Here is a 261,353-nt window from a genome sequence, read left to right on the forward strand (position 1 = left end):
CCAATGAGTGTGGATGCAGTGATGAAGGTCATTGATCCAACCACAGCCAATAGTGTGGACCTCAGAGATATTAAAATTGTTAAGAAGTTGGGGTAAGAAACAGTTTGTAACTGGGACAGATTTTATCTCTGTGAACTCGTTTTCCCAGAGTGCTGCAGTCATGGGTTGTGTTTGTTTCCAGAGGCACAATTGATGATTGTGAACTGGTGGAGGGACTTGTCCTGACTCAGAAGGTGGCAAATACGGGCGTAACCAGAGTGGAAAAAGCCAAAATCGGCCTCATTCAGTTCTGCTTGTCTGCTCCAAAGACAGATGTAAGTCAGACTATAGCAAAGCCTCATGCCCTAGGCTTTGGGACAAGCAAGTGGAATAACAAATGCTTTTTTAAGATGCTGCAGTGTCAACTCTGTGCCACAGCTAGAGTGAAGGACTGCTGAGTCCTAAAAAAAGTTACAGTTGGTATAAAAAAATTGTTTAAATTGTGAGAAACACTGAACTGTCTCTAATAGTATGTTGCTGTTGTGCTGCTTTGTTTAGAATTACAGCATCTTATATTAAAGAATGTGGCACATTTGGACACTTGCTTTTAAAGTCAGTTCACAGTACTCGCTTTTCTCTTTTCTATTTGAACTAGATGGACAACCAGATCGTTGTTTCTGATTATGCCCAAATGGACAGAGTGCTGCGTGAGGAGAGAGCCTACATCCTGAACCTGGTGAAGCAGATCAAGAAGGCTGGGTGCAATGTGCTGCTCATTCAGAAGTCCATCCTGAGGTAGGTGAATTCCCAGGCACTGCCTCGGAGGCACAGCTGGAAAACTGAAGCCAAACACGTAACAGAGTAACAGTGACTGCACCTTTAGAAAGCACCCACGTTGTCTTTTGTATTTTGGGTCTGATGACATCCTTGCTTTGTACTCTGAAGAATTTGAGTACTGGGGCCTGACTTCTTCCCTCTTGTTTGCAGGGATGCTCTCAGTGACCTGGCCCTCCATTTTCTGAACAAAGTTAAGATCATGGTGGTTAAAGACATTGAAAGGGAGGACATTGAGTTTATATGTAAGGTAAGGTGGGTCATATGAGCAGCAGTTTAAAATTTTAAATTTGCCCCCAAAATTGAATTTAAAATTTACCTCAAAACTAACTGCCCAGCCAGAGTCAGTTTATTGTGACACTTTCACAAGTTTCATGTTTTGAGTGTAATGCAAGAGCAGACGTTTCCCTAAAAAACATTCCTGCCCAGCTGAGCAGTCATAATTCTGTAGAAGAATTCAGGACAGATGTAAAGGCCACAGTCCCTTCTACATTTTACCATCATATACAGAAGAACAGTGTGCAATGTACTTGCTGACTCTGCAGTCAGCTCTGGATTAATTTTTTTTCCCATTATTTTTTCAGACAATTGGAACTAAGCCTGTGGCTCACATTGACCAGTTCACCCCTGACATGCTGGGCTCTGCTGAGCTGGCAGAGGAGGTCAACTTGGACGGTTCTGGGAAACTAATAAAGGTGAGTGAGGGACAAAGTGTTAATATCTACTTAACATCTGTCTGTTATTTTAATAACCGGTAGCTTTGATGCTTTCTGCTGTGGAATTTATTACATTTAAGCACCTATCTGTATGCTCTGAGTAGCCACTGACTTGAGCAGTGCAGTGCTTTTGCTTGGCTGTACATCAGTTCTGTTACAGAATTTGCAAGTGCCAATGGCAGTGTCTTTTTGTCCCAAACTTTTATTTGTTCCCCAGTGTCAGTATAGGGTTTTATGTTTTAGATTACAGGCTGCACAAACCCCGGCAAAACCGTGAGCATCGTGGTGCGTGGCTCCAACAAACTGGTCCTGGAGGAGGCCGAGCGCTCCATTCACGACGCCCTGTGTGTCATCAGGTGCTTAGTGAAGAAAAGGTAAGGCCTCATGGGGTTAGTTAACGGCACACAAGGCCTGGGTGTGTCAGCTCACGGTGCTGTGTGTGCCCCAGGGCGCTGATTGCTGGCGGCGGTGCCCCGGAGATCGAGCTGGCGCTGCGGCTGAACGAGTTCGCGCGCACGCTCAGGGGCATGGAGGCCTACTGCGTGCGCGCCTACGGCGACGCGCTCGAGGTCATTCCCTCCACCCTGGCCGAGAACGCCGGCCTCAACCCCATCGCCACCGTGACAGAGCTCAGAAACAGGCACGCCCAAGGAGAGAAGACAGCTGGCATTAACGTCAGGAAGGTAACCGGCGCTGGAATACACTGTGTTACTGCTTAACCATAGAGCTGGGCTAGGGAGAGGGCAAGGTGGTGTCTCACAGTGACAGCCTCCCTGACATTAGCAGAGGGAAATTAGGGCTTGTTCTCTCACCCTGAGCATTGAGAATAGCAGGTATTAAATGCTATATGCACAGGACAGGAGATATATGTCACGTGTCCGCAAAAGCATTACAGCTATGACAAAAGATCCATTTAGAATGATCCGTCAGTAGGATCTGCAGTGTCATAAGTTGGGAGTAGCACCACAGCTTCTTCTCAATTGGCAGTGTTGACCTTTTCCGTTGGCTAATTTTGACTGGATATGTCAAATGCTTAGGGAGAGAAGATGTGTGCTGTAATGCCCCTGTTGCAGGTGAAAGCCCTGTGATAGTCTAGGAGTTGACTGCCCTCAGGATTCTGCTAAAAGAAAATGTGCTAAATGTGACTGTAGGCTGTCTTGCACCAAGTGAAGGCTGCTTGTTCCCCTAGGGTGGCATTTCCAACATCCTGGAGGAGCTGGTTGTGCAGCCTCTGCTGGTGTCTTTGAGTGCACTGACCCTCGCGACAGAAACTGTGCGCAGCATTCTCAAGATCGATGATGTGGTGAGTGGTGCTGCCTTGGATTATCCTTCCTTCACAAGCACCAGGACACTGGCATTCACTGGCTGTGCTTCAAAATGCAGTTACTGTGTAGACTGTTCTCAGTTTGTGTGCTATTTAAGACCATTCAGCCTTTTAATAACTGCAGGTAAAATTAAATGCATTATAAATACTGCACCATAAAGCAAGGAATTAGAGTCACTAGCAGCCCAGGATCTTTAAACAAAGAAAGAAGGAAGGAATTGTGGTGTGTCCTGTGATTTCCTCTGGCTGACTGTGTGTCCTCCCTGCAGGTGAACACTCGAGGATAAGCTGAGCAGAGAGGTGGGGACCATGGCCTCAAGCTCCTGCCCTGTGGCTGGAATATGGATTCCTCACCAAAAGCGCCTGTGTGAATTGTCTTAAGCTCCACCAAGACTGATGTACTTTGATCAGGTTTAACTTAAAAAACAGCTTGTTTTCAAAAAGAAAATGCTGTTTTATCAATAAACACGCAGTAGCCTACCTGAGTCTTTGCTGTATAATTTTGTTAGAGTTTGTTACATTTTCTTATACTTGCTTTTCTCTGCTCCTCTTTATCTCTGAAAAGTTTAAGGCAACCAGTCATCTCTTGTGATACATTCTAAAAAGACCCGTGAAGTGCACTCTGGTAACACTTAGCTGGCTTAGAGCTGCTTGTCCCAAAGCTTTCCCTAAGGACGTGGTGTCACTGCCCTCAAGGATGCCTGGATAGAGGGGAGGAGGGTCTTTGCAGTGGGAGCACATCACATTCCTTTCTTTCCTGAGGTCTGCAGTGATTCCTGGTGCCATCACATGATCCAGAGTCCTGCAAAGGGTGTTCTTCACATGGTTTCGCCCCCCTGCTCCCAGAATAATTGGTTTTCCCAAAGCTGGCTGAGAAGTCAAAAGTACACTGTTCTATAATAATTCAAGTTAGTTTTCCAACTTCTAATTCTTAGCCTGTCATTTCGAATTAAGCCTTTCATCTCCATTATCACTTTATTGAAACAATCTGATTCCTCTTAATATTTAAAGGGGAGTGTTTCTTACATTTTTTCTCACTTTTCCATTCCTGCTTGGTTAGAGCTGGAGCTTTTGAGTAAATTTCCACCATTACCTGCTGTTGTGACTTGTCAAGTAGAAAAACCAGAATAACTCAACTAGTAATTAATAAATCAGACAATCGATTTAGGCATTAATACTCTGCATGAATTATTCATTGCCTGTTTAAAATTGCAAATGTTGCCTTACCCTGCAGGGTCCCATCCAACAATGATCTCTTGGTTTAGGTACTATGATTAAAGCTTTCATCCCCCATTACCAGAGTTACAATTCTTGACAGAAATTACAACAACTGTGATTTCATCACAAGAAGAATTTGTAATTTCACTACAGTAAATAGGTCTGTCCAGCATTAATGCCTCTTTGTAGAGGCAGAACGTTTCTTTTTATGCTGGTTTAGGATAGAATATTCCTAGGGCAGAATGTTCCCGCTTATGCTGGTTTAGGATAGAATATTCCTAGGGCAGAATGTTCCCGCTTATACTGGTTTAGGATAGAATATTCCTAGGGCAGAATGTTCCCGCTTATGCTGGTTTAGGATAGAATATTCCTAGGGCTGAATGTTCCTGCTTATGCTGGTTTAGGATAGAATATTCCTAGGGCTGAATGTTCCCGCTTATCCTGGTTTAGGATAGAATATTCCTAGACCAGAATGTTCCCGCTTATCCTGGTTTAGGATAGAATATTCCTAGGGCAGAATGTTCCTGCTTATGCTGGTTTAGGATAGAATATTCCTAGACCAGAATGTTCCTGCTTATGCTGGTTCAGAATAGAATATTCCTAGACCAGAATGTTTCTTTTTATGCTGGTTTAGGATAGAATATTCCTAGACCAGAATGTTCCCGCTTATCCTGGTTTAGCCTTACCCTTAAGCACAAACTTCAGGATGGAAAAAGCCTCTTTAATAACGAGGGTACAAAACTCGCGGGCTCTCCAGTGAGAATTAGGGGCTCTGACGACAGTCCCCGGTGAAGGTGGCTCCGATCGGGCGGCGCGGCGGAGCGGAGCCGCTCGGGCCGGCCGGTTATAACGCGCCGGGGCCGCCTCCGCGGGGGCGGAGCGGGAGCCGCCTCCTGCGCGCTGCCGGCCCGCTCCGTGCGCCGCTCCGTGCGCCGGGGATGGAGGACCCGCACCGCGCCTTCTGCCTGGCCGCCTCCTGCCTCCGCACGCCGCTCGACCCGCGCACTCGGGCCCCAGCCGCGCTCTACGAGCGGGGGCCGCCGCCCGCCGCCGCGCAGGTACCGCGGGCACGGCCCGGAGGGCAGCGGGGCATTCCCGAGGCTGCCCCGGGAGCACAGGGCTCTCCGCGCCCCCCGGCACCGCGCCGGCCTCCCTGGGGCACGGGGGACACGGACACCCGCGGGGACACCGGGCAGATGGCCCCGTGCGGGGACACCGGGCAGACGGCCCCGTGCGGGGACACGGACACCCGCGGGGACACCGGGCAGATGGCCCCGTGCGGGGACACCGGATAGATGGCCCCGTGCGGGGACACGGACATCCGCGGGGACACCGGGCAGATGGCCCCGTGCGGCGCCGATCCTTTAATGAGCTTGCGGCCCCGCGCCGTCTCCCGGCGGCTGTAGGGAAGGGCCGTGCCCGGCCCGGGACAGGCTGCGATGGATCCGGGAGACAAACCCGGCTCACACACCCTGGCGGCAGCAGCCCGGTCAGGGGGGTGCAGAGACGTGGCGCTGGGGGTTCTGCTGTAAATTCGCCTCTTCAATCCATAATTCCCACTGCATCAGGTCACTGCTGGGGGCAGAAAAAAGTTAAGAGATTTTTTGCAGTGAAAACTTGACATAGCATAAAACATAAAACAAGATAATTTTTTTTTTGTTGGAATGTGTCAAAGCTTATTAAAGCACCCCTGTGTGGAAAAGTAGTACTCTATTCTTTTTATTAAAAAACTGGCCTTGTTTGACTTTTTCAAACACGCTGCTTAGAACAAAATGAAGTTTTATGATGCTGACTAACCTGGCTTTAATTACCTCTCTGACTTGTGTCAGCTTTAAAAATACTTAAAGAACATTAGCTGCACACAGCTGCAAACTGCCAAACGGTACTGGAAATATAAGCTGTGCAGAATCCCCGTCATTTCACAGTAAGTTATGGAAATGGAATAAACATTTATGCACTACATCTCTAGTGACTTATTTTTAGGGTGGTTGTGGAACTAGGAGGTTCTGTTTGCTTGTAAATAAAGGCATTTTTAGAGCTGCATAATTGAGGGAAAATTGCGTTTTACAAAACAGTTAATTTTTTTTTTCTTTTGGTAAGTCCTTTAGATCATATTTCCTGTTATAAACATATTGATTACAGGGCAGACTTGGGAATTTTTACAGGCTTCAAATAGGACCCTTAGGATACAAATTAATATGTAAAATTATTATTCCATGTACTTCTACATTAACATTTGCATACAGGGATCTCTATTTGTGTTACTTTACCATTCATTAGACTTAACTAGGATAAAGCAATATTAAGAATCTTATTCCCCTTCCTTCTAGCAGAAAAAATTTACAAACATCTCTTCTAGGATGACTTTGACTTGGATTCAAATACCAACAGAGAGCAGACCACCCCTCCAAAGAGAGACTGTGACAAGTGGATAGACTTTTCCAAAATGTACAATTCAAACCAAGAGTATTATTTGAAGCTGGAAGAGTTGAAGAATGCCCACATGGAGACCATGGCAAAGCTGGAAAGCATGTACAGGAACAAGCTGTGTTTAAAAGGAGCACCACCCTTGGATAAGAGGAATGACACCTCTCCAAAGTGCTGTAGGTAAGTTTGGGGGCACTTTTTAGCTGAAGATTCCCAGATGTTTTGCAGGCAGCTGTAAAACAGCGGGGTGTGTTTCTGGGCGGGAAAGTGTTACCCTCCCCATCTCTCATAACCAGGGAGATAATCGAAGGAAAGTCAGTTTTGGTAATAGAAGCGCTCATTACCTTGCTAATGATCTGTGGGGTTTAGGGGTGGGTGTGCAGCAGGAATCGGGCAGCACATTTAGGAGAGCACAGGCACTTTGCCAAGTCAGGAAGCGGTGACTTGGTGATCAGCACTAAACCCAGGATGTGCTCTGAGTGCGCTGCTCTTTCCCCTTCCCTCCCCGCTCAGCCACCCGTTTTTGTTTCTAGTGATGAGTCCTTAGAGTGGAAGCCACCGGCTGTGCATGAATGTTGGGCTGGCTCAAACCAAGGTTTTTTTGCCTTTATTCTTAAGGCCGACTTGGGACAAGAGTTCATATCAGCCTCTTAACCTGCACAAATCCTTTTCTGACTCAGACTTAAGTGATCCCTTGGGCTCAAGCGTATCTGATGCGTCTGATGAAGAGTTAGTGTTGGAGGGGAATGGCAGTGAAACTGGATCATCCTCATTTGCTAAGCAGCAGATTGAAAAGATGTGGGATGGGTTCTCTCTGGAAGACTACATCTCCCGTGCCAAGCACAGCTTGCCCAGCTCACCGGCCCGCAGGAAGGTGCCCAAGAAACACAAAGTGTGGTCCCCCAGAATCACCGTGCCCAAGCCTTTCCAGATGACCATCAGAGAAGCTCAGAGGAAAGAGCAGAACGTCAAATCCAAGTCGCGGATTGAGCTGGAAAATCACTTGGTGAAGAAGCAGCTGGAGGAGGAAGCGGAGTGTCAGAAAAAGTTCCGAGCCAAGCCCGTGCCCGCCGCCGTCTTCCTGCCGCTCTACCACGACATCGTGCAGCGCGAGGAGGAGCGCAGGAGCTCTGTGAGGGAGAGGAGCAGACTCAAGCTCCTGGCAGCCCAAAAGCCGTTTAAATTCATCGAGAGAGAGAGGCAAAGGAGTGAAAGCAGGAAAATGCTGTTGAAAGACGTGCCCCCAGCTGAAAATAAAACAAAAGCGTTCAGAGCGAAACCGGTCCCAAAGTGTGTTTATAGTCCGGATTTCAATGACAGGCTAAAGAAGGAGGAGCTCTACAGGGAAATCAGGATCAGGATGAGAGCTGAGGAGCTGCTACGAAATTCATCTGTACCCAACAGCAGGCTGGCCTTAAAAGAGACCAGCAAAAAGAAGAAACACAAGAGCACTGAACCAAAGCGAACGGAACACAAACCCAAGATCAAATCAAGCGTTCCCAATTTTGAGCTCCTACATGAGAAATTCCAGAAACGCCTCCTGCAACAAAAAGAAGTGAAACACCTCACAGTCTGTGAGCCTTTCGACCTTTGCACCGCATACATTCCCTCAAAAAAGGGCAAGATCTTGAAGGACATTCAAGAGGATGAAGAAAAACTGAAGGAAACACGGTGGCCATTTGCCTCTCCGAGACGGAAACCTCAGGTGGGGCAGGCAGGGGCAAACTCACATCTCCTGGGAGGAGCAAAATCCAAATCTCCCAAGAGCACAGAATCCACGAGACGACGGCTAGAAGCCTTAAGGTGAGTGCTTAGAGATGTTCTACTTTACACATACTTGAAAAGTAGATTTTTTGTTTGTATTAGTATATATTTGGTAGCTTATTTGGGGTTATTCTTTGTATTTCTACATATGTAGTTAATTCTTCCGTGCAGTGAATATAGGATTTAATTTGTTAATATAAAGGCCTATAATATGAATCTTAAAATATTTAAATATAGGACTTAATTAATATTTATTATTGTTAAAGGAACACTAGTGCATTTTTGGCAGCATGTCCTTAAGAAGAAGACAAATGATTGCTGTTTCCCAGGATATCCTGAATCCCTTCAAATGGCACATACCTTGTGTCCTCTCATAGCAACCCTGTTTCCACCCTGGTTTTCTCTTTGTAATCATCTTTGCCAAAGCTTCCTTTTGAAGTCTTGCTCTAGATTTAAAATTAATTCAGCCTTAGTTTATTTTCCCCACCAGGAATTCCCTTGAGGAAAAGAGAAAACTGGAAGAACAACAAAAAAGGAACAGAACCAAGCAGATACAAAGAAAGAAAAAGTTCCAGAAAATTGTGATGTCTCGGGCTGAGGCCAATGACCCACATCAGAGCCTAGCTCAGGTGTCTAAATCCAGATTAAAAACATTCAGGTATTTCGTTGCATTCCCCTGAATCCTGAACACCTCATTCAACAATGAGAAGGAGAGGTTTGGGATTGCACTGTATGTTAAACATACAGTGTGTAAAAAAATGGCATGTGCTAGGTTTAGATACTTGCAGGTGGTAAATTAAATGTGGTGCAAGCAGCTGGTTGTGAAGTGGCCAAATTGAGCATTTCAACTGGGAAATTGTTTCGATGCTGTACTGAACTCAGAGTATAGAAATATATAGCATACAGAAATATATATATTCCGTATTGGGTTATTATCGATTCAGTAACAGGAGAGTCCTGTGTTTTCTCCATTGATGTATCAGCTGAAGAGGAGAAGGTTATAGAAATCAAAAGGAAAGGGAACAGTGTGGTTACAGAATATCATTGCAGAGCTGGTGTTGGTACAGCTTTGCTGCAGCAGTGAACTTTTCACAATTCACTTCTTTGTCCCGGCAGGTCCCCACGGAAGAGGGCAATTAAAGCAGGAGTATTTTAACTTTACAGTGTAACAGCAGTGACTGGGAAAGCTGCTGGTGCTCGGGAGGAATGGGATCCAATGTTCCCTGGAGTAGAAATGCAGTGCAAAGCCTGTTTGTGTATGACTGAGCACACAGGGAAGGACTCGTCTCAGAGTGCTGTAAGCTGCCACTCCAGATGGCTCCAGCTCTGACACAGCTCTAACCCCATGTCTGCTGCTTGGCCTCGTGTTTGGGGCTAATTTAACCCTTTCTGCTTTTCTAAGAGAAATTAATCCTGTCTGAAGGAGCCTTTAGTGAGCTTTGTGATCCAGCCTGGCACAGTGGGACTGCTGCAGTCCTGTCAGTTGAAGGTGCTGTTATGTGGGGATGGTGAGAAGCACTGACTGCTCTGCACCTGTGCCTTCATGCCTGGGCAGGATTCTGGGGCAGCAAGCACCAATCCTAATTTCCAGTGACCTGGTATACTGTTAATAATAGTGTTATAATCTGTGTGTCCTCGAGCCTGTGATCTGCTGACTCTGGGACAGAAGCAGAAAACAGCTGGAGTCAAAACAGGTGGAGAATTAAGAGACAGTAGGTGTTTGTAGATGTGATTTGAGTTCATTCAACAGCAGATTTCACATCACAGTGTTGAGCTTAATCAGATTTCAGGAGTTCTTGCCTGGGTGTCAAATATAAAGCAGGTCAGTTCCCTGGTGCTGATGCAGGAGGCTGCTGCATGTGTTTAACCTGCTAATGCTCATTCCAGCACAGCTGGGCAATAGGGTCTGTCAGTGACAGTGCTCTTTAAAAGCAAGGAGAAACGTGGACGTTCACTTCCCAACGCGGAGAGGAGTTCAGAGATGGTCAGGGAGAGGCTGGAGGAAGCAGAGGTGTAGAATGCCCCCCCTTGGTCTCCTCCTTGCCCTGGAGTGTGTGACCTGCAGTGCCACATCTGCCCAGTCACTGCCTGTCCCACACTGAGGAAGGTTACAGCCCATTCCACCGGGATGGTCCAGTGCTCCCTGGGATCCCAGAGATCATTTCAGTCATGAATCAACAGTTTCATTACCCTGCTCTGCTGGCTGGGCCCTGACAAACCACCTCAGGAAAAAAGGGTTCCATGATACAGAACCAGGGCCACCTCTCTCAGATGATCAGCTACTAAAGTAGCAAGATTGTCCTCATCAGACTTTAAAAGTACTGATTTTTATTTAATGCCCTTTATTTCCTGTGGTGTATTCTGTTTAATTTGGCTTAGAACAACTGGAAGATCTGTGTGAAATCAGCATGTAAAATACCCTAAATATCCAAACTTTTTACCCAAGAATCCAAATTCAGCCTCTGTTTAAGTCCAGTAGCCAGGACCTGCCTCTGCTATATGTGCCTATGTGACTTCTTCAGAGATTTAATTGTTCGGTACCTTTTATGTATCTTGAAGTATGACAACATTTAATTTGTTATGAGCAATTGAACTGCTGTAGAAAATTACTCCTCGTACCATAAATTAATAATGATTTTCCTTGTACTCTGCTCCCCTTAGGAACAACGAGAAGCAAAGAAGGCAGGAATATTGGCAAGAACTGCAAGAAATGGAAGAAAGAGTAAAACAAATGCCATTGCTTTTTGAAAGAGTCACTCAGGTTGCCTTATTTCTCAGCTACTAATTAATCTTGGCTGATACTCAGTCAGACATTTGTAGTCTGACGTTTTTAGAAGATACTTCTAAAACACTATTCAGGGCAGTAGTTCTCCATTTCCATCTCTGTTGCCCCATCTCCGTATAAATACCAGCAGTTTTTGAGATATGGGAACAGAGAGCTGTTGTGACTGTGTCTGGTGGGGTTACAGCATGGGAAACTGACCACAACCAAACACTGCTGGTACAGAAAAGTAAAATCATATAACATTGTCAAGGATTGTTTTGCCATTCTTACCTGCAGTGAATAATCATTGCCACTTGTCAGCTGCAATTAATGAAGCAGAGATTTAATATAAATGAAAGCATCAAAAGCCAGGCATTTAATGCATTAGATAACATTTAACCATTGTGGTTTTTCTACAGAAAAATGCCAGAATAGCTGCAGAAAAGTATTATTCAAACAGACTGAGAGCACTGGGGATCTGCCCAGAGTTTGTTTCAAAGAAAGGAAGAGCAGCCAAGTCACTGCAATTCTCCACTGCTGGAGATTTTACCTCCATTGCTGTCAGAGAAAGGTACAGATGACTGAAGGCTTCTTCTTTTTGCCCCTACCTAGCTAATAATTACAACGTTTTTCATGTTTGGATTTAAGGGGTTTTTAATGATTTTCAGTATTTCCCAGGGAACTATGTGACTATGCGGTGTGGTAGCATTAGTATGTACTTTTGATTGTCTTTTCTGAATTAAATAGTAATTTGTAAAACAGAGGAGAGCTGCTTAAGCAAACTGGTTATTTTATGTTATGCACTTCAAAGAAAAACGAAGAAAAACATTTCTTGTTGGTTTCTTCCATGAAAAATTCTGTCGGGTTTTTGTAAGTCACCACCTTTAAGTTTTAATTTTTTAAATGAACCTCATTAAAAATAGTCTTAGTATCTATTGGGTGTTATGGTTTAAAAGGAAGCAGATAAAAAAAAAAAAAAAAGAAATATAAAAAGCAATACTGTTGAGTTACTTTCAAGCATAAAATGAGACTCTTATGTCCCCCCTTCCCTTTTGCTTCCCCAGTTTAACTGCGAAAAAGGTGGTTTAACCACCTGGAAAAAGGTGGTTTAAATAAAGGTGGTTTAACACCTCCTGGAAAGCGTCTTCCCAGAAAATAAAACCCCACATGCAATTTGTCTTTTCAGAATCACCAGGGTTAAAGTGAAAAAAGGGGAATCCTTTGAGGAAGCAGCTGGTGACCATCCCCACTCTGAGCAGTCCTGGGAGGAGGAGGAGGAAGAGAAGGGAAGAGGTGTCAAGAGCTCCAGCCCAGAGGAGCAGAGCAGTGATCTGGAGGCCAGAGCCAGCCCTGATGTCCTTGGGGCTGAATCCAGTCAGCACAGTGAGGAGGAGGAGGAAGTAAAGTCGGGCCCATCACTTGGCCATTCCCAGGAGGAAGAGGAGGAGGAGGAGGAAGAGGAAGCCAAGGCAGACCTGTCACTTGGCCATTCCCAGGAGGAGGAGGAAGAGGAAGCCAAGGCAGACCTGTCACTTGGCCATTCCCAGGAGGAGGAGGAAGAGGAAGCCAAGGCAGACCTGTCACTTGACCATTCCCAGGAGGAGGAGGAGGAGGAAGAGGAAGCCAAGGCAGGCCCATGCCATGGCCATTCTGAAGAGGAAGAGGAGGAGGAGGAGTGCAGAGGCAGCCCTGGGTGTGGCAGGTCCCAGGAGCAGCAGGAGGCTCAGTCAGAGCCCGGAGCCTTGCAGTATGAGGATGAGGAGTATGAGAGCGATGGCTCTGAGGACAAGGCCAGTGATGAGGAAGGGGACTGACAGCAAGGGCTGGCACTCAGGAACCTCTGCCACCACAGAGAAACTTGGTGCTTTGCTACACATCCAAAATTCTGTGGGTTTTTGCCTCTTAGTTTATGGGCCCTGCTAATGCAGGAGTTGTGTTTGTTTTCCAGTAAGAAAGCTCAAGTCCCTGGTTTTCACCAAAACGAGGTGACTTTTGTATTACCCTTCTTTATTGCGTTCTCCTGTGACTTTGGTGGCCCTCTGCTGTTAAAATGAGCTGCAAGCTCATTGTTTAATACTGAATTACACAGTGTGCAGTGTAATACCAAGGGCTCACACCCAGCTCTTCCCATGGGCTGGCAGAGCCAGGGCACGCTTTGGAGCAGGAATTGCCATTTTTTCCCTGGAAAAGGGGAATCTTTTTACCTCAGGTAACTCTAGTTGTGTGAAACTGTGCAAGGAAGTGCTGTAATACCTCATACACTCTGGCTACTCAGGACTTCAGCTACTCCACAAAAAACTCTCCAAAAATGTTTGAGATTTGAGTTTTTTTCTTATATCAGTAGTACCTTCTCCTACTATTACCGACTTCCTAAAAGCTCTTGTATTTTTCCCCCTTATTCCTTCTGTGTTTAGAAGTTTTTTAAGCATTCTTACTTCTATTTATTTTTGAAGTGTGAACACTACTAATGTGAACTTGAAACTCCTTTTTTAAACTTGAATAAAATAGCTGTGAAATTATTAATCCTTGCTTCACTAGGAAGTTTGCTTGTGGTTGTCAGTGTTCTGTAATTCTGAAAAGTTGTACAATTACCAATTCAGTATGACTGCTACCTGCCTCTTTAGGAAATCAAATCCTTTTCTGAAACAAGGCAGAGGAGCTCTAAATTTTGGGGTTTTCTCAGACTATTTGAAGTGATTTCAAAGAAATAAAAAGCCAAATCTGTTTCTTAGATTTAACAGCACTCAACTAAGTGTTCAAAAAGAACAAATATATATAATTGTTGAACTACTAAGACAGGGATTAAAAATACCACTAAAATTTCTGTGAACATAGAGAAAGTAGCAAAACTAATGCTTTTTTAAGGTTTTAGAAGGAGTTGGGAACCTGTGTATAATTTAGATTGAGTTTGTCACTGAATTTTTAAACATTTTAAATATAAACTTTAATATTAACAGAATTAATGAACATGATAAATACGATATAGCGAGGAAGAGTTAGGGCAGCTTTTGGAGGTTATGCCTCAGCTTTTTTTAGCATTTCTGGAAAAGAAAAACTGAACTGTGTGGACTAAGGAGATCCAATTGATTATGGCTCCCCGAGATTTCCAGGAAGCATTTCTAGGACATGAATTGCTAGCAAAGGATCTTAAAGAAACCAACCTTGTTGTAGGAAGGGAAAGATCCTGATGAAAGGGAGATCAAACCTTGATGTATTAAAAGAACCACTTCTGGAAATCACTTGGAACAGCAGAGCTTTTCAGATGGGGAGGATAATGAGATTTAAGTCAAAAAAAAGCTGTTCAGAAATTGCACTACAAACATAAAGGGATAAACGTTCCAGTAAGGAATTAAAAAGCAAAGAAAAATCAGAGATGACAGAACAGAAATGGAGACAGACAGGTCAGGGTGAATTAAACCTCGTGAAGCAAAGTACAGCAGCAAAAAGTATTTTAAACAACGAAGAGCCATGGACACCTGTCAGGAGATGAAAAATAGCCTGGCCTAAAAAACAAGTCATGATTTAACCTTGTTGGGTTTTTTTTTTTGTTTGGTTTTTTTGGGGTTTTTTTGTGGTTTGGTTTGGGTTTTTGTGTGTTTTTGGTTTTTTTTTTGTTTTTTTGGTGGGGTTTTTTTGTGGGGTTTTTTTTTTGGTGTGTTTTTTTTTGTTTGTTTGTTTGTTTGTATTTTTGGGGTTTTTTTTGGTTTTGTGTGGGGTTTTTTTTGGTTTTTTGTTTTTTTTTTTTTTTTCCCAAGGAGGATGATTTAAATGTAGAGAATCCAGAATAACTAATAGGATGAGAGCACTGGGTAAAACCCCAAAGCTATATTTAATGAAAAAAAAAAACCAAAAACCAATAATTTGAACATGAAAATCAAACTCCAAGGGTGATGTAACAGAAGCATTTTAAGGCACAAAGCTCATTAGAGGAGAAATGCTGATGAATTGTGCTTTCTGGGAAGCCACCTCGCAGGAGGGAGAGGAATAGGAAAGTTTCTCACAGATTTTTGAATATTCCGTCTTTAAAATTTAAATCATGGCTGCAGCACAAAAGTAGCAACACGTTCAAAAATTTGCAAAGAAAATGAGAAAGGTGTATCTGAAAAATGTATTAAAAATAACACATGGGAAGAAGGGGAGAATTTTGCATGTGAACTGTAGTATAAAATAAATTTTGAAGTGCAAGAATAGTGTTTCTATATAATAATTATATTTATATTCTGAAACAAGAAGCCAGAAGTTTGGGATATTGTGCTTTTTGAAGCATTTTTTTTGTATTTACAGTATTGCTTCCTCTAGAAACCATCCCCTCCTGTACATAGTTATCACAACACCAAACAGGTTATGTTCTCTTTTCCTCTGAGGAAAAAATTATTACAAAACGACCTTTTACAGCTGCTCCAGACAAAGAGAATAACAAAAAAAATTCAAATTCTTGAAGAAAATGTTTAAAGCTATCTTGATTTTGGAATTAATTATGGTCTCATGCAGAATCCTCAAGGCTTCTCTAATGGCAGCAAGCAAAACATTTGCCTGAGCCTGGCAGATCAGAGGCACTCTAAAGATCAAGATAAATTATTAAAAATTATTTCTGACAGTGTGCCTGTCCCATTGTGCACAAATTGAAGTCAAACATGAGTTTTCTATACAAAATACATTTGTCCAGGAATACTGTCCACTCTATTACTACAAGATATGGCAGCTGCTGGCTTACAAACAGTAAAATAATGGTATCAGAGAAATTAGACAAAATGAGATAAAACTAAAAATAGTTTGGTGTGTGCCCTCCTCACCCTTCAGTGGAATTATAGTTTTACATCTCTTTCGGTAATTACTTGGCTTTTAGGGGGAAGAAAATGTCCTTGCATACTGCAGCAAAACTCAGATTTGTTTCTTTCTGCAATAGGAATTCCAGGTATCTGAGGAATGAACTGAGACTTACAAATAGCATCAGGAAAGTTCCTGTCCCTCCTGTCTCCTGCAGTCACAGCAGTCAGATGGAGCAGACAGCGCAGGGGGGCCAGGGACCAGGCACCCAGACATGCAGGGGGTGAAGGTCAGCAGTGACAGGGACAGCAGGACCTGCCCCATCAGCTGTGGCCAGCTATGATCCATGGCACTGCATCCCAGGATTAGCCAGAGGGACAACCCCCACACGCTTTTAGGTGGCTGCAGCACAGAGGAGGCAGGTGTTAACAGGCAGGAAAAACTCTTATTTTCTCATCATTAACACTGTGAGACCACGTTCAACCTCATGAGCACAAACGCCGTGAAAGCCAAGTTGCCAAGAGGACTGAAAACAAGAATATTTGCGCCTGCACAGCTCGAAACTTGCTACTTATAGCCAGGGCTTATTGCCACAAGCAGATTACACAATAGTTAGGCAGGTTACAATAAGAAGGTTAGTAAGATTAGGCAGGTTGCTGATTAACTGTACCAGCCACCTACCACTACAGCTAGGAAATTCTGGTCACCGGGATAATGAATTGTTACAAACCACATTATTCAGACGACTTCAGACACAGCTTTTCACGTTTCTAGGTGTACCTGGTTCTCAGGTTAACTTGCTGTACTTTTTTATGTGTGTTCCGTGCCATCCCGCATTTTCTAAGATGGGTAAAAGACACACAAATTATGCCTGTAATAAGTAGTAAAAGCAAACAATCGAAGATCAGCTTTGTGTTGTGTGTCAGTCTGGTTAAGCTCTGCTCTGGGAAGAGAGCTCTCCACCCTGTAACACCTTTATCCCCAAGGTACTGGAACTGCCCAGGGCTCCATCCGAGCTACTCAAGCAATGAGCTCTCAGATCTGACACTGGAGGGCCACACAAACACCTGAGTGTGAGGCAGCAGCACTTGAAAAGGACCCGTTTGGGGTTTGGAACTCTGAGTTTTTTAACCAAAAACACAACTGCAAACACTGCAGAGCAGAATTCCAGCCCTAAGTGCTGCGGCTCGTCTCACTGGCACACAGGGGCTGCTCATGGTGCCACTGCAAAATACCCACTCCTGACAAACACCTCTCAGTGCCTTCATCAAATCTGTGACACTGCCAAACTGTGGGACCTCCCAGGGCAGGGAGAGTTCCCCATATCCCTTGCTGGTTAACCAGAGTCACAGTTTATTCCTGGGGGCAACTTCCCTTCTCCTGCTACTCTGTTAATTCTGATTTAATTCATGCCTAGTGAGTGAGGCTGAGTTCACTGTGCTCGTGGAGCTGGCAGGGTACCTGTCTGCCTGCTCCAGCCTGTTCCTGACCCTGAGAACTGGCACACAGCCCCTCCTGTCCCCACAGCTCCCTCTCCTCTCTTTCCCACTGACAGGAAGCTCAGTTTTGCCCAGAAAAAGCCCTCAGTTTCCAACAGCCACACAACTCCTGGGTAATATTCAACTTTGTGTAAAGGGTAACTAGGAAAAAGCTGTTCAGTTCCATGCAACAGTCAATTCTCTCTCAGATACCTCGCAGGCAGCACCACACCCAACTCAGCTCTCTGCCCTCCCACCCTAACGCAGAGCCAGCAATTCCAAAATGGGGAAAATTCCAAAATCCTGTTTGACTGCTGAACTCTGCACTGGCTACCTGTGACTGCACTTGATTTAACACTAAATGAAAATAAAATTCACCCTGGAAGATGGTTCTGTGGAATAGAACTCTTCTTTTTGAGTCAGAGCTGCCACATCCCAAAAGAATTCCCATTCCCTGCTACTGCTGGTAGCCGAAGGGGCAGGGAAATCAAGTGAGGAACATCCAGTACACAAGGACCTTCCAGCAGTCTCCCTGCTTTCCACCCTGCTCTCACAAGCCTTGTGTCTTGACAAAGAAAACTCTACAAAATCTGTAAAAAGCTTTGAATTCCTCAGGCAAAAGAAATTCTGGAAGGGCCAAATATTAGGATAAAAGAGCCAAGTCTGTAGATGAGATGCCTGAAGGTTTCTCAGATCAGAGCACAAAATTATCCAAAGAAGCTGCACATCCCAATTTGCCTACTTAGGCAAATCATCTTGCAATAACCAGGTGGTTTCCATGGTGGGGTTAGATTTTTGGGATTTTTCTTTAAAGACCAGTTTTGTCAAAACCTCAGCAAAACGCATTACCTAAACAATGGCAGAGAGACACTGAAGATCTGCTTCCCTTTCACTTGTGAGTTGTGCTGCATCTTAACTCACTGCCACAAGCCCCTTTCATCCATCACCCTCTCAACACAAGCCTCCAGCTCTGCTGCTTCCTTCAGGCAGCGTCCTGCAAAATAATGGAAAAGATCGTCGCCTGATAAATTGTCATTTGTGAGTAGATGGCTGTGGATACAATCTCATTGCCATAAATGAGAACAAAAGGCTCATGGCAGAAGGACATACTCCATGAAGCACCTGTGAATTTTTTTATCCAGTGTCTGGTTTCAAAAAAACAGTTTGAAATTAATTAGAATTTGTTTCAGGTGGCAGGCAGCAGTCCCTCTTTTCTCTCCTGGTTACTTACTGTTGAACAGGCTCCAACGTTTGTAAAGTCCAGATCAAAAAGTCCTTTTGAGCATCCAGTAACTTCACAGAGCTTGCTGAAATACTAGAAATAATCTCGGGAAAACGCTCCAGTCCACAGCAGAAGTTCTTTCCAGCCATTTTGGTGAGGATCAGTGGAAGCAGAGGAGGAGGGAAGATCAGATGACTGCTAATAAAGATGGAGAAGCAAAGGAGAGGAGCTGTTCATTTGTCTCAGTGACAACACACAAGCACAGCCCAAGTGCGTGTTTCTTATTTTCTGTTTAGTGTACATAAATCACTTCTCAAATGCACCGAGGGATCTGACAATCTTTTCCCCCAGACTTCTGTTTTAGGCCTGGCATGCATTTTGACAGTTATTTTGGAACTATGACAGGCATTTAGGGGTTTTATTTGTTTGGGTTGTGGCTTTTTGGAGGGAGTGAGTGGGGGATTGTGTAAGGGTTTGGAGGTTTTTTTTAGAACTTCCTGCGGCATAATCTCTTTGGACTCTGTATCCTCGACAACTTGCTGCAGAACATCTACTTATATCCCAGTCACACAAAGAACAATCATAACAAGAAGTATTGTGCTCTCTATTATAAACACTGGCAAAACAAAATAGTAAGATTAAAATAGTTAAAAATAGAACTCTTTTCTTTTCAAAGGAAATAACACGATTTTCACCCCAGCCTCTCTTGCCATTGTTACAACAATGGTTCATTTTAGGCCGTATCTGACTGCACTTGGAATCAGGAAACCCTGGCACAAATGTGCTGCAGCAGCTTGTGCTTTGTTTGCACTGAACACCTGGGCCAGCACTGCAGGATTCAAGAGCCTTGCTAGAGGTCAACAGAGCTGTTCCAGGGGTGGTGTTCTCCTAGAGCACAATTCCAGCTGTATTCCTGTGCTCCAGAGCGCTGGAAAGCTCTGCGGGTCAGGATGGTGAGGGTGACTTGCTGGAGCATCTCAGCTCTCTGGATCAGCTTGTCCATTCTGCACTGGGGCAGATGTTCAGTGACCAGCTGCTCATCAGGCCTGGATCCCACTTGGGAAAAGAGGGATGGCTGGTAGAAAAGCACTTACCAGCACATTTCCAAGCACTTCTTCCCAGGGAAATCCCTACCACTGACTCTACAGGAATTACAGCTCAGTTCTCAGGATGAGACATGTTAGAGTTTGGGGCTTTTTAATCTATCCATTCCTCTTAGCCCCAGCCCAGAATTGTGACCTGCAAACTGACATTCCTGGAGAACATGGAAGCATTAGGATATCTTACCTACATCCCCAGAATCCATCTTCTCTGCCACCACCAATGTAGTGTTTCTCTTCACACCACAGCAAACACAAAGTTCACATTGAGGCTGCTTGCTTCTTTCCTAACTAATATGATCCTTTGATATTCCTGTTATTTTTTCCCAGTAAAAAGCTAAAAAGCCATTTCAGGCTGTTTTCAATAGGAACAGACAGCAAGGGAATGCCTCTACTCCTGCAACATTAATGGTGCAAAATCTGCTCCCTCTTCCTATTCCATCACTCCCAGCACAGGAAACAAACAACTCACCTTTCTTTGATATATATCAAAAGTCAAACCACCTCAGAGGAGGCACAGGAATTGGAGAGAAAACTGCCCCACTATGGCATCACACATCCACACTTCCTCTGACAAGCAGCTTCTCATTTTCCAGAACCAAGATTTCTCCTTTTTCCCCCCTTTCTTTGTCCTTTTGAGCTTGGATTTTTAACTCTTCCATTTCAGAAGAACATCTGGCTGCATTTAATGTTGGTCCTCTGGGTTTGCACCTCCTCTCCATTCAGAATCCCTTCCAGACAGGCTCTTGAGTCCTCCAATTTAATTAATACTCTGGGAAGGGGGAAAGACACCACCTGATAAATGTTCATTTTGGAAAACAGCTGAAATGTTTTCTGCTCAGCATCAGGAGTTTGAGCAATCGCTTGAAAACCTGAGGTGGGGTCCTTATCTTATCTATCCACTTTCCATCAAAGTGGTTGCTTTGATGGAAACATGGAACAGGATCTCACCCACCCCTTCCTCAGGACTCATTTTAAACAGTGAAAATAAATGTTATAGCTGGGCATGTTCCACAAGGAAGACACCAGAGTTCTCAGCAGCTGTAGAAATTTGCTCTATTAAAGCTGTACATTATCGTGTCAGTGACCAGAACTCTTCCTTAGCCAGTCCATGAGTGTTAATGACATCCCATCTGAGTTTCCCCATCCCTGGCTCTGCCCAAGAGCAGTGCTGATTCCATTCTGAAGCAGCAGGCTGTTGGCAGCCACAGCACTGGGCATGTCCCAAGGCTGAGTGCCTGCCCCTTCTGCAGCTGTGTGGGACACAGAACAGACCCACCCTGCTCCAGACCCTGCACTCTGTGGGACACAGAACAGACCCACCCTGCTCCAGATCTGCAGCAAAGGTCCGTGCTCAGGGCTCTCTGTGTGGAGACACAGAGGCCTCAGCTGAGGCCACTGGAGACCACAGCTCTTCACTCCTTGTCTCTCCACTAGGACTCCTTCCCAACTTCCCTCTTTCCCAGAGCTCTAGGGGAATATTCTGGCCGAGAATACTCTTAAGACAATGATGCTGGATCCTCTTGCTAGGATGATTTACAAGCATCTCCAAACCTCTGGAACCTTTTAAAATGAAAATTTTTAAATCATGGTTAAAAAACCCAAGACTGACTTCACACTCACTCCAACCAGTCCCTTATGGAATTCCAAAGGCTGGATTTCACCTGCACTGGAGCTCCTCCGAGCTCACTCACATTAGCAGTTCTGGCAAATGCTTTCCAGGCAAGGGGAGCCTGGAGCTCATTCCAGTGTGGGGATCCCCACAATGGCAAAGCTCATCAGCTTTTGAACAAATTAAATTTGTGGTCAGAGATAAAAATAACATCAGCGCGTATCCATGACTGCTTCCATTCTCTTAATGTATTTGGGTGTTGAAAGGAATTAGAATAGAGTGGTGTGCTGCTTAAGTGGCCAGAAATGAGGGAACTTTGGGGATGATTAGTTGTTTCCACAACTGATGCTTCAAAGCCCTGGTGAGCAGTAGCTGTGCATTGACAGCACTGTGAAAAAAAAACCACTTTTCTTCATCCCCTCCACCAAAGAAGTGAAGTTACAGGTCAGAGTCACCTCATCAGGACAGCAGCTGCATTAGCAGGGGAAGGAATCAATCCAATCAATAAAGGAATTGATACCTGTCTATTGTTAGAAAATGCCTTTTACAGAACAAGCTGTTCTCCTGGATCATTGAGAAATGGCAGAGTTTTATTGAGTTACTAAGCACACAGCTACGTGTATAATTAATATTGTCTCACTGCCAGACCTAGAGTGTTTAAGGATTTTAAAAGTTCCTTTCTTCCACTGTTTCCTTCTCAAGAGCGGGTGTAACAGCTGTGGGGGGAGAGACATGGAAAAGAGTCAGGACTTTCCTCTGTAATGAGCAGGGAGCTGGAATACCAAGTTTAAGGTGGTGGATACAGTGACTACTCAGAATCCATTCAGCACGAAAACGGGATTCAGGCTTCTATTTCTGACCCAGGTGGGATGGCAGGACAGTCACTTGGACTCTGCTTCTCCATCCCTAAAGCAGAAATAATGTCTGTCCACACTCCCAACACCCAGTGAGGGTGCTGGGCAGACAGGCCTCGCACACGCAGAGCACTCTGGAAAATGCCAGTTGGATTTGTTCTGGATCAAGCCCACCAAGAGAACGCATCCCAACCACTAGGGGGAAGCTGGTCCCAAGCACTAAAGGGCTGCTCCAAAGGAAATCCCTCAAAGCACGGACAGACAACCCCGAGGCTGTGGCACTGAGAGTTCCCCTCTCCAGGCTGCCACACCAAAGGAGGTGCGGGTAAAGCCCTGGCACAGGCACAGCACAGTGATAAAGAGGGAGAGAAGTGGGGATAAAAGTGCTTAAGCTCTATGCTGCTTGCTTATGATTGTCTTTTTGAGAAGTACAAAGCTGGCACCAACCGTGCAGGAAAACTTACGTGTTGTGATGGAGAAAATATTTTCTTAAGGATGTAAAAGCTCACAAGCCTTCCAAGAAGGAATATCTAACTTTCACTTCACCTGTTCCTTGAACAGATATTTCATTAAAATGGGATTCACAGCAGGAGACAAACTCAGTGGTATTATTCCAAGTAATCAGTTTTGTCAGCAGATCAAATAAATTATGAACTATGAGCCTTGTGTTACCACTGATGTCATCAAGAAACGAAAACGTTGGCAAACTGCCACATTTAATTCTTTGAGAGTAGCTATTAAAAGGCAAAAGATACCCAGCAGATATGATCCATACTATCGACACTATATTCTCTTAACCCTTAACCTCATCTCAAAAATAATTTAAAAGTGGAATTTTTGAAGTGGGTAACTAATTTGTTTGGGGTTTTTTCAGCTTACACTCTCTAATACTATCAAAAGTAAAACTTCTAAACACACAATTTTACAGATCCTCACTTCTGCAGTAGACCTGTTTTACTAAGAAGCATTCACAGAGTAACAGAAGGAACAATGATTTTTTTTTCTCTTTTATACATCAACAGATTCCAGGTATAAAAGCAGAAAAGAAAACATAAATCTTAATTTTTGAGGAGAAGATGAAGGAAACACTAGGATTTTTGTAACACATGAACATAGGCCCCAGAAGCAAAACAAAATAAAATTAATAAGCACCAACAGAATTAAGGTGAATTTTTATGGAGTCTTGTTCTCCATGAGTAATAAACAGCCTCAAATTTACTTTGGTGTTACAGAGCTTTTATAAATCTCATTTTGCACGAGTAAAACTCAGGAGCAGCAGTTTGAAATGAAGAATTTTACTCTTCAAATGCAGCACAAGCTGCATGTCAGCACATGCCCCTGCTTGATATTTCTAGGAGGAGCAAAAGGCAGATTTACCAACCACAATTCAATTACAATTAATGTAATGGCAAAAACTTTGGCTTTATTACCTTTCTTTCATTTGAGTTTCCAAGTAATCCCTTTTTCCCCTCTTGGGTCCTTCTGAATGTAAAGTGCACAGTTTGTCTTCACTTAAAACAGAAATAGCAGGAGATCAATAGAGGTTTTCATCAGAACAATAACAACAAAATCCAATATGTCTCACAGAGTCATAATTTATACTGTCCACAGAGGTGACTTTCTATTGGTGAAGTCAGTAAGACTTTCTCCAGGAATAAGTTTCAGTTAGGAATTGGGTGAACTCACCTGGAAAAGCCACCTATCCATCACAAACCTATGAGTTCTCACAACCTGCTGTAAAAACACTGCCAGGAACATGGAAAAAACCCAAAATATTATGCCTGAGAAGCACTACCTTGAAATAGGAAGGTCTCCTTAGTTTGATTTTTGATCTGTCTCACTTTACTGGCACACCTCTGTACTCAGAAGAGGTGACAGAAAGAAGGTCCCAGGGCAGCTGAGAAAATTGAGAGATGCGGGTTTTGATCCTGACAAAGACTGTTCCACATTATTTCAGGGAATACAGAGCAAGACACCTGCACTCTTGTCACATCCCTTCCAAGGGTCTGTCTCACATGAGAAACACCTCAATGCCAGCAGTAAGGGTCACAACAGAGATGTTAGGGTTGGTGCACTAGGAAAACCACCTGGAGCTGAGAATGCTGAGATGGAGAGCTATAAATGATCTTATTATTTCTACGGCACTTCCTAAAGAAGCTTTAGGCAGCCCAAGGAATGGAGCACCTCCATGAAGAAGAGAGTTTTGTCAGGATCTTCAGTGGATCACCATCCAAGAACCAAGTCCTGCTCCCTTCATTAAGAGATCCCAAAGGCTCTCGTATTTCCATGGGACTGGTGCTGACAGCACCCTGAGCAGGACTGGCTCCTGCTCACTTCTGTCCAGAGAAGATGCCAAATGAAACCTTTCTGGAACCTTAATCCAAATTCTCATTGCTGCACGGAAGAGGTTTGCATGTGATGAAATCTCCAGGATTAATCACATCCACAGAGCAGAAGCACCTCATGACCACTGAGCCCGAGGCTGTGCTGGGAATTACAGTGCAAAAATAGTTCCCAAGAGTTTATCATCTAAGTGGTTAAGGCAGAAAAAGTTACATTCTTATTAAAAATAAGCCTCATAGGCACAGTATCATATATTTAAATAATGACCTAGCCTTGATTCCAAACTGATTTTATCAGTCTTTTTACCTTCTACTTCAGAAAAACACTGTGGTGTGACTAATACCCTCCAGGGAAAAAGAAAAGGAATTAAGGACAGCGCCTTTCAATAGAAACAGTACCTCTTAATCAATGCTTTAATGTTTTATTAAAACCCCTGCTATTAGGGAAATGGCAAAGCCCAGACTCACACCTTACCTGCAGGTCTCCTTATTGCAATATGGCTTTCAGTAAACAAATAAGCATTTTGAAGTTTTCTTTTAAGGTAATTAAAAAATACATCCTTTGGGCCAGCAATATCCTCTGTCAAACACTGAGGTGTTAAAATTGTATCAGTGATTTTCTCTCCAGCTGTCTGGCTGCCAAGATCCAGGTGCAATTTAGGCCTACGTGAAATTAAGGAATCTGAATAAATAAAATTAAGGATACATGGGGTACAGTTCCACAATTAAGAACTAAATTAATGCACCTAATATTTATATTATAACATAAAGAATTCCTACAGCCAAAAGTAGAAAGCTTGGAATTTCCTTGAATAAAAATTCTTAACTTTCTCAAGCTTTTATCCTCAACAAAAACTGAACAAAAACGTAGTCAAGTGTCCCAGCCAAATGAGTATTGAATCTTAATCCAATATAACACTAATTTGTAAAAGCCCAGTTCTCAGCTAACCAGGCATGTGCTTTTGATTAGATTTATGTTATTACCTATATTTAGAAGAATCACTTTTCTCATCAGTCTGGACTTCAGGAAAGCACTTCAAACGAGGAGCTGTTTAAAATGGAGACAAGAATATCCCTGTAGGATGAGACACAGCAAGCCAGGGAAAAGAAAAATTGGAAAGCATTAGGCTAAGGGAAGGCTGAAATTGATTTCATTTAATAACCTTTGAAATGAAGACTGGAGAGAGGGAGGAAAGGCAAAGGAAAAAAGGAGTGCTAATGGCACAGGTCTGGGAAGACTCAGAGGTAGATGGTAGCAGTTGGTCTTCACACTGCTAGCTGCTAATTTTTTGGCATTTGATACAGTTGCCAGAGCAAAGTCATGACGAAATAAAATAAACCACGATTCCTTACCCCTTCTGTGATGAATTGATGAGGTTTTTTTTTTAACAGCATGTAGATGTCTCCCAGAACACCGAGCCTAACCTTCTACAAACTCCCACTTATTCTGTGGAAGCAGACATTTGAAAAGGCCATAAAAATGCCTTACAGGCCACCAGTTATGAGGAGGTAGATGTAGTTCTTGTATTTTTCATGGTGAAGCCTGAAGGCTGATGCTCCTGGACACTACAATGGAGTAACTTGAGTACAAATCCTGCCCCTAAAATGAAACAAAAGTCGGTGTTTCTGAAGTCCTATCCAGATTCAGTCATTGAGGCAGTGTTAAATGACATGATTAAAGAGCTCCTTTTGATAGCTGATATTCCTGATTGCAACAGCACTACAGACAAAGTAAGATTTCAGTGTTCGGAGCAATTACTGCTTTTCTGGAAGGATCCAGCGTTAAAACACAGACAAACCAAACTGGTGTTTTAAAGTGCCATGAGAGGAGAAGACGACATCCCTCCAGCCCATCTGGGAGGAGGAACATGGAGCAACAATGAGCCAAAACCACTCCTGGCAGAAAAGGAGAGAATTCCCCTGGCTTCAGGAAATTTATCCCAATGTTCCTGCATGTTGCAGATTAAAGTGACACACTTTGCAGTCTAGTAGAGGTGAAACAAGGCTAAAGCTGCAAAAACTGATGTAACATATTCATTTAGGGCAATTAATTATTTTCGTTACTAGTATGTTTGTAGATGCTAAGAATGAAGACTATGGCAGCGACTCACATGGGTCGATATGCTAAAAAAGATGTTTATTTCTGCAGAGATAAGAAAGAACATATGGGCCTCATTGCTAGCTAAGGGTGTCTTTTGAAACAATTTCCCTCAATCTGATTTGCCTCACAATTACCTTAAATCCTGCTATGATTGCTCTTGTGGAGCATTCACAGGATTTGGCTTCCCTTGAAGATGTATTTTCCTTTCCCCCGGTGACTGCCTTTATTACTGATGTTTAGATAATCCCCGCAGTTCCTAGAGAAAGGTTTTGGCAAGTTTCCCTGGAGGCTGCAGACGCCTATTACCTTATCGACAGAGCATCCTTTCTGCCCCGAGCCGCCAGCCCGGGCACTGCCTGTTTCCCTGTGCAGGGACCAGCAGGGAGAGCATTCAACATCCTTTCCCTGGCCAAAGAAAGGCCACAGCTGCCAGCCCCAGAAAAGCTGTCCTGGAGAGGGGCCTGGCTGGACACAGCTGCAGAGCGCTCAGAAATCCCCTGTCCCACAGCAAAATGTGGGAAATTTGGCCCATTTCATCCTCTCCTTATTGGAAGGAGATCAGACTTATTTGAAAGATCCTTTTAACCAATGCAGAATGGTAATCAGAAAAATACTGTCATTAACATTAACACCTCTGACACAAAGAGGTTGTATGAGAGAAGGGGGGTTCCTTTGTCAGAGAAATAACAGATTGAATACTCTATTAACTAATCACTCCTCTGAAGACAGGGCTGCCAGCATGTAAGCTGCATTCTGAGATCTGAGTGGCTCAACTGAGAAGAAAAGCTTAAAGAACCTACTTTAAGTTAATATCAGAAAATTTAGAGCTATTACTTGGCCAGAACTGCCTGTGTGAACAGCCACTATGGTTAAAGTATTTATTTTAGTGTAGTTTGTGGCATTGTTTTTATTATTTTTGTTTGGGGGGGTTTAATTGAGAAAATAATCAACTGTGGATTTTTTTGTTTGGTTGGTTTCCTTAAGGCAGAGAAAGGAGAACTGGATTACCGATTTTTGGATAGAGAAATCACAGAAATATAATCATAAAATGCTTTGGGTTGGAACGGACCTTAAAGATCATCTACTTCCAACCCCTCAAATTTTCCCGTGCGGGAGTGCAAAATCTCAGAAGCCGCAAAGGAAATACAAGAACGCCAAAACTTATTAAACAGAACTAAACCACTTTTTTCCCTTTTGTTTTCGGCATTGTCCGTCCTGTCGAGAAGAGGGGGCGTTCACACCCCGGAGCGAGAAGAGAGAGGGAGCGGTACAGAGCGGCTCTGATGAAGAGCTGTGCCTCGTGTCCCGAAGGCGGGGAGAGGCTCTTTAAAGGGCGCTGTGCTGTCCTCGGGAGAAGGGACACAAACGCTCCGGTGCGAAGCCCTCCCGCGGCAGGAGCCGGAGCGCCGCGCTGCTGCTCTCCTCTAACACTACCAGAGCTTCACCTGCTGCTCTCCTTGCCTGGCCTCGCTGTGTCCATCCCGCGTTATTCCCACAGGAGGAGAAGTGCCGGTTTCCCACCTGCACGAGTACGGCAGGTGAGCGCTGCTACACCTGCCCGGGAACAGGTGATCAGAGTGAGGGTAACACAATGACTCATTTACAGGCATTAAACAGGTGCGGGAACCTGAGTTCCCGCTGATGGCAGTGCCAGGGGCTGAGCAGGGCCACCAGAACCCCCTGGTCACTGAGGGGCTGTCCCCAGGCACCGAGCCAGCCCACGAGATCTGTGCCATTCGGCTATAAATGCCTGTTATAAAGTTGGCTTTTCACAAGATGTGTGCTATATGATTAATAACTCTGTGGTAAGGATATAAGTTTTTATTTCTGCTGTTAGTAAAGAAAATTAGGCAGAGTGGTAGTAGTGATACAGTAATTGCTCCAACTGTCTGTTTGGCCGGGATAACATCCAGTGAACACATAAAGAAGACTCTGCTATTGATACACCAACTATCAGCATCTCCCATCTGAAGAGAGCACGGACCAAGGCCCGAGCTGGAGGTGATGATGAAGACACAGCCCAGAAACACACAGCTCTAAAAAGGCAGACCCAAGGAGGGGCCATGCAAAACAGTCCCTGGAATGTGGAAACTAGTTTATGGAAAAACATGAATATTCAACAGACCGATACAACAGAAAGGGTATTTAAAGAAAGCCCGTGAAATAGCAATTTGTGGACTTGGCTAAATGCCAAGTCACCCGGCCGGCCATACTTTGCTTTTTTTTCCTTATCTCCCAATTGTCTTATCTTTTTATTAAAACCTATTTCTTAAAATCTACCAAAAAGTGAATCTCGTTTTTCACAATTCCTACTGCTGCTTCTCCCCGCATTCACATGAAAAACGAGAAGGGAAAAGCCACACAAAACACACCAAAACCAAACCACAAATCGAAGGAGAAAAAAAAAAAAAAGAGCTCAGGACATCAAGTAGATATTCCAATATTCCACACACACTCCACCTCACCAGTAAATTTCTTGGTTGAATTTTTAAAAATATGCAGACGCTTACAAGGAGATGGAAACACAATAATCACTGGTGCACGGAGATGGAAATGCAATAATCACTGGTGCACGGAGAGGTTTTTGACCAAGCGCAGAGGGGTTTTGCTTTCCACCTAAAATACAAACCTGTGGCACTCGGGGGGATTAGGAGGAGGAACAGATTTAACTCCTGGAGCACAAGTGGTTTCACCACGGTGTGACAGCGAGGCGATAAGGCTGAAACCTGATGTCAGTGGGACTTTCAGCCACCAGAATGGGAATGCTGCTACTAGTGCATACTTTAACCCTGAACACCAACAGTTACAAGTGGCAGCTCATTTCCATGGCTTATCTGTGAAAAAAGCCTCGCTGAGAAGAGTCTCTTGGTTTATTTATAGGCGGAACAGCTGCTTTGTGTATTCCACAATCTGAAGTCTGCTCCCAGTCCTGCATGTTCCCAGTCAGCTCGTGGGGAAGTAAAAGCTGGAGATCCTTTGCCAAGCTTTTTTCACTGGATGAGACACCTCCTGTGGAACACAGCTCTACTGGGGATTTCTTTACTCACAAATGATAATTTTTGATGGTGGTGGCAGACTAACCCAGACTACAACTTAGATTAACTTATATTAAAAACCAAAACAGTTTTCACAGCTGCTTTCCTCTCAATTTCCCTCCTGAAATACTCGTTAAATGTACAACAAACCAAAGCAAATAACAGCCTCCAGTTAAATTAATAGAGGAGATGAAGAAATTTCCCACCTGCACATTGGAATAATTCCACTCATAGCAGCCAGAACTTCCCACCACTGCTCCTTTTCTCCTACTCTATTGCTGTGCATCTGCTACCCTGCAGCTGAGCTATAAAGTACTTTTATGTACTTTTGTTAGTTAACACTGCATTAATGAATGTGTGTCAGTACAAACAGGCATAAACATCCCCCCGTTATTATAAATACAAGTAGTGAGAACTTTTTCACATTCTCCACATTTGCTCTCACCTGATAACATTCATTGCAACCACAAGTTTCCAGCTCTCTCTAAATATTTCATCTCTTATGGATTCAAACTCTTAAATCACACCACCACAACAGCCTATGCTTCTAACCTCTTATGTTTTTATGATCCTTTTAGAGGAGTTCTGTATCATTTATTTAGATTCATTATTGCTTTTCTCCCTTAAAAGCCACTTCATTTAATGTAGCTACCACTTCCATTTATATATATATATATAAATGGGGTGGGTGTGTGCATGCTCTGACATCATGATCAGCATTTTGCCAAGCAGCAAGCTGCAGTTTTGCCAGTCTCATGCTGGAGGAGAAATCAATGACAGATTCTAGATCCTTCATATGCACACAGACTACAAAATGTCTAACAAATGTAAGCAAGCAGTTCTTTTTCTCTGGAATTCCAGTCCAGTATCTTTGCCCAGAAGTCAACATACATCAAGAAAAGACTCAAAGATCAAGACACAAAAAGACTTCCTACTACTCACAGAGTTTCAGAATGAATCTCTGCAGTCATGAATAATCCCAAATGAGCTGTCAGCACAACACACTTCCTAAAACAGAACATTTACACACACACACAAAGTGAAAGAATGAGAAAAACTGGTTGCTGGTAATTATGACTCTCCAAATACATCTGGGAATATTCATCAAACTGGTTAAATCTGCTTCGTAGTTCACAGAGGCACACAAAACTCATACAAAGTACCGAATGCTTGCACACACTCAGGTATTAACATCAATTTAAATGATCAGTTTAATTAAAGCAGGCAAGTTTAAGCACAGACAAACCCTGCAGTGAATCGCTGCAGAACATGAATTAAAAAAAAAAAGATTGGGGAGAGGGGAGGAGCCACTAAGCTGTAACTTTTCCCCACTTCTTTCCCCAAACACACTCAGCCTAATCAGATACAGCATCCAAACAGGAGCTCTGTGTGGCTTTCCCTGCTCTTTCTGGAAAGCTGTAGCAACTCCTTGGCTCCTTTTCCAGGCGAGGCTGCTCCTGCTCTAAAGGCGCTCCAAACCCGGCAGGCAGCAGGCACAGGTCTGGCTGCTATAGCCCTGCTTTGCCATCTCTTTCTGCAGGCACGTATCCCAGTGCTTGCAAAGCCAAACAAGGCATTTTCCTTAGGTTTATCTGTTCCATCGGAAGCAGTGGGTAAGATAAATTCCTTCAAAGGCGATTCCAGTCCTCCCTCAGGTGATTCACGCTACATGAAAGACTTGAAAAGAGCTTTTCCTCCCTGACACTGCCGGAGTTGCAAGTCAGTAAAACGCGCAAACCCCATGCTGATTTATTCAGCTCTCTTATCTGCCTCCATTCACTCTCTCAGCTGATACAAGGCATGCCAAGTTCACGGCGCTACCCTAGTGCTGCGCTGCTGTTCCCCTTCCAGAGGGAGCATTCTCTGCACCAATTTAGCAAGATGGCTTTTAAAAATAGGAACACCAAACGCAGTGCTGAGTTCAGGATAGTTATGGGAGACACAGCAGGTGCAAACATTCTCTTACACAGCGTTTTCTGAGGGTATGACAAAGGAAAACTTTACTTGCAAAGGTTTCAGAAGGGCTTTCCAGGGTAATTTTCATCCCAGTGTTTTCCAGCTGTGGTAACCAAAATCCCTTTCAGCCTACGAGTACTAGAAAATGTTTCAAAAAGCCGAATTGTACCAGACAAGACTGAGCTTCCTGAAGAGGGCCAGAAGGTGTCTGTGCCTCTTTAGTTGCATATTGTCCTCAAACTTCCCACTTTTATCCATTTATTACTGCCACAGAATTCCCAGGTAAAGATACAGAATTTAAAGGCAGTTCAGCATGTGGAAAAAAATTCAGAACAAATACCCTTCAATTTACCATGGAGTTTACTGAAATGTGGAGTTAGGCCTGGACAGAGCTTTACATGCAGACATAGCCCAGTACTTGGTGTGAGATGCAAAAAATCAGCTTGTGGTGTTTCTAGTCAAAAAATTTCTGGATTAGAAACACTCTACTGTTTAATTTGGATTTTTTTTCCTCTCTTGCCTGATGCCAAACACATAGGAGTTAGTTTGAGATCAGCTTTTCATTTCCTAGGCACTGCAATTTTTCTGTGTTATTGAATTCAGCATATTAAGGTGGCAGTTGGTTGGTTCTGTTGAATGTATTTCAAACCCAGCCCAAGTCAGTCTAAAGATTTGCCTCCTTTGCAGGTGCTTCCACACACCCCCTGGATTTTTCTGCTCAGTGGCAGGAGCAGTGGAGAACAGGGTTGTTCCCTGCAGAAGCAGACACCAGGTTTGCACAGGAGGGGCAGTTAAACATCCACACATCCATAAGGAGTTATAAAATGGAATTTAATCTCCCTGGGAAGCACTCACACCTCAGCCCACCCCCCAGAGGCTCACCCACACCTTCAGAAGCAGCACACCCATCCAATGACCTCAGGCACTCCTGCATGTCCTCTTTTGTCCTGTCCTGGGGTGCCCTACAAAGAGCTGGCAAGATTTCAGCGTGTTGGAAGGTGATTTGGAATTGGTGACAAAAGGCTCACAGACAGCGATGGGCTGCAGGAGGCTCCTGGCTGACAACAAGAAAGCTGGGAAACGGGAAATTATTTGCCACTGAAGAGTGAAAGATTTTTACCATAAACCAACAAAAGTTGGCATTTTCAGGTTACAAAACAGTACCTCAGAATACAGTTAATATAAATAAATATATATGCTATTATAAATTATTATAAATGCTATTATAAATTATTATAATGCTATTAAAGACTAGCAGAAAGAAAAATATCGTTTTCCCAAGCATTGACAGGGGTTCTAAGTCATTCACAGCTTTTCCTTCTAATTTCCTTCTAATTTCTCCCATCAGTTTTATTTTCAAAGACCTCAGACACCTTCTTGCTCCAACATTTTAGCAAAAGGCACCTTATCTCTTCTAGCCCAATAAAACACCGAATTTAAGTCAAACTCAACTCCATTTATTTTACGATCAGGTACAACAATGCTGCAAGCCAAAAATTTAAAGGCAGGTTTTGGAACTAAGACAATGCCTATTTACAAACAATTATTAACTACAGCCTAATTATACAATTGTTTCCACAATTTTCAGGATCGCAATGTCTTCCCAGCCTTTTTCCCTCACATGTATCAAGCACGAAGAAGTTCTTAGATGTGTCTTTCAAGCTACACCCTACACCAAAATGCTCTCAAAATACATATATTTTAAATGCAAGAATGATTTGGGCATATCAGTGTTTTTCAGAGTCTTTGTGCTTAAAATTTTCTGTTGCACTACCCAGAATTCAAGAAGTTTCGGAGATGCTGTTTTTACTAATGCTGAAAAATATGGCAAAAATCCAAATCAGCCTCCTCCAGGATCCAGAAGGTCAAACAGGAAGAAATGGAGGCAGGAATAAGCCCACAAATGTGGGATTAGAAGATGTGCAATCAAACCTTAGCCTCACTAGAGTCATTACAGCAAAACTCCCGTTGTATGTCTTCAGTGGGTACAGGGAACACTTTCCACACAAACCATCCTGATTAAGGCGTGACCCACTCCAATTTCCAGTGCTGCAAAACGCCGGATCTCAGATCCAGGAGGGCAAATTACTAAATCCTTTTTCAGGGTAGCTCTGCTTCATGTTGGCAGGCAGCATGCCTGGAGTATCAGACATTTCTCCCAGTGTCCCATTCCGTTATTTGACTTTGCTGACCCCAGCTGAGATATGGGGAATCACATCTCTTCCCCAGGCGTGCCAGCCCTGCCAGACATCCCTGCTGAGCTAAGATTCATCTACAAGGCACGGGAGGTCAAAGAGGTTTTACACCTTTTTATTAAAAAACAGATTCTTTGTAACCTGCAGGTATCAAGACCATTCTCTTGCAGTTCCTGCTCTGCTTCATTGGCTACTCGTATTATGGACTTGAATCATCATTCTGTTGGCAGCTGGAAAAGCTTGTATAATCTGCAGTTCTACTCAGCTATGGATGGAAATGACCTCCAGGACTTACAAGTCCAGCATCACAAAACCTCACAATTATCACTCCAAGTTCATCAATAACAAATACAGAATATCAATTCAATTTGCATGCTTTTGAAATAACCTGCTAAGCATTGATATACAGGCAGCAACCAGCGGCTAAAGGATATTTTCTTTTTCTAACACATCCAGTAGAAGCTTAAAATCCTTTTGTTACCTAGCAAAGAGGCCTTTTCTGTGTTTAAAAATAGCACTAAAAGAAAACTCCTTTGGTTCCTCAGCACCAAGTTCTTAAGGTTGTTTACAAACCTTTTATGGAGCCCAAGAACCCAGTACAACACCTTCTGTTATTTCCAAGCACTTACAACCAGAACTTGGAGAACTTTCTTGGTGTGTTTTTTATTCAGCTTTTCACAATTCTTTTTACAAAGTGCTAGTGTTATGTTAGAGAGGGAGGTCTGATTCCCACAAAAAGCTTAACAGCTCCCCTGAAACTGGGATAAATGATGCTGTTGGCAGAGCAGCCCCAGACAAAGGAAGTTTGTGCAGTGGGTATCTCCAGAGTGATCCCAAACACACCCTCAGGTCTGCCCGTGCTCAGGAAGGGAGAATTCTGTGGGTGGCAATTTCTCCAAAACACACCAAGGCCATGGGAAGGCATCCCGAAGATCTGAGGGCTTTGGATCAGTTCTGTGAGGTTCTGAATTATGAGGGACCCTTTGGTTCAGTCATGAACCAAAAACATTTCAAGGCTTCCTCCTCCCAACTCTTGCTTTAACACTGGTAGACAAACATCCACATTTCAACTGTATTACTAACAGATATATTTTCTCCAGATGCTCTTCTTATTTTTTGAATAGCCTCTTGAAAACAAACAGAAGGAACTATATCTTAAGGATGAATAAATAAGGTATTTTTATTGTTATTATCATCATCATACTGTGCTCTTATGCCCCACTGATGGGGGTAATAACGATGGAAAAGTGACAGAAAAAAATGAATCTCAATATCTACAGAAAAAGTTGTTCTTTCAAATCAGAAACTGATCTGTGCACAGGCACAACTCAAAAATTAAAACAACTCTGGATTAGTTTCAAGTGTTTTTCCCCAGGAATTTCTGTTACAGATGTATCATTTGCAGTGATAGCTGCAAATGTTTGGAGAAAGCAAATTACAACTTGACTAAAATTGCCATGTATAGGTACTCACCAAGAAACAAACAGAAGCACATTTATACAGTGCAGGGACAAATTTCTTTGAATAGGGACAGCAAATAATTAAAAAAACACATCCCCCACTGGAACAGGCACTGCAAAGGGAAACAGGGCTCACTGTGGGCAAGAAGAAACATGAAGATGAGAGAACATGCAGACTCCAGAAAGATTAAATCACCACGAAAGAAAATTGCTCAGAGAACAGAAACTGCAAACATGGGGAGGACATGTATTTGTTCAAATTTTACTGAAAGTTTGGGTTTCTACAATGACCTTGGCTGTTGGCTGCTTTAGTTGCACCAGCAAAACAAAAACAAAACAGGAAATTCCACAGTCGTCTGAATCAAAAAGTGCTCAAAGAAATAAAGGGAAATGACAAAAATTTGAATGATTTTGGCAGAAATTCAAGCAGGAAAATTGAGTTCAGTTGACATTTTTGTGTTTTCTTTAAAAATCCTCTTTAAGATATTTTTCTTAGCGGTATTTTATTTCATTGCTTTGTTGAGAGACTATCTTGCATTTACACACTTGAGCATAACGTTTTGGCTTTTTATCACTTAAAGCAGTTGGTGATGATGTTTAGCAGTAGTTTTTCAGTATTAGGTAACTCAAAACTGCAAAATCTCCGTGAACTCCATCCACACTGAGTATGTGGCAGCCTCTGTCAGCCTGAATTAGTTTTATTTTGGGATCATGCTGATCAGAATATGCCAACAAAGGGGCTAAAAAGCAGCAAAGCAAAAAGAATCACCTCTGAATTAGGAGGTCTCTTCCCATCAGTGGAAGACATTTCCTTGAGGACTGGGCAGGTGGAAGCTTCACTGAGTTGAATTTTTTGTGTGCACTAAGAGGACTTAACTTCAAGCAAGAACAACAGAACCTGAAACAGGGAGCACAGAGGGGTCAAGGCCTGTGCAGAACTCAAATGGCATAAGAAATAAAACTGCACAGTGTCTAATGACTGCAAGAAAACGTCCTGTGTTCCTCGTTGGTGTGTAACTTCTTCAAGCACAACCCCGAAGACAATTATCAACATGTCTTTTATAAATGTCTTAACACTGTTATCACATATAATGTATCAAAAATAGTCGTTGCGTGTGAGTTTCACAGGGATTAATCTTAATGACTATTATTTTTTAAGTCTCCATGATGTGAAGCCACGCAGCACCAGGGAACTGGGCCTTTTTTATTCTCCCAACAAGAAAAAAAGATGTTTCTCTGTGGAAAAAAAAAAAAAAAAAAAAAAAAAAAGAAAAAAAAAAAAAAAAAAAAGAAGCAGGTGGATAGATCTAAAATATGGCAGAACCAAAAAACTCTTATCTGCAGCTAAAATACGAAATGGAGTCAAAAGAGGGGGGGCACAAGTAAAAGAAATCTAAATCTTCCCATTTGAACAAGACCTTGTGTGCCTGTGTTCCACCTGCCAGCTCCAGCTGTGCACAGCAGCTCCACACACTCTACTCACACGCTGCTGCCATTGTCTGGGGGGACTTCTGTTTAGTCTGTGCTAGATGACTGCATTTTAAAATAATAATAAAAGAGAACTCTGCATTATTAGAACTCATGCCAAGCAATTATAAAGAATTTGGATGGCTCTTTCATTTTCCATGAGGCTTTAATCTGCAACAATTACCTTTTTCCAGCATGTGTGTGTTCCCCCTTTGTGACTGACAGGGAATACAAAAGCCAGGATAAGTGATATTGGCTACAAGCCACTTGGATGTGACCTTTTCATTGAAACGTTTAAAGCATTGGCTGCTCCTGAAGTTTAATCCTCAGTTCCTCACTTGGGCAAAATGCTTACAGATCTGGAATTTTTCCTGCGAAGATTAATTGAGGCATTTGTTTCTGCTCCCTTGCTTTCCCAGGCAGTATGATCACGTGTGGCTGACTTGAGCACACACCTTCACGAGATCAGCAAAGAGGAGCCAGAGCTGCAGTTATTTCTGTATTTCTTTCATGTCACAGCTTATGATTATCAGGCAGCATGTAAAACATCTGGAACAGAATTAACACGCTCCAGATAATGCAGGATTCTCTGCAAAAATATTCTTCCAGTAGGATAAGGAGCCCTTGTGTTTGTGTTCACCACCAGGCCCACGGCTAAAATGATTGTTTTAACAAGATGTCACTGTAGTTGTGGTGTTGTTATAGTAACTTCTCACGGGTTTGTATTCTTATTGCTTTAAAACTAAATAAGTAAATTAGCATAAGAGGAAAAAATGTTTACTGAGACAACTCAGTGCCCATTACCACAAAGTAAATATTCAAGTGTCAGTTCTAAATGACCACTATGTGCCATTTTCAGTTAATGGCTGATTGGTGATTCTTTTTTTTCTTTTTTACCTCTTATCCAAATGATCCTAGATATCCTTGGCGTCTGTGGATGCTGGAAACGTCAGCTATTATTTGGAATCCAAGACTGGAAACAAAGCTCTTGGCTTTAGTGGCTATAGATATAGGCAATGTCACAGTAAAACAAAAGTTGATGCGTTGTACATCACTAATAAATCTCCCTGAAGATCCCAGAGAAAGCCCAACCCACCAGTGCTATCACTGAAAATCATCCTTGTGGGAAAAAAGCGTGTAAACGATATGTTAGAAAAGAATTGAATCTCTGCCTGCCTGTGACTGAACTCAAAGCTGTCCCTGAAACAGAGACAAGTTGTTGTGGAGCAGGCCTTCCTTCCAGGACACGAATGGGATCTCTTCTCTTTGCAGGAGAAAGGGATCTTTTCCAAATGGCTGCACTGGAGGGAATTTTCCCCGCAGTTTGCACAGGCTGCAGTGACTGACAGCGCTGCTGCGAGCAAAGAAGGTGAGAGTGAAGTGTTTGCAAGATGTGCTAAGCCACTGAGGCAACCCTGCAAAGGCACAGATCCGCAGCCAACAGCAGAATAAATTCTTTTGCTGACCAGGTAAAGTTACAACACCTTGGTAGATTTCTCTATTTAAAGACCGAAATATAAAGATTAATATATTTGAGGTGTTTTCTTCTGATATGTAAGTTCTGTAACTTAAACAGATGCCTGCTCTTCCAGGAGTCTTCTCCAGCAACAGCCAGAGGGTGGTGTGGCATCAAAAAGCCAGGGGGATCAGATTAGACTAAGATTTGATTCTCAGTTTTAGAAACAAGTGGTGTTCCGATAGCCAGAGTTTAACTTTACTAATGCCCACTGAGTAAGTGACACTGCACTGAGGTTAAAAGGGACTGTTCCCAGCTGCCCCAGAGCTGCTGCTCTTTGTCCTGGTCACCACTCCTGATGCAAAACTTCCGCTCTAACACAGAGTAGGAGCTCCTTAATGAGGCTCTCGGAGCTTTTCTGAAAAGCTCCAACAGTACAAACATTTAAGAGGCTTCTGAACGCTCAAAGGCAGCTTTCACATCCAAAACACTCAGTGTGACATCACCCAAATTTACAGCGGCTCTTCCAGCCTTAAAGTTTCAAACCTCTGTGAACTCCTAAACCCATTGAAGGTGACAGCTCTGCTCAAAGGCTTTGCTTGACCACCCCAATACAATGAAATCTGAAAGCTCAGACGTTTTTCATTATTTGAGATAGACAGGCTGCCAGTCTTTGTAGTGTGGCAAACTGGTAATTAGGAAGTTTGACACGTAACAAAATATTTATGGGCTAATTGTTGAGCAATCATTTATCCAAACCTGAAATCTAGAATTTCTCAAAACTTCTGACGTTTCCCTGTCCTTACTCTGGGAGAAGCAAACCAATTATCCAAAAGCCCCTCCCCAACAAAATGCCCTGAATTCTTCATTACCTTTAACCAACCATTCCTGCCTGCATCTTTCAGCTGTGCTGACATAATCAGAGAAGAGAATTGGTGTCTATTGACCATAGAAATCACATCCACAATTTAAGGATAGTGCTAAACGGACCATTTTGTAGATAATCCTCAGCCTCATCTTCTGGACAAACCTGTGATCTACTGCCAATTTTTTCATAGCATTGATTTAAAAGAGTTGGAGGCTGAAAATCTTTAATGAGTTATTTTTAGTGCACATTTTTGTACAGATGCATTATTGTTTATAAACGTTGTCAGTATAAAAGGACAAATAATAAATGGCAGATACATGGTTTGAGAAAAAAATATCAAATCACCAAATTCCTGGAACTACAGCTTTAATATGAATTGCTAGTATTTTTAGCCTAGTAATAATTAAAGCCCTCACAGATTTGGTAATGTTGCCAACACTTACCACCTCTGGTCATGCTACAACTCATCAAAACTCTTCAATTAATTATCTTGATGGAAATTAATCTGGTAAATGTGCAAACTGTCAGACACACATCCGTGGACAGGGTGAGAAGGTGGCTCTGCCAGTGCTTTATTTACTTCTATGAACAATCTTTCATTTAAAGTGTTGAGCTTCTTGCTAAATACCTGTAAATGTAGGATACTGAAATAATGAAGCAGAGAACAAATTGTAAACCAAAACTTTCCGTTTTTCTCATCATCAATAATCTGTTTTGCTCCTGTAATGCAAAACAAAAACGTCACATTCTAAAAGATCTGTCAAAAATTTCAGTTACATAAACGTGATCCCTACAGCGAATAAAGTTCATGCTAAACCTAGCTCAGGGGAAGTCTAAAGCAGTTTTCTTGTCAGTCTTGGTAGGAAGGGTAGGACGAGAGAGTGGTACTCAAATTACACCCCTATTATGTACTTCCTCCTCGGGATCCCAGAGAGCAGAGAAGTAAACACTGAATTACTGAGCTGAAACTGAGAACAAGTTCTAACAGCCTCACACTCTCCAGGGAGAGAGTCACTGGAATTCAGCTGCTCTTTTCTCTCAACAGGGGTTGTTTTCTGTGCAGCAGAGAAGAGACTTAGACGTGGGAAAACATTCCAAATATTAAACGCTTCTAAAAACTCTCCAAGGTGTCTTCTTGTGCCTGAATTGATCTCAAAATGTGACCACTGAATGCCACTTTTAATTGGGTCTTTGACAAAATCAAACAGGAGGGAAAAGGGATTTTTTTAAAAAAGTGATATGGAAAGTTATTTATTGCAAAGTGATAACGAAAGTTGGGTTGTTGGGGTTTTTTCTGGAAAGAAAAAAAGGATGTTCAGCACCTCAGTACCTTGTAGCATAAGGACTCAACCTCCAAGTGATCCTCCAAAGGTGTGCACACATAGAACACCAATGGGACTTCTAGTGTGAATATCTCCCTTAAACTGGCATTTAAGAGAGATTACAAATGGGAACTACTAAAAATCTTAAATCCAGTTGGGGCCACATTAAAAGTACTGATGTTGAAAATAACAGGGACTCCGAGAGTCTTCTCAAGAGCAGTGCCCTGTAAATCATGATCACAAATATGCAGCACTGGGTGTGACTTCTCTCACATTTCTTTTGTTTTGATTTGTCCTTGACTGCTCAGGGAGAAAACCACTCTAATATTCGGTGCCATTACTCACCTCAGAAGGGATTATCTGTTACAACAAGAAAACTCCAGCCATGCAAAAACCAGTACCAGTAAAGCAAGCTGAAGGGAACCTACTGCCCATGCTCTAAGATGTGTATATAGAATTTATACGCTACACGTGCTCCAGTTCTCAATGGGAAAACAAATTTCTCATCAGGTTTGCAGGCTCAGAATCACAGAGAAAGTAAAGCATTAAGGAGGCAACAGAGTCATACCTATGTATAATCTATCATATTTATGTATAATGAATACCTCAAGGCATCAGTATTTTTTCCCCTCCACTGAACTTCATTCTCTTGCATCCTTTTCTCTGTTGTCTGACAAGAACTAAAATAAAGGATTTAGAGTTGATGTGCACAAAAACTCGCTCATTGTCTCACCACAAACTAGTGTATAAACGAACAACTAACAACAAACCCCGTTTATTTTGTCAAAAATAACAGCACATGAGGACTGGGAGTTAAGATCAGCATGAACCAACGAGGTGGTTGGTGACAAGTGAAAATACTTTTTTCTTGCCCTGGCTGAGATGTAACCAATTGTGTCAGAACCATGCTGCAGTCCCAATCGAGCAGAAGACCAAAATGAAAGTTCACAGGGTAATGTGAGCAAGCAGCAACATTTACAGCTGGGTGGTATAACCTGAGAACAGGTAATTTACCAGAGGAAGAAGATTCAACGGGCTGATTGCAGACCCATTTCACAAGAACTACCTGGAATCACACCACTGCCTCAAAACCCACTTTTACTTACTAGGCCACAGCATTATTTTGATGTTTAAGCACCAGACAACCCCTTAACCTACTTTGAAAGTGCCCAGTGGAACACATGTTCCAGTTCTACAGGGAGGAGAAGGGAGGGAGAAATCACAACTCTGTTTACCTGAGAGAATGGACATGGGCACAGGGAGCAGGAGGCAAAAACGAGGCCCAGCATCCCACATGCTCCAAGAGTATTCCTGGAAGCACAGCTCCACCCACGTGCCATCCTCACTGCTGCAGAAAAGGTGCTCCTCTAAATGTCCTGTGAAGCAGAAGAGGAGCCAGAAGATCCTCAGGATTCTGGATTCCTCTCCACTTCCCAGCTCTATCCCAGCCCTTGCAGCTGCTTTCTGAGCAGGGAATGCAACATTATGACCCCCATCATTCAGCAAAAGCCAACCTTCTCACAGGATTTGGAGCCTTGAGGCCTAAGGGGAAGAAGCTCAAAATTTTATTGTGCTCTGCTTCTTTCTGCGTTGAGCAACAGGTCCCAGCCTTCCAGTGACTTTCCCTCAAGGGTGAATTCAGCAGCATGAAAGCTTTCTTAAAGTTTAACACTTTCAGATCCCACGCCAAATGCAAACATATTTCAGCTCAATTGGTCAGCACATTTGACAAGCAGTTTGCCTCACGCTAAAAACCAAGAAATTTTTTTTTTTTTTCCTAATTATTATTATTCTTCCCAGCAGGATCCATAAAATGCCAAGCACTTTCCAAACACCCTGTTCTTGCCTTGAGGAGTTCACAATAAAGGCCATGGGATAAGGCACACCCATACCCCTGGCCTCGACCGGAAACACTCACAATAACTCTGTCTGGGTCTTGTGGAATTCTTTCCTGCTGCACGAAGGGGCACTGCTCTTGTATCCCATTCTCTCATCTCTCCTAGATGCCCAAATAAGATTTGGATGGTTCTATTGGGATGAACTTTTACAAAGATGATCATTCCTCACAAGTTTCAGCCATGGTGAATCAGGCCTATCACCTCCAGTTACTCCACTAAAACATTCTTCAGTGTGTTCTATTGCCCAGACAAAGAAATTTAAGGTTAATAAAAAATGTTAACAAAACAGGTTAATAAAAAATGCAACACTGTGAAGAAGTGAGTAGTCACATAAATCATTTCAAGTTGAAGCTAATGTAGTTTTGATACCCCCCTCACTTCAAATATTGTTTATATTTGAGTTGCACTTGAGGTCAAACGCCTGTCATTTATCCAAGGTACAAACCCAAATGCTTCCTTTAAACCAGCTTGAAAATATTACTTGAAATTTGTAAAATAAGCTAATCTTTCCTCGAAAGAAAAAAATAGTCATGATTCAGTCACCACCCTGCCCTCTCCAATTGTACAGGGGAGTTTGTGCAGGGGCTGACACTGAGCTGCAGAATCATAACTCCATCAGTATTCATGGCAGTGCACAAAGGAAAAAGGAAAAAAATCACAAGAGAAACGTTCTTGCTGCACTTTGGAAGTGATGTGAAATGTTGTATGTTTATCCAAATGAAATAAAGTCTCTGAACATTCAGAAAAGTGTTTAATTCTAGAGAAGTATTAATAATGCTGAGAGGCCCAGAAAGCTCCATGCAAATAACCCTATTGACATGTTTTCCCACTTACCAACAGTTCACAAACATCTGAATCAAACATGAGGGGAGAACCTGGCATAAACCTCTCCTCTGTGGGTAATAAAACATGAAACAGTGCCTCAGTTCTAACCAGATTATCACATGAAAGGGAAAACTTCTAAAGGCAAATTACACTAATTTAATTTGTATTCCTCTTTCAGAATCATATTAGGATTTCAACCTAGGAGATTTGTGACAATCCCAGAAGCTCAAGACTTCTAAATAGCAGACAGCAACAGTTTTGGGGTAAAATAGTGATGGTTGCTTCATCTGTTTGGATGAAAGAGCTGAATCACAACGTGACATCAGAAACTGTCAGGTGATTTTAGGCTAAAAAGAACAATTGTTTCAAGGAAATTCCTTGTTTAAGAGGAAAAATGCATCATATGACAAGAGCAGGGTAGAGTCAGGACTTTGGTGCCTGCTAGCACAGGGAACACAGCTGTAACTACAGGGAAAGTCACCTTGGAGTGTAATGCAATTCCCAGACCGTTCTAGGTCCAGAAGAAATCCATTTACAGCTGAGAACTATATAAATATCACATGCAAGAGAATGCCAGGACAGCAGTGTGAGAAGATGGGGAAGGCAAATGGACTATTAAGAGAAGGAAATGAGGAAATACAGCTCAGGGGTTCTTTGGTTGGATGAGAAGGAAGTTGTGAATGATGCCTGATGTGGGGCACTGTGCTTTGAGATGTTCCTCAGAGGGCCGGGGAAAAGAATGCAGCACTGCCTGGAATAAAATAAAATAATTTTTAAAAAAATATTTTCTTGCTTTTGATACTTCAGGATTCCAAATGGAAACTGGATCTAGTAGAAGGTCTTGTAAATTTAGTCTTAAATAAGGGACTCAGCAGCAAAAATGATAAATGGTGGTATAAATGAGAACAGAAGGCTTCCTTCAGTAACTAAATATTTAGCTGGATAATCCCCAAGGTTCCTCCAATCCCAGATAAATTCTTGTCTGGCCCAAATCAGAGTATTCTTCAACCCTTATTTGTACCTTTTGAGAAGTGCTCAAGGTCCCAGGGACCTTCATCTGCGCTCTGCTCCAAAAGAGCCTCACCCAGCCCTGATGAAATGCAGGGAAAACAAGTACAGGGAAAAGAGGAAGACACTGGATATTCTGAGAGAACATCACAATAGCTCCTACACTGCCTCACTCTGCCCTGATTACTGAAGACTTTTGCCTCCTGCCAGAAGCAGCTGCAAATGGAGCTGGGAGTGGGCAGCAATCCCCAAACCTGCAGGAAGCCAAAAAGCTCCTCCAAAGGCAGGGGAGAACAGGAATTGTCACATGGAGGGGCAGCTCCTAACAGGGCTCATCTCATGAGCCACTTCTCTGATTCTTTGGCATGAGAGCTAAAAGTAATTCCTTTTGGTAGTTTTACAACTTACCAAGTTGGAGGAAAATTCCTGCAGCATCCTTTCATAATGTACCAATCTTCATACAATTCTCTGGCCCTCCAAGCATTTACACGATAAGCTTTTAACTTGGTTGTAGGAAACTCTTGTAACAAAATTCTGTATGAGATCTTATGAAAAGGAAGATGGCATTTGTTTAAAAATAAATCTGATCACGCTGCCTTCAGTCAGTGGAACTGTCCCTCAAACACTCACAAGCACGAAGTGTTCCCTATCAGAATGTTTTATGGCTCCAGCTCAGGTGCCCATCTTGACACCTCTGTTTTCATTTGAATGAAATCACACATCTGGCACTCTTTAGCCATGAACAGAACCTTAACCCTGGTTGTACAGTTTCCTTTACAGCCACCGCTTCTTTTTCTCCATTACCATTTTAATACAGCCCTAACATAATTTCAGTAAGGAAAAAAATTCCCTACATGGCAAGTTTCAGAAATAATTATAATATTAACGCTGCAAGCAATTAGAAATGGGGGTCTACAAAAAATCAGCAAATTCTCAACATGGTTTTTGTGATGTGATCACAAAGAGCATCAAACTGTTCCTTGTAAAAAAGAAAAAGTTAAAAATCTTATCTACTAAACACACTTGTGTGTTAGAACAATTCCAGACATGTGACATTGTGCAAAGAAAAAAACCCCAAGAATAGCATCTACCAAGGCTAAGCTCTGTTTTCTAATTAGGTGAAACAAAAGATCCTGAATTTCTCATTAGGGGAAAAAAGTTCATTTTACTCAAAGAATGCATGTCTACACATACATAATTTTATCAGGACTATGCATACAGTACAGAGCAGGTGCATCACAGAATGTTTAATCATTTGCTTGGTCCGCATCTTCTAGTGAAAAGAAGTAGAAATTAATTTTCTGTGAGGAATAAATCCTGCCCAACTCTTCAGTTAGGGTACACAGCAGCCAGCAGGGCCAGCACTCTGTCCCAGTAAGGACACCTGACATGCAGATTAGTCCCAACAGGAATGCTTTATTGATTATAGCCTGTCATATGACAGTCCCTCTGCTATTTATGTACAATTAGCATCAAGTTTCATCCTGGGCCACTGCCACTTGGGATTTAATTTTGCTTGGATCCAACTGCGTGCACAAAAATGGGTCTCCTACAGTTGCACTCCTTGGTGTGGGAGCCTTTTTTCCTCAAAACTGCTGGGATATATTTTCAATAAGGGCCTAAAAATGCTGCAATTCATAATTTGAGCCTTCAATCCACTGGTTTCAAAATGCACACATCACTAATCTCAGGCTCAATATTTCAGGTCAGGACACAGACATGAACTCAGATTAGGGCTTTCTTTAGCTTTTCACCCCAAAAGGACATTAATAGATTACAGTAGTCATTGGTAGCTGTGTTCCAGCCAGGTCAGGAGAAAGGGAAGCTCACTCTGCCAGAACTAGAGCAATCTCAATAAAAAACCCACCTGGGTGGGTCAGGCAGCTCTCAGTTTAAGTGCAGGGAGCAGCCCCCCTGACCAGGACAGTATTTTTCTCCCAGCATGTCAAATCACTCAATGCCCAGAGCTGCAGAGCACCAGCCCTGTGCTAAAAAGAGAGGTGGCAGTGAAGCCTCACATGCAGCACTTTGGATTTCTTCAGGATTTGCAAAAGATTTTACGGTGCTCTTTAACTAAAAAAAAAAAAAAAAAAAAGCCTAACAAAACAACAGCAACAACAAAAAACAAAATTTCCACTAATCCTGTGTGACTCTACTTTTATTTAGTAATTTCAGGGTTTGCTAGAAGGGGGCACACAATGCAGTTAAACATCAAACTCCACAGTCATGTGGGGATCTCATACTAAAATTAACAGAAAAGTTTCATCTGGAATCACCAGTTAAAAATGAGACAGAGCCCAGGCTTTGCTCCTTCACAGACCCACCACAGGGTCATGCAGAGTTAACCAGGATCCTTTTAACCACTATCTCTTCCATATGGGCTTTGTGTCAGGTTTATCAATGCAGAACATGCCTGACCTTCCTTCTTTTTCCTTCACTGCCCTGCACCCACCCCAGTGCTAAGGTTGAGGGCATTTAGAACACCACGGGACACACTGTGACCCAGCAAGCTCAGGGGACAATAAATCCAATTTCAATACAGCCATACACTGTTATGCTACCAGGGGACAAATATATTCCTTTCCTACAGGAAGCTCAAACTCTATGAATTTCCCAGAACCATAGAATTGGTTCCAAGTACACATAGTCCAGCTGATTGTTTTAAACCCAAAGTTAAGATACTCGTTTTAGAGTCAATTAAAATAAAAAGTTTCCAGCTCCAAAAACAATAAAAAGAAAAAAAAAAGTGTTTTCTTAGTGTGGAGGTCCAGTTTAAAAGACAAAATCTTCCATCCAAATCCAAAATCCATATAGCTTGTTTTTTGGGGGGTTGTTTTTGGTAGGGTTTTTTGTGGGTGGTGGTTGTTTGTTGGTTTGGTGATGTTGTTGTTTTGGGGTTTTTTGTTTTGTTTTACTTTGAAACAATCTGGTACCTTAAGCAAGATGTCTTTTCCTAGACCACTGGCTGACTACAGGGACAAATTCAATCCATTTTTTGCAGTCTCCAGCTGAGCCTGATGGCAGATCCCTTCTGCTCTCCCAAGTAGGCCACAGAGCACTCCTAATCAGAACCAGTAAGCCATTCTTTTAATTTGTGGCCACTTAGTGGCCAGGGGTGGATTTTAAGTACAAGCCACAGCCAAAACATAACACTGTGAACTGCGGTGGGTTCTGTCAGTGCTGGAGCTGACCTCCTGCAGTCTCAGGGAACACCAAACAAGCCCTACAAGTCACTGCCACCCTGCCAGGGTCACACTGAACAGCTCCACGGACACTGATAGTATCCAAGGCACCCTGAGAGCAGTCTGGCTAACCTTGGCTCTGCAGCCCATTGAAAGAGTCATGCCAGAGGTCACAAAACATCCCTGGCAGCTCGGGGGAGTCTGTTAGAACGGGAAAAGCCACACTCACTCATTCACCTGCTGCTAATTTCTTCTCTTAAAGGCATCTAGAACTGTTTATGCTTTGAGGAAAAAAAAGACTTTGCCTTCTCAGAGCCTGTCCAAGGTATTCTGCAGAGCAACAATAGATGATACTCCTGCTTACCTTTATTAATGAACTACACATCCATGTCTCAGTATCACCGCTAAGTGTTCTACGCTGCAGGTCTGACATGTCTTCCTTTATTCAGTTACCACACAAAAGTTGTGGTGGTGCTGGCAGGTGCAGCCAGAACTGAGAACTAGGTTTTCAAATAGAAAAATAATTTGCCTGTATGGCCCACAAAAGAGAAGGATGTCCAGAACAAGGAGATTCTTCTCTTTGCGTTTTAGCCATCTGGTTGCTGAACTAAAGTTCTCTAGCCACATGAGGTAACTGGATGGCCTGTCAGAGAACAGCATTTCCACACAGAAGGAAGCTTCCCAAGCGTAGAATTTGTGCTTGAACTTTCATTGTCCTGCAAGTTTCTCGGAAAAGACACTTTCCTGAACATACTGAGATGTCACAATGAAGTGACAAATGTCACATTTATGTCAGTCTTCATGGAAGAGAGCACGATTAGATATTTAATTAAATGGAGACACTGATTCAGCTCAGAACACTGCTTTTCTCTCTTTCAATGATATGGGAATAGAGCTGCTGAAAAGCTGTCGATGTCCAGTCAATGATCAGGAACAAGGCTGGAAAGTAGTTCTCAGCCCTTGCTCCATACGGTCACTCAGTGGTCATTCGTGGACCTTACCACCGTGGCATTTTACAGAGCAGTTGGCGAGGAAGACCTAAGGCTGAGAATTTCATGGACAGCACAGAGCTTTGGAGCTGGAGTCCTGCCTAGAGGTTCTCCTGCTCATATTGCCGCAAAGCTGGGCAGCGCTTGAACCAGCCTGCCTTCCTTTGAGAAGAGCACTTGAGAAGCGCTAAAAGCATCGAAGCCACATTTGAAATGTTGCAGTTATTGTGTAAGATTGTCATTTCTGAGTCATTTGCTAGACTCTATGTTAACACATGGCCTCTCACAGTGAAGGGATGTGCACAACAGTAGCAAGCAGGTGCTAAATGCTCAGCAGTTTGCAAGACACTTGTGAGGTGTATTGCCAAAGCTTATCGGTATAGTTTCATTTTCGTGGCTGCTATCAGCTTGTTCTGACCAGCATTAAAAATCACATCTCCAGTGATACTCTAAACTCACACTCTGAATTGCCTCTGTGCAGTGCCAGAGTTTAATCAACAGTGAGTGATGAACTCACTCCCTAGACTTAAAGCCATACAGGTTGCCCTGCATTTTAAAGTCACCCTGAACTGACAACGTGCCTTGTATAAACGTTGAATTGCTCCAACCCTTTATCTTTTCTGATAAAAGTTTCTAGAGACAAACACTATAAAATACGTTTATATTTTTGTGTGTCTCTAAACAGAATGGCCAAACCACTTCCAGGTCCATCACAGCCCAGATTACTGCTGGTTTAAGTCTCACAGGGTTCCCAAGACCAACAAGTTCCTGATCACTTCCCTGTCTTATCAGACTTGAGGCATTATTGAAATATAAGTAAAACATTCCGTTTACAGTGTGAAAACCCCATCTTTTCCAAATAACCAGACCCAGAATGCGCTGCAAGATCCAGCTCCAGCTACAATTGCAGCATGCATTTCACGAGGTTTTCTTTCCTTTTGGAGGTTCAAATTAGTTAATGAAATTTCTTTGTAACTGCAGCACATTCATTCAGAAATCATTGGGGAATTCTTACTTCACACTGGTTAAACAATTCCCTGATTTGTTTACAGAGAACCTGTGCCAAATAGCTGGGCTCCTATCATGAACCTTCACCCAGATCTTTTTTATAGCAGTTACTAGGATGTGATGTAAAATTAAATGAAACAGCATTCGATGAGCTCCTACCAAAAGTAGGAAGACAAATTCCGTATTTCATCCAGCAGACGGAATTTGGACAAACAGCTCTTTCTTGTGGATGAAAGACAGTTTTAAACTGGGATTTACCACTGATTGCCACTGCACATCCCTGTGAAACACAAACAGCTCCTAGCAAATATTATTGGCCACTGTACTCGTGGGCACTGATGCAATACACAGGGAAGCACTAAAGACAGGTCAATTCTTATCAGATCCCGTTCTATTCTTGTCCATCTCTCTTCTCATCCTGAGTCATGCTTGCTCTCATTTTTACACAGAATTATGCCTGAGGATCACAATAGTTTTCAGTGAAGAAATACCGATAAACCACGAATATTTGCAGTCCCTGGCACTATAAACAGCAGATTTAGATTAGGGGGATTAAAGCCAATTTCCTCTAACATAGACACATGAGACATCACCCAAACGGTGTCCTTCCCTCAAAGGAGAGGAGCGTTTCGAAGAAGAGCACTCAGCCTTTTCCCCACGGGCTCTGGCGAGCAGGTATCACATTTCCCAGGGAGCCGGCAGCTCCTGCAGGAGCTCAGGGCTGTAACTTTCCACTGCCCAGCCGTGCCCCAGGCTGGCCTGACCTTTCCCAGCTCAGCCCCTCGCTCCGGGCCGTGCTCGGGCACATTCCAACAGCCGGGGGAAAACCGGGAGCAAAGCCGGTGAGACGGGCTGAGTGAACACTCCAACAGTTCGGGAGATCGGGGACTGAGGTGATCTGCTGCACAGTTCCTGCTGCAAATAAACGAGACCCTGAGCCAGTTTGTACTGAAGCTTGTGTTGCATTTGTCACAAAGCAAGGAGAATCAGGCTCTTGGACTGTTATTTTGTCATAACACAGAGAACACCGAGAACAGAATCTTTTCATCAAATCCCTGACTTGGCACACATGTGGACCTGAAACTGATTTTGTAAACTGGGGCCTAAATACAAAGCCTCTGCTGAAAGGAGTAGCAATGTCTTAGCTCCACACAACTTTTCTCAATGACTTCTCACGGTTTTTAAAAGACAACTTGAGGAGGAAGGAAACATCTACTTCTTCCTTTCCTGTTCTTCCTACCACCAAACTTTCTCTTCTGACCTGTAAGAAATCCTGCTCCCTGTCCTGCCAGACCCCCAGGGACAGAGCCACCCTCTGTCTGGCACGGGACCACACAGGGGGTTTTGCCCTCAAGTCCAGAACAAGAGAATCAGATGTCTACCTTGAAAAAATCCTCACTCCTTTGTGATCCTTCACCTTTCCTTCTCCCATCTTCCAACATAAGAAAGGGCTGGACCCTTAAAGGGCTGAGCTCCTTTAAGGTAATAAACTCCAGGAGCAGAGGGAAGCCTGACTCCAAGTTTGCTGGACTTTGAAGGGCAGCTGTCTGTTCCCTGCCGTCCTGGAACATGGAAAGGGGCAGCAGTGCCATAGGAGGCATGTGAAAGCCCTGGCTGGGTGAGCAGGAACAGAAGCCATATGAGGTCAAAGGAGGAGCCTGGATCACTCCTGTACTGGTGCTAAAAGCAGGGCTGTACAGGCAGTACAGAAGGCAGCAAAAAATAAAGTGCAAGTTTCACGGTGGAGGGACGGAGAAGTTTGCTCCTAATGTGCAGAATATCAGGGAAGACATCAAGACTGAGAGGAGGGTTTGATGCAAGGCTTTGAGAGGCTGTCCCAAGCTTGTTAGGCCCTAGAGACTCAGCTTTTGCTTAGTTTTATTGAGAGTAGAAAAGTAACAGATTAAATTATAGTGCTTGACCATGACCAGTGTGTTGCCCTCACTGTGTTCTCGGACAAAACATAACCCTGAGAGATTAATTCCATCTGATTTTAGTTACAGCCGTGAGTGTTTTACTCAGGGGGAGCAGCACAAGACTTCCTGGAATCCAAAGTTCTACCATCCCTTCTCTCCAACAGAGTTGCTTTAGGATGAACAACACCTGCCAAAGCCCAGAGCCTTGTCTGTGGTGGAACCTTTGCATCCAGAAAAACTTTCCTAGTTGTTAGTGATCCACAATAATGAATGGACTCTCTCACCAAATTCAATGATTCCTGTAATGCCCAGAAGTACTGATTCTGTTCTAAGGGTATGTTTTCACCACTGAGAATAATTCCTCTTTTATAGCAGTATTATCCCATCTTCTCTCCCCCCAAAAGAGATTTTCCTCACCTTTAATACCTTCTATCATTTAGTCATGACGTTAACAATCATTCCAATTGGCTCTTCATATCCTACTGCAGTATCTCATCTCTCCATCATGATGTCCTCTGAAGAAAAAAATTCCTGTGTGCTGACTAATTTAGGTCAGCAATTGGTGGCTGTTACTTCTTTTCTTGTCTCAGAAGGATGAAAGCTCCCTAAGAGCCACAAATCCTTCTGCAGGTGATTTTATGGCAATGGTGGACCTTGGAGCCCTGCTGCTGCAATTAAACAGAACCTGCCAGTTCCTGTCACAAAGAAATACTTACTACCACCTTGTCTTAAAATGAATCAACTCACCTGTGTTGGGAACAAAAGCAAGACAACTGTGCTCTGCATGAACAAAAGCCCATAAACTATGGGATTTGTATAAAAAACTTTCAGATATAGGTACACACAACATATAGAAGCTGTGGGACTTCTGCCAGTTCTGCCCTTGACAGCAAGATTAAAATGCAGAGGAACAGAAAACATATTTGGAATTTAGGAGAAACAAAATCATTAGTGGAAATCACTCCCTCTTTATATAAATTTGTTAAAAACCATTGCTTGTAATTCACTGGGATGCAGTAGGTTCTGCTAAAAAAATCTTTATATAAACCTGCAAATATGAGATCATCCACAGCCATTTTCTCCTGATTTCAAGAGATTGCAGACAAAATGTGTTTAGTATATAAAAGAAGGTAAAAGGTTGCTTCAAACCTCAGCAGCAGTTTCCAGCTTGCCCAGAGTAAAAGTGTGCTCTTTTCTTCCAGCAATACAAAGTAGGTTAGATTTAAATTCCAGTCTACAAAGCTTCCCACTGGAGTGAATCCAATGCAGATTCAGAGCCTTTTTCAGATGACACAGTGTAAGAGTAGTAACAGCAGTCATTAAAAAGGAAATAAGAAGGAATATAGAAATCTGAGCTTCTTCTGGTTTAAACAATAAAAATGTGAGAGTTTAAACAATAAAAATGTGCCAGAGTCTTATGGGAAGCATTTTCAGCCTTGCTCCTGGTAGGAGCTGGGGACGTGGAGCTGCAGCAGTTTTGCCCCTCTCAGGCTGTCAGACACAACTCAGTATCTCTCCAACAATAATACAAAAACCCCAAAACCTCACCACAAATTCCAGCAGACTTTGAAGGGAAATTAACCAAGGAAAAATTAACTGCTATACACAGGAACAAGACTGCTGGAACCCAGCTGACTTCAAACAAATTACATGGACAATTATATGCTTCACTTGCATGAGTCACTGCTCTGATCATAGTAGCTGTACTGTTGCAATAATTAACTATTTTCCCCCCCCGTGAAAATTCATGTTAACTGTGCACTTACTGCAGTTCGTTTTCCCAGGTGTAAAAATCAGTCACAAAAAAAAAAAAAAAAGGTTGGTCGGGGTGTTTATCTGCAAGAGAATAAAAAATAAATTGAAATATTAAAAAGCTGAGTATGTTAATATCTTTCTATATCATTGTAATTACTCCACCTTTTCCCACTTGGATAAAATTTTGCTTTTCTGAAAGCAATACTGTTTTTGCTTAAATTGATATTTGCACTTTGAAGTACAATCTAAAATCAAACTATTTTACTGCACTGATTTTTGTACCTGCTGTACTTCTAGCAGGTAACATGTTTTAATACATGCATACACATTTAGATAATTCCAAATTAAAGAATTTCAATATCCCACCCATCCAACTTTCTAAAGTATATACAATTAGATCACTAACTGCATGTATCAAAACCAGCAAAAAAAAAATACATTACTAGCTGCTTATACAATATTTTAAAGCAAAAAAATCTACAAGTCCTTTGCTAATGAGGAAAAAGCCTCCCTTCTGGGCAGGGTAAACTGTGTTTCACTTGGAGCAGACCCAGGGAATCCTCATTTCTAGGCCAGGTATCTCTCCTGCAGGCAACACTTCATCTGGGAATGAGTTCTTAAGTGTGTTAGCAAGTGAGATATCTGGACCCTTGAACATCATACTGAAGCACACAATATTCTAAACTGTAAGGGTTTGGGGTTTTTTTGGTGATTTTTTCCCCCTTAATAATTTCTTGGATTTTCTCCCTTTTCATAAAACAATTGTAGGTAGGGGGACACTGGAGCATTTGTGGATCAGCTCTTCATGCCCTTGAGAGATAAATAAGTGAAAACCAGCAAAGAAAGAACAAATAATATTTACAATCACAATGTACACCAAATGTATTAAACACACCAGTGATAACACGGATGATCCTGAAACAACCAAGAATTGAGTATGACATCTGAGCCTTATAAAAACCCCAGAAAATACAATAGCCTATTATGAGCTGTAGGATACAAAGAGGTTTCAGCTAAAAGGCCTTATTTAACCCTGCACTGAGTTAGGCTGGAGTCGCCCATCCCAGCAGATTTATAAATCCAGGCTTAAGAAGGGAACAAGCTTCAGAGACAACTCATAAGGGAGAATGTGTTTGGGGGAGTTATATTTAATTTTAAATGATCATGACATACATTGTAATTAGGAATTGTTATAGAAACAGTAACAGGTTTAGACAAACCATGTTCACATTCAAAGCACACTCTATACCATCAGCTCGGACTGTTCTACTCTGTTAAACCATGACTGACCTACCTGTAAAGCAAAACGCTTTCAGAGCCTGTAAAAGCAGAGGTAAAATTGTAGGGCACGGTTGGGAAGGCAGGAGCAGGAAAAGAGTTGATGCGTGAGCTAATTAACACGTGTTTGACATCAGTTAAGACTTAAAGACATAAAATAATCAACAGCATTCGAGTTATTTACAGAGTTTCCTTCTTTTCCCAGCCCGCAGCTTGAGACCGTCCCGAGTCCGGCTCCGAGCAGCTCCCGGCGGCACCAGCAGATGGCACAAACCATTTATTTCACCGCATCCAGCGCCAGCCGTGGGAACGTCTCAGAGACACAGAATCACCCGTCAGCTTAAGAGTTATAACGTTAAATTCAGAGTTTGCTAAAAAAAAAAAAAAAAAAAACCCTTTATATATATATAGCACTGAATAAAAATTATATTATATACACGGAGATACATTGCATAACTTCACAGGTAAAAGTGAATATAGATAATGAGGAGAAACAACCAGGCATCAATTAGCTACAGCAGTTGCCAAAATATTCTGTGCCTTAGGAAATAAGAAAATAAATCACAATATAGAAGTAATACAAACTGCCTTGAATTCACCGAAAAACAGTGAAACTACTTATTTTAGAAGTAAAGATTTTAAAGAAACAACAAATAATCAAACCTGTCAAAAACTTTAAGAAAACTTGACAAGAAAGAAGAAGATGACTAAATATTTGTCTATAGCAAAAAAACCAGCAGTTTATGATCAATCATGCACTATCATCTATGAAATCCACACGGTTCCTAAAGAACAAGAAAAACAGACAATAAAATCAGATTTATTGTTTGAAAAAGTAGTATACAAACTCCTGGAACAATTGCTTTGCTGCAACAAGTGTGCTGGAAAACTCCAGCTCCTGGAAAGAGAAGAAAAAGGGAATTACACTGAGATACAGGGCCAGGGAAGCAGCTCATGCTCTGTGAAGCACACTACTTGCTCTTGTACAGTTTTGACAAAATTCCTGGAATACTACAGCAAGAAGAATCAGGCTGTCTGACTCCACTTTTAAAGTTGCAAATATTATCTATAGCTACCTAATTATAGGATTTAATGATGGTTAATTTTGTATTTTCAGAGAAATATTATGACATCATGTCATTTTACAGGGCAAACCACTTAGCTTAATAGCTGCTATTCACTGCAGAAGCACACATTAAAAGCTATGCAATCATATGGTAAATTACCCTCATATCTCCTGGTCAAATTACAGCTTAATAACATGAGAAAAACTGTAAATAATGTGAAGATTCATGGTTTAATTATTTTAATAGAAAGTCATGTATCAAATATTTATGAAAAATAAAGAAGCAGCCAGGTCTAATGGGCTGGAATATACAAGCAACAATGGTTTTCTGCATTAAGCCAGGAGCTCCTGGACCAAAATGTTCATAGTAAGAACATAAATTTTTCCCCCAATCCAGGACAACTCCAGGCAGGCAGAACACCAGGCAGTGCTTGCTTCTCCCTCTCCCACCCCTCATGAGACTCCGTGATTGTGCAGATAAGTTCAACAGGTTGATCTGAAAGGCAAATTTGGTTTTGGCAGGCTTGTTCTCCCAACCCAGGCTGTGCCACATACTCAGATGTGATGCAAGGGGAGAGCAGGGAATACGCAGCCAGGAGTAGAAGAACTGTTCCACATCAAACCCTGCTCATCCCAGATGAAGGTGTAAGGCCCAATTGATTAAATTTGGGACAATTTAGTCTGGGACATTTGACAAGACAATGTTTGGATAGTAAGAATTTTACAGATAAACCCAGAAATAACAGACATGCTCACCACAGTGAAGAAACCATATCAGTACAGCCACGTGACTTAAAATTTAGTGTCATGTTCCCAAAGCAATGCTGTGACATCATTTTGCAGGGCAAATACCCCAGTTTTATGGCTTCTATGGACAGCTGGGCTGTTTGCCTTAATTCCTGAGCAGCTCAGATATCCACAAGGATATCTAAGGGAAGATGTCCCTGCCGAGGGCAAGGGGTTGGAAAAAGGCTTTAAATCCCCTTCTCCCTGCACATCACCTTAAAACTCACCGTGGAAGGCTCATGGGATGGAATTGCTCCTGCTCTGAAGGGCTGGTTTGCTGAGGAAGGCAACGACAGCAGCCTTCACAGTTTTGATCACCCCCCAAAGGGCTGAGGAGGGAATCAGAGATAAATGACAGGAAGCCAAGGCAAGTATCTGTATATCTCCAGGACATGTGAATTCCCTCCTTCCTGAAGCTCTATGCTGCCTCTCCACCCGATTCTCAATTTCTCTATAACATTTCTGCTGAAATGAGCTGCACTGAGTACACCTGCTAGTAGGGCTGCTTATAGTAACCCACCTCCATTTGATTGAAACATCCCAGAGAATGATCATAGAAAAAACTTAATTGGCAGTTCGGGGGGAAAAAAGAAAAAGTAGTAAGAGGGATTAGTCATGTCTGTAACCAAGATGGAACAGCACTGATAATCCCTCGTGGTGGAACCGGGCAACAGTCACTGTGCTTGCTCTGGAGATAAGAGAAATGTGTTTCCAGACTCAGCAAACTGTCACTGCTCCTCTCCAAGGCAGCACAAGGGTGACACAGGGCTGAGGTTTTGCTGCTAACCAGGCATCCTGTCAGTGGGGGCTTCCTGAGGGGGACAGAAAGCTGAGCACGAAGTAAACCAGATAAACTGGGCATCTTTAGGAGTCAGGGGAAGTGGTAGCAGTGGACATTTCTCTGGTGGTTGCACCAAGAGTATCTTCATATCTCATGAAGACGTCCCTATAAACACAGAAATGGATTGGAGCATGGATAACCTGAAAGCACTTAGAGTATAGGAACACCTTTGCTAGGCCTGCACTGGGATTATAAACCCAGATTTACAGGACATTACAGGGAATTACACTGAGATACAGGGCCAGGGAAGCAGCTCATGTTCTGTTAAGCACACTACTTGCTCTTGTACAGTTTTCACCAAATTCCTGGAATACTACAGCAAGAAGAAGCATGAAATTCTCCTTGGAATTTCATGGAGCAGGATCCTAACTAACACTGCTGACAGAGAAGTGAATTGTCTAACATCAACATCCCTTACACCCCTTTCCCAGCACAAGTTGGAATTTTGCATCAGTAATAAGCTAAGGGCAGATTTGCAATAGGTGAATCTGCACAAACCAGAATTAGGGTTTTTATCCTAATCCCACAGGGAGGCAATTGGGAAAAGGTTTGAACAAAAACTCAAATCCCATTGTCAAAAGAAGAAGGAACATGCTGGATCTGAAACAGGCCAAAACAACAGCCTCAGCAGGAGAGAGGAGGAGGATTAACAAGTGAAATTGCTATTTGACAATGAGTGTTGCTGAGATGGAAAGCACAAAGGACTGGCTGACAAAAATAATTATTAGATTCACAAGTGTTTTAGACACAAGATGATGGAGCTGATGATTTATCTCAGCTCAGCAGTAAAATACTCTTGTTGGCTGTTTAATTGCAAACCTGGCTGAAAAGCCCCCTCCAGGACACAGAAATGTCATACATCAAGATTTAGAGGGAAGTTTTCTTCCAGTACAAGTCATGTAACTACCATCTGCCCAAAACTTCTGTAACATTTTCTCTCTTTATTAACAAAAGAAATATGAACTGCATTGCAAAGGGAAGTGAGTAAAAAAAAAAAAAGCTATGCTACATCTCTGAGAAGACTTTAGAGGTTCTTTCTCCCAACACTGGGAGACAGAAATAGGCACATTGAATTTGCAGATTGGTCAAGTTCCAAAGATTTTCCAAGGGCCTTAAAATTTTATTTTCTGAAGGCATAAAAGACACAGCCTTTACTGCTGCTGAAATTAACTTCCCTGGGTCACAGACTACTATTCAAAGAGTGATTACAAACTAAAGAGCTTTTCTCCAGTCAAGGGAGGGAAATAAATGCCATACTTAGAGTATTTTAGCAGGTCTTGCCACTGAGAATTTATTGTCTTGGAACAACGAAAATAAATGCAAAATAACTCAATTGATAAATGCTGGCTACAATCTGCAGAGGAAAAACAACCACCCCAAATGCAGAATAAAAACAATTTTTTGGAGCCTTGCCAGCTTTGCCCTGAAACACACTGATTTTGGATGCCTTCCAAAGCCATCATCTCACCTGTTGTTGCAGTGGTCTTGTAGCAAACATCTTTGACTTCACGGTTTCAGGTCAAAAATATTTTCTCTGCTAGCATGAGCAAGACAGTCCAGAGACTTCTCAGCTTTCACTTTGTGGGGATCTTGTGAGACTTGTTTCCTACATTATTTTCTGACTTGGTAAATTTTCTGGAGAGGATGTCATCAGTCTTTGGCTCCGAGTGTGCACTGTGCCTTCAACTACCAGGGCCTAAAACTTGTGGTGCCTTCAATCACAAGCAAAAAATTTATAAATACAAATTATAGCTCAGAGGTAGAAATGCTCTTCTTTTTCCTCTTGGGGGTAGCAATTGCAAAGGCACAATTAACCTCAATTAATAGGAAGGGTAAACTTGCTACAAAGAATATGCTGCTGAGGTGTTCTCAGTGAGGGCACTTGGCACTGCTTCATCTGTCTGTAACAGGGAGCTCTGCTGGGGTGAAAATTAAAGTGGCTAAACTTTAATCCGAGTGCAAAGTAGGCTTTTTTTCCCCCCTACAGAAAAAGCAATCCTGCTAATAAAAGCTACCTGGAGAAGTTCAGAGTCTGGATCCTGAGTGCATCACTGCCCTGAAGAGGCTCCCCTGAGCCTCCCATCCCACACTCTGGCCACTGACACATTTCAGCTCAGGCTGAACTCCCTGGTTCTTCCCTGAGGTCTGTGCTCAGCCCTGCCCCTGCTGTGCTCAGTGGACTCCCTGGATTCCTGACCTCCAGCCTGCCTCATCGCCACACACTTGTGTCCTTTCTGACACAGTCATCACATTTCTGCTGAGCACTGGGCTGCACCCAGCACTTGTGAGTGCCACCAACCCTGCCCAGCTACTGGAAGAGTAATTCTCTCCAACCCTTACCTTAGCCAGCAATACAACAATTAAGCTGTTGCCCTTTGCCCTCACTGTTCCTTCCACTTATTAGAGGAAGAAATATTCAAAAGTGCCAACTTCCACTCCATCCACAAGATTGGTGGAACTGACAGAAAAAGATCAGGGTCAACAGAAGTAAACAATTGGGGAAAATTACTACATCCTGTACAGAACTTCACGATTTCTACTGTGTTAAGATTACTGTTTTCAACCCATCACTTCTCCCTCACGTCTCTTGAGATACATTTTATATTCTATATCCAAAAGCTATTTCCTATTGGCTTTCTGCATTACAGCTGTAGTAATAATGCAAAGAACAGCACTCCATGCATGCTATTTGTATGGGTTGTGTACCTGTCCCACAGACCAGCAATATGGACCTTTAGTTTAATCTTTATGTTATCAAGCCAGGCTGCTAATTACTTACATATACATAATGAGCTTTTAAACAGTGCTGCCCAAAGTAGAATATGCTAGACCGTGCATTGTAGAAAAAAAAGAAATTACATCCCTTGAAGTCAAAGGGTTTGACTTCATAACTTTTGAGTCTTAATTTAAAACCTCCCTGTGCATCTGAGATGACTTTATGTGTTTTTGAATGTACCTTGGCTTTTTAGCTGTATACTTTTGAGGGAAGTTCATACAAGTAGCTCAGTGTGAAGGAGGGAGAGAAAACACCACATCACTACCTGAGATCAGGCAGCCTTTGGCTTGGGAATGTCCTCACGTAACCTAAAAACAAAGGTGCAGCAGAAGATCTGAGTAAGAGAAAGAGACTGAAAGATAAAAAACTTTAAAAGCAAGAGGATACATTTTATTGTCTTGTTTCCCTCTCAAAAATTTTTTTACACCCAAATTCCAGAACATGCATGTCCTGCACCTCCCTTCTCACTTAATCCTAGCTCCATACTCATCCCTACTGGAAAGAATGTTCTCTACAGCCACAGTGCTCCATATCCAGGTTAAAACTAATCACATTTGTCAGGTGAGATTTCAGCGCTGGCTTAAAGCATATGTGAAACTGTGGCCTCGTTAATCAGCAAATTTTATCTAATTACCAGAAGCCACAAGGGATGATCCCCCTGCTGTCACATTTCACAGCTCCCATTCCCAAACTTGATGGGCTGTGTTGTTCCCTTCCATCAGGCTTGTGACCCAGATAGCAGCACACATGAACAAATTCCCATCCCCCTTGAGACCCAGTTTGTACCTGCAGTGGGCTCCAGCTCACAAATTACTGCTGTTCTGCAGAGGGAGTTCGCAATAAAAGCTTCTCCTGGCTCGGCAGCCCTCACTCCACCTGGGGTCAGGAGCAGAGGGAGCTGTAGGACCAGGATGGGAACATGCAAACAAATCCAGGCTCCTCTTGCAGTGCTGTTCCCTGAGCCCTATAGAGGCAGCACACTGAGGAGATGCCTTTGTCTCCCACTTGGAAAATCTGTTCCATTGAGGATTCCAGAAAACAGAAACCATTTAATTCCAGTAAACTCCATAGCTCGGTTTGTGCTCCTCTGACAAGCCATTAATCTGTCTCACATACACAAGGCCCATATAGGAGAGGAAAAGCCTTGCTTCTGGACTACTTGGGAGACAACACAGGCCTTTTACAGGCCCTTCTCACCCACCCAGCAGAGGAGCGCTGACAATGGCACATTTTCTTCTAGAACAATCTACTGCAGCCATTTCCCCCCTGCCAAGAAAACAACCGAACTATTCTGAAAGGTTAGAGATTGGACTACTTATTTAAAAGAGATGAAGAATAGATTTTAGTCTCCCTGTTATCTGTTTCCATGAGAAAATCTCCCTGCTTGCCCCAGAGTTCCCCTTTTGTGTCTAGTCTAGACTATCATAATAGATCTGACAATTGTTTTTATTACATAACTTTGGGAAACAAACTCAGAGAATTTGGTTATTAGAAAAATTCTGCTTTGAATAAGATAGGACAATGTGTGGCTTTTAAAAAACAAACCATGAATGCCTCTATTGTTGGTTTGCTTTCAAACTTGACTTCTCAGTCTAGAAAAAAAACAAAAGCCATTAAATATATTTCAGATTGTGCCAAACAGTAATACCCATAGGAAGATTTCCTTTTCCTACACATCTTCCTGTCCATAAGGACATAGTGGAATTCTTGATGCATGGAAAAACAGGATTTGACCCTAAATTGCTGTCCCAAATGATAGTAAAGTGAAAATCCCAAACCAACACTGGATAAAACCCATGGTCACCAATTCACCAAGATAATCTATTAAATCATCAGAGCTGGACATGCTGCCAGTCACCCACAGCTAAAAACTCTGAAGTACTTGTATCATCCTTTGTCATTACTTGCTCCTCAGGCTGGGTACAGTCCTCTCTGAGGAGTGAGGTGTAACAAACCTGTGTAAAGCAGTTTTGTTGCATTCATGGTCACGACACTCCACTCTTTACTGAAGAAATGCTCTCACTGTGCCTCTCAGCTGCACAGCAGCCTCACGAGACATTTTGTATAAAAAAATAAGGCTGATTTCGATGTGGTTTCTGCTAAATATCTTTGTATTAAACTATTTTTGGTGCTATTTTGACTTCCTCCACAGTTCAACCTTCCAGATTACTTCTCTGTCCCGCTTTACACTTGGAAGGGATGGAAAAACTTGTTAGTGGTGTTAAATGGAACAGAGATTCCTGCTAATGGATTATTGATCACACTTAAATGATCTTTAGAGTATCACAAGAGAATGTCTTTCTTCCCTCTGCAGAAGACTCTACTATTAAGAATATTAGCATTCCATGGTGATTATTTTCATGAGGGAAAGCATTAAGCACAAAGCACATCTCTGCAGTAAGAGGACATGGCATGTCTATTTTTAACCAAGGATTTTATAGGCTATTCCATCAAACTCAGAGAACCCCTTCACAAAAAAAACCAAAACAAACAAAAAATCCCCACAACACACACACACACAAAAAAACCCCCACCAAAAAAAACAAAAACAAAACCAAGTTCTCCATTACTTGGCCATAACCACGAGTTTGTTTGGCTGAAACACATCACAAAGTAACCTGCTACCTCCTCACAATACCAATTTCAAAGAGAGCAAGAAGGAAGGACTTGTCAGATGAAAAGCACAATTTTATTTCTTATGCATTGTCCTAGAAACTTTTTTTCACCTTTGTGGGTTGTACCTACCAGGCATCTTGAAACCAACCCAAAGTCCTTTTCCATCTACCATCCAGGACATATTAGATAGATTTAGTTTAAGGCTAATTTGCTGTTAGGTGACACCTAACTAAAGCATAACATCTCTTTGCTACAGCTGGAGTCAAATGCCAGTATTTTAGTTTTACCTTTCATAAAGTCAGTTTTCAGAAATAACTTGGCAACAGGCTGGTCAAAATATTATATGTAGGTATAGATCTTCATCTAAGATCCTGTCAGGGCAAAAAACCCATCAAACTGGAGATCCTGTGAATAAATACCCCCTGCTTTCAACTAAGTTTGTGGTGGGGTTAGAATGGTTAAAGGCAGCCCAGGTTTGCATCTGCACAGCAATGTCACGCTGTGTGAATCCAGCCTTTCACTCTGGCCCAGACAGCTCCCTGGAACACTCAGAGCTCAACACATGCTTCTAATTACCCATTTTCTCTGCGCAGGCAGCTCTCAAGACCTGCATTTCCCAAATCGTTGAAGTCTAATTACCCAGGAAGAAAATACAAGCAGCATCTTTGCTGCAGTCCTAGAAGGAAAGAGGGAACGACAAAAAGCCTGTCCATCCACACAGACAAATTGGTCACCCACGCCAGCATCTTTCACCTTTTGGGAAGAAACTTGGAGGCATTTGGACCCAATCCTTCCTTGCCGGGGGAAGTGAAGTTGGCTTTTGCCGTGGAAGGTGTTGCTGACATGCCCCTCGGGTGTGGTGACCTCTGTGACACAAGGAATGCGTGGCAGCTTCTGTGGCAGCCCTGTTGTTTTCAGTCTGTGATGCCAAGTTTCTCATTTTACCCCACCTACAAACTGCTCACTGCTACCTGAACATGGAGCTTGCAGGGATGCTCCCTTAAAATCAAATTCTCCAAAGGATGCTCACAGGGGGAAAAGGATTCTAAGGATAGAAATACTTTTTTTTTTTTTTAGTTCTAATTTTCCCTTCACAGTGGAAAAGACCAGCCACAAAGGAACATGATCAAAGACTAAGTTTAGTCACAGGTGTGACAGAAGAGAGCAGCAGTTTAAAAATACAGCTTGCCAAAGGCTGAACAATAATTTATGGACTGAAATAGAGAAATGAGTGAAAAAACAAGAAAAGCTTAAACAGAAAAAAAACCCCCCATATCTAAAATCAAGGAGCTCACTGTGAAAGCATGAAAAAATAATAACCAAGAATCCTACTGAGCTGGAAGTTGATTGTGTACATACTAGGTACATTCAAAAGCTGCAAGCTCATCTCCAAAAAGCTTGGGAAGAGTGAGAGCTTTTCCTTCAGCACAGTGTTATTTGCTCAAAACAGAGAGCTGCATTTGCCTCCAAATTGTTTCTTAGTATCACCTCTCCAAGAAAAACCTGAATAGTGATTTGGTTTCTGCTCCTTCCATCCTTCTATTGCTTTCTTTTCCCAAAAACACCTGGAAGTGGTGAAGGGCAGTTTGGAATTGGGACTCAGTTATAAAGCTGAGTCTGGGCTGAGATCAATCACTTATAAAACAGTCTCACTTGGAGTTATAACCTGTATTTTACCCCGGTTCGTTTATGAATTTGGCAGCCACTAAAGCCACTGATTCTCATGGAGGTGACACCCACCACACTGACATTAATACCATGGCACTCATCCTGTGATCCACAACCCCAGCTACAGAAGGATGCAAGAGGCTGACTTATTCCAGAAGTGGCATTACTGTTACCTCTGGATATAAAGTGGGCTTTTCCAGTTTAAATCAGATTAATGATTGAAAGTTATCACATGCCTACTAAATCACAGAGAGGGCAGGGCTTCAACAATTGTGTAAATACCAAAAATTTGCTAAAGACAAACAATCATCTTTAGCTCCTAATCAATTCAGGAGCTATTCCTCAGTTGCCATCTGGAGCTATTTTACACGTTAGAGAGAGAAGATTATTGCCTCAAGAGCTGAAAGATCAAGTAATGCCCCAAATAAAGACATTATCACAATGAAGCTAGCAGTTCCTTTTTAAATACAAAGTGGACCTAAGTAACAGGCAATTGCCCAGAGACAATTGTGAGAGTTAACACTGTGTAAAGTTTATTGAGGAGAATCAATAGTCTCTGCCAATGGCATTTGGAGCGCTGACACCAGAGAATATTTTATTTCAGATTTCTGAATTTTACAGTTTGATTGCTATTTCGGAACACAAATCCTAATACCTTTCCTTAAAAAACCCCAATCCTTAGGGTCTTTAAAAAGTTGCAACGGGTTAGACCAAAAAAAAAAAAAAAATCAAACAACTAAGAAACTGTATCAAAAGCAGGTATTAAAAACCCCCAAAACACACAAAACCCAAACCTCCCCAATCCCCCTCCAAAAAAAAAAAAACCAAACCAACAAACAAAAAACAACCAACCAACCAAACCACAACAACAACAAAAAAAACCCCAACACTTCCAGAACAAATTAATGTTTTCAGAGCTCACCAAATCTGGTTTAAGAAAAGGGTTTAACTTGGGCTTCCCCTCCTTGCAGGATTTTATTGAGATGGCTTCATGGCAGTCTCTGTGTCAGCAGACTTCACAGCACCTTCCTGACAGAGTCTCAGCATCACAGAAAGTGGCTCACAGCTGCAGGTTCCAGAATTGTTCCTAGAGCTGAGCCTAACAGAATTTGTGCTGTTTATTACAGTTAAACAGCTCTTGAAGAACAGCTGATTCCTCTTAAGTTATGAATATTACTTTATAGCCATATTTCTATAGCAGTATTTCTATCTCACTGTGTACGCTTGTTTACACAGTTACAGATTTTTTTTTCAGGAAAAGCTTTATAAACTCACTTATTTGAACTTTAGTAGAAGAAAGGAAAATTTGTTACCTCTACCTTCTGACCTCCTTTCAGCATCAACACAATTCACATGAATATGGGAAGCAAGGCTTGGCTAACAGAAGAACTCAGTTATCAGTGGGACACCAAAAGGACGGCATCTTTAAAAGATTTGCATCTTTAAAAGACTGCAGATGGAGAATTTGTTCCCTGTATATAGAGTGGTTTCCTCCAGTTTTTTCTTAGGATCAGTTTTTCACGGATTTGTACATACAGCAAAACGTTGTTTTACAGTTTGAGTTTTTACGGCTAAACCTTTCTGAGGACTATTTTAATTGTCTCAAAATATTCATCAACAGATTAACAGTTCATCACTTTATGAAGTTTATGAATATATCCCTATCTGGCTTTTCCTCAGTCGTGTTTTACACATTTCATTCCTTTATTCTCTCAAGTGTTAATCACCAATTGTCTCTGAAATTGTGCCCATCTGTTTAAAACACACTGATAATGAGATACCCAGGTTCAGTTAAAATATTCTTTGAGTGCCCTTGAGATTACTTTAGGCCACTCCCCTGCTGCTGCTCCAAGCAATGCCCACAGATACTCCTTAATGATGTCGTCCTTTCCTTTGCCCTGTCACCAAGCAAAGGAATATTTATTTTGCTCTCCACTTTCTCCCTCAGCTCTATTTTCCAAGTCTTCCCTTGGACTGAACTTATTTTTTTTCCCCAAGGACACATCAGGTTTTATTCCTGCTCTCCACTCAGTTACATTCAATTTCCTATTTCCAAGATTTTTAGATTATGTTGTATTATTTCTTCCTACTTGTGTTTGTAACACCTGACTTATGATCATCTGCGAATGCTGTTAATATTCTTCTTACACCCAGCCTCTCTGAAATCATTGATCTGGGACATTCATCAAAAGAGACAGTTGCTTTCTTCCAAAGAATAAATTAAATGAAATGCAAAATTTGTTTGGCCAAAGACACGGTAAAGGTGGAGTCAAACAAAAGCAATTAAAGAATAAAAAAAGTACATTAGAAGCTCTCCCAAAGGAAAAAAAAAAAAAAAACAATTAAGAACGGCAGCAGATGCTCAATGAGAAGAGGGATGCTCAGGCAGGTTTAGTTCTGCCACTTCTAGAATGACATGAAGCAAGAATGGAAGGACAGAACAAATTCCCGGGCCCTATGGTGTCAATAAGCCCAGAACAAAGTGGGACAGCTGCAGGGGAAAGTGGAAACTACAAGGCGTGTTTCCCTGCTCTGAGAAGAGAGCTCTGGCAGCGGACACAGCGTGGTAAAGCCAAGGCTCTGCAGTCAGCACACGCCCCCCATAAAGGCATGGATGGGGAAAGGGCCTTTCCTGAAGGATGAGCTGGAGGCGGGAGCTCTTTACAGCCACACTCGGCATTCACGGATTGTTTCAGTTGTGCGTTGCCCAGACACCGTCGAAAATTTACAGCTGGCAATTTCCTGTGAATGCCTCATTCCTTTCACTTCAGCCTCACTCAACACCCGCCTTCTCTTTGCCTTGTTTCCCCAGCTTTATTTTATTCTCTTCCCTGGTCTTTCCATTTACAAGTCCTACTCCACCAGTCAAGAAATGATGACACCAACTTGATATTCTCCTCTTATTTGTATGCCTCCTCCCTGTATCAGAACCTCAGCTTTCCCAGATGCACAATCCCTAATGCTGGCACACCACACCAGAAAATCATCCTGGTTCTGAAAAACCAAACTGACCACAGCTAAAGGAGATGATCTGCTAAAGCAAACTTACAGGAAGAGTGTCCAGAAACAAAGAAAAAAAACTTTAAAGAGTAAAAAAAAAAAAAAAAAAAAAAAAAAAAAAAAAAAAACCAACAACAACAAAAAAACCCAAACAAAAAAAACCCCAAAACTGCATTAAAGGTAAAAGGAAGAGCTCTCTAACTTCAGGGTGAAAGTTAATAAGCACTGCTGGCCTACTCATATACCCTTTATTTTGTGGCACTCTCAGACCTTGGTGGCCCATCCCATCATCCCTGAGCAGTGTGTGCAGGGATTAGACAAGCATCCAAAATACATTAACTGCCACAAATTGTGGGGCCCTTGTGAAGAACAAATAGAGCACAGGAAGCTTAGTTCTGCCCACACCCATTTCAGGCTGAAGAAGCCCAGCTCCCTAGCCCCTTCTCCACCTTGAAGATAGGCTCTGTTGGACTTCCACAGGGTTTTCCACATCTTTCTTGTAGTGACAGACCAAAATCCAGGCATGGTGTGCCAGATGCAGCTGCTGAGAGACCAGCAGAGAGAAAGAATCACTTGATTAGATGTCCTGGTCATGCTCCTTTTGATCCAGCCTAGTGTGCAGTTAGCTTTTATCACTACCAAGCCACAGTGCTGACCTGAAACCCAAGCAAATTTTTCTATTGATTCCAGCAAGGCTGAAATACCAGACTGAACATCTAATAAAGGAGCCATCAGACAGGGAACAGTGGCAACAAAGCAGCAAGCACAGGCTTACAACAGCTCCTGATGGCATGAGTGGGAGAAAAGTTGTGATCAGATACACACACCCTGCCAAAACAGCTGCTTTTTATTGACTGCCCCGAGCTTCTGAAGCAGCCCTCACCTGGCTCCTTACAGAAGGGAAGAGTTCAGTTTTCCCAGCACACAGCTCGCAGGAAGATAGGAAGGCTATTTCTAAACCAAAAAAAGAATAAAGTGTTATTTCAGATAACAGTGATGAGGCAGGACAGGAACTCTCCCCTACTCAAGCACAGGACTTAGCAAACAAACTGGCAGAGCCAAGCCCCGCTGTGTTTGTCACTCGTGCAGTTTGAGAAAACCACATCGCAATCTGGGGCATTACCAACACCTGATGAAATTGTGAAGCTGCATCGACTTTCAAAATAGTTAACATTCACTTAACAAATTGATTTGAGGATTTAAACATTTGTCTCTTGCATACATTTACACACCCATGCACAAGAAAATTAAAACGTGAACCTGCTGCACAAGCAGAAGGAGTTAAAAGAATCTGACTTTTTGGTCTCTTACATCAGTTTGTTTTGAACACCAGAGCTAGCTAGAACATCAAAACACACATAGCAACTGTTTATTTTAAGAGCTAGAGTTCCAGTCCTGCTTTTAACCCACCAACAGCTTGCTATGCCCATCCATTCTACTGGAATTGCTTTCAAATTCAATCCCAGCAGCTCCTGTGCTATCCTCAATGACAGTCACTCTGCAAAGGCCAAGCCACCAGAGCAAGACAAACAAGCTGAATTAAACAAAGCACTGTTACCATCCTGACACAGACGTTAACAGGATGCAGTTCCTTTTAGGCATGATAAAAAATAAAAGAGACCATTCGCATTCCAACTCTTCAAGCCTTAAATGCTGCAGAAATTTCCCCAAGAAACTTAACTGAGGAATTAAGTGCAGTAATACATTACATTAAGCCAGTATTACATCACGCAGGATCTGATTTGGCACCACGCTGTCTTGTATCCTCTGAGATTCTGCCCAAAACACAAACGTGTATTTGAATACAAGATTTCCCCAGCTGTCCCAGGAACAAAGTAAAGAAACCACATAAAACACACCCACAAAATGAGGATTGAGGAGCTGGAATGTCCCACAGAATTGGTCAGGCCATCAGAACAGTGTAAGTATGTGCAATTGTATTTATTTATTCAAGTATGTTATGGTTTTGATTGCACTGGCAATCTTTTGGGGATGACTACAGATGCCTAGCTTTAAACTGTTGTGTTCCACAGGAGGTACAGATTAAAAAATCATATGGAAAAAATACAGGTTTTGAGCCCCATCCAGCAGCTACATGGCTGAGAACGCCTTATCTGTCAAGTCAGAAAGCCAACAAAGGCTTCAAAAACATAGTTAAGTATTCTTATGACTTGTTAGCAACTGCGTATCACTTCCCTGCTAGATTCAAACTTCATACCAGTGGCAGCTTAGGCACTACCCCAAGTAGTCTACACACCACAAATCAGTACTTTTTTCCTTTTAAAACTGTGCAAAAGCACTGAAGCATCCCTCCCACACTCCCAGCCATAGCACAGGTGAACACCACCTTAACAAAGCCATAGAGAAATCTTCCATTGGAAACAAACCAGAGGGCATTCCACAGATCAAAAGTATCACTTCTACCCCAAGTTTCACTGACCAGTGTAATGCCATCTTGAAAACAAAGTAACTGCTTCAAGTCAAGTGATGAAAAAGAAAGCTTGTTCCTAGAAGGGTATTTAAATACTTCCTAAGAGTAACCTCCTCACAGAAGTAAGTCTTCAGTTCCTACAGCTGTGGCTTTCTCAAATAAGGAGGTAAGACTGAAGAAATGTCTCTGTAGGTACAGAGTCCGTCACTGATAGGAGCTTTTCCATGTGAAAGTTGACAGGCACGATCTCTGTTCGTGCAGCGATGAGCTGAGCAACCACAGCCTGCTGAGGGTGTGCCTCCACAGAAAAGCCCCACGAGCACCCCTCTTCCCTTCTGGTGGCCTAACACGCCTCACACAGCCCGAAAGTTGGATAAACCTAAAGCCAGCCTTGCCTGAAGCACAGTTCGGAGGGCAGCTGCAAGGGGCTGCTGCAGGCAGCGGGACACCCCATGGACAGAGGCCTCGTAGAGCAGGGGACACGCACCTCACTGGCCATTGCACAGGCTTTGGTAGGGAGCACAGGACTGCTGGGGTAAGGGACAGATAGCACCTGGCTGGTGCCAGGGCCCGCTCCACAGCTGAGACACTCCACTCCCTCCCTGAGAGCGGGACCAGCGAGGCCATGCCCGCCATTGCCACACAGAGGATGCCCCCATCCCCCGGCTACACTCCCTCGGAGACAGCGCCTCGGCACAAACGGGATAGTGCCGGACCGCTTCCCCTGACGGGCCAATTCCTCCGGCCTCCTCGGCTCAGGGCTCGTTCCCCCCGAGCCCCGTCCCCTCAGGGACCATCCGCCCCGCCGCCGCCATTGCGCCTCGGGCACGCGCCCGGGGGCGCCCAACGGCCGCGCTTTTCCCGCCCCCTCCCGCCGCAGCCCCGAATGCCGCGCTCCGCCGCGCGCGTCACGCCGCCGCCGCCACCGGCCAATGAGAGCGCGGCCAGCCCTGCGCCCGCGCTTTGCGAGCCGGGAGGCGGGGCAACTTTGAGTGGCAGCGCGGCTCGGCCTATCGGAGAGCGGCGGCCCCCCCCTTAGCGCGCAAAGCGCTGCTGGAGAGGGGGCGGATCCCCTCGGCTCACCCCCCCCGCCGCCGCTCGCTCCCCCCGCCTATCCGAGCCGCGCAGCGGATTGACAGCTCGTCTGACCAATCAGCGTGGCGGCCGCCTTCGCGGCGGCACATCCCGGGGCCAATGGGAGCGGCGGCTGGGCGGGGCTCCCGAGGTTTCCAAACGCTCCGCGGCGCCATGGGCTGAAAACTAAACCGAGATGGAATCTCCCAGTCTGAACCGGTTTGAGCCGGTTCCGAGCCTGTGGCATTAGGAGGGGGAGACGCGCCGCGCTCAGTCCCCATCGCCGCCGCCGCGTGTGCGACCTGCTCGTAGGGGACTCGCAGCTGAGGGGACGAAGTTTAGTGCGAGCCGCGGGGGGGGCGGCGGGAATGGGGGCGAACTGAGCGCCGGGCGGGGAGGGCGGCAGCCGCAGGGGCAGCGAGAGCCGGCGGGGCCGGGCCTGGGCGGCGCGGGAGGCGCAGCCGGGTAGATCCCCCCGCACCAGCGAGGCCGGAGCGCCGCGCCCGCCGCTTTCCCGGGGCTGAGGGGAAGGCGCGGAGCCGAGCGCGGAGCCCCGGGGGCCGCTGCGGGCGCCTGGTGCGGCCAGGCCGGGCACGCTGCGAGGGGAGGAGTGGCGCCACTAACCCCGACCTACCACCGAGGAGGGAGCGCTCGCCTTCCCCCCCACCTCCTGCCCTGGTGGTTTTTTCCCTCCTTCCGTGCTGATTTTTTTTTCCCTCCTTCCGTGGTGTTTTTTTTTTTTTTTTTTTAAATTTTTTTTTTGGGAAGGGGTTATTTTTGGTGGTCTTTTTTTATTATTATTATTTTTTTTCTTGTGGCGTGTGGTGGTTAGAAACTTGGCTCGCCCGCCCTTACTTTCTGAAGGAAGAGGCTGTGAGAAACCCCTAGGTAAGCGAGGGCTGCAGGGGGGTCGCGATGAGCAAGGCGGTGGGGGCAGAGCGGGGTATTTTGGGGGGCACAGCGGGGGCGTGTGGCCGTGCAGGAGGGCACAGAGCCTGGCCTGTGCTAGGAGGGCTGTGCTGCACCCCGTGGAGCAGCCCTGAGGGGCGGGGGTGCGCTTGGAGGGGGTTCGGGGTACGAGCATCCCCGGCCTGGCCGAGCGTAGCCACGGATGCTGCGGGGGATGCTCCTCGTTAGGAGGAGGCCGGGCGGGCTGCGATCGGGTACGGGTAAATCCAGCGGCATAATCTGTAAATTATTAGGAGTGGAAGTTTCCAGAAATATTTTTTTTATGTGTGTGTGTGTGCGTGTGTCTGTGCAGCAGTATTGAAACGTCCGCCTGGATCACGTGGGGAGCCCTGTATAGAGCGCAGGGCTGGAGCCCAGGGGAGGAGGAGGAGGAGGAGGAGGAGGAGGAGGGAGGGGCTGCGGGGCCACCGCGCTCCGCAGGGCCCCGGCCCGCCCGCCGCACGGCCCGTTCCCCGCCGGGAGCCCGGCCCTGCCGCCCGGAGCCGCCCGCAGCCCGGAGCCGGCCGCTGCCCGCCCGCCGGGCCGCTGCGGCAGCAGCCGTGTGAGGGCCGCCGCGCTGGGGTGGGTGCGAGTTATTTCCAGCCCGAAATGAACGCTCCGAGGTGTCGGGCAGATGTTACTTAATCCGTCTCGTCCTTCTCCTTCACGTGTGTGTGTGTGAGGAAGGGAAGGGGCGGTTTCGTTGCCATCGCTGGTGTGTGGAGTCTGATGCGGACGCGTTTGTCGTGCGCTGCGTTTCAGAGGCGCTCACCCCTCCTGGGTGGGATTTACAAGTGATGCAGCTAATTCCTTGGAAGAGGGAGGCAGTTCATTTGCATTGCGTGCTTAGAAATGGAGCACAGTGACTCTCCCGGGGTGGGTTTGGGTTTTTTTTTTTTTTTAGTCGCTGCCCCCGATGAGCTTTAAGTATCTGGGTTAAAGGTGCTGTTGGACTCACGGTAAATGCTCGACATTTCTTACTATGAAGTGCCTGCTGTTATTGCTGTGTGCTACATGCCAAAATGAATCGGGTGTACCACAACAAGCTAACTGTTGTGTTGAAGGTCCAGGGTCATCGAGAGTTGGGATAACTGTGTAAACAGTGCTGTAAATGCAGTTCTTTTGACCTTCGGTAGATGTCACATTCTTGCTGTGTTGTAGCTTTGATTTTTTTGCTGGTTTGGTTTTTATATATTTTTTTAACTTTTTTTTTTGTTTGTTTCTGCTTGCCCATTTATTGAAGCACGGATCAGTGGTGGCTCTTGGAGCGGAGGCTTAAACCTGTTCCGGAGTTGAGGCCTGATGGGGGAGGGAGAAGTGTAGGAGTACAGTAAATCAGAGATTACGAGCTCCATGCGGGCACAGCGTTAGGAGTGGGAGATCCAGCCGCTTGCAGGTGGTGGTGGCCCCGAAGCCGCCATTTCTGTCTTTCGGCTGCCCAAGGAGGTAGGTCATTTCCAACATAATGCTGGGAGTGGCGAAGGGCCCTATTCAAAACATTTCCTTTCGGCTTCCATGTGTTGAATAACTTCTCTCGGTCACGCTGCTTCTCCTCGGCGCTCTCGGGGCGGCCCCAAAACCACCGAAAGAGGCTCAGGTCTGAAATGAATGGCCCTACGTGCGGAGCGATTGGTTCACGACATTGATTGTAGTTGGGAAACCGCTTTCCCGGCTCAGCCATGGAGGCCAGATGTGGACAAAAAGGGGCGTGCCTGGGAGCACCAGGGGCTGGGCGAGCACTGACTGCCCTGAGCCTCTTCGTGGGGGCACTTTCCTTCTGGTGCTGCTGCTCACTGCCCTTCGTTTGGCAGGGGACATTTCCAGCGTCCTCCTGAGCCAAAAGAACGAAACGAAGAATGAACTCCGCCGTTTCTGCATCTGTTTGTCACTCCCAAACTTAACGTCGCAATTCTGAGAACGTTAGGAGTTGAAGGAGGGGAAGAATAGACAAGGAGTGTTAATTTTAATTGATTTTGTTCTCTGCTTGGTGTTTATTTTCTTCTGGTTTTGCAGGTACACGTTTTAAAAAGACTTGACTGGCTGTTAAGATGAAGCCCTTAAAATGGTTGTGTTGGTGTAGTAATACCGAGTTTTCTGCTTAAAAATCCAATTAGAATAATTGGGTTTGAAGCTATTTTTATATATAGAAGTAAAAGAAATCACTCGATGCTGCTTGCATATACACATTTCTAAACAAAAGATTTTCCTTGTCTGGATGCTACTGTAAAACTTTCACTTAATTAGTAATTACTCGAGTTGAGGCACAGGTTTGTCTTGCTCCGTACTTTTGAGCATGAGCTCAAATGCATAAAGGAGAAAACAAATTCTTTCTTACACATGGAGTCATTTAGTAAGAGCAAATCTGACTTTCTGGGGTGTGTTCCTGGAAAAGTTTCAGGTTGTATCTTCCTGAGTATGCAGATGGCTGTGGTGTAACTTTTTGATTGATCTTCCACTTGCCCAGACTTCTGGCTGTTTGAGTGAGCAGTTTTATGTGAGATTTGCAGGTTTACAGGGTTTGAAAAGGACAGTGAGGGGGACCCGGGTACTGTGGATGGCAGGGTGGGAGTATGTGTCAGAGTTGCCATTTTCTGTGAGAACGGGGCAATAAACTTGATTAGGTGTTTGCAACGTGGGTGAGGGAGAGTGGTGTGAAAAAGGTAGAGTATAACTTACCATCAGAAATTCTGTGGCTTCTGGCTTGTTTTCCTGCTTTCCATGAATGCCTTTATCTTGCACCAGTCTGTGGCTGGTAAAGAATCTTACATGCACACCCCACCTGACTCCCTTTGCATAATATCGAGGCTGCTCTATCCAAGACAGAGAGTTAATGCCTTTGTCCCTGAGTTTAGGGGACCTGAAACCTCCAGTAGAATTCCATTTCAGTTCGAAGTGATCTCACATGGCACACAGAGCAACCTGCTGATGGAACAGTCCCTTTGCTTCATGTTCTCAAAGTGCCTTCGGTCAGCTTAGTTTCAGTGGTGATTTTTTTTTTTTACTTGGATGTGGTTAACTTGTAAGGTGGCTTTTTCTTTTTCCCCAACTATTTGAAAAATGCCCTCTGGCTAATTTCTTACTCAGTGCGTAGATCGTGTTTCACCTCCATACCCAAGTGTTTAAAAGCTTTTGGAACTGACTCCTGAATGTGCACGTTGGCCTTGGGAACTCGATACTGGGCCGAGATTGCCAGTGTGGGTTTTGGTTGTGGTGACACAAGGTTTTTCGACCAGAAGAGGTGTAGGGCTTGGTGCCTGCTTTGAAACAAGCCCCAGGGTGCTGGTAACACAGCCCCTTCTCTAGTCAGGCTGTTATTATGTGTTTTACCTGTTGAAGACCCTGCCTCAGAGTTGAGCTGGGGTAGTGATGAGTGAATTTTTCAGGGGGGAAAAAGAAAAGTTTGTCCTGGTATGTGCCCCACAATCAAGGCAGTGGTATCTATTACTGCTAGCATAAGCATCTTGTTTCAATGAGACAAATGAGCTAAGTTGAAGCACTTGCTTTGCAGCTGCAACTGATAATAATTTCTTACTAATTGATCAATTTTTAAAAATTTATTTTGCAGTAATCTATGCCAGCAATTATGACAATGTTAGCAGACCATGCAGCTCGTCAGCTGCTGGATTTTAACCAGAAACTGGATATCAATCTCTTGGACAATGTGGTGAACTGCTTGTACCATGGAGAAGGTGCACAGGTAAGGTGACTTGCAACATGCATTTATTGACCACCTTTTCCTTACAACAAATCAGCTGAGCAAAATCAATTCACTTCAGTAGCAATTAGTAATATTAGTGAATTTACTGAGCTACTTCTGGAATATCACTGGCAGTCACATGGAATGTGAATTCACATTGAAATGACACTTGGAGAAATGTTTATTTGGTGTGTGTTCATTTTCAGCTTGCCTTCTGATGTTGAAAATTCTTAGCAAATATGATTTGGTAGGGACACTTGGTGCAGCTCACCTCTTCTGACTTAGTTCTTCAGGAAGATCCGAGCTACCTGTTACTTCTTATTATGGACAGAGTTGGGAAACCATAAATGTAATGTTTGCTTCAGTGAAGAATTGTATTTAAAAGAAAAATCTTCTTGGTCCTATTACTGTGTTTGTATTTATAAAGAAGCATGTCATGCATATTTAATAGAAGAGTTTGTTCCTTTCTTGTGTCTGGTTTTTTTTATTTCCCATTACAGTTTGCACAGGTTCTTCTCTCATTCTTTCCTTTGGACTTAGTGCAGATTGTGAAGTACTAAGTTGAAATGGAAGGACAGTGCATTGGTGTGTTTGCATATATTCCCTAGAAAGTGAATCTTGTATTGCTTTTGTCTATTTCTTGAACTTCTTTGGAAACAAGACTTAAATGTTGAGAGCAGCTATTGCTGCAAAGGGTGTTGGCATGGTTCCTCTCCTGGCAGATTTTAATTGTTCAGGCTCAACAAATTGGGAGTTTCAGTGTCAGGCATCTCTTACTAAGATAGTCTTGCACAACAATGAGTGAATTAAGTGGGACAAAGTAGCTGATGCTTTTCTATTCTTTCCAGCTGTTAGAATAAACAATGATATACTTGCATATACTTGCTTTGTGTATCTCTTTAGGGGAAAAAAAAAAACCTTTTGTAAAGCTTACTAATGTGAATTCCAGTATGTTTTGAAATACCTTGTTATTTGAAATACTTGCATTTTGAGTGTCCTAAATTCAAATAGTTGCTTGCTGTAGTTTTTTTAAGTGCTTGAATGACAGAAAACTCCTTGTAGCTTTTGCCTTAAAAGTGTGGACATCTGTACCACTTGTTTTGTGATCTTTTACTGCCCTGCAAACCAGGTGATGCTTATAATGTTGTTTGGCTTGAAAAGAGTTGAAAAGGTTGGGAAGGTTTATAAGGAAAATAAAGGATTAGCATTAAATACAATCATTACATTGCTATTGTTCTGGCATTGTGAGAAGTTGCTTCACTTAAAACGGCTGGGAAAAGTCTCTAATGTTTAGAAAATCAATGCAATAAGATGCAAAAATTCAAGAGGAGGTGTTTAACTGGCAGAAGTGAATTCTGATATAAACTTATTGAAATACATGTACGTATTTATATGTGTCACCTCAGTGAAACTTTGGCCAGCTATTTTAGTACTTTTCCAAACTGGAGACATTTCAGGGAGTCTGACTTTTCCCTCTTCTGGGGGCTAAAAAAAAAAATTACAGGAAAAAATGGTTCTCAGTGGAGTCTGAGAGCTCAAGTCCTTTACTAAAGGGTGACAGGCATAATAGGAGTTGAGGAAACTAAATATTAAAATTGGGACATTACCAGTGGTTTTCCTGCAATAGGTCAGGGCAATGTCAGGGTAAAACAGGTTTAGAATGCAACCTGAATGGCCTGTGCTGAACTTGCTTTCAGATTCACCTGCCTCCTCCTCCTGCTTAGTTCTTATCTCTGCTTGCAAAACTGTTATCTGCTCATCTATATTAGGCAAGAAAGAAGCTATTTTCTGTCCTGGAGATTTACATTTTTTTCTCTTAGCCTTTTTGGGTATACTTCTCTGAAAAGAAAAAATGGCTCCACCCCAAGTGCAACACATGACTAAGGAGATTTCAAGAAAGTCATAAATATTTACCTGGACTCATCCCAGCCTCTTAATTCCATTGATCTGTTAGATCTTCACAGGTCCAGAAAGATGATTTGGAAATGTCTTTTTGGTACCAGTGACACCGTGAGGCTTTGTTTTATTACTAAAACCGTTATTACTTAATTTATACCGTTTATGAAACTGCAGGGTTTGAAGTCCAGAAAAGGGGTTAGGTGGGTATGAGAGCAAACCTTTCAGCGCTGGGAGAAGGATATGGACTGTCTGTGTTTTGTTGGTGTTGAAATTTGATCCTGGGATATGTTACCAGTATTAGAAGCAAGCAGGAGGCCAATATGAAAACACTTTCAGATTGAACCTGGAAGTAATGCAGCTATTCCTTCCCTTTTAAAACTAAAAGTGTATTCAAAGTGCTGGTTTTTCTGCTTGTTTTTAACTCTGATGTCACACTGGAACAATAAGGCTGTACTGGTCGTGGTCTTAAACAGAATATTTGTGTGGTACTTGTCTGTATCAAATCTGCAGGGACTTGCTGGTCCAGTTGCTCCACTGTGCTCAATGATATCAAGCAGGGATGCAAGAAGTGTTGTACAGGTAGTTTAGACATCCTTGCCTTTTTCTGTTGGAACCTCCAGTTTCACTTTGTAAATCACATGCCAAATTTGTCAGTTTCTTGTATTTTATATATATATATAGATTTGAGGTCTTGATTTGGTTTCTAATTTGCTGAGAAAACATGTTTTTTTACACCAGTTGCTGATTAGCTTGAGTATGTACTTGGATGAGACTAGAAAGCTGCCTGGCTGGAGTAAATTCTAACTGTTGAAGTTGATCCTAAAGCAAAGCTTTAACTGCTTTGTAACTCAGTGCCAAAATACCTATATTCAATTTTGCAATAGAATTTCCACGAAAAGGCTACTAGAGAAAAAAAAAACTAAAGAGAGAGGAGAGTGAAAGATGAGTGTTATCAAGTGTTACCAAAAATCTTTGAGAAGACACATTTTGCAAATAAATACATATATAATCTAAGAAAATAAAATGGTGCACACCAGTTCTTAAATCTAATGAAAACGTTTTATAAAATCACAGATGAAGTCAGGTGCTTTTCCATACAGGGAAGTTTCAGAATTCATTGCCCTTGTGAAATAATGAATGCACAAAGAAAGCCCAGGAAAATTCACAGGTGACAAGCACAGGAAGTGTGGCCCCTTGGCATCACTTTATTGGCATTACTCCTATTGTGCCTTTGGACAGTCGTTGAAGTGGCTCTGCAGTGCAGTGAGAGAGTGAACCAAGTTCTGTTAATTGTGTTGTAAAACGTCCCCCTTGTTGCTAAGGCAGTGCCTGATGCTTGTAGGGGGCACAGTTTGCTGCAAGATTTGTCAGCCCGTGGCACTTTTGGAAATGGCTGACGTCACTTCGGCTCACTGAAAATTCTTGAGGACATGCAGGGTTTTGAAAAGGATGGCTGAAATGAATTCAGCTATTTCCATGTGTAATTGCTTCAGATGAGGTTTTCAAGAAACCACAGCATCTAGGACAGTAATTGATAATGTCAGTCTCCAAGGAAGAGCAAAGCATTAGCATGACCAGCTCCCTTCCTCCTGCCAGTAGGTTTTATTATGGTTTTGTAGGTTGTTAGGTACACCAAGGATCCTTCAGAGGTAGGGATTGGAGACCTCTAATGCTCTGCTCTGTGGTTCTTCAAAATAAAATCAACAGTTCTGCAGCACAAAGCAGATCCTTAAAGCTGGCACTTTGTGGAAGTGCTTCCATTGGGACTAGCAAGTTTGTGTGTCCTAGGATGAAGTTTTCTCTAGATGACTTCGTGGAAGCAGAGAGAACTTCATTCTCCAGTAGGTTTTCCCCGTTGTGTGTGCTGTTCTTGCACTTTTGCTGCTGGTCTGGAGCAGTCATTCAGGATGAAAGAGTGGCAGTGAGTAATCACTGTCCTGCCTCTGTGGGCTTGTGGAATTTGGTTGTTACTAAACTTCAGCTGTCACAGGAGGAGGCTTAAGGGACTTGTTGCTGCTGGTTGAGTTCTGCCTAACTCTTAGAAAAGTGGTTTAAATGGAGTGTCACATATTGATGTCTTCAGTGACAGTATATAACCTCTTAAATAATCTAATGCTAACACTTTTTTCAAATCAAACTTTCTTTCAGCAAAGAATGGCACAAGAAGTGTTGACTCACTTAAAAGAACATCCTGATGCGTGGACAAGAGTTGATACTATTTTGGAGTTCTCTCAGAACATGAATACCAAAGTAAGCAAATCAACTTTTATTTATTTGGTTTTCCTCTTTCTTCCATTCATAAACTTTGAGGAAGGTATCTCATTTTTAGCTGTAGACTTTCTTGATTCAAACCATATTTTTTTCGATTGTCTTGTTCGCAAAGTTGGCTTTAAGCAAGAAGTGTAAATGAAAAAAATACTCAGAACTCCTTTTACATTGCCAAGAGTTTCTCCCTCCCCTCCCTTTTTTATTTTTTTGAGGATGAGCTAATTTGGATACACAGATTTTTTTTCAAGGCACATACTAGCGTTATGCCAGTTTCCAAGATTGGTATTGTGTCTGTGTAAATCTGAATAATGGAAAGTCTCCTAGAGCCACATTTTGTCCTTGGGTAAGTGCTTGGCTGTGTGTGATCATAATGACAGCCATGTGCATGTACCTGAGGAGAAAATTTGTCCCTAGGTGTATTAAAGACAAAACAAACCTTATTGGGCCAAGGTTTTGAGCAATCAATAAAGATTAAGCACCGAAAGTTTGTAGTACCTCAGCTCTATGCAGAACACATTTGCTTTGTACTGCTGTTGGAAATCCATCCCTCTGTCATGGAAGAGGCTAAAATGGGCAGCACTCAGGGCTTTTTCTGCAATTTGAAATGCTTTGCCTAAGACTAGTGAAGTTTAAGCCAAAAAGATGATCAAAATGTGTTTTCACTGTCTTAAGTTTGATGATTATTATCTCAAATAAGTGACATGCATGTTTTTCTGCTGGATGCACACTGTGTTCAAACAGAAAAAAAATTGTGTTTGGATGGTTTCTGAAATCATGTAGTATTCATGAAGCAGTTCATTTTTATTTTTTTTCATTGCTCTCTGAAGTTGAGGGGAAAACAGTTTAAAGAACTTCCTCAAAGTAACACCTTTAAGCACCTTTAAGTAACAGTGTTTGCCTGTTTGCTTGCCTGGTAAACTTTGCTTTTTATACTGACAGACATTACTAATGTTTAAGTTGATTTATCAACAGTATTTTTAAAAAGTCAAATTTGTCTTGTGAAAAATGAGATGATTAGAGGAACAGAAAGAAAGCAACAGGTAAAGAATTCTTCAATTTACATAAATTGCAAATGATTTGGTGCTAAATTTATGCACTATGACATTTGGCTTTTATGCAATCATATTTTTTCTTTAATTAAAGCTGTTAACACTACCTGATATTAATCATAATGTTCCATTATGTTGATTGCTTGTAATAGGAAGAAAAGGGGTGTCTTCCTGTGCAACTGACACAGCTAGGCTTTGACGGCAGGCCTCCACAAGGTCTACCCTTTTGATTCCCTTTAACTGAATTCTGTTCATCAATTGTTTTTTGTTTCTTGGGAGGTGGGAGGGAAAGGGATTCGGTGCATAAAATAAGTAATAAGGGTGCCATAGAAATTTCTACCATAGGGATCATTTCATGCCTTTTTTTTTTTTTGAGTCTTTTGCTGTTGCATGTCCCTCATCTTCATAACTGGCCAGTGAATTAGTGCTAGACAATTAGCAGTGAGCAAACCAAGGGCAAATTAGTTTTTGAAATGCTTCTGTCTTACACAGAGTTAAAATGTGTTCACATGTGCTGTTGCAGTAGTTGATTTAAAAGGCAGAACTTTGTGGTTGGTATCAGTGACTTTTTTGGGAGTGGTGTTTTTCATCAGAAATGAGGATAATTAGAACCACGAAATGAAGCAGAGTAAAGGCCCCTGAAGGCCCCTTGTAGGATGTTGGGGCTGATGGAGCCCCTCCAGGGTGGTGTGGCAAGAAGGATGTGCAGCTGAGGGTTGTACACAGTGATTCTGCAGCTGCTGCTGTGAGTTCTAGGGGAAAGGAGCATTTTGGGGACTGAGGAAGATGTGGACAAGACACTGCAGAGGGCAGAGCTGAAGTCACAAAAGAATGAGCAGAAACCTTTGCAGCATGAACAGCTTGAGGTCCATAAACACAAATGAGATGTTTGAACAGGTAATGAGGGATAAGTGTGGCAGGTTGCTAGAGGTGTCTGTCCTTTCATTTGATTCCAGGAAATTCTCAGTGAGGGAAAAACCCACTGAAGAGGAGGTCTGTCCTTAGTTTGTTAAGTTTTTTTTATTTGAGTTTCATTTGGTCATCTAGTGTTTATTAAAAATGAAACTAGACTTGCTATTTTGGTGTAAAAGCTGAATAAGTTCACTTGTGGAGAAAGTGAACGTGTTTAGTTAGTTGATACCTGAAAAATCAATGTGTGTGCCTGGGGAACCTAGAAATTTCACTAGTTTAGATGTGCTTCAGGAAAGTTAGCACTGTCTGATGTAAATATTCATACTGTTAACACTGTTAGGAGCTTTTGTAAGTATGTTTTGTATCATTAGCCTGGATCAGTTGCAGATGGTGTCTGTAAATTTATAGCAGTGGCTGGAATCAATTCCTGTGAGGCATCTTGTTAAAGAATGTTTTTGCACATTTTCCTTCATGAAAATTCCCTTGATTTCATTTAGCTTTTATGTCATGTAATTAAATCAATTTACAGGTTAAAATCTAGTTGATAAGCTTTTGCTGCTGACCATGGAGGAAATAAAAATACCATGCCAACTTTCTGTAATTCATAATTTTTCCTGGTGCCCAAGGTTTTGGAAGGGGACAGAATATTTTGCGAATGCGGGATGTGCACCTGAAATCTCCTGGGAACTGGGATCAGATAGAGAAGCAAAGAGATGTAGGTTATGTTAAGATGAGAACAGCAAAAATGCTCTTTTAAGGCAATGTAGCTTGGGACAGTCTACATTGTAGTTTGTTTAATTAACTTGAAGTCTGTATGATCCCTCTGGTCGAAATGCTAATGATCCTACTTGGTGTAACAACTAACCATTTTAAAGAGGAACTCTTATTCTCAGCCAAACTTGGAACTGTGGAAACTTGAGTTTACCTTTCAGGCATTGTTGTGATTTTTTTTTTCTCCCTAATCCACTGTAGATAAAGTAAAACTCCTCATCCCCTTTTCTCTCCTGTCTATTCATGCTAATGGGGTTTTACATATTAATGTTCTTTGGTCATGCCATGACAAACTTCTTTCCCTGTTACTGTGAGTTGGCAGTAGGGACAAATGGGCAGAGGGAATGGCCATTTGCAACGTTAATGGTTTCGGGTAAGAACATAGGAAGGAATTCCTGAAAGGTAAAATGATTTCCAAGAGCTTATTCACATTTTTATTGTTCTTTGACTGAGCACAAAAGTTCATCTTTAAATAGTAGAAATAGCTGCCATATTGGGGTGGGGATTGAAATTAAATAAACCTGTGGGTTGTCTTGCTGTTCCTAAAGTAACACACCAGTGAAGTTTGGGAAATACTTTCTCTAGAAAGTGCCAGTGTCAGGACATTTGATGCTAAGACAATTTTTTTTTTCCAGCTTTTAGAGGAACAATAGGAAGCTTGAGACACCATCCAAGCTGCTAAATATTTTAGGAGCCTGGTTGTGTTAATACTCAAACTTAGGAGCAGTCATTTGTGATACAAATTCATATCTGGCTGCTACTTTTCCAGATAGCCAAAATTGTTTGCCAGAGGGCCTTTCATTATCGTTTTTTCTTCCCTCCTGGTGTGAGCATGATCAAACAGCAGGACTTAGTATAGCCAAGAATAAAACAAGAAAATAAAATGCATGAAACCTCAGTAAATGGGTGAATAGACATATATTTAATAAAATTGTTAGTTTAATAATCTTGAAGTCTTAGATGTTAAGTGTGAATGTCTGATTGAATGAGAGTCCTACAAGTTAGTTAGTCCTACAGTAATGTACTCACATTTTGTTCTTCTCCAATTTCAGTATTATGGACTGCAGATCTTGGAAAATGTGATAAAAACAAGATGGAAGATTCTTCCAAGGAACCAGTGTGAAGGTAGGGAGGGATTTTTGTCTCTTCCTCATAACTTTGTGCATTAACCTAGATTTAGACCGTCAGTCTCTAAGTAACCTTCTGTCATGTGTCACAATATCTTGAATGGTGAAACCACATCTTTCACTTTTGTGATAGTGGTCTCGGTGGGTTGGTGAGCAGCTGAAATTCTGTAAATCTGTGGGAACAGGTGTGACTGATAGTTTTGAACCATCTGAGGTGAGCCGCTGGCATTGAGGTAGAGGTTTTCATTCTCTGTGCTTGGCACAGGAGGTTTTGTTCTCTTCACCCTTTGAGAGCTGTGTCCACTCTGGGGCCCCCTTGTTACCTTGTGCAGGCTTGTGTCATTATTTTGAAATTGTAAGCAGGTTCAATGATTTTAAAATAGGTACAGTGCAGTTGGGTTTGTTTAATGAAGTGTATAAACAGGCAGATTGCTGTAGTTGCTGCAGTCTAGGGTAAGTCCCAGTCTCCCACCAATGCAAAGAAGCTGGAAGTCTTTAAATAAATTCTGTGCTTAGTTTTTGGGTTTTCCCTTCCCCTGCAGCTTGCAGTGTTGCTGACTTTCAGACATTGGCTACAGTAAATGGAGGTACCCCTGTGGTGACAGGGTTAGTGCTTCTCATATGGTTGGCTGTCAAGCCATCACAGCTTGGACTTCAAAACATTAACTGCAACCCCTTTAAATTTTTGACATTAAATGGTGTCACTATACTTGTTTTTTTTACTAAAAGCTGGTTTTGGAACTAATTAAAAGTTCCAGAATTCTGTGTTCTGCTGTGAGGTTTTATTAACCATGCCGAGACATACTTTAAATTTTTACTACCTTAGGTTCTGAAGCTGCATTAATTAAAATGCAGTTTTAAGTGTTGATGAAAACAAACACATGGAGAGAGACTTCTACAGTTTTGTGCTTATTCCTCTTCTCACCTTTCCCCTGACCCTTCCAGCTCTAGGTTGGCAAAGGGTAGCTGTCTTTGAAAGCAAAACTGAAAGTGAAGTTTCCATTCATTCTGCTATTGGAGGTTTCTAGGGAACAGTTTCAGCTAAGGCTCCAACATCTATGCCCTTTTGAGAAACTGAAAGAACCACCTTAGTTAGCTAAAGTGAACTATTCTTTGTGCTTTTAATTATTGGAGTATCTCAGCTGAGTCATATTTGTTACATCTTTGACTATGAGCACTTAGTTTGAGTATTTTGGAGCTGTTGTCTGAAAGCTTTTGGCTGTGGGAGCAGAGCAGTAGGAAAAGGAGTTTAGGAGTATTGCCCACTGGTGAAGGGAGATGGAGAACAGATGTTACAGGGGTGGACATAACTTGATAGTTTGGAACTGAACAAGTGCCAAATACAGGAAGTAATTCAGTGTCTTAAAATTCATGCTCTTAATCAATAGGGGAGCTGAGAAGCAGTGAGGTTGCTGCTGCCTGTGCTTTGTGTCATTTTTTCCCTGACAGTGACAGTGCTGTTGGAGTGGTTCATGCCATCTAAGAAGATGCAATAACTCCATATGTTACTAGCCAAGATAAAGTTACTGTCTGTGGTTGTGTAATCATGTTGAAGTATCCTATTCTTATTTTTCTGACTTAGATATCTATGAAGACTCCAGAGGAAATAAAAAAATCCTTTATACTAACAAAAGTGTGCTGTTTATTTATCTTTTAAAACACTTTCCCTTTGACAGAGTCAAATGAAAATTGTGAAATTGACTTTTATCCTGTTCAAGGGAAACTGGGTTAGCTGGCTTTTACTTGTGCAGTAGAAGAGGAACCAAATGTATTTTCTGTACCATGGTATTTTATCCAGCTTGGCCTCAGTGGTGTAGGAGGGAGAATCTGTTTCATCTCTAATCCAGTTTGATCTGGTCTGTGGTAGTTGTTTTTCTAATTTTTTTATTTGGCTGATTATACTGGCTGGTACAAAGAGCTGCTCCAGAGCTCATTCAGGTGGCTTGATTACCTGGGAGATAGTAAGGCTGGTTAAATTGAGGTTTCCTTGGCTCCAGCTGTTCTTTGGTTGACAGGATTTTCCTGTTTGAAGTGTAGCTGCTGGAATGTGTGTGCAGGAAACTGAAACGTGGTGTACAGTGGAATGCTTAGTGACAAAGCAAATCGTGCAGGTTTCAAATCAGTTTTACCTTATATCATAATCTATAAAATGTGTCTTCTGCAGGTCTGGTTGGTTGGTGTAGTAAATACAGCTGACAAATCTTACTATTGGTTAAGAGGAAACTAAGTGCCTTTACAGGAAAAACACTGCTCCCCCTTTTTAGCAACAGCAGTGCTTAAGAGTTAAAGTCAAGAGCAGATCTGAATTAAATGGTCAGTGAATAAAAAAGGTTTTGAAATTACTTCCGTGAAACTTGTTGCAAGAAATAAAGCAATGTTGTTAATTACAGAGCATGAACTGTAACTTCTTTTATGTTGGTATTTTTTGTTGTTTGTTTTTAACAAGTTGTACATCAGAATGACTTGTTGGGCTGTGAGGTTAGCCAGAGGTTTGGTGCTGCTTCTGTCTGTATGTTGGAGGGTTTCAGCTTCCAGCCTTGAATTTCGAATGCAAGGAGATAAATGTTTTCTTCAGATGTTTCTTTAGACTTGAAGCTCTGTTCTGAAGGTTTTCTTTTGTTTTAAAGTAGCTTTTGGGTTTGAGCTTTTCTGGCCCTGCTGTGTTTTAACTATTGTTAAAACACAACTATTGCGAAATAGCTTTCTCTTCCTCAGGTGGTGTTGTTTGTGAGCACTTTTGAAAAGTTTGGTTTTATCTTCTCTTAATCCTGAAAGAAGAATTGGGCAAAACAATCAATTTATCATTCTAAAATACTGACCTGATGGCTTCTTGTTTTTCTTACTTTTGATTTGCTTTTGAAGTTAGCAGTGGGAACCAGTTGGTTTTGTAGACAAAAGTGGAGTTTGAGGCTCAGATGGGGTAAAATTGGGTTAAATCAGATGCCTGACCTGCACATTCAGCCTTGAGACATGTTTGGTCATAGCCCCCAGCAATGGTTAGCCTTGCTCTGGGTGATTTTAATGGCTCTTCCACATACACAAATGATCTCATGTGGTTTTCATTGAGGCCTGGCTGGGGCAGGTGATGTATTCCAGAACATCCCAGGCAGTGCTGAACCTGGCTGATTGCCAGGGGATTGGGCATCATTCTCCAGTTGGAGTTCTTGCTTTACTGAGGTGTGATACTAAATTGCTTTAAACTGATATCCTTTAGAGTTGATTGTTTAATAACACTCAGAAAGAATGGCATTTGATTAAAGTGCTGTGGTATCAAAAGGATTTTCTTTGGCAGTGTGAAAACCTGCCTGGAAAGAAAGGCTTTTTGGTCTTCAGTGCAGTGATACGTTTCATTAATCCCGCATTGTGAAATGAAACAGTGTTCCCATGAACAGAGTGAGCTTGTCTAGAGTGTTTGGAGCTGGAATGGATAAAGCACTTCTTCATTAGGAAACACAAATTGCTTGTACAACTTTTCTCATTCTGACATGAAAAAGTGAAGTGTTCAGAGATGCAGTTCAGTGTTTTCCAGGAAGGTCCTGGAGTTGAGTGTAAAGCTTTTGATGCGGTGGGAGCTGCTGTAGAGGAGGTGTTTCTGTGCAGCAGTGAGATATTTTAATGGAAATTCCTGGCCTGCTTCATGAGGAAGATGTTTCTTTGGCTCTCTGTAAAGAAGAGGGGATGAGTTACATGGCACTTCTGATTATGTGTGAAGACAAACTCTGCCTTTTTTGAGGTTTTATGAGTTTTCTCTTGAAAAGCATGGATCATGAATTGATTCAGTTCACCACTAAGGGGTAAAGATGGTTGTGGGACTGTATGGGAAAGCTTTGTTTCTTATCACTAGAAATAAGATGGTATTTTGACTACATTTTGGGACTTAACAGTTCAGTGTAAGTGTGTATGCATACAGACATCCCCAGAGGGGACAGCTCAGCTTTGGCATTTGAAATTCTAATTTTGATTGCAAGATAATATTAATTTGCTGACTTTCATTGCCCACCTGATTCATTTGTGCCTATTATTTTTTAATACAGGCAGAGACTTTATTAATCTTAGTAAATTAGAGTGAGCTTGCATCTGCAGCAGCAGCTAGAATAATTTTTGACACTTGTGAAATGCTTGTGCTCTGTGATTGCACAGAAGGCTGTGCCTGTGTGCCTTGAGGACAAGAAGGGGGTTTGTTGCAGGTGTGTGTTTGCTGATTGTGTCCATGGTTATTTACCTGCTGTACTGGGCTGTGACAGGAGCCCTGTGCTCGGGGTACAGAGTGTGCAGGAGAGGTAATGGCTTCCTAGAGCACACCCAAAGGTTAAACTGGAGGATATTTCCTCAACTTCAGGCTGCAGAAATTACTCATGTTTGATAACGTGACGCTCCTCAACTGTCCCAGTTCCACTCTAAGCATGGCACAGCTTGGGTCACTTGGGAAAACAACTTTCCCTCCAGGAAGTGTTTCAGTTTTACTGGATGTTTGCCTCTCTGTCAAGGAGCAACTTTCACAGAAGGATGACAGTATCAAATGGACACCCAGGAATGTTCCCAAAGGCCTCACGTTCATGCCCTTGCTCTGTCATCCCTTTTATGGTGCTTTGTACAAAAGTACTTACCGGGTTAGCTTTCCAGAAAATTCCAGCAGTGGGGCTGGTCCAGGCCTGGAGCACAGCCTGCTGCCTTTGGTTGTCCTGAGATCAGTGCAATTGCAAGGTCAGATAAGCTTTGAAGAACATTTTGTGTGTCCTGGGTGTTGTGGTTGGTGTGGCTTTTGTTTTGTTTTATTGGAAGGTCTGTTTTCCTGCACTGTCTGTCTCTTCCTGCTTGGCTCAGAGAAGGGCCTGAACTTGGCAGTTGTGGTGTTGGCCTCTTAAAGCCTTGTTCAGCTGTTTCTCTGATGGGAGGAGACCTAGGCACTGCTTGTGGGGCTTGTGCAGGTGCTTTCCTTTTTAACATAACACTTCCTTTTGAGTTCCCCAAACACAGTGCTTTTAGCTTATCCTATGGGTTACTATCCCCTGAACAGTTTCTTGGACATGTTCTGCTAAAAAGTGGTAATGAGCTTCTGGGTTGATTTTTGTCACAATATAAATTTGACATATATTTGTTCTGCTGAAAATTAACTTTCCTATGGAATGAGAAATGAGCTATTAAATATGGAGCAGAAACCATAACACTTGAAGTTAAAAAAAAAAAAAAAAGTAGAAAACTACATCTGAGCCAAAAAGAGCATTAGAGAATTGGATAGCTGCTGCTTTTAGCGGATTAAGAACATGACTTTGTTCACTGGATGGATGACCTCAGGACCCTGCAGTGGGATGTGTGAAAAGGACCAAACTTTTTAGGTTGTTTTTTGAGCTGTGGTCACCGTTTTTACTCTTTATTTTTATTTTTCTAATGGAGAAGCTGTGAAGCAGAGCAGCTGTTGTTCTCTGCTGGTCCCAAGGCTGGGTCGATGGCAGCACAATATTCAAGTTGTTACTGAGTAGCACAATGGCACTGACACAGCAACATGGAAAACACCATGGATTTGCAGTTGGAACTCTTAAGAGCAATATTATTTTTAATTCCTTTTTGAAATGTAAGAAGTTGCAACAGTAGGCTTCCCTTAGTGGTTTGGCAGGTGGTCATAATAGTTGTGTTTCTGGCACTGCAAACGTATTTCCATACTGTTTGGGGAAATAGTATAATTGAAAATGAAATAATTCATTGATGAATTGTAATGCTTCAGCAAAGAGCGTGTTTCAGGTTTAGAACATCAGACCAGACCTATGATGTCAGAACAGTGCTTGGTAATAACTCTCACCCAGGGCCTGACAGTGATCCTTTAATAATGGCCATTCTCCTGGAGCAATGGGGATTGATCTCAGTTGATGATGATGAATAGTTCCACTTGCAATTGGCACTACCTGTAGAACAGCTCCTGTCTAGAATGGGTCTGATGGCTCAAAGTCTAGATCTGGCTTGTCCAGATTTTACGAGGATGCAGTTAATAAACTGTCCCTTTTAATCCTCTTGCTTAAGCCTGAAATAAAAGCGAAGTACTAAATTCGGTCAAGTCTTAGACAAGTTTTAAAACTTAGAACAGAGGCTGCAGATTATGTCTTCAACAGAAGACATTCTTCTTGAAGTGACAACTTCTGAAATCTTCAGTGTATGCATTCTGTCAGCATATGAGTCAGCTGACTTGTCTCATTGAATAAATGATTGAAACAAGATTTTTGGGTTCATGAATTTGAATAGCAAAGCATCCACCAATTCTCCAACTTCTGTACTACAAGGAAACACTTGCCTGTTTTGAAGCATGGTGTCAGAGCTGAGCTCCTGGAATGTTCACCTGGGTCATGACTCCAGGCCCTCTGTGCCTGCCTTTTCCTGGGAGTCAGGTGTTCCTCTATGGAATGGATATTGGCACTTGGAAAGTCAGTGTTTCCATGGATTTTTTTAGGCTGAGCTGAGGGTTAGGTGGCAAAATGAAACTTTGGGCAGTGTAGTTTCCTACAGTGATTGAGGTTTTTCTGGTTTTGTGGTGGAGCTGAAAACTCTAAAATAATTTAAAAACATCTGTAGAAGAAACACAACAAAATAAACTGTTTTAAACCCTGTGTGCTGCTGGTTGGCCAATTGCCAATGTAAGGAAAAGAAAAAGAGGTAAAGCAATATTTACTGAGTTTGTGGACACACAGCATCCATATCTGCTATAAAAACCCAGTGGTTCACACTCAAATTGTGCTGTGTTAGTGAATGAAGTGAGGAGTTCTGTTCTTCTAGGATTTCACAGGGGAAGCTTTGTTAAGCTCTGGCACAGTGCTTAGGAAATCCTGTGTTTAAAATGGATCTCCTAAGTGGACTGGAGCACCTCTGAACTTCTGCATGCAGTGCAGGTGATGTGTCAAAGCTTTCCGTGCACTTGAGCAAAGCTGGCATTAAAACTGGAGTCGTACTTAGGAAGCTCTGTTTGTTGAGTTCACTTTGATCTGATACAAGTTACACCAAGGACACTCCAGTCCTTAGTGTTTTGCTTTATTGAAATAGTTTAGGTGTAAAGCCATTTCATGCATCTGAAATATCCCCTGTCAGGATTGATAAAGGTGTATTTTTCCCATGTAGCACATGAGGGATACTCACTGATGCATGCTTATCTGGCCCGTTAGAGGTGTTTCTGGTTTAAAACCATGAAGAGTCTGAACTAAGAAATACTTGTTGCTACATCTGTGATAGCTGGCATAGCTGAAAATAAATCCCTACCTCTTCTGCAGGTATTAAAAAATACGTTGTTGGCCTAATTATCAAGACCTCATCTGACCCGGCGTGTGTAGAAGTAAGTGAAGAATTCTCAGGGGAGGATGAGGGAAGGGAGTGTTATGCAAAACCTGACTCTTCTCTTCTTTTCTCCAGAAGGAGAAAGTGTATATTGGAAAACTGAATATGATTCTTGTTCAGGTAAGCCAGAGTTGATAACATTTTAAACCTTATGGTAAAATCTCTGCCTGTGCTGTGTCTCAAGGCTGCTTCCCTCTGCAGATCCTGAAGCAGGAGTGGCCGAAGCACTGGCCGACGTTCATCAGCGATATTGTGGGAGCGAGCAGGACCAGTGAGAGCCTCTGCCAGAACAACATGGTCATCCTCAAACTGCTCAGTGAGGAAGTGTTCGATTTTTCCAGCGGCCAGATTACTCAAGTAAAAGCTAAGCATTTGAAAGACAGGCAAGTATATCTGTTTAAATCTTAATGAGAAGAGTAGACTCTGTGCTTGCTGCTGAATTGTCGCTCTCACTTGGAGCTTTTGTGAGAACACCTACAGCTGTGTAATTCCACTTCTGAGCCCGAGAGGGTTACTGAGTTTTCTTTGAAGCAGTGCTCCTAGGGGATCCCTACCTCCCTTTTGTACACACAGGACTTGTACCTTGCTGCAAGTAGCATCTGTTGGCTGATGGTTCCTGTGCTTTTAACACACAATCAATAAGTGCTGAATGCTATTTCCTTCTTTCCTTAGAATATGCAGGTACAGGCTTCAAGCTACTTCAAATATGCATTATTATCATTAAAATGAATATAAGCTTGGTGGCTCTTGAATCCTTCCATGGGTGTAGGTCTTAAGCACCTGTCCTGTGTGCATAGATATCTTGATTTATGGAATACAGAAATGCTTAGTTTTTAATTAATTTTTTTACAGCATGTGCAATGAATTCTCTCAGATATTTCAGCTGTGTCAGTTTGTGATGGTAAGTCACATTTCTTTAATGATGTTTTCAAAATTCCCCCCCCCTTTGTGCCTAATAGTGTCACAATGTCATAAACTCTAAATGGTCATTTACAGGAAAACTCCCAAAACGCTCCCTTAGTACATGCAACTTTGGAAACTTTGCTACGATTTCTGAACTGGATTCCTCTGGGATATATATTTGAGACCAAGTTAATCAGCACACTAATATACAAGGTACTCTTGCAAAAAAAAAAAATATTATAGCTGTTAAATTTAAATACAAGTTGCAGAAAAGCTGTACAACACTTCTGTAATGCTCTTAATTTTTTTTCTTCCCTCAACAGTTCTTAAATGTTCCCATGTTTCGAAATGTCTCTTTGAAGTGCCTCACAGAGATTGCAGGTGTCAGTGTAAGCCAGTATGAAGAACAGTTTGTAACACTTTTTACACTGACCATGATGCAGTTAAAACAGGTAAATGTTTTTCAGAAATCTCCCTTTAAATTTCATAGCACCAAATCCATTTCTGCAGAAAGTTGTATTGACAGGTTTATGTTTATTACAGAGCTCTTGACAGGAAAAGTATTGTTCTTTGGTAATATTTGTGGCTTGATCAGAAGATGCCAAGTGTGTTTTTCTGAACTTGATTGCAGCTGTATTCCTGCTGTATCTATTAATTTGATTAATTTAAGAGATATTTTGATCACTTGGGTTGTCTCTTGGGGAAATGTGAGCTATGTGTCTCAAGACCTAAACTGACCTAACTTCTGAAAGTTTCTTTTTCATCTTTGGAACAGATAGAAAAATTTTCTCATTAAAAGCCATACATCAAATTTATATAATTTGATGATTCCCCTCTGAGCAGTTCAGATTGAGGTACATGAGTTCTTTCCTCAGTGTATTTATATCATAAATGGATGGGTGAAGGGTTTTTTTAAACACAAAAAACCACCAAAAAAACCCAAAAAACCAAAAACCAAACAAAACAAACGAACAAACAAAAAACCACAACACAACAAAACAAAAAAACACACCCAAAACAACAACAACAACAAAAAAAAGGGGGGGAAAGATTTCATCTCTTGGGAATGTTGGTCCATCTTAAAGGTCCTTAAAAAACAGACAGCAGTATAATTGTTAATACAAAGTAGTTATTCTGTATAAAAAGGGCAATTCTTGATGATTTCTTTTTGTTAGATGCTTCCTTTAAATACCAATATCCGACTTGCATACTCAAATGGAAAGGATGATGAGCAGAACTTCATTCAGAATCTCAGTTTGTTCCTCTGCACGTTCCTCAAGGAGCATGGCCTACTTATAGAGAAAAGGTTAAATCTGAGGGAAACACTAATGGAGGTAAGTATCTTGGTTTATCTGGTTTAGAAATGTAGCAGGTGCGTTGTTATGCTCAAAGCATGTGATATTAATGGAATTTCTAGATCGTTGTATTTAAAGAGAAAAAACCCAAAACCCTCTCAAAAGGTTTGTGTCCTAGTATGCTTCAATGGCATTCTGTTTTCAGTGATCCTTTGTCAGTAACTCTGTCTCACCCTCTTCTTACTTGTTCCTCCATGGAAGTGTTAAATAGTGCTTCAAAGTAAATTAATATATTTGTTTTCCATGGGTTCATGTGTTTCTGCTTAACTCTCAGATGAAGAATGTGTGTTGCTATGAGTTTATCAGAGTGTTTCCACTGAGCATCCAGAGCTGCTCTCTGTGGTCCAGCACATGGTGTAGGCCAGCTCCTCCTTCCTGATGTAGCTTCTTGTCTAGTCTGCTGTTTCCCAACTGAAAAGCTTTAAATAATCCCCAAGGATGAGACTTTGTATGTAATAAAGACTGTGTGTGCCAGTAGCAGAGCCCTACCAAGTGACTGACAGTAAAACCACTGGGATTGTGGTAAATACTGGAGATGGAGATAGGAGTGGAGGGTTGCAAAGGTTGAAGCGCTGAGGGTACAGCTTCATGCTGTAATTATTAGGGTTTTCTGTTGTATTTCAGTTGTGAATAACTATTTTGCTGGGATTGAACTGTTCTATGGGGACTTTTTTTGCTATTGCTCCACTCCAAGGGAATAGAAGTTGCTCCATATCCCCTTGAACCATCTTCTGTGTGCAGAATCAAGCCCTGTAGGCTTGAACTGCCCTGGGACAGGGGGAGAAAATTTAAAAATTTTTTTTAAACCTGGAGACCAGGTATATTGGGAGGGGGAAGTACATTTTGCAGGTTGATTAGCTTTAATCCAGTGTGCCCATCTGTATTCTAGTATGTTCTAGCCAAGAACATTGGCTGTTCTCAAGATCTGCCTCTACAAAGCAAATAAGTATATTAATAACATTGGCTGCAAATATCAAATTGTAGCTCATTTAGCATATGGACTCAGGGAAGTATCACTTTTTTATTTTCAGTAGAGCAGCTGGTAACGGTTCCAGGTAATTCCTGAATTTCCGAGCAGTAAGCTTTTAAAATAACTCGGCATCAGGGGCACACAGCTCAAGGCCCAAGTTTCTAGTTACACTGAGGCTGTACTAGAAGGAACTGTGTAAAACAGACATTCACTAGACTGCATTCTGAAGACTTTCAGTTTTGTATAGATTAGTGAAATGTTTACCCAAGTTCTTATGCCTGCCTAAAATGCTTGCAAATTCAACTTCTGTAAGTGCTGGTGTAAAAGAACCGAAGTACAGGTTTACTTTAAAAAGCTGTGTGTTCTAACCTGTTCTCCTGCCCTTTGGATGTAGCCAGTCTCCTGAAATTGTTCCATTCATTCACTGGATCTCTGTAGACTAGCAGAGGAGTCTGCATCAGGGTTTTTTAATGAAATTACCAAGAGAAATGGATGTGTAAAGATTAATGTATGGCTGCCCTGAGTCCCTCTTTTGACACTGTAGGTGGAGATGCTGAATCAGGTCTTTACCTTTCTAATTCTTTTAAGTTGTTGAAGTGCCTAAGCTATGAAAATATATTCAGCTTTTATAATTTCATTCTGTTTGTTCACTAATGGGCAATTGCTTTGATATCTTTCACCAGGGACTGCATAATAAGCTTAGGCAAAAAAGGTTTGCCTGTGTAGTTTTAATTTCTCTGGTTGGTATCTGAGCTTGTCAGAATTGCATCAGTGGCTTTGCCTGCTCAGCCTGCTCTGGCTGGTCTGTCAGGAAAGAGGTCGAAAATGTTCTGGTAGATGACTTCTCTGAAAGCAAAAGAACAGTATTCCAGGGTCAAAGGATCCAGAAAAAAGTAGCAGCAATAGTCTTGAGAATAGCAATCTTTGACACCAGCTGGTGAGGCTTTTTTGAGGTTCTGAAAATGCCTTGCAGAAGCTCCAGAGGCTGTGGGTTTGATAATTAACAAACAGGCTGGTTTGGTGATGGCATTTTTGAGATGTCTTTAGGCTATTTCAGCTTTAAAAATACAAACACGCTTTGAAAATAACAATAAGTGACAGGAGTCCTTGGTGTTGAGTTGCTCTGTCAGTCACAACTCCGACCTGTAAGTAATGTCATTGCAATGTTGATGCCTCTTGTTCCAAGCTCTCAGATTAATTTGGCGTTTTGTCAGGATTTGGGTAACTGACCTTGAGGCAATGTGGTTTGATCTGCAGATACACTCACTAATTGGGTGTTTAAACCACTTTTTTCCAGGCTCTTCATTACATGTTGTTGGTATCAGAGGTTGAAGAGACTGAAATTTTCAAGATTTGCCTGGAGTATTGGAACCATTTAGCTGCTGAGCTCTACAGGGAAAGTCCGTTCTCAACGTCGGCTTCTCCGCTGCTTTCGGGGAGCCAACACTTCGATGTTCCTCCAAGGAGACAGCTTTATTTGCCTGTTTTGTCCAAGGTGAGCCACGTTCAACTGAAGGCACTGTAAACATTCAGATTCTGTCTGTGAATTAGAGATTTTGGTTCATGTAAGGGGTGATATAGGAAAACTTACCTTAGAATGACTGATAGTTGATTAATTCAACTCCAGTTGTATAATCAACATGAAAATACTTTAGGTTGATACCAGTATATAATAGTATTAATGTGCTGTTTCAGCTTTAAGATACTTAATTTAAAAATGAGTCTGTATTAAACAGTTTCTGTGAACAGAAAGGCTGGAGTGTTAGAATTGGATGATAACCCACGTGTTTGGGAAAAAGTGATCCTTAGAAGACCCCTTATATGCCAGAAGCATTTTGGAGCTCTGGATAGTATAAATACTACAGATGTTGGGGTTTTTTTAATTACTCAGCTTGTTCATTAATGAGGAGGGAGAGAAGTCAGCAGGCTCTACTGCTAATGGCTTGTTAGCTGACATTTCTGTACAGCTGGATATACCCTTTCTGTGGATGAGGAAAGTGCTCTGGAGATATTTGTGCAGCTGGCAGAGTGTTGCTGGTGCAGTTTGATGGAGTTTTAACTTCCCCCAGGTGCGATTGCTCATGGTCAGCCGCATGGCCAAGCCTGAAGAAGTCCTGGTCGTGGAAAATGATCAAGGGGAGGTAGTTCGGGAATTCATGAAGGATACGGATTCCATTAACTTGTATAAAAATATGAGAGAAACGTTGGGTAAGTGAACTGGCTGCAGTCTGTGTGCTGTGGGTCTGTGCAGCTGCATCCGAGTGTTACAGTGTTTTATCTTAGCATCTGAATGACTGTGTGGGTGAAATGGTTATCAGCAGAGGAGTACTCCACAGACTGGAAAGGGAGGAGGCAGTGGCTGCTCTGAAGTTTCCTGTTTAAACCATACAGTGTTTTATATCCTGATGGATTAGTAATACACTACCTAATTTTTGTCCTAAATTTTGTGATAATGAGATTTTTTTTGAAGCAGGAAAAAATATCAAGAGTCCTGATTGTAACTTGAGGGAACAAAGGGAGTAGATTTGTCAAATATTCAGGACATTAGACCGTCAACATTAAATTTATTTTCTCGAATGCAGATGGGAACACTGAGTGTTCAGCAACAGGTTGCACTAGGAATGTGTGTGTTGGAAAGCTTGTGAGATGTAAAGTGTATGTGGGTGTAGTGGGTATTTTTATTCTCACCTTTCTGCTTGGGATATAGGTATAGCCAGTGTTAAAACAATTGCTTTAATACATTTGCAAGTAGAATGTGAAAACCGTTTTTGTTCTGTGAAGCGATTACTCTAAGTCCTGAGCATAAGTTGTATTGCCAGGTACAAGATTATTCATATGAAAATGCAGGTCAGGTTTTTATTGCTTATGTTATATTACCTATAAGATTCACTTGGAGAAAAAAAAAGGGGGAGAATGTGGTGGAAGCTGTATTCTATGGTACAGTAAAAATCTATTTCTGAACCTGGCTGTAAATTGCTCTTGACTTGCTGGGATTTAGAGTTTTATATTGGAGACAATAATCCTATTAGGGGCTGATGTAAGGGACTGAGTTGTGATACCTGAGTCTTCCACCTAGACCCGTTCAGGAGCCCCAGCTGCACTTTAATCGTGGCTTTTTGCAACCAGCAAATGTGGTGACACTAAAATACAGAGCTGAAGAAAATGTGTGGGCTTGCACCCTGTATAAATGTCCCTCACAGGCAGTCAATCCAGTATTCCCTACAGACCATCAGTACAGATGCCTTTTGATAAAAATTTGCCTTGGTATCACGTGGGACATGCATTGATACAGACTTTTCACATCACCTGCATGTGATGTTTTGCTGAGATCCCTTAGAATTTAAATTCTCAATGAAATGTATTGTCCACCTTTAAAATAACTGGAACAAATTTCTGCCTCAATTATTTTTGCCTCAATTACTACCTCATGCAGCCTGACCTCAGGAAGGAAACATTACACTTTTACCTGAGAGCTTCAGTGGGTTTTTATGTATCTGCTTATGGAGTTGAGACCCAGGCTGCTGCTTTAAAACATTCCCCATTGATGTCTTTCAGTTTATCTCACACATCTGGATTACGCAGACACGGAACGAATTATGACTGAAAAGCTTCACAATCAAGTGAATGGCACCGAGTGGTCGTGGAAGAATCTGAACACCCTGTGCTGGGCTATCGGCTCCATCAGCGGCGCCATGCACGAGGAAGATGAAAAGAGATTCCTGGTCACAGTGATTAAGGTATGGTGCTGCAGAACCAACAGCTTGGTCACACTTGAGATCATGCTGGAGAAACCAGGTTTGCAGAAATGCTGCTCTGTGAGCTTAGACAGCTGCCTTGGTGGAGAATAAATGAATGGAAAATCTTGCATCCTGAATTTAGGGGTGATGAATAAGTTGGCGATGAACAATGCATTGATTCCAGTAGCTTTTTCATCAAAAAATATTTAATTTATGATGAAATGTATTCTTTGGAGATGCAGAAGACGTGGGAAGGGGTTGCTTATGAAATGGCAAAGTTAACCCATGGCTGTAACTAGCCTAACACCTTGCTCTTTTGCTATATCTCTATATACATTGATAAAACTCAAAGTTTGATTAACATGTGAATAATATTCTTACGAGAGTAACAGACTTTAAAAAGTCATACAAAGATTCTTACAGAATGTTTGGTTTTAAGTTATACAGAAGATGTAGTTTAATTTCTTCTATTTGATGTGGAGTCTTTATTTTTGTCTATCAGCTACTCAGCCAGTATTGAGTACTATAAGGCTTGTTGAACTCCCCCTGCAGGAATCCTTAGTTATAATTTAAAATGGAGATTCCTTAGTTTAAAACACAATGATCAGGGTTTGGATGATTGCATCACCCCAATCTTAATGCCCCTGTTTGGGGTTTTATTTCTTTATTTGGGTTTTGAGCTTGATTGTGGCAACCATCTTTATTATAGCTGCTTGTAGGATGTTATGCTTGTAATGTTTTTAATGGAACTAGATGAACTTGAAGAGGCCACTAAGAACCTGTTGTGTTGTAGGATCTCCTGGGACTCTGTGAACAAAAGCGAGGAAAGGACAATAAAGCCATTATTGCATCAAATATAATGTACATAGTAGGTCAATACCCACGGTTTTTGAGAGCTCACTGGAAATTTTTGAAGACGGTAGTCAACAAGCTGTTTGAATTTATGCATGGTAATTATCTGCCTTTTTTTTTAATTTGCTGTTTTAATTATTAAAGAAAGGATGCCTATCCATAGAAGGGAAAAAATACAAAGCAGTAACTGCCTTGATTTAATTTAGAAACCCACGATGGCGTCCAGGACATGGCTTGTGATACCTTCATAAAAATAGCACAAAAATGCCGCCGACACTTTGTCCAGGTTCAGGTGGGAGAGGTCATGCCATTTATTGATGAAATCCTGAACAATATTAACACAATCATCTGTGACCTTCAGCCACAACAGGTAGGTTTGATTCGGGGTTGTGGGTAATTCCTAAAGATTAATGCACAGTTCCTTCCTGTTGAAATGTAGGGGTGTTTTGCAAGGATTGAGTTATATTCAGTTTTGGCTAGGGACAATGTCAGGGCGTGAATGATGTGATCAAGTTGCATTGCTGAGATATCAGTTGGAATGCTTGGAAGGAAGATTAAAGTGCATTTAGTTGAAATTTTGATCTCTGGAATGTCTTCAAGAAGACACTGTGTGTAACTTGGTGATTCTGCTTTGGGAAAGAGCAATATCCTACTGTAACAGTATGTACCTACAGGTCTTGTATTTGGGAAGGAGGGATTGAGGAACAGTCCCAAAAGGGAAAATCCAAAATCCAGTCCTTTCCAGAAAAGGAAGGGGAAATCTGTCTGGGAAAGGCATGGCTCATGAAATGACAGTAGCATGCACCTGCACCAGTGCAGTGGAACTTGACAGGCAGAGTGGATCTGGCACATGGAAAAAGATACTTCCAGGATTGGTGGGAGCCAGCACACAGTTCAAACCTGTCTGGTAAAATGGAGATTTTCCTTAGTCCCTTTTAACCTCGGTGTCTGTGGTGGTGCTATTCCCATCAGGTGCACACATTTTATGAGGCAGTTGGCTACATGATTGGGGCACAGACAGACCAGACTGTGCAGGAGCATCTGATAGAAAAGTACATGTTGCTGCCTAACCAGGTGTGGGACAGCATCATTCAGCAGGCAACAAAGGTGAGCTCTTCTGTTTGAATGTGTCCTGTGTTCAGGGAGGAAACCCTGCTCAATGTTTGCCCTCCCCTGGTTGTATTTTTCACACTGAGTGCACAAGGTTGGGCTGTACTTCATTATATGATGGCTGAGACAGAGATTGACGTGACAGTGAAGGTGTTCTTTTGAGAGAAGAGACTTGCATGACAAAAGAAATACTTGTTTAAATCTGATTTACAGTACAATCTGTTACTGTACAGAATTCATTGCAGTAGTTTTTACTAATGCTTCCCTTTCGCTTGGCTTTTGGTTAACAGAAAAGTTAAAATGCTAAAAATATTGTTCACTGTTCTTAATTTCTTTTCCCACCATTCTCCTAAACTACATCTTTTCTTACCTTATCTTCTATTTTTTTCAGTCTTTTGAAAATACTTTTATCTCTACATATTAAAGAACAACAGTCTTGCACTTCACGAGAGACAATCCATTTGCAGTTAATATAATTCAGGGCCTGAAACTTATGCAAGTTGGAGTTACTTTTCCTTTGGACCCCTTCTATCTGTTTTTCACTTCTTAATCTCCTTAGCTTTTCTTCTTTCTCTAACTAGAGTAATGCTTGTAGCACTGCAGCGAAAATAATTCTGTGGAAAAGCAGAATGAAATGAAGTTTTATCCTGACTCTGTTGGAGGTAGTGGGAAATGCCATGAAATAAACTGCAGGATCTCTATAAAAAGTCCATAAATTTGAGTGATCTCTTCTTTTAGGCAGCGTATAAAATAAATTGTTTAAACTTAGGCTTTTATATTGAAAGCCAAATGGTGGTTGTATTCACTAATGAAGATGAACTCTAATTTTTTTCCCAGAATGTTGATATTCTAAAGGATCCTGAAACAGTTAAGCAGCTTGGTAGCATTCTGAAAACCAATGTACGAGCGTGTAAAGCAGTTGGCCACCCCTTTGTGATTCAGCTTGGAAGAATTTATTTAGATATGCTGAATGTGTACAAGTGCCTAAGTGAAAATATTTCTGCAGCTATTCAGGCTAATGGTAAGAAATTCCATGTTCTTCCTGAAAATGGGGTTTAGCAGTGTCTGCCATTAGGTTTCAGACAACATCCCAGTTAGGTTAATTTTACTGTTTGGGAGAGTGGGGAAGGACTGAAAGTGCTCACTTAAATCTTGGTTTGTTAACAGATGCTGTATTCAAATAAAGAACTCTTAGCTCTAGAGAGAGGAAGAAACATCAATAAACAAGCAAGTTGAGGAGAATGCAGGGATGCTTACTCAGAATTAATAAGCATCTTGCTGAGATGCAGTGTAGCCTGTGTTCTTTTAGCTTACTCTGGTTTTGAGTATTAAAGGACTGTCTGTAAATGGGATCTCATTCCTTCAGAAGGTGTCAGTAGGGTTTTGGGATGAGACTGGGCTGCTGCAAGGCTGTCTTGCAGAAATGTAACCAGTGAAGATGCCTGAAAGTCGTGGTGAGCCAGGCTTGCAATCACAAAAGGAATTCTCAATTACTTCCTTTATTTTTACCAGCTAACTCAAGGCCTGTTGGCATCTCAGTGGAATGTGCTTCTGTAGTGGCTCATTACAAGCTGAAATGAGTCAGTTGCTGAATTCTGTGCTGTGCCCAGTTTTCTGGCCAGTGCACAGGAGGAACCTGGAAACTGGAATGTTAAATGCAGCTTGGTAACTGCACAGCTGGTTTACCTTGAAGTAGCTTCTTGGAATTCAGAATAAAACTGTCAGAGAAATCAATAACTTTTCATTCAGCTGATCTCATGGTCAGAATTCATCATTGCCACACACACAGTGAGGTTGAGGAAGCAGTTGCTGGGGCTGTGGGCCTGGTGAACTCCTTGAGCAGTAACTGCTGTGATTGCAGTTGCCTCAGAAGATGTTTTTACAACTGTCAAGCATTAAAGACAAAGGAAATCTTTAATAGTCATTGTCATTCAGATATAAAAATCAAGTCTTTTCTGTTTTGTTAATATCAAGGGGTTTTTCTGTTTTCCTCGGGGTTTGGGTGGTTTTTTTGGGTGGTTTTTTTTTTTTGACACCTCGCACAATTAACTGAAGCTTTAAAATTTTCCAGGTGAAATGGTTACAAAGCAGCCCTTGATTAGAAGTATGAGGACTGTAAAAAGGGAAACTTTAAAATTAATTTCTGGCTGGGTGAGCAGGTCCAATGATCCGCAGATGGTAAGTGGATGCATTTTATACAAATAACTCCTAAGGCAGAATAGGGAAGAGCTCTGCTTTGTGTTCAGTTGTTGGTCACAGGAACTTGCTTCAGGAGGTGTGTAAAATACAATGGAGGAAGTAGAATAAGAGGTAAGCCTGAGCAATGTTTGAGATACTTCAGTTAATTTTAGCTGAGAGAAACCTCAAAGAGAGTGAAGGAGATTTAAGATGGAGACAGAGGATGGGAACTTCAACTTCCTTAGGAAAAGTGTCGCCTGTAACTGAAGGAGGAACTTGGCCACAAGCTGTGCTGGAGACTTTGCTCAGTAGCTGCACTGCTATAACCTGGCTTACTCTTCCACCCAGGTAGCTGAAAACTTTGTTCCTCCGTTGTTGGATGCAGTTCTCATCGACTACCAGCGGAACGTGCCGGCCGCTCGGGAGCCCGAGGTGCTCAGTACCATGGCCATCATTGTCAACAAGCTGGGGGGACACATCACTGCTGAAATACCTCAGATCTTCGATGCTGTTTTTGAGTGCACGTTAAACATGATCAACAAGGTATTTATGCTGAAAACCTGAGATAAGACATCTCCCTCTGAACGTCATTGCAACGTGTGGGATCTTGTGGTTCATGGGTTTTTTTCCAGTCACAGAACACATTTGTGGCACTTGGTGAAATTTCTGCTCAAACGAGTGTACTTGGTTTATAGTTGAGCTGTCTAGTTAGATGTCTTTAATTGCTTTGCGTTTCTCTGATTTTTCTTGATTTAAGCTATTAGTAATTTTTTCTGGGGTCTTGGAGTGCCACAGTTCTGCAAGCAGAACTCAAATGTCAGTGTAGGACTATCTGCTAAAATTGATGAATATTTTAAGTGTAAGAACACTTCTGCTCAGTCCAGTATTTCCTCAGTAAGTGTGCAGTATGTTCTGACTTGCTCTGTTTAATGGAAGATGCTGTGATGGAACTTAAGGAGACTTGGCTTTTTTCCCCCTTTTCCCTTCTAGGACTTTGAAGAATATCCTGAACATAGAACAAACTTCTTCTTGCTACTCCAAGCTGTAAATTCTCACTGCTTCCCAGCCTTCCTGGCCATTCCACCTGCACAGTTCAAACTTGTACTGGATTCTATTATTTGGGCTTTCAAACACACAATGAGAAACGTTGCAGATACAGGTAAATGGAAGTGTTTAATACAGATGAGACATTTTCTGGTAGAATGCTGTTGTTTTTTCTTCCTTTTCTTTAGTCAAACTTAGCAAATTGTTCATGTGATTCTGCATTTGCACAAGGATAGAACTCCTCTGTCTCAGCTTCAAGGTATCAGCCAGGGATCTAAGGATGGGCTGTGGTGTTTGGTGGTTGTTTCATTCCTGGAGCTGGAAGAGAGCACTTCTGCAGTTGCTACTTGCCTTCTTTGCCATGTGAGCATTGGCACTCTTCTGAAATGGCTGAACAGATGCAGCAGCTTAAAATGGTGCCACAAAAATGGTGAAACTAGTGATTCTTTTAGCCATTTAGGGATGGGGAGAAAGGGTGTTTTCCAGTTGTATTGCGCCAAGTAAAGTAATAAAAGTTCCCATGTAAATCTAAATATTGGAACAGCTTTCCTTGTTTAAATAGCCAACAGTTGTCCGGGTAGAGGGTTTTGGTCATCAAATGGTGTGATTGGCTCTTAATGCTAATGATATGCAAATTATGGCATAATGAGGCAGAAGGGGTGTGCCATCTCTGGGAGGTTATGCCTCCTAGTGCCAGCCTGGGGCAGTGCCTCATAAAGCCATCCTGTGTGCCATGCTGGGCGTCCTGCTGCCCATCAGGATTTCCTGGGACATTCCTGCTGTTTTGGAAAAGGCCCAAATCTCCCAGCTGTTGGAATGTTCTTCTCTCGGTCACAGTTCTGCAATGCCTGTTTTGCAGGACTTCAGATCCTTTATACCCTACTCCAGAACGTTGCACAGGAGGAGACGGCTGCCCAGAGTTTCTATCAGACGTATTTCTGCGATATCCTCCAGCACATCTTCTCCGTGGTCACAGACACCTCGCACACTGCAGGTGAGAACGTGCCTCTGTGTGGGGCAGGGGCTGCCAGCCATCCCTCTGAACATCAGAATAATACAGCACATCCTGTTCTCAACAACAACTGCGTGTGTCTGCTTGGATCTTGCAGGTTTGACAATGCATGCGTCGATCCTTGCGTACATGTTCAACTTGGTAGAAGAGGGAAAAATAAGTACTCCTTTAAACCCTGGGAATCCAGTGAACAACCAAATGTTTATTCAGGAGTATGTGGCTAATCTCCTCAAATCTGCATTTCCTCACCTGCAAGAGTAAGTCTGCCATGATTCGTTAATGCTTCTCAGTGGGTTCTTACTTGTTGGGATTCTAACTGATGTGTTTGCTGTTAGTGCCCAGGTGAAGCTGTTCGTAACAGGACTCTTCAGTTTAAACCAGGATATTCCTGCCTTCAAGGAACACCTAAGGGATTTCCTGGTCCAAATCAAGGTACGCTGGGCATGCTTTTCTCAAGAAATTAAAAACAGTTCTCAGCGGGATATTGTTGGAAAGCTTTTGGACAGTGTGGAGTCAGTGTTTCTTTGAGAAATAGAACTATTTTGCATCTTTTTCAAATGCAATAAGGACTCTGTCCAATGGCTTGTGTGACTGAGTGGTGTCCATGGTGTTCATGGAACCTTTTTCACAGGGATGTAATTTTATAATTATTTTTGAACATCTTTGCTTGTGTTTTGCATAGTGATCACAATCCTTATGTCTTAGGACCTCTGCAAAACCAAATCTAATGGGAAATAAGGTTTTTTCATTCTGCTTGGAATTGGGACTGGTTTTCAAATTAACTACACTAATGCTGCCTTTATTTTTTCTAAGGATGCTGGAATTAAAAGATTGTAGGAAATAGTTTGGTAATTTGTCTTGAGACTGCAATTGTCAGATGTTTCAGACTTGAAATGATTCTCCTTTTAATGGTCATACACTCCAGATGCTGCGTTTGGCATCCCATCGTGTAACACACAGTAAACATCTTTAAATATTGCTTTCTGTTAATTGTGACCTTAGGAACAGAAAACCATGCAAGTGGCCTGTCAGGGAACAGGAAGGGAAGATCTTGCCTGTATTATGTTGGAGGTTATTACTCTGCCTTACGCACTTGACAATAAACTGATGTTTTTGTGTGAATTATCCCAGGAATTTGCAGGTGAAGACACATCAGATTTATTCTTGGAGGAGAGAGAAACAGCCCTTCGGCAGGCTCAAGAGGAGAAGCATAAACTTCAGATGTCTGTACCTGGCATCCTTAATCCACATGAAATTCCTGAGGAGATGTGCGATTAAAAACAAAAATAAAACAAGTTTTGCAGTTTTCTTTCTGTACAGCTACTTTGTTGTGATAGAAGAAAACAGCACTTGGATATTTGTTGACCAAAATGATGCCAATTTGTAAATTAAAATGTCACCTAGTGGCCCTTTTTCTTATGTGTTTTTTGTATAAGAAATTTTCTGTGAAATATCCTTCCATTGTTTAAGCTTTTGTTTGGTCATCTTTATTTAGATTTGCATGAAGTTGAAAATTAAGGCATTTTCAAAGTAATTACTTCATGCCCATTTTGTGGCTAAGGGGAAAATAGGCAAAACGTAACTTGTAAAAGACTATATTGCAAAATAATACAATTTCCTGTAAGAGTATCGATTTTTAATTCGGAGTAATTTTCTTTCTAGTCTGTCCTGCAGTCTAGGAGAAAAGGTAAAGAGTAAAGCAGATTGAATTAATTGTTAAGCAGAGGATTCTAGTGCTGCGTTTGTTCTGAGCAGTTAGCAGCTTTCTGGACTGAGTGGTAAGGCTATAGGCTACGTGTATTTGCAAGTTGTATGGCAAGTTTGCAGCAAGATCATGTGCATATCATCCCATTGTAAAGCAACTTCTAAAGAGTATGGGAACACAGTACAGTTAGTTATTTTTACACAGTTCTTTTGTTTTTGTGTGTGTGCTGTCGCTTTGTCGACAACAGCTTTTTGTTTTCCTCAATGAGGAGTGTTGCTCATTTGTGAGCCTTCATTAACTCGAAGTGAAATGGTTAAAATATTTATCCTGTTAGAATAGGCTGCATCTTTTTAACAACTCATAAAATAAAAAAAAAAAAAAACTGGCTTTTGAGATGACTTATACTAATTTACATTGTTTACCATGCTGTAGTGCTTAAAGAACACTACTTAAGAGCAAAATAAACTTGGTTTACATTTATTTTTCTTTCTTTGGCTTATTCTTTTATTGGATGAAAATGCTGTGATCATATTTAAGATTTGTATTTGAAGGCTTAGGAAAAGTTCCTTGAGGCCTAGATAACTGTTGCTTCTGGCTTGCCTCATCTCAAGGACTGGTTGTGCTTGAAGTTACCATGAACTAAGTTGGGTTCCATTTGGAAGTACAGTAGCTGTTCTGACTTACCTCCATGGATAACTATTTCATACCACGTTACTATTAAATGCCAGGAATGAGGTACTCTTGCTCTTTATCTCTCTGGACTCTTTGCAATTTATTTCAAAGAGGTATTGCACTGTATCTTGACTAAACAGTTAATAATAGTCCATGTTAATAACATGTGTAGACAAGATCTACGGTTATTTTTCTACCTAAAGTTTTGTAGTTCAATGATTTTCACAGATTTATGAAGCAGTGTGAACACTAAGCTTGTGTACAGTCTTGGCTTCCCCACCTCTGTCGTGTCTCGTCTCTGTTCTCTAACAGTCAGTGTCCTGCTCTCCCAGAGTTTCTCCATGGATTAGGTGTCCGGGTTGTTCCTGGGATGAGGTGTGGCCGTTGTCAGGGAGCTGTCACAGGAGCCAGGCAGGCGTGGGGCTGTTGTGTGTCTGTTTGGGTGCTGTAGTTATTAACTTCGTGCTGTGTGTTCCTTTGGAGTAGAAGTGCATGAGTTAGCGGTGTTCCTGTAGGATGTAGCTGTGCCTGGAACGTTTCCAGGCTGGAGTCTTGTTCCCCTGTGTCTGTGAGCATCTCCCGGTTGGTTTGGTGTGCTCAGGCCTGGCAAAGCTCAGCCGCTCCCAGGGGCAGGGCCTTGGGCAGTGGCACTGTGAGCTGGCACTGCCTGGGGACCTGCTCAGCCCCTGTGGCTGGGATTGCCTACGGCCTCCCAGAGATAGCTCCCAGTCACTGCCACAGTTGGAAAGCCCAGTCCTTACTCTCCTTAAAGCTCCCAGTTCCAGCTTTTTCATGTCTTCCCATAGACGTGGAGCTTTCTGCTCCACCCTCCAGGCAATAGAGTCTTGATTGGGCAGTTTAAAGTGCAGCAGTTGAACTCCTGTGAAAGGACATGAAATGGCTTGTGAGCAGGCTGAGCCACAGCATCAGAGCTACAGATTACCAAAAGCTGTGCGGAGAAGGTGATTAAAATGGAAATAAAGCCCCCCAACAGCGTGATGGCAGATCACACCCCGCGAGTCAGAGCTGAGCACTGAATTGCTTCTGAGTGTGGTGGCATCACCTCTGCCTTCAGAACAGTTCTGAACAAAAAGACACGCGTGTGTTTATGCACCGGCCTTCCTTCGTGGTTGAAGTTAGGCTGAGGCTCGTGGTCCGGTTGTTCACTGAAGATTTAAGTGTGATCTAAACTTGCAAACAACAAATCCAAAATGTACTTCTGTGTTAATTCAGAGAAGAGTTGTTTTGTTATTTTGATACCTTACGAATTCTCCAGTAACAAGGTTCTAATCTTAGGTTTTGCTTCCCTTTTAGATCTAAAAAATTTTAACTGTGGTCTTGTCTTGTTCTCTTAAGATAATTGGTGCCTTTCCCTGATCTCTGCAGCTGCCATAAAAATGCAGCTCCTGTGGAGTTCTGGATACCATTAAAGATTTGACTTGTGTGTGAGCATATTTTTAGTGCAGTTATCCTGAATGTGAAGAAAACAAAAACAAACCAATGTACATCTAAGAAAGTTCTAGTTCTAATGCACACTCTGTAAATCAAAATATATGGATAAAGCATGAACCGTCATCTAAACATCTCCATAACTTGTAATTATATGTAAACCAATGTTTTGTGCATATTTCTATACAGTTTTTACAAAAAAAATCCCAAAAAACAAAACAGTTCCGTGTACTCCAGGTACATTGATAAATACGAATATTTGGGGGTGTTTTCCGTGTTTACAGGAATTGATTGTCAGCTGATGACACCCCAAGTACTTGTTTCAGGCTGCCATGATGTGTTTGCTACTGTAACTGAAGCAGATTATCTTCCAAAGCATTTTAGGTTAGTTGGTTTTGGTTTTTTTAAACTAGAATAATTTGGTGTGTGTTAATCTGATTGGTTTAAGTGAACTATTTTCCAATAAAGCTAATATTTATGCAAAAAAACCCCAGCTTTAGAAATGCTCATCTCTCTAGGAAGCTTTAAGTGTTACTGGCGATAGTTTTTAGCACTGGAAAGGCAATAAAACTTCAGCTTCAAGGGGGAAAAGAAGAGGGAAAGATGCTGAAAATGATGCATTAACACTGGAGACTTTCTGAGGTGAGGAATTTGCCTTGGTGCTGTGGTGAGGGACCAGGCTGGCCTGGAGTCCATTTATCACTGGGGAAATGATAACTGCTGATCCCAAACTCCTGGGGTGCTGGAAAGTGTGGCTAAACTTCCTTCTCTCCCTTACTAGTTTTGTCTCCAGGTGTTCTGGAGGAAAACTGAAATGGAGATAACTCTTTAAAAACCATCAGCAAAAGAATAATCCTGTCCACCATCAGGAATGCCCCTCTGCACTTCAGTCCTCCAGACTGAATTTATTTTCAGGCTTTCAGCTTCAGGACATCCTCACTGCACTGTCCAAGGCTGTCCCTGTCAGCAAGGTTCCCTTGGGAAAAGGCTCTGCCATTCCTGTTGAGGGAATAATTTTTCAGGTCATTACCCATGTACACTGCACCTCAACTACCCAAAAGTCCCAGGTTTCACACCTACAAACCTGTGAGCACCTTCTTGTGTTTTAAGTCTGCACGGGAAAAGATGGGATTGAGGAGGAGTATTTTAGAGGTTAAGAGAATAGAAGAAAAGGAGACACTCAGATTTTCATTATTTACTCCTTGGAAGTAGAAGTCACCCAGCACTTTTTCCTGGGTGATCTCTTGGATAATCGCTTCCCACTCTCACATCAGTATCTATGGAGGGCCTGTTTTTTGGTTGTGAACACCCTTTAAATATTAAACACTTTTCAATAGTGTCAGCTTTCCCTGAGTCTTGAAGACTGCAGTCTTTTGTGATCTCGCGATTTCAGCAAAGATTATTAGGAAGAACGGGCCAATTTAACAACTGGAGTGGGGAGGGGAGGTAAAATTTCCCCTCATGTGCTGGAGAGCGGGCTCCAGCCCACTTCCTACCCCACTGCTGGTTATTTTAAGAGGGACACTGCTAACCAAACAGGAAAAGTTCTCCAAAGGAACATTGCAAGGGTGTGCTTCACCATTAAAAAGTTTAAAAGAGCTCCAAAAGTACGACAGAAGCTGCCTGAACCGCTTTGGTAGTGGTTCAGTTTCCAGTGGCACTCTCTCGTGCTCAGAAATGCCTTGTCTGTACTCACATGGTATTTCTGGCCAAATTTTGAGTATTCTGTACTATTTGGGGTAAATCAATTTGAATTTGTCTTCTCAGGGTGCTGTGACACCAAAGTCTAGTTAGACATGAACCCTGTGAAAAAGTTTAGAATGCTAAAAGAGCACTGAAGGTCAAGTGCTGAAACTTAAATGTGAGTAAACTTAAACTGATTCTCTTGGCCTCCAGCAGCATTCCAGACACGAGGTCACAGATCTAAATGGATTCCAGTTCAACTATTAGCTCAGTGTTAGGATGTGAATTTTGGAAATTCATGTTCTTGCTATCAATCCAGTCCCACACTTGGATTAAGAATTTGAGTTTTGCCCAGGTCTTGCATTAATCTTTGTCACCCCTCTGGAACTGTGCCGGCACTTTGCCAGAGCAAATACTCCCAGATGAGGAGCACTGTGGCCAGGGGAAGGGAAGGGGCCTGCCTCCTAAGGATCAAACAGCCTTGCTGCGATGGCACACACAGAGAATAAAGCTCAAGAGGAAAAACAAAGCATCTAAGAGCAGGAGGCTGATGTCTCTGCAACCAGGCCACTGACAGATACTGTCTGCAGCTTAGAAGCTAAAATTTAACTTTAAATAATTCAATTTAGTCTCCAGTTAAAAAAACAAAACGTGTGCAGTAAACGGGATGAGGTTTTCAATATTCTCTTCTGCTCAGGGTCACCCATGTTCTTGTGCTGTATTCCTTAAGCTTGGCCTGTGCCCCCCTGCTCCAGAAGGTCCCTTCTGCTGACTTGGGTGTTTATGTGGACAGCTGCTGGCTCAGGAAAACCATCTCAGAAGATGTTCTGGCAGCTGGTTTTGAGTCTGTTACAGAAGTTACTGCAGAGCCTGTAATAAGGGAGAAAGAGCAGAGAGAAAAGTGCGAATTCAAGTCAGATGATGCAGATTGTAGGATGAAATGTTCCACCGTAACTGAAATGATCTTGGACACACAGAAGATAAGGCAGCACAAGTGAAAACTAATGTAGATGCACAGCATAAATCCTCTGATCTACCTTTTGATGGACTCCAGCTTTGAAATTAGTGCTGTAGAAGAGAAAGGTGACCACTACATTAATTCAGGCAGGAACAGAGCATAATTGCAATTTTCTGGACTCCTTTTATTCTTCCATTATGAATTCTCAGGGTAGCTGGAGGGGATGAAGCAACCCAAAAAGGCTTTACAGGGTGCAGTACATCTGTGTCATTTTAATAACTAAACCAGTTAGCTAGTGAAGAGTTGTTATTATTACGAAGGTTTAGTGATGTAACCCATTCATTTAATAGCTAATTAGCTCGTGGTGGTCAGATTTCCATCTATAGAAAACACATAATTTAGAAAAGGCACTGTCAGGAATTAAAACATCTATAAATTAAATTTGAGGAGAAAGATTAGTAAAAAGTTTCAGGGAAGTTTTTAGGTTTTTACTCAAGAATCTCCATCCTCTCTTTTGCATTCCTACCCTTGTTATTCCCATTTGAAATACAAGTACTTGCATTAACATCTTATGTGAATTAAAGTGACAGACAAGAAATCTGTATCTCCTGTAGGCTCTGAAGTTAACTTTCTTTATTAGTTTAAATTAGAAAAGGAAATTTCAGCAGGGAATATTTAGGAGCAGCTATCTTCGTTGATAAGCCTAACTTGGAAAGTATTTCAAAACCGAGCAGTGAGAAGAACTCTGGGTGAAACATCATTCTAGTATATTCCTGCCTTGCACTGTAGTTGTTTCCTACCTGCTGTTCACAGGAAATTGTCTCTTACTTTTAAAGAGCAGTGAAATTTTTTTGTCTTAGTTTAACAAAGGAGGATCGTTTGGAGGTGAGCGTTCTGTGCCCTGGAGTGGGAGGTTACACACACAACCACCGCGGTGTTATCAGCCTGCATAAATATTCACATGGAATTGCAAAAATCCCAGAACTGCATCTCCACAATGCCATCCGATTTATTTCAAGTGGAAGAAATATGAGCCAGCCACTGAGGAATTAAAAACAACTTTTCCCCTCTCCTCATTTGGTGATTCTATTTGACTTTCTACTAAACTATATGGCATCTGCATTGCGGCTATTACTAGATTTGGGTTTTTAATCCTACCTACAGGTCGGTAAACTGGAAGCGCTCAGAGTTAACTCACGGCCTCACCACTGGGTGGTAGTACAGATAAAAAATAGCGCTTAACACGGGGGAAGTGCCCACTTCGGGGGAGAACCAGCCGAGATCTGCCGTGTGACCCACATTCCAGTTTACCTGGGAGAGGGAGCAGCATGGAGACATGGCAAAAAAAACCAAAACCGGGGTGGGGCGTGGGTGGGCTTATTTTTTTCTCTTTTTAATGGAAAACAGATGTTCGCCTGAAAATTTGTCACCCACGGGTTTGAAACCTCGTTCAAAACGTACCCAAGACAAAGTGAACTAACTGCTAGTCGTAACAGCACCAACTATGGACCCTCAATTTAAGTTTTTCGTTTATTTACAAAAGGCTATTTCCAGCCAGCCACAGATGCCATTACTCACTGTACAGAATAAATCACGGTGCAAGAAGGGGGGCCATAAAAAAACCACAAAAAACCAAAAAACAACCAACCCCCCCCCAACAAACAAACCCAAAAAACGCGGGCGGAAAGGCAGGCGATGAAATGAAAGCAGTCATTAATAGCAAACGCTCCCGTAGCCCTCCCTGTCCCCTCAGCGCCCTCAGGTGCCCCGCTCCCCTCAGCCGCGCCGGGCGGGAAGGAGATGGCGGCGGCTCTTCCGTCCCGCGCCCCGCCGGCGGAAAACGCCAACAAACCACCCGAAAGACCTGGAAAGCCGCCGGGAAGCCGGGAGCTTCCTCGCTACGGAGCCGGGCTCGGCGTGCTAAGCGCTCCCTTCAGGCGGGAGGTCCCCGAGGCAGGCCGGCGAAGCGCGGCGGGAGCGCGGCCGCGGGCACCGAGGGAAGAAGGGCCGGCCGGGAGAGGCCGCTCCCCCGCGCCGTGGCGGCGGCGGCGTGCGCGCGTTCCCGGCGGAGATTCCCGGCGGCGGGAGGCGGGAAGAGAGAGGGCAGCGGCAAGGGGAAGGGGAAGGGGAGAGGGCAGGGACGGGCGCTTCCCGCCCTCCCGGGCGCGCGCCCAACCGCCGCCGCCGCCATCTTGGCCTCCCGCCCCCGGGCCGCCTCCTCCGCGCTCGCCATCCCGCCGCTCGGGGCCGCGCGGGGAAGGCGGGGCCACAGGCAGAGGGCAGGAGGAGGGCCTCGGACCGCCTTCGCCGCCTCCCGCCTGCTCGGAAACTGCCGAGCGGCGCCCGAGCGCCCCGGCCCCCGCTTCGCTCCCGTCCCCTCCTCCTCCTCCTCCTTCCCCCTCAGCAAAATGGCGGCGCGTGGAGTCCCTGGGAGCCAGTGAGTGACTCGGCTTCTTCTCCTCCTCCTCCTCCTCCTCCTCCTCCTCCCCGCCGCTGCCGCCGCCGCCGCCACAGGCTCATTTGCATTGATCAGCCGCCCCGGATCCCAGACCGGCCCCTGCCTCTCCCCCCCCTCCCCTTCTCTTCCCATTCCTTCCCGCCCCCTCCCTCCCCTCCCCCCCGGTGACCCCCGCCCCGGCCCCCATCAATCATCAATCAGCAGCACCGAGCGGATCAATCAATGGTCGGGAGGAGGCGGCGGCGGCGGCTGCTGCTGTTAATGAACAATGTGTGAGAGCTGCGCCGAGCTGCTGGAGGTGTTAAATGAGAGTAAGTGCGGCCGCCCTCCCCCGCTTCCCTCCCCCCGGGCCGGGACCCCGCGGACCCTCCTCTGCACCGGGTTACAGCCCCGCTTCGCCTCCCTGCTCGCCTCTCCCCGCCCGCCTCGGGCCTCCCGGCTGCGGGCTTCCCTCTCTCCGCTGCCATGGAGGAGCTCCCTCCATGCCCTGCTCGGCGCTTCCTTCCCTCTTCCTTCCCCGCTCCCCGCGGCCTGGGGCGGGCCCGCCGCCGCCGTGTCCCCGCTCCATCCCCCTTTCCCTCGGGATCCGCGTCCCCGGCAGGCGCGGCGGGGCCTGGCCGGGCTGAGAGCTGCCCGGGAGCGCTCCGGGCCGGCCGGGCCTGGGCCGGCTCCCTGTAACCAGCAGCAGCGGCGGCTCGGAGTGCTCGTCCTCCCCCTCGCCGTGCCCGGCCTCGGCACGCCGTGCAGGTGCCTTTCGGCACCCAGCCTCCCGGAGCTGCCAGGGAAGCGGCGCCTGCAGCAGCCCGGCTCGGACCGGCGAGGCTGGGCAAGGTGCTGCCGGGTGTTTGGCTCCGGGGGTGGTCTCTGGCTCCCTCCCGAAGTTTCCTCTGGGCGAGTGTTGCCGGCAGGGTCGGAGGGGTGATACAGCAGGTGTTCCCCCCGCTGCCGCTGGGAACAGCAGCGTTTGGGCCACCAGATTCCCTGTAGGCCTCGCCTGTCCCTTGGAACCTGTGCTCCGTGGCAGCCAAGGTACCTTCCCGGCTTCTCAGGAGCTCGCACGAACAAAGACCAGAAAACCACCATTTCTACGGATGCTGAGGAATTGAAACAACTTACCAGCTGAAGTTTGTGATTAGAGGGAAGTTTTAACTATCTCGGATCTTAATCGTGGCGTTTTTCCTGGTTACGCTCTGCAAATCCTGCTCCAGCAGAATGCTGCCTAGGACAGGGTTTGGGTAGAGTTGTCCTCACTCTTCTGAGGCCCACTTCCACACATGGGCTGTTTGTTCTTCCCTAGGATCTTACAGGAGTTGAACATTGGCCTCTTTCTTGCTGGGGAAATAGGGTATTCAGGGATGGCCAGCATTTCATTTGAGAAGTAAAAATGTGGGTGTAAAAGTAACTTCTAGGACAGTTCAGAAGGCTGGAATAAATCAGATTATGTCAATATTACACACCAAATGGTTATTTAAACAGTAGGTTCAAAATAAGACTTAATTATCAATTGTACGTGATGTCAGCTGCTTGTTGGAAGAGAAAACTTCACTTGCTTTAGATGGATTGATAAGTAATCATTGCTTAAACTTGATTTGAATTGGTATGATCAAATAGAAAAAAAGTTGTAACGCTGAATTTGATATTTCAAGGAATCCCTGAGATTCCGGTATTAATTGATTTTTACAGGTGTTTTAAGATGATTTGGATTGATGGAGATGGATATTTCCCTATAGATAAAGCAATGTCTTCAGTCACTTTAACAATTCTTTTTAAGTGTGTATATATATATATATATATAAAAAACTGGGGTATGGATAATTTAAGGGTTCTGCATTATACAAGATATATTTCTGCTATTAGGTAGAAGGAAATATGTCTTTGAAAGTTGAAATTCATTAGGAGAATACTGAAGTACTGCTGCTATGTAGTTAATTTCAAAAAATGCTGCTGAAGTGACATTAGGTTTGGCCTTGCCTTCAGAGAAAGAAGCCCACTGTAAATCACCAGAGCTGTTTGGTGTGTGTGTTTGGATACAAAGGTGTGTGATGGTGCTCTCTCCTCGCTGGATCAGGCTGAACTCTGAGAAAGGGATGGTTTCTTTTATGACTTCCTGTTGAGTTGTTGGTGTTCCTTAAGTAATAATGAAAGGTACATAATACAAAAAGGATGTCAAGCTTTGGTTTTAAAACACTGCAGCAGAAATGAAAAGTGGTAGCAGAGAATGGGGTCGTGGCCGAAATGTGTGAGCCACAGGCTGCCAGCAGCTTCCTTTGCTGCCCACAGAGTTTTTGGGATCAGCTCTGCACCACAGCTACCCAGGCAGGGTTTTCACAGAGGTTCAGGGAGCAGCATCTCCTTTCTCTTGGAATTTCCTTGCTAAACCGTTTTTGCATGGCCACGCGCTGCCCTTGGTCTTCATTTGCTCTAAAGTTTACAAAGTGTAATTTGGTGTCTGTTGCATTACAGTGGACTTGAGAGGGGGAGTGACAGCAGCTCTGGGCATGGTGTTTGGGAAGGAACAAGTGGGAAGCTCCTGCGTTCTTCCTGAGAAGTTACCGACTGAGGGGTGACAGAAAGGTGAAAGTGAGCAGCTCTGCCATCAAACAGGCAGATTTTTATTAGAAGCATGTTAGTCCCACTGCAAACAGCTACGGTATTAACCCACAGCCCATACCTGTGCAGAGATGGGGATTTTGTCCGGCAGTGATCTTTGTGTAGGCCCAGGGTTGTGTCCTGGGAAGACTCCAGGTCCTGTGTCCTGGCTCAGTGGCACTCAGGGGCTGCCTGAGGTGCTGAACTGGACACCTGTGGATTGATAAGCCTTTTTTTTTGGCCCAGGGTTTGTAAGTATGCATGTATGTATTTAACATACATTGCTGTCCTTAAGGAGAAGTAGGCAATATTCTGTGGGCGGAATCAGCAGTGTTATATTTTTTATTATGTATTTCTTTTTTCATCTCTTGCAGCATCTTGATTTTCAGCATTTGATCTGCATGTTCAGCCCAGTAAGTTCCCTGATCTTGAAAGTATTTCCTGAGAAGTAGTAATTTCAAGTTATAATTTGATCTGGGAACTCAGTAGAATGTAAATTCCCCTATGAAATGCCCAGGCTTTAGAGGAGTTTTTGCACTGTAAGACAATCTGTTCAATCAGAGCAAACAGTCTTAATTTCTCACTGTAGATTTCTTAGCATCATTTACATTATCCCAGACAGGGTTTAATAGGAGTAAAGTCTGTAAAGAGTCTGATTTTTCTTTAATTAATCTTCCACAATATAAACATTTTTAGTAGTCTTTAATAGGGAAAAAAAAAGGAAGACACAATAGGCTGCTTTTTAAGATAAGGCCACTTACTTACAATGAGCTTAAGAACAGATTCTCGTGGCATTAATTATAGGGGCTCGTTTAAATGGGCACAGATTTTACAGGAAAAGTGCACTGAGGACATCCTGTGCTTTTATGTTAATGTACAGCATTCTGTATCCCAAAATGAACCCTGATATACTTTGCATTCCTTGGTTTCTTTGGATGCCAGGTCTTGTCAGTCTAGGAGGGTTTAGATTGAGTTTCATTTGTTCTTGAGTAATATTTACATTTCTGTGCTGTCCAGAGGCCCTGATCAGGACAGCTCTGTTTAGCTAGGCACTGCACAGATACCCAGATAATCTCAACCCTAAAATAAGCCAGAAAACACAGAAGTGTATCATCAGAGGTGGGTTTGGCTGTCTCAGGTCTCTGGCAGGAGTTCTGCAGGTTGCTGTGTCCCACCTGGAGTCAGGGGCTTAGTTTGAGCTGCCTGTAGGTCCGTGCCATCCCTGCTGAGGCTTCACTCCCAAGTGTTGAGTCTGGGACTGCAGCTCATTTGATGTGTCTTGACTTAAAACCCCGTAGATGGTTTTGGTGTAGGCTTGCTTTGTTCTTCTTCTTTGGTTTGGGTTTTGTAAAAGTAAGAAACGAAGATTACAACATGGAAAAAATAGGGTTTGTTATGTAGCGGCAGCTGTGGTTTTAGGTTACCTTGGTAGCCCTTGGTCATTCCCAGTTCTTGGTTTCTGGGGACAAAGTTTGTTTTCTTCCCAGCATTCTGCTTCGCTTTTTTCAATTATTACCTCTTTAGCCCATTTTTTTCCCCAGTCAGCTCTGAAATGTTGTAAAATCAGTTCACATTGATGATTGGAGCCTTCTAGATGTTATTCTACTACACCTGCTTGCAGGCTATTTTTCTCCTTATGTCTTCCCTTTAGTAAACCAGAAAAATGAAAAAACCCCAATGACTAACCCAAAACAACCCCTTCCAGTATACTGTAGCACAAGAGATGAATGTGGACTCACACTGTTGTTTTTCTGTCTGTTATCACTGTCAGCTGGCCTGCAGAACTGCTCCCAGAATGGTCAGGTCCATAAAACACTTGAGGTGCTGGAGTGCTTTACTGTTTGTGTAGTTTCAGGATAGCCCTGAATTTGGATGCTGGAGATTCTTGGCTTGGCTCCTTGTCATTTTTTTTGGCACGTAGGGAGTACAAAGAGTAGCCTTGGAGGTTGGGTGACGGTGTGTTTACCTGGAGGTAGGTGAGAAATTGTGTTCCAGAACATTGCAGCGTTCAGTTTGCTCTTTAGGATCTGAAGAGGATCAATATTTTATACTGTGATAACTCAGATATTGAGGATGGGTTATAAAATTATTACAAATATTGCATCATTGACCTCACTTGGTCTCCAAGAGCTGCTCTCACTTGTTCAGTGATAACCTGTAAACTTCAGGATTCATTACTCGATTTCTCTGGTGTTTTGTGCAGATCTAAAGTTTCATTTGGCTGTCTGATGATTCCTCTTGTGCAAAACTGTAGAAGTTGTCTCTGTTGCATGGCTTTTTTCTTTTTCTTTTTTTAAAAGAGTAGTCTTTTTTTTTTCCCCCTTAAATAATATATCCATGTTCAGAACCTCTGCAGAGATGCTATGGAGTTTTTTTGGGTGTAACTGCCCAAACTTTTGGACCATTGCTCTCTCCTATTGAAGAAGAGAAAGTCACTTGTTTATAACACTGAAATTCAGTAATTTTTTCATGTTTACTTTTGTCTTTGACCCTTTTTAAGGCAATCAGGCTTAAAGAAAAAATTAAAATAACCTTTTCTTTATAGCAGCGTCGCCAAATTGCAGTTAGGGACTGTGGAGTACTACTCCAAATCAACTGGAGTAGACAGAGGGAAAAAATGGAAGAAGGAACTTGTGTCCTCATGAATTGTGAACTTTCTAAAGTGAAAGGGAAGGTGACACTAAGACGAAGTTGGTTTCTTTGTAATTGTAAAGCAATTGAAGGAAAAACTCTGTGACTTTATAGCTAAAAGGCTTCTAGTTTTGGAAAGATGTTTCAGCTTTTGTTCTGTACAATTATTTTGGTTCATGTTATTTGATGTGATCAGAAATGATTTTGTCCTGAGACTTTTCCTGTTCAGGCTGCTGCAAACTGGTTCCTTCTCGTTGCTCAAGCCACTTGATCAGTGATGCTGAAGATGAGTTACATAAATCCCGTTCTGCTGAGTTCTGTTGTGAGTTACAGGCTGCTGATGTGTATTTACCAAGATGCTTCTCTCTGTATTTAGAGAAATCCTCTGTTGGATAAGTACTGGGAATCGTATCCTTAAAGCCACGAGGCTCTGGTATTGTAGAGTGCGTTAGTCAGTGGACAACTTCAAGGAAAATGAGGAAAGGAAAAGAAAAACATCCCTTGCTTCATGTTCAAAAGAACAGTGTAGAGCTCGAAGTCATCATGTTTCCCATGCAGGAAATCTTCCTGTTTGATGAATCTTTGGATGAGGTTGGTGCTATATTGTGTTCCCTCCAATAAGGGTAGTTTTCCAGTCACCCTGGAAAGTGCCAAGCAGCTCCTGAGCCAAATCCAAGACAATGTGCTTTAGGCTGTCCGGGATGCTGTTGGTGTTGGTTGCTCTCCCAGAGCAGCTCTTGGAGCTGTCCTTGGGGGCAGAGTGTTGTGGAGCACTGTGGGTGCTTGGGCCCTGTCACACTGGGGTTCAGGATCTCGGGGAGCAGACCTGGCTCCATTTCCCTCGGCCTGCCTTGGCCTTGGGGGATTGATGGTTTTGTCTGCTGGAGACACGTCAGGGCATTACGAGCCTCGCCCATTCCTTTAATTCATAGAATTCCTTTTTGCTTCTTTTCTTGTTTCTGCTAATACAGACCTCCTGTGTTAGAGGTTTTCATTCCTTGCTGCTGGATTTCTCCATGTCACTGCAGTTTGCTTCCGTCTTTCTGTGTTCAACTAACATTGAGTCAGAAAGCAAATCCTGGAATTGGGTTCTGTGTCCAAGGGATGAGCAGGCTGTGATTTGTCATTTTAGTAATTGGGAGGGAAGATCAATGTTTACTTCTGGCTTCCTTTTATTTCATCTGTTTTCTTCTCTGAGTTTTTTCCAGGTAGCTAATAGGGGTTTCTACAGCCCAAGCTACACCTTTGTAGTTGTCTGGATGCTGGGATAGTGTGAAGAAGATTGTTACCATCCTCAGGAGCAAGTGGTTGTGCTGATTACTCAGTGCTGCTTGTAGTAACAGCATGCTGCAATTAAACAGAATTGTGGCCATTTAATTTCTGTTGTTTAAGCTTATATTGAGGTGATTTCTTCTTTCATTTTGTGCAGCAAATTGTCAATTTCTCAAAAATGTGAAGAGGTGAGAAGCCATTCTTTCCACTTTTTTCTTTTCCTTGTATGGGAATTGATTTGCAGTCTGAATGCTAAACATGGACATGCAACTGTGAGGATTTCTGTGGTGTCTTAACACTTTGTAAAAATATCCAGCTTGTTGTAGATTTTCAAAGTTTTATTTCTGGACTTGCTCGGATCCAGCACGTCTGGTGGACAGTGAATTTCTCAAGGGAACTCTGGTGCAAATGTGTTGTAGTTCCGTGCATTTGTACAGAGCTGCTCATGAGATTTAGTGCTGAAATAACTGGTGGAAGAAGTTAAGAGTTGTCAGGAAAAATCCTCGTGGGAAATGCACCTTTGGGAGTTGACCTTTCTTTAGCTAATTTGTGGAAGGGCTGTGAGTAAGACTTGAGAAACCAGTGACAGTTGAGGCTCGTTTCCAGATCAGCATCCCCGCAGATCCTTGGTTCCCATCAAGGAGGTGAGTGGCCAAGCTTTTTTTGCCTTTTCCCACACTTTCCAGACATTGAAGAAGCCTCCAATTCATTGCACTGACTTCCATTTGAGAGTTTTTCATCTTTGTAATTGTGTATAGAAACATGCTTTATGCTGTGTTGTTCAACACTCGTCTTTATTTTTCTGTTGTGCTTCTTGGCTCATTTTGGGGGGGATTTGGTAATTTCTAGCAAGAGTTTAACTTCATCTTCAGGAAGTGCTCAGTTGCCTATTTATTATTCCGTAACACGTAATTATTAAATTCTTCATAATTTAGGTTTCAATACAAACCCCATGGTTTTCACCAGCAGTGAAATTACTTTTAAGTGGGTGTGAACTGAAAAACTGGTACTTTTCATTGTCATTTTCTGCCTGTAGTCGCTGTTCTTTGCAAATCTCGTGATCAGATTTCATTTTAAACTCTGTGGGCATCAACAGAACTGACAGTGCTTTCACATCTGTGCTCTGTCTGCTTGCAGAAGCTGTGAGCAATGCTGGAAATGGACAGGGAGATGTTTGCTAGAGCTGTAGAGGGGCCAGAGAATCTCTGTTGAGGAGTTTGGGAAGTGGGCTGTCAGTGGAGGGCTTGTGTAGCACAGCTTACCCACCCTGGTCAGACACCTGCCTTCTGGACCAGAGGTGTGTGCAAGGTGGGATTGCACTCTGGGCTCACAGGCAGCAGCTGGTACAGGAGACTGAAAAGTTATTTCTGCATTTTGGAGCTGTTAGAGGATAACACTGGGCAGTGTGAGCTCAAAAGCTTGGTAAAAGTAAATTCTCCTGCTTAGTTGAAGGACAGTCAGGTAAGTCCTTGTTTGTGTTAGCTGGTCTCTGACTTCTTTCACAGCCAACAACAAACTCTTGCTGGTTTCTTAGGGCTGAGATGCTTTTGCCTCTGAGCTGCCTTTTTTCCTTAATATTTGAAGTGAAACTTGTGCCAGAGTATTTCAAGTCCTCGGTGTCAGGGCTTGATCTGCTGATGTGATATTTGGAGTAGATGCAGTCTGGTCAATTGAAATCAGTTTCCATCAGTGTCTTGGAAACCTGGTGGTTCTGCACAACAGTGCCAGTTTGACTCTTTCCAGAGTGACTTGGCCTTGAACTCTGTGTAGCCATAGTTACAGATACTGCCCCATGTGTTCTTGCTGATATGAGACCTGTAAAAACATTTGTTTATATCAAAATGGCACCTGTAAATGCATTTTCTGGTCGTGGGGGATGCTTGTCATGGGACTTAACTGCTGTCTTGGATATCCTTGTATGGACCCTGTGCATTGCCTTCAGTCATCATTCATTTCTCTTACTTCTGTCAACTGATCAGCTTTTAAAAATTTTGTAATTGCTTTAGCCAATATATTACCTAGCACACCATGTGTTTGAGAGAATCACTAAATGCAGATTATCTGGCACAAAAGGAATGCAAAATTTGAGTGTACAACTGAGAGTTGAGAGAGACAGTGCCTTCATTGCTATAGCCTGCCCTTTCTCAGGATTTGATTGTCCTTTGTGAATGAGTGTTGCTTGCACCTGTGCTGATGGAAACAAATAAAGCCTTGGAGTTCAAATGCTGAGCAAAGCTCTTCCTGGGCTTTCAATGAGCTGCCCCAAGCTCCATTGAGGATAATGACCCATTGCCCATTTACCTCTCATCTCCTTGTTTAAGCAGGCTTAAATATACTCTGTAAGAAATGAATTAATCATAATTGCCTCTCACAGATTTTGTCCCTGAAACCTGGAGCACAGTCATTACATGCTTTTGTTTTAAATCTACTGGTAATCTGTTGCTTCTTATGGGCCGGGGTGGCTCAGTCGTGGGCCTTTTCTTTCTGGTTGTGGGGGAAAGCTGCTGTTGTTGTCTGAAACTGATTCACAGCGTGCCAAGTAGTACAGCTGAACTAATTTGCAAAGTTCTCTCTTGAAAATAGAACGCTTCCTGGAGTAGGTATTTTAATTTTTGCATTCCTTGCGACTTTTAATTAAAGCTAATAGAAAACCTCTTTAGTTTTTGGAACCTTGTTCATGCAATTACATCTTTGTTCTATTTATAAAGAAGTTTGATAGAGTTTTGTGTCTTTACCTTAAAGCAGTATTTTAGAAGAAGTTCAGGGCTGGAGTATTAGAGAGAAATTCTTCAGACCCAGAGTCATTCAAGTACCGATACATTACGTTATTGAAAGGAAAGAATGTAAGTGCTCTCTTGTAAACTGAAGGCGAGCAATCCTTTATCTGAGCAGTAGTTCTGGCATTGACACTGTCAGCCCTAGCTTTCAAATTTACCTTGGGATAATTAGTGATATGCTAGGAAATGCTCAAATTATGCAGTGCTTGTCCAATCCTGCATTGATTCCTTAAGAAACTTGCAGTAGCTGTTGTCAAAATATTATGATGGGCAGCCTGACTTTCCACATCTAGTATGTGTTTTGGTGATGTCAGGCAGACTTGATTGTGGAAATACTGCCTAAATTGAGCTGGGTTTTTTTATTTTGTTTTGTTGGGTTTTTCTTAATTAAAGGAGGAACTATGACATCTTCAATACAAAGAAAAAACAATCTTCCCAGAATTGTAACATCTTGTCTTGGAGTCAAAGACAATTCACAATACTGAGTTGAAACAGGACTCTGAAATAAGACTTTTTTTTTTTTTTTTTTTTTTTTTTTTTTTTTTTTTTTTTTTTTTTTTACAATTCCAGTGAGTGGCACAGATGCTTTGAAATTGCTTTGTGGTTTTTTTTTTTTTTTTCCCCTTAGCAATATGTAACTTGCCTTTCCCTGGAGAGGGAGGACTGCAATATCTTGGCTGCTGAGAATCCCAAGATAACAGAAGCACTAGGAGGTGCAGTGCAGAGATCCCACAGATCTTTTCACAGACTCCTTCTGTCTGATATGGAACCAGTGCTGATGATGAGCACTGCTGGGCCCAGCCTTCAGCCCTGCTGTCCTGCCAGGCTTTCATGGAAATGCAGCAGCTTGGGCATCCCACTGGCCAGGAACAGCTTTGTGCCGCCATGCTGGGCCCAGGGAGCCCTCTGAGAAGCTGGGGGTGTGAAAAGGACATTTGGAGACTCCTGGTCAATCTTCTTGGGCCAGCAGAGCCAGAGCCAGATGCCGTTTGGCCCAGTTTATTCCATTCCCAGTCGGATATCCCACAAGCTGGTCTTACCCATTTCCTCCTGGTGGTTGATCAAAAAGGCCATCTGTGCATGACAGTGTTCCACGGATGGAAGCTCGTTCTGCTCCTTGAGCCTGTGATGAGAGTCTCCTCTGTATCCATGCCACTCAGTGCTGCATGGGATACTGCTTGTTCCTCAGTCATTGGCATAGCCCAGCCTCAGTTAGGCATTTCATGTTCCCATCTTATTCTGGCCAGATTTCCACTCTTGGGTGTCTGTGGATTTAGTTCTGGCCAACTTGGCGTTGTGGCTCACTGAGTGGGGGAAGTGAGTTGACATGGTGCTGTAACTTAGGCTGGGCTTTATGTTGTGCAAGGTGCAGTGCTGCTGCTGGGCCTGGCCTGGCTCACGCTGCAGCACAGAAGTTCTACACTTGAGATGCTGTATCTAAGAGTTTATTTAGATTGTGGTTCTGGGTAGAACCAGCTCCAGTGTGCTGGGTTAATGTGGGTATCTTCTGATAATTGGCATTTGGCTGCATTTAAAACAGGTGGAACAGTTCCTGGAAGCAGTGGCTGTGGCAAGTTCTCTTTGAGAAGGTGGAAGTCTGAAGATGCTCTCAAGAAGGACTTCTTTTTGGTTTAGGCGGACATCTGCAGCCATTCTGAAGGGGCATTTTTACTCAAAGCAGGTGTGGCCTGGCACGATGAAAACTTCAGGATGGCATCACTTCTGCAAGGTGCCAATCCTTGAATTGCATACAGCTGCCCAGAGCCAGCTGCTGCTGTTTTGCTCCAGACTGCATTAACTTACTATGATTAAAGGAGAACAGGTGTTTGCTGGAGAAGGGAAACGTAGAGATTGAAAGAGAGAACTTGTTGGTGTTTGCAGAGAAACAGAAGATAAAGGCAGCAGTTACCTGAGGTCAGCCAATTTGCTCTGTTCTGGTGAAGTTGTGTCTTGGAAATGCTGTCTGGTTGATGAACATGCCAATGCTGATTCTTCTCTCTGTGTAGCTGTGCTGTGCACTGGAATACTGAATTAAAACTCCTCAGGCCCTTCTGATCGCAGAGTGGCTGTGAGGAATTACTCAGGTGTTAAATAAATAACCAGCTGGGACACCAGTTGAAACTGCTTTTTCCTTGCTCTTTTGAGTAGCTCCTGTATTTCCATTCCTAAGAACACAGTATTGCTTAGATTTGCAACCCTTTGCCAGTTTTATTTAAATTGCCTTTGTTCCAAAGTTTGGGTCTGACACGATCAGAGTTTGGTTTTTCCCTAAGGAAATGAGACTCCTAAAGTTGCTAATTCATGTCTTTAAGCCATTATGTTTTCTTCAAAATGTTTGCATACTTCACAGTCAAAGAGTTGCAGGAAAGCAATCTATTTACCAAGCTGTAATATTTATAAATACAAGAAGTTTAAAGTTTTGTGTAGACTTAAAATGAATTGAGGTGTGTTACGGGATGGTGATGGTTGTAGTTATCTGTAATGCTCTAGAGGTGTGATGAGTGTGATCATCAAGGCAGCATTACAGGCACTCAAGCACCTTACCCAGGCCATTATAGAATTTTATTGCAGTAGAGTTTGGGGTTACAGCTCTGGTTGTTCCTGGCATTTGAACAAGTGTTTCTAATTCCAAAGAATTAACTTTTTGTATTTCCTAGTACATTCTGCGGGTGTGTTTCTCTCTGGTTATGTATCTAGTCAGTATTCTGGGTTGCTTTTGTGTTCTGGAGACTAAGAGCTAGAAAGAAGACCTTTTCCTCTTGGAAAAGTTGTAGGGAAGTGTGGACAGTTGAACTTCAAGCTGACAGTGTCCATTTAAAGACTTGTCAAAGATGGATCCATAAAGGTCAGGAAGAACTCTGGTGAATCAACCTAAGCCTGTCATGAATTCTTTATAATAAAAAAAGTAATTCTAATAGGTGAAGTAGAAGAATGGGAGATGCTGAATTCTGTGGATATCATCTTACATGCTGTTGATCCTAAGGAAAAGAGAACTCCTACTAATCACTGGAAACATCTCAGTGCATTGCAAAAAAATGTGCTGGTTCTCTGTGTGAGCAATGGTACTCACAATAAAAGCTATACATTTTTATATATATATATACATATAAATTTCTTTCAAGATCAGCATTATTGCTCTTAATGCTGTTTTGTTTAGTGTGTGGCTCATTTCCTCTGTTTATTCTGTATCAGTGACCAATTTCTGAGAATAATGTTCATTCTGCAAGTGATCTGGTCTTTCCCATGAGAAGCTGATATCAGATGAGGCTTGGGGGAGGAGGAGGAGGAGGGAGCACAATCCATATGCAACTGGACCTCGTCACAGTTTGGAATATGGAGAAATTACAGTTACAGATCTTAGAGTATTGCATTGTTTACTTCTGACTCTGTGATGTTGCTGAAAGTAGAGAAAGTATGCTTTTAAAAATGATTATTTTTGCTTGCCATTTGATTTTGTACTTGTTATGATAAGTGACCTTTGGATATAAGATATTCCCTGCGTGATGGTTGTCCTTGAGGTCTAATTACAGTGTGTTCCTCTAGCTCCCAAGTTCTTGCTAAAAATGCACTTAGGAGCTTAGCTTCCTTTGGCCACAGTTGTGTTTTGAAATTGTATTGCCCTGTTCTTTGCAGTTGATTTGACTTTTCTCGTCTTCCGTCATTTTCTTAGTTTAGTCAATTTATTTATAGGAGTTTTTCTGAGTTGGAGAGCTTGTGTTTGTAGTACTGTAACACACTTTTAGCAAATCACCCTTCTGTGAAAGATTAGGAAAATCACCCAAGTTTTCATTTAGAGCTAGCCAAGTAAAACAGGAGACTGGGGAAACAGCAAGGAAATGATCTTTTTTTTTTTCTTTTTAATATGAAATGTTTTAAATTTTTACTTTGACCATGGTATGTTTTGGCTTCTTATCAGCTACTTGAATAAACAATTACACTTTAGGTCAGTCTGATTTTTTTTTTTTCAGGAATATCTGAAAACTTACACACTAGATGTTAAATCAGGTTAGTTATGAGCTCAGCTTTTTGTTCTGTGGTTTTACTGTGATGAAAAGATCTCTAAAACATCTTGTGACTCCTCAGTGAGATGAGCCCTTGCAAGTATGTGGAAAGACCCCATTTTCTGCATTACATTGGTAGAATATGTTTAGCTGGAATTTACCTGCATCCAAGTTTTCCTTCTTTCAGCTGGTTACCTCTGTGTGTTTAAAGCCTGCAGTATTCTGGTTACTAATAAAGTTTGGGACTTTATTAGTAACCACATCTTTGCCCACAGATGAGCAATGGTGGGGTGAAGTTGCTCCACATGAGGCGGGGCGATTTTACAACTCTGTTTACTCTGAAGGTGTTTACTTCTCCCAGCTCCACATTCCTCACAGCTCCCTTCCCAGCTTCCCCTGCTCACCAAGTGCCAGCCTGAGTATTCCATGGCTTACAAAGCCGACAAGAGTGTGGGTAGTTTTCAGCTGGATTGGCCAGTTGGCTTTGTGCTGGTGCCACTCTGACCCCCAGGGTTCCTGCGGGAGTGCTGATGCTGTTTGAAATGTGTACTTGTGGAGGCCGATGTGCTGTGGGCTTCACCTGGCATACAGTGATTGTGGAATTGGATCTAGTGCAGGGTGAAGCTGTTTGGTTGTGTGCAGCCAAAGAGGGAAGAGGAAGGACTGGAGGGGGGAAAGGTCTAAGAGGCATTAACTGAGAAGAAAGAGTTGGTAGAGCAAATTTAAGGAAGGAGAAGAACGTTGAGCTCAGTGATGGGGAGGGAGAGCATCTCGAACATTGCTGCCTTGCCTGTGCCTGGAGAAGGAAGCAGCCACTGCAGATAGGAAGGAGCTGAGCCTAGGATTGGAGTGCCACTGCTGGGACAGAAACTTAGAGACCCTGGAATGGCTGGCTGGAAAGCCCTGGAGCACATATTATCAATTCTTATTCATGAGAGCACTCAGGCTGCCGCTGTGATGAGGTTCAGAGGCTCTTAGAGGACACAAGGATACCTTAGTGCGTCCTCTGGGAATCACTGTCTAAGGTGTGAGATGCTAGGGAGAAGTCTCATCTCACAAATCAATTTGTAGGAAGGAGGCTTGGTGCAGTAGAAGTTTTTTGAAAAGTTTGACACGATTTTGTTGAATTTGAAGAAGTGAAAGTGTGAGAAAGTGAGGAGGCAGCAGGTTGAGGAGGTTCTGAGGCATGGCAGGATGCTGGAGTATGGGAGAGAATAAAGGACAGGCTTTATTCTTCAATGAATGAGTCTGCTTTAACTGCTGGCCTCTTCAAGGCAGAAGAGAACTAATTTAAAAGGAGAGGCAGGCACCATCATTTGGAAGTGAAATCGTGCAGTAAGGAAGTTCTTACCGAGCTGTCAGAAATCAGAAGATGCCCAGCAATGACAATGAGTGTGTTTGTCCCTATTGCTTTTAAATCTGTACTTTTTTCAATTAAAAAAATCTTCGAATTGCTTCAGAACCAGCTGGATCTGTACTTTGAGTTGCATGTGCCCCTAAACAGAGGTGCTGTAAATCAAGGGCATTCACAGATCTGATACTCAGAGGAACTCAAAGGCCTAGGGCTGAAATTTTGGTTGTGAGGACGCAAATTAACTGAACAAGATAATTTCTGATAAGGAGCAAAAGAGAACTCGAGCTGAGTGAGGTGCAGGAGGAGAAGCCACATGTGTCACTGCCCCTTTTGGTAATGGCACACACTTAGCTAAGCTCCGTGGAAAACTGCAGCCTCAGTGTGGTTCCTCCTGTTTGGAGCATCCTGTCTTTCCAGGAATAAACCCAGCATTATTTCTAGGTACAGAAACCCGAAGGGAAATCATGTCTGTAGCTGCTGTATTAATTAGCAGTGATTAATAAAGAAGACCAGTAAAAGTTGGTCAGTGCTGTGAGGTGTCGAATACATAAACAGGAAAATAACAGGTTCTCCAACTTGTGCAAATACCTCCCTATTTTTTGACCTGGGGCATTAGTTTCAGTATTTCCATAACTTCTCTATTCTGTCTTCTTTACGTGGCAATTGTAGCTTTTAAGGAGCCAGTTTGCTTAACTTTCAGTTCTTTATAATCTCAAAGAGGGAGATTGAGGAGTGATTGAAACTTTAGCAATGAAAAGGTTGCTCTGGCAGTCGGAGTTACTGTCTGATTGTTAGGGCTGGGGGATGTGGGGGTGAGGGGAGTGTTAGAAGTGTATGTGGAAGATCCTACAAGGTAAAATCAGCTTCGTTGCTACTAAATTGTCAACTATTTTTTTTTGCCAAGTTAGAAGGAATTCATCTTAGTGAAACAATGCTCACAAAATTGAGAAAACAAAGGTTTTATGAACCTTTGATGCTGGGCAAGGTTTGTTGTGTTTTTTGGGGAGTTTTGTTTGTTGGTTGGTTTTGTTGTGTTTTTTGGTTGGTTGGTTTTGTTTTGTTTTTTTGGATACTGTCTATAGCTAAGAATCTGTCTTTTGTGGTAAGCTTGACCTAAATTGTGTGATGGAGTTCTTGATTTCTTCAGTGCTGGGCTTTGGCTTTCAGAAAGTGAACTGTCATGGTAATTTGTGGTGTTTAAAATAAAAGGGGATATTGAGTGATACCCATCTTTGAGTCTGCTGCTCCATCTTGAGCTTTGCCCAGTGTTGTGTAGGATCTTCAAAGCCCTATAGGAGTGAGACAGAAAAGTGATTTTTAAAGTTGGATGGTATCGTGTTCAGAGGCTGCTTTTGGGATGTTTTTTTATTTGTATGTATGCATGTGTATGAATATGAAAATACGGATGTATGTGCATACGTGATGTCCTTATTTCAAAGAAGTCATGAGGATTCGTTTGGTGTGATTATTCTGTGAAGTGGTTTTCTTCTGAACTTGGCTTTCTGCTCCGTGCCCACAGACTTTCATTAGCTTTAGGTTTGGAGACTGTATGGATGGATCACACAAGACCTTGCAAGGCTGAGGCTGCAGAGGAGGTTGAGGCAGGGGTGCTGAAAAGCTCACTGCCACTCCATAACCTTTCCCACAAAGTGCATTTGTGAGTGTGTAATACTTGAAATTTCATCTGAAGTGTGGAGATGAAAACTCGGATGTGTTGCAGAGACAAAGATCCACTCAAAATGAATGCTGACCCTGATTTGTGTAGCAATTGTACAAATGTTTGGAAATTTAGGGCAGGGAGGAAGCAAGACTTGTGCACTGGTAGTTGGGGAAAGGTGTGTGGCCAGGAGGCAGAATGCAGTGCCCTGGGATATTATAGAGTGCTGTGTGAGTGGAGCTGTGGACCTGCTGATGTTGGCCTTATTGGAGTGTAGAAGCATTTTTAGAAGGAAGTGGGACATTTGATAATCCCTCAGTGAAGCGTTCAGGGTTTGAACTCGGTACAGAACTGTTCTGGTTTCTTCTGTAATAAATGTGGTAAGCCTTTATCATTTTGCCAATTAGTGATTCATTATGGTTAAATGTCATGATAGATGTGTCTATATTTGAAAGCAGTAATCATCAGCTCAGTCTGAAATAACCTTATATGTACACAGCACATTGTTCTTAGTTTGATAGTTTTGTTGTGGTATGGATTTTGTTTGTTTGCTTGTTTTTCTCAGTCTTTATCTGATCAGGAAAAGGAAGTTGAGGTCTCAGGGTCATCTCAAATGCAGACATTTAAAAACTTGGGGGAAAAAAACCAACAAACCCAAGGCATCTGGTTAATAGGTAAAGTTGTTCAAAGTTCATACTTGAAAGTGCACATCCATCAGGAGTTCCCAGTAAAGCTTATGAGGAATAAGCTTTATTTCATAAAAATAGGATTATGAGAAGGCTGTGTTCTCAATCACAAACTTTTGCAGTGGTATTCAAGAACATTGTGCACTTTTGAGTTTTCAAGTCACTTGCATCTATCTAAGCCTTTGTTAACCAAATCTACGTGGCTTTGGTTCAGTGAAGTATTTATGCTTCATGCTATCAAAGCTAATTTCTAATAAAAACAGAACAATTGCATGTTGGGTTTTTCCCTCCTAACGTGTTTATGGTTTTGTTTTCTCTAGTATCGGATATTGAAGGTGGCGATAATTTGCAGCTCAGAAAGGAACATGCCCTCAAGATATTTGCTTACATCAATTCATGGACACAAAGGTAATTTTGGATTGAGTTTGAATGCTGAGGATGCTGGATCTCAAGAGCAGTTTTCCCTTTTTAAAATACAGTGGAGTGATTAGAATTAGCAAATTATTTGTGTGTAGCTAAGTGATACTTGGAGAATAAAGACTGTTTTACTACTTAGAAAATAAACTTGTTACCCAGTGCATTTTGGGCAAAGCATGTTTCAAATGCATTTGGCATTCTGGGTGCTGTAATAATTGTGTAGAAAAACAAACAGCTCTGTTGTGGTGACAAACAATGTGTCTTGCTGCTTTAACATGAAATTTTGTGACCATCTTCTGCAGAGGCAGGGTAGGGTAAGGAGGATTTAAGAAAAGGTGACTGAATGGAACCATCATGTTAAATTTTTCTGCATGTTCTAATACTCTTGAGTCAAGGTGATGAAGGATTGCAGCCCATAGCTACTAAACTGATAAAGAAAATGCTTTGCATGTTTTTATGTTAAATCACCTACATTATTCCTTTTAATCTAGTATTTAAATTACTGGTGTTTTGAGCTTGTTTCTTTAAAGTAATGATATCATCATTATGATATAATGACGTATTACTTCACAGCTGCTTATTTTTTTCCAGCACAAGGAAATGTGTGGATATTACTTTTTAGAAAGAATCTACAGTGAAAGTGTTTGGAATTTAGTAGCAGTAGTTTTAAGACCAAACTGAATCCACCTAATCATAAGTAATATTGGGAAAAGCATAGAGAATAAATTGGAAAACATTAGTCAGGTATTTAGAAGGCTTCAAAAGAAGAAAAAAATAGAATGTCACATTTGGGATACCTTTGAAAGTAGGAAACCTCCTCTTCCTCATTTTGCCCAAAAATTATAAGCCAAGTTTATTTTTTTCTGCCATGTGCTTTTAGACACAGAGAGGGAATTTTTAAATCAAAATACACAGCAGGCACAGAAACCAGACTCCTGACATTTCTTGACAGGTCCTAGATGCCAAATTTGTCAGAAAACAATTGCAACCCAGTTTTCTAGGTCATCATCTGTTCAGAGTTTTGTTCTGTTCTACAGCTTGACAAATGCAACCTGAAGAAAAAAATAAAGACTGGATAATATTTAACTCCTTATTTTCTTTTGGTTTCCTTGTTACCTTTCATATGTGTGATGGTTTCATACTGGAAGAGCCTGGAGAACAGTCCTTTAGGTGGTTGAAGGAGAATCTAACAAAGAGGCCACAGGAAGGAGTTTTACTTCATTTTAATTTTAATTTCATGTCTTGTCTCTACTCTGCCAAATGGGCTTTTGAGAGTTCTACTCCTTTTGGGTTTGAGACCTACCTTAAGAACTACTTTTTACTTTGTTGGCTGTAGTTTAAATCTCTGCTTTCCTTCAGAAGCTCACTTGGTGACTCCTCCTGAAGAGCACCTTTTTCTTCCAGCTGCATGTAGTGTTTCCATTTTAGTTCTCTTCTGGAAATTGTTATGTTCAAAAAACTAGCATGCTCGTTTTTTTTCTTATCTCCTCAGTTTTTGGTGGAGCTCTTCGTCCTGTGAGCTCCATATTCCAACAGAGGAAGACTTGGAGGTTTTGCACATACCTCTTAGATGAGAATTCTCCAGTAGTGAGAAGTCACCAGACTGTTCCCATTGTTACTGAGGATGATTTGTTGCTCCCAGTTGGGGCAGTAATTTTTAAACATAAGTGATGGACTTGTTGAATATAATTTTCCCCCAGGATAAATGCTTGAGGATACACTGGGCTTTGCCTGCAGTCCCTTGTTGTCATTTGTTCGCATCAAAATACATTTGCAAGTAAATAACCAGAATGTTTTTTCACAAGGATAAAGGCACGCTCCGTTTACACAATATTAAAGGGATTTTTCTTCCTGCACAAATGGAACAAAGGGGTTTAGATGCTTCAGTCACTGTGCTGGAATTAGGGAATCCTGAATGTTACCTTTTTGTCTAACCCACTGAAAAGAATAAACATCTGTATTCAAAAAGTATGTGCTCTAAGAGCTGTAGCTCAAGGGCATGTTTGTGTTCCATCAAGAGAGGCAGCACCCTCTACCTGTCATAGCTCTGAGTTCTCTTGATTTTTTTTTTCCCCTAAAACTTATAATTTATTAATCCCAGTCTCTAAATGCTGTGTTGGCAGAAAAAAATTTAATTCCTACTTACTGATGATTTCTTGCCCTGTCTTTTGTCTATTGATTTCTTTTTGAAGTGGTACATGTGATCTTTATATTATTTTAATATCTGAGAACTCTGGTTGTGGACTGGAGTCCACTGTTCTCTGTCTGACAGGAGATGAACATCTCTGCTGCAAGACAGCTCCCAGTTTGTGCAGCAGTTCTGTTGTGGGGTAGAGTTAGGGTCAGAAAGAGCAGAGTCCATCTCCAGAGTCTGTCACAAGCATGGAGCCTTAGTTTTGTCCTCCAGTGAGTAAGGACACTGCAGTGATGGCTTTCCTTTCTGTGTTCTCCAGGATTTAAATCCTTCTGCAGGAATATCCTCCACCTTTTTTGTCAGATTGAGGGAGGTGCTTGTTTTGATGGAAAAAGCAGCTGTTCCTACACAATGGGTTTAGGGTGCCTACCTCAGGGGTTTATGCCCTGAGAATCTATTTGGCATCCATAGTTGTCCTTGCCCACAATTAGAGTTATGGTAGAGCTTTTGAACTTAATGATTTAATTGATTATTTTATGATATTTTCAAAGGGATGGTATAGAGTTTTCCCCTCTTGTTCTTTGCAGTTTTTACAGTGTGTCAATAGATAAGCTGGGGAATGATCTCTGGGCCTGTCAAGTAAAGAAAGTACTGGAGATACTTGAGCTGCTTTTTCCTAGATGGATAAAGGATATCAGTGTGCATGGGATCACCATCTAAATGCAGATAAAGGAAGTGAACTTAAATAGTCCATTAAAAATAAAATTACTTTGCAGCCCTGTTGATTTGAAAATAGCAATAATGAGTTCTTACCCAGCTGACAAGAATGTCAGGATGATTTATTGCAGTAAAGAGCAATAGAGAAAACCAGATGAGGAAATGGAGTCAGAAACATACTGAAAAACGTGACTACTTCAGTAGCACAGTGACCTTGCCCACAAGACTTCTTTTCTGTATTTTACTTGCTGTAGCAGCTGCTAAATGATAATAGGGACTTCATAGTTTTGGTAAGGATTTGGAAATAATGGGGTGTTCTCAAGGCTTAAGGAGGGTTCTGTGACTCCCGCTTGCTGCTGGGTAGAGTCTGTTTCATTTGGATTTCCTTTATTTTATGATTATGCCAAATAACTTGTTTAAAATGTTTTAATGTGAAGAGCTTTCTTGGTTAAGTACCCACCTGATTCTAACTGTAGGAATTTTAATTTTTTTTTTCTGGTTTCTTACAGACAATGTTTGTGCTGTTTCAAGGAGTATAAACATCTGGAGATCTTTAACCAAGTAGTTTGTGCGCTTATTAACTTAGTGATTGCCCAAGTCCAAGCTCTGCGGGACCAGCTCTGTAAACATTGCACTATTAATATAGATTCAACGTGGCCAGAGCAGAGCCATCATGCTGATGAGCCCCTGAATGTAGAAAGAGAGTCTCATGAAGAAGAGAATGGAGAACGACAAAAAACTCTAGAGAAGAAGTTTGATTCTGCAAGAACTTGTGTCCTGAGCGAGGAGGAGCCTGCCAAGAGCACGGATGCTTTTAGCTTATGGAACACTGATGAGAAGGAGAAGCTGCTGCTGTGTGTGGCAAAAATCTTTCAGATTCAGTTTCCTCTGTACACGGCTTATAAGCATAATACTCACCCCACAATAGAGGTACATCTTCTCTTTGTGTCTACCTTGAATTATTTGGGGAAAGGTTAATTGTTCTCATTAATGAGCAGATTGTTGCTTTCACTCAGGATGGGCACATTCAGCTCTCGAGTTGACTTCAGTAGAGCTTTTCAGAGAAACTTTCTAAATGGCACATACTGTTCCACTTTCTTTAAAATACGCTTAATTGTTATAGGAAATACATTGATAAGTGTTGGCTGGAACTGTACACTGAATTATTGTGCTGTTTAAGTAACAGGTAGGCAAAAAGGGGACTATAATGAAGCCTTTCTTCCACAAGGTAATCCATTAATAGTTTACCAATTTCTTTTCATTGCAGTATGTGGTTCTAGAAGTAAAGCTTCATGGACTAAACTTTGTGCAAGACCAAACTTGTTAGAAGAGCTGATTAATCAGCTGGAATAACTGAGCTCTACACAGGTTGCTTTGTTCCAGGGTGCTGATTTTTCTCTTTGATATTTATTAGGGCTGCCATTCCTATTTTCCCTGTTTTCTTCTTAAAAAATTAATTCCCAAACCCTGCCATGTTTAAGTCACAGTTTCTGAAATAAATATGATGGTGGTAGCATTTCCTAGTGGAAACAAAACATTTTTGGAATGGTTGCCTTTGGATCTAACTTGTGATAGTCTAATAACAAGTAAAGAGTTATTTTACAATATTTGTATGCAAATTAGATGTACATTTCACTATATGGGAAAAGCGTCTATCCAGCAAACTTCTGAGAAAGTGTGGAGAATTAAAGTGCAGATAACCCACTCCTTTTATTTTATATTTAGAGGGCTGTGGGAGCTCACTGGAGCTTGGGTTGAAATTTGCTTTATAAACTGAAGTCCAAAATGAGAAGATGCTGAATCAGGTGTATTATGTAAGTTAGAGTGGTCACAGCACCTGGTCAGTCCTTACTGAATGAATGCTGCCCTACTGACAAGAAATGGAGCTAAACCCCCTCACTTACACAGCAGGTGTTTTAGGTGGGCTGGGCTTTGGTTCTTGCTCTTCTCCAAACCATCTGGGCATAAGTTAACAGAGGGTGTTTCAAATGTATCTGTATAGATATAAAGTGAATTGATTTATCCTCTGCACTCCTGTGGGACGTGTGCTAAGGCTGCCTTCAGAGGAATGTGAACAGTTCTGGAGCAGCTTTTCCGTGGACTATCACGCTTGCTTCTTTTAAATTACTATTTCATGTATTTTTTTTTTTCTCTTTGAGTTTCACTTCCAAATGATCAAAAGGAAATCTCCAGGTGCCTGATGGGATTTCTTTTTCCCTCGGTGTGCAGCCTTGGAGTGATTTAGACCCAGATCTGTTGTAGGTTGCTGCACTGTGATGATGCCCGTCGCTCTGGACGGCAGAGTGATTATATATACATACTAATGTATATATAGCATGTGTATCATCTCTTGTACATCGCTTGAATTATCAAATACATTGATTAGCTGTCCTAAAAACATAGAGAGAAGCTAAAAAGGAAAACCACTTTGTAAGGGAAGTTTTTTTCCTTTCTGCTAGACTTCATGTGTTTACAGGTCTGGATTATGGAGCTGTGCCAGCCTTGGGGTTTTTTTGGGGGGGAGGGAAGATTTTTTTATTTTACTTTTAGAAGGTCCCAGCATCAATAATTTTTCTTACAAACTGATGCTTTCTGTATCTGGGAAGCACTAGGATTCTGTTATTCTGCTGTTTTACCATCAAAACTTTCCGCTCCCATGAGCGAATCGCTAAGGTTTAGCATTTAATTTTGGATTGCAGTCTAGAGCACATCTTAGCTGAACTGAGACAGTCATTAGTCCCAGTAATAAGAGTAATAAGTAATAAGTTATTAGTCCCAGTAATAAGAGTACTTCTTGCTTTAAATCAGGTTTGGTTTCAGTCCTCAAGAGATCCTGAAATAAAAAATCTCTGCTTTAAGTGCATTAGCTATACTTGCAAGTTAAACAGTCTAAATCTGCCAAAAATTTGTTGAGAGAAGCTGATCTAGCTCTCCCTCTCCCACTAAACATTTCCTTTGCCTGAGAAAAGGGAAATTTGCTGATCCAGAACAGACTCTTGACTCCTTCAGAAATTCCTTGTTTTAGATTCTTGAGGTGAACTTCCACAATTTCATGGAGTTTTCACATCCATTAAGGTTTTGCTGTGCCTAGAGTTGGCCTCTTAGGCTGCCATTTCAGAGTTTCCAGTGTGAGGCTTTCCCACGGTAACAATTAGCAGTCAATATTTCCCTTGTCCTTTGCTCTGCAGATGCCTCCAAGGGCTTTGTTCTTAATGGCAGCAGACAAGTCTTGAAGTCTAATCCTCTTCTCAGCTGCGTGCCAAAGCCATTTTACACCAGACTACCTGGTGGAGAAGGAGAACATTCATGTGGAAGCAGGAGCTTTTCCCTCGTTTGGGAGTCCATGAAGTTGGATGAAAATGAGCAGCAAAGCAAGTTTTGTTGGTAGTCAGAAAGGTGTCTCTACCTGTAGGATCATACAGATGTCTCCTTAAATGATACAGGCTGAGAACTGTTTGTGTCCCTTAGAACATCTCTGAAGTGAGAGTGAGGATCACAGCAGCCTGATTGGTATCTGGGAGAGCCACGTACCCACCCCTCTTGAAATTTATCAACATTTTTGGTGCCCAGATGGGTATTTGTGTCCCTTTTTCTTCCTAAACAAAATTATCTCAAAAGTATTTTTAAAAATATGGTTGGTTTTTTTTTGAGAAATGTTCACACTTTGAAATGAATCTTTTTTTTTTTTTCTTTATGGGATACTTTTATCCCTTGCTTGCAGGGTGGTTTATGACTGTATGCCCTGTCCTTTTCATACTTAGTGCAGCAAGTGAAATACCTGGAATGGGCACTTCAGAGGAGGGGAAAAAAGCATTTATAGAAGGAAGCTCTTAAAATCCTGTAGAGAAAGAAGCAACAATGTGAAGTGCACTCCTGAACTTTGCACTGTCTCAGATTGAACAATGAATCTGAGGGGAGTTACCTGACCATTTCACACATCTTGACCGAGGATGAAGGGAAAGAGGAAAAATCAGTTGTTGAGGTGCCTGTAGCTGCAGTCCCTGGCTGTTTGGTGTCTTGTGTTCTCATTCTACTTCTCTAGTAGATATTTTCTTGGAAGATGTGGGTGCTTTCTGCCAAGGTTGTGACCAGATGAGACCTCAGCCAGTAGATTTTATTATGGAATGTTTGGAAGGAACTTTTAAAGCTCGTCTCATTCCAGTCCTCTGCCGTGGGGACACCTTCCTCTGTCCCAGGTTGCTCCAAGCCTCATCCAGCCTGGGCACTTGGGATGGGACAGCCACAGTTCTCTGGACAACCTGTGCCAAGGCCTCACCACACTTACAGGGAGGAATTTCTTCCTATTCCCAAATGTAGCTCTGCCCTCTGGCAGCTTGAAGCCATTCCTCCTTTTTCTTTTTGCTGTGTGGCTTTGGGACAACGCTGTCCCTCCGTGCCTTTCTCAAAAGTCCCTTTTGCAGCTTTTCTCCAGATAAAGGTCCTGGAAAGCTGCTCTAGCTTCTCCTGAAGTCCTGGTGGGTTTTAATGCCATATTAGAATTACCATGAGGAGTTCTCTTATTTCCTCATAAATTGAAGTGTAAGGAGCTCTCAGCCTGTTCCATTTCCCGTCTGCAAGAACAGAGGTTGCGTTTCCAGACCCAGTCTCTCAACTGCAGCCTTTTGTAAGCTTTGCAGGACTCGTGCAACAGCCCTCTGTGAGTTTGGGATTTCTGCATTCTAAGAACTGCACTTCACTTGACAACAAATCTCTGGTTTTTTTTCAAGAAAACTAATGAAACTTTTCACACCCTTTCTGTAGCTTCCATGAGCAGAGCTCTGAACACCTTTTCTTGCTGCTTAAAAACATACCACCTACTGCCTTCAAAGCTGTTTTAAAAATAACTGGTAGAGTATCACGAGTTCAGGCATGACTTAGAGTTCAGCAGAAGAAAAAAAGAAAATAAATGCTTAGCTATAATATGAGCATATTGAATAATTCAAAATGTTTGTATCACACTTAATCCATCCAAAATTGCTTGCCTCCAGCATCCTCTGGTACAGTTCTAAGAAGCTTACTCCTACACAGCTATTTAAAATATATTCAGGAAATTTTATTTCAAAAACTTAACTTTGTGTTAAACTTGCATTTGATTTGTGACTGTCAATACTGGGTATTTGGCGTGGAGGGATGACAAGGAGAGGAATTGTGGTTTTACCTACAAATATCAATGGCAGTGTTGGGTTTTACAGCTGCTTGTTGTACCTTCAGTGCCCTTTTGCCCCCAGCATTGCATGAAATGTGCATGAAACCCACAATATATTACAGCTCTGATAAAGAAACTTCTACACCACACTGCCCAACAAGTGGATGTTGTGGACATCAAAAAGAAAAGCTGTTTTCCTAAACCATTTTATGTTTAGTGCTCCTAGAAAACAGATTTCTTGTTGCAACAAGTAGCTAACAGAGTGATAGGGTGATACCATTCCTTCCCCTTCTTCACTTAACTCACTCCCGTGAAAGTTTGGCATTTATTTGGTACGATGCTTTTGTTATATATAAAAAAAGAAGGTAGTTGGAATTAAAGATTTTTAGTACTTCCATAGCAATTAATATTTTGACATTTCAGTTCATCAAATTGACATTTAAATTATCAAATGCAGGATTGTAGGATATCCTGCAGTTCATGTAAATTCAGATGTTTGCATATATGTCTCATCTTCATTAGAAGTTGTACTCCAAAGTCCCTGGATTCGTTCTGCTCTGTATTTCTCAGACTGGTGTGACAGGCTATGCCCTTTGCCATATTCCTGCCAAAAAAATTGGTGATCTGAACATGGGTGGGATTGAAGAATCATCTCTTAATCCAGCCTTTCAGAGACCCTGCTGAAATGTTCTCTGAAGTGTATTGGTGTATTTATATATATTAACAGAGGTAAAAAGTATGGAAAAGTCTGTTTTGCAGTGGAAAAATGGAGCAAAGCTTGAGCTTCTGTCTTCCTCTGAATTAGGAATTTGGGGTTTTTTGTTGTTGACTCTGACACCTGGTAGATGGCAGTTTTTTTTTTTTTTTTTTTTTTTTTTTTTTTTTTTTTTTTTTGTACTATAAACATGTTTTTATTGCTTGAGTTAATTTTAACTTTTTTCTTTAAACAGGATATTTCTGCTCAAGAAAGCAATATATTAGGGGCGTTCTGTGATATGAATGTAAGTGATCCACTTTTAAATACATGTCCATTTCCTAGAAACTTAAAATAACCACGTTCATTCCTCTATATGGATTTTGTCATAAAGCACTTATGTAGCTTTTGAATTTCCTGTCTGCCTGAACAATCCAGTCTTGATTCTTCTCCTGTGTTCTGAACTTCTGTAGGATGTAGAAGTACCGTTGCACTTGCTTCGTTATGTTTGTCTGTTTTGTGGCAAGAATGGCCTTTCCCTCATGAAGGATTGCTTTGAGTACGGAAGCCCCGAGACGCTGCCCTTCCTCATAGCACATGCATTTATCACAGTGGTGTCTAATGTGAGTATTCCCTTTCAACCCTTCCATTGGAGCACAAAAAAATAAAAGGAGTCTGAAGCCTGCGAGAACTCTGTGGGACTGGGGAGGGATAAAAAGGCTGTACATTTGCCATGTTGGGAGTGAGGTTTATTCATGCAGAGCATTTCATTATCCAAACCCTTTGCTTCTCCTGGCAGCATACAAGCAGTTTTCCGAGTTGTACCTAGATAGGAAGATTGTAACAGCCCCAAAGATGCTTCACAGAATGTTGTCAGAAGCCATTTCTGTCCCTGAAATTGCCAGGAAGTGATTTTGATTTCTTCAGGGTATTTTAACTTCTTAGCTTTTCCCTATGAGGCACAAAGGAGAGAAGCCTGTGGATTTCTTTTCTCTTCAGTTTTCTGTGATTTTATACCATTATGCACATTTGCAGCATAGAGGTAATATTTTTTTTTTCCTCACTTAGCTTTAGAAAGCATATCTTCCATCATTTCTACGTTTTGAAATCACAGGGGTTTTTGACTGGCAGAATTATGCACTGATTTTAGTGCAGATTTGAAGGAAATTGGTGATAAAAATGACACCCTGTCCTTGAAGAATGTCATACAAAGACTTAGTGTAACATCAGGATAGAAGTTGTGACCTGTCTTGTGGATGGGCAGAAAGAAAACCAAAAGTTTGTTACACCTTGTACAAAGTGAGTTTGACATGATTTTGACACTGATTGCAATTTGAAATATTTAAAATCAGATCCTTCCTCCCACACATCTTCCCTCCTTCCTCGTTGCTGTTGCTGCCCAGGCAGGGGGGTGTTCTGAGGGAACCAGTGGTTGAAATGCAGCTGGTGTTGGGGGTCTGGAGCCCCCTCTCCTCATCCTCTGGTGTGGCAGTTCCTGACTTGCAGGTCAGAGAACAAATGGGCAAGGCCAGGATCTGCTCCATTCTTTGCAGCCTCTCCAGGAGGACTTGTGCAGCCCCTCTCAGTGTCTAGTTGTGAGAGATGCTCTCAATTTGTGAGATGTGTTCTCTGCTGGCGCTTTTTGGATGAGTTGGTGAGTTCTTCATCTCCAGCTGCTGTCAGTGCAGTCCTCATCAAATAATCTGCTGAAAATGTTTGTTCGTGGAGCCAACCTTGGTTCAGAAGGAAAATTTGGTCATGGAACCAAACTTTTTTGCAATTCTGTTTTGGTTTTGTTGTATTTTTTGTGAAAAGGGGCAAAACTGCTTGAACAATGAGTGGCAGCTCCCTGTTAGAAACACCACCAGCATGTTTCTAAACCAGCATTCTGACTGCAAATCCCATTTCCTAGATATCTTATGTCAGTGCAACTGCCTTTCTTATTTGTCCTTTTTGGAAGTCTTTATTTTTCTCCACATAAATTGTTTATTTTCTTTATTCTTAGTGATGTGCCCTATTCCAAAATACTCAGCAAAGTTTCTCCTTTCAGATACTTACTTAGCAACTTTGCATTTCTCTTTGGTTCTAGTAGGTAACCCATTAAGCTGGCTCTTGCAGCAGTTTTAGATGAGTTCTGTGGCTAAACCTGGCAGATAAAATGAAATTCAACCCAAGCCATAACCAAAAATACTGTTTTTTCAGCCTCTTCCAGCACTGCAGCTTTTCCCATTCAACAAGCATCTTCCTTTTGAACTCTGTCTGGCTTTGCTGACAAATCTGAGTGAGGAAAACTGTTTTTAAAAGTTATATTTTGATATTATTTTATGTGTCAGTTCACTACAGAAAGTATAAGGAAATGTTCTATGTGTAATGTGCCACTTGCTGCATTTTGTTATCACTCTGTACTTGGAAGCACTGCTACTGTCTTTCAGAGGCAGTAGATTTATTACAGCCAAATGAGGCAGCTAATTTTTTTGGACAAAATACATTTTACCTTGTCAATATATTAAAAAAATATTCTCCACCTCTATAATGCATGAACTTAGAATTTCGATGTGATATTTCTCTTTCCTGTTTGCTTTTTATATCATTTACTGTATAATTCATAGAACATAGGTAAATATTAAGAAATGTTTCTGATTGTGAACCCATGCACCGAACTGCGCTAAAACAAAAAGAATGATTCATAAAATGATACAAGATGTTGGTGGTCCCAGCAAGAACTCTGCTAATCTGACTTGGTTTTATCCCCACACATTTGATTTTATGGGCTGTAGAGATATTTACTCCAACAATAGCTCTGCAGTGTCGATTGGTAACTGGTTCCCAATGTGCAAAGCCAGCCCACAGAGTGGAGTAACCCTTAAATACATTTTCACAGCTGTAGGAACTCTAGAGAAGGGCAGTTAAGCCATTCTTGTAAAGATTCCCTGAAATATCCATGCTGCTGTTGTTTTTCAGGTCTATAAGATAAAGGAGTTCTTTAGCCACAACCTTCTAGAAATTAATTACCACTCGTAAAGAGCAAATAATGGCAAAAGACCTCTCTGAAACTTGAGAACAGAACAGATGCAGTGAATACTTTATCTTAAAAGCAGGTGGAAGCAAAAAGTGATATAATTTTATTTTCTGTCGTTTTACAGATGCTAGTTGATGTCATTTTATCTGTTATGTCATTTAAACAATTTAGTATGCAAATGTGAGTCCACATTCCAAAACACAGTTTCATTTGTAATATGCGAAATGATGCTTTAATTAAATTGAGAGGCTGAAGGTTGTGTGTAATACAAGTTTACAGATGCGTGATTTTAGCTGAGGGGTTTGAATTAATACAGAGTGAAGATTACTGTGAACAGTGAAAGCTAGAAAAACAAAGTGATAAAAACACTTAATACTTTCATTTCACAAATAAATGTAATTCCTTTGCTGTTTCGTACTGTATTTGAAGCAGGGTACATGGTGTTAAAAATCAAATTGTGTAATCACAATATCTTTGCCATCCCTGCCATCAATTCCTTGTCAAAATGTTACTTAATTCCTGGTTCTAGAACAAGCATCTTCTGGTGACACTTTGTATCTTTGGGATGTTAGCATTTTTTCCTTCTTGAGGCTGCCAGTTGGATCAGAAGCATATTTCAAGTGTGGTCTTTTTTTGCAAAGGGAAGATTTGGCTGGTTTGTCTCTAAAGTAGGTTATATTGTTACTGTGCAGCTCTTGTTGCCTTGTAAAAAGTAAGCCTGCAAATACTTTTGTCAGAAGTGGCTCAAAAAGTTCCTTAGCAGATGCTGGAGACATTGAAAAGAAACTGGTGAGAAGTTTGACTGCAGCCTAATATTTATCTCTCCTGTCAAGAAGGAATATATACATTTTCTGCATGTGGAATTGAGTCCTTAGGCAGAATTTCTTGCATCAGCTGCAAAGCTGAAATTGTTTTAAGAGCAGAGCTGGGGGTGCAGAGGGCCCTGAGTGAGTGATGAGGTTGCTTTTCACAAGGGCTGTGCATGCACATGATTGAATTTACGTGGGCAGGAGCAGCAGCTGCTGCTGCTTCATCTGTGCTCCATCCCTTACCTGGCACGGAGTAACAGGTTGAACAGGCTCCCAGTTCCTTTTTGAAATGCAGATGCCACTTCTGACTTGGCCTCTGGAAGTTGTTTGGTCGGTGCTTTTCCTCACAGCCCTGTTAAGTAGCTGTTTCAGGGTTGAATTTTTTTTTTTTTCACCTCTGCGTGTATTTTTTTTTTTCCTGCATTCAGCTTTGCAAAGGTGGTAAAGGCAGAATGGTAAATATGAGAAATGCAAATATGGTAGTAAAAAACTGTGCTCAATCGCTGCTTGTAAAACATCGTATTTTATAGGATATGTGAACTCTCAAGAAGCAAAACAACACAAGTCAAACGATGTTACTTGATTTAGGAGTGGTTTGCAAGGAGCTGAAAAAATGGAATAATTGTAATGTTAACTTTTAAAGAAAAAGGAAAAAAACAACCCACAAGGCTGAGTAGCAGTTTTCCTACTGAAGAAGTTACAGAAAATACAAAAATGAGACACCTGGGCAGTATGATCCTATTTGTACAAAGTCTGTATTTTCCAGCTGACTAGCAGGAAAGATGCAAATCCTCTTTGTAAGTAAAAAAAGCATTCCTCAGATAACAGTTTGGAAAATGACAAAATGAAGAAATAGAACAAAAACCACCAAGAAAGCCGCCTTTTAAAGTGGAGTTGCACGTGCGAATGTACCAACAGTGTTTTACTTTTTTACCATTCTCTTTAAATGTCATTAATGAAATCTTTATCTATTTATGTTTTTGTATTATAGATCAGAATATGGCTACACATCCCTGCTGTCATGCAGCACATTATACCCTTTAGGACTTATGTTATCAGGTAAATCTTTTTTTTTTAAGAATTTTTCTTGCGGGACTCTTTGACAGCACCTATTCCTAATTGCAGCTGATACTTTTAATTGTACAGGTTGTTGCTCTGACTATCATTTCAACAAGGAGGGTGAAGGTAATGTTTAGAGTTAGTTTGGGCAGCTCTTGCATCTTGATTTCAGTCTCAGTCAGGTCAGTGTTGTTAAGAACATGGTGAGTGGGACATCCAGCCCCATTCTGACAGGGTGGGTCAGGTCCAGTCTCCCTCACTGTGATATCTTCATAAAACTGTGCATCAGGTTTGCACTGAGGTGCTGGAAGGAGAAGAGCAATCTGCAGCCACTGAGATGTCAGAGCTTGAGTTTGAACACAGCTTCACATTCTGATGTTCTGTATTTCCAGCTGGCAGGAATTGAAGTGTGATCAAAAGTCTACTCGCACTTTTATGTAGCTAAATATATCCAGTCCCAAAGATTTCCTTTATATCAAGCTGTCTGTCATACAGTGAAAATAACACTTTCCAGTTGAAGTACTTGTAAGAGTATTTAATTATACAAGCAATTTGTTTTTATTGGCTTTCTTAGGACAATAGAAACATTTTGGTGAGCTGCTGATGAAATTATCTCTGTGTGTGTGTCTGCCTGGAGGTGGAGGGGTGTGGTCACAGCTAATTCTCCTTCCAGTGGCCCAACATGAAATTTTCCTGGTGCAGGCCACTGCTTTTGCATAGACCCACAGCTCCTCCAAGGCTCTGGATTTCCTCTGACTGTAGTGTTAGAAATGTGCTTACACTGTTCCTAGGAAAAAATGGGCCTTTACACATTATTCTGTCTTAACTGTACGGTATGAAATAACACTCAACAAAAATAATTTCATTTCCAACAAGCAGGTTCCCTGAACAATGAGACTGGGAATTGTTTTGTGTGTTAAAACGGTCTGGTTTTCTGTTGACTGTAAAAATTTAAGTACTGACTTGGCTGTCGATCTGTTTTGCTGTACTGTGGTTTCTACTAAAATGATAACCAGCAGAGAGAAGAGCATTTTGATCTTTTATTAAAACACATCACTCTTGAGTTACAGTCCAGCCATGTGCATTCCTTTAATGCTGATGTACTATCTTTGAAATCTTCCAAAGGTGATTATTAATCATGAGGCAGTCAAGAGAGGGCAGGCAGAGGATTTTCATGTGCTTGTCTCTGCACATATTCCATTAATGGTTGTTGGTGTGTCTGGGAATTTGGTCATGAGCCTTCCCTGACTTCTTGGAATGTATGGAAATGAAAAAGAGCATCGAGGGATTAGCAATTAAAGTTGGGCCCATAATAAGGGGCTACTTGAGGAAGACAGAATAACACATCCTGTACTTGTTGCTGCTAACCCTTGCTTGTCATCATGTAATGCTTTAAACATTTCTATTTTAAAGCTATAGGTGCAGCTGGGATCACTGGAATGCATAGAAGATTATTTTTTGGGGAGTTCTCATGTCTTCCTCTTTATCCATTAGAATATTTGATTTGAAATGCGATTTGTCAGCAGCTTCTTGCCATAAATAATGCCCTTGATGTCTGTAGAATTCACAGTAGGCTCACATCAATCACAAAGGTAACATTGACACAGGATACATCTATGGAAAAGCCAGCTTAGACCAGAAAGGTGATGTTCTCCCAGTTTTTATTTTTCACAGCTGAATCCTGATGGGATTTGAGGTTTCTCAGTGTTAGGAAGTCCAGAGTTTTTTTAGTGAAGATTTGCTTATGGAGTGGGACTGAAGCTTGGAGGCCTTAGAGCAAAAATAACCTCGAGTGCTGTACCTTTATGTGGGACAGAAGTGAACACAGATGCCTTCAGGGAAAGATGACTTCCTGGGTAGATGCAGCTCACCCCGCGTGGCTGTCAAACTTACAGATCTTGGCTTAGCAGCTTGGGTCTCTGGGTCTCCATCTGCTTTTCCTTCAGGAAAAAGACAGGAGAGGACACAATCCTGGGCACAGCAGCACAGCACCTTTTAAAGAAATCCTACAGAGCTGCTGCTGCCCTGCAAACCGTGGGGGTTTGGGGGAGGCTTTAGTCTAGAACCAGCTCCCGGGGCTCTGATTTAGTTGCTGTTGCTGTAGATTCCTTGCAGGAAGTGCTTTTTCCAGGGCTGACCAGCAAGAGAGGTCACCTGACTGGCATCTCAGCAGTGCTTTTTATCAGCTGAGGTTACCCTTTATGTTATGGTTATTTCCACAAGGAGTGGATGAAGAAAACAGCCAAGTGTGTATTTGTCGAGAGGAGGCCACTGCTGGAATTCCCAGAGATCATGGACACAATCCTGTCATTATTGCCGCTGCTAGAAAGAGAGGAATAAATGTTATTTTCTGCCTGGCCAATGGAGCACAGGCATTCACATTTTGCCTCTGAAGGGCCTGTGTTTTTAAGAAGTTTAGGGAAGAAATAAAGGATGAAATTAAAAACTACGTGGAATAAAATTTACATCTTTCAGTAAGGAAGCAAAGTGATTTTGACCTCATCTGGAGGAAGCTCTTACTGATGCTAATGCCTTAGACTTCTGCATTTAAAATTGCAAAATTCTCATTAAAGGAGGCTTCCAAAAGTGACTCAAGGAAATAAGTCCTGACTTACTGCAGTTACAAAAGAGGGTGAGTTGACGATGTCTCTATACAAAGACATTGCTTCCGTCTGTCTTCTTCCTCAAGATCAGAGATGAGATCTTGAGGGTTCCAGGTCCTGAGTGCCTCAGGGGTGCAGGAGCTCTCAGCAGTGGTGTCTTGAGGACAGTTTTTTCAGTAGTGAGACTGTTGATTGAAAGTGCTGTGGACAGTTCTGTCCTGTACAAAGTGCAGCAGTAGCATTGACAGGAGCATATTTTGTTCCACCTGTTTTCTGCTCCCATCCCCTTCTCCCTGTCTCCTGCTTGAAGATGGATGTGGAGACATGTTTTGTGAAGGATTCCTGTCTCTGCCCCAGTTAGGCACAAACAGAACAATCTGTGCTGGAGCACACTGAGAGGAAATTCCTAGTGGCAGTGGCTCCTGGGTGGCTGTGGCATGGGGCACACGCAGCACTGGGATATACAGAGGAAGTGAAAGCTCCAAACAATTCTGATCCATGATGTTTCCCATAGAAAATGCAGCTGAAAGAATTCAAATTACTCTTCTGTTAAAAATATTCATCTTAAGATGAGATTTATGGGAGTACCCAAAACCAGTCCTTGCTACTACGTGTAAAAAAAACCAAAAAAAACAACTCCTGTAATGAGCCTTGAAGGTTTTAATCACAAAAAATATTTGCCTCCTCCAAAAAATCTGAAAATTGAAAGTACAAAGAATAGATAAGTCAGGAGACAATAAGCAGCGACTTCAGGAGAACAGACTCATTCTGCTGGATGCTCTTTAGCAGCTGTGGTCCAAAGGAGTCAGATTAAGGGTGAAAAAAGATAGTTTCACAGCTGAGTAGCTGAAGTCCTGAAGCATAAGGTGTGATTGTAAGCATTACATTAGCATGTTTAAAACTCAACTCTCTCTGTCCCCAAATTCAGCAAAGTGAAATAATTTAAGTAGGTTAAAACCAATATTTAAAAAACCTAAATGTAGATGCTGTATATTAATTGATTGTTTTAAGTATGCCAGGCTGGCAGGACCAGTCCTCTGATATGTGCAGTATCCTTTCTTCCAGTGTCTAAAAAAGTTATGTTTTATTCTGAAAGTCTTATTTAGGCAAAAACTCCAGATTAAACAGATTACACAGGTCCTGGCATATCATTCATCTCTTCCTTGAAGACTTAATGCTCATCAGACTCAAAAAGATAAAAGTGTAGGAATTAAAAAAATAATGAAGGACAGAATGGAAGCTATTATTAAGCCATTATATGAGTCAGTCACACATTCACATTTCTATACTGTCTGTGCAGTTCTGATCCTTCCATCTTGCAGATAATAACAGAACTACCTCGGTGGTAGGAAGGGTGACAAAGAAGGTGACAATAAAAAATTTACATTGAGAGGAGGAGAGCCTAGGAGGGCTTTTTTTGGTCAGGGCAATTCATATCATGTATGAATGATACGAAGATACCAAGTAGGAAATGGTAATTCACAGGTTTTTAAAAACAGGGAATGTTTTTAACCACCCAGTTGTCAGGTTGCAGATGGAAGAAGTGAAAGGAGTTTGTGTTTTCCACTCAAGCATAATTGTCAAACTGACTAGCACAGGTTAATGAGAAAGCCAAAAATATAAATAGAAAGAGATAAATGAATTCACAGTAGTAGATAGGTTCATCCATTTTTTATACATGGGATAAATCTTTAATCCGCTCTTAGAGTGGCTATTCTGAGTTAAATAGACCTTTCCCTTGCTCCACTGTTCCTGTGTGAATCAATGCAGCAAATTTACAGGTAGGCAGGGTAGGGGAAGGTGTGAGTTAATTGACAGTGCTAGGTAAAGATCTCTTCTTTATTAATTGTAATGTTACACATCTGAAAACTTAAAATGTTACTGATGCAGACAGGTTTAGGTAATTCCACCTTTCCACAGTAAAAAAGGCTGTGTGGCCTACTCTGCAAGTTTCTATGGTTTTAATCTTTGGAGTAACAATATGATCATGTTTGATTTACGACCACTGTAGTACTGCCAATAAATTTTCTAGTGTTGGCTGCAGTTACACTTCTAATGAGACATTTGCCATCTTCTTTTTAGGTTAGAAAACCTTGTTGTGTTACAAACTGTGTGGTAACAAGTGCTCTGTAGCTTTCTTTAAGGCCTTGGCAAAACAGAAGATACTGTTCAAGTACTTGTGTAGCTGTGAAAATGCACCTACAGTGCAGTTGTTTTAAAAACACTCCGTATTATAATACAGAAAATACGACACGAGTCTGATTCAGGGTCAAAATGTGGATGTAATATGATTTGTATAAATGAAAGTAGGTTTAGACTAATAATGTTGGATTAAAATAAGAAATGTTCTGTTTTATAAACTATATTAATGTAGTTACTTCACCAAATTTTGTAGTGTGAGGAAGATTACAGGTCCCAGTCCTGTTACAGAAATGAAGCCACCAAAGCACCCTTCCCTTGGGTATATGTAGGTGTGTCCATCCTCCTGCTCTGTGCATGCCGACACTCATCTGTCCTTTGTAAAATGAGAGTTCATGGGATGGGTTTGGACATGTCTGAAATGTCTAGAAATGCTTCACCAAACTATTGAGTCTGACTTGATGGGAACTGTGGACACAGAAAAGCTCTGGGAACCAGCCCTGATGAGAGTTTCTATATAAAAATGGAGAGGTGAAAATTGGTCTGATGTTGCTGAGAGTCTTAAGGTTGGAAAACACCCCTAAGGTGGAGTCCAGCCTTTAACCCAGCACTGCCACATTCACCACTAAACCATGTCCCCAAATGCCACTTCTGCCCTTCTTTTCAACACTTCCAGGGATGACAACTCCAAAGTTTTTGTGATTGCATGTGGGAGCTTAATTATGGCCTCCATTCTTTCATTCACTGCCTCTCCCATAAAATGAATCCTCAATATTTGACTTGTTGTTGGCACAGCTGGACAGAGATGCTGGATGTCCCTTTGTCACTAGGGAGGCCATACATGGCTGGTGGCTGGAACACAAGTGCTGTCATCACTGTTTGCTGATGACAAATCACCTCGTGTGCTAATCACAGATGATTGTTTGGTGACACAGGCCAGGACATTTTCCCTCAGAGCGTAGCTGCTCTCACCTGTCTGCAGGTTAAAGGCAGGTCACTGGGTCTGCTTTGCTGCTGAAATTCTTAAATCAATGTTCCCTTTTCATCCCTACTTTACTTCTGGTTAGAGCTCGTAGCACAGAAGCAAAATTTTCTTGCCAGTATTTAATTTCCAGAGCTCCATATGAGAAGACAAATTTCACAACAAAGAGGATCTGATTGCCTTGGCCTGGCCTGGTCCTGCTTTTGTCCTGCTCTTACTGATCTGTGATTCCTGTCATACATCTCCAGTCTCTGGGACTATTTGCACTGAAGTCTCTTTTCTCTGTTTGACAGTGTTAAGTATCACTTAAGTGTGTTTATTTTAAGGTCTCTACACAAGAGCTGTGAAAAAGAACCATCATCTAAATGAGAATCAGGGCCTGTAGTTTTGCTTTTGAAAAAAAAAAAAAAAAGTACTGATGTTTATATGATGTAAATGCAAAGGAATGGTGCATAAATCTGGTTAAGTGTAGTTTAATAACTTCTGTGTTTTTTAAAACATTCATGCATCTATTTGGCCGGTCTCCAAGGACAGATCCAGGCTTAGGCTGTCAAACAAATGGATTTTTAACGCATTTCTGTGTAGTTAAATCTAGTTTGGATGTATCTGAAACTTCAAAACACTGAAGTATAGCAGAAAAAATTAATTATGCTAACTTTGAATGCATGTACCTTTCACCGTGCCATCTTTAATGGATCAAAATAAGCTCAGGAAAGCTTGTTTCTAAACATGTTTCTTTTAGGCATTCAGTTAGAAGAAATTCTCAGTTGTGTTGGTGTTTTGTATGTGAACTTTCCAGACATTTCACTACAGATTTTCTGTGTATTGGTCTTGCTTAGGTAAGACTGAGGTTCCACCAGGTTCTGTACATTAGTTTTTGTAAATAATTCTTTCTTATGCCTTCTATTTGCAGAGAATATTTGTATTGCAATCATTGTGCAGGATTAGATGACTGCAAGAGAAAGGACTTAAGCTGTTCAGAACTGTTTAGCAAATAAGTTACTTTTTAAAAATATTATGTATATTTCTGGTTTTCCTTGGTGTTTTTCATTAATTGTTGCCAACTTTTCATAGCGGTGATCTTAGAGCTACTGGAAATACATCTTTGCTGCAATCAAGATGGCTCCAGGAATATTTTGGTTTGAATCATAGCCTTTTTGTTTTTCTCCTGTTTGTGATTTCTCCCAGGTATTTATGTAAACTGTCAGACCAGGAGTTGCGGCAGAGCGCGGCCCGGAACATGGCAGATTTAATGTGGAGCACAGTGAAAGAGCCCTTGGACACAGCCTTGTGTTTTGATAAAGAAAGTCTTGATCTTGCATTCAAATACTTCATGTCACCAACTCTGACAATGAGATTGGCCGGCCTGAGCCAAATAACGGTAAGAACTTTTTAAAAACATTCATTATGTTCGCACAAGAACGTTTCTTGTTGTGCTTTATGATTCACAGGCTTGTTTGGGGGGGCTTTTGAAACGTGTGAGAGCAGCAGGATCCTCTTACATGCAGCCTTAAGAAACAACAGACACGATGGTGAGGGTGGGTTTTGCTGGGAGCCGAGTCCAAGTGGTGGCTGTGTTCTGCACCATATGGAACTGGCTCACGTTACCTGAACAATTCCCCCTTAGAGCTGTGTTTGGTGACAGCTGTGTTGAAATGGAACCCCTTGCCACTGCATTATTTGTTGTTGAGAAAGGCTTTCAATCTGTTTGTGTTCTTACCTTTGCAGCATCTTGACCCTGCTGCAATTAGCTGCTGCTTTGTATTGCACAAACCTTGTTTTCTGTTTGTTTGTACGGTGGGTTGAGAGAGAGAGCATTTCTGCATTAATTGGCAGAAGGCTGAATTGGAGAGGTGAATGCACGCAGCACCAAATAGAAAACAATTAAAACTAAACAAAAATTCCCCATCTTTCCCTTTCCCGTGGAAATGCTCCATGTTGCACCAGGCAAGATCCTTTGGGCATTCTTGATTTGTCATTGCTGCTTACAGTGATAGAGAAGCCTTCCTACAGGAGGGCAAAACTGAAGATTTTTAATCCATCTGATCCTTGTCAGTTTGGTGTTTTCTAAACAGATTTGGCCTGCTCTCTCTTCTGATGATGTGGTGTCACTGTGTACAAGTTTAATTAAACTTGATTTTGCTTCTCACTGTAGTTCTAGATAGAAGTGTTTGCAGTTTAATACATGGCAATTTAAAGAGATCTGTAAGTGCTTCTAATCAGATTATTGCCGGCTTTCAACCAAAGTAAATATTTATTTACATACAGGTAACTTACTAGATTGTAAAAACAGGCTGGGAACTGCATCAACGCAGTATGATTCACCTTAACATCTATTTCCACTTTTGCATAGTTCCAATTATATTAGACTTCTGTTCCTCTAAATCCTTTACTTTGGTTTTAAATTATGCTCCTTGAACTACCAGTTGCGTGGTTTTTTGTGTATTCTTGCCAAAACAAAGTCTGAAAATAAGAATTCTTCAACTGCTTCCTTTTTTTCAGGCATCTAGCTCATTTAAGGGAATGTGAAGTTGTGTTAAGTAGTTACATGTTTTCACCTGTTGTGATTGGTAAATATTGCTGTAAAAATGAAAGTTTTTAAATAACAGACTTGTATTACCAGAAGAAAAAAATCACAGTATTTTTAGACTAAAGCCAACAGTTTTCAGCTTAAAAATGGAATATTGTAAGCTAATTGTATGCTAATAAGTTACTGAGTCTGTCTTTTTTTATGTAAATAGTCTTTAAAACTGCTCTGGAGCACTGAGACAATTTCTTCTTCTTTCTCATTCAAATCATAGGGTGTTTTTTTTTTGTTGTTGTTACCTTGTTTCTCTTCCATTTCATCTCTCAGTCGCCTGTTGAGGTGGTACAGCTCCAAAATACCTTCTCTATCTCCTGTTCCCTCACAAATAGAATTTTATTTTCCTGTCCTTTGGTGCCTAGATTTGGAGATGAGCCCAGGGAGATGCTTTTTAGTGCTCAGCTTTCTTTGCTGAAGCTTTTCTACCTTTGTGTCCTCCGTAAATGACACTTTTGTGTTTGCATTGTCTGGGCACAGGTGCCTTCAGTTCCTTACTGTGTTTCATAGATGTAAAAAATGAAAAAGGATTTTATTCCCTCTGGCATTCAAGGAACAAAACTTGAAGTGAAAAACCTGTTAGGAGGTGAGGCAGTGCAAGGTGTTACGACACTGTTCCTTGTGTGCTTTGTCTTGTGCTGCTGTGGCAGAATTCTCAGAGTTTAGTTGCAGTTATGGTAAAATTGGTTTCCAAATCCCAGTATGAAAAAGCAGCTCTTGTCAGAATTGCTTTGGAGAAGGATTTGGTACGGGAAGTGTTGATCAGGGGTGGCTCTGGATTTACAATCGGGGATAGGAACAGATTTAGACTCAAGATTCAGTCATTCTTTGAGCCCTTTCAAAATATTTTCATTTGGAGGTGAATCTTAAGAAAAATCAGTGAGCTTCCATTGCATTGTCTGACCCAACTCTTAATTTCCACTCCTAAAGATGTTTCATTTGAAATTCTCTGTTAGTAACCAGTCTATTAATGATTGTGTAGTCAGGGTCTCACGTCTCGCCAATTTCATGTTTTCAATTTTGTTTTTTTCAAAATTGTTTTTTCCCTGAAAATTGTTGAGATTGGACACAAATTACTATGTGTAAAGACTTGAGAAGATTAATGAATTCACCTGAATTACAGAGTGCACGTATTAGACTTGTTTCAAGAGACTAATTGTTTTGACAGAGCTGTGCAGCGAGTTTAATTTTAACTTCAGAAATTCACAGTACTGTGCTTTAGTATTTTCTTTGAAAACAAGATGCCAAGTAAGTTCTATCATGTAATTTAAAATATTTTTTAAAATGTTATGTGCATGTAAAGAATTGGATACGGAGTCATTGATGCTGAGGGAAGAAGTGGAAAAGAGATGTAAAACTTTGAACAGGATGGTTTTTTTTTTTTCCTCTCTGTAATGTCTTAAATTTATGAGCTCGGACATGTTTGAAAGCTTTATTTCCTGTAAAAACATGTGGTTTTGTATTTTTGTAAATAATTTACTTAAAAACATATAAAGCCCTATAAAAATTTCTTTAATGTCACTAATAGTATTTTTGAGACATAAGAAAACTGCCTCACCAGGTATTTGGATAAAATTGTAATTTTTTTTCTTCCTTTTTCTAACTGTAGAATCAACTTCATACCTTCAATGATGTGTGTAATAATGAGTCATTAGTTTCAGACACAGAAACGTAAGTAGGAACCTTATTCTGAATACTTCAAGTGTTTTATATGATTGCAGTTCTTCTCTGTTGTTGCTGTGGATTATTCTCAGTGGAGGAGCAGGGATAATCTGAGACATTTATTAGAAATATTCTAATCAGGGGGTTTATGAATGGTTTTATATGGTAACTGTAAAATATTTCTAAGTGTTTCTGGATTTTATTTTTCCGTATTAAAATCTAGAATCAAGGTAAGCTTTAGAAAAACATAGATACTGAAATAATAAATACCTTGAATGGCTTATTACTTCCATGATGATATATAAATAAGAACCAATTACTTCATATCCAGTTCATACCATTTTTGCCATCTTCTCATTTCTCTGGATTATTTGTTTAACCAAGTCTTTTATTGCCATCACTGACTCTCAACCTTGTGAAGATTTTCACCCAGTTTGTGAGGCAATGCTGTTGTTGCATTTTTTCTTCAGAGTCCTTATTTGTATAACTTGGGTGTGTTCAACAATTGTAAGGGGACTCACATAAATCTTCAAGAAGATTCACCTGTGGGATTGTATTCCAGCCAGGAAATAGATTTATTCACTTCTGTACTAACTCTAAATTAACACTAGAACTGTCAAGAATTTAAATGAAAAATACACATTTCGGTAGTTGAAAGAAACGTTCTTGTCAAACAACAGGCAAAATGTATGAATTGTGGGGTTTTACTCATCATACACTTTTAAAGTTTCTCTTGGGGGGTGATGTGCTCTGTTTATGTTGTACACTCTACTTTATTAATGGGAAGTCTCTCACCACTGCAGTGTCTTGTTTTTGTCTGTATAGAAATTATGATAAATTTCATTTTAACACTTTCTGAAATCTGGCTTCAGTCGTGACCACAGTTTGGAGATTTCATGTAAAAAGCACCTTAGATGTTTGAAGAGAAATTTCTGGGGATGTGTTGCTATTTTAAAGATAAAGAACCAGAATTTAGGGCACTTTTCCTTCCATGGAGGTGTGGAAGTACCTTGGGAATAAGAAATAACTAGTTAATACTGCAGGAGGGGAACGTGTTGGGAATGTGAGGTCAGCTGGGCTGTTTCCTAGGCTGTGCTCCCAGTTCATGGTGTGTTGTTACACTGGGATGGACAAACTTCGGATTTATCCAGTTCTTCTCCTTCCCTCACAGTGAAAATCTGAAACAGAGATTGTTTCTAGGTCGTAGTAACGTTAACAAGTGATTGTGCTAGTTAAACCTGCTACAAAGCTGTTTGATTTTCTCTGTCAAATGTAAAAAAGAGAAGTTATGAACGTGGAGAAAGAGAAGAGTAAATTTCCCTGCAGAAGAGGAGATGTACGCTGCAAGAGCATCAGAATTATTTTAAAGCTGAAGGAAATAGTCAAATTCTCCTTTGGGATATTACTTTCTTGGCAGGTGCATCTGTAAACAGGCTGTCATTTGAAAGGAATGCAGCACGAACAGAAAACCTCCTTTTTCACTTTTGTAGTATGTGATTTTTTAAAAACTCAGAATTCCTGCTGTTCTGCTGTTTTACCTGAAAGGTTGGTTGCAAATCAGTTTCAAGCATTGCTGCTCATCTTGAGGTATCTTATGGAATCACTGATGTCTTCCAGCCAAATAATCAGAAAGGGCTGGAGCATAAGGATGGGGAAAATGTCTCTCTTCTCCAGTTTGTTCAGTACAAAGCTTGCCTCTCATTACAGACTCTGCTCATGAGAAATTTTGGGATGAAAAGGCACTTAGGGAGTTGGCAGTGGCTGAATGAGCAGCAAAAGGAAAGCTTTTCATTCCTGTGTTCTTTCCTTAGTGGAGAAAGGAAGTCTTAAGTTGTATTTTGTACCTTTGTAGCCTCTGCAGATTTGCCAAAAGAAGATGTTCTGCATTGTGTCTGGTCATCCCCTTTATATGTTTTGACTTTTCCAGATGCGTTTGGAACTGTCAACCTTTGGGATTTCTCCTTCTGTATCTTGATAAGGTGGGTTTGCGGGAGGTACCTTTAAAAAAAAAATCAGCTTTCAGTTAGTCCTGGCTCTTCTTTGTTCAGAATTAATATCAGGATTTTTTAGCAAATACTTTGCAGCAGTAGCTTCCCACCCTTATCCTCAGCACTGCAGTTTTTCCGTGGTAAGACAAGCCTAAAGCATCTTCTGTCTGTGAAAACACTGGATTTCACCAACTGCACTTGGAAGCAGCAGAAAGCTGAGACAGAGGGATCTGTTTTGTAGCTGTAGGTAATTGTGTGGCTTTTGAGATTTCATTTCCCTGTCTTCCGAAGGGTTAAGGTTTTGTGGTGACCAGGGACGTGCATGGTCCAGGTGTGGGCAGTGTCTCTGCCGCTCCACTGCATCACACCCCTCAGAGATGGACTTTTCATTTAGCTGTTCCTGGCTCTAAAGATAGAATCAAATTCTTTGCAATCTGAGGTACTGAGGAGTGTGAAATCTACTGTAGCTAAAAATAACAAGCCTGAACACAGGAGTCTCAGAGTCTTTGAATAAGTGATTCCTGCAACTGTTTCGCTGATGTCACTTAGTGAAAAATGATGTTGCTTTTCAGGAAGTGAAAGAGACCCTTTTTTTCGTGTTACTTGGACCACAGGAGGAAAAACTGTTGGTCTTTTCTTTCGTGAGGACACTGTCAGCTTCTGGAAATAACATGTGTAAAGAGAGATTTTGTTTTGCTCTTCACTTGGCAGGCAGCCAGGTATTCGGGTTTCAGGTTCCAGGTTGACACTGAGGCAACTTCCTGAGTCGTTTAAAAACCTTGATTACATTACCCTCGCTTAAAAAGCTTCCTACAGAGCAGCTTCAGGTGTCCAAAATTCCTGTCACCTGTGAACAGAAGGAACTGGATTATTTCTTTTCCTTTCTTTCCCTCTCTAGCCTTATTTATTGAGATCCTGAACTGCAAGTTCTGTGTTGCTTTTCCCTTCACTGCAGTTTCTTACCTTATGTTAACTCTTGCTTTCTCAATTTTTGTCCAAGTTCACTGACTTGAGTTTTGGGCAGCATTATTTAAACACCTCTTCTCCTCTCTCTCTCTCTCTCTCTCTACCAAATTCCAGGGATCTTTTCCGATTTTCTTGGCGAAAAAAATAAAAAGTGAATTTTTTCACTCAGCTCACCAGTGTTTCTTTCTTGTGGCCCACACAGCAGTTAAACAAATATCCCAGATGATGTCAGAGTGGTGGTTTCAGAGCCTGCAGAGCATCAAAGAGGAGAATCGGTGCTCAGAAGCAAAAACATGTGCTTGAATGTGTGTTGGGAAGGTGCCTTCTGTATCCTCTTTGCATTTCTGATCCTAAATAGTTGAGATCAGGGTTTCACATCTGTTGTTGTGTTGTAGATCCTATTTCAGTGATGTTGTCAAGAGGTGTTAGTGTTCCTCCCTTGCAAGCTGCCAGTTACAGAGCTGCATTTTTTCCTTGGAGCTTTTATATTCTGGTTTTCAGTGATGTCGAGGGCTTGCTGTTGTCTTTCATCCAGCTCTGAGCTGATGTGTTTTTGTAGCTTCGTGGGGAATTGGCTGGTTGAATAAATAAAGTTTTCTTTGATGAGGGTTATTCTGCTGTGGGATTTGTTCCTGGATTTGGGTCATCATGTGGGTACCAAGTATTGCACCACAGCCTTAGATCAAAATGTTTCCAGGACTTTAACCCAGTCCTTTCATAGATAGGTGTTCTTTGACCTACCAGGAAAATGCAGAAACTGGAGGATAAGAATGAAAAAAAATTCAGTGTAGTTGCAAACATCAGGTTCTATCACCAACTACACAGTTCCTCCTCTCTTCCTTGCAGTCTCATGGAATGCCTGAGGAAACTCATGTCAAAAGTGCTCGAATTTAATTTCTTGGAAGTAAACCAGTTATTTTTGACAGACATGAATTATTAGTGAACTCACGTTAAAAATTCTGGGGAGAAATGGATTAAGTGTTAGGTACATTTCCAGTGTGAGCGAGATTTAGAGACAATAAAAACGGAGTAGCTGCTACCTTTGCCTTTTTTTTTTCTTCTCCCTCAGCCACAACAAAGAGCCATAGAGAGTATCAAGTTCTTTAAATTACTTTTCCTATTGCCATCCAATTATTAGAGCCATGAAAAACAGCTAATATGTGTTACTCCCAAGGTGAATTTTCTTACTCCTAAAGTCTGTCTGATTTGGATATCTAATTTGTAAAACCATTCCTTGTGCTGCTACTTTCATGTGAGAGGGAAAAGCACATCTCTGCTTTGATCATAATGCATGATTTTCACTCTCACCATTTCCTTTAATACAAAAGAGTAATTTTTTTTTAGGAAAACCTTTGCTGAAAAGGAAAGAAGACAGACACCCTTCATTTACACTGAAATTAGGGGTTTTTTTTGGTGAATCCTTGAATCTGATATTGTAAATATATTCCTTAGTAAATCAGGGAACAAAACACTGTGGGAGTAATAACTTGATCATTTAAAAAGCTACTGATTGCTATGCCTTCAGCCAATTTTTCTGGGAGGAGCAGTTCTCTCTGGGAAGCACAAGGGCTTCATTCTGCCTTGCACAAGGATCCTCTTGTTTTTAGTCATCCTAACAAATCCATATCAAATGCACATTTACCTTCAGAAATGTGAGATGTTGTTTTACCAGAGTTGAGCTCACCAGAAGGACAGTGAGTTTGTTACTGCTGAGAATACATCCATTAAAAAAGGCATTCCTTCAAAAGAATTATCTGTGGTTTTTCAGAATAAACGTGGTGTGAATTAGAGACAGAGAACTACCATGGTAATTTAATAAAATGTGAAGGAACTCACTCTAGAGGAGAGCTTTTGTTCTTTCCTTTGGAGTGGTTAAAATGCACCATATGAGTGGATACAAAGGCTAATGGATATTGTGCCATAAGCAGGAGGGTTTGGATAAAGAGGCCCCTGACCAGTGAGCCTAGCAGTGTTTGATTTATCTGGGATTCCTTCTCAAAGCAACAGGTTGAAAAATTCAGATGCAAGAAGAAAGGAAAACTTTTTCTTCAGACATTGTTAGAGAGAAATCCAAACCCTGACTGAGTCAGAAATGTGCTTGGGTTTGGGTGGGCATCTTTTGGCTGTTGGGGATGGTTTGGTTTTGAAATGAGGCTGTGGGAAGTTAAGGACATCTCGGATTCACCAAACAGATGTAGCTTATCTTTTCAATCCCTCTTTGAGCAGATCCTCTGTCAAACTGACTTTACAGTGTGAAACTCATTTATTGATAAGGCATAAATGATAACTGTTGGCAAACTCCTGTACCTTGCAGGCCAGCCATTACTTAAATGTTATGGGATGTTATCTTTGAACAACGTGAGAGTATTTGCTGCCCTGTGTCCTGGAATTAGAAGAGAACAGTCTAGAAATGATGTGGAGTAACAGGAACTTTGCTCCTTGAGCTCAACCATGAGGATCAGGCCATTCAAAACAATTGAAGGACTGGCAGTGTGCCCCTGAATAGTGAATCCTGTTTGGAAAACTTAAAGGCAATCTCTTTTTACCTAAAGAATCCTGTTTCCTCCTTGAGGATGATAAAGATTGGCAGCCCTGGATTTTAACAGTGACCATAAATGTGACATGAGGAGAAGTGGTAAAAATAACTCTTCCTCCAGTCCTCTGTGGCACCCCCTCCCTTGTCCTCTGCTCCCTGTGAAACAGAGAACTTTTATTCCAGGGCCATTTAAACCAAAAGCTGGGCTTTAAAGAATCTAATGTCCTGTAATTGCTTCTGGTGCCAAAATCAGGATAAACAAACATTTGCTTGAAGAGAAGGAATAAAAAGGAGCTTATGCACTGCTTTCCAGACAGGGCAGTGCTTTTTGGAAGTTCAGCTTTTGTTTTGGAAAACTCCTTTTCCTTGTCCTGGTCAGTTGGAATGTTTGCTTAAGGAATGGCAGTGGGTAAAGTTCCCTGTTGGTATGGATGAGCTGAAGGAGAATTTGGAAGGATCTGTGTGCTGCAGGTGTGTAAGTATGACCATGGCAGACATACTTTGGGAGAGTTGCTATTTGTGTGAGAGAATCTAAAAATATATCCATGGCTTCCTTAAGAAAATACTTTCTGGCACTCTCACCTTCAGCTACATTTCAGTATTTGTGGAATTTCATGATAAACTTGGGTTAAATAGCAGTGTCAAAATCTTACCTGTGAAGTCTTTGGAATTGTTTGCGTGTGGTCTGTTGAACATTAACTAATAAAATTAGTAGAATTATTGGTTATGTTTGCTGATGATCCAGAGGGGAAATATTGCTATTAGGCATTCATCTGCCAGCTAGAGAAAAAAAAAAAAAAAAAAAAAAAGGAAATAATTTGCTTCCTGCTTGGGAAAATGAACCTTGACTATGGTTTGTGTTGAGAAGGTTTTTGTGCCCTCACTACAGCTGCAGATATCAACTTGCAGGATGTGCTGTGCTAGCAAAGAGCACAGAGTAAATATTACAGGCAGATCATTTTATGTTTCCACTCTTTTTTTTCATCTCCAGGTCAATTGCAAAAGAACTTGCAGACTGGCTTATCAGCAACAATGTAGTTGAGCACATTTTTGGACCAAATTTACATATTGAGGTTTGTATTCAATTATTATTAATTTGGTATTAACGTGGAGCATTAACTTGTTCTAGTAAATCTTTCCTCGCTGTGTTCTCTCTTTGCAGATCATCAAACAGTGCCAAGTGATTCTGAATTTTCTTGCAGCTGAAGGGAGACTTAGTACTCAACATATAGACTGTATTTGGGCTGCTGCACAGGTATATATTGAATTTTTATAATTGCAGAAGCAATGAAAGACAAAATAGAAAATAAGTTGATTTTTTTTCACATTCTTAAAGCTGAGTTTTTTTGCTGTTTCTTGCCTGTCTAAATGTTTTGCTGACCAAAATGTCGAGTTAGGTAACTGCCACAGTTACTGGGTTATTTATTAGATGCAAAAAAATGACCCTGGCTACTTTTATGCAGGGAAAAAAAATGAAGTTGTATAGCAAGGACAGAGTGTTTTCACTGAGAATGGGGATAAAGGTTGTAGGATAGTTGCAACATTTTTACTACTGTGCTAAATTGCCTTGCTCCTGTGTATTGTACCTTCCATTTCTGGTACTCCTGGTGGGAACAATCAGGTGAAAATTGTGGCGGTGAAGTTTACAGCTGTGCTCCTCTGCTGGCCTTAAAATCCATAGAAGGCACGGAAATTTTATTTTTTGCTTGCTAAAGCTGGAAACTCTGATCGGCTCTTTGCCTTCAGAAAGATTTATTTGTGTGCTGCTTTTAATGGGTCACTGTGCTTGTTATTTTAGATTGTGACTTTTTTATGTAGGGGATTGGAATACAATAGGCATGAGCAGGCCTAGGGAACACTCTGTTATAACTAACTGTTATAACAGGTTAGAATTTAAAGAGGGTTTTTTATGTGTTCAGTATTTCTTTGTCATTCATTTCAATCAAATAGTACTGGACACATATGCTGAAACCAGTGTGGTCCATTGTCATTAAAACATGCAGCTGGAATGTTAATTAAATGCTCGTTGGAACAGCATTTGCACCAACATTTTTCTGTGTCAAAGTAATTAATAATCATGTATTTCACACTTCATTTTAAAACAATATTTTCACTTCCTTGATGTTTCCACACAGTACCTCACACACTGTTAGACCTCTGGATTTTCTTAGTATATTTTATACTGCTTTAGGAATAATGCAATTACCTAGTTTTGCTAATGCTTTTACAGTTTAAGTGTTCATTTTCACAGAGTAATATTTTCACAATATGTTTGCTATCAGAATTAAGTGTGTCCTGATTACTTCCTGTAAAGTGCTTAAACCTCTAACATTGTTTAAAAGGCTAACACCTTTAGACTGGAAGAACAGAAGGACTTAAAGTGTATTTTCTACTTTTTAAATTAGCTTTTACACAAAAATTCATCTTCTCTAAATTGAAGTTACCTCAAGATGCTTAAATGGATCTTTGTATAGAACCCACATGATTTCATTGCAGTGTGAATCCTGTGAAAGTTGGCCTGCACACAGTAAACTGCTGATACAGATATTTTAGTGCCAGGAAGACAGAATAAAATAAATAATGAAAAAACCCCTTTTGAGGTGCAAGCATGGTAACCAAAGTCAGATTTTTTATTCTAGAAGTTTCCTGTAACCATTATTTTATTTTTTGAATAACAGCATCCTTACAAATGTAATGAAACTCTTTTAAGTGACTGTGAAAAGCAGCATTTAACCAAAGAGGAATCATCCAGGAGCACTGTCACTTTCATGTGGAAATAGAGTAGTTAGGCCAAACACATTGTCATATTTTTTGACATCCATCACTGGAGAGACAAAAGAATTCTTTATAATCCCCACACAGTCTATTCTTGAGTAGTCTTTATTTGTATTTACCACTGCTAATAAGGTAATCATTTCAAATACTGCTTCCCTCAAGATATAGCATATAAACTAATGCTTTAGAAGTTGTATTTAAGTTCCATTACAAAACAAACTTCGAGGAGTTCTATTCACCTAATCTCTCAGAACCAGGACTAAGGAAGGAACTGGTATTTGATTAGTACGTTTGCAGGCTTTGATGGTGTCAAAATTACTTTAGTCAAAATTGCAAGTCTGTTGAAATTTGAAATTATTCAACAATTGCTTCCTGAGAATGTGTACAAATGCATTCATTTGCTGCAGTATTTGATTTGTTTGTTTTGCTGTTCCTGTTACCTTCTCTCTTTGTAGCTGAAGCATTGCAGTCGTTACATACACGACTTGTTTCCTTCTTTGATCAAAAACTTGGACCCTGTCCCACTTAGACACCTTCTTAACCTTGTCTCAACTCTCCATCCCAGTGCTCACACTGAACAGGTAAAGACAAGAAAAGCACTTTAATGAGGGTGTTGAACAACTGTGATGGATTTGTCTTCCTAAAGGAAAATCCACTAATATGCAAGGGGGTAACTCCATGAGTAAAGTTATCGTGTGCCTTCAATGACACCTTTCCTGGCTTTTGGAGGATAATTTTTTGAGATTTTCAAAGACTGCATAACCACTGATGGAAGATTTTGACTTCCTGTCTGAAGTTAGAATATGTTTCACACAACATTATTTAGTTGATTTGTTTATTTTGACAAGTTTATTTTGGTGAGCTGTAGTATTGACATAAAGAAAAATGAACAGTGGATCCTTATATCCAAAACTTGCTGCTTAATGGCACTTTTCCTTGGTTTTCTTTGCAGACCTTGTATTTGGCATCCATGCTGATCAAAGCCCTGTGGAATAATGCACTGGCAGCTAAGGCTCAGCTGTCAAAACAAAGCTCCTTTGCATCTTTACTGAGTACCAACCTGCCCATGGGAAACAAAAAAGGTGTGTGGTTTTCCAGTAGATCTGGGAGTTAAATTTGGAGTTTTCATAGTCTCCATGTGAGTTTGGACAAAAAGCAGGTATAGAACTTTCTCCTTTAAGTATTTTTTAAAAGAGTCATGCTGGTATATTTTTCCAGCAACTTGAGGCTGTAGATGAAAGCATGAAAAGTCTGTGAGTGCTTTTGGAAAGCTTTGTGTTCCAGGTCCATTCTGCTTGTATAGCTACAGTAGTCTGTATTTTGTTTTTTCCTTTTTAATTCAGAAAATGATCCATAACTATTCTTGTTCTACTGCACATTTGTAACTTAATAGCTGCACAAAATCTTACAAAAGCTTACTTACTTTTTACCTAGGTGGTTTTTTTTTTTTTTTTTTTTTTTTTTTTTTTTTTTTGTTTTGTTTTGTTTTGTTTTTTTTATTACATGCTGTTTCTGATTTGGTGATTTTGTTTTTTACTGGACTGTGTATTTCCCCACAGTCGTTGCTAAAGGTGCTGCCAAGCCATTTTACTGTAGTTTCCCTCTCTTCATACTGCTGGTTTTTATGAATCATGGACAACTTTATGCTGACAAAATGATTTTAAGTCACTTATTTTTCCATCCTGCTTTTCTCCTTCAGAAGAAGAGGAGCTCAGAAGAGCAGCCCCTTCCCCTTGTAAGTATAGTTTTAGTTGTACACCACCGTCTGGCTCATTTGATTCTACGGTGCTTTTGAATTTGGAACACAATTGAATTTGAAAATCTGTTTTCTATGAGAAATCAGATGAAGTTATATTTTGTGTAGAAGCTAGGAAACTTGTATAACTATGGCAAGAGGAGACATCAAAATACAAATGTTGTAAAATGCTCAGTGTTTTAAATGCAATTTTAACGTTTAGGGACGAATGGTTTAAGTTACATCCCTGTTTGCTGGAAGAGTGCTCAATATTTGAGGGAGATGTATGCAATGCTGCTACATTCCAGTAATTACCTGTCACAGAGTAACTGGGAAATGTGGTTTTCAATTAGGGTCACCAGCAGCAAGCCCCCAAAGTAGTGACAACAGTGACACCCATCAGAGTGGAGGCAGTGACATTGAAATGGAGGAGCAGCTGATTAACAGAACAAAACACGTCCAGCAGCGACTTTCGGACACCGAGGTACGAGTGTGACTCTGACTCTGGGAATTTGGTTACTGAGTTGCCTGTTGTTAGCTATTAAAATGATGGGGTTTTATCTCTACTTACTTCAGACCGACCTCACACAAATGTATTCCTGCATTTAAATTGTGTTTCAGTTAGGGTAATCTCTTAGTTATGGACAGCAAAACGTTGTCTTTGTGTCACACTGGGGCTCTGTGCACATGCAGAGTCTGTGCGTACACCCTGTTAGCAACAAGGTAATGCAAAAAATCAATTATTAAATCTGATTCTTGCTTGGAGCATTTTGTCATCAGCAACCAAATTGAGAAAGAATGAATGGAAACTTGTAGATGTGACACATTTCCTCCTAAAGGAAGAAGGATGTTTGGATGGTGGTGATGATGATATTAATTATGTATTTCCAACGGTATTTTATTTTTTTCCACCCATCTTATTAAAAAACAACCCCTCAATAATTTCAGGAATCCATGCAGGGGAGCTCTGATGAGACAGCCAACAGTGGAGAGGATGGCAGCAGCGGGCCTGGGAGCAGCAGCGGGCACAGTGATGGATCCAGCAACGAGGCCAACTCCAGCCACGCCAGCCAGTCTGCCGGCAGCCCCGGCAGCGAGGCGCAGTCAGAGGACATCGCCGACATCGAGGCGCTCAAAGAGGAGGACGACGAAGACGAAGACGACAGGAGTCACAACCCCCAGAAAAGCAGTAGGGGCTCAGACCTACGAGGCAGAAAACTGGAATCCCAGGCGGGCATTTGCCTGGGAGACGCCCAAGGGGTGTCGGAGCGGGGCGGCGCCGCTGCCGGGGCGGGCAAGGAGCACGTGTTTGACGCGGAGGCCGTGCCGCCCGTGGATAACCGCATCCGCATGCTGGACGCCTGTGCCCACGCCGAGGAGACGGAGCACCGCATGGCCGGGGAGATGAGCACTGCTCACATCTCACAGGGCTCTCAGGAGTCTTGTATAACTCACACGGGGGACTTCCTTGGGGAAACGATCGGCAATGAATTGTTTAACTGTCGGCAGTTCATTGGGCCCCAGCACCACCACCACCATCACCACCACCACCATCACCACGAGGGGTAAGGAGCTTGGCGTTTCTTCCGACTCCTCCCGTAAGAGAAATTAAAGTGGCACCAAGATCGTCCGTTTGGGCAGAAATTGGTGTGTGGACATTTTGGTGTAGCTCAGGAGAATTTTGTTGTACAGGGATGATTGTTATCATGGAAATGACACAGATAACTGGTTTGTTAATGTTTGATTAAAGGTTTCTCTTAAGTTTTGGTATTGAATAAATAAGACAGCGTTGAAGAAAACGTAAAAAATATTTTTGAAAGTGCTGCATTAACATTTAGAAGCCAAATCAGTCATCATGCTAGTGAGACCTTCAGTTTACTTATCTGTAATTGTTTTTCCAATTCATACAGGGGCTGCTATTCAAACAGATGATTCATCCTGACTTTAGCTTTAGGGAGATGTCTGCTCACTTGTAGTCTGCTATAAACAACTTCCTCTTTGATATTGTCCATTCTGATATTCTTCTTTTACAGGCATATGGTTGATGATATGCTTAGTGCAGATGATGTCAGCTGCAGTAGTTCTCAAGTCAGTGCAAAATCAGAGAAAAATATGGCCGATTTTGATGGGGAAGAGTCTGGCTGTGAAGAGGAGCTTGTACAGATTAATTCCCATGCTGAGCTAACATCTCATCTTCAGCAGCACCTCCCAAACCTGGCCTCTATCTATCACGAGCACCTGAGCCAAGGTAAGAGTGATAAAAGAAAAACTGAAAAATTTACTTTGTCATTTTAATTAATCTCCCGTAATTAAGGAAATTATTTTAACCATTTAATGGTACTTGTCCAAAGAAACCATGATGACTTCTGAGGACTGAATGTTTCTCCAAGAGATTCATTTTTGTACTTGTGTTCGTTTGTCAACAGAGAAACAGTCATTTGTGTTTAGCTGTGTTTTAGCTGCGTTTATCTTTTTAAATCCCCCCACCTTCCCTTTTCGTCTGGAGCTTTGAATGCAAGTTAAAACAAAAAAAGGCAGAAAAGAACCCAGTAAGTGTTTTTTCTAATAGGTGATTGAAGTGTAAAGAAAGGTGGTACTGAAATGCAAGATTCTCTTTATTTTCCTCACTGACACCTTCTGCAGTTTTGGTGCTGGTGGGTCCACGTTACTGTGATTTCCTACGTTTGACATCATAAATTAACCTATAAGTGAATTAACCATAATGGGCTCTAGAGAAGGTAATTCTGGAAGAAAGACTTAAAATATGACTTGATACTTTTGGGAGTTTGCTGTAAAGGGCATTTTATGCTATTTCATCTTACACTGCCAAATCTTCTGGTTTACTTCAGGGTGCAATTTAAGATATTCCTAAAACACTTCTCAAGAATTATATCATCTTTCCATATGCTATTTTGGCAGCTTTATTTTCTCTTTAACCCTCTATTTTAACTTAATGGAGAACTGGATTGGTGAAGGGTTCATGTTTTCCTTCACTGGCCTGCAAGAACCAAGTTTGCTCTCATCCAGCAGACAGCAAACCTGGTGCTGTTTATAGATTTCCCTGAAGTAATTGAGTAAGAAGTTTTTATGGTAATAATTTTAGCCTGACATTGAAATTTTGGGTTTTTTCTACACTGCAGTTGAATAAACTTCATAAATCTATAAATCAGCATATTTTTTTTCAGTATTTTCCATAGATATTACTTGTGTAACTGACGATTCAAATTACTGGTTGAGCATGAGGCCTTCAGTGCAGTTTATTTTTGACACCCCTAGTTTTGCATGTGCAAATAATTACAGTATTCTGTGTGCAGTCTGAATTTTCTACTTGACTTTGCTGTTCTATGAAAATAGTATTAAATCCTAGATCAATGAATGGTGCCAGCTGTGGGCACAGAGAGTAAAGGAAATGTCTATCGGTGTTTATGAAAACATGATGAGTTTCTAAAACCCTGCACTTTGGTGCTTTAGCACATGGAAAAATGGTGTTTGTTTTTGGTGGTTTGGAGTTGGATGGAGGGAATCACAGTAGGAGGGGAATGGATTGAAATGTGCTCCTTCCCTGCCTTCCAGCCCTGGTGGTTATGGAGATAACTCCCTTTGGACCACAGCACTGCAGAAATGCTGAAGAAATCTTTTAATTAAAGTATGAATGAAATTACAAAGCAATTGCATCTGCAGTTCTTCAGTGCTGTGTTTAATTGCGCTCTGCCATTAGCCAAAAGCAGTGCAAATATTGGCCCAACTGCCCTGTTGGCTTTTGGTATGGTCTTTTAAGTACCCATATGTGAAAAAAGGCTGCAATTACAGTGTTGTTGCACTTGGAAATTGCCAAGTTAACAAATAAAATGTGTTGTTGTTTGTGCACTTAGGGAATGATGTTCAATTCAGATGGTTCCTTCTGTTTATTCATTAATGGCCTTTATGTTTTGTGCAGGACCAGCAGTTCACAAACATCAGTACAACAGCAATGCAGTGACTGACATTAATTTGGATAATGTTTGTAAGAAAGGAAATACCCTGCTCTGGGATCTGGTCCAGGATGAAGATGCAGTGAGTCAAGTACTAGAATACACTATTTTTAAAATCTAAATAAATGCATAATATTAATTGACCTTTCTTTCTGCTTGCTGTAGATTCATCTCTCTGAAGGGTTAATAAATGAGGCAGAGAAGCTGCTCTGTTCTTTAGTGTGCTGGTTCACTGACAGACAGATTCGAATGAGATTTATTGAAGGCTGCTTAGAAAATTTAGCAAACAACAGGTAACTTCAATCATAAATTATCTGTTTTATCAGTATCTTATTTTTGCAGTGTACAAGAAATGCAAGTTGGCTGTAATAGTTATTTCATCTTACAGGAAGACAACTTAAACTAGGCAAAAGCATATAAGTAAAAATAGTTTCCAAAGTGTTGTGGATGTTTCTGATGCTCCATTTCTTTTTGTCTTGATGTCCTGAATTTCTCATTTTTGTTGTATTTGTCTGTTCTCCCTTGTGCCAAAGGCTATTGCCTTCCTGCCTTTGGTAAAATCAAACTGCAGCTCAGTCATTCCAGGGCAAGGTCAGGTGCCTTGGGCTATAAGCATTTTATACTGAGTAGTCAGATTTTGCACACAGGGGGCTGAGGAACAGACAAGTTCTTTTCCACCAAGTCTGTTTTGGGGGTCTAGTTTCTGTGAGGAAGGAACATCTTGACCTCAGATAACTTGTTTTAATACCAGCCAGAGCTGTGAGATTGTACTGGTGAACGTGGGATTTGTTTTCATGACACAAATGACTGCTGGACATTGCCTGCTGTGTTCTGCTGTTGGCTTTTTGCTGAGAGCTGCATTTGTGAGATGAGCTACAGGCATGCTGAGAGATTCATCTCAGCTGTGTGTCCAAGGAGTTACATGGAAAGAAACTGAAGTAAATGTAGTTCAAGTTCAGAGAACTTCTTGTTTGACTTGATGGGAGGTTTCACAAGCGCAGGAAGGACACAGGCCTGTTGGAGCACATCCAGAGGAGTTGATGAGAGGGCTGGAGCACCTCTCTTGTGAGGAAAGGCTGAGAGAATTGGGATTGTCCAGCCTGGAAAAGAAAAGGCTTTGGAGTCACCTAATTGCAGCCTTCCAGTATCTGAAGGGAGCCTGCAATGGAACATGGAGAGACCATTTCCAAGGGCCTGGATTGACAGGACTATGGGAATGGCTTCAAACTGAAAGAAAGAAGGTTTAGATTAGATATGAGGAAAAAATTTTTGACTGTGAGGGCAATGCAGTGAGGCCCTAGCACAGGGTGCCCAGAGAACTTGTGGATCCCCCATCCCTGGAAATGTCCAAGGCCAGGTTGGACAGGGCTTGGAGCAACCTGGGACAGTGGAAGGTGTCCCTGCCCATGGCAGGAGGTGAAATGAGGTGACTTTGAAAGTCCCTTCCAACCCAGATCACTTTATGATTTACAGTGCTTTCCATTAGTGCCTTCCTTTGGTTCGCTCACAGAACCTGAGCTTCTCAAAGGAATTTTGAAATCAATTATTTCAGTCTTATAACAATCACATGTTGCCATTGTTTCTTTCTCCCTCAGATCTGTAGTAGTTTCACTTCGTCTTCTTCCCAAGCTGTTTGGAACATTTCAGCAGTTTGGGAGCAGCTATGATACACACTGGATAACAATGTGAGTAGGCCTCTGTCTCACCAGTGCAACAGATGGCATTTAGGGGGCTCTTGGGCATACAAAAACCTTTGGAACTTGAAGATAATGCAGAGTACAGCATTCCTTAGCAAAGCAAACCATGGAACTGCCTGAGCTGACTGACAGAGTGTCTGGGAAAGATGACAGTGGTTATCAGCAGTTTTTCTTGGCCTTTTTGACGTGACATTTAAATACATGTCCAGTCCCGCGTTAGACTTTCTCTGAATCAGGGCCTTTAGGAACAGTTTTCATGGGCTCAAAAAGGAGTGTTCTGTCAGTCCTGTGCCTGAGAATAACATTGGGAAACCTTAACGATTGCAAGGAAGAAGAGAGTGGAGTACAACTCCTGAATTCATGGTAGATGAAAAACTGAACGCTTACTTTGGGGTGATGTGAGTGCCGTTTTCCTGTAACAGCTGTCTGCTTTCTGTGGCTTTTCTGAGCTTTTTAAGCAAACCATAATACTTTCTGTCCTTTTAATTGCCACAGGTGGGCAGAAAAAGAACTAAATATGATGAAGCTTTTCTTTGATAACTTGGTACACTACATCCAGGCAGTCAGGGAGGGACGACACAAACATGCACTGTAAGTACATGGCTGACTTGGAGTGTTTGGTGTTTTATGGGTTTAACCATTTCTGCTTCCTTCCCTTGCTGCTGCTGTGTTCTTGTAAGTAAATACTTTCTAAAGGGACATTTCCTGCTTAGGGAGACAAAAGGCTGTGAAAACATTCTAAACAGCTTCTTTTTCTTAAAAAAACGCCGACTCTTGTGTCATTTTTTGTTAGATATCATGTTGTATATTTGTGTGCAAATAAAACATGAAGGTTTTGATATTCAAGTTAAAGTGATTGTATATACTAGAACTACTCAAATGTTTTAGTTTTAAAATTTGTCATTATGCTTTGTATAATTTTTTTTGTTTGAATACATCCATCTGCACTTTCTAATCTGTGTGATTAAAATCAGGTGTATATAAACAAGCAATACAATTTCCAGCTCCCCAATCCCTGAGGAAGAGACTGTTCATGTTTTGACAGATGTCAAAGTCAATATGGGCACCCACATCTCAAAAATGTTGCTATTAATGTGTCCCATTTAACTTCTTCAAATCTAACTTCACCCTTTATATTAGATGTTGCTTTAGTGAGGAATTACTTAGGAAGGTGGGAGCCTTTAAATTCAGAAAATGAGAAATTGGTCTGCTCCTTTTACCATCAAGCTTTTAGTGTATAAATAGAAATAAAGTCAGTATTTTTATATAAGTTATGACAATATTTTTATAAAGACTAAGTATCATTTGGAATTGGAAATTCGGAGTAGAAATATCGACATGTTACAACTAAGGGGAAAAAATAAGGTAGATCCTGCAAAGTGACTAAGTGATACATTTGAATTGAACTGTAAGACAAAGAACTCACTCCTATCCTCCTTCTCAATTCCCACCAAAAAAAGGACTTTATCTAGTGACAACTGTTGTCTCATTCTGCTGTTTGGGATGGTTCTGTAATATCCTCAGCTGGGCTTTGGGCCATACACTGAACTAGAAATTCAGAAAGAAACCTGTAAGAAACAGTTTTTTATGCTTTTAAGAGGCACATGGATAAGTAGGAAAGAAATTATGGCAATAAACAACAGAACAAACTTCTATTTTTTGTCCAAATTTTCATTTAGATACAGCCACAGCGCAGAAGTTCAGGTTCGTCTTCAGTTCCTGACGTGTGTGTTTTCAACTCTGGGATCTCCGGATCATTTCAGTGAGTATTTGAGGTTATCACACCCTAGAGCAAGGCAAAAAAGACTTTTTAGTAATCCATGTCAACTTAATATGTTACTTTAAACATACAATTTTAAATCATCTCTGAAACAGTTTCAAAAGAGGGAAGATTTTCTGGCAAAAGCACAGAACCAGCATTGGAGTTCAAATTCTGTTGCAGTTCTGTGAGAGCAGATTTTCATGTTCTCTGTGCTGCAGTTCTGCTAAATACTGGGATTGTGGTAATTACTAAAGGAAGATAATACATTATGTCCTTACAGGCTTTTGTTTGTGTCCATGATGTTCCCAGAGATCTTTTGCTGGAGTACTATATTCCAAAAATAAATAATCCTTTATATTTTAGTACTGTCAGAAATGAATTTTCTGTATGAGGAAAGAAATTACACTTTGTGCAATTGATATTTGGGTGGTCTCACTACAGAGAGTCAAATTGTCATACAATACATTTATATGCTGTGACCTGACAGAAATATTCTGATTTTTCTGTGTATTCTTGGGTTCTGTGGAATATTTGGTGCTATAAAGGAGCAGTTAAAAATGCTTCTCTAACTGTAGGGTTGAGTTTAGAACAAGTGGACATTCTGTGGCACTGCTTGGTAGAAGATTCTGAATGTTATGATGATGCACTACACTGGTTCCTGAATCAAGTACGGAGTAAAGACCAGCATGCCATGGGTATGGAGACCTACAAGCATCTTTTTTTGGAAAAGGTGTGTACAGAGTTAATTGCAACCTTATCATTCCAATAAGAATGTTGAACGTATTTGAAATTGTTTCTGTGGAAATCATCTCTTCAGTAGTCCAGGAGGGCCCTGCTTGTCATGCAAAGGTTTTTCTCTGCTTGGAGAGAGGATGGAAATGGATTAGTAGGAATTCTTTTCACACTACAATTTACCTGAGTGCTTCTTTACAAATAGCCCATGTGTTCTATCTGCAGCTGTGTAGCACTTTATTTGAATTTGGGGAAAAAAAACCCCAACAAACTTGCACAAAACTATAGTTTGCGTTATGCTGTCCGGCTCAACCAGACTGAAAAATGGACTTTTCTTTTTGGGTGGGGCCTATAAATCTCAGCCACTGAAAAGACAAACATGCAGAGCTTTCTCCAAGGGATTCCATCCATCTCTTTTGACAGATGACATTACAAAATGGATAGATTGTGCAGTAATTAATGTAGTTTAGTTCTTTCCCAAGGTTACGCAGGTTTTTGTCTAGTTTTGCACATGTGTAAGTTTTTCTGGACATATGCTAACAAATTCTCCTGCTGTTGATAAGTTAAGCAGCTGATATTAAAATGAAATAATCTTTTTTCCCATCTGCATTGTTACAGTTCAGATCAGTGTTGAACTGAACTGTTTAAGCCAATTCTCGTTGATTTTTTAATTGTATCTAGAACTCAGGGAACGATCCTTTTCAAAAACAAATCTCTTTTTCAAAACCATATCTACTTCATTTGCATGTGATTAATAGCAACAGCTATTAGTAATCACAATGCTAGTGAAATAAATACCCTGTAATTGCTCTCTGTTCCACCAGTGACATTTTTTTGCTTTTGTTTAGATGCCACAGCTCAAACCTGAAACTATCAGTATGACTGGCCTGAACCTCTTCCAGCATTTGTGTAATTTGGCCCGGCTGGCGACGAGTGCTTACGATGGTGGCTCCAACTCTGAGGTGAGCCTGAGTTCTGTCTCTTGCTCCTCTTCTGTCTGGTCTCTCAAGGCAAAGATAGCAAACCACAAAGAAGTGATGCCTGGTGCCTGCAGCTCTTCCTGCAGTTTATCATATTTTATCATAACTGAACTGTACCCACTGTTGAGTTTAAAAAATCGGTTTGTAACATTTACTTACCTAATGAAGAAGAGGCAAATGACATTCTGTTAGTCTTACTTAACTCGGACTGGAAATCTGTTGTAAACTGTGTCTCAATTTATGTATTATGTGCTTTAGAAGTTTTTTATCCAGAGCATTTACCTCATAAATAAAAGTATATTTAGAATATATTCTCTGAATTGATTTGAGGCAGGTTTATTTTCTTGTAATGAATACTGGTTGTAGCTGCAGTTTTATGGCTTCATTTGAAAGCATTCCTGTTTGTCAAAAATGAAAATACACTATTTTGGATTTCAGCCAGTTCTCCTCATGTTTTAGACTTTGAAAACGTTTCTGAGAAATTGAGAGTTTTGTAGTAATTGGTGTGTGCAGTGATGACAGTGCAAGCAGTGGAAAAAATGAGATATTGTTAGTGGTTTAGTCAAGAGGTAAAAAGAACGTCTCAGCTCAGAAAACCCTCATTCCCAGTAAAATAACGAGGCAATGTTTTGTTTCTGTTCTTGTTTTCCTTTTGTCACAGTTGTGTGGCATGGACCAGTTCTGGGGCATTGCTTTAAGGGCACAGTCTGGTGATGTCAGTCGAGCAGCCATCCAGTACATCAACTCTTACTACATCAACGGTATCAACTTCATTTTTGTTTTCTGTTTAAAGTGCTTTGAAGAACACCAAGCAGTAACCTTTTATTATTCTTAGTATTAAAATGTGTTAAAAAGCTGTGCCTATAAATTGACTTGAACTGGTGTTACAGGTAAAACAGGTCTGGAAAAAGAACAGGAATTTATTAGCAAGTGTATGGAGAGTCTGATGATAGCTTCGAGTAACCTGGAGCAAGACTCTCACTCAAGTCTGACCATTATTGAAAGAGGGCTCTTAATGCTGAAAACACACCTGGAGGCTTTTAGGAGAAGGTAAAAAGCTCTATTGATACATTTGGGTGCAGAATTTATTTCTCTTCCTCTTACCCTAATTACGAGTGTGTTAAGAGTGATTATTAATTTAAGGAATAGTTTCTTTGTAAAGGAAAGACAGTAGTGAATAATTGTGAAAGGTAATAAATAAAGTTTAAACAGTTACCAGAGTTGGTCCTTTTTCTTGAATAAATTTGTGTGGTTGTGCTCACGTTTCCCCATCCCTCACCAAAGAAACTTCTTGAAAGTCATTTTAATTTTATTAGAAAAATAGTGAGGATGTCAATAACTTCCTCTTATTGATAAAAATGAAAACAACTATTAGCAGGTTTTGTCTTTCTCTCATTGTTCAGCAAACATTTGTGCTAAATAGCCTTTGACAAAACCACTTTTCCCATGTTTTTCCCTGCTTCCTAAGGTTTGCATATCACCTGAGACAGTGGCAGATTGAAGGCACTGGCATCAGCAGTCACTTGAAAGCCCTGAGTGACAAACAGTCTCTACCTCTGAGGATTGTGTGTCAACCAGCTGGACTTCCTGACAAGGTGAGTGAAATTCCTTTCCCAGCACACCCTACCCTTTAAATGCTACTCATTCCATAGCTCTCTTGGGAAAAATAAAACCCCTGCTTTCTTTCAGATGACCATAGAAATGTACCCTAGTGATCAGGTGGCTGATCTCCGAGCAGAAGTCACCCATTGGTATGAAAATTTGCAGAAGGAGCAGATCAATCAGCAAGCACAGCTTCAGGAGTTTGGCCAAAGTAGTCGCAAAGGGGATTTCCCTGGTGAGCTGCTTCTACCTGGAGATTTTGCCTTTACAGCTGAAATGATTGTGGGTTTTTTTTTTTCTCCCCCAGATATCCCACCTAAGCAAGCATTTTGATTTATTTTCTTTAGCTTTAGTTCTAATTAGTATCATCCTCACTTCTAATTAAGCGTTGTTTCTTAAGCACTATCATTTCACTGAAATAGCAAAGAAAATGTAAATCCTGTAAATCCTCAAAACTGTCCAAATTCCACATTCCAATAGATTTCCCCCCCCCCATTACTTTTCTTCTTGTTGTCTGAATTATGTTATTTCCTATAAACTGGAGATTCTGCTGCACATGACTTGATAAAATCCTACATTTTTGTATATCTTACTCTGTATTTCACCTGATTAATGCACTTCTGGCTCTGCCATTGATTCAGGGTTTGAAGTCACAATTCAAATTCATAATTTATGCTCTGTGTACATGTATTCCAGTCAGGTGGAAGATCTTCCTTACTTCTGCAATTGCTTTTTAATTTATGGCTGTCCATATGGTCATCATTTATGGTAGCAAAAATGATTCTTCATCCTGCTTTGAGGCTCCTGATTTGAATGTCACCTTGCTTTGTACTTCGAATAGGCATTCTGGTGTTATTCTCTCTTGAAGTGTGTGTGAGTGAATGAAAATTCCTGCTTTATCCTTCAGGAGGATGTTTTCCAGATCCTCCTGATGTTATATGTTAGAGAATTCTTATCAGTTATTGCTGTTCAAAATGCTTTCTGAATTACCTTTATGTTTTCTCAGGTTTTTTTTCTCATTATAAGCATGAGTTAGCATGTTATGAACAATTATCTGAATAAATTCTGTCCATGAACAGCTCTTTCCAGCACCACTACTAGCGTATGTTTAAACGTGATTCAGACTTGCTTTTTGTGGTTTAACAACTTCTAAAAAACGTGTGTTAATGAGGCACAGTGTAAGTAAACCAGACTGAATTTTGCACACATTAATTGCCTTCTTTGTAAAATCCTTTTCCAGCCACTCATCAGAGACAGATTTAGTAAAGAAGCAGTCTTGTTTTCCACCACACAGCAGAAAAAACTTATTTTCATTGTAATTGGCATTTTAGAAACGTGTGGTTGTGTTGGGCAAAGTGTACTTGTGAGAAGAGAGGTTTGGTTGTCTGTACCAAATGGAATTTAATTCTTAATATTTTCATTGTTCAGGTTCCTAGTTCAGTGTTGAGTTCTTTGCAGGGTGTTCTCAGTTTTTCCCTTTTCAAGTGGGTGTGACTTCTTTGGTTATAACTTAAATATAAGATTAATCATTGCTTCTTTGACTTGACCACGAGTGCATGGTACAAGGGGATTTTGTTGATGATCATAATCATTTTCTGTTATCCTTCTGTGCCATAGTGTCATTTACTACAAAATATGGATGACATGTTTAAAATTGTATTATAGACACTTCTCACGACAAAGTTGGGTGACCTGGTATTGAAAAGGTTATTTGTGAATACATGCAAGTAAATTTAGCTGATAGTAATAACCGCTTTCCCTTGAGGAAATGACATCAAGTTTTTGCCTCTACTGAGGGGTGTACTATGAAAGCTCTGAAACTGAGACTGTGATGCCAGAATTTTGCTGAAACAGGCTTTTATCCTAGGTGGCCTCATGGGACCTGTGAGAATGATTTCATCTGGGCACGAGCTGACAACTGACTACGATGAGAAGACGCTCCATGAGCTGGGGTTTAAGGATATGCAGGTACTGCCAGCATCACTGGAAACAGTGGCCAGGACTTTGCCTCTGTGGTCTGATTGCTGTCTGTGGGCTGACTGTGAGCAGTGTGGGCTGATCCCAGCTCAGAATCAGGAGTGCAGCCACACTGTGGATACCTGCAGAGAGAGCAAATCCAGACTTCAGTTGTGGCGCTTGCTGAAAACGCTGCAATGTAAAGATTTGACTACAAAACAAAAAAAAAAACCCTGTGTTTTAACTTTTTTAATTCTGATCGATGTGAAAACATTCCATGGCTTGTCACAAAGGTGTCTCTGTGCCTCTCGTCTCCGTGTGTTGCAGATGGTGTTTGTGTCCCTGGGGGCCCCCAGGAGAGAACGGAAAGGTGAAGGTGTGCAGCTCCCAGCCTCCTGCCTCCCTCCTCCTCAGAAGGACAACATTCCAATGCTTCTACTTCTGCAAGAGCCTCATCTGACCACCCTGTTTGATTTGTTAGAGATGCTGGCCTCTTTTAAGCCTCCTTCTGGAGAAGTTGCTATGGAAGATAGTGAGGTAATTTAGAGTAATTTTATTAGAACAATTACATTTAAGTCTTATTTAATTGGATCTGGTTTTCCTGTGAAGCCTGTTTTTTGTCTGCTCTGTTCAGTTGCTAAAGATGTTCATTGCCTGCGTAAAATCTTTATAATTTTCCTTTTTTCTTAGCAGTATTGTTCTGATACATTTTAATGTTCTAAATGTTGTAGAAACTATAAAAACAATTCTTAAGAAACAATATTGATTATTTCAGTAGACGTGATGACTCATAATGGAAATTGGCTTGAAGAAAGGTTTGTAAAGTTTTAGTGCAGAAACCCAAGCTTTGTCTTATATGCCATCATTAGCTTGAGGGAAATTAAGTCATATATAGTAGATTTGAACCTGTAATTTATTTATAAGCTTTATCTGCATGTAAATATTTCAAAATATGTGATATGATTTAAAGATCATGTAACTTAGTTTCTTGCAAGTTGAGACTTCACCTATCGTGTCCTAAGTGTGGACTAAGGTATTAGATAGGAAACAGCTTCTTAATTACCAATAAATCCATTTTTGGGCTTTGAAATGTCATTTTCTCAAAGAAGTTCACAGTAAGAATGGTTGTGGTTTGGTTTGTCAGAGTGCAAGGTGTGAAGAGCTGCATCTCCATGCAGAAAACTTATCCAGACGTGTCTGGGAACTGTTAATGCTCCTACCAACGTGCCCCAACATGCTGCAGGCATTCCAGAATATTTCTGATGAGCAGGTGAACAAAGTTTTACGTGTTTATCTTTATTGTACTTGAGCTTTTTAGCATCCATTGTTCTAGTTGGATTTTCCCCAAACAGGAATGTTACATAGTAAATACGTTAAGTGTGCTGAGACAAAAGTGAACCTAATAAATCTAAAACTAAACAGAGATGTCAGCTTAGCTCTCAAAGTTGTTTTTTTAATATCATTTATTTTCAAAATTTACTTTATAAATGAAAAGAATAGTCAGTAGTAATGAATCCTGCTTGGATTGAAAGAGCAGTTTCTTCAGCTGCAGCCTTGAACACCGTGGCTGTGTGACAGTGATAGTTCTGTGCTCCCTTTCCTCAGGTCACAGCATGGGCTGCCTTGAAGCAGAGTTGATTTCTTGTCCTACAGGTGAAAATATTATTCAGCCTCTTTAATGAAAAGTGGTTGACAGATTTTAGATATCACAGCTCTTCATGCACACAGGCATCAAAATTTTGGTGGCAGTTACAGTGTGACATTTGCTTCCCTGTAATTTAAAATTGTTTGTATTTTAGCATATAATAATGTTGCCTTTTTTGTTATTCAGGTTGTTAATCATGTATAGAAATATCCTTGAAATTCTCTAATTTCAGATAACAGTTTAAATTAAACCCCAAATTATTTGTCTGTGCCACTTGAAAAATCCTCTCTGTGAATTTTTAGATAGATGAGCATTCCATATAGTTGCATTCATTGTTCTCTATCTCTTTTTCATCTTTTAAGGGTAATGATGGCTTTAGCTGGAAGGATCTTCTGCGAATAAAAAGTGCCCATAAACTCTTGTATGCCCTGGAAATTATTGAAGCTTTGGGGAAGCCCAACAGGAGGATAAGACGTGAATCCACGGTAATTTCCTCACTCTGGATGTCTGTGTTCCTCTGAGCTAAAGCACATATTGGTGGTTGGTTTTATAATATTACAATTCTTGAGCTGTTTTGACAGTTACTCCTGTTTATCTTTAGGGAAGTTACAGTGATCTTTACCCCGACTCAGATGACTCAAGTGAAGATCAAATAGAAAACAGTAAAAACACGTGGAGCTGCAAGGTTTGTTTTTCCTACAGTATTCCATGATACCTAAAACAGATTTTCAAGAGAGATATAAAATAAAAACCCATGTAAAACATCAATCCTAAAGTCTTTTGCCTCCAATTTAGGGATAACATTTGGAAGTTTTCCTGCCTTATCAGGCTTGTAAATTTGTCATAGCCATGTACAATTATTTAATTTGTTTTCATAAAACAATCAAGCTGAACAATTTATAATTGATTTATTAATTTATAAAGGGTTTTAGTTCGGTATCTAACTGATCTTAATGGTATTTCTCTATCTGCTTTTTCCCACATTGGTTCCATAATTTACTTACAGTTTGTTGCTGCTGGAGGGCTCCAGCAGTTACTGGAAATTTTCAATTCTGGAATCCTAGAGCCTAAAGAACAGGAGTCATGGACTGTGGTGAGTGTTCATTCAACCTTTCTCTCCAGAAGAGTATTGCTGTTACTTGTAAAGACTTTTCATGCTTTGAGCCTTGTTACAGTTATCTTTCTGTTGTGAAACAGATTCATTCTCTGATTGAAGCCACCAGAGTCTACGTAGTAGCATATTTTTGGTTTTTTTTTTAATATTTTATATTCCTTGAAGAGTTTATTTTAAAAAAGTATATATATATACACTTCTGCTTTTTTGTGTTTTAAACCCACCCTTCCTGTTTTTTTCTGTGGATTTTGGAGAGAGTTGTCCATTCTTAAAATTGTAAAACTTAAAATTGTAGCTCATGGATCCCTGGAGGGAAAAAAAACCTGGGTCACTTCCTCAGGAATGATTGCAACTGCATTGATATTTCTATAACAGATCATATTTCTTTAAAGAAGTCAAAAGTAGCCAAACAAGAATGGAGTATTTATTTTTGCTCTTTTTCTTTCCTTTTTTGGGGAAGGTTGTTATTTGGAAAACGATTTATTATAGTCTATTAAAAGCAGTAATCTGTTAATTATCTTTCCCTTGTCTTAAGAGACCAAGAAATGCCATTTTCCCTTGCTGTCAGTGAAACAGCATAGTGGCTGTGGTGTTAATAAAGACACTTCTCAATAATGAACATCTTATATAAGAGTGACTAATAATCATCTTTTTCATTATTAATCTATCATTAGTTTGAGCTAAATTCAAGTTACTTCTAGTGTTTTATCCTTTATACCTTGCTGAGGTTTGCAGTTGAAAATTCTGTGGCAGGCATTGAATTATGTGTAAAATAAATCCCTGGAAATGGAAGATGCCTTTTCCTTGCCCTTCCCAGTGGCAGCTGGACTGTCTTGCTTGCTTGCTGAAGCTGATCTGCCAGTTTGCAGTGGACCCCTCAGACCTGGATTTGGCTTATCACGATGTCTTTGCCTGGTCTGGGGTGGCAGAGAGTCACAGGAAAAGGACGTGGCCGGGCAAATCCAGGAAGACCACAAGTGACCACATGAAGGGCCTTCATATCCCTCGGCTCACAGAGGTAGGAGACACACAGAGGTTCTGGGAGCTTTAGGAAATGACTCCTTTTCTGAAAGAGTACATGTGAAATCCTTATTGTAGGAATAAAATAATGTAGTGGAAAAGTTGATAGTACTAACTGGTGTCAGTAATAGAATTGATCTCTTACTTGTTCTCTAGAAAAGGATTTGAATAGCTTTAAACCTGGCAACCAAAAGGTGTGTTGGTGATTGGTGAATACATGAATTGGCAACGCAGAATTCCAGTGCTTTGTCTCTGTTTCCTAGATTTTGTTTCCTAAAATTATCAGTCCTTTTTTACAGTAGCATATTATTATTAATCTGTGGTTATAACATGAGCTGCCCTTGTCCTTGCTAAATCCAGTTTGGATTCCTTTAGTAAAGACTGAAATAACTTGATTCAGGGTATTTGAGTGAGTGGGAACTTACCTGCAGCTGTAAACCTTCCTGCCAGATTCCTGCAGGCTCATTTCCTAAAGCAGGCCAAGCACATGGAATATTTTGGCATCAGGGAAGTGTTCACTGTAAATCGACTTTCTTGGGCACAGGACCAGCTGTGACTGCCAGAAAGTGCAGGTCTGACCTCTGAGCTTGAGCCAAAGTTCCCTTTTGTTATACCTGGAAAGACCTTAACTTTTCTATAAATATCAGCCCTTTTTGACAAAACAAATCCCTAAATCACAGGGCCACAGGGAGCTTACCAAATGTATTACATATTTTAACATGTAAATGCTACTGTCACTTCCTCTAACTGGTTTTAAATTTTTAATTGTCAATTGGTTAATATTTTTGATTGCTGTGGATATGATATTTAAATATTTTATGATTTTGTTCGGACTTGGATTTTGAATCTGTGTAATCTGTCAGGTTTGCTGAAGTTGAATATTTTAAGAGTGTGTTTAATTAGTAAAATGTGTTGATCACAGAGAGAGGCAAAATTTAAGTATCCAACCTCATTCTCAGCCCTCTCTCCTCAAACCTAAGGTTTTTAAAAGGCTGTGAGTAGTTTCTGTTTAAAAAATGCCATGTTTTTACTAAAAGGATTGAATAAATGGCTGATTTTCCTATTCAGTTGAATTGTCTTCCTTAGAGAATGAAATTTTAGCATCTAGACCTAGTCAGTGAAACATGGGATTTTAGCTGTACTTTAATAAAACCAGTAAATTGTTAACTGTGAAGATGCTGTGATTTGCCTTTGGCGCTTCCTCCTCTGCACAGGTGGGTTTATTTAGATTCACACAGTGTGTATAATTGAAAAACAGATCAAAAAGCTTGTTGTTATATTAACTTGTTGTTTTTTTTGTTTTTTTTTTCTTTCGACTTCAATTTTTAAAGGTGTTTCTTGTACTTGTCCAGGGAACCAGTTTGATTCAGCGACTTATGTCAGTTGCTTATACATATGACAACTTGGCACCTAGGTACAATATCTTTTTATTTTTGTGATAAAGCTGATAGAGTGTTGCTCGTTTTCATGGCTGCTTTAGGTCACAACTCCAGGGCTCTTCCAGCTGTGGTCCCCATTGACAGCCACATCAGAACCCGAGCTCCAGAGGCTGTAGACTTGCTTTTCTTAGTCACCTCCTGCGGTGGCACAGAGCAGAGGGATGAGAACTCTGTGGTCAGGGTGTAAGGCACGGATGTCTAAATGATCTGTGACGTAAATTCTCCTGCCAAAATCCCTTCTTCCTTTTCTCCAGAGCATTCTCAATTTCAACGCAGCGTAAAGGAGAAATTAAAATAAATTCACGTTGCTTAGTCCTCTGCCAGTTTTCACTGATTTTTTCCATCCTGCTGATACTGAAGGCAAAAATCTGACCTATTGGAGATTTTGGTCCTGTTGCCTTTTTGTCCTGAGAAAAGCAATTCTGTGTGAGGCTGCATTGTGGCAGTCAGACTGATGCTGGGGAGGTCAGGTTTTTGCTACATTGGTGGTGTGGAATTGATGCCAGGTGGTGGATTGTTGTTTTGCCATCTTTTTAAAAGATTGTTAAGGGCATTCAGAACATTTCCAGGCTGCAGGTGTGCTTAACTTTGACCTTTAGTTGAGTTGAAGGAATAGTTTTTAAGTATATATGCTATATTTTTGGTTTCATAACCTTTTATTGTAACTAATAAAAATGGAAGCAAATAAATATAAACATTTGAAGTTTGCAAATGTTTATGCAAAGTGTGATTTCTTCATGAAGAAAACTAGATTTCTTTTGTATGGGTCAGTTCTTAGCTCTGACATCTCTATTTTGGATAAAATGAAGGGACTGTGGGTACTTCCCTTGACTTTTAATCTGATAGTCAGTAAAGCTTTATGGGGGTGACTTGGAGGTTTGCAAGATTTTATTATTGTTACTGATTTTGAATACTGCAGTCCTTTTAAGCTGAATGATTTTCCAAGTGGTTACTTAAGAGTAACTGTGTTGTGCCTTGTGTGTACTTGTATTTCTGAGTGATAATCTCTTAGGTTCTGTGACGAAATTCAAACGATTTTCTCTTCTTCCCATCAGGGTGTTGAAGGCTCAGTCTGATCACAGGTCAAGGCATGAAGGTCAGTGCTGTGAAACAGCTGGGTCAGGAGCTAATGACAGGGACAGCAGACAGATGATAATTTATGATTTTGATTTACTCCACCGTTATAGTGCTGGAAAATCATTTTATTCCATGGAAATAGCCATGGTTTCTGAGGGATTTTCCCCTGATGTAATTTCGGGCCTGAATCCAGTCCGGGTTTTCTCCCCAGTCTGGCTTCAGGGTGAAATCAGGTCAGTTATTCCCCGATCCAGATTCCAGCGGAAATCCAGTCCGTGTTCCCCCCCAATCCAGATGTTCTGGGAAATCCCGTCCAGGTTTTCCCCTGAGCCACTTCCCAGGAGAAATCCAGTCTGGTTTTCCTGCAGTCCTAATTCCAGATGAAATCCAGTCTGGTTTTCCTGCAGTCCTAATTCCAGGAGAAATCCAGTCTGGTTTTCCTGCAGTCCTAATTCCAGGAGAAATCCAGTCTGGTTTTCCTGCAGTCCTAATTCCAGGAGAAATCCAGTCTGGTTTTCCTGCAGTCCTAATTCCAGGAGAAATCCAGTCTGGTTTTCCTGCAGTCCTAATTCCAGGGGAAATCCAGTCTGGTTTTCCTGCAGTCCTAATTCCAGGAGAAATCCAGTCTGGTTTTCCTGCAGTCCCAATTCCAGGAGAAATCCAGTCTGGTTTTCCTGCAGGCCTAATTCCAGGAGAAATCCAGTCTGGTTTTCCTGCAGTCCTAATTCTGGGTGAAATCCAGTCTGGTTTTCCTGCAGTCCCAATTCCAGGAGAAATCCAGTCTGGTTTTCCTGCAGTCCTAATTCCAGGAGAAATCCAGTCTGGTTTTCCTGCAGTCCTAATTCCGGGTGAAATCCAGTCTGGTTTTCCTGCAGTCCTAATTCCGGGTGAAATCCAGTCTGGTTTTCCTGCAATCCCAATTCCAGGAGAAATCCAGTCTGGTTTTCCTGCAGTCCCAATTCCAGGAGAAATCCAGTCTGGTTTTCCTGCAGTCCTAATTCCAGATGAAATCCAGTCTGGTTTTCCTGCAGTCCTAATTCCAGGAGAAATCCAGTCTGGTTTTCCTGCAGTCCTAATTCCAGGAGAAATCCAGTCTGGTTTTCCTGCAGTCCTAATTCCAGGTGAAATCCAGTCTGGTTTTCCTGCAGTCCTAATTCCAGGAGAAATCCAGTCTGGTTTTCCTGCAGTCCTAATTCCAGGAGAAATCCAGTCTGGTTTTCCTACAGTCCTAATTCCAGGTGAAATCCAGTCTGAGTTTTCTCCTGATCGAGTTTCCCAGAGAATTCCTGTCTGGGTTTTTCCCTCTCCTGTTTCTGGCTGAAATCTCATCCAGATTTTCCCAATCCACTTCCCAGACTAAATCCTAAATTTTCCATCATTCTTGCTCGCACTAATGATCCCCAAAACTTTATCTAAGTCTAGGAAGGGGGAAAATTCCCTTTTCTTTTGGTAGGTGTAGGAAGCATCTTCTGCTCAGTGAGCTTTTCCATGGGCAGCAGCTGCTTCCTTCCTACCAAAATATTTCCTATTGTGCCCGTGGCAGAAATTCCATGTAAGAATTTCCAGCTCAAGCTCCATCAGTGAGGAGAACAGCAAATTCAGACAGATCCCATACAGCACTTTGTCCTGCATTAATACCAGTGGTAGAGGTATCCAGACAGGATCTTATCAGAATTTAACAATTTGCAAAGAAGAAAATAAGAAATTCAGGTGAAAGTTAAGGAGAAGACGAGAGGGCTCCCAGGAATAAACTGGTGTTGCACCTGAAAAATTGAAATTAGATCTTATTCCAGCTTTCTTTATTCTGCCAGGAGGAAAAGCTTTGTTAGCAAGACAGGTGGGGTCCTATCCCATGAAAAGCTGCCCTGGACACCCTTGGGCACGTCTGTAATTGGGTGTCCAGGCCTTGTTCACTGGGGACAAATCCCACTAGATATTGGCCCCAGAAATTGCTGTCAGTGCACGTGTCCCTGCTTGGGCTCTTGCTGCTGACAGTCTCTCTCCTAAATCATGAAAGATGAAGGATGGTTTCTCCATTGATAATTCCTTTAAAAACGATGGGGTAAGTGTAGTCCTTGAAAGCCTTATTAGAGGGGAGGTGACACAGGCTGGAGTTCTTTACAAAGACACTACCTAAGAATTTCCAAAGTTACCTGGGGGCTGCAGGATGATTGCAATGGAACTTCTGTTTGAGGCAACACAGGCGTGGCCACAGAAATTAGTACAAACCAGGAAATAAGTTTGAAGATGTGATGCAAAGCACCAGCTCACAGGTTAAAAAGGATTTAGGAAAGGACTGTGCCCCTCACTGGTAATATTTAATTTAATTGGGTGGTCATCATTAGTACAGTGGTCAGTATTTAATCAGCATATTGATAAAACTGGGAGGTTTTTTTATATCCTAAGTGCCAAGAAAGATTTTGTCTTTCCTGTTAGTGTAACTGAAATAAATGTAAATTTGGACTGTGCAGCCCTTCTACCCAAGAAGCTTTTGCTGCTGCTTACGGTGGGGTTTCTCTGCTCCTTTTCAGTCACTCACTATTCCATGTGGCTCTTAGTGAGCTGGGCTCACTGCTGCTCGTTGGTGAAATCCAGTCTGGCTGACAGTGACCATTTGCAAGACTGGCTCAAGAAACTCACCCTCCTCATTCCAGAGGTATGGTAATGGGGAGATTGTTGCATTCCTAATTACTGTCATGAACTTTGTGTTGCCAGCAAATTCAGGATGTGTCTTTTCCTGCTAAAAGTAGCAAGATCTGCTTCAGTTACTTGCAGTGCTGTGTAAGAAGTGATTATTGGAAGGTGGCACATCTGTGGCAAACTAGGTTATAAACTCTCACCTTTCTCCTTGACTTCTGTTTGAAGGTGATTTTTTCATTGTAATTTGTTAAAATTTCTGGATAATTTGTTCAAATTTATGAGTGATGCCACCTGACTTGAATTAGCTTAAATATACCTCTCCCATTATGTTTTTTACATTATTATATTTTTTTACTATTTATTTTTCTATAATTAGAATCGCAAAATGAGGTGAATGAGAATTGATACAAAAATCTTCGTCATGACCAAAGCTTTGTCTACCTTTAAGTAATTTTTTGTCATGTAATAAAGGCTTAAAAATTGCATCAGTTGTATTCACAGTAGAATTGCTTAAAGGTGCAAGGTGGACTTGATATGATAATTCTTATCTGCTGCTTTGTTACTCAAGCACAGAAAAAGCTTACAGGCTGGCTCCGTTTAAAATCCTTGAAAATGAGGCAGTGCAAACTTCCAAAGCTTGATTAGACTGTTGATATTTTTCTTAATAAAAGAAAGAAGAAAACAGTTCTTCTAGGGAAATTAAATTAATTAGTAGTTATGAACGAATAAGGGTAAATTCAGGATTCACATAGATTTCCTTGATTTGCCAGATGTGATATTTTCTGTTCCAGTCACTGTGATCATTCCTGTAGAAAATACATAACTCGAGACACAGGGCACAGAGAAATTACTTTTTTACTTAAAATAGTGTATTCTGCATTTTTCTGTAAGCAGTTTAAATGCACATTCTTTGTAATCCCTGTTCTAGAAAGACACGTTCAACCCTGATAACTTCCAAGATATTATGAAGAGAATTCACCTACCTATGAAAGAAAAATGTCCAAAAGAAAAAATCTTCCAAATAAAGGGTGTAATCATGTGATTTTATTCTTTCTCCTAGACTGCAGTTCGCCACGAGTCTTGCAATGGTTTATACAAATTATCTCTCTCTGGCCTGGATGGGGGAGATTCCATCAATCGCTCCTTCCTGCTGCTGGCTGCATCAACCTTGTTAAAATTTCTCCCTGATGCTCAAGCTCTGAAACCAATTCGGGTAAGAATTTAAGAACTGACAAAGTCTTTCTCAAAGATCAATTTAAATATCCTTTTTAAAATGTAATAACTAAAAAGGGTAGCGCATTATCATGGTGTCTGACATAGTGTTTCAGGTACACAGAGGGATGAAGGCTTCTGGTTTAGATGTTCCAGAAACTTTCCAAGAGTGGTTAAATAGTGACACTGCAGTAATTTACAGCTTGGCTGTGCCTGGAGAAATGCAGAACAGCTTTTAGGAAGTGCTCTTCTTCTTCAATTTCCATGTCCACATACACAGATATTTTAAAAAAGAGTTAAATTAAAACAAGCTACAGAAGATTTTGCAATATTTCTCTCTTTTTCAGGAGGGTTTAAAATAAGAGATATATTAACTAATTGAAATCAGCCCAAATTTCTCATGTTTTGTCCAGTCTAATCCTGAATATATTTATGATTTGCAGTGGGTGGGATGAACTCCACAGTATTCTACAAATCTTTTACAGGTCAGGCAGATCATCCAGACAGCTTTCCAAGAAAATTAATAAATATTGCTGAAACAAAACAGAGCACATACTGTTACCATTGTAAAATACATTGGTTTTATACTTACCTTAGAGGCTTGAAGAAAGTAATACTCTTGTAACACAGTTACTGGCTTCACTGTGGTTTTTTAATACAGTTATTTTGGCTTCTACTTCAGAACAAAAGCAATTTCTTTCCACAGATAGAGGATTATGAAGAGGAAACTGTGCTGCGACCTGGTTGTAAAGAGTATTTTTGGCTGCTGTGCAAACTGATTGATAACATTCATGTCAAAGATGCAAGTCAGGTGGGTTTGCCTTGCATTCATACCAATGTTTATCGCTTTTACTTTGTGTCTTCAGACTTTTTTTGCTGCTGTGAGCAGCTCTTGGATTGTTTCCATCTCCCAGTTTACTCTGATGTGTATTTAGTAGCCTTTGGAAGCTTCAGGTGATGTCTGTGCAGGGTCAGGAAAGGGGGGTTGTTATAACACACAAAGAAGGTGAACTTAGATGAAGGTCACAGATGTGGGAATACTCTAATTATCTGTGGGATTCATTGTTGATAATTCCAGTGTCTTCCAAGGAGGAGCTAATCAAGTATTTAATTAAAGCTGAAAGAGTTAAATTCAGTTAACAGCCACTTAGCATAAGTTGGATAACTTTCCTTAGAGCACGCTTGAAAATGAGTTCTAATTATCTGTTTATTTGTGTGCCATAATAAAATTTCCTCCAGAAGGAGTCCATAATTATTTCCCATTTGTAATCCATTTCCTTTGTTTTGACTCAGACAACCCTGCTCGATTTAGATGCACTGGCCAGACACCTTGCTGACTGCATTCGGAGGTGAGCTTTGCCCACAGGAATTTATTTCCCCTGGAATTTGCACTGTGTTTATTGTCAGTGGGGCAGAGCTGTGACATTCCTTCTCTCCCTGTGTGTGTGCACATCCAGCAGAGAAATCCTTGACCATCAGGATGGGAACGTGGAGGATGATGGGCTCACAGGACTGCTTCGCCTTGCCACGAGCGTCATTAAGCACAAACCACCCTTCAAATTTTCTCGGGAAGGCCAGGTGAGGAGGGCACTGCAAGAGCCCTGAGAGATCAGAACAGGACCTTCTTAACCACATTTTGATTGCAGGGCTGAGTGCATGAAAGTGTGACATATTCTAGCCTTAGGATGATGGACAAACCCACACACATTCCTTTATTAACAAGTAGCCCATACAGTTCTTCCCCTTCCTGTGTAATTCCAGGATAGAATTCTTTCATCCCTGAAGTTTTATATATTTTCATTTATTACCTTTAAATGTTCTTACTATTGATCAGTAAGTGGTTTTAGTCCTTAACAGCAGCTGATTTTGACCAGATCCTGGGCAGTCTGACCTAAAAGCAGCATTTAAGGTCTGCACCTGTGCAGTGGGATATCTGTTACAAGATTATTACATTCGACCTCTGCTTGTAAGGTGGGAAAGTGGTGAGGCAAGGGACGTTGCTAAAAAACTTATATTATCCTTCAGAACTGCATAGTCTTAAAAAAAAAAAGCAAATAGTGTATAAAAACTGATTTAGACTGATGTTTTTTTCTGTAGACTCTACAGAACTTGTTATTGGGCCTTTTCAGCTGAAAAGTATGCCCTGGTGTCTAACGATGTTGTCTATATCTTGTGTGTTTATTCTGTTACCATAAAACAGCCCTGAAGGTAATTTGATTGTCCAATGTGACATTACTGACAGCATTTTAAAAGACTGCTTCTTGTTGTTCTACTGGATAAGTGTATTTCACTTACAAAGAGCTTGCAGATTAAATTAGAGTAAGAATTCAGTTTACAGAGTGCAGTGTGGAGGAGGATGTGGAAATTAAAACACAGGTATGCAAAGGTCAGATTTATGTAGCTTGGATGTATGGAAAGCTTAAGAAGAACTTGAGAAACTAGTCTTAAAAGTCACTGAAATTCCATGTCTAGTCTGTCAAGTTATCAGTCATAAAACCAAACCCTATTTTGTTATTCTTTTCCAATTGGCATGTTCCCTTTTAGACTGATACGGTTACAGTGCACTTAATGCAGTATAAGTTGTTGAAATTTGTGATTCAGAGCTTGTATTCAAGTCAGGAAGTTCTGCATGACAGAGGTCCAGAAAGTCTACAGAAGTTCCTAGAAAATTGTTAACATGGGATTTATCTTTCAAGAACACATTCAGGCTGCTAAATGTGCCAATTCAACTGTTTTCCAGGAGTTTCTGAGGGACATCTTCAATCTGCTGTTCTTGCTGCCTAGTCTGAAGGACAGACAGCAGCCTAAGTGCAAGTCCCACTCCTCCAGGGCTGCTGCTTACGACTTACTGGTGGAAATGGTGAAAGGCTCTGTGGAGAACTACAGGCTGCTGCACAACTGGGTGATGGCACAGCACATGCAGTGTAAGAACCTTAGGCACAGCCAGCTTTGGAGTGTTTCATGGCCTCTAACACTGCTCTGGGAATTCCAGTCTATAGCTCTGCTGCTTGTCCCCCATCACCTGGGGTACTGTCACACGAGTGTTGGCATCTTTTGCTCACCTACCAAATTAAATCCCATAATACTTTCTGTATCGTCTGTTCTTAAACGTGGGTTATTTAGAGTGTGTGATCCTGGAAAATTACATGTATACACAGGTAACATTGGATTTGTTCCATCCTCTGGTGCTGGATTTTAATTTCCCTTTTTCCTTTCTCACGTAAACTATGGAATATTTATACATAAACCAAAGTATGGAAAGCACATGGAGGTACTGGAATTGTGAGCAGCCCTGTCATGTTTTCTGACTCTGTGGTATCATTGTAGTTGACTTGACTGTACCCAGATATCTGCATAAAGCAGTTGTGCTGTGCCTCTTGGCTTCCATACTTCCTGCCTTTTGGAACCACAGTTCCTGTGTATAATATGGAAATTGCCACAATTTCAAGTTCATTAATATTTTATCTTTGATTTGCAAATCCTCATTATGCATTTTTAACTTGCTAGATTTCCTTTCACGTGCTTAGTTTAGATTTCTCATACCCGAGGTTCTGTAATTCTGTGGAATTGATTTTAGTGCCTTACAATTCAGCAAGCAAAAGAGAAATCTGATCATAATAATGCTCTGTGTTTTATTCTCATATACCTGGGGCCTTTCAAGGTCTCCTGTGCTCAGAAGAAATATCATGAAGAATATATTTTGTGAAAATATTGGCTATTTATATTTGCTATGAGCACATTATCTGCTGCTGAGGTTGTCTCTATCTCTCCAGGTGCAATCATTTATTTTTTGCAATCAGTGTTTTCCTCACTCCAAATCTCAGTAGTTCCTTGGTGTTGAAGTTTTCCGTAAGGTTGACCACAGTTGTTACTTTCTTCCAAACAGTCTTCTCTGGATTGTTTGTTCCATCCCAAGTTCTCCAGAGCCATCTGCTCTGTGCTCCTGCTCCATATCAAATATTTCTCACTTGCATGAATGTTAATTTTATTACAAGTGGCACACTGCTGCTGTCTGTGTGATGTGCACCCAACACAGGACTTCCTGGTACCTCGTTTGTTTAAGGGCTTGTTATTCCATTGATGTGATTCAGAGATTATTGAATCTGGGCTTTTCCACTTTGTTTTCCCTGTAATCTTACTAGTCTTCAAAAATCCTTGTCTTAGGCCTGCCCCTCCATCCTTCTTAGGAGAAACATTAAGGGACATATTAGAAATTGCCATCCTGTCTTTGGTTTTAATGTGTTTTCTTAACAGAGAGGGCTCCCAATTCAAATTCATTCAGGTTGATCTTACTGAAGAGTGGATTTAGGTATCTCCAGTTGATCATAAAATTTCTTGCAGTGTTTTGGAGTTTTGCTTCTTTAAGGACTGGTAAAACCCTTCAGTTCAAAGAGCAGGTACTTCACTTTCCAGCAAGTTTAAGATCATGTCTGTTGTTATGGATGGAGCAGGAGCATCATCAAAAGGTGGAGTATAGAGAAATGCACGGTCATTCTGAGAGGAAAAAAAAACCAGCTTTAGTTTGCTTAAAATAGAATGTGAACACTGCAAGTTTGGTTTCAAGTTTCCCCATCTCTTCCCGAGAAAAAGCTGGTTTCTATAACAACAGTGAGGAATGAAGAAGATAGACATCAACGAGCCTCCAGTTTGCCTTTCTGCTTAAGATCCATATGGAAGAAGGAAAAGTTTTATTGCACAAATGAAGTCAGTCACTTAAAAAATCCCAGGGTGGGGAACACAGGGTCATCCTGAGAAAGTCCTTGTCAAATTCCTGAATGCTCTTTGTCAGATGGAAGGAGGTGGAGGATCTCCCAGCTGCTCTGTGAAGTGCAGAGAAGTCAACTGATGGCTTTGCAGTTAGAGCTGGATGAGCCCTGAGCAGTGATAGGTGCGGAGTCCTTACACCAGAAAGGTGAATTAGGATGCTGTAATTCAGGGATTGCAGTTCAGGGGGGAATTTTGGATTACTCTGCCGTGCTAATGACCTTCTTTAAGAGGTGAAACTGGCAAGGGAGCTTTGTTTCAACTGGTTGACCAGCCCAGGTAACCCGAGGTCACGCCACTGAGATTTGTTCAAACAGGAGAATTAAACCTCTTTTCTTCTCTCCTTGGAGCTTCAGGGCTTACAGTTGTTTTGGTGCCAATGCCAAAAAGAAGATTACAGCTATTATTTATTGTGCAAAGGAACATCTTATGAGTCTGGTCTCTGAAGATGTGGGGGTGCCATATAGTTTCCTGAATTTCTGTCTAGTGGATTGAGAAGAATCCTTCATGAGTCTTTCATATGTGACAAAATAATTAAGAATTTACACTTTAAATCTTGAACCCCACATAGCTTTTATGGATTGAGAAGAATCCTTCATGAGTCTTTCATATGTGACAAAATAATTAAGAGTTTACAGTTTAAATCTTGAACCACACATAGCTTTTATGGATTGTAAAATAAATCTGGCCTATTTTGAGGGAATCTTTTTCCCTCTTTGTGTGAACATATACTTCAGCAGAGGTACTGAATTATTTGTGGAGCACGCTGTGTTTCCAGAGAATGAAATTTCTGAGGATGAAAAAAGCTGGATGCATTGCAGGGGTTTGTGTCCAACTTCTTGGATACCAAGGAAGATGGTCTAAGCTAGTTACCATCTTCCTGGCTGGCAGATAAGAGGAATTCTCCCATTCTTCTGATTTCTTGGCAGCCATATCAGAACAAGGCTCATGAAAGAGTCACTCAGCCCTGCCAAACGTGTCTGGTGCCTCCCTGTGTAAGAAATCCATCACTGCATGGTTTGAAATACGGAGAAATGGAAAGCTTAAAGGAAAAGAAAATGGCTTTTTCCATCTGATTCACTTGGGCTTTGGAGAGCACAGTGAGCCCCTTGCAGCCCAAAGTGGTGTGGCAGGAAGGCTGCTGCTCTATCCAAACATTTTAAAGATTTTCCTGAGGGATATGTAATCCATTTTCCTAAAGATCAGGCTCAGTCTGCCTCGTGCGTGTAAATGTACAGTGCAAAAGCAGATGACATTTTGTTAGCCTGAGCATCAAGCTTTTCGTTGTATTTCTATTTTTGCAAATTGCACTTTGGATTGACTGTTTTCCTGCCTGTGTGATTGCTGCTTTTCACAGCTTCCCATGCCCCCTACAAGTGGGATTATTGGCCACATGATGATGTTCGTGCTGAGTGCAGGTTTGTGGGGTTAACCAACCTTGGAGCCACGTGTTACCTGGCCTCCACTATTCAGCAGCTGTACATGATCCCAGAGGCCAGACAAGCCATTTTCACTGCAAAGGTGAGTGTGGAGCTTGGACAGAAGTTTACATTCAAGAATCAGTGTAAATATTGAAAAAATACAGGTTTACTTCCAAAGGTTACGTCTAGATAAAGAATATTTCTTCAGCATTTAGTCTGCTTTTTGTGTAGTTGTATTCTTTTGCTAGTGTCTGAAGAGATTCTTTTTCTTAAATGACGTGGTAGATTCTTAAGGTGGCACTGAAATAAAATGTTCTAAAAGTCTGTTGCTTTCAATTAGGTTGATTCAGGTTTGGGGTTATGTGAATTGTCTGTTGTTTCTTATCTGCCAGTTTGTCCTTTTGTTAACAAATATGTTGTATTAATGTTTATAAAGTCCCAAAGCACGTGTCTTGTGCCACCAGAAGTGTAACAGGTCCTGTAAATTATCATACCTTGCTCAGCTTCCTGAAATGCAATATTATCACTTTTATCTCTTTATTATAAGAGAGAAAGTATCCTTTTGGTCCCTGACATAATCAGAATGTGTGAAGCACCCTAAATGACCTCATCATTTTCTCTTTCTGTTTATTGCTGGTTCTTGTCACGTTACAAGTGATTTGCCATTTATAAATGCAAAAAAAAAAGCTAAATAAGAGAAGCTGCTGGTCTGCACAGGAAATACATTATGGAGAGAGCTGTTCCAAGCCCTCACAACTTCTGTGAATGAAAACAAAGAATTATTCCAAAACTACTGATACTTTGTAATCCTTTCCCAAAAGCTCCCAGCTGCAATAAGTTTTTAGAAAGTAATTTTTTTTTTCTCAGGTTTATTGTTGACATGCAAAAAAAAGTGTAAAATAAGTATGAAAATTCTAAATCTGAGATAATAGACTGGGTGTTTGTGTATGCAATCATATTTCTAATGGTCTGTAACAAAGCAATTTGGTTTTTATTTGAATGTTACTTCTTTTTAATGTATGTTTCTGGAAAGTAATAAGCAAAAAAGATCAAGTCTCCTATTATTAATTTCTGTTAGTATTCAGAAGATATGAAACACAAGACCACTCTGCTGGAACTCCAGAAGATGTTTACATACCTAATGGTAGGTGTGGCAGGGTATTTTAGGAAGTATCCTTTAGAAAGTATCCTAAAAGTGTTTTAGAGGTTCTTTGTGCATAGTTCAGGTGAGTCAATGAATTACAGAGGGGTTGGGGAGGTGGAATTTCCTTTGGTGATAGAAGACAATACATTCTATTTATTCATTGCATTTTCCTTGTTCCAGTATTTAAAGAATAATCCATTGGAATACAGCAAAATTTGGGGATTCCAGAACCAAACAAAATTAAAGCAGTTCCCAGGTGTTCACTGTTAGAACTGTTAGAACACTGAAACAATTCTGAAATAATGAAAAAAACCTGAGGATGGTCGAGTGTCTTGACACTGGTTTTGTTTAAGAAATTCACAATCCCTTTGAAGATAAATGGGGAAAAGAATCTTGACTTGTAATGCCTCCCATGAATTAGAGAAATTATTAAATTAGGTGTTTACACAAGCAGAAAATAATATAGGAACAGGAAATCATACCAAGACTTAGAATTATTTAAATCTTGAAGAAAGACTTTATTCTAGAAAAGGCAATAGATACAGGAGGAACTGTCTTGCTCTAAGTCCTTAAAAGAGAGCAGAGTAACTAAGTGCAGCATTCCCAGAGTGCAAGGCACTGGAACGGGGATATATTCTAAAGAATTGCTTTATACTGCAAATTCTTTTCTCTGGCTAAACACATCCTGCTGAAAACTAGATTAAACATAGAGGAGTCTGAATGAGAATTGAGCACTTGGCAAGATTTAAGTCAGCAGTGTCCAGAAATACATAATTACAAGCTGATGTTCTCACGTTTTATTTTATGTCTGAGCAGATATGCAGAAGATATTTTATTTTAATGCTTCATTTTATTAAGTATTTACTAAGCATTTCAATACTTCTTTACTAATGATATTTTACTCACTGGTATCATAATAATGGTTTAACAATTAGTTAAAAACTTCTTTGCATCTCAGCAGAAACATTTATTCATTTAAGAAACTATGCTGCCTAATAAACATATTGTATGTAAAAGATGTCTTTTTTAAAACACGTGTTCGTATATGTGTGTTTGGTACATCTGTGTAACTTGAAAACAAAAGGATTTGTGTTGATTTGGTTTTGTTTGGTATCTTTTATCCAAAGGAAAGTGAATGTAAGGCCTACAACCCAAGGCCTTTCTGTAAAACCTACACCATGGATAAGCAGCCCTTGAACACTGGAGAGCAGAAAGACATGACTGAGTTCTTCACTGACCTAATAACAAAAATAGAGGAGATGTCTCCAGAATTGGTGAGTTACGAAGAGGGAGCAAAAGGGAGCTTGAAAACTTAGGGGTTTGCTCAAATTTCCTTGACAGTATTCATTCATTCATTCACAGAAAAACACAGTGAAAAGTTTGTTTGGAGGTGTTATCACAAACAACGTCGTTTCTTTGGTAAGTGTTCATTGTCTTTTAAAGACAATTTTTTTCTAACGTCTCAAAAAAGTTTTTTGTTTCATTGCTTTTTCTCTTGCATTTATTTATTCAGGACTGTGAGCACGTGAGTCAGACAGCTGAGGAGTTCTACACAGTGAGGTGCCAGGTGGCAGATATGAAGAATATTTATGTAAGTAATGCCAGGCTGGGATGAGTCTCAGAGGCCTCTCTTACAAAGGACATGAAGCACTTGAAGGTGTCACTGCTCTTTATCTGCATTCTTAATTTGGGGTGGTTTTAGGTTGGTATTATGAGGTAATATAGTTTCAGTGCTGTGTGCTGTCAGCTGGAGCCAGCAGTAGTCACTGACTATTGTTTTACAGTCAATCATCACTATTTATTCATTTTAAACATGCTGTGGTCATTTTGTATAAGATGGGAAATGTCAAAAGATTGAACATTTATAGGTACTGCTGCTTAGGACATTCATTTAAAGCTTACCCCAGCGTAATTCTGTTTTCAAGCTTTTTAAACAACCATTAATTCCCACACTTGAAATTTGAATTTAAAGGATTTGAATTCTTTGAGACAGCTCAGAATATTGAGTATCATTTTTATATGTTGATTCCTTAATTCTCTGTATAGGTTAGGAACTGGCTTTTCTGTCAAGCTCTTCTCTTAGTTTAGATGTGTGCTCCTCTCTTAGGTGGGAAAAATGTTGGCACTTTACTTTCATAACTTATGGAAATGTAATTAAACTCAAAGATTGAAAGGGAGGGATTTAGAAAGCAGGCCATGTAAGCACAAGATATAAACATCCAAGAAAAATGTCAACTCCTTTTTTTGTCTGTTCCATGTAGGAATCCCTTGATGAAGTAACCATTAAAGATACTTTGGAAGGTGACAACATGTACACGTGTTCTCACTGTGGGAAGAAAGTGCGGGCTGAAAAAAGGTGGGCTAAGAGAAATAAATATTCTAAATGTTCTTTTTAGTAAATCACTGAAATTCCCTTTGGAGTAACAGTAATCCTTGAGATGGACCAGGAGTGCTCTTTTATTCAGTTTATACCATGGAGGCCTGTAAGGATATATGGTCCCTGTGCAAATCAGAAATGAGGAAATAAAATTCCCAATACAAGGAATCTCAAGTATCTTAGCAAAAAACACAGGAAAATGCATTCATGACCTTTTTAAATTAAAAAATCCTAGAAATTAGTACCTTTTGAAACATTAGTCCTGGGTTTAAAATACTACATGCTTTCAAAGATTGGTTGGTTACTTATTATGCAGAATAACTACGTGGGTTTCATGTCACCCTGAATTTCTGAATTAAAATCTGTAGCTTTAAAAATGTTTCCATGTTTTCCAAAGTCTGCTTCTAAAGAGAAAATGAATTAAAATTTTATGTTTCCTTGGTATTGCAGCTAAGAAATTTCTTTGTTAAGAGTTGGAAAACCTTGTTGTTTTAATTGACAGGGGTGAGAGAGTAGCTTACTTGGAGATCATTATTGCAGATTTTATGAGATTTAATGCAGGAGATGTTCTGCCTTGAAATTTGTCTTTTGGAAGGTGGTAACTCCCTGCAGTGAGGGGATTTGTGTTGTTGAATTCATTCATGGCTTATTTTATGATAGTATTTTAGAAAACTGGTTCCTGCCATATGAGTAGATTTGCTGTTTCTTCCAAGATACAATGACAGCCTAAATAGAATTGTTTTATGGGCTAAATTTGACCTGCTGCTGACAGTCAGTCTGCTCTGGGGCACTGTAAGAGCTGAATTTTATATTTATGTCTTAGCAACAGATCTCCAGTGTCACACTTGAAATAAATGTTTAAAATCTCTGTGAAAATACAATTCACCCTTCCAAGCTTTTGTAAATCGTGTTTATTTGTGATCCTTCAGGGCATGTTTTAAGAAACTACCTCGTATCTTAAGCTTCAACACCATGAGATACACATTTAATATGGTGACCATGATGAAGGAGAAAGTCAATACCCATTTTTCATTCCCTTTACGTTTGGATATGACACCCTACACTGAAGATTTCCTCATGGGAAAAAACGACAGGAAAGAAGGTTTGCTCATAACATGGATTCAGCAGGCTTTGGCACTCTGTCTGTGTATTCACTGTGTATTTATCTGTGTATTCACTTCCTGTATACAGAACAGAGGCAAATAATATCAAACATAGCTTCAATCGACCTAAATTCCCAAAGTCACACACTGTATTTCACATGAGATGCATGGCCAGGTTTTGGTTTCAAATACTGTTTAATTTGAATTAATCTTACAGTTGTTTGTAAAGTATGAGAGGTGTTGCAAATAGTTACATAGAGTTTGTTGCTAATGTTGAATTTTGGGTGTTGAGTAAATCACTGATTAAATATGGTCTTGAATTCTTTCAGGTTTTAAGGAAGATGGTGGATATCTGAAGGAAACTGAGAGTTATGAATATGACCTGATTGGTGTGACAGTTCACACAGGAACAGCAGATGGGGGGCATTACTACAGTTTTATCAGGGACATTGTCAATCCTCATGCTTATAAAAACAACAAGTGGTGAGTTATGTCATTGATACTTCCATATTTTTAATAACTAAAGCTTGTTGGCTTTGTTAAATGCACTTATGTAGGGGATACATCTTCGGGGTTCCTCTGGAAGGCGCAGGATGTTGGAATGTCATAGTTGTGAATTCACTGGCCTAGAGATCAGGAGCCAGGAGAGTTGTGTGATCCCTGAGGAGACACAGGGCTGGCAGGGAATGCTGTGCTGGCCCACCACAGCCAAGGCTTGCTTCCCCATGGGACTAGGTTTGGATTATTTCAGTACAAAACATTTCCCAGATTGTCCTTCCTGAAATCTGCTGGGTACCTTGGATGAGGATCCAGCTGCGTTTCTGGATGCAGAATTTGGGAAAGGAAGGGACATGGGCATGGCAAGGAGGAGGGAGGGTCCTTCTAGGAGACAGAAGAAAGCAGGGAACAGGGAAAAAGCCTGATATTTTTGGATGTGGTTTCTCCATTTGTCACGAGCCCTGGGACAGGAGAGGAGGTTTCCTCTATTCTTTCTTCTCTAGAGTAGCCAGAGCATTTCTGAAACACGACCAGCTCATGGCCTGATCCCTGCTCCAGTGGGGATCCACAGCACTGCCTCCCTGCTTCCTGTTATCAGAAGGAAGTCACTTTGGGACCAGATTTGGGATCTAAACAAGACATTGGGAATTAATAACAGGAATATTTCACTCTGAGGAATCACTGGAAGTGTTCCTTAGGCTTTATTTGGCCCTAGAGATGGGCAGCAGTTGTTTCAGAGCTCCTTCCTGCCTTGCAGGTACCTTTTCAATGATGCTGAGGTTAAACCCTTCGATTCTGCCCAGCTCGCTTCTGAGTGTTTTGGTGGAGAAATGACTGTAAGTTGTGACCTGAATTTTTGTCATGTTCAACTCTTCCAGCATCTGTTACAACCCAGGTCTTTGTGTGAGGTTTTAAAAGGAAGCTGTCAGAAGTATAGTACAGGTATTCCTAATGAAGCAAAGTTAATTAGTGAAGTGTCTCTCCAAAAACGAGGTATTTACTAGATCTGGTTTTTATTATACCATTTATTCAGGTACAAAAAAGTGAGTCTGAGGCTAATTTAGGAATCCTTGCTTGGGGTGGCTGCTTAGCTCAGATCATTGATGAAGGAATAATTACTTCAAGCTGAGATGTATTCTGGGGGGAAAAAAGGGCATTTTGATCTTTGTCTGTGCTTTGTGTCGCTGCCTGTGCCATCAGTTGGAATATTTTTACACATTATTACAGCAAACAACACTCAAAACATTCCCAGGTTGTGCCTGAATTGATTATTCTTTATAGCTGTGTACATGATACAAAGCACATTGTAGATAACACAGTATCTTACTAAAGCAGTCCTGTGCATAAGACAACTTCCCTTGTCTGGGAAAGACAATATGCTGAAATAAATCCAAAAAATTCCTTTGTTTGGCACATGGATAAAATACCTTTAGGTGCCTCTAAAGAAGGTGTCAGTGAGATAGATGAGCCAGGAAATTGCTTGGGATGGAGGCAGAGTATTGCATAGTAGCTTTGAAAATTCAGAAGAGGAAGAAAAGAAACAAGACTGCTTTGAGCAAAAACTGAATTGTCAGGAACCCTCATAAATGTCATTAAATAAATGTACAAGTGAACTAGTCACAAAGTGATAGAAACTGAAGCATTGAAAAGCTTGTAATTAATAATTTTGCTTTCTTCTTGACAGACAAAAACTTATGATTCTGTTACTGATAAATTTATGGACTTCTCCTTTGAAAAGGTATTTCTATTCCAAACCCTTGTTCTGTGTTTATGTTTCTGATTTCATGATTTCTCTCTCAAAGCAAAAATTATACAGATGTTCTTTTCTCCAAGACACACAGTGCTTACATGCTGTTTTATAAACGGATGGAGCCAGAGGAGGAAAATGGCAAAGACTACAAATTTGATGTTTCATCAGAATTGCTGGAGGTACAAGTTGCTTTGTTTTAACAGCAATTTTCAGACACTCTAGGAGGCCCTAAATACATCAGAAATCTGAATAAACATAGGAAAGCCAAAATAATTTAAATCACTGAGGTGACAGTCCTTTCATTTCACTGTCTTCCTTAGGAGATTGTCGTGGGGTAGGAAGGGAATTAGGATTTACATTTTACATGAATTTTAGATGTTTTCTCATTCTGTCCTGTTTATGGGATAAATCCCTTTTTACTACCTGGAAAATCTAATGTCCCTGCTCCCTGTGGCCAGAAGTGTTGCTTCAGCATCTGCCACATTTTAGGTTCTTCATTTAAAATGTCTCTTCATTCCTAGCCAGAAAATCAGATCATGCTTTTATTCTTCTTGGTCTTAAAAATATTAATTGACTTTATCAGAGTTAAATGTTTAAACCTTATTGCTGTGAAAATCACAATGAATTGATGTGATCAAAAACATCACTTTAGAGAGAGGAACAGGGGATGTGGCATGAAATCCTGTTCTGATTGAATGATAGAGATTCAAATCTTATTCTTTAGGAATTTATCACAAGTTCTCAGAGCTCATCAAGCTTTGGGTTAGACTTCAGCTGTGATTCTTTCTAAACTTGTTCTCAAAATTTTAGCCCAAAACTCTGAGTGGTGAAGTTGTAAAAACGAGGCCACAGAAAGAGGAAAGGATTTGAAGCTCTGTTCTGCAGTCCCATGGCAAAACCAATTACTGGCTATAGGATGAGCAAAACAGCTTTGAGCCAATTCTTTAAACTAAAGAAAGTGCTTTCAGAAATAATTTTTCATACAGAAAAATGTTGGGGTTTTTAGCCTTGGAATCATTTAAATATTTTTAAAATCTTGCTTAAGTAGTGAAATAAACTGCTTTCTTGTATCTGATGGTAGCATTTTTTCTTCAGTGGATATGGCATGATAACATGCAGTTCCTTCAAGACAAGAACATTTTTGAACATACATATTTTGGGTAAGTTGTTCTTTAAAAATGTAATATTAATGCTTCTTTTCTTCTTGCAGATTATCATTATTTATTTTAATTAACAAATAAAATTACTGACTCTAGGTTTATGTGGCAGTTGTGTAGTAGCATCCCAAGTACACTACCAGATCCCAAAGCGGTTTCTCTGATGACAGCAAAGGTAAGGGTTTTCAAAGAATCCCATCTTCTGTTAACTCTTTCCTTGTTGACATTTTAATTCATGCATTCTAAATTAATGGTGCCTTTTTTTTTCCAGTTAAGCACTTCCTTTGTACTAGAGACATTTATTCATTCAAAGGAAAAGGTACTCGATTTACTTGTAAATTCTCCTTAAGTAGCTGCATGAACCTAGTGAAAAGCAGATCTGTACTTTGCATTTTAAAAGCGGGATTTTGAGCTGTAAAATTGCCATTTATGATGCAAAGTTAATGTTTAGAGTGTCATTGAGCACATTTATAGTGAGCACTGCCCAATGGAATATAATGTGTATGTAAAAATGTATGGACTGGTATTTATCTGTTGGTGCAACGTATTATTAATTCATAAAATATTGTTTATAATTATATTCTTAAGATTCGGTGCTTTACTGAACCCTTTAGAAATGTTAAAAGACTATGCTGGGATTCATTATTTGAAGTTACAGGGTTTTTCTGTATTTCTTTTCACAGCCTACAATGCTTCAGTGGATTGAACTGTTAACAAAACAGTTTAATAACAGTCAGGCAGCTTGTGAAGTAAGTGACTTAGGAACTCAGCAAAGTACAAACCAACTTTCTATATATTGTTTAACTTTCCTGGAGGTTCGTATCCCTGGAATATTTTGGACTATCAACTACTGTATTTGGTATATTTGTGCTGTGTGAGATGAAATTCATCCTTTTTGATTGCTGCAGATCCTGGGGAATGACTTTTGTGTTTTCAGAAACCTATGTTGAGACCACAGGCTAAAATCATTTTGTCACTGGAGTAAGAACCAGTGTCACAAACTCTTGATTTGATCAAATTATTATGTAATTATTTGTGTAATGAAGATGTGCTTAAATTAACTCACACAAGAGGCATGGAAAGATAGAGAATTCAGAGTGGTCTCGTTGAAAGCAAATTTGAGATAGTGAAGAAAAGTTTGAGAGTATTTCTGTGATAATTTAAATGTGTCCTGAAAGAAATGAAATCCATTATTCTTTTATAAATTGATTTTAGGTTGATAAATTATGTGACATTCAGTGTTTGGGTGTGCAGTTGTCTCAGTGGAGTCCTAAGATGTTTGAGTAGAGACATTTAATATAGTAGGAATACTCAGGAACAATTAAAATAAAAGTAAGAACATTGATTCTTTATTTTAAACTGTCTTTCCTTGTGACTCAGACAAAATTTTGAGCTGTGTTATTTGCTGAATCTGACTCTGAATGAGTCATCCTCTATTAGTTTTATACTTTTTGGGTCTCAGGAGGCCATGAGGCTTTTCCTTGTGTTAAAATGCAAAAGGGATCTAACTTGAGAAGCTCTTTAATCCTATCACCCTTCTACAAAACTCTTCAGGTTATGTATGCCTTATTGTAAGCATAGTTTTATGCTGTTGACATCACTTTGCAGAATAAATGTGTTCTTCCCAATAATTTTCTAATGGCATGCACAGCACAGGGATAAGAGGATACCAGACATAAATTTATATTGCTGTTTATTGCTATTGATGTTTATTTCTTTATTCCTTCGTGCACAGAAGACTTTTAGATTTCCCTTGGATTAAAACTTGCCTATTCCTTAATAATAGTAACATCGATTTCTCTTCAGACTTTATTATCATGCAAAAAAGAAGAGTGGACTAGAGCAAGTGTGGAACAAAACTAACACAGTATGTATCTTCTGCAGTGGTTTTTGGATCGTATGGCTGATGATGATTGGTGGCCAATGCAGATTCTAATAAAGTGTCCCAATCAGATTGTGAGGCAGGTAAGAAAAAAAAGTTCCTTTCCAGGTCAGGTGACTGCTTGACCTGTGGCCAGAAACAGACAATTATGGTGGCTGTGATTCTGACAGTTTTATTGAAGGCCTCTAATTGTCTGATTCTTCTCCATTCTTGCAAACGATTTAGGGAAGGTATTTGACCATGGGAGTGTTACTATTTGAAAGAACCCCAGCACTGCGGTACAGTAAGGATCATGAAATCACATTAGATGCAAATTAAGGTTTCTGTGACTCCCCCATGACCTCTGCAAATCTGAACACTTTGTATAAAGAAATCGGGATTTTTCTGAATAAATTCAACAGTAGTACATCAAGCTCTACATTCAGAAAACAGACAAACAAAAAACCCCAAAGTGTTTATGTTTAGTACTCTTCAAAGCTCCAGTTTGAAACTTGTGTAGTAAATTTTTATGGGTAGAGGTAATTTTACAATATTATGCCACAGAGCTTTGGTAATACCCATTTTGGGAAATACTTTTTAAAAAGCCCTCTATATTAGTATGATTTGGACATTCACAAATCCAACTATTAATAGTGTCACTTACAAGTGTACTTTCTGGGCAAGTTGTTGAGGTATGAACTTTACGGTTATTCTATCTCACATGAATTCTTCAGTTGGATTTCTGGTTATTAAAGTGATATTTCCATGTAGACCCATACATAATTTTTGTATGCAATGGATCACTAAAAGAATGTATTTCATGGCAAACTCTGTGCAGGGTCTTAGGCAAGGTCTTATCCTCATGAATGCTTTAAATTTTCACATGAATTCCTATGAGCCAGCAGCAAAATGAAAAAACATCTTGCCAAAAATACCAAAATGTTTCAGAAAATAGAGATAGAAGAAAAAAAAATAAGAGTCATGTTTTGGTGCACACCAATATTAAAAGCTGGGTTTAGGGTTCCTCCATGAGATCTGTTCATAACAAGCAGGTTTGACTCTTCTGTTAAAATACAATCTCAGTTTTGCCTTTTAAACTTCAAACCTGTGAAAAGCTGCCAGTGGGACTTGGAGACAGACTATTCTTTGCTTAGGAATGACATATTGACCTTATTGTAAAGGACTGGAAGTGTGGAGTTCATTGACTGTAGGCGAATCCGCGGACGGCTGGGACAAGGAATTCTGCTGACCTGTACATTCTAGAACATGTGGGTTTATTGCCAGGGCCGTGGGTAAAAAGGGCCTTGCCTTCAGCCACCAGCCTGGGCTGGAGGGGAGTCCCAAAGAGAGAGGGAGAGAGAACAGCAGGGGGAGAGCTGAGAGAGAAGGGAGAGAGAGCAAAGGGCAGGGGGAGAGAGCAGGAGAGAGCAGGAGCAGGGGGAAGAGGAAGGAGAAGAGAGTGAGGTCCTTGTTACAATACATTATATCTCCTTTTGTGATGAATATTTTAATTTACAGTGACCAACCAACACAAGACACAAAATCCTATAGAATTTACATACAGCCTATAAGAATTACTACATTACCATACTGTGTTATATTTTAAACTCTAAAAACTACTCTTTAAACTTCTGTTTTGCTACATTGACCTTTGGATCCCTCAGCCAGCAGAAAGGGATTGTTCAATCCAAAGGGATTCTCCTTCAGCTCCCTAGGCCATTGTTTTCAGGTTCTATAGTAACTAAGACTCAGTATCCTACAACTCAAAGTCAGCTTTCATTTCTATCCCCATTATAGGTTTCATATTTTCAGAATCTTTGCTAAGCAATTATATTTATAAGGTTTCCCTAATTCATCTTCCCCAACAATTCCCTTCTCCCTTTTCAGATGTTCCAGCGCTTGTGTATCCACGTGATCCAGAGGCTGAGGCCAGTCCATGCACACCTTTACCTGCAGCCAGGAATGGAAGACTGGTAAAATAAACCCCCTGCAAACTTCTCTTCATTCCATGCCTTGCTGCAGCTGCTTTTATTAATGAATCACTGAAAACAGTCATGTAAAGCTGAAATAGTGCTAAGTGTTTTTCATTATTCTGCCCAAACTGCTCTGATTCATTTAAAAATACCAGTAGGGTTGTAAAGGGCAGTGTCAAATAGTTTGAAACATTTGCTCCCTTAGAGTAGGTTTATAGCATGGTCTTTATTTTCACTGTCCCTTAGACACTGAATGTAAACCTCACTCCTTAGATTTGCAAATCCTACTGTGAATTGGATCTGGAGGCACAAATGTGGAAGTTTTTATCTGTACATCCAAGAAAAGAGTTTGGAGATCAGCGGTTAATCTTATAACTAAATCACAGGTTTTGTCAAAAATGAGGAAGAACCCTCTTGGATTCCCCTTTGCTCTGCTTTTTATCAAGAAAATTGTCACTTTATCTCCAGTTATGAAATACTTAAACTCTTTGATGTATGATGAGAAGAAAAAAGTGGGTTTTCTTCCACCTCTTGTGTTAAAGTTGTGCTTGTGATAATAGATGTTCCCCAGAGTGAAAATGGTAGAGTTAGTAATAATAACTATGCTGCCACATCAAAATTCAGAACATGAAGATACAATTTTCATGGCAGAAAGTAGAATTTAATTTGCTTTGGAAGCCTTGCTTGAGTCTGTGGCTTGGTTTTGTTCAGTGACAAGATGCAGCCTTGAGCAGATGCTCTCTGCCTTGCACGGGTGTGTTCAGGAGGGTGCCTTGGGTCCATAGCTATAATTGCATTCTCAGTAAATGCGACAAGCAAATCAAGAGGATGATTTTAAGTAGGAGATCCCCAATACTGTTGTTCTAAGACTTCCTGAGCAGCATCTTGGCTCAGATCACTTAATTTGACAAACCTTTCAGCATTTCGAGTGCCTGGTGCTCCCTTAGCTGGGGCCGTGTTCTCTGGGCTGTGGACAGGGGTGAGAGCAGGACAGAGCAGGGATTTTGGTGAATTGCTTTGTGTGGGCTGGCCGAGGAGGACTCTGTGCTGTGTGAAATCCCCACCGTGGCTGCTGTTGTTGCTGCAGCTCGGATGACATGGACGGGCCCGTGGAGGACATCGGGAGCCGCTCGTGCGTCACGCGCTTTGTGAAGACCCTGCTGTCCATCATGGAGCACGGCGTCAAGCCCCACAGCAAGCACCTCACCGAGTACTTTGCCTTCCTCTATGAGTTTGCCAAAATGGGAGAAGAGGAGGTGAGTAACAGCCCTGGGCTTGGGGAGCTGATAGTGTCCGTGCGCAAGTGTATTTTGGAGTAATTCCATCCGTGTATTTTTCAGAGCCAGTTCTTGCTCTCTCTGCAAGCCATATCCACCATGGTCCATTTCTACATGGGAACCAAAGGGCCTGAGAATGTAAGTCTGAGTGTTTCATGTAACAAGGGCTAATCTTTCCTGTTTTACATCTGTGATCATTACTGCTGTGTGTCTTGAATCATCGTCCGGCTTTTTTATTAAAATTGCTTCACTTCCACAATTTTTTTCAGTGTTCCAGTGAATATAATATTTTAAAAAATATGTTGAATTGACTATCATTGTTTAGTATAGAAATAGGCAGTGAGTAAAAGCAATTAAAGCTAATTGCTCTTGATACTACTGGTGACACTATTAGCAGTTGATTACTTACTCCTATTGTACAACTTAGGTTCTTAAATTTACCTGGTTTTTTTGCTAAATAGACTGTATCTTCAGCCAGCCTACCTCTTGCATTTGTAAATACAGTTTAGCTTATGCAAAGGGAACGTTTCAATGTGAAAATCAATTGATTAGATACTTACCTGTTGTGATTCATGCAAGTTGATGAAGTTGTTTGGGATAAAGGACAGAAGATATGCAAAGGCCCTTTGAAATGAGGGCTCAGAATGTCGACACTGAAGTTCTCTGTTTTCTCCTTAGCCCCAGGTTGAAGTGCTTTCTGAGGAAGAAGGGGAGGAAGAGGAGGAAGAGGAAGATATCCTTTCTTTAGCAGAAGAGAAATACAGGCCTGCTGCACTTGAAAAGATGATTGCCCTGATTGCTCTTCTGGTGGAACAGTCTCGCTCAGAAAGGCAAGAGCTTCTGATAAAATCAATCTAGAGCTCATGGTTCAGAAAGGACTCAGAGATTTTATGGGTTTGTCTGAGGGTTTTATTGTGGGGTTTTTTAACAGCATAAAGAAGCTTGTATATGAGCCTATTATATAATTAATAACTTAAAATGGGGTTGTTACTGTTGACCAAATGAAAGACTTGGGTTAAATACTTGAACACATTCAATTGCCCACATTTAGGGTTTTTTTTTTTTATCTCATTCAAATGAAGCTTTTTTTTTTTGTTCAGTTTTACATCAACACCTTTATTGTCTCTTGTATATTGTGATACTGAAGAATATGAACTAACACTTAGTCCTGAGTGTGTCCTTATCCATAATCGTGGTTGAAGTAAAATGATCATTTTCTTTTGTATTTTAGGCATTTGACCTTGTCACAAAACGACATGGCAGCACTGACAGGAGGAAAGGTAATTCAGTTCAAAGTGACTGTTTCAGCCTCCCAAACCCTCTCTGTTGGCTGGCTGTTGGCAGTGTACTGCATCTGCTTATTTGTTGCAGGGCTTCCCTTTTTTATTCCAACATATCCGTGATGGGATCAACATCAGGCAAACCTGTAACCTCATTTTCAGTTTGTGCCGCTACAACAATCGCCTGGCAGAGCACGTGAGTGCAGGGACCTGTGGTTACTGGACTCTCCTCCAGGAACTGTCAGGGGGGAATTGGTACTTTGTAAACTGAATAAACACACAGGTCTAAGTGAGTTTTGTCTGTTTTCTCTTCCAGATTGTGTCCATGCTGTTCACATCTATAGCAAAGCTGACTCCTGAGGTATGTAAACACACCACCTGTGCAGGAAATAATCTGGTTTTATATTTCCCTGGTTTAAATCACAGAAAGAATCCTTTGCTCAGCGAAACATTTGCATGGAAGATGATCTGGGGGAATTTTTGTGCCATTAAATGAAGTCTAACTGCACTGTTTGTGGAGTTTTGTAAAACAGGAATTTGCTGTGCCACTTAGGATGAAAGTTTTATTTAAATCAAGTAATATTTCTAGATCCTCCACCAGTATGAATTTCTTTTAAAAAGTTGATAACATTAAAATACTGTGTTGAAGAATAAGTGGAGATAATTACTTATTATCTGGCTGTTCAAGATTTGTGGCACTGTGCAGTTCTGTGCTGGCAAGCACATTTCTCATTCAGAGTAAATTCCTGCCCTGGTAATAACAGAAATACTGAGAGTTCCAAATGGATTCCAGATGCAAAATATGTAATTATAGTTGTAACCACTTTGTTGAAATGTTGTTAAAAGCTGGATGAGTCTTGGCAGTGTAAAACCTCAAAATGGGATGCTTTTGGGTAAACTTCTCCAGATCTGTATTCCATGTTATGTAAATACTTAAAATAATAATTTATCTGAGCCAGTGAAGTCTTCTGTAAATATAAACCAGGATAAATTGGTGAGTTCTTCAACAGTGGATATCTTGATTCTTTCCTTTTCCCAGAATAATGTCTGTATTTCCTCTAATACATCCATCCATCCATACATATATATATAAAAATAAAAAATATATATCATTTCCTATAACTTTTCCTTAGACTGATCCTGCCTCATATGATCTTCTTGCTTTCCACTGACTGCAACCAGTGGCTTAATTTATAGATATATATGGATTATGTACAGATCGAATAGTAAGGAATTAAAGTATTATAAATGCTCATGTCTGAAGTTCATAGGAATCTTACAGACATTGGGGTTTTTAAAAAAATACTCTTACAAATGTGGATGAAATGAAATAGATAAAAATTGGATACTTTTCCCTTTTCTGCATTACAGGCAGCCAATCCTTTTTTCAAATTGCTCACCATGCTCATGGAATTTGCTGGTGGACCTCCAGGAATGCCACCCTTTGCTTCTTACATTCTGCAGAGGATATGGGAGGTACAATATGTAAAATAAAACAGAAGCTAAATTGTCTTTCTCTTGTTGGTCCTTTTATGTCTCTTTTGCATTTTGTTGTCATCCTTCCTGCATCAGTCCATGATTTTTTTATTACCATTCCTCAATAGATATTAAAAAGTTGTGTTGTAATTTAATGTAGGGTTAATGACTCTTTCAGTTTAACTTCAAATTTTAGTTTAATGAGAAATTAATTGATTCATAAGAAGTGCCTAGAATGCTTTTTCTAGACAAATTCCACATCGTTTTCAAACTTAGCCTTTTGCAAGGCCTGTAAAATGTTTCAACACCCATCATTTGGTTGTGGGTTTTTTTGGCCTTTATTTTCAGATTCCTTGGCCATTGGTTTGACATTTTGGTTCTCTGTAAAATGTCCATTACCATTTTTAAGGCATAAAGTAGTGCTAAACTGAATCTGCTGGATAACTGCTGTGTGCAGCACCAGCCTTGGCTGTGTTTCTAAAATGAGAGAGAGACCTTTTAACCAAGTTGGCAGCAGGATGAATTCCTTGATCTGAGCCATAGATGAGCAATTAAAGCTTTCTCTTCACCTACCTACTCTCCAAGTTTCCAGTACAATTTCCTGTCTTCATTCCTGGCTGAGGACAGCAAGTCCAGTCTGGAGTCTGCTGAGGACCAGCTCATTCCCTTTAATTCCCTTTAATAAATGGGGCTGCAGCACTGTGGGCTAGGACAGGGATTGCTGTTCCAGAGGTTTCCTCCTGGTCAGGAGCAGCTGTAGCATCACAAGTATTGCCAGTGATGTGATGGATGAGCTGTAACTGCTGCATCTCAGGTAAAGGGAGTTCAAACAGCACATCTCAAGGGGCACAGTGACACCCAGCTGGTGACACAGGTCCAGGGATGCCAATTGTGCAGGCCAGGGTGTGAGACCCAGCAGTGAATGCGTGGACTTGGGGTATAGAATCTACTTTTACAGCCTCTGCAGCTTCTAGAAGTCATTAAAAACTGATTGAGCTCTGCAGACACTGAGAAATGATTGTCTCTCTTAGACATTCCCTCCAGCCATTCCCCAGGAAACCTGACAGAGCAATTTGTCATTTCTAAATAAAGGGAAGAGATTGTTCCTAAGGTGTATATTTTTAAAATGAGATTAAAATTTTATAAGCAGAGTTATGGTCGTGTCAGCTGCTCGTACTCTTCAGGTGGAGTAGAGGAACTGAGAACAGCTTCAGCAACCCAGTTACTACTCTGATTCCTTGGGGTAAAACTTTTTCTTGTTTGGACACCTGAGGCCTTGAGGTAAAAAAGAAAGTAGTTTTTAAAAACTGACAAAAGAACAACCTGCATTTATTGACCTCATGTCAACAGATTTCCAGCTACACAGAGGCAGAAAAGCACAGGAAGTCTCACTTTCTGCTTAATCTCTGAAGGTTTGCTGACTGCACAACAGCTCTCATTGCCTTTGGAAAGTCCTGGATGAATTTATTCCTTGAAATAGTACATTCAATAAAAAATGTAATAGTTACCCTCAGCATGAAGCTGTATGAACATCTTTGCATACCATTTATGGTCTTCTGATGTAACTTACAAAATAACGATTCAGTGTTAAGGTTTTGTGTTAGATATTTTTTAAGAATACTTGTTTATAAAGACAAGATTGTTCCATCTTAGTGCTTAATATTTCAACTCCTCAATATCTCATAATATGCAGAAAGAATGGGCAGAGTAATTTCCTGGGCTTAGACTGAACTTTCAGAACTGTGAGCAAGATTCAGAAGCACAAACCAGTGAAATTGAATAAGCTTTTCTTTGTGCAGAGCAGCTCAGTCTTGTGGGTGCTTTGATAGTCCTAAGTGATTTTAGAAAGAAATGTTGAAAGTCATTTTAGGGGGTTTTAATACAATCAGTGCATAGTAGGAAGATTAATGTATTCCTTTTGATTTTTCCCCCTCTCCTTTAGGTCATTGAGTACAATCCCTCTCAGTGCCTGGATTGGCTGGCTGTGCAAACACCTCGGAACAAACTTGCTCACAGCTGGGTCCTGCAGAACATGGAAAACTGGGTTGAACGTTTCCTCCTGGCACACAACTACCCTCGAGTGAGAACTTGTAAGTGAATTTTAATTGGAGGAAATTTGTCAGCTGTTGCATTGAGTTGCATGCTCCTGCGTTTGTCTTTTCTTCCTCTTCCAGTTGGCTTAGAATTTCTGGGGTTTAAAATCTTAGTGTAGCTGTGGTGCCTCATCCAGAGGTGTCACCAGTCTTGATGAAAACTGTGTTTTCATTTGGTAACTTGAATGATACAATGGTAGGTTCTTTATTTTAAGTAGTCAATCTGCAAGGTCCAGGAAAACCTAAAGGAGAAGAGGTAATTCCAGAGGTTTTCCATTGTGTCCATCGCATGGCTGTACAGTAGGTGGGAATAGTACATGTGGTTCTTCCACAGTAATCTTCAGCTGAGTCCTTTGAGCTTGTGGATCAAGGAGGAGCCACCTGTGCTTTCTCCCAGATTCCAGGGTGTCCTGGCTCTCTGGTTTGTTCTGCCAGGCATCACAGTCACATTGCCAGAGAACATTTTCAGCCTTCTCTGTGTCAAAAGAGACTGCACAGTACGGGCCACTGACCTCTAACACATTTCTGTGGCTGAGGGAGATGTGAAAACTGTGGAGGTACAGCTTTGCAACAGGCTCCAGTTGTAAACATCTGTGAGGAGGTAATGACCTCTTGATTGAGCCATGGACAACTTCCCTCATGGAAAACCTCTGGGATGCATTGTGTAATGGGATCTGGGATCACGTTCTGTGGTGGGGCGCATTGTGTTAGAACAGGGAGAATCAGGCAGCAGACAGGGATGGAGGTAGCACATCCCAGCACCGCTTCTAACGTGCTTTGTACTATTCTTATCCACTTGGGTTTTTTTTCTATAGTAACACTATAGAAAAAAGTGTTACTAAGAAATTTTCTATAGTTTTTTTTCTATAGTGTGAATATAGTAACACCAGATTCTGTAGCATGCTTTGAAATCTGTAAATGGAACATGCAGTGCAGTTTAATTGCTGTTTACATGGCTGTTGAGCAGGTATGTCACTGTCAAAGGTGTAACAAATCTGTTTTTATTTGAAGCCGCAGCCTATCTCTTGGTGTCGCTTATTCCGAGCAATTCCTTCCGTCAGATGTTCCGATCGACCCGCTCCCTGCACATCCCCACGCGGGACCTGCCCCTCAGCCCCGACACCACAGTAGTTCTGCACCAGGTCTACAACGTGCTCCTTGGCCTGCTCTCTCGAGCCAAGCTCTACGTCGATGCCGCCGTCCACGGCACCACCAAACTGGTGCCCTATTTCAGTTTCATGACGTACTGTTTGATCTCCAAAACCGAGAAGCTCATGTTCTCCACTTACTTCATGGACTTGTGGAACCTCTTCCAGCCCAAGCTCTCGGAGCCGGCCATCGCCACCAACCACAACAAGCAGGCCCTGCTGTCCTTCTGGTACAACGTGTGCGTGGAGTGTCCCGAGAACGTGCGCCTTATCGTGCAGAACCCCGTGGTGACCAAGAACATCGCCTTCAACTACATCCTCGCCGACCACGACGACCAGGACGTGGTGCTCTTCAACCGCGGCATGCTGCCCGCCTACTACGGCATCCTGCGCCTGTGCTGCGAGCAGTCCCCTGCCTTCACCAGGCAGCTGGCTTCTCACCAGAACATCCAGTGGGCCTTCAAGAACCTCACCCCTCATGCCAGTCAGTACCCGGGGGTAAGTCGCCGACGCCACGGTGCGCCAGTTCCTGTGTCCCCTCTCGCCCAGGGCCCCTTGTAACTTAAGTATTACGTGGAGGTTTCCTGGTGGAAGTAGTCTGTGTCTTTAGATCCATTTGCTAGACCTTAGTGGGGATTGGGTTGAGTTTTCCTTGCTGTGTACAGCTGGAGAGCTGTTGTTCTCTGGGAGCAGGCACTGGTGTTTCCACAGTGCAGTATTCCAGCACAGTCATAAGAAACAAGGATTAAGCTTTGATGGTGGTCTCTGGAAAGGAGGCTGCATTATAACAGAGGCGGAGGAATTCCCAGTTTCTTCTTTGCTTTCATTTTCTGGAATAGGGCCAAGATTTAGCCTGTTGCTAAAGGGGAGGACAGCCTGCTGTTCCCCCAGAGAACGAACACCCACATGCCTTTGGCAGGCCTGGGAGCTGTGTGTCAGTACAACACAGTGACACCTGCAGTAGAGAGCAGGTGCTGGTTAAAATAGGCTGTGTGTGATGTTCAAACAACAGGCTGGAAGAGACCATGGGCCTGGGTTTGAATGATTACGCAGTGAATATTGCATTGGGATCCTTTGGGCTGTGCAGGGACACTCAGAATACAAAGCTTCATGTCACTATGGACAGGAGGATGCAGGGAATCTTCCACATTGGAATTTCTGCCTAGATCAGCTCATGGAGAAATTTTACCCTCTGACAGTCCCGTTGCTCTCCTCATTGGCATCTCCCCTGAGAAGTCTGTTTGTCTTGCAAGGGGCCTGAGTTACTCCACTGTGTTGGGTGTTGGCCAGCCACATGGGACTGCAGCAGGTTTTGGCACAAGCAGCTTTCTGAATGTTTGGTCGCGGGGATGGGCATTTCAGATTGCTTTGTACATCTATAGATGGACACATAAATGTGACAGTGAGCTGTGTTCTTAGGAAGCATCAAAGCATCTGATTTTGTAACTTTGAAATAAAGTCTGAACCATGCCAGAGTGAGAGAGCTGACTCTAACCAAGTATTTCTGTGTCTTTTAGGCAGTAGAAGAGCTGTTTAACCTCATGCAGCTGTTTGTAGCTCAGAGGCCAGATATGAGAGAGGAAGAGATAGAGGACATAAAGCAATTTAAGAAAACCACCATAAGCTGTTACCTGCGCTGCTTGGACGGACGCTCTTGTTGGACAACTCTCATAAGGTACAGCCCTGTGCTCATCCAGCATCAGCTGGAATTCCCTCCTCAGCCTCCCCCCACCAGCAGAGCTGTACCTGCAGCTGCTCTTGTTGGCAGTTGTTACTTTGGAGCAGAAACCTGATGTAGAAATTGTGCCTGTGGGACAGTTTTATTGTATCGTGTCTTCAAAGAGCGTTTCATTTCTGGTCTTAAGAAGTACAGCTGAAAAGTGCTGCTTGGGCATTGTCAGCAGAGCTATAAATTGCCTGTGCATGTAGGTCAGGGCTGGGGTTTTAAATGGGACTGCTGGTGCCCTGAAACCCTTGTGGAAAGGACAGGCTGTGTTACCAGGAGGGGCCACATGCACTCACTGGCACTTACCTGTCACAGAGCACAGCTACCTTGTCTTAAATAACTTCATGAGCATAATCCTTTCCTTTCTGCTCTGCTCTAAGCATAAAGTACCCCGATAAAAATGTTTTCAGACATTTAAAAGGCCAAATATATGCCTGACTGAATCTATTTAAATGTAGCATTTAAGAAGCATAAACTTCTGTCTTTCAAAGTACATAATTTTCCACATTTTTAAAGGGTTATAGGGGAAATATTTCTGTTAAGGTTATTTATAAATTATTTTCCATAACATTAAGGAGGTCGATGGCAGAGGCATTTTTGAATTAAAAAGTGTGTGGAGGGGTGGGTAATCATGGGAAGAATTATGTTCTTTTGAGGTTTCTTTGTTCTTTCATGATTATTTTTCAAAATAACAGCATGAGTATAACAATTTTAAGCTTGGGATGCGATTTTCAGTGTGTGCAATGTTTGGATTTTTTCCTAGTGCCTTCAGAATATTATTAGAATCTGATGAAGACAGACTTCTTGTTGTGTTCAATAGAGGATTGATTCTGATGACTGAGGTAATTACTTTGTTATTTAATTAGAGTAAATCTCTCACCCTACTTCCCCTGTCAGCTTTAATAAGATTTCTTTTTAGTGCTAAAAAGATCAGGAAATTGTTTGTCTGCTTCTCAGGACAGAGGGAAAACCACCAACAGATTATGCAGAGAGGAATAAATTTATGCTTTTTTGTTGTAATTTCTTTTATTACAGGTCATTGGGAATGAATGACTGAGTGCAGTCACACAGTTGTTAGTAGTTAAAAAGTGCTAAGGCAACAGGTAAAAACCAAGGGTGCTCAGCTGCAGTTGTGGTTAATATTTCTAACCCTCCTGAGGCAGTTCTTTTCTTTCCTACCTATTTGTGCCTTGGTTTGCAAGGAGTGGTCTGAAACATGGAAACTCAATTTCTTTCTGATGGAACTAGACCTAAAATGCATTTCTGGAGCACATCTAATTGTTGGAAAAGGGGATTTGGTCCATGAGACCAGACCAGAATTAGTTCAAAATTGAATGGAAGAAAATTAAATCATGCACCTCTTAAATGGATACAATTGGAATGTCAAGCCCCTGCTCCCAGCAGTTTCACTCTCCAGATCCACATGTCCTGATGGGTGGAATACTCTGGATTCCATTCAGCACTTCCATTTACTGAGGTGATGGATGAGACTCTGTGTGTATTAAAAGCACTGGCAATGCTTCATGGGGCAGGATCCCTTTGAGAACAAGAATAAAAATCTGGAATGTGTTGGAGAAAGCATAAAACCAAGATCCAGTTTATTCTTGGCACCCGTGGAACAGTGCATTCATGAGAGATATTAAACTGGGAAAATCCGTGGTGCAAGACAAGTGGCTCAGAGGTAATTGTGGCTGTGCAGAAAATGGGATTTTGGAATAGGTTGCTGCAGGAGGGGGCAGGCAGCACAACTGGAAGTCATCAGGACTTGGAGCAAACATCTGCCAAGGATATTTAGTTGGCCTTTAGGCACGTGGCTGGACTAGATGATGCTTTCAGGTTGATTCCTGTCCCATTTTTATATGGTTTGTATAAAAAACTCTCCTGACTCATTTTATGTCACTGGTTTGCATTTTCTGGGGAAAAGTGTGGTAGAAAGAGCTGGAGTCACAGAAACAGTGAAAATTGAGTTTTCGGGAGCTTGTTATAAATATAAGCCTATAAATTAATTAATTGTTGTTAATTACTCCAGAATATCTGTTCCTTTTTGTTATGAAAAGACTCCATCCAGTAAACTGCTTGTAAAAAGTCAAGAACTGGGCTATAAGATTATCCACATGTGAAATGTAAGTAGGTTAAGGTGCATACACAGAATTTGGTATAAAAAGAATTTGGTTTAGCTTAGTTAGCCCTCATCCATACTAACAATGGATAATTAAGTTTATGAGAAGTGTGTAAGAGGAAATTAATTTATCCTGCGTAAAACATTGCTAGGAATTAGATTAAATCAGTGCTGCTTTACAGCTAGAGGTTAGCTGGCCTTATATTGTCACTTGTTGGCTGGATTTTGCCTGGTGAAAAAAACCTGCATTAAGGAGTTGTCACATGGAGGAAAGTTCTCCACTTAGGGGTGGCTGTGTGTCTTTTGTCTTCACTGTGATATAAAAAGGGCCTGGCAAGGGTTTGTGTTCTAGGGACTGAGGCTGCTGTTTCTTTATCTTTCTAATACCCCAGCAGATTAAATATCTTCTCTTACATCCTGTGCTAGGATTTTTGCAGCTCGGAAATGAGTTGCTTTTCCTTCCCAGTATTTCTATAAATCACAGATGCCCACAGGGTATAAAAGGAGAAGTAAGTCATCTGATGTACAACCATATATCCTTCAGCAGCGTTTTGAAAAATGACTGGCATCCATCTTAATCCTACCTTTTTTTCCCCAAATTCATATATCTGTCTTTGTGCACCTCTTGTATCACTTTGTCTGCTGGCAAAGAAAGTTTGGGATTACAGGGATATAAAAATACTGTGTCTCAAAGGACACTTTGTTCATTGGGTTGTAGCTAAAGGTGTGAAAACTTCGTAATTATTTTGAGCTGGTAACACAAACCTTTTACCTTGAAAACAAATGAAGAACTTTGTGATTATATCCAACACCTCACATTTTTTGAGCATAAAATACCTAGTTTGAGCATAAAATAAATGTAAATGTATCTGCAGGATAAAAAGAGGAATACTAGCAAGTACTTTAGTTTGGCAACATAAAGTTTTGGCATTTTTTTCCTTCCTTCCAGTCCTTTAACACGTTGCACATGATGTACCACGAGGCCACAGCTTGCCATGTGACTGGAGACCTGGTAGAGCTTCTGTCCATTTTCCTTTCGGTTCTGAAATCCACACGTCCGTATCTGCAAAGAAAAGGTAGGATTATAACTCTTGAAAGGATTATGCCTCTTGTCCCTAAATTAATTTTCCTCACCCAAACCCTAGTGTTTTGTCTTGCTTGTTAGCTGTTTTTAAAAACTTGCTGTACAGTAGAATATGCAGCTGTTAATGGATATTAAATTGTTACTTATTAAATTACTTATTGACTTAATACCAAACTAGATTTCATACATTTAATAGCAGTAGACCAGTGAGATTTAACAGATTCCTAGATGGATTAAGACCATGGTAGAGGAAAAAGAGATTCCTCAGCAGTAAAATTCTGTGCTTTATTTAATGAGCTTTTGAGCCATGAGCTGAGCAGCCTCCTGGGATGTTTGCATTTGCAGATGTGAAGCAAGCTCTCATCCAGTGGCAGGAGCGGATTGAATTTGCCCATAAGCTCTTAACTCTGCTCAATTCCTACAGTCCTCCTGAGCTCAGAAATGCCTGCATTGGTAAGTCCTGGCCATGCAGGACCTGTCCTGCACAGCCCCTGCTGGGAGATGGGAATGCCAGAGCAAGTGCTCTGCTGGAGACTCTGGAGGGTGGGATTGTTGGTGGGATACTGTCAGGGCATCAGGACTGCTGTTCTTACTCCAGAGGTCTGGGTTTGTCAGGCTGCACTGAACATTCCTGTGTTCAGTTCAGGCACGCAGGCTGGGGGCACAAAAAGGCACAGGTCCCTTTGTGACACCGATTTGCCACCTGATAAGGGCATGGCTGAGGAGTAACTCCTCACTTCAGGGGTCATTTAGTGTAGAGTCAAATCCCAGATCTGACATTAAAATTCAGACATGAACTAAAGCTCCCCTTAGAAGGGAGCATGGAGACCAGGTACTCTGAGAAACAGCTTTTCTTGTTCATTTTTATGATTCAGTACTGTGAAGTGTAAGAGTGGAACTAAAGCTTAAACAGCTTGTAGAAAGGAATGGATTTGGTTTTTAAAGTGTGGACACAGGTATTATATACAAATGCCTCTCTTGCATTAGGGGAGCTATTTCAGAAAGGTCCAGGATTTTTCTAGCTTAGGCTTTTTTAATATTATTTAATGGATTGCAGATAAAGGCCCAACACTGTGTCCAAAATACCCTTTTTTGTGTGTGGTTTGTATGCATTTCCCCCTGCTTTGAGTATTTTCTCACTGTCCTCCTGACTGCTGCCGGTTGCCATTTTCCAGGCGCCAAACCTGCTCTGTTACAGAAGAAGCAAAGAGGGTAATTTCACTGAGGTTGTCACTCTGCAAGCTGGCCCCTCGCTGGTGGCTGCTGCACACTGAGCTCTCTCCTGGGGCAGAGGTGAAGGGAGTGGGGATGGAGGCAGGGGTGTCACTCAGGTGTTCCTCACAGTGGAGCTGCGGCAAAAGGGATACCAGAGAGAGTTTGCAAATTGCATGAGCCTGAAGTTGAACTGTTTGCTGTTAAGAAATAACAATTTATAATAGCAAAAACAACTTTTTGTTTGTAGATGTCCTCAAGGAGCTTGTACTTTTAAGTCCTCATGATTTCCTACATACTCTGGTTCCATTTCTACAGCACAATCATTGTACATACCACCACAGTAATATCCCAAGTAGGTATTTCAGTGATTGTATTTTGAAGTTCTCTTACACTATTATTACTCTATCGTGTTCCTTGCTGATGTCAAATATTGACCTTTTTAATATATCCCTATTTTATCCGAACTTACACTACAGTGTCTCTTGGACCTTATTTTCCATGTCGTGAAAATTTGAAATTAATAGGGGGGAAAAGCAATATTCGTCCTCCGCGTCCCGAGCTCAACATGTGCCTCTTGCCCACCATGGTGGAAGCCAGCAAGGTATGTCAGCAGTAGTCCTGTAAAGAATTACTTCTCTGTTGTTTTCCCATTCTTATAAAAGTATTGGAAGAATCCAGTAGTTGGATGCATTTACCTTTTCTTTGTAAACAAAGCATAATTCTTCTTCAAGATGTGTTGTCCTCATATACTCCATTCTGGATGTGCACTTCAGAAGCACCATTTCACTGCCCTTGGGGATACACAGCTTCATATTGCAGACACCGTGAGGGTCTGGGCCCTGTGGTAGGACAAAAACCCATAGCACACATTTTGGTAATTTCCCAGTCTGTCTGTGGCATTTATAAAGGAGATCGAGGCACCACCCAGGGATTGTTCAGATGGGTTTCACACCATTTTAAGATTTATTGCCAGCCAGCCAAGGAGACCCCACAGGTTCCCTTAGAGTCCATTCAGCTGGGACTGAGGCGTAATCTCCTACTTGTTTGGGTGAAATCCAGTGCCTGAAATGTCATAAAGGGCTTTAAGTCTTTTCCCTTTCCGTTTCCCCTTCTGTGGGCTTCCTGATGGGATGCCAGCTTTGGTGGGGCTGCTCCGTAGTGACTTACCACATCCCGTTGTTACAGCTGCAGCAACGGTGGGATTCAGCTCACGTCACTTTGCCTATCTAAAAGGTCAGCATCCAGCTCCTCCTGGGGCTCCTGCCCATAGATACCCTGGGAAGGAGAGAAAGAGCTCCCCTCCTTCCCGTCCCAGGCACCTGAGCGTGGATGAGGCGAGTCCCTCTCCACGGAGTGCAGGGAACACCAGCGACTAGATTTTAGATAGCTAAAGTCAGGTCAGGTGAATCCCACCCGGAAAGGAATATGTATGGACAATCATTTGAAGCAGGAGAACTGGTTACTTGCTGTCCAGTAACTGTGGTTCTTCAAGATGCTTTGTCCACACAGATTCTGTGCTCCTCCTGCTGTGCTAATTCCGAGTGCTGTGCTAGGGGATTCTGACGGGTGAAGGAATTGAGTGGTGGTTGAAGCCGCCATACCCCTTGTGCCCTCAGGTACAGTGGTCGCAAGGACACACTGGGTGCAGGCACAGCCCCAGTGGACACAGCTATTCAGAAAGAATCCAATCTCCTGCACATGGGGCCTATGTGCACGTAGATGGGAATCTGTGTGGGCAACACATTTCGAAGAAGCACGGTTACTGTAGGGTAAGTAACCCTTCTTTTTTAAAGCTTTCAGAACGATGCTGTGTCTTACTTGTGCACCATCAAATTGATTGTGTAAGCCCAGTGTTGGAAAAGATGTTAGAGAGCCAGAAGCTGTCTCTAGTGGGTTTCCCCATCGTGCATCCAGAAGTGACAATACATAATGTTAAATATCTGGACTTAAAAAGTTGTCGTATTACGTGACACAGTATTTCATCCTTTATATCAAACTCCTAATACATTAGGAAGGAGATATTTTTAACTCTCTAGAGCCACATCCACAGTCACATTGCCCTGTGGTTTTGCATGCTTGTTTTCCATTCAGTTGCTCTGTATAAGGTTGTGCTTTTTTGCTTGAGTTTTAGAAGTTTCCTCTTGGCTCTCTGATGCCATTTTAGGCTTATATATGTCCAAAATGTTAAAATATAGACATATATGTATCACTGGAAATTCTGCTCTGAAGCTCGGTATCGAGAAAATTCTGACTTCTGCAGATCACAGCTGACAAGTTATGATTTAAAAAGCAGTAGTGTGTATATATTTAGGTGTCTGTATGTGATACAAAGTTCCTGCATTCTTTTCTTGTCCTCTTCAAGCCCTGGTATTGGCACAGCTTTGCACCCTCTTGGTGTTGGCTCAGAACCCTCCAGTAGGAGATTTTCCTGGTGGGGAATTGCATTTACCATCCCTGGTGCTTGCCAAGGGCTGGGTGAGGAGGCACCTGGAGATTCCCACTGTTTTCCTGTAGCCCAGGATGAAACTTTGCAGGGCGAGTGACAGGGAGGGAGATGCTCAGGGCAATCTGGGAGCTGTCCTGTGGCTTTGGAGGTTAAATGAGCCTCTCTTAAATCTTCAGGGCAAAGATGATGTTTACGACCGGATGCTGCTGGACTATTTCTTCTCCTATCATCAGTTTATCCACCTCCTGTGTCGAGTTGCAATCAACTGTGAAAAATTTACTGAAACTTTAGTTAAAATGAGTAAGTGTCAACTTGAAACAGACAAAGGATTTTTTTTTTCTGTGATAGCTCCGAGTCCTTCTCCACTAAGTTTTATATTCAGAGTTTTTAAGAAAAAGCAGAGCTTGTGAAACTTGTTGTGTTTGGATATTATTTTTATCCACAAAACTGTTAATCTGTTTATAAGAGAGTGCAGCCTTATGCACATGACTGAAATGTTTTGGGCCTGTCCAGAAAAGAGCTGAGGGAACCACTGAGAATTCAGTCTTATTGTGCATTTAGAGTTAAAGATAGGACTCACTGAGGCTGTTTCTGGGTAGTTGGCAGTTTAAATGCCTTTGGATCAGATTGTGAATCCTCAGCATCTCAGCAATGGCAACTAATTGACAATATTTCAATTTTTGTATTCCCACACAACCCCAAAGGCGAGTTCCTCAGTGTGCACAGACCTCAGTGTCACACCAGTAATCTCATCCAAGGAGCAATGAGAGAATGTCCTTTTTTCCCCTACATCACCCATCTGCTTGTTGTTAGTCACACTTTTCCAATGTATTTATTAAATGGACTGTGAAAACCTCACAAACACTACAGCTTTCTGTACAAAAGGCTTGGAATGTGATCCTATAAAATGACAGGGCACCTTGGCAGTGCTTTTCTGAGGACTTTGTGTGTCTCCCACGAAGTTGTCCCACACTGACCTCTTCCCTCATGCCACCACAGGTGTCCTGGTTGCTTATGAAGGTTTGCCACTTCACCTGGCGCTCTTCCCCAAACTCTGGACTGAGCTTTGCCAGACTCAGGTAAGAGTCAGAGCCAGCAGAGAGGAAACACAGGCCAAACACACTGAATGGGAACAAAGAGCCCACATTGTCACTGGTGGGTGGTGTCTAATAAAACACTCTCTGTGTTACTGCTGTCAGAGAAGCCCTGCTGAATCAAATATGAAAATCTGCCCAATTCTCCTTGCTCCCTGTATCCTGCAAAAGCTTAACACAGCAACTCCCCCCGGTAATGGTGGTGGATGTGCAGAAAGCACCTCGTCCTGCCTCTGAAATTCCAGCTTTTTGTGTAGCACAAACGCTGGGATGGTGAAGGGAAGATGAGGAGGTGTCAAGGTCTGGGTATGATTGCAAAGGGCTTGGCTCATGGATCAGGAGGTGCTGTCTCTTCCCATACACACTGGGGGGGGTGAACTGACCTTTCTGGGGAAGGAACTTCATCTCAGGAAAGTGAGAAATAAGAATTGTCAGTAATTGATCTGTAACATTTCCTGGCTTCTGATAGACTGAAGTGTTTCTCAGTGGGCCTGGCCTGCAGTTGTGGTGCTGACTCTGCCCTCTTCTCTCTCCTTGCCAGTCTGCAATGTCCAAGAACTGTGTGAAGCTCCTCTGTGAAGATCCAGTGTTTGCAGAATATATCAAATGTATTCTGATGGATGAAAGGACCTTTCTTAACAACAACATTGTCTACACCTTTCTGACACATTTCCTTCTCAAGGTATATGGTCTTTTAGCAGTAGTTATTACTCCAAGGAATGCAGGCACTGATGGTGCTTCATTTTAGGATGCTGTTCTCACAGTTCCAGTTTTTGTGGCTTTTAAAAAACTACTTTGTTTCCACAGGTGCAAGGACAGGTATTTTCTGAAGCAAACTGTGCCAACCTAATCAACACTCTAATTACAAATCTAATAAATCAGTATCAAAGCCTGGAATCTGACTTCAGCAATCAGAGAGTTGAGATTTCCAAAGCAAGCTCTACATTAAACGGGGTGAGTCTTTTCTAACAAACACGAGGCAGCTCATTTCCTACAGAAACTCCTCAGTGCCCTGTGCCAGGTGTTGGGCACTCCCTGCCCCAGCTTTGCTCCTGGGGAGGGCATGGGAGATTGGGAATATTAACCTGCCTGTGGAGAGCAAAGTATTAACAGCTGCAGGAGCATAAATGGTAGGAATGCTGTAACCCAGCAAGGTTTTGTGTGTCAGCACAGCATCGCCACCCCCAGCACAGATCTGTGTTCAGGTCAGCAGCTAGTGAGTGGGGAATTTCAGTGGTGTCAGTAGCTCTAGAAGGGGATCTTTGGGCTGCGCAGAGCATGAACAGCATCTCCTTATTGCAGTCTCTGTGCAAGATTCATCAAACACCAGTTTGAAAGAAGCCTTAAGTTTGTTCCTCTGTTTCCAGGACCTCCGAGCACTTGCCTTGCTGCTTTCAGTGCACACTCCCAAACAGCTCAACTCAGCCCTGATTCCAACTTTACAAGAGCTTTTAAACAAATGTAGAGCTTGTCAACAGCAGAGGAGCTCATTACAAGAGCAAGAAGCCAAAGAAAGAAAAACTAAAGGTTTGGTGTTGCTCTGATGAGCCTTTTATCAAATTCATGTAATATGTCACTTTATTTCTGCGGGGTGGGCCATTCCTTGGCTCCAAATCCCAGTAGTACACAAAAACACCATTTTATTATGGAGCTAAAATCCGTGAATTGCACGAATGGTCCGAAGGGAGATAGGTGTGTGTTGAAGTGCTGTGCTCAGGGCAGGGCGGGAGCAGCGGCTGTCCCCTGAGCACAGTCCCCTGAGCCTGGTCCCCTGTGCCCTGAGCACGGCCCCCTGTCCCCTGAGCCCAGTCCCCTGAGCACAGTCCCCTGTCTGCTGAGCAGAGTCCCCTGAGCACAGTCCCCTGAGCACGGTCCCCTGAGCCTGGTCCCCTGTGCCCTGAGCACAGTCCCCTGAGCCTGGTCCCCTGTCCTCTGAGCACAGTCCCCTGTGCCCTGAGCATGGTCCCCTGTCATCTGGGTCCCCTGTCCCTGCAGACGACGAAGGAGCCACCCCGGTGAAGAGGCGGCGGGTGAGCAGCGACGAGGAGCACGCCGTGGACGTGGGCGACATCAAAGGCGAGCCCCGCGAGGCGCTGACCCCCACCAGCACCTCGGACAACGAGACCAGGGACTCGTCCATCATCGACCCGGGCACGGAGCAGGACCCGCCGTCCCCCGGGAGCAGCTCCGGCAAGGAGTACAGGATGGAGGTGCCCTCCTCGTTCGCTGAAGACGTGATGCTGGCCGCAGAGGAGCAGCCGGGCAGCGGCAAGTTCGAGGAGTGCAAGGAGCTGAAGGACCTGCAGGCTTCCAAGGATCCCCTGGGAGCCGAGGAGGACTCGGAGTTCCCCTCCACGTCCATTTCGGCGGTTTTATCCGACCTCGCAGACTTGCGCAGCTGCGATGGCCAAGCCTTACCACCCCAGGAGCCCGAAACTCATTTATCCATCAGCTGTGGCCATTCCAGAGGACTCTTCAGTCACATGCAGCAGCATGACATTTTAGACATCCTGTGCAGGACCATTGAGTCTACGATTCACGTGGTCACACGGATATCGGCGAAAGGAAACCAAGCTGCTTCTTGACATTAGATGGAGCATGTCTGCTTTTAAGTCTTTTTTTTTTTTTTTTTTTTTTAAATCCTTCTTCTCCCCCCCCCCCCCAAAAATGCTGTTTGTATAAGTTTTGCTTATTTCGGTTTTGTGCTTCAGTTTGTCCAGTGCTCTCTGCTTGAATGGCAAGATAGATTTATATGCTTAATTCTTGGTCAGGCAGAACTCAAGATTTTTTTTTTTTTAATTTTATTTTATTTTGCATCTACCGTACACTTTCTTAAAGGGCAATCAGATAATGGCTATGTTTTATGTAATTAAGAGTTCACTGTAGTGGCTTTCATTTAATATGGCTGTCTGGGAGACAGGGCCTCCTGGCCCTGTATGATGTAATTTAAACTTATGGCATTTTTACTGTGTATAATATGGTGTCCTCTGTGCCAGTTTTGTACCTTATAATCGAGGCAGATTGCCTCAGATCGCTGTGGTTCTTATTATCAAAATTAAGTTTACTTGTATACTAAACAACCACAAGAAATTTGATTCTGTAAAGAATCCTCTTTAGCTGTGGCCTGGCAGTATATATATGGTGCTTTATTTAACAGAATACCTGTGGAGGAAATAAAGCACACTTGATGTAAAATTAATTGTTTTATTTTTATTGACATGATCAATTGCTATTCTGTGCACTTCATTAAACTGATTGTGATGACTTTTCATTTGTTTATAATATGTTGCTTCAGTCTTTGGATTTCTCAGCAAAGACCTTCGTAAGTGAAACAGCAGCAGAGAGAAATGATGGTCAGAGGTTCAGATTTGCTGTAAATGTTGGTGCTTGTTTAGTGTGCATGAGTGTTCAGCCACACAGTGGAGAGGGGCTGGTGCTTGGTGTTGGCACATGAAGTGCTGTCAAAAGCCAGTGGAACTCAGCTTCTCATTTCCTTTATTTGAACATCTCTTACTTAATTTTTCCCCTGCACCATTTACAGACTTCCTTCCTTTTTTCCCCTCTGTTCTGTCTGGCTGTGCTCCCTCACTTTTTGACAGCTTCTGCACCCCTGGAATGACTTTACCATCTCTCCCATTATACCTCCCCGTTATTTCTGAGTAATACCAGTTTCCTATGTGACCTTCTGGACTGTCAGTGTTACTGGTTTTAATATCTGATTAAACTCCATTTTCAGCTCCATTTTCCAGTTGCTCAGCTCATTTGTTTTTCTATTGTCTTCATTTATCTTGGTCTTTTATCTTCAGATTTCTTTCGTTCCATCTACCATTCACTGCAGTTTTGCATCACTTGCTGCTTCTTGAGTCTGTGATGCTCTTGCTCCCTTTGAATTTACTCTCATTGGTTTTAACTTTCTCTAATTAATTTCTCTCTAATGTTTGCAAATTTATATTCCCGTTTATTTAGCATTTTTATCCTGCATTTAAAGACACTGCTGACACTGGTAAGTGCTTAAGTTGGTATCCTCATTATTCAGACATGAAATATAATAATGGTTTTGTTCTCTTCAGGAATAATTTTATTACCTTCTCTGATTAGCTTTCCCCAGATTTTAAGTCCAGAAGAATCATCAACAGCTTCTAGTCAAAACTTCTACAATCAAAATGTCAAGGAAAACACTGACCTATGGATCAAAACCCGAGCTGCAGGCAGCTTTCGTAAGCCTTTGGGTGAGTAACTGTCTTAATTAATCAACCTAATTAACACTGTGCAGCCAGTTGTTGGGATGCTGTCTGAGCTGGTGCCCCATTGCTGGCTTTGGCAGGTCCTGCAGGATGCCACCACCAGAGCTGTGGCATTCTGGCCTTTGGGGTGTCTTTTCAGCTCCTTTTCAAGCAGACCAACTATAAGCAGTACTTGAGAGTGATTTCATAAAGGATACATAAATACTCCACCATTAATCTTGTCAGGATTACCAGAAAAATGATTATTCTTATTGCTCTTCCCTCACCTCCTGATTTCCCCCTTGAGCAATCCTGCAGTTTTTACAAAGAAGATTTTGCAGTAGTTTATTTGAACAGAGGTAAGCAATACCTGCACAAAATGTGTCTTGCTTTTCCAGAGCATTTCCAGGTGTTTGGCCTGTCTCCCTCACTTTCCATGCTCTGTAAGTAATCACATCCTCCACTCCCCTTCTCTCACTTAACTCAGGTTTTCTGGTTTTGTGTTCTTCTGCCTTCAGAAATGTTCCCTTATCCCCTGCCTTTGAAAACCCTTTAACCCTAAACCCTTTAATCTTCCACTGGCTTCCTCAGTCTCTTAAAGCTTTGATTTTCTTCCAGATTTTATCCCACTTCTCCTTTATTATTACTTATTTCCTCCTGGAATTTCTACCTCCCATTTAACCCCTTCAAAATTAGGCTTTTAAGTGCTCTCTCCATGCAGAGTCAAGCCTCTCCTCTGGCACTTAAAGTGCTGAGATCTGTAAAGAATTTTAGCCATAAGCTTACAAATCACGTCTTTCCCATTGTATTCCTTTTCTCTTTGCCTTTCTCAGCTAATTATCATCTAACATTTTTTACTTTTAATTAGGAAGTCTATAAGAAATGCTAGCAGCAGTTTTAGAGGGGTACAGAACTGCTCCTCCCTGTTTTCTGGGGGGTTTGGCAGCCCCAGACCTGGAGCAGGGACTGCAACGCTGGAAGCACAAGTCTTGTCTTTTTTACCAGTGACTTGGAATTGCTGCATTCCAGTGAGGGCAGGGAGACAAGAAAACCAATTTCCATCAGTCATGAGGGGAAAATGGGTGAGGCACAATTCCCAGAGAGTCCTGGGGCTGCAGTTTCACTGTTTGGAGAAACTTGGAATTGCACAGAACCACCTACTCTCACGGATTAAATTGTTGCAAAATCTCTTCAACCACCTACCCACAAACCTGCTGCAGCCTGAATTTAAACATTAAACCTTAATTTCCCTCTGTCAACCACTACCCTAAATCATTTTTTTATTCAAAACATTAGGCTTTTCTTCATTGAATATTTTTGGGGGAAAAAGGTAACTGAATTTTGAGTGTTCAGAAACAGATGCCATTACTCAGGAGGTTGTTCCCCACCTGGCACATGGACACTTCAAACAGCAGCAGCAACACCCAGGAACTGCTCTGTGCCTCTCCTGTCACTGGGGGGACTTTGTTCTTTTTACTACCACAGACCTCACCTCCGAGGGGTCAATAAATGACTGCCAACTTCAGGAGATCCTGGCCTGCAGCAAGGAGCAGCACCTCTGTATCCTCGGGATGATGGAACCTTTTTGGGTGGTAAGGTTGCCATGTGTTGGCATTCCTTAAAAATAAAATATACAGGACTTAACTACTAAGAATCTTATTTAGTGTGGCAGTGTCAGTTTATAGAGAAGATCAGCTTGATGTAAAGTATCATTTTTATTGAGCCAAGCATGTTTTCCAAAGGCAGCCTGCCCTATTGTGCTCACTTTGTTTCAGATTGCACACTTCATTTGTACACTTTATTTAGAAAGCATTTGAGAACTACGATATGCTTGCTCAGCTCAAGATGGTTTAATTAGGAATTACAATTTGATCCTGTCAAAATTCTCTTTAACGGGTTTTCTCTTTGAGGTACAACATTGCAGAGGGCTGTAAATCACTTCAGTGGAAGGTTTTACAGAACTGCAGAGAGAAAGCACTACTGTTGTTTCTTCCTAAATAAATGTCACACTGAGGTCAAGTAAGGGAGTATAGTGCATGCAGGCCTAATAATTACACGACATTGTTAAATTTCTTATTTAAAACTGCAGCTGCAAACAGTCTGCAGTTAAAAGCATCTAGCAAATATTCCACGAGGCTGTAAATAATACCCCTCCATTTCTTGAAATGGATCAACAGTTTTATAATCCCTTTCAGCTCACCTGTGCTGGGAACTCCATCTCCTACAGGGATTTAATTCTGCCACTTGATGCTCTGAATCTTAAGGAACTGGAAATGCTTCCTGTTGAATGTGTAGCTCACCTCCCTCTGAGGGCAGGACTCACTGCAGCTGAATCATTCTCTCTCTGAAGTTAGAGGCAAGCAGACCAGAGATCACTGTCCCCAGGTAAAGCTGTTTATATACATTCTGACTTGCCTCTCATTCCCTAAAAACCCATAAATAGTGCTTAAACTATGTACAGTCTCATACAAGTGGGGTCTTTATTTTTCCCACAAATAAATTATTTTTTTTTTTTTTAGAAAACCAAATGTTAACAAAGTATAAAAAGTAATGCCCTAACAAAACTACAAGTGCTATTATCATTCCATGTTGTCTTTTGAGTGCTGCAGTAAAATATGTATTTCTTCAAAATATTGCTTCTTCCAGCATTGTCTTGTACTCTCCTCATGGGCAATGGGAACCCCTTTGCATTCCAGCTCCAGTTCCGACTGCGCCGCCAGCTCCTGGAAGTTCAAGGCCACTGTTGCATAATGTTCTGAGGGAGGAAAAGAGGAGCCTTCAGTGAAGTGCTTTTTAAAGAGTGACATTTCTTGGTGCTGGTTCCCTGTCTGTTGTGCCTGTCTGAGCACAGGCTCCTCTCACAGCTCTCTGGACTGGGCTGATCGAGGAAGGTCGTGGACCCAAGGAGTGTCCAGCCAAGGCTGGGCCCTGCCAGCTTTGCTCCTCCCTGCAAAGGAGCCCTCCAGTATCAGAGATCCCCGGGAAAACTCACCATCAGGCCAGCTCCTACACCGCCACTTCAGGACAATTCTTTGGCCTGGCACCTGTGGAAGATAAGCAGGTTCTCCTTGTTAGCACCTGGGAGAATTCCCATTACAGTTCTCCCTGAAATACAGGGAAAGGAGCATTATTATCTTCTGGAATACTGGACACATGCATGTAAAACAAGAGCAAGACTGGGGTTTGGCTTTTGAAATAAACTATTTTCATGGAGCTTTCAGCCTGCTGCATTCCACTGTTCTGTTTTTTGCTTGGGGAAAAGGCCAGGACTCATTATTTACTGCACACAAAACACTGATTTTCATGCAGACTTTGAAACAAGGACAAGCCCAGTTTTCCTGACTGCAATTTTCAAGTGTGGCCGAGTGATTGTGTTACACAGCCCAGCCTGGCCCAGTACACAAGTAAGGCACTCCTGCAGATGAAAATGGTTTTTAGGACATTTCAAAAATGCAGCTGAGCTCTAAATTATCAGGTTTTTCCCTTCTATTTGCACCAGCATTCAGCTGGGACAGAGTAACACTTGCCCTGAATAGAAAAGAGATCATTTCCCCAGTTATTATCCCGAAAAAAGGATAGGGATTTGGGAGATAAACCCTAAACCTGCTTTCTCCCTCCTCTCAGTTACAAAGGCTTGTGCCGGGTTTTCTGCTCCCCGTGCAGGTCTTTGGGTGTGGTCAGTCCCTGCTCTTCTGATGGGACAGGAAAACCATGCAACAGAAGATCACCCGTTTGGTTTTGAATTAGAGGAACTGAAATATGCACCAGAGAAGCTGAAATGTACAAATTTATGCTGCTTCTTAGCTCTGAGAAGGAGCCACCCTCCCTCCCTTTTAAAGCAGAGCAGGAGCTTTTTACCAGTTCTGTGTATTCACCACTGACACAGCCCTCAAACATCTGAAGCTTGCCTCCTTTCTCTGCTTCAATCACGGCTGGGCACTTTGAGAACTTCTGTATCAACTAAAAAAAAGAAAAGAAAAGAAAAAAAAAGAAAAAAAAAAAAGAAAAACACTAATTGTACCATAGTGGGAGATGAGGGAGGGGTGCTGCAGGAATTAACTGAACTCTGATACACCCGGGAGTCTTTAAACAATCGTCAGGATTTTGGTTTTATACAGCCTTGCTGGGGTGGTGGCAGGGGCCACTGAGGTGCCACCGTGAGAATATTAATGCACTGGTAACTACAGACCAGCACAGGCTCTGTCCCTGCACAGCCACAGCTGCAGCCACAGTTCCCAGCCTGGGAAATGAGGGAAATGGAGCAGCAGCTTTAGGAAGGTGCAGAAGAGCTGCTAAGAGCCATTTTTATTTCCCAGAGGTAGCCCTGGGATTGTCATTTAAAGTCCTCCGATGCCAGGCCAGACTCATTTGAAGGACACAATCCCAAAATTACTGATTGTGTGTTTCTCACCCTATAAGCAAGAGTATCATCACCTCCAGTAATTAATCTAATTAAGCTGTGGGGAACAGCGGTGCCATTACTGAGCCCCTCGGGGTCCTCAGTAACACATCAAAGAGCAAAGCTTTTGTTACAGACAGCACAAGGAAGCTGCACCCAAATCACATAATGATGCACCTTCACTTTGTTAAGGGAACACCTGGCAAAAAAAGGTCTAAGGCAGCCTAATAAACGTTCATCAAATGGAATTTTTACTTGACACTGTGACCTGTTTACTGCTTCCACAACCCTTCAGCAGCATAGACATCCACATTCAGTTAAAATGCCTCTTGAAAGTATCACTTACTTCCTTCTTTGTGAAGATGCTGTAAAGCTCATCAGCTGGAGAGTTGAAGACTTCCCTCATATGTATCCTCACTGTTGGAATTTTTACTCCAACCATATCCAGAGACTGCGGTGTAACAGAATCCTGCAAAGCAAAAAAAAAAAAAAAAAAAATTCACAGGAATTACTGCGAGATCTTGACCCTTGAAAAGGGCTGTCAGGGCACGAGTGTTGTCCCCTGCCCATTCTCAGACACAGTGTGTGACTGCATGGCGTTCATGTGCTGCATTCCTGGGTTTACTCAGCAGTACCATTGATCAGGAGTCACTGAATTCAGTGGCTAAACCTGAAGCCAACCTACCTGCACCGTGCTCCCGCTTGGTTTTCGCTCCGTGGCCAGCTCCTGACCAACAGGAGCTTTCGTTGGCAGGATCATTCCCAAGGTGAACTCTGTAATGCAGAAAAGCACTTCTCAGTGTGCAGCTGAGCTGTTCAAGCCCCTGACATTCAGATACTCAGTAAAGATCACCAAAACCCTGGAGAATGGGTGAAAGTCTGCAGGACATAAAACCCAATCCGGTTTCCCCAGTTTAACTTAATGCTTCCATCAGGAACAGGCCTAACAGCCATTTCCCTTAAAAAGGCCTTTCCAAGTTACCTGAGCCCAAATCAGTAACATCTGCACAGACTTCTGGCAACACAGCAGATGTTCAGATCAAAAAGAAATAATACCCAAGGCAATTTTTCTAAGTTTGGCAGAAGACTGCAGTGAAACTCAATCCAGAATGGGAGCCACCCCTGTCAGAGGCTGCTGCCCTCCGAGTTTCAAGTGTTAAAGAATCTTTGGATACCCTAAAAATCATACACAATGTTTTCTCAAGCCGAAAATTGCTGGATTCAGCTTGGCAAAATGACACAGCATTTTACAAAAAAAGAGGTAACAATTTAACAAAGCAGTTCACGATCAGAGGTGCACCTGATCATGCAACTACAAGCTGTAAACACACCAATTTTTGGCGCATACTTTACTGGTTCTTGGAAACAGCTGTAATTCACAAAAATACCACAGTTCAAAAAACAGAGAGGAAAATTTAAATTTGGTTCACCTTTGGTTTAAAAGAACAAGTGAAAATTTGTAAATTTAGTAAGTTTAGGACAATAAAACTTTAGAATCTCAAATGATAATGGCAAGCTTAAACATGAGCAGAGAGTGTATTTGTAGACTGAAGAACAGAAATAAAGACAGCATTTTAAAAATTCTAGAAAATAACTAATTTAATTAATAACTAAAACAAAGAGATACAAAACTAAGGCAGCAGTTCAACCAAGGAGGGCAGCTTTTAAAAATATGCAACAAAAAGAAAAGCTAATATTGGCCAGGCCTGTGTGACCCAGCACAGCCTCAGTCAATGCAGAACCTTCTGTACATGACCACTTTTGACAACAAAAAAGATCCTGAGTGTCAGGACTAACATAATTCACCTCAGCTGGTGACAGTTAAAAATAAAACCAGTACAGACCCAGGGATGTGTCAGTATCTGCCCAAGCTGTCCAGGGGAGAGGAACACCCCCAAGGTGCTGATTAATTTACCTGTTTTAAGTGCTTTTAGGTAGTCCCTCAGGGCCTCTCTGACTTTGGTGGTTCCTTCAGTTCTCATCAGGTCCTTCAGAACATCACCTTCCCCTTTCTTCTTGCTAACGTTTATCTAAAACCAGAAAAATGGCAACATCTAAGAGACCCCAGTCATGAGCGTTCTGGGTTGTGGCAACAAAGGGAAGTGTGTGGGCTTTGTTTACTGTGCTCAGAGGACAGCTGCAATTTCTAATTCATGATCTTGGGGTAGCCAACCTTTGCTAAAAATAAGTCCTCTTAAGACACAAATAAATGTAGTATCTACACTCAGTCCAGTTCATCAAGAGCTGTTCTCAGGGGAGGCTGAAGGGTCTGGGGCAGCCCAGTATCAACCACTGTCCAACCAACACAGAGATTCCCTAAGGTCTTAGGGCTAGGGGTGGTTTGCTGTGTTGGTTTGGCGTTTTTAAGACTATAAGCAGAGTTCTTCTCAAATCTGTATTTAAAATATCATCACAAGCAATAATTACTAGCAAAGCAAACTGCACATTCCTCACTGGTAAATCTGAGAACAGAATAAGGCATTATTCCAAGTATAATAAACAAAAGCATGAAATAAACTACCCATGTGTAATTAGCCCACTTAATAACGGGATAAATCAAAATATGATGCCTGGATGTGGATTAAGTTTATTTAAGGACTGTGGACCTATACAGCCATAGCAGTGTTGCACACCTACCTCTGTATCATCTACCTCATTTTCTTCTGACAGGTTAGGAATTTCAACAGATCCCTTATGTTTCTCACCAGACTCTTTCACTGTACCTGTATTAACATAACGAATTCTTAAATGCATCATTAAAAACTATTTCCCCCACAGCAAGAGTTTTACACTTGGAACTCAGTTGTACAAAGGTGTTACCTGAAGGGAGTTGCCTCAAGGCTGATTTAAAGGAACTGAAGAGCAACCTGAGCCTCTGCTGGGAGCCGTGTTCCCTATCCAGGTGCACCAAGGGATGGACAGGGACCCACCTGCTCCCTGCACTGCTCTCCCCTGCAGCTGTCACCCACTCTGACACCCTTTACAGCCTGTCCCCGACACTGAACGTGCACCTGACGGTGGGCAGGGAAAAGTCCTCACCTGCCCTGAGTGGGACTGCTCTGGATTCAGGAGCTCCCTGGAATGCTGACCATGCCCTGTCCCTAACTGTGTGAAAGCTCCCAGCACGGGCATCTTACAGGAAATGTAATGTGTATAATGGAGAGGTACACAACCGGCATTTCTTAAAACAGGAAACTCACACGCACATTTACAGCACTTGATACTACTTTTATCCACTTTACAATCACTGCAGACTGCAGAGAGACTCTGCAAGGACAGGAATGAAGCTCCACTTGTGATCCTTTGGGCCAAGGCCCGTCTCAGTGAGCTGCCCCCATGCCACCCTGCCTTCCACCTACACTGAAAAAATTACGCTGAAGACTCTTTCCCTTTGCCTTTCAAAAGGATTTTGTTATTTAAACTTACTCACTAATTAGATCAGATAAAACCTCTTCAGAAAGCAACAACAGAAGCAGGCAGGTCAGTCACCTCCGTGTCAGAACATTAAAGATCCCAACAAGGTGCTTCATCAGCAAAACTCTCAAATTCCATCAGCCCAGGGCTGAGCACAAGGGGAATTATCAGGAAGGCAGATGCAGAATTTCTGGGGATTCTCACTTCCACAGGAGCCACCTGGATCCCACTGTTCCTGACCATCACTCATTACTTTAATTACCTCCCGGAGTCCCCACGCGAGCGCGGGGCACGGACAGATCCCCGCTGGGGACAGAGCCCCGCTGGGGACAGAGCCCCTCTGGGGACAGAGCCCCCACTGGGGACAGAGCCCCCACTGGGGACAGAGCCCCCACTGGGGACAGAGCCCCGCTGGGGACAGAGCCCCGCTGGGGACAGAGCCCCGCTGGTGGAGATCCCAGTGAGGGACTCAAATGCCCAAGTGTTTCCTGGCACGAGAAGAGTGAAGGGCTGGTGGGAGCACAAAGTGCAAAGATCCCTCCCCACTCGGGTCTGAGGCAAGGAGAGATTGCACAACATGCACATTCACACACGCACAACATTCACACACAAGTCTGTGAATCCACAGCTACACAGGCACAGCCACAGCAAGACAGTAGAACTCGACCCTGGAGCTTCCCAGGAGAACGGGTCACTCCCTGAAGCCATGGGAACTGCTTCAGGCCATCCCTGAAAGCTCCTGGGCCACAAAGCCACCTCAGTGTGCTCTGCTCTGCTCCCCGACAGCACCAGGATCAGTGCAGGAAAACCACACAACACGGTCTTTTGCAGACAGTAAAATCCATCTGATTTTTGGCCGCTCTTCCCAGAAAGGAGTGCAGGCATGCAGGAAGGGATTTTGGGGAGCAAAACACAAACCTGACTTCATTTAGCTAATCCTATTAGCAATTTTCAGAGCCCCTAAAATAAAGTTTCACTTTAATAAAGTGACAGGGTCTGTGCTGGGCAGCAAAGTCCAAGCAGTGAACAAACAGAGCTGGTGGATCAACAGGACACAGGCAGAATGTCAGTGCAGCTCTGCATTTTCACTATCACTGTAACGTAAACAAAGCTGATAATAAAAATACCTTTTTATCAATCAATCAAATTCTGTGTTGGAATTGCACTGCAATGCAATAACAGACCTGAGAAGAAATTATTTTTTGGTTTCCTGCCAGTCCAGTGTGAAGCACACATCTCAAAGACCCAGCTGTAACACACTGCTGAAATACCTGCTTTAAAAGGACAAACATATTTTCACAAAGCTTCCACCACAATGTGGAATGATCCATTAAAATCATTACACCCTCTAAAAAACGACAGAACAGCCATTTTGCTCCATTTTAGTGCCATTAAGTATGCTCAGTTTCTCACTTTTTCATTTCTCTCTTATCTAAATGGCTAAGCAAAATGTTTTTCTGACACTGAACTTTCCAAACCGGCTGCAAATCTCAGGATTTTTATCATTTGTCCTTACATATCCACAGTTTAATCATTTTAATCATAGCCTCAAGTCCTAGTTATCCTTGAAGACTTGTAGAACTAATTACAGTTTTTTACTCTCACTTCTAATTTAGAGCTCTCAAGACACACAACATGATGGCTATCACCAAAAAAATCACCCGGCTCCGGGTTTGGGTTTTTTTTTTAGAATTTCCTGTGTAGTAGGAAATTGAAAACTCATTTAAAATTAAGCTCTCAAAGCCGTGATTCACTCAGCATAGCAAAGCAGCCAGCAGAAGTCTGAGCTGTCTCTAAACGCTGACCAGCATAAACACCTTGGAGAGAAACAGTTTAAAGAGAACTTCCACAGAAATATACAATGCTGTCCACCTGCTTCTAACTTTATACTCTGAAATAAACCACACCAAGCCAAACTAACCTCTGTTTAAAGTTTAAGGTTATTTTAGCTGGACTTAAAGAAGTCAGAAAGTTGATTACAATTCCTGTATCTACACTGATTTAAACTGCACGAGAGTCTAATATTTGCCTTGCTCTCTGCTAACATTTACACCACATCTCCAAGTATAGTCTTAGTTTGTAAGACATTTGAAACATACAAAACTCTCTAAAACAAACAACAGCAGTTGGTTTAAAGCCCCTCTTACTATGGGGTACAGACTTGGATTCCAGGTCTGTCTGTTCTGGGGTCAGCAATATTCCAGTCAGGCAAATCCCCCCAGCGGAGGGCTCAGTATTTGGGGAAGCACAGCCTGTCACTTGGCACTACAATATCCAGGGACAATCTCCTGTGCCCGCTCATTCCAGCAGCTGCTCCTGCCTCCTACTCCAGTGCAAGACACGGGCCACAAGCTGCTGTCAAGTTTTAGGCATAGGATAACTGGAAAAAATTCCTTAGTGTCACCAAAAGCTGCAAACAAAGAGCTTGTCATGGGACAAGTACAGCAGAGGGCAACTCCAAGAGCCGGGATTATAAATGGATATGGCAAAACAAAAAAATGCATGTGCACAGACCCCAGTATCCCAAATAACCAGAAATTATTTCTATTTTCCAGTAAAGAGTTTTATCCTCACGTAACTCGTAATCCTCAGTGTACAATCCTCAACCAGAGTTAGTTTGTGGAACCGGCTGTAATGTGACATCTGCTGGGTTTTCCTGCTCTCCAGAGGCACGGAGCACCCAGCTGCGACTCGGAGCTGTAATTTGGGAATGGTGGAAGTAAAGCAGCCTTGGCACTCCGCTGTCACTATCACAATGCAGGCATTCACTTCTTGCGAAGCAGAGCGAATAACCCCGGGAAGGCAGCGCTGAGGAATACGCGGTGCAAAAAGCCTGGGTGAGGGGGAAGGAGCCAGGCTCGGGTTTCAAGGTTATTTAGGAATACGCATTTATCCAGCGCAGGCCCACGTGGCTCCCGCAGTCTCCCCACGACTCTGAGTCGCCGCAGTTCACCGAGACATCCCCGTTTTCCCAGCCCGGGGGGACAGGCTCCTCTGCAGAGGGACACGGAGCCGCGCCAGCTCCCCTGGCATCCCCCTTTCCCCCGTACCTTTCCAGCTGAGGCGCAGGTTCCACTCGTAGAAGAAGATGAGTTTCCCTTTGCGGCTGTTGCAGGACGCTTCGCCCTCCACGTGTTTGAGGTCGCCGATCTCGCAGCGCCCGGCCTCGCCCTCCACCACCAGCCCCTCCAGCACCTCCTTCAGCTTCCTCTTGGACCAGCTGGTGGCGTCCCGCTCCGTCCTGTGCCCCGGCAGCGGCGGGGTCAGCGCCGGCCGCCCGCCGCTCCCGTCCCGCCGCCCGCGCCCGGCCCCGCCGCTCACCAGTGCCAGTTGTTCACGTTGGTGGCGTCGGCTCGCTCCTCCACGATCCACCGTGGGTCCCCCTGGCCCCACTTGGCCATGGCGCTGCCTGCTCCCGGCCGCTTCCGCCGCCGCCGCCAGAAGGTGCCAGAAACTTCCCCGCCCCGCCGGAGGAGGAGGAGGAGGAGGAGGAGGAAGGCGAGGCCCTGCCCTGCCCTTCCTCCCGGCGCGGAGGGCGGAGGCAGCGGAGGCTCAGAGCTGCTGCCGTCCCGGCGGCCGCTGCTCCGCTCCTGTGTCCGGGAAACGCCGCTCCCGGGAAAAGCCGCTCCCGGGAAAAGCCGCTCCCGTGCCCGGGAAACGCCGCTCCTGTGCCCGGGAAACGCCGCTCCTGTGCCCGGGAAACGCGGCTCCCGCCGGGCTGCTCCGGGGAAAGGCACCGCCTAACTGGAAAAGAAGAGGGAAAAAAAAAAAAAAAGAAATAAGGAAAATAGGGAAATTGGAAAACAGACTCTCGTTTTCAACCACTGCGGTGGACATTTCTGCGCAGAACAGAAGAATGATTGATGTCCCAGAATTACTCCATCCGAAGCAATGACAAGGCAACGCCTCTGCAATCGGGTTTATTGTCTTGCCCATTTGACACGTGCCAAAAGAAATGAACGACACTGAGGCAGCGCTGCTGCTGGGGAGGTAACCCTGCAGTACGGCACTGCAGCCCTTCCCGCACAGTGCTTGGCCTCTTCCTGATACAGCCTTGCAACACCAGCAGAATTATAATCTAGATAACATTCGCATATTCCTATTGCTCGTTTTATTCTGAGCTGTTTCAATGAGTCTCATTGTGGTTTTTCTAAAAATTTTCTTCATTGAGTGTTCTTATCAGAGAGATACATCATCACGAGGCTCATCGCCTTCAGACTCATCATCTCCAGGCTCATCATCCCCAGGCTCTGCGTCCAAAATCACTGCCACCTCGGAAAATTTAACTCCTTTCAGTTCTTTCTCAGGGGCAGGCAATGTGGGATGAGGCGTTAGGGAAACAGCTGGCTTCTGGTTTGTGTCTGTCGGAAGGGAATCCTGCAAAAAAGCATAACGCAGGTGAGGCAGAAAGCTACAAATGGTTGAGTGTGAACAAATTATAGACAGTAGAAATCATAAAACTGTGAGCCCTTTACTGTTCACATTCCATAAAGACAGAAGAGAGTCATCACGTTGGGATGAAAGTCCTGCTCCTCCTTCTAGGCAGGGACAAAGAGCCTCTCCTCTAAGATTTTTTCTGGAATCAAGGAATGGTTCAGGGTGGAAGGGACCATAAGAGATTGGCCAGCCCCAGGCCCCCTGGCATGGGCAGGGACACCTTGCACTAGGCCAGCTTGCTCCAAGTCCTGGCCAGCCTGGCCTCGAACACTTCCAGGGATTACTTTACAAGATCTTATTTTTTTTAAAGTTCCATCAGATTGGCTTTTGTGATAGTTCCTTCCGTTACCTGATGAATAACAATAAAATACCTTTCCCTCCATACTTTGCAATCAAAAAGCTCATTACCTGTTTTGTTGTGAATCCCACAGTGGGCTGCACCTCCACATATCTACTTTCAGCAGCTTTTTCAGATGCTCCATTTTTCTCACTTTCAGCCTTGTAATCCAGCAGCACTGTCTCCAGGTAATTGTGTTTTTCAGGGGCCTGAATTTCATCTTTTTCAGTATCATCTCCTTTGGTGCCTTCCAGGTTGTCAAATGACATCATCTCAGTTCTCCTAAGAGAGTTCAGAGAATTCATAGCACCTGGAGCTGAGACAAATATCTCAGCCTCTCTACAGCCAAGAGCAGCATGTACACTGATCCCAAAATTAGTGGGATTTTACCCAGAGGAATTAAGAAGCTTCTTGCATCCTGAAAGGTCTTTTCTGCATTAGCATTAACAATTTGCTAAAGAGTAAGTAGGAATTTGCCTTTGATACAAGATCAAAAGGCATTAACTTCCTTCAAGTGTAGAGATTTTTAACTTACCATTTTAAAGGTCCTTAGAAATGGACTTAGAGCCTAGTGAGAGATCCAAGGGAAATCCTGTGGTACCAGAATAAACTAGAACCATGGTTTTTATATGCTATTTTTTAAAGATTTGTGATAGCCACAGTCTACTTACCCATTATTCATGTAGTCTGCTTTCTCCAAGCTTTTCAGGCTTCCATTTTTGTCAACTGCCCATGGGTTATCAATGCCCTCCATAATTTCAACTTTCTTAACCAAATCCTGTTTCCCATACTTTCTGAAAATATTAAGATAATAATAATAATAATTATTATTATTATTGAAGATTGGCTTTACAGTTATTTTAGAAACAGAAGATGAATTATTTGTGTAATAAGTTTAATACACAACATTTATTTTCATTGTTATTCTGGGGACTAGTTTGGAGTATTTCCTATTTTTCCACAATGGTAGCAGTGTAAATGTTTGCTTTCCTTCTGGAAATTTATTTGTTTTCCTCTACCATGTGGCCCTGCTGCCACTGAATTTAAGTAGCAAAACCTCCCTTGATATCATCATTTATGGGGTTGGAAGAGACTCGAGTGTCCCCCTTCTTCACAGTTAAAATTTTTGCTGCCCACATTTCTCTGTTTTAGAAGTTGTTTCTGCTTTTGCTGTGTGACAAACAAGAAGAAACAACTTTGGTGCATCCAACATAACAAATCTCGGGCAATGTTCCCTGCAAATGCTAGTAATTGATCAGACAAAAATTTTTCAAGTTGACACTTAATTAAACTCATCAGCTGTAAATCTAAATGACATTTTTATAAATGCATATTATAAAGTGGCTTTTCGCAAATATTTGAACAATTGTACTGTCTTATGTTTTGTTAATAGAGTTTAGAAAGGTGATGAATGAATTTTCTGATTGTGACATAGTGTGAATAGTGGAAAGACTGGGTTTTTTCTTTGTGACATCTGGAACCGATCAGGCCAAGAATTGTGGGGAAGGGGTTGTCACCTTATGGCCCTGCATGAGCGCTGCTGGATTTCTGGGGTTTTTTTATCAAAACAAGAACAACCAAAAACCTCAAGAAGAAAATTTATAAGAGCCATGATTACCAGACAGAGCGGAGCCACCCATAAATAAATCTACCAAACAAGATGATTGGAAGGACACAGCAGTCCTTAAATATCAAAGAGTGAAAGGTGTGCTTTCTGGTGGAGCGCCCCAGCTGCAACGTTTGCTCTTATGTCTCCTAATTGTCTAATTTTTTTTATTTTTATTAAACTTAGGAATTTTTTTGAAAAAAGAGAGCGAAAAAGCTTTTCACCACGTGGTGAAGGCTGTGTACCTTTTCCTTTTCAGGTCCAGCAGGACGTAGGCCAGGAAGGCGATGGAGGTGATGGCCAGCAGCACTCCGAGCACGATGGTGGCCACGAGCTCTGGGGACACTGAGGACACTGGAGCCTCCTCGATGGCAGCGATGACAGATGTGGAAAACACCTTCTCCAGCTCCAGCTCAATGTCAGCCCTCTGCTCCTGCAGTTTTCTGAGCACAGAAGGGGAAAAGGTGCCTGATTTACCTTCGTTTTGGCTGCAGGAGTGGTGAAGAAAATACGGAATATTCCTCCCTGATCTGCCAAGACCTTTTCCAGGATTGGGACTTGTTGTGTATTTCATTCAGGAAAAGGTCAGTTTTCCAGCAACCAGCCCTGGTGCTTGTGACCTAAAACTAAAGTGCTGCAGAGCTTGGACAGTTGAGCTAGATCCACATCACTGACAGGTTACCAAAGAAATGTAAAATACACCTAAATTGTGAGTTTTTAATCAACATTCTGCCACTCCGAGGTCAATATGTATTTTAATTATATTTTCTCCTTCAGCTATTTTTTTACTTAAACTGACTTTTCAATCTATTTTGCACAGTGAAACAGCCTTACTCATGTTTTTTTTGGCAAACTCTGAAAATTAGCTTTCAGTAAATAGTGAATCAGCTTTCTGAATTCTAAAAACTCCTGTCTGAATAAGCTCTGGCCCCCAGAAGTCAGAGTGTGCCATACAGACCTTTTTACATCTTCTGCAGGTACTTCCTGGTGGGCCTCATCAAAAGCAATGATCCACACTTGGGTTTCATCAGTGCTGCTCCTTGCTTTTCTTTCAAACTCCGTGGAATAAATATTAACCACGTATACATTCCATCCCAGTTTATCTTCCAGGACCCTGACATCATATGAAGAAAACATTTTCAATTAACTAGGCAATGATAGATTATTTTAGTCTGGAAATTTAATGAAGTAGTCTTTAATACAACACTTGGCAGATATTAATTGATACTAATAAAAATACCTTGGCAGGTATTTTAATCTAAGCATGTAAAAATACAGGATTATCACCAGCAAAGAAATTAAGCTATTTGTCCAAAATCGTTTAGTGATTGAGTAGCAGAGGGAAAAAAAAATCTATAGATTACTATATACAGTAAAGGTGGAGAGGAAGGAAATTTAGTCTCATAATCCTCATTGTTTTCTCCTCTTTTTCCAGAGATTTTGTGCTGGATTGGGCCAGTGTCCCTGGTTAATCCATCATTCTGGTAGCAGTCAGCACCAGCTGCTTGCAAGAAGGTTTTCCATTTAATTTTTACCAACAAAAACTGGTCCGTAATAGCATCAACGTCATAAACTCATTTTCCCACCTTCAGAGATTTGATTTACGGGACTCAATCTTTCCAGTGTAAATATATGTTTGTGTGTAGCCAAGCAAAAGCTCTTCCATCCTTGTTAGCGTGCCAAAAAGGCCTAGTTATGGTTTTAGTTGTAGGGTGGCCATCACACATCCCTGGCTAATCCCTTGCTCCATCAGGGCTGGGATGTCCTGGGGAAGCTCTGCTGCTGTGCCATGAGGTGGGGTTTTCAGCTGTAGCAGCTGTGGGTTTGGTTTGTGGTGTCTGCCCTATGTCTCCATATTTTTATCCTGCTATCCATGAAAAGTTTTACCCTGGGCTGTTAAATATGGCACAAACATTGAGGTGGGAAAGAGACCACTTGAAATTGTCTAGTCCAATGACCTCTTTGAGATTTGTCAGCTTCAGGCTAAAAACTTACAAGGCAAAAATTGGTGGATTCCTGTGAATTCACTCAAATTATTCTGAGCTATGTCAAATTGAAGGCCTGGCTTTTCCTGGGCTGTATCAGCTCCCTGTAGGCTGTCAGACTCCTGTCCCAAAGGGACTCGAAATTTATCATCAGATATTATACCAGAATAAGCTTCACAGTTTCAAAAATACCTTTGCACTTCAGCACTGTTTCTTTCCACAACATTGATCTTCTGATTAAGCACCAGCTTCACAATGTTGCTACTGGAACTGGAATCAACAGTTACCTAATAAAGAGTCACAGATAAGATTTTTCTAAAGCATTTGTACCACTCATAGGTTGACCAAAAAAACCCCCCTCAACCCACTAAACAATAACAAAACCCCTCTGATATAAAATCAAAGTCCTCAAAAATCAGGTTTGGTGCCAACATACTTTTATATGTCAATGAAAATGGCAACCTCTTAATTCTAGTGTGTAAATATTCGTGTATCTGACAGCCCTAGTGACAGCGTGAAGTAATCTTTTGGTTTTGCCATTACCAAACTTAGCCCTTCTTGCTTACAATTTCAACATGGAAGTAAATCAGGATTTTAAAAATAAAAATCTTCCTTACACTGACTGTTGTCCGGGCTGTGAGGCTTCTTGTGCCTTGGTCTGCAGCTTGGACTTCCAGATTAAATGTTCCAGTCTTTCCTGCCACAGAAACTGTAAAGATCTGCCCTGTGTGTTCATTGATGTCGAATTCGTCGGTTTGACCTCTCACTAAGCTGTACAGCAGAAGTCCATTGTCTCCTGAGTCTGGATCTGTGGCCTGGGTTGAAAAAAGTGATTTGTGACACTCAGTCTGGGCTGCACATTGCTCTTCAGTCAGGAAGCTCAGTTTCAAGAGCAGATTTAAGGCTCCTTTAGTGCAGTGGAAAAACCCAGCTTTATTACAGGATTCCTGTCCTTGTGAAGAGCACAGGAAATACTCTACCTGGACTGTAATGACAGGGTATTTGTAGGGCACAGAGTTGGGAATGCGGGCAGAGTAGGAATTGCTGGAAAACACAGGCTCTTCGTTCACATCCTGCACAGAGATCGTCAGCATGACCACGTTCTCAGCAAACAAGCCTGGAAAAAACACAAGTGAACCACCTCGGGCACCAGCTTTTCACCTTTCACATCAACCTTTGCAAGTTAAAGAAAACCACAACTCCTGTATGGATTGCAAATACAAAATGTGTGTTCATTGCTCCCCCAAAATGTCCTTCAAGGCAAGAAGTTACCTGAACGCTGGACTTCTGCAGCAGAGGAGACTTGTTCGTTTGCCTGAATTAAAATCACATATTGAGAAACTTCCTCGTAATCCAAATTAATGGCTGTTCTCAGCTCACCACTTTCAGGATCCAGTCTGAAGTGACCTGGAAGGACAAACAGGCACTTTTGCTGTGACAGCTGCCATTTCACTTATACCCAACTCCTACTTTTCGTGTCTTAGTTGCCCTTGGGATGTTCCCGTGGCTTCTCTGCTCTGAACAATGTGAAATGCAATACTTCCACTGGCCAAGCAGCAAAGGCATCATCACAGCTGGGCTCCCACCCCACACCAAACAGCTCTTAAACGTGTAAAGGAACAGTAACTGTGAAAGAAGAATTTCACATGATTTCACAAATAAGGGGAATTGCAGCTCCTTCTTGCACCGCTCCATTTTTTATGCATTTCCAAGTTTTCTCTCAGTTTCTATGTCCTTCTTTTGTTGTGGGTGAAATGCAGCCTGAGAAAAGCTGCAAGGGGGCAGATGCCTTAACACAAATTCAAGGAAATGATGGACTAAAAGCGATTGGCAGGGAGAAAGCTGCTTGTTAACAACACTTTCTATTTTGGCTCCTCCTGGTCTCTGAATTATCCTAGTTTAAGATTAAAAGAAGCCATGTCTTAGCAAGTTACCACCTTTTCTAGATCAACAAAGTCAATGCTGTAAAGCCTAGAAAAAAATTCTCAGTGTACTCCTTCCTTTAAAAAAAGTTTTATCTGTGCTCTCCATCTCCTCATTTATGCACATCAGCCATGCAAAGGACAGGTTATGATGTTTTCCTGGCTATTTTAACTCATAAGGGGGATAGTACTCACCTCTTTCATTGCCAGATACAACGGTGTAATCAATCCGTTTTCCTGAAGTTTCAACCGCAGCAAAATCATAAATGAAATAATCCACTCCAGTGTTTTCCGAAACAGAAACACTAATGCAGGAAATAAATGATGAATCATAATGTTAAATTTGTTAACAGTGGTTTCCCAGGCAGGCTTTGAATTTTAATTCTTTAAAAGAGAGTTGTTTCTGGAAAATCTTGCCTCCTCCTTCTAGTTGTTTGCCAGACCTACCCAACTTCCAGAGTTCAGTGCAAACCCTGGTTTTCTAGCCAGATTTTGGGTCATCCTTGAGTAAAACGTAAGGAAAAATGTTTTATTGTGTTCAAGAGAAAAGGGACAGAGTCTGGCTTATAAAAGCTGCAAAGTAGAGAAACAAAAGGCAATGCCTCAACTCACATTCACAGAACCCCAAGTATAGCAGAATTTCTTATGTTTTTCTTAAAAAAAACCCCTCAAAACTGATGTCCTTTCTTTTGCATGGAAAAATATGAAAATGACCTTCAACTTTGCTATGCTTTGCACTACCTGGTGAACACATCCCAGTTATTTAACTCAATATGAAAGCCACACCTGATCTCACTTGTGTTGAAGCGAGGAACAAATGGACGGTTGTCAAACACACTCAGAGTAACCACAGCAGTGCCATTTAAAGGAGGAGAACCTTTGTCCTTTGCCATCACCGTTAAATGCATCTCTCCAGATCTAGACAGGTTTCCAGTTGTAATTATCTTCCCCTCACTCAAATCCTCTATCAGGAAGAATGGGCTCACAGTGAGATCCGGGAGGATGTAATACTCAATAAGGCCATTTTGCCCCTGCCATGAAAGGAACAGAATTTAATGAAACTGTCAGTATGTTTGGAAGGGGAGGATAAACACTGCAACAAGAGATCCAAAAAAACATCTACACGTCTCTAGTGAAATAATTCCAAAAATGCTGATTTTTTGAAGAATGAAAGCCATGGTAGGATGTGTACAAATTTAAAAAAACAAAACACAAAGTGGAAGAATGTACACAATACACTGGTCATTTACACAGTAAAAACGTGGCCAAAAGTCTCTAATGAAAATAAGTTAGATGTGTAGAGGGGGACAGTCAGAGCAGTGAGGGTGGCACAGGGAGGTCAAGTGCCACTCTGCACAGCTGAAGGAGGAGTTTGGTTGGGGTCTCAATGCAGCTCTCCCACAGTTCAGCCATTTTCACAGGCAATTTCACTTTGTATAAAAAGTCACTGAAAAGGCTGATTAAAAAAGGGCTGTTAGATGATTTGCAGCAATATACCACAGCTGCAGCTATTCCAACCAAAATTATGCATGAAGAAATGGGAAGGCACCTGCTACACCTATTTTGTTGTCATTTGGAGATGTTTCATCTTGTAAATGATATATATAATTACTAGTGATGTTGTCATGGTGATGTGGTTGACTACTGGATATGCCTGCCAGGGCCTGGATACTATTTGATGGGTGTAGTACAGATATATCAAACAAAATTACATTTAAAAATGGGGACAGAGAGAATCAGCTGGGGTGCCACACTTCAGAGGAGTTTGGCAAGCAGACATTTCCTTGCTGGAATCAGCTATATGATGTTCAGTTTTTACAGATTCTTCTAACTCAAAAGTTCAAATCACTTCAGAGGCACTAAATTGCTTCAGTCCCTGTATACTTCTGAAGGACTAGTGCATGCAGCTCTTTGTAGCCAAGGGAGGAATTAAAGGAGATAGAGCTGAGGAAACATGCCCAGAGCCAGGGAGTACATTAGTGTCAAGGCAGAGCCAGCAGAACTCCTGATTTCCAATTCCCAGGGCTGGTAGTTGAGCAGGATTCACGTTCTGCTAGGTTTGGTGCTGTGTGGCAGGAGAATGGAGCAGGGTGTGCTGCAGCCCTGAGCAGTGTCAGGGTGACAGGAGGAATCACCTGGTCGCGGTCTGCGGCGCTCACGGTGAGAACAGGAGTGCCCACAGGATTCACCATGTTGATGGAAGCAGAATAGGAGCTCTGGGCAAACACTGGGGCATTGTCATTCACGTCAATCACTGCAATACTCACATCAGTGGTTGCCTAGAAAACAAAACGGTGCCATGCCTTTTAGGGTATTTAGAAACTCTTGTTTAGCACTGTTTTTTCCTCACTTGCACATGCAACAGAAAGGATAAATCAGGCTTCAAAAACGCTGCAGGAAAATGTTGTTTGGGTTTAAATGTGTCAACTTAGCTTCAGAGATCTCTACAGGATTTTAACAGGAGAGGCAGGAATTCACTGTTGCAGTAGGATTTTTCTTGAAAGATGTCTGAATGAGTAAGAACAGGATGTGTTTAGGAGACCTCCACCATGCAAGTTAAGGAAACCACACATGTTCTGATTCCGTTAAAGAACTGTCTCATATTTTTTCAAATAAAAGAAATACAGCTGAACCGGAACAATCTGCTGAAAATACTTCTTTTCCCATAAAGAATTATCACATCACTTACAGTTCTAACAGCAGCACACAAACTCCAGTTCCCCAGCACAGGTCAGTCAGCAAACAATTCTGGGTCAAAGCCTACCATGCATAATTTTGAAGTATTTCACATAATTGAAGTATACTGCTACTCAGTGTGGTTAAAGGCTGTAGAAGTCTGACTCTAAGCATGATGAGGTGACTCATTTATCCTACACAACAAATGGCTGGGATAGATTTCCCTCCCAGTAGTTCAAAATCCACTCTTAAGGGTCGCTGTTCATTACAGCTGTAATGGTCTCTTACCTGGTAGAAAGGGCAGATTTATTGTTGACTGCAGTCACTGCAAGGTTGTATTTATTTGTGGTTTCATAGTCTGGAGGGTTCCTTATCTTAATGATGCCCTGAATTTCATCTATTTCAAATATATTTTCTCCATCTCCTGAGACAGATTTAAACAAGCATCATCAATTAATATATCTTAGCTGCACATAATTACACTCCTAAATTATATGTTTACTTGTGTCCCAAATGCATCAAAACAATTTTTTAAGTAGCATATGCATAATGTAGAAGAAGAGCAGAATTATTTTGAGTGGATGGGCATCTGAAACATGAGCCAAGATTTGAAAATCCTATGAGCATAAATTAGTAACATTCTAAACCAGGTGAAAGTGAATGGCCTTGGTGGAAAGAGGTCAGGAAGTAACAGGGATAATACTAATTATGCTCATAATTGTATAGACAGCAAAGTGCCAGTGCAGTGACAGAATTCCTTGTTACCTGTGAGGTTATACACAACAAAGGCATTGTCTCCTGTGTCTCTGTCTGATGCTGTGATTTTTCCAACTATGAATCCCACAGGCACGTTTTCATGGACACTGAAGTCAGGCACTGGATCAAACACAGGTGGGCAGTCATTAACATCAGTGATCTTATCACAACTGTGCAGTAACCCTTCTTCTTCTCAGGGATTCCATCATCTTCAGCATACACCACAACCTTTAAGTCACACAGTTATTGGTAATGAGAAGCCATACAGAGAGGTTCTTGCATAAGGATTAAAAAAATCTTGGCGTATTTTCAACTTTGAAATATTCTTAGAAATGTAAAATCCAGCTCTAAATTCACCTCAAAATGATTCTTGAAAACTGAAGGAGTGTTTGGGTGAATTGAAAAAGTCTTTCTGTGTGGAACCAACAAATTAACCTATATTTTTACTTGAAGCAAAGTGAGACCATAAAAAATACCCAGCAGTGGCAACAACAAAAAGAAGATTCACTGAGAATCATATCTGCAAGATGTCAGTCCAACACTGGTTCAAGCAACAGACAGTGCTGAATATATGAGCTGTCATTGTGAAATTAGTTATTCATGTGCTGAAGTGTTGGCAGGGCAGATGAACAATGAGCTGTGCTCGAATTTCATTATAGTCAAAATGCAGTGGCTTGTTTCAAGAATGTCTCACACCTTGAGATGCTCCTATTCTAAACCAGTGGAGAAAACATTCAAACATTACCAAGCTAAACAAAAGCACAAGTGTCACCTGTTTTCCGAGGGGAAGATAAAGAGTTCTGAATAAAAAAGATGTAAAAATCCCAAAGCAAACCTGATACTCTGTGGGTTCCTCTTCGTAATCAAAGGGGGCTGTGGAATAAAGGATTCCAGTTGTTTCATTGATCCTGAACTTTAGTCCATGTCCATTGAGAATGCCATAGGTCAGGAGGCCATTTCTACCCGTGTCATTGTCCTGAGCTTTCAGCTGCACAATCTGAGTAGCAGGGGAATTCTGTGGAGGAGGAAACATCGAGGTTCTCAGAGATTGCTTTGCTGCAATTGCTTGAATTATGTGAAAGTAACAGATACTGCACCCACTTACAGCAGTATAGACTTTAAAATCAAAATTATACAACTTGTTCAGCACAGTAAGGAAGTCTCTTGCTTTCTCTAATTTACAGAACACAACTGTTTCCCCTCCACCGTGTCTCTACACATTGCTGCAATTTTCAGTGGGAAAAATTATTTCAAACAGCCCAAATGTTAGCCTCAAGCATCTGAGTTGCAGTTATTTCTGTTTAACAACCTCTTTTCTTATGAAACTCAATGGGTGTTCTCAACTCCAAAGTCATGTTTCTTTCTGAACACTATTTGGCTAATAATTATCAAAATAAATTACCTAATTCTTCCTTTTTAACAATGTTATTTGCACCAAGATTGACAGCAGATATCAGCATTTCACTTGCAGGCTATTTGAGACCTGATCTGAAGTTATTTGATCCAACAGGGCATTCAGTGATTCCCATTGTGTAAATATTTCACATGGAAATCAATTTTTTAAGGCTGGGAAATGTGATTCTAGTTCTCCTCCATTAAAGTAACTGGGAACATTAAAATTAGGTGTAATAAGTGAAACTATATTTCACTCAGTGGTAGAAATGGAGTAGATTTTAAATCAGTTGTGGCTGCTAAAGACAATACATGTGCATCAGCAGGGAATCTCAAAGGCAAGGTATGTGCTCTATAAAATATTAACATGATCAATGTGGTTTTTTAAAAAAAAAAAAAAAGCAACCAGCAGATTAAAGCATGAAAAATGTTACTTGAAAAGTGAGAGTGAAATGTTGAGCAAGATGCTTTTGCATATTTAAATGCTGTGGCTTCTTCTGTAGAGAACCACAATGGCTGAAAATCTGACTGAAATCTGGCTTATTCTCTGCTGCTGATCACTTGTGCCAGCAAAATCACAACAGATTGTATGTGAGCAAGAAGAGAAATATTGCTAAATTAGAGACTTTGCCCATTTACTTCCCTCTGTGAAGCTTCCCTACAAAAGGCTGAGTGAGAGCCTAGGCCAGCATCTCCAATAGATTTTGAATGCACCTGAATGAATATTCTCTACGTAAAACACTCAAAATGGAGTGGTAGTTCTTCCTTCATGGAGCCCCTTATTAGAAAAGATTCACTTTTCCTTCAATAAATCCACACTTCGAGATCATTCTTGTTGTGCATTGGGATTTCCAGCTTGAAATAAACCTCATATCATCATATGGTAAGACTGAACAGCAAGTCTGCCCAGTTCCTGAAAGTTTACTTGTATACTCAACAAAAGATTGTTTTTATTTTGAAGACCTAATTTTGTGATTCAGTTTGGAGGACATTTTCTTACCTCTGGCAATGTCTCTTCTAGTAGAGAAGATGGGAAAACCGGTGGGAAATTGTTTTCATCAATAACTTCCACCGTCACTTCAACTTCATTAAATATGGCAGCATTAGATGAGTCTGTTGCTCGTACCTTGAAATTTACTGGAAAATCTTCCAGTTCCAGATTCTTACTTGTTCTTACAATACCGTTGGATGAATGGATAATAAAATATCCTGGTTAAAAAAAAAATATCAACCAGAAATTATTCTGGTTAGGATTTCTTTAGTTGAAACTGAAGATATGAATCCTCCAGTGATAATTATACATTATTTATATGAATATTGAGTGTTACAGTATTCTTCAAAGAACAAAATAAAATTCAACATTTTTACAAGGTTGACAAGAATGCAAGAATGTGAGATATATCCAGGACTGTAATTAACAAAAAGAAATAATTCAGAAGGTCAGATGGGAACCAAAAGGGAGAAAATCCAATCTGCCACTCTCCAGTCAGGTCTCCACATTCCTCTGAAACAGTCAGAGATTATTTGCCCCTCTATCAGTTAGAAATTTTTATATTTCCTAAGAAGTCCTGTTCTTAATGAAGATGAGGAATTCTGCAACTATCTTGAAGATCACGACTTCATACAAAACATTTTACAAAACTGAAGTACAAATTGACTGTTTGATGGTAGATTAAAATCAGCTCTGTATTTAATAAAAAAAAACCAAAATGTGTGACAAAGCACTGACACACTTGACCACATACAAACTCACTCTAGGCACTCCCATTTGTTAGGAAAACATTGCTGAGTTAGTTTTTCTACTAGAAGTTTCTGGGCTATTATTTTTTTCCTCCAGCCAGAGTAACTTTCTGCCTGACCAGATACAGGCTGATGTTCCTGCAGCAGACACAGCACACAGCTGGTGAAGCCAGCCCTGTATCCTGTGCCTTGTGCTGCTCTGACAGAAATTCAATCATGTGCCCACACCTGAGGCCCCATCAAACTGGTGCATTGGGTTCATTCCCATCCAGCTGTGGAACTGAGGAAAGAGCAAAAGGAAAGAGAGAAGAAACCATCCCAAGGCTCAGTGCTGTGCTTCTTGTTTCACACACCCCTCCTTTCATTATTGCACGTCCAGGGCTCACCTTTCTCATCTCCAGAGGCAATGCTGTAGTTCACAGGCAGCTTGTACAAGGCACTGATCTCTACAACAAATGTATCTGCGGGGGCCTTCTCTGACAGAGGGGCAGGGTGATAGGCTTCCTCCAGGAACACCGGGTAGGACACATCCATGGGAGCAATCATGACTGACACCTGCAGGGAACAGGACACGGCCATGGGGGTGATGTTTGCAGCTTTAGCTGGAGCTTCCTACTCAGGTGTCAAAGTCCAGGCCTTGGCCAGTGAGTAGCCTGGGATTGCTCCATGCTGAGTTTGACACTGCCCTGAAGGCAGCAAATCCTGGTGCTTTGCTAAATACAGAGTTCCAGTTCCTCACATGCATTTTTTAAAGGACTTGTCTAACAAAGCAGCTCTCGGAGAGATGTACTCATCTCCAGTCTTCCACTGGAGATGGTGTAACCAGAGCAAGAGTTTGCATGTACAGTATTTTCAAACTACTGTAACTGATTTATAGATCAAGAACAAAAGGTGATAGGTGGTAAATAAAAAAAATGCCTGCTGCTTCACAAAAATAAAGATAATTTATTTCTGTTGCTAGACAGGTGCTATCCAATCCTCTGAAGAGTGATGGCTTATAAGTCGACATTTTAAGGTTGAAGGTAACTTTTCTACATCTTCATCCATTTAGATTTCTAGTTCTTTTTTTAATTCTGCTGTGATATTTAATGGCAAAAGAACACCAGCAGGTTATAACCTCTGCATAAAGATAATTTTTAAATAATATTTAGATTTCTCACTCTCCAATCTAGAAATTATTTTTTCTTACGTTATAGGAAAAGAAACAGAACACTTTATTGCCATCTCCTGCTTATTTATCATATACTTTTGTTACAACTTTTCTGGCTGTCCCACTCTTTGACCTTGCACAGTAGGTGCTCTAATCTACTCCCTCTAATCTACTACTGCTCTAATCTCCTCCCTCACAGGCTGGAGCTTCTGTCTGTCTTTTCTGAAGTGGGATGATCACAGCCTATCCTGTGTGGTGTGCCAGCAATTTGCTAGGGCTAGCATAACTTGGTAACTGTTACCTTGTAGCCTGAAACAGAAATCAATCTCTGATATCCGCTTCCTGGTTTGCACAGTTTTGTCTAATACCCCTTTCCTGGTGTAACTGTGCTCTAGTTTAAACAGAACAATCTGGGGAATTTCTGTTGCAGTAAACAGAGTGCAAGGTAGAAATTTTAGTACCTTTACAGAGGTTGAAAGAGGCGGCAGACCCGAATCTGTAGCAGTGACATTCAAGGAGTAATACAGGGGAGCAGTTTGTTTGGATAAGTCTCTGTTAACCTGAGTTCTCCTGTAGTACTGGAAAGATTAAAGAGATCTTCTGAGTTTCCACCTGAAAACAGAAAAAGAAGTGTTGGGGATGTTCCTTGGAACCAGCAGAGACCAGTGACTGAAGTGTATGCTCAGGAATGAAGAGATACAAGTTGAAATCCTAACTGTGTGTGTGATTTGGAGCAAGACACCCCCTCTAGTCCACCTTGGCTCAAATGGGGCCAAGAGTGAATTCAGCACAGGTTGTTCAAGGCTTTGACCCATCAGGTGAGAATCTCCAAGGACAGGCTCTCTGGGCACCTCTTCCATTAATTACTGATCTTCACAGAGGATTTCTTACCCCTTCTACCCAGTTCCAAACCTGCCAGTTCAATTTGTGACCATTCTCTCTCTCATCCTGGTGTCATGCAGCTTGCTTTAGCAGCATCAAGTATCCTAGTAATAACAGGCCTAAGATTTTTTTTCTAACATACCTGAAATAGTGTAGAAAATGCCTTCATCATCAGCCTTGCCTTCATCTCTTGCATTGATGTCTACTACCAGTGTGCCAGCTGTAGAACTGTCTGGGAGGATCTTGTAATATGAGGACTGGTCAAACACAGGCCCTTCTTCATTGACATCTTCCACAGTAACTGAAAAGAATTGTCACTTTTGGTGAGTTTTACCTAAATGGTTATGGGTTGGTTTTTTTCAGCTAATAAAACCAACACAGCTCCTCTGAATGAGAACATATCCAGATCAACAGTAGGCTGGCCAAAAGCTAAGGTACCAACTTACAGAAATGTCTTTTCTTCCCCCAACAGAACAAATTTATTATATATATATATAATTTTTTTTTTTAAGGAAGAAGCAGCCAGCAATCAAGCTCTGTTATTTTAACAAGACTAAAATCACTGTCAACACTGTTTATCACCCTATAAACTGCCCTTCTAGATACAACCAAAAAAACCTGAATTACGTTTTTGGAAGCTTTTCAATCCAAACATCAATAGGCTCTCAGAAAATAGAAAAAAAAATGTTGAATATATTGAAGGAAGTAATGTCAGTTTGTGTGAAACTCCTCATTTTTGACATGGCAAACTTTGTTTTAGAAAAATTTCATCTGGCTGTAGTGAAAAGATCCCAGCATCATTTCTGATAATTTACTCTAGCAGACTGCATTACTGTTGGTTTATGCCTCAGAATTACACATGCTGAAATACTCCCTAGGGTTAATGAAGGTTCATTTTCTGTGTTAAAGTAGAAATACCTGTATGTCTGCTGTGTCCTGGAGATGTGGCTCTCCAGGATTAAAAGCTTTCAGAGTAAACATATACTGGTAATGACTTTCATAGTCCAGAGGTTGAAGGGTTGAAATATCTCCAGAAAGTTCTCCAACATAAAATGAAGTCAGTGTCTCCAGTTATGGTTGTAATGAATGATGGCTATTGTACCCTATATCTGCATCTGTGGCTACCTGCACTCAAAATCTAAAATAAAGGGAAAAAAGGTCAGCAACAAAAGATTTAGAGCAGAACAAAGAAAGTGGCAAAGCATGCACACAAGACTGGTATTGACCCACAGAGTATTTACTAACTGAATTACTCATCAATTCATTAATTGCATTGCTGGAATTCGGGCACAGCTTGTGGCAGAGCAGTTACAGATTGTCAGGTGATAACTCTTCCCTTGACTCCTGTAAACCATGAGGTCACATCTGCCAGGCAGATACAGAACCTTGGGAGGTTCCCCAGGGAAGCTGTGATGCCCCATCCTGTCAACGTTCAAGGCCAGGCTGGATGGAACTCTGAGCAACCTGGTCTTAGAGAAAGGTGTCCCTGCCCATGGCTGAGGGGTTGGATCAAAATGATCTTTAATGTCCCTTCTGATCCAAAATATTCCATGAGTATAAGACAAAAACGCTTAAGAACAGAGGGACTTATGCCACAGCACCTACAGCTTAAACATCTTTAAAACATGTTGCCCATAGATCCAGGAAAAACTCAATCTGGGCAGTGTGGAATCACTGCTGAGGACAAGAGGGGAAAGGGGGAGCAGATCTCATTCTCTGTGAGAGTTCTAGAAGAATCAGTGGACAAGTACCCCCCGTCATACAAACCCAACATGCTGTGTGCTTCTATGGCCCCACAAAGTAAAAAACTATGTTCAGCAATGCACAGCCATGAGACATCACTGCCCCTTCCCAGTGCACAGAGAGAAAACAAGTGCATAACAGGCTGTTTATTCTTAGTGGCACACACCACATGTGGAGGCTCATTCTCTCTCACAGTCACGGAGTAGGATTTTTGGGGGAACACTGGTGCGTTGTCATTCACATCTTCCACAGCAATGCTCAGAACTAAGCTGGCAGATTGTGGTGGCTTTCCAGAATCAGTGGCCTGTAAAGGAACAGTTTGTCATTAAAATAGCATTACTTGGACACAAACTTACTCTTGCCAGTTCAATTTTGCTCAAAACTTGTGAGCTTTTGCATCTGACGTCTTTCTGCTGGACCAGTTATCTCTCAGTGACACTTCTCTAGCCCTGTGCTTGATTAGTTGCCACGTCTTCCTGCAGCTGGTATCCTCATCCCATCACATGCTCTGCCTCTCATTAACAATTAATCAAAAGCTCAAGCCTGTCATGTGATCAGATGTGGCACTAATCAACACAAGACTGTGATGTACAGATATCTGTGCTGTGGTAGTCAAAAGAATCAGGAAATCCCTTGCATTTTGAGGGTTTAAAGTGCCCGCAAAACAGTTGTGAAGATCGATATGTGGCAAATTCACAGTTAGTTTTACACTGCACCAGCATCTGCCATAGAAAATTCTCATCTGTAGGTACATACACACATTTTTCACTAGTCTTAAAAGTGTCCACTTTCATTACTTGAAAATTTTCACAAGACAGTGCCAAATTTTAATAAGTCTCCTCTATATCTTCCACAAATTGTTTGATCTGTAAAAATGTCCTTCAGATATATTTGTACTTGATGGCCAGTGCTGGAACATTTCATTGTATGCCACAGTAATTGATCCGGTTAGTACCAGTAAAAATCAATGAAATCAGCTAGAACAAATAGATAACCTCATGGATGTTGAGTGAAAGGTTATGCTTTTTCTTTCTTTTTTACTTAAAAAAAATCGCATTCCCAGGTATTTTTTAAAAAGATCTAAGGACATATAGTTTGGAAAATGGAAAAAAAAAAAAAAGAGGGGGGGCAAGAGACAAATACCATGGATTGGCAAGGCAGCTGTATGGTCTAAAAATGGACCCAAGAATGTTTTGCAGATGTCAGAGTCAGCTACTGTGTGACTGTGACCTTTAAAATTTAGGGTCCATTGGTCGTTTATTCACTTATACCAATTTACAGAGCAGAAAACAGAGCTCTGCACACAGAACATACGGAAAGTAAAAAAATCATGCATGAATTCAAATGGAATTCTCTAAGATCAAGTGGTTTTCTAGTGAGGGTTCAGTATTTTCTGTTTTTTTTAATGCTGAGAATTCTGTGAACTTTATCAAATTTGTCAACTACCATTATTTTCAATTCATAACTGTCCATCACTTCCCTGTCTAAGGTTTTTTTTGTCATCAGCTTGCCAGTAGAACTGTTAATATGGAATGTTCCAGCAAAATCATCTTGCAGAGAGTAGCTGATAAGTCCATTATCTCCTATATCCAGATCAGTAGCAGAAAATGTGCCCAAGTCTAGATCAGCTGCATTCTCAGGAGCTGATAAACGAGTTTGGATCCATGCAGAGAAAACTGGAGGGTTGTCATTAATGTCTTCAACCCTCACAGTTACCTATGTTGAAAATAAGAAACAAAAGAAAAAAAAGACACAAATTTGAGCTATAGAAGCTGTATCCAAAGGAGAATTTTGATTTATTTAGTCATGGAACCCTATGGGAAAAAAAGCAATCAATGGACAAAACCCAAAGGGATAGATTACAACTTCAGCATTTTTCAGCATTTGAGCATTTTCACAACCTCCACATTTTTTATCTTTTGAACTCTCAGCTACAAGATAACATATATAAGAGATAACACATTAACTGTGTTAGAGATGAAGAGATGAGCAGAGCTAATAACCTGGGGCTTTTTGGCTCATCTGCCTCATGCATTTGACAGAACTACGCACAGAACCAGTTTTGGTGTTAATCAGTTTCTCTGGTTATGGGTTGTTCACAAGGAGCTCTCAGGGAGTGACACAATCTGTGAAGTTGACAATATCTCCAGATGGTAATATCTCCTCAGGATATAAAAAAAAAGGGAAATTAAATAGAAAGCTCTCAAAGCTTCACATTTGCATGACAGAAGACACTTATCCGGATTTTGCTCGATTATTAATATTTTAAAAAGATATTTCATATTCCTTGCTAAAAAATATTTTGAAATGCATATTCCATACCAAAGCAACAGCTGGTTGGGTGGCACCAGAGAATCCACAGCTTCCACAAGGATGCTGTACAGGTCTCTCTCTTCCCGATCCAGCTGGACCCGGGCCACGATGTCTCCTTGGTCCCCGATGAGGAACTTGTCCCGGTGGGATTTCAGGGAGTACCCCACCTGCACAGCTATGCTGCCAGTCAGAGCCTTCACAGAGCCCACTGCAGCCCCTGGGGCTTTGTTCTCCTCAATGCTGAACTCGTAGCTGGAGCTCTCAAAAATCAGTCCAAAGCTGGCATCATTTACCAGCAAGTAGAGGGTAACAGAGGCTGGAGAGAGAAAACAAAATAGTGAAGTCATTGCTAAAGTCTTCATGATCCGTGCTCTGTTTCCTTAAGCTCTTGAGGAACTAGTTGAAAATGATAGAAATTATCACGTAGGAAAGAGGAATGATAAGAAGAAAGAAACCAATAATAATAAGGATTAATATGTAACACAAAATGTGATGCGTTTTACCCCTGACTGATTTTCCAGAATAACCTCACTCCCCGGTTACAGAAGTGTTGCTTCAGTGTCACAGGAGAGCAAGAATCACCAATCTGAAGCTAATGGGATGGCAGGTATTTCACACTCCTTAAAAATCCCACCCTCAATTGCTTTGTATTAAGAGAGGAGGGATATACATAAACCCACGGGGGCAATTTCTGTTGTGACCACTTGTCCTGTTTTAAGAAAATCAGTTGTTTTCTCCTGTTCATGATAAATCAAAGCTAACCTCCAAAAAACATGTGAAAAAGTTACAAAAAGATACTACGTGATTGAATATTTTTGAGGAACAGAAACCCAGTTGAGGGTGATTTGCCAGCTTCTGCTTGTTTAAATGTTCCTAATTTTAGGAAAATAAAGGAAAACTGAAAATTAAACACAACAATATTATTTGAATGCATCTTTTTAGAGTGACTACAACTGTGGAGTCTGGGGTTTTGTACCATAAGGACAACTGCAATAAATAAAATTTAAAAAATTATTTCTAACCAGGGTTATTAAAACCCAGTGTTCCGTTAATATGATCAGCATGGAGGAGATCAAAAGATAAAAACCAAATATTCATCATTGTTCAAATATAACTTTTCTTTTTTTTTTTTCCGCTAAATTCAGTTTGACAGCAAGGGGATTAATTTCAAATTTAAATGTTTGCAAGGGTTAGTTTATGTGGGAAAAGAAAAAAGATGGTTTACCATTTGAGCTAAGCTGAGGAACTCCATGATCAGTGGCAACAACTGTCAGTGTAACAACTGTGTCGGCTGTGATGTGGTCCAGGTTACTGCTGAGGGTGATTTCTCCAGTGCCATTATTTATATGGAAATCATCAGAATGGCTCATGAGGCTGATCAAGAAGCAATCAGGAGAGCATTCATGTTAATGACCTTGGAAGTGCCATTTACTTACTGCTACCTCTGTAAGGAGCACTCGACAGACAATATTTGCCTATTTATAAAGAAGAGCTTTAATTGCTGTCTTTAGCCTAAAAATATATTGGCCTTTTATTTCCAAGTCTTGCAGCATGAAAATGTGAGGCATTCATGCCTTCAGTTCCCATTACACCCCAAGGCTTTGATGCTCCCACTAGGAGAAGGCAGATCTTGCACACTCAGCTGCATATTCAGCAGTAGGAGAAACCCAAGTGACATTCATCTGAGGACCTGCTAATTCCTGGCATTCTATGACCTCTCACAGATAACTGGATTGCTCACAAGTGATGTGTTTTAGGTAGGATGCTATCTTATAGTTAAAAATAACCTCTTTCAAGGCAGTAGTTTTAAACATCCACAAGTTTACTGCTCATTCGTTTGCCCTTCTCAATCTATGCTTTCCATGTCAAGGTATCCTGGTATTTTCCATGATTTAGGGCTCACAGAAATATCTTCTCCACTGATTTTTCTATGCATAGTGCATTAAGGAAATTAATTTCTTATCTCCTCCCGTCAAAAAGTACATAGCTTAAAAAAGTCAGAGATTAATTTACTTAGTGCCCAGAAACTCCAATGTGTTATTCCAAGTTTCAGAAACTGCAGCAAATCTTGGCTGTGGGTTTTTGTTGCCAGTTTATTGTTGTGCTCTCCCTTACGACATAATCATGATTTGATAAGCTCTAAAACACCCAGCAATGACTGTCCTTCTTCCTAAATATAGAAATCATAACCGATGACAGCACTTGTAAAATATTTATGAAGAGATCTTATCCTTCTTAAGATCAATAAAAGTACCTTTCTGTGTCTCTCACAGCAGGTACTTATTAACCTCACAGAAACGTACCTGTATGAAATGACAGCATTGTTCCCAAGGTCGAGGTCAATGGCAGTCACTGACAGGACAAACTCTCCTTCCTTTGCTGCCACATGGACACTGGCTGAGTACTGTGCCCTTGTGAACTGAGGAGGGTTGTCATTCACATCTAACACTTGGACGGTGACATGTGTGAAGTTCTGGGGTGTGGCAGGAGAAAAACCATGATTCAGACAGTGCGCAGGCACTTGGATGTACAAATAAAGGCAGTTCAGATAAAGCATAACTTGCTACTCCTTACCTGCCTCAGGGCACTCCATTATCAGATGCCACCAGGAGCAGCTCATACTTCTCTTTACTCTCTCGGTCTACAGAGCCAGTAACCAAAATGGTTCCATCCTAGAGAAGAGAGTGGAAATTCTTGTAGACTGAATCCTCAAAAAGGATGAAGGACTGAAATGATCTATTCTCCTTTGGTCTAGTTCACATTCCAAGCAACACCTGACCAGGAATGTCTTGGTTTTTGAACATTAACATAGATTTCCAACCTACAGGGCACATGCTAGTTGTGATGTGTACTAGAATGGTACTGCCTACTCTTTTTTACCTGATGTATTTTACTGCCAAGTCACTCATGAACAGCAGGATCTAAATCTTGTTTTCAGCATACCCAAACTCTTACCTCCTGGATGCTGTATGGATTATCTCCATCCTCAGATGACAAGTAGTAAGTAATTCGTGCGTTCTCTCCCTCATCCAAATCAGTAGCAGTCACATGTCCAATTCTAGTGGGATTATTCAACGTGTATTCCCCTTCCAGAGCCTCAAAACTGTATGGCAGATTCTGAAACTCAGGGTTGTTATCATTGACATCCAGAACACTGATGTGGAACAAGGCACTTGAACTAAGCCCATTTATTACATTATCAACTGCCCATACCTAACAAAATAAGAAAAAAAAAGGAATTTTAGTTGACTGCATTGTCATTTTAACCTCTTAAAAAGATTAAAAAGGCATTCAAGGGAATGAAGTAGAGTTGAGCTGCAGAGCTCTCTCCAAATTTACTTGTAAAGTGAATCCGGATGTAGTCTCCCTGTCCAGTTCTGTGTCATTCCTTAATGAAATTGTTCCAGGGATATCCACAGTAAATGAAGTTCCATTGTGAATAAAGTAGCCCTGAGAAAATCCAGCCTAAAAAGGAAATATTGTTCATGTCAGTTTAAAATAATTAAGATCTAAGTTCAAAAAATAATCTATAACTAATACCTGACCTTTTTATAAGGCTTCTCATTACAGACCTACAAGTGATTTGCCAGGTTTAGTAAATGAAATCTTGCACCCTGAGCTATTGGAAAAATAGATTCTTTGGCAAACAGGAACTGGGCTATGTGGAAGCACTTATGAGCACTATTTGGGTCCTACACATTCTCTTTCCCTGAAGCTCTCCAAGACTTATCCCCATGACAGAAAGGGCAGCAAAGCAGAGTTAGTGAAGTATGAACCAAGCATTTATGGTGCTTTAAAACTGACATGAGCAAGAATAATAGTGCAAATCAAAAATCTCTTCCTCCAAAGCATCTCCCCAGTGCCACGGCTACATGCATAATATTTATAAAACAAGGGGAAAAAGAAATCACTTGTCATAAAGCAGAGGGAAATTTGTAATTTCCTATAATAGAAGAAACAACTCTATCAGGGTTACAAATTGCCTCTTGCTCTTACTAAGCTGAGACTAAAGGTAAATTTACCAAGTTTAGTTTATCAAGAAACATAAAATCAGAAACTTATCTTGACATAAGAAGCAATAAGACAATTAAAAAAAATCTATTCTCTGTCTGCTGTGATGCTTTCATCTCGTATGCACATTAACAGAAGCAAACACCACTTCCTGTCACATTTGGGGTGGGAGAGAAGCTCTCCCCCATCCTCTCTGATATAACCCTAAACTATCTTGCACAAGGTCTTAACTTCCTTGGGTTGGGAAGGTTTACTGCTGGCTCCACAGAAAGCAAGACAAAGTTTTCATGAACCATAACATAGCACCAATCATTTAAGAAATCTCCTTTTGCCCATCTACTGCAACGCTTTTTGCAGGTTAACAGAGAAAAGCATGTCATTTTGATTTATCAGGATGAGATTCATGTGGTACCTACCTCATCCTTGTCAGCAACAGTGAATGTGTAGACAGGACTCCCCTTCTGATGGTTTTCAGACACAAACATCATAAACTGCCTGACTGAATTCTGGTGGGTTATCATTGACATCTGTAACTCTGATAAACATTGTGGCATAGTCAGCAGTGCTTCCATCTGACAAGGAAATATTGAGAGTGTAATTTTTCTGGGATTCGTAGTCCAGTCTGTCTATTGCTGAGACAACTCCCTTCTCATCGATGGCAAATGGAACAGATTCTGTCAGCACCGAAACTCAACATGGGCATTTAAAGCCTTGTACTCGACCTGTGTAAGATACAGCATAGCGTCAATAAATGAATTAAAACACATAAACCACTGTCTGAAAAAGAATAGCAGATTTAACTATGTCCAGACTATTTTTGGTTGATATTGTGGATTGATAGCAACTTATGGTTGATACTATGTCTGGATTTTTACTTATTTTAATGAATTTTGATTCAGATACTTGTTAATTCACAGATTCTTTAAAAGAAGTAGAGATCAAGCCTCAATATACATAAAAATGCAGAGAATACTGCCTTTTATTAAAATGTGAATATATAACACAGAATAAAAAGAACAGACTACACTTTCACCTTTGGTTTTGCCTTCCTTTACATGAGAAAATGGGGAAAATTAACTCAAGATGTCTATAAATCAAAACACTAAAACACATTACCTTCTCACTGCTATGATATG

The 261,353-nt window shown here is 41.5% G+C and overlaps 6 protein-coding genes and 1 long non-coding RNA gene across 10 annotated transcripts in view; 4 read left to right on the plus strand and 3 right to left on the minus strand.

Moving 5' to 3' along the window:
• The window catches only part of CCT4 (chaperonin containing TCP1 subunit 4), a 6,081-nt gene extending 2,748 nt beyond the window's left edge, over nt 1–3,333 (plus strand). Inside the window, exons 6-14 of the mRNA XM_066316554.1 lie at nt 1–92; nt 182–314; nt 635–774; nt 967–1,063; nt 1,398–1,508; nt 1,773–1,903; nt 1,978–2,212; nt 2,719–2,832; nt 3,123–3,333. The exon at nt 1–92 is cut by the window's left edge and continues 30 nt beyond it. Of these exons, the coding sequence (XP_066172651.1) occupies nt 1–92; nt 182–314; nt 635–774; nt 967–1,063; nt 1,398–1,508; nt 1,773–1,903; nt 1,978–2,212; nt 2,719–2,832; nt 3,123–3,140 (1,071 nt within the window). The 3' untranslated portion in view covers nt 3,141–3,333. The remainder of the gene's footprint in view (nt 93–181; nt 315–634; nt 775–966; nt 1,064–1,397; nt 1,509–1,772; nt 1,904–1,977; nt 2,213–2,718; nt 2,833–3,122) is intronic.
• Nucleotides 3,334–4,944: 1,611 nt separating this feature from the next.
• FAM161A (FAM161 centrosomal protein A) lies at nt 4,945–13,549 on the plus strand. Of its 3 annotated transcripts, XM_066316555.1 has the most exons (7): nt 4,945–5,129; nt 6,431–6,678; nt 7,117–8,301; nt 8,753–8,920; nt 10,924–11,023; nt 11,446–11,597; nt 12,213–13,549. In XM_066316555.1, the coding sequence occupies exons 1-7, from the start codon at nt 5,010–5,012 to the stop codon at nt 12,838–12,840; spliced, it is 2,601 nt and encodes an 866-aa protein (XP_066172652.1). In that variant the 5' UTR covers nt 4,945–5,009; the 3' UTR covers nt 12,841–13,549. The 3 variants fall into 3 exon arrangements, with proteins under 3 accessions (XP_066172652.1, XP_066172653.1, XP_066172654.1); XM_066316556.1 differs by lacking the exon at nt 8,753–8,920; XM_066316557.1 differs by lacking the exons at nt 8,753–8,920; nt 10,924–11,023; nt 11,446–11,597.
• A 56,991-nt stretch (nt 13,550–70,540) lies between these two features.
• XPO1 (exportin 1) lies at nt 70,541–105,709 on the plus strand. The gene is made up of 25 exons (XM_066316558.1): nt 70,541–71,266; nt 74,892–75,023; nt 79,071–79,172; nt 82,975–83,047; nt 90,300–90,361; nt 90,439–90,483; nt 90,565–90,746; nt 91,216–91,264; nt 91,360–91,479; nt 91,590–91,718; nt 92,442–92,600; nt 94,889–95,086; nt 95,661–95,799; nt 97,147–97,328; nt 98,122–98,278; nt 98,387–98,550; nt 99,153–99,287; nt 100,128–100,311; nt 101,362–101,468; nt 101,817–102,011; nt 102,459–102,627; nt 103,372–103,506; nt 103,622–103,781; nt 103,860–103,956; nt 104,656–105,709. The coding sequence occupies exons 2-25, from the start codon at nt 74,898–74,900 to the stop codon at nt 104,800–104,802; spliced, it is 3,216 nt and encodes a 1,071-aa protein (XP_066172655.1). The 5' UTR covers nt 70,541–71,266; nt 74,892–74,897; the 3' UTR covers nt 104,803–105,709.
• A 6,912-nt stretch (nt 105,710–112,621) lies between these two features.
• LOC136359692 (ubiquitin carboxyl-terminal hydrolase 34) lies at nt 112,622–224,430 on the plus strand. 2 transcript variants are annotated; one of them, XM_066316560.1, is made up of 81 exons: nt 112,622–112,760; nt 129,737–129,824; nt 133,194–133,614; nt 138,781–138,831; nt 138,998–139,147; nt 143,344–143,411; nt 150,324–150,516; nt 153,326–153,387; nt 159,860–159,941; nt 160,031–160,123; nt 162,099–162,224; nt 162,596–162,725; nt 163,343–163,378; nt 163,732–163,862; nt 164,327–164,943; nt 165,412–165,626; nt 167,316–167,431; nt 167,515–167,642; nt 168,945–169,034; nt 169,542–169,637; nt 170,726–170,808; nt 171,384–171,538; nt 172,389–172,502; nt 173,182–173,281; nt 173,411–173,570; nt 173,989–174,115; nt 174,210–174,357; nt 175,990–176,090; nt 176,406–176,615; nt 177,223–177,348; nt 178,086–178,208; nt 178,325–178,408; nt 178,730–178,816; nt 179,655–179,855; nt 181,189–181,271; nt 182,352–182,392; nt 184,905–185,029; nt 186,074–186,226; nt 186,932–187,036; nt 187,519–187,574; nt 187,683–187,803; nt 188,966–189,149; nt 192,347–192,510; nt 193,489–193,554; nt 194,682–194,828; nt 194,917–194,973; nt 195,068–195,145; nt 195,816–195,910; nt 196,861–197,033; nt 197,364–197,517; nt 198,290–198,368; nt 199,217–199,270; nt 199,366–199,461; nt 200,378–200,442; nt 200,539–200,614; nt 200,711–200,758; nt 201,123–201,188; nt 202,324–202,404; nt 204,188–204,273; nt 205,361–205,529; nt 205,614–205,688; nt 206,229–206,380; nt 206,782–206,830; nt 206,922–207,026; nt 207,147–207,191; nt 208,202–208,306; nt 210,249–210,396; nt 211,411–212,045; nt 213,065–213,222; nt 214,037–214,115; nt 216,342–216,468; nt 216,822–216,929; nt 217,939–218,043; nt 218,168–218,292; nt 219,308–219,460; nt 220,314–220,437; nt 221,137–221,216; nt 221,773–221,913; nt 222,039–222,185; nt 222,599–222,758; nt 223,227–224,430. In XM_066316560.1, exons 1-81 carry the CDS (start codon nt 112,718–112,720, stop codon nt 223,814–223,816), a joined length of 10,788 nt encoding a protein of 3,595 aa, XP_066172657.1. In that variant the 5' UTR covers nt 112,622–112,717; the 3' UTR covers nt 223,817–224,430. The 2 variants fall into 2 exon arrangements, with proteins under 2 accessions (XP_066172657.1, XP_066172658.1); XM_066316561.1 differs by lacking the exon at nt 219,308–219,460.
• Nucleotides 214,841–218,541, minus strand: LOC136359694 (uncharacterized). The gene is made up of 2 exons (XR_010743319.1): nt 218,387–218,541; nt 214,841–216,455 (listed from the first exon to the last, which is right to left on the minus strand). It is a non-coding gene; the product is annotated as an uncharacterized lncRNA (long non-coding RNA).
• Nucleotides 224,422–236,671, minus strand: LOC136359693 (activator of 90 kDa heat shock protein ATPase homolog 2-like). The gene is made up of 9 exons (XM_066316562.1): nt 236,589–236,671; nt 236,318–236,508; nt 232,491–232,576; nt 231,769–231,883; nt 230,539–230,627; nt 230,200–230,322; nt 229,313–229,414; nt 228,447–228,498; nt 224,422–228,209 (listed from the first exon to the last, which is right to left on the minus strand). Exons 1-9 carry the CDS (start codon nt 236,666–236,668, stop codon nt 228,034–228,036), a joined length of 1,014 nt encoding a protein of 337 aa, XP_066172659.1. The 5' UTR covers nt 236,669–236,671; the 3' UTR covers nt 224,422–228,033.
• A 500-nt stretch (nt 236,672–237,171) lies between these two features.
• LOC136358582 (uncharacterized) lies at nt 237,172–243,327 on the minus strand. The gene is made up of 10 exons (XM_066314458.1): nt 243,279–243,327; nt 242,905–243,039; nt 242,613–242,749; nt 242,250–242,447; nt 241,825–241,919; nt 240,606–240,761; nt 239,893–240,090; nt 238,713–238,835; nt 238,113–238,323; nt 237,172–237,644 (listed from the first exon to the last, which is right to left on the minus strand). The coding sequence occupies exons 1-10, from the start codon at nt 243,325–243,327 to the stop codon at nt 237,447–237,449; spliced, it is 1,500 nt and encodes a 499-aa protein (XP_066170555.1). The 3' UTR covers nt 237,172–237,446.
• Nucleotides 243,328–261,353: the final 18,026 nt, after the last annotated feature.

The sequence above is a fragment of the Sylvia atricapilla genome, chromosome 3 (genome assembly GCF_009819655.1).
Source record: "Sylvia atricapilla isolate bSylAtr1 chromosome 3, bSylAtr1.pri, whole genome shotgun sequence".
NCBI classification, from domain to species: Eukaryota; Metazoa; Chordata; class Aves; order Passeriformes; family Sylviidae; genus Sylvia; species Sylvia atricapilla.

Excerpts from the sequence above, each read along its gene's own strand:
- FAM161A (XM_066316555.1), top strand. The coding sequence starts at position 5,010 with ATGGAGGACCCGCACCGCGCCTTCTGCCTGGCCGCCTCCTGCCTCCGC. Across the intron at positions 6,679-7,116 it reads ACCTCTCCAAAGTGCTGTAG|GCCGACTTGGGACAAGAGTT; the intron begins GTAAGTTTGGGG and ends TTTATTCTTAAG. Across the intron at positions 8,302-8,752 it reads CGACGGCTAGAAGCCTTAAG|GAATTCCCTTGAGGAAAAGA; the intron begins GTGAGTGCTTAG and ends TTTCCCCACCAG.
- LOC136359693 (XM_066316562.1), bottom strand. The coding sequence starts at position 236,668 with ATGGCCAAGTGGGGCCAGGGGGACCCACGGTGGATCGTGGAGGAGCGA. Across the intron at positions 236,509-236,588 it reads AACGTGAACAACTGGCACTG|GACGGAGCGGGACGCCACCA; the intron begins GTGAGCGGCGGG and ends GCCGGGGCACAG. Across the intron at positions 230,323-230,538 it reads CAAGCGGGAGCACGGTGCAG|GATTCTGTTACACCGCAGTC; the intron begins GTAGGTTGGCTT and ends TTTGCTTTGCAG.
- XPO1 (XM_066316558.1), top strand. The coding sequence starts at position 74,898 with ATGCCAGCAATTATGACAATGTTAGCAGACCATGCAGCTCGTCAGCTG. Across the intron at positions 91,480-91,589 it reads TCAGCACACTAATATACAAG|TTCTTAAATGTTCCCATGTT; the intron begins GTACTCTTGCAA and ends TTCCCTCAACAG. Across the intron at positions 98,551-99,152 it reads GTGACCTTCAGCCACAACAG|GTGCACACATTTTATGAGGC; the intron begins GTAGGTTTGATT and ends TATTCCCATCAG.
- LOC136359692 (XM_066316560.1), top strand. The coding sequence starts at position 112,718 with ATGTGTGAGAGCTGCGCCGAGCTGCTGGAGGTGTTAAATGAGA. Across the intron at positions 139,148-143,343 it reads TTATCACAGTGGTGTCTAAT|ATCAGAATATGGCTACACAT; the intron begins GTGAGTATTCCC and ends TTTGTATTATAG. Across the intron at positions 164,944-165,411 it reads CACCACCATCACCACGAGGG|GCATATGGTTGATGATATGC; the intron begins GTAAGGAGCTTG and ends CTTCTTTTACAG.
- LOC136358582 (XM_066314458.1), bottom strand. The coding sequence starts at position 243,327 with ATGGAGCGGTGCAAGAAGGAGCTGCAATTCCCCTTATTTGTGAAATCA. Across the intron at positions 240,762-241,824 it reads AACAGTGCTGAAGTGCAAAG|GGTCCTGGAAGATAAACTGG; the intron begins GTATTTTTGAAA and ends ATATGATGTCAG. Across the intron at positions 238,324-238,712 it reads GCAGACTACATGAATAATGG|GAGAACTGAGATGATGTCAT; the intron begins GTAAGTAGACTG and ends GAACTCTCTTAG.